The 288,358-nt window shown below is 40.1% G+C and overlaps 3 protein-coding genes and 2 long non-coding RNA genes across 27 annotated transcripts; 3 read left to right on the top strand and 2 right to left on the bottom strand.

Annotated features, from left to right (window-relative positions):
- Positions 1-15,043: 15,043 nt before the first annotated feature.
- On the top strand, positions 15,044-54,902 carry FRMD1 (FERM domain containing 1). Its single transcript, XM_027712087.2, has 14 exons — positions 15,044-15,095; positions 25,036-25,290; positions 30,612-30,702; positions 39,914-39,993; positions 42,023-42,099; positions 43,755-43,941; positions 46,191-46,346; positions 47,697-47,762; positions 47,971-48,039; positions 48,229-48,403; positions 50,243-50,578; positions 50,719-50,847; positions 51,567-51,646; positions 53,663-54,902. Exons 2-14 carry the CDS (start codon positions 25,195-25,197, stop codon positions 53,948-53,950), a joined length of 1,830 nt encoding a protein of 609 aa, XP_027567888.2. The 5' UTR covers positions 15,044-15,095; positions 25,036-25,194; the 3' UTR covers positions 53,951-54,902.
- Positions 54,903-58,412: 3,510 nt separating this feature from the next.
- LOC113983179 lies at positions 58,413-82,531 on the top strand. The gene is made up of 3 exons (XR_005562887.1): positions 58,413-58,749; positions 76,797-76,899; positions 82,449-82,531. It is a non-coding gene; the product is annotated as an uncharacterized LOC113983179 (long non-coding RNA).
- KIF25 (kinesin family member 25) lies at positions 70,573-111,486 on the bottom strand. Of its 2 annotated transcripts, XM_027712076.2 has the most exons (15): positions 111,325-111,486; positions 110,537-110,602; positions 106,682-106,798; positions 104,664-104,802; positions 100,165-100,268; positions 98,873-98,961; positions 97,328-97,370; positions 93,282-93,349; positions 88,440-88,514; positions 83,996-84,145; positions 82,758-82,934; positions 77,494-77,645; positions 74,846-75,043; positions 72,166-72,321; positions 70,573-70,967 (listed from the first exon to the last, which is right to left on the bottom strand). In XM_027712076.2, exons 1-15 carry the CDS (start codon positions 111,397-111,399, stop codon positions 70,810-70,812), a joined length of 1,767 nt encoding a protein of 588 aa, XP_027567877.2. In that variant the 5' UTR covers positions 111,400-111,486; the 3' UTR covers positions 70,573-70,809. The 2 variants fall into 2 exon arrangements, with proteins under 2 accessions (XP_027567877.2, XP_039235431.1); XM_039379497.1 differs by lacking the exon at positions 106,682-106,798.
- A 193-nt stretch (positions 111,487-111,679) lies between these two features.
- LOC113983181 lies at positions 111,680-113,973 on the top strand. The gene is made up of 2 exons (XR_003539018.2): positions 111,680-111,773; positions 113,761-113,973. It is a non-coding gene; the product is annotated as an uncharacterized LOC113983181 (long non-coding RNA).
- Positions 113,974-115,676: 1,703 nt separating this feature from the next.
- On the bottom strand, positions 115,677-239,838 carry AFDN (afadin, adherens junction formation factor). 22 transcript variants are annotated; one of them, XM_027712055.2, is made up of 35 exons: positions 239,576-239,838; positions 203,959-204,154; positions 202,170-202,285; positions 200,526-200,689; positions 199,910-200,070; positions 198,749-198,906; positions 192,860-192,971; positions 192,314-192,481; positions 190,741-190,785; positions 185,378-185,472; positions 184,332-184,594; positions 182,663-182,732; positions 180,498-180,613; positions 175,570-175,631; positions 174,509-174,714; positions 170,869-170,889; positions 169,990-170,135; positions 167,594-167,688; positions 164,692-164,957; positions 164,048-164,191; positions 162,728-162,926; positions 159,690-159,793; positions 158,134-158,220; positions 138,672-138,737; positions 138,442-138,515; positions 137,834-137,952; positions 136,605-136,799; positions 136,252-136,343; positions 135,639-135,827; positions 131,939-132,961; positions 130,059-130,094; positions 125,351-125,485; positions 122,696-123,212; positions 118,593-118,671; positions 115,677-117,850 (listed from the first exon to the last, which is right to left on the bottom strand). In XM_027712055.2, the coding sequence occupies exons 1-35, from the start codon at positions 239,690-239,692 to the stop codon at positions 117,706-117,708; spliced, it is 5,781 nt and encodes a 1,926-aa protein (XP_027567856.1). In that variant the 5' UTR covers positions 239,693-239,838; the 3' UTR covers positions 115,677-117,705. The 22 variants fall into 22 exon arrangements, 21 of the variants coding, with proteins under 21 accessions (XP_027567856.1, XP_027567866.1, XP_027567872.1 ...); XM_027712065.2 differs by having other exon boundaries at positions 122,921-123,212; XM_027712071.2 differs by having other exon boundaries at positions 123,116-123,212.
- Between the last annotated feature and the right edge of the window lie 48,520 nt (positions 239,839-288,358).

Below are 288,358 nucleotides of genomic sequence, written 5' to 3'. Positions count from 1 at the left end.
GAAATGAACCTCCTAGTTCTCACACAAAGGTTCAGAGTGCTTTGGTTTCAGAGGGGTGGGCGAAGGCAGTGGGGTGAGGGGTGGGGGGATTATGCCTGGCTGTTGTTCTGTTGAAAGTCGATTTGTTTCTGTCTCATAAAGTATGCAAGAATGTTCCCATGCTCTGCCTGGGCCAGCCCCCAGCAGCATGCTTTGCACATTAGCAGCTGATGCTGGAATGCGGCGTTCCCAGGGCAACTGGGAGCCCCCCATGGGGCACAGCCAGCCCCCACCATTGTGCAGCCCTGGCTGACGGCGGCTTTGTTGGATGAGGTAATGCCATGTGTATGCAAACCAAGCCAGGGGCACAAATGCCATTTGGAAACTGTTCCATGACTTCAAAGGGCGGGCTGCCTGGCCCCTACAAAGGCTGCCTCACTCTGGCTTGCACCTCCACTGCCATATTTCACCTCCTCTCCTTCCCTGATGCTACTACTCCAGAGACAGTATCCTAGGCTGCATCATATCCTTCGTGACATGGTTTAGTGGGCATGGTGGTATTTGGTGGAAGGTTGGACTTGATGATCTAGGATATCTTTTCCATCCTTAATAGTTCTATGAAAAGAAGTGTGACCAGTACATTGAGGGAGGTGATTCTCTCTGTCTACTCCACTCTGCTGAGAGCCTACCTGGAGTACCGCATCCAACTCTGGGGCCCCCAACACAAGAAGGACATGGACCTGTTGAAGCAAGCCCAGAGAATGGCCATTAAGTTGATCATAGGACTGGAGCACCTTCCCTATGAAGACAGGCTGAAAGAGATGGAGCTGTTCAGTACCAAGAAGAGAAGGCTCCAGGGAGACCTTATAGCAACCTTCCAGTACCTAAAGGGGATTATATGAACACTGAAGAGGGACTTTTCACAAGGGCATTAGTGACAGGACAAGGGAGAATGGCTTTAAGCTGAAAGAGGGTAGGTTCAGTTAAGATCTAAGGAAGATTTTTTTTTTACAGTACAGGTGGTGAGAAACTGGAACAGGTTGCCAAGAGAGGTGGCAGATGCCCCATCCCCGGAAACATCCAAGGTCAGATTGGATGGGGTTCTGTGCAACCTGATCTAGTTGAAAATGTCCCTGCTCATTGCAGGGGGGTTGGACTAGATGACCTTTAAGGTTCTTTCCAACCCAAACTATTCTGTTCTACGACAGCCCTGTCTGAAGTGTGGCAGGAACTCTTCAGTGGACAGCACTCAGGTGTTCCTATCAGTTTGTCAGCCTTACTCACATGGACCTCTGCCATACAGTCAGGAGGCTTTATTCAGAATATTTTTATTTCTTGATGCTTGAGTATGGGACTGAAAAGAGTGCTGCACAGTATGAAAGAAGAACTCTCAGATCCATATCCCAGCTATGCACACATCTGAACTCTTATCCGCTGTCTTCAATAATTCAACTAATTCTACCACACTGTAGAATCGAGAGATATGAGTTCATATTGATTAGAGGCTTAGGCTCCAGGGAGTCATGACTTGAGGTAAACCTAACAATGTGTAAATGTTAAGAAGCATTATTCTCATCCCCAGAGCTTTGCTGCGTTCTACAGGTAATGAATATTGGGAGAGGAATTGGAGGTTTGCCACCAGATAAAACAAGAGATGGCAATGTTATCGTTACATTTAAAATCCATTTATTAGAGGGATGTCTAAATTGAGTTACATAATGCACAGAAATAGAACTCATCAGGGCATTGCAGGGACTAATCAATTCCTTAACACCACCTTGAGTTTAATGAAAATTTCAGCATCAGATCATTCACATGCCAGATTGATTGAGAAACAACAGAAATGTGCCTGTTCTGTGAGCCTAGTTTCTGTTCTCAACAAGAAACTGATGGAGGTATTTCAAAGGATATTTAAAAAAAAAGCAAGTGGAAAATATGAAGTGTTCAAAACAATCTTTACAGTGCTCTTTGGTTGTGCAACAGCAAACTAATATGTAACTCCAAGTAGGACTGAGAAAACTCCTGCCTGAGAACCAAAGGCATCCCAGTTCCACACCTATTTGCAAACTACAGAGTGCTTCAATACTGACATCTTGTCCTAGCACATTTTGGCCCAGTTTTTCAAATATATATAGGGTGCTAGAACATGCATATATGCATCAGTGAGTTAAGTGTCTAATGTTTTGGACCATGTGTCTTCCCATTTGTGTCTTTCAGTACTGGGACCTTGTCAAATTATCTCAGGCATTTCTGTAGCACTTCTAAGAGGCAGGCGAGTCAAGTGCACCAAAGATGGTTTTTACCTAGTGCAAAATCAGCAAGCTAAATGGCTAGCACTTTGGTCACTGTCGGTGACAAAACTGGGACAAGAAGCTTATGGATGCAGATGGAAGAACTCTTCTTAATTCCAAGAGGATGAGGGTCAATGTTGCTCCCTCAGCCTTCTAGCTTACCTGCCATGCATTGAGGTGATTTCGTGATCACACAGTGCTTCTGATGGGAATGAAAACTGAATTACAGTGTTCTCCATAACAAAATTAAAGCAAAATCAAATAAAACTACATTATTGAAAGCCAAGAAATTCAAAATACTCTTAAAGCAATCTTATAATATGGAAATAGAGATGAATATAAAGCATATAACTTTAAGTCTGCCCAACATGTCCCTACCAAAACTGCATCAGAAGGGCTTCTGCTTCAGTTATCCAGCTCTCTAAAAATGAAGCTGAGTAGAGAAACTTCCTGACCTGCTCTAGTGGGACCCAACTCTGCTTCTCTTCAGCTTATACAAAGCTTCCATTACTTTCAGTGGGAACAGCTTAGCAGTTCTCGTAGTGTGAATGGATGCATTATAATGTCAGTAATAACAAATGTCATGCACATTCCATGATTAGCTAGAAAAATGATTCTAGGGTTAAATAGGCATGTCTTATTCAGATGCATGTCACTGAGCCGGGCCCATCACCTAGGTACTGGATGCCATCTCTCTCTTTTTCTCCTTCTTCTATTGCTAAACATGCTAATCCTGGGCAGCAACCAAATATCGCTATTGCAGGCCTGTCCAAAAATTATGCAGAGACAATTAGCCTCATTGAAAAAAGGTATCAAAGACCTCACAGTATCAATTATCTGTCTCTCAGCGCGCGCGTACACACACAGGCATCCAAGGGATTTTAAACATAGCTAAAGACAGTGTTTTCATTAGTTCATTGTGAATGGCAGTGACTTCATGCATTAAAAACTCTGCACCTCCCCCTGTGGTGTAATGCCCGTACCCTGAGATGAATGGCTTTGCTGCAGCTTTTTGTCCGGAAAAGCTAGGAGAGAGATACTTGCCAGTCCCAAGGGAGACTGCAGCTGAACATGCCCTATTACTGTCATGCTGGCAGCACCTATTGATTGCAAAAAGCAAGCGACAGCATCCCCATCGAAATAAACACAGGGATAAATCAAACACCTCAAAGTGGACGGCATGGTAACCAGGAAAGAGGAACTTAGAGGAATACCTCTGTTTTGGCAGTGGTAAAGCAGACTGCTTTACTAGAATGAACAACCACAGTGCTCATGAGAAGTAGAAATTACGTCCTTTGTATTTCTCCTTTATGTTATAAAGGCAAAAAAAAAGAAGCAGGAGGTGTGTTCAGTCACAATGTTCCCAAATGTAACTCTCAGCATCCACATAGCCTGAGCAGTCAGAAAGATTAAAAGTTACACAAGTGGATGCAATAGGGATCCAGATATTTGCAGGAAACTATGTAAGCGGTCTGATGCGGCTGTAAGGATTCTGCATCAGTTTCTATATGAAATTATATTATTAAAGAAGTATTTCTCATTTAAAAAATGCTTTTCATATATTTTGATATTGTTTTTTATGACCACAATGAATATATCCTATGGCCTAAATTATTTTCTTGTTCAGTGTTCAATGCATATTCATTACAAGTACATGCTGTAATATGACTGTGATACAATACTCTAGTGAATCAGCCTATTGAATGAAATACTAAATCACTTCACACTTTATCTTTGAGAGAATTTGTCAACAGAAAATGTGAAAAAAAACCCACAACAATGGGAAACAATTACTACTGTAACTTTTGCTGTAAACTTGGCAGAGAAGCCACAGCTCCATCCAGCTATGGAAGCTGAGCACTCTGGAGTAGCTTATGACTCTGCAAACCTCCTGAAGAGCCTGTGGGCCCAAAAACTCACTCACTTTTTACAGCTGTATGAGCTCTTACTGCCACCTAATAGCCCCTCTCCGGACCACCGAGGCAGCAATGGTTTCAGTGCTGCAGCTCTTCAAACCAATGTCTTTCACAGGACGTACCAACAGTCTAATCTGAAACTGATGGCCATAAATAGAAGCACAGCCATTCTAAAAACTTAGCTATAACAAGTAAAACTTTCCCAATTTCCTTTAATAAAAATATTTACGTGCTCTGAAATAATTTACAGTCTACTACCAACCCCATAACAGCCCTATGGAAAATCACTGCTTTACCAGATAAGGACATTTTTACCTCAAGCTACTTCTTAAGGGCAAATTAAACCACACCGAAGAGGCTGTGCACAGCCTTTAGGAATCTGCTGTGGTTAATAATTAAACTACACACCATTTCCTAAAGGTGGTGCTGCAGCCAAAATGCAATTCATAGGTGGGCAGTAGAAACCAGGCAAAGTAACTGTTCTAATAAAGAACGATTACTGTCTTCAAGCATAATGCTTTTGACAGGCTGGTCTAAACTCTTGTCAGGGTCACAAGGTTAATCTCACAGCAGTCACAGGCCCTCTTACTGCTGAGCGTGAACAATATGGTTAACATTTTTGGAATGGAGTTAAATTTCTTTGTCATTCCTAGCCTACACCTGACAGACACAGCCCTCTTCTCTGCTTCCATAACCTGCCATCTGGAAGATAACGAATTCTTATCTAGCTCATTGATCTTTCCTTCAATTGCTATGAGTGTTTCCCACCACAGACCAAAAGACCAGAAAACAGAGTTTACCCACCTGAAATAAACTCTCAGCTTTCCTGAGGCTAATTCCTTCAGATCCTGCAAAATACAGGAATGTGTGACACAGAGAAGTGCTTTTAATACCAGCAGCATTCCTCCGGCTCATCACCACAACCACCACAGCTCTCATTCCTGGGCTACTGACTAAATGCAAAAAAATTTTGACATTGTTTTTTGTTCACTATCTCACTGTATTTGGCTTCATTCATCAGTTTATCCCATGTAAGACTAAGGGTAGGTTAATACAGGATGGATAACGCTATTTAGCTTTTGTCCCAACAAAGAAGAGGTTGCACTTTGCTTGAGCACCTATAGTGACAGTACAACACTTACCTTTTGTAAATTAGCATGAATAATCAGTTACTGACAATTTCAGTAAGGAAATATATCTGTCCTCATGCAGACTTGTGTCCCAGGCAGGGGAAATTCCGTAGATCAAATCCTTGCAAACATCCACAAGTGTTACCTACAGCCCCAAGTCTTACCCAAATGTATACATGGCTTCTTGGACTCAGGCAAGCTTCTTGTCCCTCAAATTGAAGGTGTCACAGACAGTGTTCCATATCCAAACCTCTGTCTCATTCTACCTACAATTAACCAAGAAACTCCAAATTTTCTTTCCTAGCAGTGCAATCAAATACTTAAGGCCTAGATCACTGAGGTCTTATTTATATGCCCAAATTAATTCAAATCATTGAAGTCAGGTGCCTACACAGTAATGCAGACCTGGACTATCGAGAGCTATTTATGCCGCCTAATTTTAGGTGAGACAACCTGTACAGTCTCCGAAGGGAGAGAGGCCTCCCAGGGCCAGTCAGAAGTAGGTTTTTTTGTTTCTTTCTTAAACTGGTTGATGTGCCCCGTCCAGGGGAGAGGGGAAGAGAAGGTACACTGGAAAAGGCAGGTACATATGAAGCCTCAAAACTCTTCTAGAAGAGAAGCATGGTATGGGAAGTTTGAGAATCCCCTCTGCTAAGTAGTATCTCTGTTAGAAACACAGATAGACTATCTCCCAGTTGCAACTACCCTGGGTATCCACTCCCAGTCTCCTGATTCCCATCAGATCAAACAAGCATGAAATTTTAAGATTTGGGCCTTGTCTTTCTGTGGGTTAGGTGCCACTTGACATTTTAGTAAACCCTATTAAACAGTATGTTTCTGCTGGAAAGGTTGTTTGCCACTGCAGCATCTCCAAGTGCAGTGTCCCTGCCATCCCTCCCTGTATCTTGCTGGAGCAAGGTGGTTCAATTCAGCTGTCCCAGAGTTATAAACCTAGATCAATTTTTCCACTAGATTAGTCTTCTGGGGTGAGCCAAATGGACCAATTCACCCTGCAGCTGTACCATCACTAGGCTGCACCCCAAAGAAGCAGCAGCAGAAGGCAGAGAGAAGAAAAGGAGCAGAACATTCCTTTTGGCTGGACCAGTTTTAGCCGTAACCTGAAACCATACCATAAATTAGGTTACTTAAACACAAATAGCTGGAATTTGCTCTTTGCCAGCCAGGAGCACATGGCAGTGACACAGTCAGCCATGAGCCATGCTATCTGTTTGCCTCCTCAGCAGGTCATGACATCCCTGCTCTCAGGTTCTGTGTGGGGATACAGAAGAGAAATCTTTACCATGCACATCCCCAGTATATCAGTGCCAGTGATGCTCCCCTCCCTTGAAATGTATGATAGGTCTGGATGCACACATATGGATATTTATGGATGAAGTAAAATGAGGTGATAAGTCCAAATCATATTGGAAATACTATGTTTTGTTTCAGAGAGGTGAGCTTGCAGGGGGGAGAGCTAAACAGCTAGATAACAAAAATGCTGTTGATATATGAAACAACTTTATATCTGTTAGTCCAGGGACTCTGGACTGGCTTTCTACATCTGACACATGACTGCAAACGTGACAAAGGTACCTCTATCTACTTAAAAGTACGCACCCTACTTATTTTTACCCTTCAGAGTTGCAATAAAGTAAATAAAATATCTCATAAGTATAGATGGCCACACAACTGGCATATGTATGGTGATTGGAAACTACTACTTTTTTCTAATTTTCTTGTAATTCAACTGATAAAAAAAAGTATTTGTCTAAAAGCAAGTCAACTGAAAGAAACATAGGATAGGCATTATAATGTGTTATGTACCTTAATATGAAATTGCTCCATGCCCTGAAAAGGAAGAACCTGCAGCATAAGATGCCTAGTTGAATGTGCTTTGACCACTGCAGAAATAACCTCTTTCAGCAGCTTGCTTACTTGCTCATATCTACATGACCAAGTGCTATGTTTGGGGCAGTGTCCAGAGCCCACTGCACACTCTGAGTATGAGACCCACCCCCAAAAGAACTCTCTTCTGTGTTAGCAGGACTTCCCTCTGCTAGAGCTCAGCTTTACCACTGGAGATGGCAAAGGATAACTCTAAAAATTGCTTTCACTGTTACTAGATGAGTATTTCTTCTGTCATTTTAATGGAAGGAATAGAACCAGCTATTTTTAAAAAGTAGCACTCAGTTCTTTATGGGATCATTTCCAAGAGGTTGTGGACATCTTCCCCATGGAAAAAACAAACATACAAAACCCCAAAACTCAATCCTCAACTTTGAATTAGAGGATTAAAAAATCAATAGCAGTAACATTTTTTATGGGACATAACCGATAAATACAAAGAATTAGAGAATACTTCCTACCTTTTAAAGATTTTAAATACGTTTGGAAGCAATTTTAGGTGAACCAGGTTGACTTGTGTTTCTCATCTCTACTTGATGTATGATGACAAAAGGAGATAACCTTGGTATAGATAGCATGATTAATTCAGAAATGAAGTCAGTGAGACATGCTTGCAGTCATTGCAGATTAGTAACCCCTGTGTATACATTTTTTATTACTTTCGTCTTTTCTCTGCTTACCACCCTTCATCTCCAGTTTTGACTTTGTTTTTGCCAGTCTCAAAGTAATGTCCTTTCTAAAGGAGAGAAACCAATCCCACCAAGGATTATATTTCACAGCCACATTCTTTATTTACAAGGGGGTTTCAGTACTCAAGACTTTTTACATTTATGAGATACCTCAGTTGTTTTTATAACTTGATGAAATGTTTATAATGTGATGAAAAAGCTTTCAATTTAGAAACAGTTCAGTGAGGAGAGTTACAGCAGACATTTTAACACCTCCAGGTAGCCTCTAGAACTATTGCAGTTTGGTGAAATTATTATTTCTTGATATAAGCTTTCAAATTATCTCTGTTTATTTTCAGGAACAAGATATTTTTTCCTTCCTGAAGAATGACAGATTGAAACACTCAATTCTGAGTACATTGTTTTGTTCAGGTACTGGAAGAATAACCACCCCCTCCAGAGACAAGACAAAACCACAAATAGGCAAGAGCTATTATGACAGCCAAAGGAGCCTCTGACCTGAGTGGTGCTACTCAGAAGGGTAGGGGCAGAGCCCTGTCTGGAAGAAAGAGGGAGGCTGTGGTGGAACTTGTGGAGCACATTTAAACCTGAACCCCATTGTCAGAGGTGAGAGATATCTGTTTGGACAGATATCATAGCATTCTTCCCAGTGATCTCTCTTGGCTTTGCACAGAAGCTGAGAATTCATCTGAACCCCTTGCTCAATGTCCAGGTAATGTGATGAGGAAGGAAGCAGATGGAACCTACACATTAGTAATTTTATCCAGAACATGCTTGAGAGAAGAATATTTATGGAATGTGTCTGTGCAGGAGGTGCACACAGTACAGCAGAAGGTAATTTTTTGTAAATTTCAATAGCACCTTAAGTCAGGTACAGGTAATGCCTTTTCTCCTTGTTCAGATCAGTTTTGCTCCAAGTAACGCAAAAATTAGAAACATGCATTAGCCAAAGTTGCCACATTTGACCTTCATTTGTATTCACATTGTTGTAATTTCGAATTATTTCACTCTAAGATCTTAATTTGCTAGAACATAACTACTTCTAATTACTACTTTTACAACCCTTTGTTTACAGATTTCCGTGGTTCTTTCTTGTCATATTACATTCTGCTCCTGCTGCCTAATTTCAAAGCTCTTGTTGCTTTGACACAGCATACCAGTGTTAATACATAACTGATGCACTTACTAAATGGGCAGGAGGGAAAAACAGATGAGTAAGAGCAGCGTAAGCACTTGACTGTAATTATCTGTGAATAGGCTTAGGTTAGTGGTGATAATGGTAGAAATAGATTTTACACATCAGGATAAATTCATCCTCTGGGTAATTCAAATCATCTTAGTGCCATTACTTCATGGAAATGTTCAGCCTAAATACACCTTTTTTTTCTCCTTTCATCCTCCATTTCTCATTTAATAAGCAGGATGACACAGCCCATAAGGTTATCCATTCTCTTCCCTTAAACTTGTATTTTATCCTCATTTTTGACTTTCTCCCCATTTTTTTCCAGTGTTTTCTTATCTAGGCATAAGATTTCCCAAGGTGGGGAAATCTGCAACGCTGCCTGGCAGCAGGAGATAGAGAAAGGACCGGGGCATTTGGAAGCAGTGGCCTCTGTTCAGCCAATTGTTTCCTGCACATAGAGTTTCGGAGCTGGTGGAGCTGCTCCCAGGCACGTTTCCCTCCCCATGCACTCCAGCCCCCCTTCGCATTCCCCCACCAGAAACACCAGCTCTCCTTTGTGTGGCAGGGCAAGGTGCTCCCCAGGCAGGAGGCTGCAGGCAGGACCCCAGCAGCCAAGATTACATTTCCTTCACTCCCAGTTTGCTGGGGGGTGGGAATCAGAGGGAACACAGGATTTTCAAAAAACAGGAAAGGGCAATGCTTTTGGCATGAAAAAAAACCTATGGTTTTATAGAAGAATCTTTCCTGGCTCTACTGCCTTTGTAGATGAATCTTTCCTGACTCTACTGCCTTTTTACTAATACTCTAACATGTTGTAATTGCAGACATTTCTGTTACAAGATCTAGGGAAGAACATAAAAATGCAGATTTAAAAAAAAAAAGGAAAAAGAAAATCTGTATTTGATATTTAAAAAAAAATCTTAACCATGGAATATTGTTCCAAATATTTCCAAAATTAATTAGTTTTTGTAACCAAAACCTACCTTTCCCCATCATCTAGTCCTGTTATTCTTCATTTTAGATTAAAAATATGTAAGTCAGCTAGAGAGAAAAAGTTAAAAATAGGAAAATTATATCACAGACAGTAATTCTAATCAGAGCAAAAATAAGCACATAGCTGAAAGGAAGTAAAATGAAGTGAAAAGCCCTTGTGAAACCCATCTTCAGAGACAGCAGAGGCCATTTACTCCTTTGCAAGGTACTGCTTTGGCAGGATTGTTGTCCTCAGGGGCTGAGAGAGGAAAACTTGCAGGGAACAGACAGTCGGAAAGAATTCTTTATTAAGCAGTGAATGACAATGTTTGAATGAATATGTTTGCCACGCAGAGGACATTACATTATTTTAGTATTGTGATTGAAGCCTAGCACAGACATGACAAGCACTGAGAAACCCTGGGCAGGGATTTAACAGCTCTGGCATGGTTTCAAAGTTGTCTGAAAGTAACCAAACCTTGACGATTTGAACAGCAGTGTATGGTGAAATCAGCACACAACTCCTGTCCCCAGAAAGGGACATACCAACACCTTATGCACTTTGTGTATTTAGCTACAGATACCAAGCTGCCAGAGTACCTGTACAGGCAAACCTATGTCAAATGGGTCCTGTCAGAGAGAATGTGACTTAAACTCATAGCCAGCACTGTGCCACCACTAGCTGGGGTCTCAGGAGGCTCTGTAATGAATGCAGGTTTGCGCTTGACTAGAGCTTGGGCTAGGAAATTTTGAAACCAAGGGCCCCAGGAATTTGGTCAGAGTTAGAATAAAATCATGAGCCTATAATGATGCTAAATGGTTTAGTGTTACTGAGAGTTTTTCTGTTTCTCTTTAGAAGTAAAATGAAGTTTGTGACCATTTTAGTAAATGCAGTCCCACAGAAACTCTGCCAAGGGTACGAATTACAGGCTCTGTGCTCGAGGGCCAAATTTAATTTATGAACACATTCTCCCTACCCAGATTCCCCACCTGGTTTCCAAAGGTTGCTGATGGAGCGTTATGCAGCTGTTCCCTTACTACCTGAAGGTGTCTCTGTTTTAACGTGAAATGAAAAACTTATCAAAGAAGCACACCAGGATCCTCTGGAATGAAAGATATAATACACAGTGCCATATATGGCACCAGAGAAAATAGGGTATAAAGTCAAGTCTCTCACATCTTTGCAGTACATAGCACATCCTTGGCAGAGGAGCCATCGCTCAAGTGCCCACAAGCACTGTATGGCTTCAGATCTGTACCTTGGCCTCACTTGCAGTGTAAGGTGGTCAACAGTCAGACCAACAAACATTTGATTTCTATTTAATGTAAACTGAGGTCTTAAACCTCACCAATTATACCTATACCTTGTATATGGCTTTTGGTATAATAATGGCTAATTATTACCAATAATGTAACCAATACTGTTAATAGCATGTAAGCCACCCTACAACTTTATAAGTATTTTTTTATTGTTTGCACGCTATTTTAGATAAGTTTGATATTTTAAAGATTTAAAAAAAAAAAAAATCACTACCCCAGAGCTCAAAATTAAACCTGCTTTTGCAACATGCTATAAACATGAAAGCCCAAGGATGATGAATAGTCCCACTGAGGTTATCAATGATTTTCTAGGAACAAGGCAAGAGCCGGCAAAATCAAGCTCTAACATGCACTGAAAACATCACCAAATAAGATTTTGCTTCAGCATGTATGCTAACAGAAAGCAGATTTTTATCATTTCATGTGTAATATCTATGATGACTGTATAAACAATGACAAATATACACAAATAATTATTACTCCTGCAAGAGCTGCATTATGGCTGGAAGGTCTCTGTAGCATGTGCAGCTGGTTAAATCTCACTTTGAGAATGCAGAGTTCTGCAAATGGCCTTTTATGCAAGATAGTCAAGTAATTTTTTTAAGGCTCCCTGACTGCCAGCTTATGGCAGCCACAGTTAGTTCAAACTTTCTTTAGGATTCATTTCATGCCCTTCTTTCTGTTAATATCCCTGAGATTAATCCTTTCTCTAATGAATAGCTGACCTATTCTTCTTTGATTTGCCATTGATTTCCTCTGCTTACCTCCCAACGCTTTGCCTGTTGATTAAACGCTAGACATAGGAATGCCTCAAATTTCTGACTTCTGAGTCATCCTCTCATGACTTGAACAGCTTGAAGCCAGCTTCAGCTCCCCGACATCATTAGTGAAAACTCCTTTTGTTTGCAAACTCTACAAACAACCCATTTCTCTCCAAGCTTAGGTGCTGCCTGTGAACTAGACAATAAATACTAGCAACAAAATTATCTCCTATACACATTGCGATAATTATTGTAAGAAAAGGAGAGGGATACTTTTTCTAAGACAGAGAAGGCAAACCCCAGCTTTCCCTTTTGCACTAGAAAATCTTTATGTCTATGTGCAATGCAGACAAGACCATGAGTAAAGACATCTGCTTATGCAAACTTTTATTTTTGCATAGGGTCCCTCTGACTCCAGCATAACTCCGCATGAGAGTTTACAAAAGGGGCTCTATTTTCTAAAGACACCTGGTTTATAATAACCATTCCACAAATCCTTCTCTCCAGCTTCCACTCTACAGAGCAAGCTGGATGAAACTGCTTATCTGCACTGCAAGAAGGACAGCTGAAGCTGACCCTTTGAAAACTTGCAGCGGTATTTCCTTGGAACACAGATACCTTCAGTCTCCAACACTTTGATGTCTTCTTCCAAAACAAACAGGCTGACATTATCTCCATTTTCCTGAAGTTCTGATGTTTCTCAAAATGCAGTTTGTTTTCTCCAGGGCGACACACAAGGTCTGCCAATCCTACGAGACCAGCTATGCAGGATAATTGCTATACTTCCAATTAAGGTAATCAGACCTGACATTCTGTACTATATTCCCTTCTGATCATGTCTGCACTGGGAGCATCACCTGCACATGACCCACACTTTTCTTACTCTCCAACTCAGGTTCTGTGGGAAGGCAATAGCCCTAAGGTTTCTGGTGCAAATGATGAGGACAGAAGGCAAATGTGGCATGCCGCGAAGCACACCCCTGTCTTAGCAGCCTAGATGTGGTGCTTTCCTCTTGTCATAGCTAAAGGACCCTATCACAGAAACTCGAGCCATGAGTTTTTAAGCTACCCTAACATTTTCTTTTTCAAATGATCAAAACCCAGAAGCACGCAGCAACTGTTCAGAGCTGTTTGCTAACATTTCAAGTTCTCCACTAGCTGTCAGAGCATGACAGAAAGTCCTGCTGTGACCAGAGTACTATGCTGGCTCTGCTGGAGGCTTTATACATGGTACTGGGCAGGTTAAATAAGAACATGTTCAACAACAGAGCCTACACTTGGGCACTAGATTCTATGCCCTTGCATTTAATCCTGCAATCCATGCCAGAAAGTAAGTGAGGAAATGTAAGTGCTATTACAAGATGCTAACTCCAGCACTGGCTGGACCACTCCATAAGACAATCTAATTCACCAATATGACGGACCACTCTTCCAGCAAAAAAATCTGGAATTTTCAGTCCATTTAGTGAGACTGACCAGTTTAGCAGTCTGAAATGCTCCAGCACTGGCTCAAAGAAGGTGCTACCACCATGAGCAAAGGGAGTGAAGGAGACAAAAGACAGTAAGGAATAAAAACAAGAGGACAGTGAGACATCTTTCTATGGACAGAGGGAAGCTGTCATGACAGCGCAGCTGCCCATGAAACCATGTGTTAGGCAGCTCAGAATAGCATTAAAAAACCGCTGGCATGCTGAGAGGGTAACTGCGTAAATCAGGTTGGACTTAACAAAAGGACAAACCATGAAAGACTTAACTTTGGCCACTGGGAGTCAACTCTGTTCATCTAGGACCTACAGCCCTGGAACCATTCCTGAAAGGAGGTGCCTACCTATTTGATCAGATAATGACTAAGACACCGGTATTTTCTCCCAGAAGACTGTTGGGAGAAGAGAAGGCTTGGTGACGAGATGCCCCCCCACCCCGTGCTCACAGAGCAGCCTCACTGCTACAGTCCAGCTGGGAAGAGGCAAAGGTAAGTCGTTGTCCCTGTCAGCCACACCAGCAAGGCTGAGATTTTAGCCAGTCTCGTGTCCAACTTAAAATGCAAAATTAAAACTGGGAGCAAATACAAGTGATCTGGTGCCCTGCTTCCCCTCACTCTGTCAGGTGGCCACATCATTCCAGCAAGTCAGGCTTGCTCTTGTCGTCCCTCATGGGCAAATCTCAACTCTTTTCCTACAGAGTAGTGCAACACTGTGTGAAAGCCTTCCCACCTGCTCCCCTTACAGACCCCTGCCATCCAAGTTCCCATGCCGGCTGCACTCTCACATGCAACTGGATATGTGGGGAAATTGAGCTATGGCCTATTTGTGAGGAACAGGGAGCAACACTACAGAACTTGAGATGATGTCAGCCTTCTTTCAGAAAATTACTACATTAAAAAAAACAAATTATATCACAGAAGAGGGAGGGAAGCAAGGGAAGCAAGAGGGTTTATGCTATGTGTGCAGCACAAGCACCTCCTTCCCGAGCACGGTGACTTCCGTGCCCCTCAGGGCGCCTCGCTTTCCCAGATCTGATCCCAAGTCTTCGATTGTATCTTCTTACGCTTTGTGCCGTCTCCCCCTGCCAGCACCTCCCAGCCAACCTGCCCGCGGCAGAGCCATCCGGACCGAGTTCCAGCGACTTGCTGTGATCACTCTTAATTACAATTTCCTCTACGCAGACTTCATCGCTGTCAGTGCGGTGCACTGATTACCCGCCGAGAACATCGCCTCCAAACCTCGCGCCTGCCCCACCAGCATCTCCCCGTCACCAGCCCACACGCGGGCTAACCCCGTGCCTGCCCCTACACACAAACACACCGCCCGCCCCGCCCTCTCTTTTCCCCTCCCCGTGTCCCGCCCCGCCTGGGTCCGCCCCACCGCTGGTCCTCCTCCAGGGCTTCGGCGTGCGCTGGATGCTGCATCGGAGGGGACGGCGGAGCTTCGCGGCCGGGGCCACCCCACGGTAAGTGCACGGGCTCCGCCGTCGGGACAGCGGCGCAGGGGGGTCCTGGGGCGCCCATGTCCCTCCGAGGTCCCTGCGGCAGCAGGGAGGCGGGCGCCGTCCCGGTGAGCTGCCGGGGGACAAAGGAGGCGGAGATGGGTCCCGGGTGCGGGGAGCGGTCCCGGTGGAGCCCGTGGGCGCTGTGCGGCTGCGGGCGGCGGGACCCGCGGAGCACCTGGCTGCGCCCGCCGCCCGGGGCGAGGGGATGGTGCGGGCGTGGGCGCTCGGACGGATGTGCGCTGCCCGCCGAGCCGGGGGAGGCTCCGTGCTCCGCCGGGCGGCAGTCGGTCCTAACGCGCGGCAGCGGCTGCGAAAGTGTATTTACAACTTTGCGGCTGAAGGGCGGTGCGAGCTGCGTCCGGAGTGGTCTCCAGTTGTCTTACGTTATCAGGGGATTTTCCCGTCACAGCCGCCGCCGTGGGTGTCCCTTTGCGATGGTGGCTGCGGCTCCCGAACGGAGGCAGCGGGGGCGGGCAGGCACAGACTGAGGACAGGAGGAGACGGGGCTCTGGAGGAGTTTGGAGTCGTGACAACTCATCAGTCCCTCTGTGTCGTGGACTGGGCGCCGCCGGTGGGTCTGGCCGGTGCTAGGTGGTGGGGTGATGCTTGAGCGGGACCAGCAGTACACCGGCTGCGCGACGGGAGGCACCGGGGCCGACGAGTGTGGGACGCGTCCCAGCTGGCGCTCGGATGGCTGCCACCTGCCTCGCGGGTGCGGGAGAGTGACAGGGCCACGGCCCCGCGGGTCCCCTCGTGCTGCAGCACCTGGGGCAGGTGAGCCGCGTGGGTCCAACACTGGGCCGGCACCTCCGCGGGGGCAGCCTCGGGGGCGAGGGGCTGGAGGCATCTCGTGGGGCTGGTCTGAGTGGTCTGACAGCCACCAGGGACTTTGGTCTGCCCGCTCTGGGCGGGACAGGGGAGGAGATGAGTGTCCCAGCAGGTGTGTGCGCACAGAAGTGAGTGGGCGTCAGAAGTGAAAAAGTCTCCATACGTTTTTGTTTCTCCACTTCTTGGAATTTTTGGTAACGATTTACAGGGAAAGGCTCTGGGTTTCCTGTGCTGAGAAATCGTCATCATCTGCATCAAGAGATGTTTCTGCTGCTGTTTGGCAGTGACAGGCTTTCAGATTAACTCCCCTATGGCATTTAAAATGCACATCTGTGGTTTTCCGCCACACCAGGAAACTAACGTGTTTTCTGAACCTTGTCCCTTCTTCAGAGTACTGCCATGATGCCCAGGCCCTGACAATGAATACTTCAAAAATGTTAAAAAAAACAAAACCAAAGCAACAAACCACAACTGTTCGGACATTGGTGTCCCATTCATTTATTTAACTTCTTTAATTTTTATTTTGTTCGTGGTAAACTTGGAATGACAACAGTGTCTGGGCCTCACTGTTGTTTGTTCCTTCCATTTAGTTGTTGTACATTCTTTATCAAAGCGTTCTGTTTTCAGCACTGGTAATGTTGACAGTCTGTGTAGTAGTCAGTGATTTGGCTTCAGATGAGGAATGCCACATCAGAAGAGACTGGAATCGAAAGGGAGGAGGGGAGAACAGGGGAAGTTTTCTTGCAGAGATCACCTTAAGGAAAAAAAAGGGAATAAAACAAAAAAGAGTAAGACAAATATAAGCAAAGATAAATCTAAACAATGCTATTGAAGAACATAAGTTGTAGTGATTCTTTTCAGTGATTTACCAAAATATACTGTCTGTGCTCTTTGGAGAGGTTTTTTTCCTTTAGAATTTTTATTATTGTTGTTTATATGAGCATGATAAACTGGGATAGACACCAGTGACACAAAACACCATTTATATTTACATGTGGTTTTCCATTCTAAGTGTTTTTTTAATCGGAGAAGTTTTTAGATATCAGGTAAGGGCCTTGTCATTAGGGGTTTTGTGGGTGATTTTTTTTGTGGTGTTTTTGTTAGTTTTTTTGTTTGTTTTTGTTTGTTTTTTTATAAAAAGCAAAGTTGATAGTGCCTTCAGGCTACAGCACTCTGCTGTTCCCAATGCTGCAGGTAAAAAGCAGATGAATCCAGTGGTTAGCTCTGTATCAGATAGCTTTTGTAGTACAGTCCTTGCCCCACTGTTCCTGCAACACAAGACAATGTAAATGACTTGCATGCTTACTGTGCTCCAGGGTTACACTTCTTTTCTTGTAGAAAGCCCTGTAATACTGCACTGCTCCTTGATTATCTTGTTGGTGTTTAGCAGTGATACCTTAATTCTTCGTGTGTGGCTGGTACCTGAGCATGGACAGACGGTAGGCTTGGCCCAAACAAAATCCTCTGACAAGGAGGACCTGCTCCCTGGAGAATTGCAGGAGGAGATAATTTGCTTCTTGTTAAACCATTTTTTATACTTGCTTTTTCTTTTTTTTCCCCTCTATTTCCTCTTTTTCACAATTCTGTATCACTTCAAAAATGCAGCACTCTCTGTAAAGCTGGTTTGCTTTTTTTTTGTTCTGTTTCTTTTTGGTCTGTGTCTTCCCATTTCCCCATTGCTTTGGTGAAGTTGATGTCTGGCAGTGCTGTGTGCAGTCTCTGAAATTGCATCTAATCGTAAAGACCCTGCTGTTAATTTTATCAAGGTATTGGCAGATTGGCATTTTCACACTTGTAATAGAGGCAAGCTGTGTTCCAGGTGGAGTTTTATCTATTCTTTTTGTCCACTTTATGTAAATCAGTATTCCTCTCTGCTCTGAATATGTTCAAGACTAGCTGTGCACTTCAGGGGGAAAAAGAAGCAAACTGATGCAGAAGCTGCCTAGTTAGTCTGAATATTTAGGTGGTGATTCAAAAGCCATGAAATCACCAGTGGACTTTCTCCTTCCTCTGGGGAAGTAAGCCAATTTTTTTTACTGGTTATTGCTGGTAGTAAAGCTATTCCTGCTCAGAAGAGTTTGTTATGTGATATATTGTGATAAAAAAAGCGTGTCTGTCTTTATTGGTCCTGTAACTTAAGGTATTACTTTTTTTTTTTTTTTAAAATAAAGGCTTCATAATCTGCTTACTTGTAGAACTATTACAAGACCTTGGTGAGAACAGAAAATGAAGGAAGAGTTTATTTATACTTTTTAGACGGCTCTGCAAAATACTTCTGGAGTCTTGGAGATCCATTCCAAATCGGTCCAGCCTAGGTCAAGTATAAAAAAATACTGTCACTGTGAAATAACTTGTGCAAAGACAGGCTTTTAGAAGATTATCTCTCAGCTGTTGTACTTGGGGCAAGAGTATATTAGAACCCCTTGGGAGATACCCTGTTTATAGCCTTGGTAGACTAAAAAAAAAAAAGGAGTATGTTTCCAGTTGGAGAATTAACTGATAGGCTTTTGGGTCAGGAGACCTCGTGCATTTGTGATTTGCATGATATAGAAAGGTGCTTCTCTTCTGAGTTGCCAGTAGAGAGACAGGTCTTGCTGCTGCTCTCGCTGCTCTTCCTAAGCTTCCCAACAGTTGCAATGGCTGTGAAGGAAACCTCACTTTCCCTTATTTTAAGGAACTTGGAGCAGCACTATGTCTGTACTTTTGCTTTCCTGTTTCCCATAGATAGAAAAGATGAATGTTCTGTACTAAAGATTGCACTACGTAGCAGAATTGCCAAGCACTGGAGTGCTAAACTGAAGTATCTTCTGTTTGTGTTCTTTGTACTGTACCTTACTGGCGTTGTCTTTACAGCACTCCTGGCTCTGCATATGTGTGCACTTAAATGAGATTTCCCTAAGGCTCCATCTCAAAAGAGACATGTCTGTGTGTCTGAGACGAGGCAAGCTTGCTGTTCCGGAATGGCTATTCAAGCAATTCACTTCCCTTAACCTTCTCAAGATCTCATGCCATGCTGTGTTGGTGATCCAGCTGAGAAAATGGAGCTTGGCACTTTTGAGCAGGCTTCCTATGCAGCTGCTCCACGTGAGGTGTAATGGATACTGAGGCTGGCTCACACCCTATCCTGTATTTTTGCTGTTTTTTCTTCTGCTTCTGCATTTCCCTGGGCCAGTTGATACCTCAAAGTGCTACTTACTCTTACATTTCAATTACTGTGCTTGATTTATGAAGTATGAGGAAGTCTTATAAGTGATTGGCATTCAATAGGCAAGTCCATTAATAGGTTATGCAGAAGTAAAGAGATTCATGATGATGAGAAACTACATATCAGTAGTCAGATGCAATAGGATCCATACTACTACTTTTACCTGAATTGCATGCTCTAGCTGCAGACTTTACTATTTGGGCATTCTTTGAAACATTTACATTGCTAAGTTCTGCATATACTTCTGATAAAATAATATATTTTAAAAGGCTGCCTGTTTTTGTGTACAAAAATTCAAAGCCACTTTCCATCACTTGGAAGTGATGGGAAAACATAATCTCTGTGAGATCCTAATTTGTCCTTTTTTGCCTAGAGTCTTTAATACTCATTTGTCTATTTCTCTCAAAGGATTCCTGAATTCAGTTTTGGTTTCAGGAAAATATTAAGTTCAGGTGAGTCATGCTAGGCTGTCCTCAAAGGGAGCAAACTGCTGAGGAGCTTTTTTTCATCCCATGGGAGAGCTGGATGGAAGCGTGTCAGCCACCCACCGTGGTCCTGCCAGTGCTGCCCTGCCCCTGCACTTCCATGCTCTGCAGGAGCACCTCCTTTGGTGCTCTGTCCTCTGGTAAGCCTTTTTCCTCTCCTTGAGGACTAGTTAGTGTGCCCAAAAACGTGAGTCACTTTTACTTGGCTACCAGAGAATGCTACCATCCCTACGTAAGGAGGGTTGTCCCTGTCTTTGAGCTTAAGGACTAGGGCAGCCTACAGAGTAGCATAGCAGCATCATCCCAGGAATGGGTGTCCAGGGATTTTGGGAGATCCCTTCTTTCCAACGGCCACATTGTGGGGGATGCAGAGCAGAAGAGTTACGAGCTCAAGAGCATGTTTTGTGTTCTAGCACTCACATGCACTGCTTGATGTGAGGCAGGAAAACTTCATAGCACAAAGGTGGGGAGTGTGAGCAGTCATGCCTAACTAAGATCTGTGTCTAATCCTGCAAAGAAGACTAACGAGAAAGCATTTGCCTTGCTATTGTTAAAGCTCAATGTCACCAGAGAGTGCTGCTTGTACAGGAAGAAAAAAAAAAAAAGTTGGTTGGTACCTAAGACCAATGCTCAGCGATTTCCCCATCTGTCCCACCTGCTTGGGTTCACAGCCCTGAAGTTTTTGAAGGCATCTTGCATTGCACCTCTTGAAAATCCTGAAGGAAAGGTGGGAGCCAGGCCCATATCCCATCCCTGCAAGAGGACCATGCTCAGACCTAACCTACTTGTGGTTAGCAGATGCAGAAGCCTTGCTGCAATTGTATCTCCCACATTAGGAGGCTGAAGCCAATTGTCCCTGCTGCCAGTGTTGCATCTGTCCATAGGCAAGTGCATCAGTTCTGGGATCCAGTCCTTCTGAGCACTCAAGTGACTGGGAGGTGCCTTGTTCAGTGGCTTTGAATAGGGTCTTCCTACTAAGTAGCTCTCAGTGTTTGAAGGCAGGTGTGTGTCCCAAGTGGTTTGTGGATACCAAATTTGGTACCTTACCTCCTTGTGGCATCTTTGCCCTTGGATGTGTTATGCTAGTCCTGGAACGATGCTGAGACAGACGCATTTGAAAAGTCAGTGTGTTTCTGGGAATATGCTGCAGGATGTGACCTGGTTGTCTTGACTCTTGGTCACTTGTCACATCATCTGTAGCCATGATGTAAAACTGTTTAGCTTCAGTCTTGTTTTCTGCCCTGACAAGCAACTTTTTTCCCCCCTCCCTCCTGACTGATGCATCTTCCCAGAGAAACTTTCATCATTGCAGGGGGTAGTCAAAAGAGGTGGGTGGGGTCTTAAAGTTGCTGGGAAGGCTAATATATGCCATCATGACATCTTTTATTTACTCAGGCTCTTTATTACTCTGTTTTGCAGATAGTACTGGTGCCCTTCAGTGTGTGTCTGAGGGGACAAAATACCTGGAAGGTGAGGGGGCTTCTTGGTGTTAAATCTGTGTTTCATCATGAGTACAAAGTAGCCCACATGTGGGTTGCTGCCAAGGGCAGATTTGTTTCCAGGCAGTTGTCTGTCTGTCTTGCTGCGGGACTGCCTTGATTAAAGCTGCCTAAGCTGATTGTGAAACTGCAGCCTGGAGTCTAGTTGTCTTAGAAGCCTAAGACATCTCTGGATAATGGCTGGAAAATGTTAAGAAGAATCTTAATGTTTCTGGACAGTTTTTGATGGGGTGCTGTAGGGTCCCTGTGGTAAGGTTTCATCAGGAAGATGCTCAGTGCTCATTCTCTATCCGCTCTAGGAAAAGCAGGTATTTTACTGTAATAAACCTTACAAAGCATGTTTCAAGGTGTTTGTGAGAGAACCATGGAGTTATCTGTTGTTTTTTCTTGTTTTGCTATTCTGACCTGGTAGGTGATGACTCGTTCATCTGTTCCCTTTATCTCCTTGAGATGTGGCTGTGGCAGTACCTGAAGGCTGAAATCAGAATTAGGACCCAATTCTCTGTGGTCCCATGAAATAATGTGTAAAATACAGTGACGTTCATAAGGTTACATGAACCCACATGCTGTCTGGATGAGACCTTCCAGAGAGGTCGGCTGTGGTGTGGCCCCAAATTCAGTGATGGCAGGTTATCCTTGTGTCATTGTGTATATAGGGGGTATGAAGTGGCTTTGTGAGCCATCTTGCTGATATCCAAAGCAAACAGGTTCCTTTCTCCTTGTTCTCCTCCTCTTCTTCCTCCTGTGGAGGACTTTGCTGCTCTTATCTGTCTTGCTGGAGGAAACCTCATCCAGTCTTGCTTTGACCCGGTGAATGCTGAGGTTCTGGCCCTGTGCGGGGGGACAACCTGAGGGTCTGTGGAGAGAAGAGAGGAAGATTTAATTGAGTTTTTATGGCTGTGTTTCAACTGCTTAGCGAGAGAAGGCTTGAAATTAATGACAGGCATGTTTTCCAAAGCTCCGCTGCATGTGTGTTTAGGTAAAATAAACACTGCTAAATAAGCTGTGCCACCACTTTGGGCACTAATAAGCCCCCTGTCTGATACCAGAAGAATACAAATAAATACTGCTTTTGACTGTTGTAATTGATAGACTTGCTGGGCCTTTGAGCAAGCAATTACGTCTCGAAATGTACTTCTGCAGGAGCTAAAACATGAAGTGATGCTAGTTTGGAAAAAAAACCCCAACACAACAAAACCAAACCACCTGTGGGGTGTCCCAGAGGCCGATGATTGACTTCAGCTTTTATTAATTCATCTGCAGTGCATTTGCTGGAGCTTTTAGGGTTTAATTGAGGTTAAGAGGTTGGAATCAGTGGTAAACAAAAGAATGGCATATGGGCAGTCTGAAATTGTGTATGTTTAAGTAAGAGCATTCCTTCTGGCCAGTTGTTTTCATTGGGCAGTTTCTCTTTTTTTTTTTTTTTTTAAAGGTGTAAACACACAATAATAGCAAGTTAATGATTCATTATGTTTTATCACATCCTAACATACCTCTAGGAAGAGAAGGTTGAGCTGAGCTTGTGTTTGACCTCCCCCTTCAGATTAAGGACATTTCTTTTTTAAGGTCTTACCTGTTGTGGCAGGGTCCACAAGCTCATTTGTTTTAAAACAAAAGAAGAAAAACACCTTCTCTCCTGCTTTTCTCACTTCCCTGTTCCGAGGGTCCACAGCTGGCCTCTTAACAATTGAAGTGGACAAAGCAGGTATGAGACCAGAGAACAAGTTTTCCAAAAGCTTTGTTTTATAGAGGCTATGGGGAAGTGGGATTCAGTTTCTTCAGTTGTCCCCAGGAAACTGTGTGCATATGTTTTCCATGGTCACTGTTTTGATCCTGTTTTCAGTTCTGGTATGAGCCCCATGAGTGTCTGGCCGTGATTTCCCTTTGCAAGTGGGAATGTGTACTGGCCAGTGCAGCAGTTTGACAATTAAGGTAAACCTCCTTATGTAGAAAAGCTTGAGTTCATTTTCCGAGGTCTTTATGCTGTTGATAAAGTTTATGGCATGTATGACATCAGCTGGCAATAATAATGGTGACTTGTTACCCTCAAGTTATTCTGTAGACATCTGTACTTTATATACAGCCATTAATAATGTGTAGTCCAGAGCCTAAGAGAGCATGCCAGTATAATTATATCAATAAGAGAACATAAATCAGAGTTTTTCTCTTAATATTTCATTTAATAACAGCTGTCACCTGTCCCAGAAAGTCAAATGTGTTTTTGTCACTTGCTTATAATTTAGAGCAATCTTTTTAAAACTCCTATTTCTTGTTTAACTAAATACCAGTTTTGAAAAAAGTAATAATTATAGCCTTTAATAATCCCCTCTTCTGCAATTTTTTTGTGTACTTCTGTCTCATAAGGAATGCTCTACATAAATTGAATCAAAAATTGCTGTATTAAGAAGCATTATATATGCTGGCTCAGGGAAGGAGGTGCATGGAACAGCTTCTATACTTGTGAAAGGACACTTGTAGATCTTTCCTGTATTTGATTTAAAAAAAAAGAAGGCTTGAGCATGAAGTTGAAGGGAGAGGCATAAAACCAAGTTCTGTTTTCTGTACTGTACTTTGTTTTCCCATGACAGTTTGCTTTTCCCACCTCCCACACAAGAATTTGTTTCTGCCGTGTTTTCCTTCTGAACCAGGACAAACATGATTTTAAATACAAAATGATTTTAAAATTTATGTGTAATGCATACGTGCATGTACGTGTATGCGTATGTATGTTGTGTGTTAGCATATTACCTGCTTCCTTGCTGCTTATGATCCCTCATCTTTGAATCCATTGTGGAGAGTGAAGGAAAAGCCCATGCCTCCCTTCACAGCCTGTCCCCTGAAGGTGGGCTGTGCTGTGGGTTGTGGGAGAGGGTAGCACTGCCAGTGCATTTGGCTGCCCTTTCTGGGGTCTGTGCCTGTCCCTGGATGCAGGGGGCATTTGTGGGCAGATGTCAGCCAGCAGCACCTCTGCTGTGGTGGTGATGAGTGTCCAGGTGTTGAAAGGGAATCATGCTGGGGTGGCTTTGTTCAGGGTGGTTGGGGTTTGACTTGCATCAGATCTTGCACAGCAATGGAGTGGACCCCATGGTTGATATCTTGCTGGCTCAGGTCTCTGCTGCCGTTCTTACCTAACCCACTCTCGAGGAGCCTCTCCCTTTCCCAATGAATTTGTCAGGTGCCACAGGATACTTCCTTGAATGGAATGCTGGAGAGCATATGAGAGGAGAGGACTGTACATAAAATGTCACAAATTGCTTAGGAGACTGTGTCTAACCTAGCTGTAATGAGAAGATGATGTTGGCTACGTACTTAGGGCTGCTAACAGAACTTCCATCTCTTATTTCTGTTAATATCTTCATTTCAGCTCTAAGATACTCGTGCAGTCTGGGCTCAGCCCTCAAGAGGAGGTTGGTAGTGCTTATCTCACAAAAAGTGTTTGACAGTGACTCAGCCTTAGGAGTTTGTGTTCCACCTCCTCTTCTGAGTTGAGGTATAGAGGATTTGAGACAGCAGTTTCCCAGGGACTAGGGATGGAGTGATGGGGAAGACCGATCAGATGAAGTCTTCTGCACTGATGCATGCCTGCTAGCCCGTTGAAATCTCTGCTTTGGCTGAGAGTGAGGTACCTGGTCGAAGAACAGGATGCTCCCCCATGTCATGGGTGTTTTCAGGAAGCAGTCACCTGCCTTATCATTTTCATGCGTCTGGAAACCTTGAGTCTGGTTTGTTATTCCAGAGAGACCTCATTGCTTTATGGCACTCTCCTGGGACTTTCAAGCTCTTTAAAGGTTGACGCTGCCTGGTCTGTGCTGTGATGCTGGTGGAAATGTTGGCTGGCCCTGGAAAATGGATGACTGTTGTTTTGTTTGTTTGTTTTTAAACAGCAAGAAGAAAAACATCCCATCACATGCATGCTGTGAGCTGCTTCCAGTGCCGACAGAAGCACGGCACTGATGCTCTCACCTTTTCAACAGGTGCATGGGATGAAGGGAGCCTGAGACCCGTCTGGAGAGGAGACCCTGGTCCCTGTGGAGTTGCCCACCATGAGCAGGGCACTGCTGACAGGCAGGATGCAGCCAGAGATCCGGAGTGTCTGCGTCTTCCTGCCCACCCGTGAGCAGCTCAGCCTAGCCGTCGGGGTGAGTGGCCAGGAGGGAGACTGGGAGGTCACTGCATTGTGGCCACAGTTCAGTTTTGTTAGCTCCCATTGTTCTCCCAAAAGCTTGGTGCTGGTCTGCTGACCGAAAGGCTATTAGCCTGCTTAGGGTAATTGGTGCTCCATTTTCTAATTGGGCAGCTTCAGCTTATTTGCAGAACTCCTTAAAAGTCACAACTGTGTTACAGGATGGGGGGTCCCCTCTGCTTTTTTTCTGTTGTTATTTACTTTTTATTATCTCTAAGTGTTTTTGCCACTCATAATACTCCAGCAGTTTTTGAAAAATTGAACCTGAAATGCCTTGATGACTTGGCAAGTGTGCCCAACACATGACTGTTTACTCTGGCATTTTAGCTATCACTGGTTTTGATAGCCCACAGATCCCTTCAAAGCCTCCAAGGCAGAGTAAACAGCCACTGAAGGTGGGCTTTTTTTGCCTCCTTTGAGTACTGTGCACACAAAAAACTAGAGGTAAGTTGCTTCACTTCTTTGATCTCTGCTTCGAATGTCTCAGAGTGTGCACAAGGTGAACAAGGTGAATCAGCTGGCAGTCCAGGGTGGCACAGTGTCTGCCACAGCACGGTGCCTCTTTGTGCACTGCCGGCTGCTCCTTGAACTTGTGAGAAACTCAGCTGACAAGAGGCACTTCACATTCAGAGGACAAGGTAGTCTCAAAGATAAGTGCTCTCTTGTGAGCGTGTGCTTGCACTCGTGTGTGAGCTGGGGAGATTTTTTTTGTTTTGGGTAGGTTTCCCCCCCCCGGGATGAGGAGAGGGAGAAGACAGTTGAGGTGAACTGTTATTTTAAGCACTTGATTGAAACAGCAGCTTTTGAAATTATGCGTGCCAATCTTCAAAATCCGTGTCGGAATTTTCCTACCTTCTGTGCGTAAGTGTAGTGTCCTTAACTGAAACAGCCTCAAGGGCTGGATGGAATAAAGCTTTAACAGCAAAATCTGGGACACTCTGCTTCTAGGTTACTGGTTCAAATCCAGCCCATCCACTGTCCCAGAAGGCTTCTGCAATCTGCTGGCTTTTGTGCAAGCCACAAAATGATGATTTAATTAAGTTCCTGGTGGCAGGTGCACAGGCCTGGGTAATGGTCTGTTGCATCTGACCCTAAATCTCACCTTCTTACAGCTTTTATCAGGGAGGTTGAAGATGTGAGATAGTGGAGCTGTCTTGCTGTGGGGAAGCTGCAGACTGGCATGCAGGAGGGCAGTGTGCCAGCAGGGCTGATATTGTCACTGCTTCTCTCTGTGCCTGTGCCCAGATTGAGCATGCAGCTGTTCCTTCACCACTGGCTTGTGCTCTGGTAAACCCCAAATACCTGCAGTTTATCATCAAATCAATTTAGAGTGAGAAAGGCCCTTAAGATCGAGTCTGACCATAAACATGGCACTGCCAAGTCCACCACTAAACCAGCTCCCTAAATGCTACATCTACATGTCTTTTTTAATACCCCCAGGTTATTTAATAAGCATAAGAAATGGTGTGTTGCATTGAGTGCCTGCCCCTCCTAAGAGCTAGAGTGCCTTGAGCATCACCATTTTGTCCCACAGAGGCATCCCTGCCACAGCACTCCTTTGTATTCCTTTTTAAAGACATGCACCATCATGGTTTCTGCTGCCCTTTTTTTTTGTGGCTGGGAAGTTGGGAAAGTGTGTACTTGGAGATGCCTGCATGTGAGAGGGAATAGCTGCCTGGGCCAAAACATGATACCTCAACACACAGTTGTGTCCTAATTGCATAGAGAGTGAAACATGACCTGTTACAGCTGGGCAAGTCACCAAAAACAGCTTTTCATTTGGCTTCTGACTTTACCACAATACCCCTTCAAAACAACAACAAAAATTAAGATTTCACAGCTGGGGAGATCTTTCTTTTTTAAAGAAACATCAAGGCAATTTTCTAGTGATGTTGGTAGAACCCAAATTTAATTAGCACAACCACAGATGATACTTTGTGCATTTATTAGAATAATAATGCCACTACTAAAGATTTCCAAAGCCTTTTAACCTCTTCAGAGTGGAATGCAAATACTAAACAAGCTTGCAGCTCAGTGAGGTAGGTAGGAATGGTTATCCTTCCAGCAGAATAAATTATAGATCCTTCCCCTGATAAGCGCAGTGTTTATGCAGGTAATTCCTCTCTCCCCTCTGCCATATAAATTCCACCCTTCCAGATAAGAGTTTACCTATGTGTTTTATGTGGTCACATACAGACTGAAGCCTGCTCTTTAAAATGAATTTGTCTTACGCCCTTCACAGATAGTGTTGTTGAAGAGAGAAGAGCAGGAGCCATTTTAAATTCTCTTCCTTCTAAATCAAGTATCTCTTAATTAACTTTGGCATCCACCTTTCTGAAAGCACAATGAATTTGAGGGGATAGTGAGGAGGAAAACTGTCTTCCTGGGGCCAACTGTGAACATGAGGGGAGGCAGAGCAGTGCCTCTAGTGGGCACCCACTAGTGAGTGCTGCAGCTGACCGGCTGCCCTGAGGATGACAAGGCAAAGTGAGAGATTTCTGCTTAGGAGAATGGACATCAGAGCACAGAGCAAAGCAGTCTGCCTTGTTCCAGGCAGCCCCAGTGGGGAGATGGCATGTGAGCACCAAAGGAGCTTGAGCAGGCTGTGAGTGAGAATGGTGCAACCAAAAGTCATATCGGTTGTACCAAAGATCTTGTACTGGTATCCAATTCATTCAGTTTTGTTTGTCTTGACAGCATTGTGGCTTATCTCATCAACATTTTTGAACCTGTTGGTCAATATCAACTAGTTTTTATGATCAATATCAAGTAGATTTCTTAAAATTTTTTGGGATGGTAGCAGCTGAAGGAAGGAGGGATGTATGCTAGCAAAGGTTCAGCTGCCAGTGAGGGGAGCAGGGCAGGCAACCACTCCACTTGTGTTTGGGTAGTTCAGGAGCAGGCACAGCAGATGCTGTACCTTGCCTAGCTGACAGAGTAAGGGTGGGAGCATGAACAAATTTTTGGAGGGGAGGAAGTCTGGTGAGGTCCTGTATGTTGGTAAATGGCAAGCATAGCTCTGAAGTCTTTCAGTGGTTCTGTGAGCAGAAGAACTGATGTTTCAAAGCATATGGACCAAGAAGAATAGAGATAGATAACTAATGCATATGAATGTACACAGAATGACCTTGGAGTAGCAGTTGCCTTCTGTAAACTTGCACTTGACTTCACTTCGGACTAAATTTTATGTGAAAAGAAGCCCTGAGTTTGACATGGGGCAATGCTGAGTATCAGTGGAAGGAATGATTCATGGCATTTCTGGGATGGAGGCTGGCACAGGAATCTCATGCAAATGAGGAAAGTCCAAAGAGAAGCGTCCAGATGAAAAATGCAAAGGGAAATATTAGTTGCTTTGAGCAGAAGGAAAAGCAGGAGGAGGGAACAACAATTTCAAATGTAATTGGTATTGCATAGCCTTGAAGGCTGGGAGTAAAACTTGGTACAGAAAGCAAGTGCTAAGAGGAGAACGGACAAGGTGGTAGTCACATACCTGCTGTTCAAGAAATCTGCTTAAATCACTGTTTAGAGCTGAATGTCACAAAACATTGAAGTGCTTATTCCCTAGAACTAAGTATCATAAAGCAGGTTTTTCTTTCCTTAGGTGCGAAAGCATGCCATTTAGAAAATTCATCTCATAATATAGCATTTAGAGAGACAGTCCTGTGCTGCCAGTGACTCTTGTATGCCCATTAACTATTCTGGCTAGAGGTAGGTCTTTCTTAGCAAGTCCTTCCCAGGTAGAACAACGTGCTCAGAGCTTGTTTTCTTGGGAAAGGAGACTGATCTGTGCCTAACTTTCCCTTCCAAATGTGTGTACTTGATGGCTGAGCAAATACTGCATTTAGGAGTGAGACTGTAACGGTGCAGTCTCATGTGGAGAGTTGTGATAAGACCCAGGTGTGGGTTTGGGTCTTATTGGAACTGTGCCCTACCTCCTCCCTTCACAAAGCACACACGTGTTTGCATTGGTGTAGTGCAGGCTTCAAAGCTCCTGATGAAACAGATAGTGAGCGTCTGGCTAGTGATGCCTTGTCAAGTAGAAGAAAATGAGTACTTAAATGACCTCCTGTTTCCCATTGTCCTTGTCTAGTGACATGGTACATCCTGGGGCAGGGAGGGGAGCGCAAGCCGTTTTCTGAGGAGTGTGGCACACCTACCCTAAAAGAGTTTGAAGAATTAGGATGGTGTTTGGTTTGTAGGAGAGTTAAGCAGTCAACTTCTGCCCTGTCATCTTTGTTTCTCTGAAGGTAGCCCTGCGCTATACCCCTCAGGATGGCTGCTCCTGCTGCTGCTGATCAGCATGATCGAGCAGTGGGTAATGAAATTGAGGGCCCGGCCCATTTTGCAGCTGGCTGCACCGTGGCCTTAGCTGAGGTTGTCTGTCAGTGTTGTTCTGCTCTCCCCATCTGCTTTTGCTCAGATCTCCTTCCCCTAGGCCTCTGTGGGTTGGGGGGTTTCTGTTTGTACCTCTGGTCTGTCGGTGCTTCTGGGTTGGTGCAGTGGGGCAGGGAGAAATGAGGCTATAGATGAGGGGATGTTTAGTGGGGGAACCTTCCAGTCATAGTACATATCCAGGTCTGCACATGCAGTTAGCCAGAATCTCACTCTTTCTGGAGGAGCCTGTGCTCCAAGCAGCCCAGCTAGCAGATTTACTCAGGAGCCATGCTGCAGTGCCATGGTGCTCCCATGGCCTGTGCCATGGTTACAAGTACTGCCCAGTCTCTGGTCCCCTGCAGGAGCGTGTGCTGGCAGCTCTGTTTTCCCAGCGCTTCCTCAGTGCATGCACAGCATTATGGGAGGCAGGGGTATTGCAAAGTCTCAATGTGCATGGAAATGGGCAAGAGCTTAAAGGCTGTTTGTGACAGCAGCAGAAGATGAAGATGTTAATGACTGTGTAACCAGAAATCAGCAGGAGACAGAACAAGCTCTTCTGTGTGGGTTACAGAGCAACCTCATCTCTAACCTACGAACTATTTCATTTCAAACCACAGTATTGTGTTTCTTTGTGTACTTTTGTTTCTAGATCTGAATGAAAATTTTCAATTTTTTTTCTCTTAACTTCTCAAAACAAAATCTGCAAGAGAGCAGTATTTTCATTTCTGTATTTATTACTGATTATTATTCTGTAATAATACTGAAAACAAAGCATGTTCTGTGGGGTGGTTGTATTTGGTTTTTTTACTAGGGTACCCAAAAATGTATTGGCCAACGTAAAGAAGAGTTGCTCTATCCAGGTGCATGAACCATCTGTGATGTTGGATTTGTTGTGTCTTTCAGGTCAAAGCCACTGGACAGGAGCTCTTTCAGCAAGTTTGTGATTTAGTGAAGATTAAAGAGCCTCACTTCTTTGGCCTCAGCATTGTTAAAAGTAAGCAAACTCAGTGCACGAGCAAGTGACTTGGCAAACATCCACAGACTCACTTGTGTATTTACAGTGTGTGCATATATACACAGCGGCCATGCCTGCAGGGGGAATTTGATTGTAATAAGGTCACAAAGTATGTAGATTATGCACAAGCTTCCCAGAGCTCTTTTGATCTTTGGTATGTGGGCAGACAAATTGGGAGAAGGGGGGGCTTTTGTTCTCCACCTTTGTTCTTAGGTTCCACCTCTTTAGGGGCTTTCTCTCCTGTAGCAGGAGTTGGTAATCAACATATTTTTCACTATATATAATGCTGTAAGTAATGAACAAGAGGTGAATTTTAAAAAGGACTTTGAGACTGAAAGTGTTACTTATCTTCTGAAGCCACACGTGAAGAATGTAGCACTGGGGAGGAAACTCAAATTATTTTAGGGGACTGAATGCACATGTGGGACACCTTGGGTTTTGAAATACCACATGGGAAATACAAAACTTCTCAGCCTGTAGGTTAAAGGCGAGTCTGCTTGGTCCTGCAGCTTAGTATTGCCCAGGAAATTGTGTTAAGATGATGCCTTAAAGAAGCAAACTGATATGAGAGATTACATTTCTAGGATGCTGTGAGCACTGGCACCCCTCCAACTCTTAGTAATTAGAAATGGATCTGTTGTCCTGCTTAGCCTGCCTCCCCACATTTTCAAAAGCACTGAAAGACTTTTCTCTCCTCCAGAATTTTTCTCAAGTATGTTATTTACTACTGTAATTCTAGATATTTCATTGAAATGAGAGTAGTCTTTTATGGGTCCTTCTAAATAAGGTTTCTTTTGCCCCCTTACAAATATGTGAGATAAAATAGGGGCTTTTTAAGTTTAATGGTCTCATTTCCTTTTTGCTCTCGTTCTCTTAAGAATTTTTGCTTTTTTTGAATATAGCAGTCAAACTGAGACCAACATAAGCTTTTTATATCCATAAGGTTTGTAGAGTCTCCAAGAGATTCCATCAAAATAACTAAACCAGTAGCTAACAAATATACCTGTGTTTTTAAACCAATTCATTTTTTTTTAATGTGAGGAACACTTGAATGCTTTTAACTTTTTTCACAAACAACTGTGTCTCTGAGTCCTCCCCTTTGCCTCATTTTTTTAACACCAGTTTTTGCCTATTCCACTTGGAGGACATCTTAGCTCCAACTCCTGTCCTCCCCTGTAAGACAGGGCAATTTCATTCCTATTTTCTTTGAATTAGGTACTCTTCTCCGGTTCTTCCTGTATTTCTTTCACTTTTTCCCTCCCTTCGCATGTTTTTTGCTTCATATTTTCTGTACCCTGCTTTTTCCTTCCCTCCCAACTGTCGTGTGGTCCAGTTTCCTTCACCCTGTGAAACACAGGGGCTCTGACCCCAAAATACCCTATTATGGCAGATCTCTTTCAGTCTGTTGGAAATGCTGTGTAACCACTCTATCCCAAAAAGCATAATAAAGCTGTGTTGACTAGACCTTAAAGTATACTGTCCAGAGCTTTAAATGGAAACTATCTTCTCACTACACAGAAGTAAAGGAAAAGAGTTGCAGGAGTCCATGAGGCTGAATTAACCTTTCTTTTTGTTTTAGTTTTCCTCGCTGTTCCTCATTCCTGCTTGCTGTAGCTCAGTTTGTAAAGCTGCTTAATTGAAGGCTTCTCATGCTCACCCTGGATGCTCCTGACAGCCATCTCCCTCTGCCACCCAGGCAGGTGCCAGAATTTTGGATAAGAAGATTTTGTTTTTATTTGTGCCCCTTTTTAAGAAACTGTTGGGGCCAGATGACAGAAGAGTGTCAGCAGTGAGTTTCTCAGCCTGAATGGGCATAGCCATCAGGAAGGCTGCAGCAAGCTCTTGAGAGAGGGAGCAAACCTGCTCAGTTTATTGCTTTCTCTGGTCCACAACTTTAGTCTGTCCAAGTCCAATAAGCTGTTGCCTGGAATCTGGTGGGGGGTGGAGTTTAAGGTTTCCTTTATTTTGTTTTTAAAATAGCTCCAGGTTTATTACTGTAGAGCTGTAGCAGAGGAAATACTTTTTCTGTTCCACAACTTGATTTCCTCCCCCCATCTTGTTTTGGCCAACAGACTGGCGATTTTCTCCCTTGCTGCCCATGGTGGCTGAGGTCTTGTTTCTATAGCAAAGGTAGCACTCGGAATCTGACATTTGGAAGTAGCCTTTAGGGCATTACCTGCTTTTCAGGGATTTTTGGCTTCATAACAAGCTATCACCTCAAGAAAGGGAAGCGCTCAGGTCAGGTTGTGGGGAGGCCTTGTGTAAGTTTTGCATTGCCCAGGGTTGTCTTGAGGTTACTTAAGTCAACTGCCTCGGCTGGGGAGCAAGTCAGTGTACATCCCACAGAGGCTATGAAGGGGAGGCATGGGGCTGGTCTGTGAGGAAAGGCTGGGTTAGATGTCCAGAAAATGGAGAGGAATCATCCACATTTGAGAACAAAGTATTCCTCTTCTGTATCATGCTTTTGCCTCTATGCTGCAGCTCTAAGACACCATTTTTTTAAAAAACAGCTGCTCTGTTTTAATAATTATATATTTCCTGCTTTCTTAATGTGTATTTATTTTTGAGAGTCTGATGCTGCCACATGCAAAACTAGGTATTCTAATCCACCTGCATCCATTACTTTCCTGCTAATTTATCAACAAAACCCTGACTGTCAGCAGTAGCAAGAGAATGAAAATTAAAGGATTTCTACAGCACTGTAGCCAATCACACTGCACGGATTATCTGGATTAGGAGCCCATTTGACCTGCAGACGTACAGATACACTAATGCTCACTTGGTCTCATAGTAAGTATGTGTGTGAGGGGTTGGGGTCCTTAATCATGAACAGAAGTTTAACCCATAAGTGTGGCAAAAATGAAAACACCACCACAAAGCACCAGGCAAACTGCAAACCATGAATGCTGTAAGATCTGAGTTCTAGGTCATGGAGCATGTTTTCCAGCATTCATTGCCTAAATTTGTTGCCTTCTCTTCTGACTGTTGCAGATGCTGAGGGAAGGCTCAGGATTAAAGGACGCAGTATTGGTGGCAGGACAGAATTTTTAGCCTCTTCTGCTCTTAAACTTTTATTCTCAAGAGAAAAACCACTTCAACCAAATATATTTGGTGGGAAAAAAACTTCTGTCTATAAGAAGTTGATCACTTTGAATATAAAGTTCAGGAGTGTACATTAATAAGAGGCGACACCAGCACAAACCCTGGGACGTGTTGCTCTTCTAGTTTCGTCACGGATTGTCAGGCAGGCTATACCTTGTGTGCTGCTGCTGCTGCTAAAGTGCATTTTTTCCTTGTAGTTTACTCAGTAAAAGACCCTGCCGCCCTGCCAGGCTCAGCCTGGCTCCATAGGCATCAGCAACTGGGTCTTATGTGGCAAATCCTCCTGAGGGGTCAACCTTATCTAGTACCCTGTGGGAAGTTTCTCTCTTGTTATCAGAAAGTGTGTGCAGTGACACATTCAGTCTTCTAAAACAAAACAGATTGTCAGGAGACAGAGAACAGCCAGGCCTCCTTTGTAGTTATAAGACAGATCCCTCGATCCTGAGTGTTGGGTTTTCCTTTCTAGGAGCAAACCTTGCTTGACCCAAGCAGATGGAAACCTTCGACTGGGAAGGAGCAAGACTGCAGTTCCTATACCCTGCTGCTGTCTCTCCATGCCCTCTTATCGATTTGTCATGCTGGCTTTCTATCAAAACCAAATCCCTTTGCTTCAGCTCCCCTGCCTCGAGGATCATCCTTTGGTTATTACAGCTATGGCTGTTCACCTTGCTAGGCCCATGCTTCCCAGCACACACTTAGCAAGGAGCTCAGTGATTAACTCTGCCAAGACCACTCTATCTCCAGTTAATTCTTCTGCATCTGTATATCCTCGAGAACTGAAGTTCATGGACAGAATATGCCACCATATTATCTTTATATTATGTGGATGTCTCTTACAACAAAGGGTCTCTTAAGAGACAGATGACAAAAGAAATTCTCCAAAATACCTTCTGATGATTTCTACACCCCAGTCCTTCCCCCCTCTCCCTGCTTCTACCTGTCCTCTTAAATCTGCTTGGATAGTTGCATCTCCTTTATGAATTTTGTCTGTATTCTAACCTAAGGTACAGCTCTATTACAGTGACTTTGATACCTCGAATGAGTTAAATGCAAGATAAGAAAAACATGTACAGAAATGTACCACCTAGAGGGAATTGTGGGAGTTCAGCTGTTCAGAGAGTATATAGTACTTCTTTAAAGTACTTATGCAGTCTCTTTCTATGAAGACTTTTTTTTGCCTGTACCTGCTGTAAATTGTTTCTCCTTCAGCATCAGTACAGCATCCAGCCAAGGGCTCTCCTGCCTGAGAACTGCAAGGAGTTTGTTTGCTCCTGGATGAGCAGTGCTAGAAATGGTTCGGCAGCTCTTCTTGTGCAGAAGAATCACTCATGACACCGCCAAAATCTGAAAATCTGTGCCTGGGCTTGCCTTGTTACTAACTGTAAGATGCCAACATAAAATTCCTGCGGTGCCTTTTCATTACCAGGAATGACTGAGCCTTTATCTCAGTCTATGTTCAGACCTCAGCAGTTCCTAGCAGCCGCAGGACCTCAGGCTTCTTGATATTGTCTCCTTTCATAATAACCTCCATGTGCCTTGTGTCCATCCCAGGTAAAGAGACCTCAACCAGGACCTCTCTTGCTTTACTCCTAGTCTCTGTTGAGATTCTTCACTTGTTTTACTTGTATTTCCAACTAAAGCTAAAACCACAAGGTTATCCTGAGCCAAGTTCTTTTAGACCCCTTTGTAAACTAATCAACCAGGTACTGGAGAGTAGACAATGTTTCTTTCTGTTGGCTTGAAAGGTAACCCCAGGAGCATCGAGAAGTTGTGTAGAGGTGATGGGAGCGGATGCCATTTGGATAGTGATGTTCCGAGACCACTAGCACTCACTCGGAAGCCTGGGGAGCTGTACATGAAAAAGGAGTGTGTAGCCAGCTCTTCAATTAAAAAAAAAATCCATGCTAATATTCAGGGAAGCTAAACAGGTTATGTGAGCTCTACAGTATGTGTTGTGAGGTATTTTTTTTGAGGTGGAGGGGGAGTGTTTAAGCTTTAGCTCTCCCCTAACCCCAGCATCCTTCTGTCCTGCTTCTGCTCTTTCATGTTGCACCTCAAGGGACATAAAGGTGTTACCGTGAGGCTTTTTGCAGTGTCTGGGAGAACTTAAGGATAATTTTTTCCCTTCTCTTTAAGGCAGAAAATGCATGCTATGTGGAAGTTTGGCTTTGCACTAAATTATATTTTATTTGAATCCTATTCTTTGGGAGTGTCTGGCTCTATTACTAAAATATAACCAAGTTAGTTAATGGGATGTTCCTGGCTGCCTACGGGGCCTAAGCTTTTCTCTTGGTAGAACACCTCTGTGGAATTTCTCAGTGCTTCTAGCCAAAATGGGCACAGGAGAACAGGTTTTTTGTTATTCACCATTACTTAGCTTTTATGCAGAGAACTTACCTTTCGTAAAAAATGAGATGAGGAGGAACTGGTTAATGCAAAATAATGGCTTTTAGAGTAACAATGACTCAACTGATTTGACCCTGTATTACAGCCATCATTTTCTATTCCCATTTTTCCTGCAGTGTAAATAATGCCTCTTGTAAACGTACATCACTCACTGGAACTGTGTCACTTTTTTTATTGACTGGAGACCTGGCCCATTATTTCTTTGCAACAATGCTTGTCCTACATTTTCTCAAATATGTAAATGTGCTAAGCTAATTTTGCAGAGTAGGAGTGGTGAATGTTTGCATTTCTGGTAACTCCTTAATTTGAAATGTGATTTTTACAGCATAAACTTTCAATTTCATTTGAGAGCTCTTAAAAGCTGAAATTGGGAGAAATGTGTAAATTGCATTACTGCTAACTAGCTGGCTGTCCAGAGACATTTCTTGGGGTTGCAGTGCAGTGCACTGGTGTGTTGTGTCAGGTCTGGTATCTGTACACACATACATGAGGGAACCTTGTAAGAGAAGCTGAGGTATTTCATAAGGTCACTGACAGCGCTGAGATGAAATTGATAAACTCGGTGTCTGCAGATGGATGAGTGTGTATTCGCATGTGTGCATGCTTCTAAGTACCTTTCATGTGTGCATGGTTCTTAGAACCTTTCAGTTGTCCTTCAGCTGAGGCCAGTGAAGCAATGGCAGTTTGCACCTGCTGAGTATCCAGCCCTGTTTGGATCGACAGATCAAACGTATTCTTCCCTGGAAAGATGGCCATCTGTGCATTTCTATACTGTCCTTTACAGCACTGCTCAGAGGTGCTGCAGTTTGGTGCCCTCATATCTGTTAGAGATGCTTGTTTTCAAACCAGACACAGTTTTGGCATCTGTCAAAAGATCTCTTAAGTTTCATCACTAATCCAGTTAAAGGAAAAAAAAACCCAAAACAATCACAAACCAGTAGGGCTGCAGAGGGGAATACCTCTTTGTTTTTGTAGATGGAGGCTTACACTGCAGGTTGACATTCCAGCAATATTAACTTCATTAAGACAGGAATGCTGTGCTGCATTCTTGGACGAGAGGGAGGATGCTGGACTGGGCTGGGGAGGAGTGGGACCCCCAGGGAGAGCTGATACATTGGGGTGTCCTCCTGCAGCCTGGCTTATTCTTGGAGTCTGTGGACACCTCTCAGTAAGCCTAATAATAACCTGGAGTCCTCAGGCTTGGCATCTGGGCCCTCACAGAGTGATCTCTCTAACCTGTGTTATGTGACAGATAAATAGGGGCTGTGGGGTGTGGGTAACTTTGACAACAAATTACTTTATTACAGTGTAACTGTTCTGTCATACTTTTCCTTTCTGACCTAGTATTCAGCTGTGATGGGATGGTTCAGGGTATGCCACTGCTCTTGCTATCACTATCTTTCCCTTCGGGCTGAGGAGTAATTCACCTGTTTCTCTAAACACCTCTGTGCATGGGATCATTCCTGAGTGAGAAAGGAAAACTGACCCCTCAACTTGGTACAGCTGTGCAGGTTCTCTACCCTCTTTACGAATGGCAGCTGAACACCACGGTGCTGGCAGAGCCGATACAGGCTTTACCTAGCAGTGCTGTGCCATCAGGAGCAGCGCTGGGCCTGTTGTGGGAGACTGTAGTGAAGTAAGTGCCCTGCCCTGGGACTGCCAAAGCCCAGGGAGGGATGGGGTGCCATGCTTATGTTATCCCACTCCTGCCACTTGCTGTGCAATTGTTTCCTAAACGAGTTTTACTTACTTTTTGATAAAAGCTTTACAGAGAGATGCCTACCAGCTTGGCAGCTGACAAGGGATAGAGGCAAGTCTAACAGATGAACAAACCCTTCTCTTTCACTGACTAGGACTTTTACCAGCCTCTTCAAGGCAGCATTATCTGATCTTAATGGACTTAGAGAAGTAAGGGCTGGGGCCAGCATAGCCCCCCTGCCACCCTATCTTACAGGCATAAGTGAAGAGGCAGGTACAAGATGCAACGTCTGTGATGATAAAATTTCTTCCTCTCCTTGTCCAAATAGCCAAACAACTTTTAAATCATCTTGTATGCTACAGCACTTAAATTCCCACCACCAACACTTTCAGAAATTCTATACAGTTTCAGTAGTGCTGTTAAATACTAAGCTGTTTCTGTAACAGAAATGTAATTGTGTTAAAATTACAGCTTCAATCAGTACAATGCAGGAAAGAGGATAAAAATGGAAACAGGACTTTTGGGGATTGTCTTCTTCATGTCCAGTGTTACTGTATTTTACACAAGGTTTCCTATTAGGGTGGGATGTGGACCAGTTTGGGATAGCGCCGGGTGTGGTTTCTTTCCCTTGAGGTGGGAGTTGAAGGAGTTGGCAATAGGGGGTTGTTTTGCTTGCTTGTTTTTTGAAAGCTAGCAAAGAACGTATTTGCTAAATCTGCTCCTGTAAGCTTTGGGAGGATGGCTGCTTGGTAGCTTAGAGCCCCCTTCAACACCTGCTATGACGCTGGCTGCTGCCAGTCCTGCATCTACCATACAGGCACGAGTGCAGGCTCTCATTTGGTTGTAAATCTCCATTAGAAAATTTTCAAAATTTTTACCTCTATTCTCATCTTTTTTTTTTTCTTTTTTTTCTTTTCTTTTTTTGTTTGACATCAGAAAGCAAAAGCCAAAGTTTGGAAGTCCAGGCTGGTCTTCAGGGGCAGATTGTTTTGTGAAGGGCTCTTCTTTCTTTTTTTTTTTTTTTCCCCTGCACCTTTCATGTCTAAGAAACAAGCTCTTCATCTTGGCACTTATGTTACCTGTCAAAATGCTGTCCTGGGCAAGATCAAAGAGTAGAGGGACTTGTCAGGTGAATGTGCTCAGCTGGCATTGCTACTGAAGCTTAAAATACCCATCAGGTTTTTTTTTTTTTTTAAGAACTTGAAGACCCGGGAAAAAATTGTTCACTGGCTGAGTTGTTTATATTTGATAATTGGGAAACAGTGTTACAAAATATCAGCTTTGAAAGCAGCACAAAGCTTTTTCAAGATGATGTGCCATTCTTGTTCACCCTCACTATGGTGGAGAGCAAGCCCTGGTCCTTTGGTCTTTTGAGAGAGGCCAGATTTCTCTTCCTTTTCTTCATCTTTTTTCCATATGAAAGAAGTTGGGTGTGAGCAGGAGAAACAAGACCTTCTGAGGAGGGCATTTCCCTTTGTTCTTCCTATTTCTCACTCTCTCAGAGGATCCAATTCACACGTAGATGATGAAACCTGTCAAATCCCACTCTGTTCGATTACTTATGCCATGTTGGAGCATGGTGCTACATGATGGCAGAATAGGAAGTTTGGGTAGGATTTGCTTGTTTCATAATAATAAAAAACTGAATGCTAAACTGACAGCACAAGTAGCTTACTAAGATGATGTTTCCCTTTTGTAAATGGTTTCTGGATTATAAAGTAGGAATTTTATATTTCTGGCCAAGGTGTTTGGGAAACTTTAGCTCAAGCATCTCTTGAATCAAGGCATGACTGACCTTTCTTCCATACTGTCTGAAGTAGTGTATGTACTTAAGAATACTCTCTTTTTCCTGCCCTGTCTAGTCCCTGGTCGGCTATGTTTTAAAATGTATTGTTTGGACATAACTTGTAGAGTCATCTAAATATTTAATGAATAAAAATCTCAAATTATTTAACATGAAATCCCTTTCCTACTATCTTTCAGATAATGAATATGTTTTTATGGACCTGGAGCAGAAGCTTAGCAAATACTTTTCAAAGGAGTGGAAGAAAGAGACCACCAAAGTAAGAAGGGTGTTTTATTTTGGAGGCTGCTGCTTTTTTATTGAACTAAACAGTGAAATGAAAACTCTTGAACTAAGGTCCATAAAGCATTTCTTGAAGATGGTCTGCAGAATACTTTTCAGTAGCAATATGCAGTGACTTGTGCACAGCTGTAAAATTAATTAAAAGTGTTGAAACAGCCCCTTAAACAACTTTACTGCTACAGAAGTGGAGTGGGTCAGTGCGTCAGTTTTCCATTTGAACTTAGTCTAGAACTTAATCTTGAGACCTCATTGTTATCCTTAAGCAAAACAGCCTAAAACTTTTTGTGACTTGAACCTGATAAAAGGGAGATGACTGGAGCTGTGACTCTTCTAGAGTACATGCAAAAGGACAGTGGAGGAAGAAGAAGGATATTTTGTTTGAGAAGAGTCCTAGTTCTTTAACACTAGCCAGCCCTGTCAAGGGAGGGAAAAGCTGCATGAAATAAAGACAAGCCTATGTAATTGTTTAACGCTAGTCATTAAGACATCATAATGCCTGTTTGTGTATGTCATTATTAGAGGAGCCATAGACTAGAACAAAGCAATTGGATTCAGATACCTTAATTGGCTCATTATGACTTTTTCCATCTTCCATAAGGGTTTTCTTTTGCAGAGTAGGCACACTTGCCATTTTTGCTGCTCAGAGAAATTTGTAGATGACTAGTGAGGTTGGAGATCTCTCTTACCCCCAAACAAGTGCTCTGCTTTTCCCAAATGAGTGAGAATTACTTCAAAGACAACCACAGTCATGCAGAGGCCCATCCTTTCAGCAGAGGCAGGTGTTTTTGGTCACCTCGGGATGGGGTATGCTTTGCAATTGCTTTGTGGTTGGATTCTTGCAGCACTTTCCAAGTCAGGATAAGTGTTGAACCTCTGATGTGATGTGAATCATGAAAGACTGAATGACTTGCCGTTGGCAGTACTGCAGTCTGAGAGGAGTTAGCCTATCAGACTGGGTTAGTTGACAAGGAATTAATTCCTATGAAGAGGTTTCAGGTGGAAAGCTGAAAGTCCAGCTGATAAAATAGGGTGACAGTAAAAAAGTTCCAGAAATAAAATGGAAATATTTGCATGATGATCAAGAAGCTGTCTGCATCAGATGTGCCGAGCATGCCACGTAACTTGTCCCAGTGAAATGGGTCCAACCAGCGAAACCTTGGAACTGCCTGTAGGAGCAAAGTTGCCTGTGTGAGCAGTCAAGTGGCAAAGTAGGAAAGATGAAAGAATGAGGTAGTAAGATGTTCCTCTTTTATTTTCCCCCTTTTCTTCTTTTTTTTTTCTCCTTTTTAAACAGGGCTGTAAGTCTGAAAGATAGGCTGTAGTTAAAACATCAGAACTCGTGCTGGCTTTCTTCTAACAGACATCCCCAGTGTGAAGCAGACATCAACATTGCCTTCTGGTCTGTGGCTGCAGGAACATGTGAATAACTAAACACAAGCCCTGCCAAACAAAAGGCTCAGAGTTGATATCAGGCTGGTGCGCCTCAGCCTCGGGCAGTAAATGCTGAACAAGGCAGCACATGTGTCCTTGATAAGTGATGTGGTGCAGCACAGGGATGGCTGGTTACTCCTAGGTGTGCCCTGTAAACGCCACAGCCATGCCAGCATGGCATGCTGCCCTGCTGCCTTGCCTGGTGCTTTGAGGGAGGCCGATTTAGACTTGCTGTTTTCAGCACTAATGCGTCTGGTGCTGCCAGGTGCTGAGCTAGGTAACTCTGAGCCAGGCTGGGTGTCCCCAGGCTACACTGGGACTCATCCCTCCTATCCAAAAATCATCTTCTGTTCATAGGATATTTTGTGATTCAGCCTGTCTGAATGTTTTGTGATGCCTCATTGTTGTGAGCCTCCAAGACAGTCAAATTTCCCCCTAGATCTTGCCAAGAGCAAAGAGTAGAAAACGAAAAGCAGTGTGGGTAGTGAGCTTGGGAGAAGAGAACATTACCAGACAGGGGAACAGGAATTTTGGATGCTGTTCATAATTTAACTTGTCTTCTGTCTTTGCTCCAGGGAACAGAGAAATTCAGCCCTCCTTTTGTTGCGTTCTTTAGAGTACAATACTATGTAGAAAATGGAAGAGTAATAGGGTAAGTTCCCTTCTGCAGTAGCTACTGTGTTTTGAATTAGTCATTGTGTTCTTAAAGGGCAAGAAAAATAAAGTTTCTTTGTTAAGCTCATCTCTGTGAGCTCACAGAAATAACCTTAAAAAATCTGTTTAAGAATTTTTTTTTAAGACCTTCACAGACTTCCTCACCCAGCTATGAATGTTTTCTGCCTGAAGCATACTCCATATCCCTAGGAAAATTGTGACTGCATTTCCATCTGTGTTTAGAGAGCAGGTTGAATGACGACATTATCAAAACACGATTAGCACTCTTTTGCTTGTGTCTTTTGGTTGTATGAAAAGCATCAGATGGATATACCAAAAATAGTTACTTATACTCTAAAGCACTTGCTAACAATTTTGGATATGCTTATTGTATCTGAGCAGTGCTCTGTTCAGTCTGCTCCTGGAAATGGACCTTTGTAAATGGACAAAAGAAATTACTTCATAAGTTAGAGAGTTTTGCATTTGGAGTCCATTCACATGGAATATGGACTGCACTCAAAACAGCACCACCCTCACCCACGGTACAGAACAAAGGATGAGGTAGTTGAAAATGAACAACTGACAGAATTAATTTGCATCGGCACTTCTGGTGTGGCTCTGACCCTGGGGCAAGCCAAGAGTTGGGATCATTTGGGTGGATTAAAATCTTTACCAAATTTTTGGCATTTTTTTCTCATCTTGAACAAAGCTTGTGGTTTTCTGTGTTTTCTCTCTCCATAGTCTTTCTTTCTGGGATACAGGGGAGTCTTTCTTCTGGACTCTGTTTGGCTGATAAGTGCTTCTTATTTCATTTTGCTCTTATGTACAAAAGGAGATTACATATTATTCTGCCGCTCTTGACGTACACGTCCTTCAGCATGACAAGCAACTTTCTATTGCACTAGTAGTTTAATTGGAGAGATGTGTGGAGCCATGCAGAGGTAGTTACCTGGCCCCTTCAAACTATGCACACACACTTTTACAAGCAGTCTGTAGTGCCCAGCACCTCACCTATATGTACATGTCAGCAGCCTGCTTTCCATGAGCTCTAAGAGCAGGGGCTGTGTGGGTTATCAATGCTGCACTACAGTTATTATGCCTTATCAGACCATCCCAATTTAGCAGCTTGAGGAAGAAGACAAAAATAAACCCAAGGCTCCTCTACCTTCTGATCTACCTTGCAGGGAATTAGCTGCTGAAAAGTATCTTGAGCCTAAGGCAAGGTGAAATAATAAAGCAGTGCCAAGTTTAGAGGGGAAAGGAGGACAGGTGTGCAAGCAACAGGACTGGGAATTCAAGGGAGTTGACTCTCCTGGCTCCTACAGGCTTTTCAGAGAAACAGAAGTGCTTGATTGTAGTCAGTCTCCAAAACAGGTGTGGCGTGATTTTTCTTTCATCTACCTTCTGCACTAACTTCTTAGATCTCATGCTTCTCAAGGTAGAAGCTACCATTTCCCATGTTTGTACAACACTTAGTGGGAGAAGACCTTGATCTTGGTTTGGTGCTCCCTACGCACACATAACTGGTATCAGGGTGGCATTGGCACACACCAGACATGTCAAAGTTTAATCCCTCTTCTCTGCAGGATGATGTTTTTGAGGGGTCTTATCTGAACTTTCTTCTTCAGGTAAATTTGCCTTTGTGTTTTGCAGCGATAAGGTGGCTCGGCAGCTCTACTACTGCCATCTCAAAGAGCAAGTACTTATGTCTCATTGCAATCACAAAGAAGAAATCTACTTCTTGCTGGCTGCCTACAGCTTACAGGCAGATTTGGGCAACTACAGAGAGAAGGTCCATGCTGGCAAATATTTTGAACCTCAGGCTTATTTCCCACAATGGGTAAGTTTGGGGGGAATATTTCTGTCAACAGATTGTACACACAGCAGGAGCTGTGTCAGGGTAGTACCTAATGCAGCCATGCAACTTCCCCAACTCCCACTGCAATGATCAGGCAGAGGGGTAGAGTATCATCCTGAGTTTCCCTCGGGAGATATCTCCTGTCTGTCCACTGGAGGTAAGTGCCTGTTCTTCTGGGACTCATTCATCAGTGAGGTGGGTGCTACATCCTTCCTTGGTGAGGGAATGTGCTGGTGTTACATGAATAACTCTGACAGTGCAGCTGTCTTTGTTTAATTCTTCTATGGCTTAAAGGGTTGTGCGTTTGTAGTGGCACATCAGCAAGATCTGCACAACCTAAGCTCTCCAGAAAACCTCCAGGCCTGGAAGCCAAGTCCATTGTCCTTTGTTCCCATCTCTATAATACTCGCCTCAGGGATGAATAAATCCAAACCCTAAGGGTTTGCTGTGCAGTGCCTCTTGTGCTTGCTTTGTCATTAATCTCTGGCTCAACTGCAGTAAGAGGAAAGGGAAAGGCCTGGAAATGGGTTTGCATGTTTGTTTATAAGCATGTGCACATGACTTGTGCCCTTCAAACCAAGAGCTGATTTAGTTGTCAAATGAAGGTAAACTAGCTAAGGCTCTATTAGTTCACTGTCCCAGGCAAGCTGCATCTCCCCTGAAAGACAACACTGTCACCTGCCTTGGGAAGAAGGTTTAGAACAGTGACAGGGATTGTTGTGGGGAAGCAAGGCTGATAGTCTCCTTTATGCACAAATCCTGGCTTGCCTGGCTTGCTGTGCAGAAATGCCCCTTTGTCCTAGACAACAGGCCCTCATCCCATGCCATTCTCTGTTATGGGTTGCCTGTCAGGAGGTAGCTAATGAAGTGCTGGAAAAGGTGGGTCTCGTGTGTGCTGTTTCTGAGGCAGTTAAAGGGCTTATCACAGACTATTGCTCATTTGGCAAACACTGCAAAGGCCCGGGCAAAGCCTGGCTCACCTGTGCTGAGCCACAACCCCAAGCGAGTACGTGGGTGATTTATTACATCATTATAAACACTGAAATCTGGCAGGCGTGGGGACGCTTCTCTCCCTGCCTCTGGGCTCCCATGGGGAGATAGTGAGAGATCTCCTCCTCCTCCAACGCAATCTCTTCCTCCAACACGTGCTTCATATCATTTGGCCAAGGGCTGCCCTAAGTCTCGTGCAAGTGAGGAGAGGCAGTGCTGCCCTGGGCTGACCCACCCAGCTTTGAACTGTGGAGCTGGCACGTCTCTTTCTGCTGACGTTTTGCAGCTGATGGCAATGATGCTGTCCTCCATCGGGGCCAGCCTTCCTCGTGGGAGGGCAGCTAATCGGTCAAGGCATGCAGAGGAGGGCAAAGGTGTTACTGAACAGAGTAAACAAGGGTTTTAATATAAAATGGAAGTGGGAACTGGGTGGTGATGGAGTCTGGTTGTTTTGGGCCAGGACAGGTTGTTTCTAGCAGGATATTCTCAAGTTCCTGGTGCAATCTAGTTTTAAATGTCCCCAGTGGTCGGGTATGTTGTGAAGTGAATTCAGCCGATGTCCCCCTTATCCGTCACTGCTGTTTACAGCCTGAAAGGGGCCAGTCAGGCATGGGAGGGGTCAGGGCCACCCTGTAGGCTTGTATGGAGAGAGCATGTGTGCAAGCAGGGGAACTGGGCACCCACAGGGCAGGAGCAAAAGGCCCAGTGCAGATTTTTGTACTGCTTAGTAGAGCCACGTGCCTGCCAACCACTCCCAATAGATAAAAAAAATACCTTGAGATAGTGTTATCTGTCCCTTTGAGAATGGAGATGCTAAATAAGCCTAATGTGTAGTTTCAGGTCTTAAAAGGAAAACCTAGTATTTCTGTCCTGTTTGGAGATGTTGCTGCTGATTGTGTTGGCATGCAGAGCAATATTTGTTATCTGCCCATAAACATTTATATGGATGCCAAGAGTTAGGAAAACTAATTCCAATACTTAAAAGTGAGAAGAGCTGACCCAACCTCTGTGGGCTTGGTCTGTTACAATTTTGCCATCTAGGATCTGTTTGGAGACATCAGTGTCATCTGGGCTGGTTTAAATGCTTATCCTCCAGGGAGGTAGAAGTGAACGTGGACTAACATCTTGAGGGAATATATGAGCCTCCTCCACCTCCAGTCTCTGCTTTGCTGTTGATCACAACTGCCTCCCATGTGGATCGCTGAAGAGTTGCTGACCTGTTTGTTTTCTTTGTGGTTTAGATAATTGCGAAGAGGGGGAGCGACTACATCTTGAAACATGCCCCAGAGATGCACCGAGAACAGCAAGGGCTGAGCACTAAGGAAGCAGTTCTGAAGTTCATTAAGGAGTCTTGCCTACTGGAAGATGTGCCAGTCCACTTCTACAGGCTGCAGAAGGTTAAACAAAGAGCTTCTTATTTTGAACTTCTCTCGCATCATTAATTGAGTACAACATTGCATTTTTCTCTTTCTGTTTTTTTGAGGGATGGTTGCCTCTGATTCAGAGAGGCCAAACAAATCTAAAATGCTCAGCCAATGAGGCCTGTCCCCACAAACAAATCCGTTGCCAATATACAGATATAGCTGGAATTTAGTTTTGTTTCTTGGCCAAGAAACTGGCCACAGGAATGGCAAAACTTAATTTTTGTCCATGCCTGTTGGTAGAATTGCACCAGGAAAATCAGAGAAGCCTTTTTTTTTCTTGTTGAAGTTCATTAAAATAATGACAAGAGGTCAGCCAGCTTTCACACAAATGTCATGTAATAAGTGAAGGTGACACTGAGTCATTCCGACTTTCTTATCCCCTTCCTTCTCCAACCATGTCAGACTGGTTGGTGTTTTTTCAGTTATATGTCAGTTTTGGATTCCTGGATTGTTCCTTGTGCCTAATAGAAGACAATGTAATGGCACAAGGCTTGCATCTTGCAAGACAGATAAGGAGAGATGGTTGTGATGCAAAGCTTGAGTTCTGTGAGCCCATAAATTTTTACCCCAAAATTTTCTTCCTCCTTCTCCTCCTAACAAAAACGTGTCTTCCTTTCCCTAACTCTGCTGTGCTAGGAGAGGCTGAAAGAATTAGTTTATGATATTTTTTTGGTCTTCAAGCAGAGGAATCTTATCAGAGACGAAGTATGTCATAGCAAGATACAGCATGAGCTAAAAGCAAGGTAGAATTCCAGCCCAGATGCAAACATGTAAAACCACCTGCTCTCAAAACCCAGATTAAAAGGTTAGAAGGAAAGTCCCATAACTCTGAGTATTGATTAGCCCCCCAGCCAAGGGACACCTAAGATCTACGAAGTCCCTAGATGGGAACAGCAGTGCCATGGCAAGGAGGGGGGGATGGGTGTCCCTTTGTTTTGGGCTCTCTGTTACCTGGGGAGTGAGAATGGTGCATGTTTGTGGGGATAGCAGAGACAGCACATGGCAGTATGAGAGGTTACAAGGTACCTCTGAGAGCAGTAATTGTCCATGCCCTCAAATCACTAAAGCTACAGGATTCCCTGTCCAGGGCAGCTAGGACATGGGCTGCTGAAATTCCTGAGTCTCCCAGCACAAGGGGATTTAAGGTGTAGATATTTCAGGGGTCAACAAGGCAAGGTGCTCTTTACAAACATAATAAAAACCAAATGAGCTGATGGCATCTGCCTGATGAGGAGTCCTGCTACCTCTCCTGCAGTAGGTGCCAGAACAGGGGCATGTTCTTTGTAGATTAACCTTTGACTCCAGGCTCTTCTATTCTTTAAGGATAAGAAGGAGGATCGACCAACAGTTATCCTGGGCCTGACCCTGAGAGGAATGCACATCTATCAGGTAACAGACTGCTGTGAAAGCCTTCTGGTGTAGCATTAACTCTGCCCAGTTCTCTGTCCTCCCCCCTCACTGTGGCTCCTCTGCCTCCCCTGTGAACACCAGGCTCCACATATCTCAAATTCTTGGTTGTTTGCAAATTCTTTGCACATCGCTGACTCCACCCTGTACCTGCCAGTCCCTTTGTCACTCTGAGTTTGATGTGTTGCAGGAGGTGAATCACGTTCGCCAGCTCCTCTATGACTTTCCCTGGTCGCACATTGGGAAGCTGGCCTTTCTGGTGAGTATGACGGAATGGAGGCCATCTGGCAGTGGCTGTCAACCTGGGATGTGGCAAAACTGTCAGCCTGCCTGCACTGCCATGTCAAGTCCTGTCACTTGCATGCACAAAACCACAGCTATCTCTGGTAGCTGTGTGGCTGGAAACATGCTTTTGCTCATTTCTCTGGCATCTCTCCTCTATATGCAGGGGAAAAAATTTGAGATCCAGCCAGATGGCTTGCCCTCTGCAAGGAAACTGGTTTACTACACAGGCTGCCCCTTCAGGTCACGGCATTTGCTGCAGCTGCTCAGCAACAGTCACCGGCTCTTTCTGAATATTCAACCAGTGTTGAAGCAAATCCAAAAACTGGAGGAGGCTGAAGGTATGTTAAGGAACAGCCAGGTGATTTTGGTAAGGGGAAGAGCATATTAGGTTCTGCTGTTGCTTCACGGTGGCTGCTCTGTATCTAATTAATGGTGTTTCTGACTTATCAGGGACCCAGTGAGAGAAACAGAGGTGTTAGATATGTTTCTAGTCTGTTCCTGAGAAATGTTTATGGCTCCCACGTTGTAGACTGTGATCAGAAAGCATGGGTGTGTGAGAGTAGTAGAGGGGGAATATCTCCTTTTAAGTAGATCCTTACTCTCTGTGTTTCCAATTTGTGGATATGATGCATGCTTCTGAGTGGAAATAATTTTAAATAAAAAGCTTTCCATTGGAATGAAATCATCTTGCGTTCAAGCAGAAGCACAAATTGTGAGCCTGTGTCTTAATTTTTTTAGTGCCCTTTACTAAACACTGCACACAATTTAGTCTTTAGTGTCATCCAGTTAAAAGCTAGGAGTTGCAGGTGCCAGAAACAGCCTGAGAGCAGATCAGGGTTCCCAGAATTTGTCTTTTCTGTTGGGGTTCCTGTAGAGTATCTGTAGGAATGGTGATTTGAACACAAAAAAATGCTCCCTAGTATCCTTGCAGGCAAACTTCATTCACCTCATTACCTCTCAGCTCACCCCCTTTCATTTTCCAGCTCTGCAGGCTGGGTTTCCTGTAACTTCTCAGCCCACCTCTCTCTTCCTGGTGACTGTTTTAAATGCATTACATTTAAATGCATTACATTTAAATTCTTTCATACAATTGTGTCCCCTTCCCTCTACCCTTCACCTGAATGCTTTTTTTCCCCTATTTCTTTCCTGACTGCTGTTCCTTGTATTGTCCATTGATACTTTGTCTTCTCTGAATTGTAAGCTTTGTATTGTTACCTTCAAGGTCAGTAGCAGTCAAAGAGTAGCTGGTCCTCTTGTCCGAGGACATAGGCTGACTCCTTCTAGGTAGATCTGAGGAAGAAACTTTTCTGGTTCTTGCTCATCTCAACTAATTCTAAGGAGCTTACATTAATCTCTGAAGTGGTGATCGCTGGTTGTATGGAATCAGTGTACAGGGCAAGGCAGCCCTTGGTCTCATCTAGCTTGGTTCTTTCTTTTTCCCTTCAGTGGGGTAACAACAGTGGCCTTGAGCTGTGCAGGCAGAAACACTGGCATGTGCGAGTCACCTGTAGAAAGGCTCATTGATCATGTGTGCCTGTGGGCAAAAGGCCCTAGGTGGTTTTGTGTCTCTTAGGGTCTCATGGACTTCTTGACCACCCTCAGCACATATAAGCCGTGGGAGAAACAATAAATCATTAATAAACACCAGCTATGGGGATTCTGTTCTTCGCTGATTCCACATGTTGGTGACTATTTCAAGAATGAGCCAATGCATCTGATTTTAAAGATTGAGCACTTAAGTTAGCTAAGTAAGCCACTCTCTTTGTTTGTTTGTTTGTTTGTTTTTAGTTGACCTTTTCTTCACTGTTTTAACATGCCTGTAACAAATGTGGTTAGAGCCTTCCCAAATCTTCGTTCGCGAAGCCCAGCCATGATGATGATTTTCTTCACTGTGGAACCTGCTGTTTTCTGTATCATAACTGCCTCTACCTGCCTGTTCTAATTCAGAACATGCTGATTTACTTCGAATATGACTAATTCTTTTACAACCAGCTGGGCATCCCAGTATCTGCTGAGCAAACAAAATACAAAACTGTCCCTCTATTTGTTCAGTAGCTGCAGGACTTGTTCTTTAGTTGTGAGGTTGTGCCAATCCCAGAACTTACTGAATATTTTTGCTTCCCTTCCTTTGGTCTTGCGTAAAGTTCCCACTGGTTTCTCTCTTCTTTCTTCCCCAGAGAAGAAGCGCTACCGAGAGTCCTACATCAGTGACACACTAGACATGGACCTGGACCCATGTGACAAGAATTCCCGTGGCAGCGGGAGCAGTGGGGGCAGCCAGAGGGATAACCGTCTCTCACGCCAGTCCACAGGGAGCCATGGCAGCTCTCACACATCGGGCATCGAGGCTGACTCCAGGCACCGGGTGTCAGTGGAAATGTCGGTGGATGAGCCCTTCAGCATTGACCGGGTGCATAGGAAAGAGAAATCTTGCAGCTCAACCATCAGCTATGGTAGCTCTGGCATTGACATTGGCAGCAAACAGCGGGCTGATGATGACACTCGGGATGATGGTAAAGAATTTGGAGATGTGGAGCGACTTCTAAGCCCACTTTTGTCTTCTCCTGCAGGAGAATGGGGAGTAAGAGTCTGTACAGCAGCTTGGAGCACAAGTGTAATGCTAACCATTCTCCTGCTGCTCTCTTTCTCCTAGAGCTTGAGCTGGCAGTAGATGAGCCAGAGGAGATGCCTGTAGATGAACCTTTAGAGGGAAACCAGTTAGAGGAGGCCACTGTGGGAGAATCTGTTGAATCTCTGCCTCTAGATGCTGCTAGCTGTCAAGGTGAGATGGCATTCTGGTACTGCTCAGTGCTGCTCTTTAAGGCTCTAGCAACAGGCATAATCTGAGGGACCTAAGAAAACTGTTACCTTCTTCCAAACAACTGCCAGTGCTACTTACTGCCTTCTGCAACAGGATTTGCAGTCAGCTCATCTAGAGGTTAAAGGGCAGCATTCCATGTTGTACAGTGCTGCTCTTCTTTGTGCTCCTCAAAGTCTCCCTTATCCAAATGTGCCAAGTTTATATTCAGTTAATGACCAAAAGATAACTGAGGTCAATCTTTTTTAGTGAAGTAATTTGCTTTAAAATTTTGATTACCACAAAACAGCCAAGGGGTTCAACCACAGAAAAATGGGCTAGTTACAGGAATTCATAGGTAAAGTTTTGTGGCTTGTGATACAGGGAATGCTAGACAACTGGATCACACATGAGCTGTCTGGCCTTAAGATGTACATACAGCCTTTATAGTAAAACAAGATGGGTGAAAATGGGACATGTTGGTGAGAAACTGTTTTCTTGAAAGTTTTTAAATATTGATCTTTAGGGGTGAAAAGGAGCACTTGTGAGCAAAATTCCTGGAGCACTGAGGGTGCTTACTGATGCATATTTATATTTAGAGGATAGCAGGGATTGAATGTGGCCTGTGAGAACAACTTCCCTTTTCTGCAGCCCACAAAACCTCAAACTTGCATTGCTTTTCCCTTTCTCCTTCTCCTTTACAGCTATAAATCATGGATCGCTGTCTGTGGTGCAAGTCACGCTAATCAAAATGAGAGGCCAAAGCGTGGAATCCCTTCACCAGGTAAGGGAGGGGGGTGCTCAGCAGGAGGGTCTGGCATGTGCGTGGGCATTGAACCAAGGTCTAGTGTAATGGAGACTGCTGTAAATCAGGTGACCTGAATTGGTCTGGCTTTGACTCATTTTTAAATGGTGTAATCAAAACCAGCTGTTGGCCTGCTACTGCTCTCAGGAATAGGATGAGAGCAGCATTGGGTTCAGAATACTATAGAGAGGTTTGGAACAATCAGCGAGGAAATCTTGCAAGCCAGTTATTGTCTACCTTAGGTTTCTGGATGGGAAATGGAAAATCAACCACTTCCAGATTTTCAATGGATTACAGAGCAAAGACAATCCATGCAGTTTGGGTGTGGGTTGCAAACTTAATCATCTTCCTGCTCCTGAAGCCAGAAGTAAATCACATCGGGGCAAAAACAGATGTTCAAGCTCTAATTATTATATCATTTGTGTGATTATACTCTGTGTGTGCTGAAGTCTTTGTTGTTGAAGTTTTCTTTCCATCAAACATTTGAGAAAGGGCAATTATGTATAGTAAAGTACATAGTTTAATAAGTTTTGTTTGGAAAAGTCTAACTAAAATGTCTTTTGAAGGCCTCTTTTCAAAGTATAGCTGCATCCACTGGGGTAGAAATGTTGTGGAGTTTTGGAAAACAAAGAAAAAGCCTCCACATTTTCTTTTCTCTCTGAATCCAAATTGGCGTTATCTGCTGAAAGAATTGTAAATATCTGAACAAGGATTTCAATCACTTCTTAGGACTTTTTGTTTTAGTATTTCATGTTTCTTCCTGGACCCAGTCAAAAGTAATAAGAAATTTTCACTTATCACCAAAATAGTCTGTAAAGTGCTATAGTAGATTTGAATAAAATCTTGGTTATTTTTTCCAAAGCTAAAGACCATGCAGTACAAATCATAGTGAACTTATGCCTATATTTGAGTTGACGACTTAAGAGCTCAAGGCTGGAAGGAGGCATCTTGCTTAAAATAATATTTTTAAAGTTACTGCTGTTACCAACACATGCTTACTCTGTTACTTGACTGGGAGGCACCTGTTTTATAAAAATGTTTCTGATCAACACTTTTATACAATTGCAAAGACCTGGCTGCCACTTTTATGCATCAAATATTAGGTGCCTCCTTACAAAACCACCAAAACCTTTCTTACAAGACCATGTTACTAAATGCTGCAGGGTTTCCTTAGCATTAACAGAACCATGCAACATATTCCTGTTTCTGGGAGTACAGCTGAGCCAGCACAGGGTTTCCTTCGGGGTGGTTTTTTTAATGCCCTTCCTATTGCAGTGAGAGAAGTGATACTGGGAGGACGTTTTCTGTGGTGCAAAAGAATACTCCTGAAATCAGCCTTATTATCAGCATTTAAGAGGTGACTATTAAAGAGGCAGAGCAAGACAAGAAGCAAGTGGTAAAGTTGGAAATGTTCTCAAATGGTCAATAATTCCTTCACAGAGGCTGACTCATTACAGCTTGTATAGCAAGATGCTGCCTCTAGGAATTACTGCTGATTTGTTGCTCCTGTTTGCAGAATGATGTTATGTAGTGAAACTCTGTTGCAATTACTGGACACGGTAACCCATTGGTTTGCACCATTGCCTTTTGAACCTTCCTTTCAGCTCAATAGACTTAACACAGTGTGTTGAAGCACTTGGGGTAGTTTTGTTTTAAGTGCAGTTTGTCCATTTGAGGATGACTGCATGGATCTGCCAGGAAATGTCAGGTCATTCAGGTGTCAGTATCTGTCAGGTGTTTCATCCATTGTGTTGGACACTGAGAACACAGTGCAAACAGATCAGAATCTGGCTCAACATGATAAGGCAGCTTAATGCACTTGTAATTTTTTAATGGTTCACAGTTTCTTCATTAAGCCAACATCCTTCAGAAGGCTGGTGGGGCTCTTTTGAAAGAATGGAAGAACAATTTTGGAAAATTTGTAGCATGCATAGCATCCTCAGTCTGTATATGAGCTCATTGTTTTTATTCGTGTATGTCTTGCGGAACTGGCAGGTCAGATCGCCCAAAAGCAGGAACTGCATGGACCAGCACAGCCAGAGTTTGGATGACATCCGCCTTTATAAGCACCAGCACCCGCCACTAAGTGCCACACTGTCTTCAGACACGTCCCACAGCTACACGTTTGGCTGCAGCCTGGAGGATAAGCTGTCTATCTATGGCTGTGTTTATTCCACAGCGGACTGCAAAACCAAGTCTGCCCTTTACGGGAAGCGGTCCATGAACTGCCTCTCCTTAGATCTTCTGGGAGAGGATCAGCTCCCAGAGGAGTTTGTGGTATAATGAGATTGGAGCTCTTCCATACCAGGAAACAGCTCATTATGGAAATATATACCTCATTAACACGTGTGATGTCACTCTGGTTCTTGCAGAAGATTGTGAACGGTTTTGTTATTCAACTTCGTATCAGGAAGTGACATCACTTCTGCAGACCTGACTACAGGGCAAATCAACGAGTGTAGTAGCACTTAACGTTGACATTGGAAGTGTCTGTCTGAGCAGAAAATGGAAGTGGCTTGCACTATTAGCAGTAACACAACCAACATAAAAACCAAAAAACAGTGGACCAAAACTGATGCTGAGCTAGTAAAGAAAACTCTGTCTAAATGGATTAATCAGAAAGAAATTTAAAGTCTATGTCAGTTTATCTTCCTGCCTTTCTCTTGTGGTCCATGTCTGTTAATGCTAGTGTACAGATAGTTTGGCTGTCTTGAGTTTGTGGTGCTGCAACACTGCCAACAGCTGCCAGGCCAGGATATACTCTGAGCACATTTGGAGGGCTGTGTATGGAAGTGTCTGGCCTGTTTCTGTTATAATGAATGCAAGTTGCCTATTTGCTTCACTGGGAGCAAGACATGCTCTGCCAGGAGTTTATTCCTCTTTTCTTTGTTGTTGTTGTTTTGTTTTGTTGTAAGCATCCAGCCAAATACAGTGTGCGGCCTTTTTTTTTTTTATTTACTGCAACAAATGGAACTGTCTCTCAGCTGTCTAGTATTGCTGTGATGCAGATTGATAAATAAATGCTTATATCCTTGGGGAGATGGGGAGATGATAAAACAAATGACTTGGCTACTTCTGAGAGTACAGAAGACAAGTTAAGAGTGTTAATTGACTGGCTTTTGAAGACAGGAGTGTGACTGGAGAATTTGTCCAGACATGATCACCCCTTACTTTGATTCATACTTTTATGTTATTCTTGTTTTGTTGTTGTTTTTAATAAATCTGTTCCTTAGAATTTTTTCCTCTGCTTAGAAGACAAGTATGGACTAGAGAAAGTTTCTTTGTAAGGACAGACAGAGTGACTGTGTCCCACTTAGTCATGGATAGGTCATGCAAATATGTGTGTGTGGTGCTGCAGGGCTGATGATGGTGGAAGTGTAGGCTGTTTGTGTGCCAGACTAAGGGTACTTGTTTGGTGATCTTGAGAGTGGTGGAGCTGGCTGTGCTGGCTCTCACTAGGAAAATAATAATAATGACGCTTGATTCAGGCATTTGGTGTGGAAAATATCCTGCTACCTTGTTAGATACAAATAAATATATGTTTGATTTCCTCCCCTATCTTTCCCCAGTACCTCCTCCCCTCATCAATTCACAGCATTTCGGAAGCTTGTACTTGAAGGTATGTGTAACCTCTGCCCAGCTTTTGACAACCTTGCAGGTGTGTTTTGGCAAATTCTAAAAGCCAAGGGATGCTATTCTGCTGGTTGAGGAAGTGTGTGTTGTGCAGAGGAGGGGCAGGAAAGCCAGACCAGGATGAGGAAGGTTTGAGCTGCTGCTTTGATGGTGGGCTTGCAAACTTAGTAGTTGTATGGTAAATTGCGTTCCCATAAGCTGTCATCATCTCACTATTTCTGTGCAAGTGTGGTGTAGAGACAGAGCATGCAGATGCCTCTGCATTTGCTGAAGTGGCATCAGGGGCTGTACTTCCTCTGAGATGAATCCAGCACTAAACCCTAGCTGTGCGTTTGAGGAATGAACGGTGGGCACAGACTCACTGCAGCCATGACTTAATTGACTGTGCCCTCTTTGATCATGCTGTTCTTTCTTTTTGTAATGAACAATTAGGAACTGTGTGTTCACTGTAGCCTCTTTTCCTTTCTTCCAAACAAAGCCAAAATGCCTTTACAAAGTACTTGAGGTATGCTTACTGCATCCAAAATAAACTCTCCTAAATGGATCTAAATGGATAAAGTAAATCTGGCTGCCTGCTCTTGAACAGTCCAGTCAAGCCTCCCGCTGTCTGTTGCTCCCTGTTACCTGGGTCCTGTTTGGCTGTAAGCCATGGGGGATGGGCACAGCCAGGGTCCAGGAGGCCAGTGGCTGCACTGCAGGGAGCAGCCTTGCAGCAGTGCAAGAGCCTTGCTTTTGCAGCCAGTGCAGAGCTGGAGCGGTGGGTCTTACTGCAGCAATGCCCATCTGTCTGTGGAAAAAGTGGGGGGGTGGGGTCTGGAGCAACAGCCATGCTAAACTCTCCTATGGTTACTTGTGGTTCTGGCAGTGGTCGTTCACAAGACAAAAAGGTCAAAAATCAGTGCGCGTAGTTGTTTGGAAAACTGTCATAAAATGCATGTGCACCGTGTGCACACTTGTCTCAAAGACAATCACGCTCACACCTCCTTCAGCCTAACCACTGAAGTGTTTATTGCCACCAGGCAGCTTGGTATTCTCATTTTACAGTTACCAGGCTTCCAAAGGATTTGGTGAAGTGCTGTAATGCTGCTGCCACTGGTTACAAAATACACCAATGCCTGAAAACAGTGTAATTGACTTGCATGAGCATCCACTGCCTTGTATGTACCTGTATTTATTCATGGCTGGTGGGGAAGGCAAATTCTACAGGTCTGGCCATCTTCTCTCAGTGGTGTGTGCAGACTCCTCCAGTACTATAAGTGATATATGCATATGAAGGGAAGACCAGACGCTTTTGTGTATAGACTGAGAATGAATATCTTCCAAGCACTGTGAATATCTATTATGCAATTTTTTGTATTCATATCAAAAAAACCCCACACGTGTTTCTGCTAGTAGTAGATTTTTTTTATTTGTTTGTTTGTATTTGGATTTAGAAGGTCTCTTTTTATTTTTGGGTTTGATAGTTTGGTAGACGTTAGTGTGTAAACATTTATCAGTTAGAAACTAGCTGCCAATATTTGTACATATTTGTAAAATACTCGTGTTATAATCACTCTATTTTAATGGTAAAAGTTTCTCCTTTCCATGAAAGGAATTTCTTGTTTAAAATAAAAATAATTATATGTACACCTGCAATAAAGTATGGATAGAAAAAGGTGGTTGTGTAGCTTTTTTTTTTTTGCGTCCTAGGAGGATGGTGTCCAATGATGTCTTCTATTTGAGATAGGTTGTAGAAATTAATTTGCTGCCAGACTGTAATCCATATGAGCTCTGCTTGTGATGACGAACCCAGAGGCACTGTAGTCACTGGAACAACTCCTGTTCCTCTCTGCCACTCTCAGTAGTACAATGCCAAAGGGGCCTCTGTCAGGTATTAAGAACCCAGTTGAGCAGGTTGGAGTCAGCGGGACACTAATGGGAGGTGAATCTAACTGAAGAGACAAGTTAAGCTGCTTGTGGTGGTTATTCAAGAAAACCAAGCGTGTGAACTCTCAAGGGTGTAGAGAGATCCTGTCAGCATCATCTGTGGGCTGCCCACATGATTCAAAGTGCTGCTGAAAAGCAGCACTCTGCCAAAGTCACCTAACCTGCTGGTCTGGAGTCTGGCATGGATAAAGGAAAGTTTTCTTTTCTTGGGTTGTAAATCTATGAACGAGTGCCGTAGTATGACTATTTGGATCTCTTCTTGAAGAAGCTTGATGGCTGGGGGTCACTTGTTTGTTGTTTGTTTTCTTACTTTCCTCTGAATATGTTATGGACCATCAAAGCTAGCATTCTGAAAAAAAAATTTGCTTTTTATAGACTTTGTTATTGTGTTGCCCTTATTCTTATGACATCCCTTCTTGTACTTCATATTTCTGTCCAGCACCTGCTATGTTTCCAGTAAATAGATTTTCAAGGACTAGAGACTCATCCATCTTTGGTTTGGGGATGCTGGAAGGAGGTGGTTTGATAACTCGTGGAGCTTTCTGTGGAGGTAAAAATAACAGGCAAATACTAAGTCACCTGAATTTGAAGGGCTTTGTCACTTCTCTTTGTTTCTTTGCTTGGCAAGTTATAGCACTTTCTTGCCCACTAGGCGGAACGCTGCTGACCAGAATTCATGGAATGAGTCTGTTTCTGAAGGTGGGGCTTCTCATGGTACCGATAAATCTCGTGTGGGTTCAGTAAAGCGGTACGGCGTGGGAGGGGGGCAGCGTGGTTACTGCACTGGATCTGTGAGGAATGCCAGGTGTGGGAACTGCATGGGGGTACGGTGCGAAAGCTGGCGGGTAAGACAACCCAGGTATTTTGGGTGAAGTGAGAGCAGTTCCTCAGTGGAGTTCTTGGCAGTGGGGCCTGAGACACGGAAGGCCGATACAGCCCCCTCGAGGCTTCCCTTGGCGGCAGCGGGGTGAAATGGGGCCCGACGAGGTGCCCGTGCCGTCGCTCCCGGGCTGCGGCGGGCGCGGCCGTGTGGCGGCAGTGCCGGGCCGGGCCGCGGGGCGGCGCCCGAGGAGCGCGGCGGCGCTGGGGCCGCGCTGCCCGCCGGGGCTCCGGGCGGCCCAGAGGGTCCGGGGTGCGCCTGCCTTGAGCCAGGGGACACCCCTCGGGCAGCTTCTGCCAACACACTGCGGGCCCAGACTGCCTGCCGCCCCCGGGGCACGGGCATGGGCCGGCTGTGGGACGGGGGGCACCGGGGGATCGGGAGTCGGGCAAGCAGAGTCCAAAGCTGGCGGTGGCCAGCAGGTGTGCCTGAATCCCGCACAAAAAGTGTATGGAGTGGTTCCAGGTCACGGGGGCAGCATGTCGTCCAGCTCCTGCGTGCAGGGCAGTGTGCCTAAACTGCACTGGGGAGAAAGCCTCTGGTAATCCTTGGCACGGGATGCTCCAGGTGTGAAATGTCGATGTAAGTTCAGAACCACCCCAAGCGACTTGGTTTATGGAAGACACGCTCATTCAATGGGATGGTAAGTCCCAGAGGCCGGGGCAGTTGTAGCCTGAGAGGTGATAGCTGCGGCAGCATGGCTCTGTGTGTGTTGTGCCAGCTCTGTGGCTGTAGCTGCCTTCAGTGTCATGCGTGGGGCCATCGCTGGAGGCAGGACAAGGGTAGACGAGCCTTGGGTACTACTCAGTGAGGCAGTTTTTCTGTCCTCATCGAGCTGCCTGTGCTCAGGGTGAGCATCTTTTCTGCAGAACCTCTGCAGTGTCAGAGCAGCATCACTGAGTATTTCCCCTAGCTGCACCCGAGAAGTTAGATGTACTGAATTTTTAATTCTGTGCTGAATTTTTAATGACATCTGAGCATGTTTGCAACCACTTGCCCACTGCCCAGCTCCACTTCCACGACCCCCTTGGGGAGCTGAATATTAGTTTTGGGCTGCTGTCTTGTCACAATTGGGCCCTTTTGTCCTTGCCTTCAGCCCAGTTGCAGCTGGGGCAGCTGCCAGAGTGGCTGAGCCCACAGCTCGGCAAGGCATTGCACAGGTACTGGGTGCCTCTTGCACAGCACATTCCTGGCATGGCACATTCTGTGGTAGCCGTGGCTGGTGCTGGGCTTCACCAGGAGGGAAACAGAGGAAGGGGTGAATCTGGTTTCAGCAAGGTGCCTTTGGTCAGCAGGGATGGACTGGAGGAAGTGATGGGATGATGGAGAAATGTATGTGAAGGATTTTCCTTCCCCATGGATGATTTCTCTCATGCAAACATTTTATAGAGTAAACCCACTTCAAAGTAGTTCCCATCCTTCCTTTGCTGGCATGTTCCTCAAGCTTGTTTTTTGGGGGCACAATCCAGCCCATAGCCATGCTGCATTTTCATGCTCCTGGTCAGCCAGATACTGGCTGTATCTGTCCTTCTGAACCCTGAATTTGGCTCTGCAAGGAGGAGATTGTAGTTGCTAGAGTAAGATCCAGGTAGCAACCCTGCATGAAAAGTCTGTTGTTCTACCACAGACATGTAATGATCACAAATCATATTTATCCTTTCTGGTAGACTGCAGGAGCAGCTGAGTACGGGCCATTGAAGAGCATAGCTGTGGTATTTTAAAATTTTGCTTTATTTTTATTCCTGGAAATAGAAACCTCACATTTTTATTTTAAATCTCATAAATCTGTCTATACCAATCTTTATTTTTCTTTCTCCAATCACTGATGTTCTCAATATGTAATAAGATAATTGAATATGGCATATGCTAGAAGCCTTCAATCTCAAGCCACTATGTGGAAAATACCACTTTAGAAAAAGTAGAATATTCAGTGTAGGAAAAATTAGTTTGCATTAGCCACAGAAAGTACTCAACCCCTTTTCTACAACCAGCTAACAAACACTCTGAGCTGGTTGACAATCATAGCAACAGAGAATGATTCCCACATCCACATTCCCTTATAGAAAATGAAGCCTTGACTGTGGCTCACTCTCTAATCAAAGGCTTTCAGGCTGGAAGACTTGCATTGAGGCAGCCCCTCCCTGCTCTTCTGCTGGATACAGGCTCTGGGGTTACCCTCCCCTCTGCACCCTCTCAGACACAAGTGCATTCAAAAGAGCTCTGGCTATTGGGATGGAGATTCCTGAGCAAAATCATGTGCTGTAGAAAGCCGGTACTTCTCTCTGCTCCCTGTGTAACTTCAAGGGATGAGAGCGAGGAGGCTTTTTGCCCTGTTCTGGGGTACCCACCACAGGAAATAAGGTCTGTGCTACAGTATATTTTTGTTCCTGGCAGTGGTATTGAAATCTTTCTTGCCTGGCTTTTAAGCTGTGCTCCTATATTTTGGGTTAAATGACTCACTGTGTGTGGAGGAAGCATGGGAAGCTAGCCTGGGTTTTAACTGTATTGTCCCCTGAAGTGGATCCTTAGCTCTCTGTGTTTGCAGGACCAGCAACACCAGTAGTGTCCTGCTCCTCTCCTCTGGCACACGCTGCACACACTGCTGCTGCAATCAGGGAGGGTTTTCAGCCCATATGGTCTTTCTGTGGCTAATGCAAACTTTCTGCCTATTGTCTTTTTAGTCAGACATGAACAGAGGACTCCCATAATTCCTATGTTAAAGTGCTAATGGAGTATGCAATGCATTTTTGGGAGCTCCTGTTCTTGGGATGGTCAGGAAGGACATGCCAGTCACCAGAGTGGGTGCATTAAGGCAGGTGAAACACCTGGGGGCAGGGGGATAATGTTAGTGTTGCCAACTGTGACTGCATTTCTTGCAGGTGTTGCAGTGTTCTAGGTTTTCTTTGTAAAGCCCAGCTTCCTGAGTCATGCTTTTGCATAAGGCTCACACCTTGTAATAAGAAAAACAGATAAAGCTTCTTAGCATACCTGATGAAGGGAAAATTTGGCAGTAGGAGTGCTCAAAGGGCCCAGGCCAGAAGGGCAATAGAGAGCCCCAAGTACAGGTGAGTTTTTGAACATCTAGATCCAAACTCATGCTTATGCAATGCCTTGAGGCTGAGAGTGTGGACACCACCTCTGGAGAAGCTGTGCCCCAGCCAGTCCCAGCCCAGCCTGGCTGCCAGCACTGGCATTCAGCTGGCCACATCTTGCAGGAGAATGAGTGGCAGGGTTTGCTGTGGGAGCAACTGGGTATGGTTTTGCTTAACATGTGCTCTGCAAATAACAGAGAGGGTACAAACCGTTGCTTTCCAATCTGCTTCAACACAAACCAAATTGAGATCAAACATTTTCAGAATTGCTGCTGAAAAATATAGGGCAAGCATGTTGCCACAGCCACAATGCTGTTTTTATCCTGTTTTCAGAATGAACACAGGCGGGTAGGAGCTCTTGCAGGCTGCTTTTCTCAAGGACACTGCCCGAGCATTAGCTGAGCTTGCAGACAACTGAGAATCTTTAAGGTTAACAACCTTTAAAGACTCCTCAGAGCTGCTGCTCGAGACTGCTGCTGCCTGAATCTGGGTCTGCTTCATCGAGGCAGTACTGAGGCCCAGAGTTGCCTCTCTAACTCCAGGCAAGTGCCTGCAAAGCTCCAAGTACAATTTCTTCCCATTTGAGGATGAATGGATAAAATGGAGAGCCCCACAAGTCAGTGACAGCAGGGACAGCTGCTTCAGTGGTGACATCTTAGGTGTGGAGGAGCATGAGGTGGTTTATAGTATCCCTAAGCTGGTCTCCTCTGCCTCAGGGCAGGGCCCATAAAGGGTGGATCAGGTGTTTACCTTGCTGCAGCTGGTAGGAGGTCCATGTGTAGAGTGCTACAGAGGAGGGCAATCAAAGTATAGGAAATCAACTCTCTTCTGAGGAGAAGGTCTCAACAGATGCTCTGGAAGAAGTTGCCAGAAGGCTTGGGTGTCATCCTGTGGATGAGCTACCCAGGAGAGAAGTAAGGAAAGCCTTGCTGGGGTAATGGGGTAGGACTTGTTTGCCTCTCAGTCTTTCCAAATGTTCACTGTAGGAGCCATAACCTACAAGTTGGGATGGAAACTGCTTCTACCTTCCTCCTGTCTGGTGCATCCTAATGGTGAAGCTTCTGTCTTTTCCCTGTAATGTGCTGGTGTAAGGAATAACTTGCAAGGACTGCAGGCAGCAATGACATGGGTAAGGGCAGCAGTAACTCAGCAGGACCTTGTTAAGTCTTCTGTTCTCACTGCATCATTAGGACAGGGCTTATTCTATCTCTGACTGCCCTGATTTTATTTCATCTGTGTCCCTCATCTTGCCTGGAGCTTGGTTTTCTCCTGGGAGAACAGCTCTGCACTCCTGGTCTCTCAAGCTGGAGAATATCTTGGCTTCACACGTATCAGTTGTCCCAACAGTGTCCTCTCCAGGGGCACATGTGCTGTGATTGCTAGTTTGACCTCCTGGGAGCAGTGACGTCTGGCTGTGGGCCCCAGATGCCTGGCAGTGTTAGCAGCAGGGTGAAGGTGGCAGCTCGGGATGTGGCAGTGGGACATCTGAAGGGACTGACCTGGTGGCAGTGCCACTTGGTGAGAGCGAGTGGGAGACACCACAGGACTTCCCCAGGAGACTCTCAGACCTGCTCTGTCAAGAACAGGTGCCTCAGCTGAAACTCTTGCCATGATCTGGCAAAATCTAGCACTAAAAATGGGACTTGAGCTGCCTTGTGCAAAGTGCCAATGAAATCTGAACTCCCAGGGTTGTTTCCAGGGCTTCAATGAGTTAACATTGTATGAGTCAGTGTCACCACATCTCCACTATCTCTGTGCCTGCCAGACCTTTATCAGAGCTCCCTCAAGGCTCTGTGCCCTTTTCTCTTTTTCTCTTTCCACCCCTTCTGGGAGGTAGATGGTGTCCAAGTCACTGGCCTTCTTGGAGGCTGGATTCTTTAGCTTTCTTGTGCCTGTGATGGGGTGCCTCCTTGCCTTCAGGCGTCCCATCACCACACTGCCCTGTGACTGTGATGTGTGTGGCCCAGAGCACAGCTGGCTGCAGGCATCCACACCTGGCTGTGTACACAGGTCCTGGTGGGGCCTGCCTGGTAGTGTGTAACCCTCTCAGGCTCTCACAGAGCACTTGGGGGTGTTGGTATCCTGAGTGCTTGGCTGGCCTCCCCAAAAAGGTGACCTGGCTGAAGGCAGTTGGTGCTGCTCATGCAAGCTCCACAGCCAGAATGGATGCAGTCCTGGTGATATGAGAGTCAGGGGCAGTACCTGTGTTCCCAGCTTCTCCAGGTGTTGCATTTCCCTGCTATGTGACTTGACCAGAGAAGGTTTTTATCTGGATTTCAGGACCCCTCTCAGGACCTGCACAGTGACTGTGCAGATAGTTTTCTTATCTTTCTCTGCTCCATGTCCCCATGCAACTGCACATTTCTACGTTTTTGTTATTCACCAATTCTTCTGCTTTTTGTCTGTAAGCCACAGGAGCTGAGCTAATGACTTGCAGCTGGGATTGCAAAGGATGATTTCATGGGACTAAGGTAGAACCGTTTAACTTAGACCTACCTGTGCTGAAAAACTGTTGACCTGTTTCTTGCAGCCTGAAAAGTGGCTGTTGTGAGTTGGTTTCAACCACATGCTGCCTACATCAATGTGTCCATTCTAAGTCCTCTCTCATTCACATGGGCAAACAAAAGAGCTAATGCTGGTGAATGTGCACGTACATGAGTTCTGGCATCACAGTCACATCCTGCCCATTGCTGTTGCAAATGTTATGCTGAATTTAGCAGATAAACCAGATTCTGGCAAGGAAACAAAAGTCAGGCTCAGATCTGACTATGGGCACCCTTTACTTCCTTTGAATTGGCCATTCTTAACAACACAGCTGCTGGTTTGGTATCTGGTACGGGCAGTTTCGGAGTCTTCACAAACCAAGGGGGGAGTTAAAGAGTTCAAGAAGTATGTCGCTGTAGTGTTTTGGCTGATGTAATGGGCTTGCTACCGCAAGGTCTTTCTGGGGTCTCATGGAATCAGGGAGCCAGCAGCAGCAAAAGACACTGCTGTAATTTCCAGCTGGCACGTGCCCATGGTGAATCTACAGCAGCTTTGCACAAAGAGGCATAAAGTCTATCTTCTGGATGGAAACTGGGAGGGCAGTGGACTGGGCACATGTTTCTCCATAAGGCAGCATCAGTAGGGGCTGTCCACAGGTGCGATGTCCTTTACGGATGCCCTCGCTGGAGGTAGCCCGGCAGTGCCTGTTGCGCTGCCTGACACCTTCCCAAAACCCAGTTTGTCATCCCTCTGTGTTGAGCCGTGTGCCATCTCCATGAGATGTCCCTGTTTGGACACTGCAGTATTGAATTGCCTGTTGTGAACTTTGTCCTGTCTCTGTTGGGAAGTGCTTTGTGCAAACCAGACACCATGAAATAACTCGTCAGGTCTGACTGCATAAGCTTGGTTGTGTTAGGAGGCATGTTAAACACCAGCTAGCCGTTCTTTATGGATTCAGCCTTGGCAGCAAACCCAGCCGAAGCAGCATGGGCTCCTCCCCCAGCTCCTTTTGAAGTAGCCCCTGAATGTGTGCATGCATCCACCCATGCTGAGCCATGCCCCTCCGGGAGGGCTTGGGACACGGGTCAGGAGAAAAGGAGCCTGTACACCTGGACCTCAAATGCAAACACTTGTCGGAGCACGTGTAATGCATATTATGCTGGGAACATTGGTGCTGCCTGGCCAAAGCACATAGAGCTGGAAGTATTGGAGGCCCACAGGTAAGGCATACGGGAGGACTGCTCCCTAGTGTGTCGACTGCCCTGCAAAATGCTCCCATTTCTGAATTGGGTTGTGTGTTTATCCTGGAGCTTGTGTAATTCAAAATGCCAGACCAGAACATGTAGTGGGCAGAGTCTGTGTGCATGTGTGTGTGTGTGCGTGTGCTCAGAAGGAGGTAGAGTAGGCTCATGATGCAGAAGCCCAGACATCTGAAGTGAGGGAGGAACTATCATCTTCTTTCTCTTGGAACTTCAAAGCTTCTGGTGTGGCTTCCAAAACTTCTTACAGTAATGGGGTGGGGGATTTTCTTAGTGGCTTTTGTTTTTTGATTTTTTTTTTTTCTTTTTTGGTTGTGGTGGTTTTGGTTTATTTGGTTTGGTCTGGTGTGTTTGGTGGGGTTTTTTTGTGGTTTTTTTGGTCTTTTGGCTTTTTTTTTTAATTTTAGAGGAGGTAAATTAGTAAAGTCCAGAGGAAAATGAGAGAAAAAAACGCTCCTTCTGGTGCCTGCCTTTAAAACTACTGGGCACTGACTCATCCCAACCAGGATAGTAATTTCATGTACCTGAAGAAGGGCAAGAGAGAACATGTGTCAGAGGGGATACTTGCAAGGATGAAGCCAGAGGAGCTGGGAGAAAAAGGGATGATAATTTGACTTAACTGTGGTTCCCCAGGAAAATGAGCAGAGATACAGCTTTAGGCCTGCAGGTCTGCAGATAAGATATGCCGATCGCATGCTCCTGGAGTTTGACAACGGTGGATTTTTTCCCCCGTGTTGTTTCCGTCAAAGCTGATGCTAAATATTTGGTCCAGATAGCTGGAGTAGCAGCTGTCTCTTCTTTGTTGCTGAATTTAGGTCCTGGTGTTTGAACTGCGACATCTGAATGTGTCTGGTCACTTGACTAGCATTTCAGCAGGTTTTCTAAGACTGATCTCCAAATCATTAGAGATGTGTCATGTACTGAACAAACCAGGTGAATTTTGAGCATTGCATCATCTTAATCTAGTACTGAGTTTTGGATTCCTCTTCAAAATGCTTTGTTTTATCAATCTCAAACTCTTCGGTATGGAGAAGAGAGCTCAACTGTTTTTTTTTTTTCCATCTGAGATCTTGGGTAAGAACACAGGCAAAGAGGAGTGCTCAAATGCCAAGTTGGTTTTGTGAAAGGCTGCAGAACCTCTGGCATTTCTGCACTCTGGGCATGTTTGTTCCTCCATGAGCAGATGCTGCTGCTTCTTTGTCTGGTTGGAAGGGACTTGCAAGCCCATCAGCTTGCAACTGCTTCTCCATAGCAGGAGCCAAAAGCCCTTTCCAGTAACCACTTCATTCGGCCTGTTCCTCGCATTTTACAAAGGTTTGGAAAAGTGCTTCATAAAATGGAATCAGCAATTTAATAACAAATTAAACATTTTTGTGAACCTTCCAATGCTGATTATGGTTTTTCTAGCCTGGCTAAAACCAAGAGCAGCCTCTCTTTGTGGTGTGGCTGCTGCCGAGACATGAAGCCACGTGGAAATTAAATATATAGTTTTCAAATGTCAGCATAGGTCAAGGCTTTGTTTAAGAGTGGGCAAAAGGCACTGGGTGGTTTAATTACTTCTTTTTTTAACCCCATGATGAGATACAGCACTTCTAAGCAGTTGTGAATCACATCTCTTCCTTGGGCTCAGCTGATAAGAGTGTTCCCCGGGTGATGAGGAAGATTAGAGGCTTGTCTGGAGGGGGTCCAGAGTGCTGTGAACTGCAGTGTTACCACTCAGAGCAGAGGCGTTCCCTGTGGATACTGAGCAAAACATTCTGAGAGGGAACTGTAGGAGCCGCTGGACGGACAACACCAGCCACCTGGATGATAAAAGAGGAAGAAAATACTGAAGCAAGGATGTTGTGGTCCTGAGCTAGCCAGAGCTAAGATTAGTGTATGCGTGAAAAGAATCACAAGGTCAAGCTGGAAAGCCGCTTGAAGCATGGCTGTTCTCTGGAAGCAGTCACGTGGGTGTGTATGGTGTGTGGGTGGATAAGAAGCATCTGGCTGGCTGGAGAGCTTGGACCGGGAGTCGGTGTAGATAGATATGGGGTAATAAAGTTACAAGAGAGTTCTGCCGGGACAAAAGTCTGTCCCATTTGAATTCATTTACTGCAAATGGTGCAGTGTGAGGACTTTTTTCCGCAGGGAACTGATGGGGAGCTGCTCCTATGCCATATGTCTGTTCTGCCTCACTGCATGCTGCCTTCCCCTGTTCAAAAAGCTGGATGCTGCAAGTGAATTGGGGACAGATTTACAAATGCTGAAAGACACGGGTTGGACTAGTACCACAGAGCTTAAGGTTACAGCTGGGCAGGTATGGTAGGGATTGAGGTTGAAAAAAATGAGTGAAGAACCTCCACAGCAGTTGTATGTTCTTCAAAATCAGGTCCTTGAGCAATCAGTTTCCCTGGCTGTGGCAAACTGAGAGTTGGGGCTCTAAACCCTTTGCCTGGACTCCCTTGCTAGACTAGGGAGGCAGAGGCATTGCTGAAAGTGGATCTATCCTGTTAATCCCTTTCCTTTGGCTGCAAGGGGAACCACCAACCACAGTTGATAAATTCCATCTGTAATGATAAACTGACAGTGAAATGTGGGCACCAAACTGTACTTTTGGGACAAATTTTGGACTGGTACTGTGAAGGTTTTTGTGATTCTAGAGAAGTCTAGGCTTCTGCTACCTTTGGGTAGTCTGTGTGTACATGTATGTGTGTATTTTACCTTAGATAAGCACTTGCTTCTATTAGGACTTGGGGATTGGTCTGACAGAGTCCCATTTTACCTATCTCCAGATCTGCTGGATGTCCTGAAAAGCCAGAGCATTCACATGTGCTGGGAGAGACAGGAGCTCAAACATTTGTCGTTGAACTGAATCCAAATTTTCTGCTTTCTCGGAGGGTGCTTGGCCTGTAGGTTAGAGGACGTGTGAGTAGGGTGGCAGGGGCAAGGGGTGCGTGGAGTTTGAAACCTGCCTCCAGCTTTACATAACGTGTTTGGGGTACATTGGCAGGAGTATGAGACCCTAAGCCTCTCAGGCAGCTGCCGTGCTGGTCGAGCTTCATGCCATTGACTCCTTGACCAGTTGGACACTAAACCAGGATGCTGAATACTGAACTATTCACAAGAGCAAATTCTCTGGTATTTGCTGGTTTCTAGAATGGGTATGCTTTTTGAGGAAGAGGTGGAGGCTTCTGGCTACTGTTGGTAAAATGGTTTGCTCAGCTGCTCTGTGGAGCAATGAAGGCAGCAGCATAAACTCAAGAGGGGTGCTGAAGGCCAGTCCCATGGGTAGCTGGGGTTTGTGATGCCTTACATCACTGTGCGGAGCTTCCTACGGCCAGCTAGGGTGCAGAGGAAGGTGATATAGCTGAGCACTGACTGAATGGCCACAGGAGATAGTTGGAGTGTAGGGGAGGAGCATGAGAGCCCAGCAGTGGAAGGTTAATGTGTTGACTGTCACCAAGGTCCATGCACCAAGGATCATGGACAGGAGAGAGCACCCCCTTATATGGAGCAGCACTGCCTCCAGAACGGTGACCCAGTGACCAGCTTGAGCAGGCAGAAGGTAGTTGGGAGTGCTCTTGTTTCAGTACACCAAGACACCAGCTGAATGCTGCACCATGCACTCATGGACTTCATTGAAATTAACTTCTCCTGACTTAGGTAGCTTTCACTCTTACTTGCTTGTGTACCCTTACAACCTTTACCCTTCTTCCCTTCAGTGCATCGCATCTGACACTGGGATTGAGCAATCGCATCTCTATAACCCAGGAAATTCCAAACCTGAAAGTTCTTAGAACAAAATGTTAACCTTCCTGCCCTGCATATCCTCTACGTTCCGTTGTGCAGGTCATACACTGAGCAATAGGCTACACTGACAAGGAAAACAGGAATAGGGAATGTTGCATACTCAGAATTTGGCAGAGTTAATGTCAATGTACAAACTTAACCTTTTGGTACTTGCTCATATTTGAGGGGTTTATTTCTCTGCTCTAACAATAAGTATTGCTGCTTTTCCCCTACCATACAGATTGTAAACAAATGCAAAGTTTTGTAGAGCAGTTTTTCTGGAGAAAAGTGCAGCTCGTGACAAGTTGCATTTCTGTGTAACACTTAGAAATGTCAAATCCCTAAAGTACTTGAGGAACTTACTTACAGCTGCTGGTGGAATCAGCTAGCCCTTGTCACTCAACCTCTCTTTGAGCTGTAATCCAGGCTGCCTTAGTAGCCTAGCTGTCCAGAGACTACAATGAGCTTGAAGTTGGCTGCTCCTGCATTTCACTTAACAGTCTAACACTCTTCGCTCTGACACTTTCTCACCTGAGATTGCTTTACCACCACTCAGCTGAATAAGTTCCAGTGGCCAAATTCTTTTTGTAACCATCCGTTACTGTTGGAATCAGGTAAAGTTAAGGCATTTTTTACCCCCATGACATTATTTAGGAAAGCAAGTGTTACTACTTGGTTGGATAGTAATTTCTGAGCACCAGAGCACTGCATGCAACACAGCAGCTGTTACATATTCAAGGCTGAAATTCCAATAATAGTATGCTACATAATCTCTGGATAAATATTTATGTTTGTGAAGCTTAAGTGACTTGGAGTACTACAAACTCCAGCCTTCTGGGTAGGCCACTGCAATGTAAGCCTTCTTGCAGTGACCCAACAATGACCTCTCTCCCAGTCTAGGGGCAGAGTAACTGCTGGTGGAAAAACTTAGGAGTGGATCTTGAGGCCTCTGCTGAGCAATAACGTAGTGGGTAAAACACATCAGATGTTATTTGAACCCAACTGCTCATCTCAGAACCACTTCTCATCTCTAACACTGCTTAAACTTCCTTGAAACTTCTTCCAGTGTAACTTCATTCACAAACCCTTCATGATGTTTTCTCAGCACTGGTATAAGAGGGTGAAAGCCACTTGTGGATTACAAATAGCATATGACAAGCTGCTACTTGGTGTTTTATTTGTGTGATGGACAGTTATCCTCTTCTAATCTGCAGGCACAGCTTAAAGGTTGTGATGTGTTTAACTTGCTTCAGAAATGCAAGAGAAACAAGAGGCCAGGGTACTACTAAAACAGTTGTACAAGGTGGGTCCCATTAGGATCTTTAGTTCAGGGCCTCTCAGCACTCATGAAGCAAAAATACCCCCAAACTAGGCAAAGCTGTGGTTTTAGTGAACTCAGCAGAGCTGGAATTCGTTCCAACCATTTAACCTAAGTGTGTTTTCAGAAAGTTGTGTAATCCCTCATTTGCTTCCTAAACTACATTCCAGAGGGATAACAGATATAGCCTTACTCATTTTTCTCCATCTCACTAATGCCATTATTTCCCACCTAAAACCAGAGAACAGAACTCCATTCAATACAGCTCACAGACTGCTTTACACTCCTGCCTGTTGGAATTCCTGCATTAGGAATGACCCCATCCATGCTAGATAGAAGAGCAATCCAAAATGCTCATTTTAATCCAAGCTGGGAGGAAGTATTTCACTTGCTGTTTTGAAGCACTGGAGTGATATTTAGACTCTTGTCTTCTACTGAGAAAACAGAATGCGCCCTTGGCTTTTCAGAAGTGAACCCTCCTAAATCAGGGCTTTGTTGACTCAGTTCTACTTGCCCAAAGGTAACACACAGGCAAAGCCATGTCTGAAAGCCCAATTTATTTCTCTGCCATTCCACCATGGTTGGTAGCTGTTGTCAATACTTACTATTATGTTAGGAGAAAGAACAGTATCAGCAGGTTTATTGCTTACTAATGCCATGTTGAGGATTGTTTATTTTATCTGGCAGATGATATCTAAAAGAATGGCTTTAGGACAACAATATACATTTCAGTCTGAGGAACTCATTAATAATACTTTAATCCACAGGAGTCTTAAGTTTTATTTTGCTTTACTAGGCATTGGGAAATTTTTTTTCTTGGCTTGTCCTCTCTGAACTTGCCGAGCACGAGTCCCAAATCCCAGAGACTGCATTGATTCTGTTAAGTACTTCTGGCCAGGAGAGATGCACAGCATAACCAACAGTTTAGCATCGCCTCCTAAAAGCAGGGAAAAGGCAAAACATACTTATTTACCTCATTTTCAGTAAGTTATACACTGGTAACGTATTGATCTACACAACAGTAAGCATAGGTTACCATTGCTTTTATGAAGCAGAAGATTGCTCGTGAAGAAAGCTGTTCAAAAAAGACAGCCTCTTCAAGGGAAGTCTATATCTAATAGTATGATATTTACCCCCAAGTGTTTCACAGTTTGTAACTTAGATTTTTTTTGCTCCTTATAACTTCATCAGTTAATCAGCACGTATGTTATGGGCCTGGGCACTTCATTAAGTTTTGCCAAATGTTTGTAAATTTGGGGCAATGGCAAAATGGCTTATTTGTGTGACAATAAAACAAAACAGACTCAGAAGTTTACCAAGAATGATCTAACAAAGGAGGAAATTGCCATTTTCAACACTTGACATAAACAGTGTCACCAAAGTCATACACCAGGCGTGGTTAAAACCAAGCTCAGTGCCTACGCATAGCCCCTAAACTCACTTCTCTTTTTGGCTTTCCCTTTTCACAGTAGGTGAAATTCAAAGTTTAAGCAAAAATTAATAGTATTTCAGAAGCTCTGAAGAACTATTACTTCATTCACTGTCAATGCCTTGGAGATTAAAAGCATGAGGGCTAATATTTTCTGGCTGAAGAAAAATGGACTAATATACTATAAAAATGGACACAAATCTGACATTACTGCAGGAATAACACTTGCTTTAAAACTGCTTCTGCATAGATGAGGAGCTAAAGAAGAGGAAGTGTCCCAAACACAGAAAGAAGTTGTAGCACAGTACCATGTCCTGTCTTTCTCCTTTGTCTCACTGCTACAGGGCACAATATTAAGGAATGTGCAAGTACTTGATTATACCCTGTAGTAATAAAGACTGAAGTTTAACTTGTCAACTGTACCTGACATGAAACACCAGTGAAATGCAATTTTTAACCTTTACATGATCCTATTGAGATGTTCCTCAAATGAACCTTGGAAACAGCAAGGTTTAGCCAAATTCAGGAGGAGTTCAGAACCCTCACTGTGTACTCACACTCACACTGGCTCCAGGACCAGAGTCTTTGAACAGAGGCCACATACAAGCAAGGAGTACAAGATCATCCTCTAGTTTTATACAACAAAGGAAGGTGAAAACTAGGAGGAGAAATCTATAGTTAAACAGAAATCAGAATAATCCCTCACCTACGGAGTCCTGAAGCAGATGGGTAAGTTTGCTGTTCCGATATGGGACATGAGACCGCTGCTCTGCTATTGCTCCAAGAACATCGGCCAGGGCGGACAAGCTGCGGTTAATAAACGATGTCTCTCTCAGTGCTGCCCCTGTCACTCCAGACATACCTGGTACAGTGTAGAAAAAGGCAATGGTAACACTAAGCAAAGCTACTTCAAACTGCAATGTGGGGAAAATTCTGTTGCTGTATCGTCTACTTTTGACTCAACATTTTTAAACACAAATTCTGAACCACGACTTCCAGCCCACCCATGCCAAAAGCAAGATGCAGTGGTTTTTCAGTCTGGACTGCCAATAAATTGTTTAATACTCTACACACTCTTTTGAAGAACTTTCTTAAAGAAGGTTCAGTATCTACAGATGGTCTGAAGCATCTCATGTTAAAGTTGATCTCTTCATCTGTACAACGCACTTTGGCTTCATATGTATTAAGAACAAGGAACCGAGAACATAGGAACACCTTAAGATCAGACAAGACAAAACACCAGTCCACAATGTCCCCAGAAAGAAGTCTGTTTTGTTTCACCATTTTTTATAATAGGTAACTGACCCATCTATATCCCTTAGGAAAAAGAGGGGAGGCACTGATGGCACAAGCTGCAGAAGCAAAACTGTATAGCAGACACAAGCGTGAGGGGTTTGTGTTCACCCAAGGCTGTGAGGTGGAGGTTTATGGCATGATTTGCTATAAGGAAATGGATAAAGGAAAATTATGCCCTTCTACCACCCAACCAGCATGGTGGTATGTAGCTATGCTGCCCCTGAGCAACACTGGAAAGGTTTGGTCTATGCAACACATTGCACCAACTCAAAGAGGTGCTGCAAGCTCAACTCTGATCAGTATGGATGAGTGTGCAGTTAAGAGTAATTAATTCCTCCTGCCCATTTGGGGAAGAGAAATTTGCTATTAGCATTTAGTATCACATTATTCAAATTTGAGCTTTGTTCAGGACAATGGATGAGGTATAGAAGTGATCTGCAATCACTTCTCCTTACCCAGAGCACATGATCCATGTTAGGCAGAGCTCACAGTAGTGGGCTGATCAGATAGGGCTAACAGTTTCCTCTTCTGCCTACTCTCCCACCTCTAGACAGGTACAGGGAGCTGCTAGAGATCCTGTCTTTCCCATAGGGCAGCATTTTCCAAACTGGGAGGACAAACGAGGAGTTCAAGAGGCAAATGTGAAAAGGCACAGTAATAGCAAAAACCCCAGAAGTCTGGACAATGAGGAGAAATGCGACTGTGGGAGAGGATGAGGTTAGAGTGGTAGAGTCTCTTGTCAGAGAGACACGGAGCAAAAGAGTTTGGAAGACTTGCCAAAGGGTGGACAACAATCTGTGATAGGATGCATCTCAGGCTAACATTACTGGGGCCATTGTGTATACAGACATCCCCAGACTTCTTTTATTCAAGGAAAGGTGGACTCCTGAGACAAAGGACATCACCCTAAAGCAGAAAACTGCAAATAGGTGAGGGGGTACTTGTTTAAACTGCTCATTTTCTGCATTTGGTTAGATGAACTTCCACGAAAGCATGTAGCTGAGTTTTCAAACTGAAACCTAGTTTGCCAGAAAGGGACCGCTTGGCCTGTAAATGACTCAGGATGGCTGTAGAGCTAACAAGGCAGGGTGCTGAAGTGTGTGAGAAGCCTGATGTACTGCTGCTCCCTTAGAGTTGCTGACATTTTAAAACAATTATGAGTTAACAGCTGCCCTCACTTTTACCAGGGTAAATTCACCAGCCCAGCTGATGGCAGAGGGCAGTCTGCTGTGTGTGCTGGGCCACATCTAACACTGATGTTAGCACAGCTCTCCCAGCTTCACTGGAGGATCTGGCCTGCCGAGCCCCAACCCAAGGAAATGTTTGTCCTGGTTTAACTGAGAGAACAAACACACACCCTGTTGCAAAATTACATGTTTTCAGCATTTATAGCAAATGAAAAAAATAATGTATTATATTAGGTTTCTCTGTAGAACAAAAGTTTAACAGTGAGCAACAGCAAGAATTCTTGGCAGTAAAGTAAAAGACTCTTTCATAATACTGGTTCAGTTTTCAAAACATTATTTCTGGAATGGTACATTTGGCTGCATGGTTTTTCTTGGTAAGAAAGCTTGTCCTTTAGGAAATAATCAAGTTTTTGAAATTACTGTGTGCATAGAGGAGGCAGGAGGAGGAAAATGCTTTGAAGAAACAACAAAAACAATATTATCTTTTCAACACTAATTTCCACAAAAAGGCAGAAAACCCTACACATGGTGATATCAATTATTACAGATATTTGTAATATTTAAATAATTTATGCACTTGAAACATTTCTGTACAAAAACATGCTACTTTCCAGAGCAGAAAACCAGGCCTAATAAAACCAGTTTGAACAAATAATATACTTATGATATGGGTAAACACCCTGAACTTATTTTAAGCTTATGCAGTCAGATTTTCAGTTATACTGTACCAGTGTAAAACTGGAACAATCAGCCCTCAAATTTTTTTTTATGGCAGGATCTGTGGGTTTAAGTGAGCCTGGTATGTAAGCAGGGTAGCATGTACCCCTCTATAAAGAACTAAAGGCAACTATTGTAACCTAGATCTGGGGTGATCCATGCCCACAAGCAGGCACATTCCCTTACCAACACACTCACTACCAGCGAGGTCCACCAGCTGCAGTCTAGTTTTGACTTGCTTAATTTTCTCAGTTGCTTCGACTTGCACTGGTGAAGAGGTTCCAGAGGAAGAGGCAGATTTACTATCTCTCGTTTTTTGTGGAAAGGTGCAGGAAACATCTTTATTTAGTCTCTGACTGGCTTGTTCATCTTCCCATGAAGTACCTGTTTAATGGAAAAAGCAAACGAGAGCTTCTCACTGACACTGGTGATTGAGATAGGGGAAAAATGGGACATCAATAGGGGATGTACAGTATCTGCTGTTTAAGTCTATTCTAACAGAAGCAATATACAAGTCAGAATCCATGGCAAGGCAAGCTGAATCACTTTTTCTATCTTAATTTAAGGTTTTACTTATCAAACTGATTGTACCGACTGGTAACAAGTTCTGGTGTAGGTTGTGTTGTATACAATGTGGAAAGCAAGAAACAGGAGTTCAGTAAGGCCTTTAAAGAGGTATTTTTTTTCAAGTTTTAGACTGACTGTAACCAAAGTGAGATTTTGGATCTTTGGGAGCAGTAGGCTCTAAAGTCTGGTTCTATGTATTAGAAACGTAACTTGCTGGTGCTCTGGCAAAAAAAAAAATCCTCATCCTGCCTTCTCTACTTTGTCCTTTCCTGCTGTTCCCCCTAGACTTCCTTCAGCCCTCATATCCCACTGCTGAATCTACACATGATAAGCTATTAGCTTCAATAGTATTACTCCCATCTGTCCAGGTTGGTTACCTACTACTATCCTTCCTCTTCCTCAGCAGCAGCATCTGGCTTTCACTCTCTGCTGAGAAGAAAGACAAAGACTGATTCTCTGGGATATCTGCTTTCACATTAGCTTAGCAGGAATATATTTAAAAGGGATTTCCCAAAGCAGTTTTGCTTTTTAATTAGTGTTTTGGTTTTCATCCATCTCTCTCTTTCTCTCTCTAAAAGACATAAAAGAATAAAAGACACATACTCTGCTACAGGTCGTAGAGACAACAGACCTTCTTGGGTGTTTAAAGAGTCTAGTTGGAATAGTACAAAGTTTCCAGCTGCAAAACTTGAGTAAAGAGCAGATGACTTGTCTTGCAGAGCTCTATACTTCTCCAAGTAAGGAACAACTGCTAAAACCCAAGCGGGATGTTCACAGTGTAGACAGAGCAGCTGTGTTGGTTTACACAGAATAAATGGCTTCAGGCCATACAGTGTCAACTTAGTGGTCTCTTCTTTAGTTTCAGACAACAAAATTAAGAAACAGCTCTCCTCAAAAGACAGATAATACATGCTAAAACACCTTAATCAAATCTGAAAAAGTGCTGGCTTGTCAACCTTGGCTTTAGGTGCTGAACTCACCACAGATTTTACAACCTTTTATTTAGTGACAGATATCTGGTGGTGTGGTATTTGACAATTGCACCTGGCTTTTAAATCAGGATCTTCTCCTTTTAAACAAGACAGAATGTGCTGTCACACATGCTGTCACACTGTTGCAGTGAGGCACCCTTTGCAGTGTTGCTCTGTCCCCCTACAGGGCACATCTTCATCCGTGCCCTGTGAGCTGAAAGCCTGAGTCTGCATTCAGCAATTACACATTTCTGCAGAGCTTTGCTGCCAGACAACATGCCACAGTGGAGTGACTGCAATTAGAAGTGGCAAAGGGAATTCTGGACTAGACAAGATGGCTGGTACCTAACAGTGCAACACTAAGTTTTGAAAATTGTAACATCTGTCTGACTGACAAGAATCTGGAGCTGCCTAGAGCTAACATCTGAAACACTGGAGCTGCAACTTCTGAAGTAACTGTGTCTTTTGGCAAGGCCTGTAGGTAAGTAAGGGCACTGTTTGTTCTGCTTTGCTGATACTGGTGGTTTAATTTCTGATAGCAATCTAAGGGAAAAAATGTGAAATATTTCCCACTTTCTAAAATCATACTGTTGTTGCAGAGTATGAAGGAGATGGACCAGAGCACTGGAAACAGAGAGCCTAATTATAACATAAGCAAAAGAAAATAAAGTTAACTCCAAAAATCCCAAAAGCAATAAACTGGTAAGTCTTGGTGTGGTAATGAAAAGTAGAAATAGAGATGTTGCCACCGTATATAAGACAACTATATTGTCTTTTCATGCAGTGACCTATTACTAACAGTTCAAGAGACTGAATTTAATGGACTTTTTTTGCAAGGTAGGAGGTAAAACAATTTGATTATTTCTCACCCAAAAGCATATCCAATCCCTATAATGCATGGTTAGCTTTACCACAAACTTTGTATGACATGCAATTATTCATTCTAAGTGATTTAACTACTTTATCTGTCTTACTGAGATCTTAACTCTCTTATGACTTACTGACAACATTTATTCATTAATTGTTCCATGCTATAAAACTCCAAGAACTCTGTAAGTCAAGACATGTAAAGAAAAGTGGTAAGTTTTTATGAAACTCAAGGTTTCAGTAGCATTCAAACATCCAGGTGGTCTGTTATTTAAGAAGGTATGTAGAAGTTAGAAAAATGGAAAAGAACTGAGGGAATGTATCAAACATTGGAAAAAGGAAGAAAAATAATATGACAATCTCACAGTCCACAGACTGTTTTTCTAAAAACAACTGGCTCTAGATGCATTTTAGTAACATCCTACTTACCAAAGTTATCTCCAAAGACAATTGTGGTTATGGTCAATGTCACTACCAGATGAGAACGAGAGGAGTGAGCATGCACCAGTGTTGGGTGCCTGACTCTCAGCTGTAGGCCTTTCTTGACTAGATGTAAAAACTCGGATGCATTTTCAACAGTCCTAAGAAACAAGAAGGATATTTAACTGACTCACAGGAAAAATCACATGAGAAAGCTGACAATTTAGGTGAGAATCTCAGCATTTCCACGTCCCTGCTCTTCTCCTTATACTGATCTCAGTTTTGAGCTGCACAAACAACTGTATATAAATTTTTCCAGGTGGGATACAGTCCAAGATGAAAATTCAAGACAAAAGCTGTGATGTAGTCCTGAAAGTGCTGCAGAAGTGGCCTGTTAGCCTTGCAGGTCCATAGTTACTGTAGCTCAGCTCTTGAAGAAACTGAAATTTCTACATTTCCACACTTCGGAAGAGAAGACATAGGTTTAGACATTGCTGGAATCTCTGGTCTTACAGAGGTGGATTTGTCCAGTTTATGTTGAGGCAGCTCCTTTTCTTAGGTAGTATTAGGCAAAAACCCCCAAAATTTCTCTGGGCCTCTGGAAATCATATTTCACATTTGGAATGAAAACCAGAATCCCTGGAAAAAAGTTCAATTCCACTGTTCAATGTCAGAATAGATAGGCATAAGTTCCTATAGACCATTTTATCTTGTACTATCTGTTTACTTTTCCAGTTAAAGGAAGTACTGCAAATATTATCAGTCAAAAGGCAAAGACCTAACACAGAAAGTGAAATTAATACAGAAAGTGAAATTAATACAGGAAGTGAAATAAATTGATTAGCTAAAGAAGAAAATCACTGTGATTTTCCCTAGGTTTGCAATGTTTAAAACAAATGAGGAAAGATTGCCTACCCGTTCCTTTCTCCGCATTGCCTTCTTCAATCATCATTCAAGATACAACACCTAAACAATAGTTTTTAGGTGGGGGTACAATTTAGGACTGCCTGGTGACTGAATGCCCTGTAATAGCAGAATCATAAATAACACTCCTGACAGGCCACAGGCTTGGTTCCACAATGCTGCAGTCAGCAAAAGCAAGCATGTGATAAAAGGCAAGGTCTTCATTATTTAGATTTGGCTGATTCATTAAAGGTCACACCAGGCACAAACTTATTTTATGTTAAGAGCCATACTTGAAGAGTTTAGAGACAGAAGAGCAAAAGAAAACAAACTATGCCCAACTAAAGCAATTTCCTCAGAAAATAAAGCAAGGGCACCTGAAGAACAGAAAAGCACTCGGCCACACCATATTTATAGGCACTTAAGAGAAGCAGCCACCTAAAAGCAGTTCTTTGTGTATCCAGGGCTGCATGAAGTAAATAATCACTACAGACTTCTCCTGTCAATCCTGAGCCACACATGTTGGCCTCCCTTGTAACACCTCTTGGTAGAGGTACCACTGGTGATGTCTCCCTGGTTGGTTGACCTGGCAACAGCAGGGAAGCAGTGGCTCTAGTTCCTACAGTCAGAGCCTCATACTGGGGTGATCTGAGTATTGCCTCCAGTCAAAGGAGGCACACATCCTGCCTTCCCAAGTCTTGAACTGCATCTTCCAGTGGCTGGTCAGCCAGGACTGGATGCCCCGAAAGGGAAGCAGCCTTGGCTGGGATGCAGCACCAGACTGTTGGGTTCTGCAAGGTGCTGCTGTGCCCTATCAAAGGGGTCAGTGCCATGAGCTGCCACCCTACAATGAGCATTTGCAGAAGACAGGCCTCAGGGTGTGCTGTCAGTGCTTGTCACCTCCTGGACAGCTGCAGCTGGCTTTGGAGGGAAGCAGCATCCCCAGTGTGGTGAGCTTGGCACAGTAGCTCCTCAGCAGGACTGACAGAAATAATATTTAAGTATAATCTCTATGACTTAATGATGCTCTATATGCTGCACATTCCAGGACCAGATTCTACAAAGAGAAGCCCTATTGTGGTTAGGTTATGAATTTGATGCTGAATGTTCTCCAAGGTCAACCAAACTATAAAAGAAGAAAGAGACTTGAGGTTTTTGTGATTCACTAAGATGAACATGTTAGCAGGAAAGAGACTACTGTACTTTAATGGATATATGGAGAAGCCAGTGAGACCCAGCAGGCCAATATATTCTAGATGAAATATTATCATAAATGAGGATGTGTTTTTATTCAAAGCACAAGCTGTTTACTTTAGATTTTGGGCAGTTGGGTGGCCTCATTCAATGGTTCCCTTACTTTGTTTGGGTTTGCTTTTTCTTATTAACCTTTCTGTGTAATTATTAATATAACCTGTTTATGAATTGGAATTTTTTCACTGCTTGCATTGTAATTGAAGTACAAGTCCATATTTTTATTTATGTTTGCATTAGAATTTAGTATTAACTGATTGAGATAAGTGGTTTTTAAGAGGTTTAATTGAAGGTGCCAGGTTCCTTTAACATAAATTAAAATTTACAGAAATAAACAGAGCAGCCATTTTATTAACTAGAAGGACAAATGAAACCTTATTGCAGCTTCTACTTCTTTTCTCTGTGGCACAAGTCCCACTGCATCTCCCCTCTCCCCTCTCCAAAACCTACAAAAAGGTATGAGTCACCCACTAACTATACAAAGCTCCCTTGGGAAGTGGAGTAGGCACTTTCCAGGAATGAACTGAAGCCAGGCCAACATCCTAGTTACTGAAGTACCATAATTAAAAATTACTTAGAAGTTCTGATGAAACAGGAAAATTCAACTCCCCTCATGCCCACACTACATGCACCCATCTTCATTTCTTATGGCATACAGTTCCTTTCCTCTCTAGTCAAAGGAAGAAGATTAGCTCCTCCAAGAAAGATTCAGACACACAGGTTAGGCTCTGCTCCCAGCCTCTTCTGGAGTTTTTCATTCCCTTAACAGCATAGCCTTAAGAAGATGCTAAAGGTTGGAGCAGAGTCGCAGTTGGGGAAATCCAAGAACAGGGACAAAGAAAAATCCACCAGTCAGTGTAATACAGACAGAAAGGGCAAAAGGATTCATCACTTCAAACTCTGGTCACTTTTCACTCATTCCATGCTCTTATGGAGCATGCAGAGTGCAATGAAGCATGCAGAATTTCTCTGGAAATCGTATTTAACCTCAGGACCAAAGAGCAGGCATACCCTGGATACAAAGGTTAATCCTTCCTAGAATATTACAGTGCTTCTTGTTTCATAGAAAGAAAGAAGAGTTCTATAGCTCCCATAGGAAAGAAAGCCACCTGACAATTTCTCTGGGGTCCCACTTTTCCATGAGCAATTAAATTAGTAGAAAACATAAGTCAATAAATGTGTCTCACTAGGTAGAATAAAAGTATGTTTGCTCAATCCTCCAGTACATTCTTGTGTTTTTATCAAGGTTTTCTGGCAATAGCATAAACCCACATAAACAAACAACTACTGGTCTGCTTATGTGACTAAGTCCCACAACACAAAATTATTTCCACTGAGGGTGCATTTTATTTTAAATGGCATGGAGGAGGGATGCATTTCAAATATGACTGCTAACCTCCCTTGGAAAAGTAGGGATCGGACCATGACAAAGAATTATTACAGAGAAGTGAAGAAAAACATCATGTTTCCCCCAGAAACCTAGAAAACTATAATGCTACTCTAAACATTTCAATAGAGCAAGATGTTTCTTTTCACAAAGATTATTTGCTCAAGAAGCAGGACATTTTTTTATGTTTCTAGACATCTCTGTAACACACAAGCAGAAATGTTTCCCTTTGGAAACTGTTCTCATGCTGGGTGCTCACAGAGAGGTGTCCAGTAGTTTAATTCCAGTGGGTACCATCACCTCTTTGGTGCCACTAGTACTTTTGTCCTGATTTTTTTCTTTCTGATGTTGATACTACTACCATAAGGCCCAAAGGAGGGCCACAAAAGTGGTGAAGGGGTTTGAGGGGAAGCCGCATGAGGAGCAGCTGAGGTCACTTGGTCTGTTCAGCCTGGAGAAGAGGAGACTGAGGGGAGACCTCATTGCAGTTTACTTCCTCATGAGGGGAAGGAGAGGGGCAGGAACCAAACTCTTCCCTCTGGTGACCAGTGACAGGACACGAGAGAAGAGCATAAAGCTGTGTCAGAGGGGTTTACATTGGATATTGGGAAAAGGTTCTTCACCCAGGAGGTGGTCGGACCCTGGAATAGTGATTCTTGGGGCTGTCCTGTGCAGGGCCTGGGGTTGGACTCAATGATCTTGTGGGTCCATTCCAACTCAGGACATTCTATGATAAACATTAGTTAAATGAAGCATCTGAAACAGATTCCCTCTTGTTAATAGAGGAATTTTTATGAACACATGATTTTGAACGTCTAATTACCCAAGGTGTCTTACATATAACAAAAAGTACTATACATTTGCTTTGTATACCACACATACATAATGCCAGGAATCATTTGCATGAGTACTAGAACAAGTCTTTGTAACGCTTAGTAAGTAAAAGAAGGCATTACAGTAAGTACAGCTGTAGCCCTAAATACCCTAGCTCTTCCTACAGTGTCAAATTGTGTAAATAAGAATCAAACTTACCATACACCGATGGTGGGAAGGTATACATCTTAAAAGTGAATGGTTAGAAGCTTAGCTGCTTCTTAGCTTTTAGTCTGAAGAACCTCCATTTTCAAGAACTATGGGTTCAAACCATATCAATGGTTTGCTAACATGTCAACATATCAATTCCAACTTTAACACCTCTAGTTGTGAAAACAGAACACTAAGCAGTAGTAAAATGGATATTTGTATTAAAAGATCATGTAAAATCTAATTATTTTTACATTTTTTAAACTCCAACGCATGTATGGAAGGCTAACATTCTACAGCTGCTTAAAAATTTACAAATAGTACATAAATTTCTATTATAATGTGTAAATTTTATCATTTAGTAAGACTAAATGGAAAGTGCTTTGTGACTCTTATTCAGCTGACAAGAAGAGCCATAGACCCAGCAACAAGAAAATATGCAGCAATCTTCAGGCATTCTGAGTGGAAGGCACTTCACACAGGAGTATAACTCAAACTAATTGTACAGTTATTTCTGGAAGTATTTTGACATTTGCAGTGAACTGTAGTCTAATAGACTGAGCCAACAGAAACAGAACTGTTCTTCTGCACATGATAAGGACTCATTGTTTAGATGCAATCTCGTGCCTATAATGCAATTTTGTGACAGCTGTACATTGCATTAACACCAGACCATGTTTGGATGGCAAGGATCAAGTCATGTACTTACTCATGCGTAAGCAATGGAACATCACTCTTCCCTTCTCTGGTTGTGACAACATCACGCTTGATGCTAAATACTTTTCCATAACTGTCTTTGGCCAGAAGATCAAAAATTTCATTATTATACACTTCTACAACAGAAACCTCAACCCAGTAACTTCCTGGTGGCTTTTCTGAAATAAGCCTGGAAAATAAAAATAAGGGGAAAAAAAAAAAGAAGAAAAAAGCCAAAAAATGTTCAAGTCAAACCCCAAGTAAGCAACGTGTAAATAAAGATTTATTCTTTAATTGTAATCTAATTTTAATCTGATAAAAGTGCATATTAAGTATCTGTAGCTGTGGCTTTGTCTTATCCATATGATAATGTTAAGCTGAAGAATCAGAATATACAGTTAAGTTATACATGAAGCAGTATATAAAATTTAACTTTCCAAACAGTTGTACTGACTTAAATTGTTTTTCTCCACTAGCCTCCTGCCTCAAGATTTTTTTATATCATTTCTCTGCTGGTTGTTATTGCATTCAGAGCTCAGGGTATAAAATCTGGCAGAGTGCAAGCAATGAACAGACAGAGATGGCAAACTAGATCTGTAAGAAGTTATCTGTCCACAGCCTGGGAAAATTAATAAATTAAGGGCTTGTCTATTCAGGAGAGTATTTACAGTTAGACAGTTATTCTCATACAAAACTGGATCTTTAATTTAGCTTATACACTTCTCCAAAAGAAACAGGCTTAGCTGGAAAAACCTCTAATGGCTCTTCTGTTATAACACAGCAGCACATCAGTTCAATCTTGTATTAGGTTCAAGTAAAAAAATTCTCAAAGCAGGAGCAGATTGTGGTTAAAAATGCTGCTATCCTTTGGGACTTAGATCTAATCTGGATCCTCTTCATCTATTCAATTGTCAATTTTCACTAAACTTGTAAGAACTTAATTATCTTTTGGACTCCACAACTATAGTTGAAACATTTTCAAAAGCTAATTAGGTGTCTGAAAGACAGATGGACAGATAGCACACAGCAAGACTGCATAATCTTATTGTCTTAGAAAATCAGATTAAGCAGGAGAGAGACTAGAAATCCATATAAAAACTAAAAAAATCAAATGGCAGTCAGAGAAGATATAAATATTAATCATTCTGAAGCTGAAATCTGTAATGATAAATACATTACAAACATTATTTCATTCTTTCTATAAAATTTAAGGTGACTACCACTGACAACAAGCCTTTACTTAGTTTATACCTGAACACTTCTTGGGTAGCTCGAGGAATAATTCCAAGTTCTGATTCATCTTCTATAGTGAATGCAAAGTTCCCCTCTACCTGTGGTCCCAACATTGTGTATGTCTTCCCACTTCCAGTTTGCCCGTAAGCCATGATACACACATTGTACCTGAAATTTAAAAGGGCTTTCATTTATTTTACTGTTACCAAATGTGTTTGTTAGGTGGCAAGTCAAACCCCAAACGATTTGGGAACACAAACCGAAACAAAAAAATAAATACACTGCCCCTGATTTCTTTCTGGAGATCTCAAAATCTGAAAGTAACTAAAGTATTGCCCATAACATCCCCTAAACAGATTTTATTTTTTAAGCAGAGTTGAAGGGATGCTTTTAAGAAGTTGTTTCAGGGATGCTTAGCTTGGAATGACTGATGAGGTTAGATGTCCTGTCTGCTCAACTTCCAGTAAGTGCACTACTGAGCTGCTTGTAAATCAGCTTGTGAAGCACTGCAGTTTACCAGACAGCATTTTAAAGTAAACCATCAGTGGGTTTGATTTGTCTTACAGTGCTGTGCTGCAAACCACTGCACTAGTGGTCTTAACAGCTGGGAACTCTTCATCTCTCATAGCCTTTTTCAGGCAGGCTCATCAGTCAGAGAAGACAGCCCTAATAATAAGAGGCACAAATTTTATACCAAAAGCATTAGTTCAGTATGAGCATGCACACAATGACTACTCTGGAATAAAGGTGGCAGGAACTGCTCTGATATGGACAAGTCGAAGATGAAAAGTGTACAACATTAGTGCACAGGTACAGGCATCTATGAAACACAATTCGCCGTCTTCTGAAGTAGACAAGTAAATACATCTAATGCACAGAGCTCTGAAACTGCCTTTTTCACTGCACTGAAAATAATAAAAAAAATAGTCCACAGTTGTGAGCTCAGTTGTGGATGTCTGTGCTGTTCAGGGATCTGAACTTAGAGGTATGATTCCTATCTAGAAAGTGTGTTTCTAACACAATTAGATCAAAGTCAACACCTTAAACAAAACAAGTGGGAGGGCACAGATGCATCCAGCCACAGTACTGCTTTGTAGGGAGGACCGATACTGTATTGTACTCCTTGGCTGCATCTGCTCTGCAGCACCTGCCAGCATCTTGGTGTTGACCATAGAACTGTGCCAGCAAAACCCTTGGAAGACATGTAGTTATGCTGATAGGACCACTCCCTCCCTGGACTATCTTGTTTGTTCAGAGACACAACATTAGCAGAATCTCCATACACGAGGAGCACTTTGCCGTTTGCTGAAATTTCTGTTCTATTGGAGAGTCGCAAGAATGGACTTGCTCCTGTTCTGCCAGGGAGTAAAATTTCACTGCCTAAGCTACCTCCTCTGTGGGCAGACCTGAAACAGCTGCTTCTGGTTATGCAATGCTTTTCCTCATATCAAAAATGTTGTTTCAAGCACATGCCATATTTCAATGAACACTCCTCATCTAATTGTTTTAAATGTATGGCTTCAAGCCATGAAATATTTACATGGCCACTGCCACAATCTTTTGCATATTAAACATGCCTAGAAGCAATTATTTTGGGAGGATTATTTAGAAAGCTTTCTCTTGTTAGAAAGAAATGTGGGCTGATAAGCTACACAGCAAATACCTGGGTGACCTTTCTGGGGATGTGAAATCAAAGTTGCAGTCAGTAAACTTATAGTAAGGTCCCTCCAGATTTTAGGATACAGAGTGTAAAATAGGATTCTAATAATAGATTTGATGAAGTAAAGGAGATAACTGTAACTGAAAACAAATAGCACTGCAGTAAAATTAAATGTGATGGATATTAGGGCTGTAAATCTGAAATGAGGACTTCTTGAAGTATTCACTGCTGACATGACTCTACTTGTATTTATGTCAGTAGAAAAGGTCACGCTAACTTTAGTAGTTTTCAGCTAGACTAATAATGAGCAATTTTCCCAATTCCACCCCTCATGCACACTGCCTGGCCACTTGTAGGTTATTGAGACTTCTAGCTCTGCTTCAAAATCAAAGAGATCTTTGGAACCAAAATGGGAGCCAAAAATTTGCAGGTTGTAGTTTTCCACAGGAAAAACAGAATTAAAGTCTTCTTAGAAGTCTGTCAGACTTTCCCATAGTCCAGCTAATCAAATTTTCCTTAATTGTTGCTTGTTAGAAGACAGTAAACATCATGGACAAAATACTTCTGGCAGGATATAAATGATATGATTAGAAGCTAAGTAGACAAGTGATTGGAACATTGAAGAGACAGATGCAAATTGGGTATCAATCAGTGAAAATTTCTCTGCCAAAGCCAAAACAGTATTTCAGTAAGCCCAAATGAGCTAAAACTGGCCAAAGCGGTATTATATCTAAGTAGGCACAGGAGAGAATGAATTGTTGGGGGATTCAACAAGCACCAGATTACTATATATTTACCTGTATAATAGTTTACTTCATTGGTGTTCTGGTTCCAACATAAAGGTTTCAAATAGAGAAGTCTAAAAATTTTTTACTATGATTCACCAGATATTTTTCCTTCTCCTCTGCTTCTTACTATATATAACAGTTATATTCTTGTTTAGAAAATTCTTACTGTCAAGCTAGAATACCAGTAGTTTTGTAGCACTCTCCTGAAAAGAGTGTGGGTGTTCACTGTAGCAAAGTTATGACTAGGAGAAACACTGTTTAAGAAAATCAAAAGGAGGAGAAATGTATTTTCCTCTTTAAAATAGACAAAAAAGTTTGATTCTTCAATGCTGTAAAGAAATGCTATATTACTCCCTTGCTGGCCCTGTATGACTCACTGTAAACTTTGAAGCCTGCTGTACTTTGTCTGTTTTGCATATGGAAAAATCCTTCCTGTATATTTATACTGAAAAATGAAACAATTCATTAAGAAAGAAAAATAAAGAAAAAATAAGGAAAAGGAGCAGAACACTACTTTCCACTTAACCTAAAAGTTGTTACAGACCACTTTGGAACCCAGACTAAAACAATCAGGAGCAGCAAAGAGGTTCAAGGCTCAGACTAAGTATGTCTGTTTCCCATTTACAATAGGAAGGCTGCTGTGCTCATATGCACAGACTTACCTTCCCTGAAAATCTGCTCCTGTTTAAACAGCACTTCCGGAAGAACAAGACAGGTCTTTTGTTTTTAATAACATTTCCTAACTGAAAACAAAAATGCTGGATTCTAGGACAGGATTCTCCCAGTGTGAAAATTAGAAAGTGGGAAGTACAGCAGATCAAGGTACAAATTGGGTATATCTGAAGACACTTAAGTGACATACTGAGCCAAAGCAAAATTATGTTCATTGCAAAAGGAAAAGTAGGGGGAGAAAACAGTAGTTTTAAGACTTCTTTAAACTCCTCCAACCTAGTGGTCCCTAGGTTTGCTTAGCTACAGAAGCTGTGGTTACTTATCACTGGTAAACAAGAATAATGTGATATATGACTTTCCTCAGCCCAGGTAGCCCTTGGGGGCCCCTCTGTGGCATATGCAAAGGGATGTCTGGGATTTCCCAATATCCACAGTATCCTGATATACCTCTTTTAGGCCACTTTTAAGAAATGGAGACTTGGAAACTTCAGTGCACACACTGCCAGGAACAAGGACTGCAACAGTTCAACTCTGCCACTGTGGAGGGAAAGGAACTGTCTTTTCCTCTACAGGGAGGGAAAGCTACATGACAGCTTTACCATATAATCAAGTGACATTGGAGCAGGGATGAAAAAGGAGCAGAAAAGAAGTTATGTACAAATCTCAGTTCAAGCCTGAAGGTTTATAACAGTATGCACTTTAAGGCTTCTTTGCAAGAATAGCTTAAGTTGGCTCTAGTATAAATGAGAAATCACTTTATAAACTTAAGCGGCTAGAAGTAATTTCATATACTCGCTAGTGCTTGTTACTGATCAGTCTTGTATTCAAACCAGAATGCTGTTTTACCCCTGTGCCTGAAGAAGCAGTAGAACTGCGACTGAGGATGCTCCATTCTGGTTCAACCAGGAATCGATCACACCACGTCCAATGGCCTGTGCTCGCGCATAACCAGAACTAAGAGTGGCCCTGGCAGGCCTTTCATATGTGAACTGTTGGACAAGATGTACCACCATTTCTGCAACTGGAAAATGGTAGGTTATGAAACATAACCTACAAATCCCCCATTAGAAGCGATGCTTCAGTTTGCCAGAAGCAGACCAGAGGAAAAAACTTTTTTTATTTTTACAAATTTATCTGCTCTGCTAAATTTTGTAAAGCGTTTTCACTGTTTATACAGGGAAACAACATTCACTTGATGTTGAGTAGAAAGAAAACAGGAAAATGGAACTGCAAAGCCACAAAACTTGACTGGATCACCACTATTAAGTAATTTTCTTTTTTAATTTATGCGTTTCAGTAGATTATTGTGCTTTAGCTTTCTTACTCCCACTTTTTAACTTACCCATCCAGAAGAGATGTTAGCAAAGGGGCCACATCTGCAAACACTGCATCTTGAGACTCTGAATCATTGTAAACTCTGAGGAAAAAAGTGCAATGATTAACCAAATTAAAAATATAAATATGTTGTCACAATACAAGAATGCAAACTATGGAAAATGTAGGCCAGTGACATAAAACATGGAGCCTGCTGACATTTTTATGTCAGGGAACTGAAAATTAGAACTCCAAGGTTCTCACTCACTTTTTGGGAGGAGCTGTTGTGTGTGCTGGAGGGAATGAGCCAGAGGTGTACACTTGTAAGAGGTACACAGGCTGCAAACTTGCCTGGGGATTTGCCTCAGAAGACTCAGTGGCAGAGCAGAAATCAGAATAGACCTGACAGTCATGTTTAAAGATGCACTGTCTTTGTGGGCAGTATCAGCCTAAGGTATTTCCATCCTCACCCCCATGAACTATCTACTCTGAAATCAACACTTCTCACTCAAGGGAAGACTTTCTATTACATTGTAATATGGATTGCAGATTAATTTTCAAAGAGAATGAAAGACAATTAAATTTAATGAGTTATTCCGCCTCTTAGAAAAGAGCAATGACAGTTCAATCCTTAGGCCAAAACTATGATGTCTGAAACAACCCCAATAGTTTTTCAAATGCAAGGAGTAAAGAACTAAACACAGGACACTCAAAGAAATCTTTCCTCCAACCCTTTCAAGTTTGTAACAACATAAACTCAAGACCTGAAAATAGGAAATCATCAGAGAGAAGAAATTCTGATCATAAAACGTGGACATGCTAACTCATTCATTTCTTCTCTAGCGCACCAAAAATGTATCCTCCCCAAGATTACAGCCTGCAGCGCGCATTGTTTATACAAGATGAACATAATCTAAAACATGAATGTCATTAGCCACACTTAAATATTTGAGGTATGAATGCCTATTTTTGTCAAAAGTTCCCTTTTTGGTATCTTTCTGTGGTGATTTTTTTTTATTTTTTTGTTTAGCTAGCTCTGTTTTCCAATGAGTGATACGTGTTCCTTATAGCTCACAGCAAAAGGGCTAATTAGAAACGGGAATTTTGGTAGCAGCAAACATTACAAAACATAGGCACTTCACTGTGTATACAGTGCACTAGTTGACTTCACCTAGCAGTATCCCACAGCTTGTGTATGATACTACGGGTTTAAGTGAATGAAGATGAAGTGTGCTCTTCAGCATTTACTCAACCCTCTTTGTATATCTGACTATGATCTGTCTGCTACAGTCTATAGAGTCCACAAATAGAATTTTTGTATTCATGTTCTCCATAAATAAGACTGTGCAGAGGGATCACTGATAAACAGATACAGAACTGGAGTCAATACACTGAGTTCTGCATTTTTCCTGACAATAGACAGAGGAAGGAGCAAGAAACACTGTGGTGGCTGGAGACACAATAATTCATCTCTGTGCCTCATCCTAATCCTTGAAAGCTGTAAACTGGCCTCAAAATTGAAATATGAGTTGAATCTCTGTTTCAAAATAAATATTATTAGAATTAGCATTCAGTTTCTTTTTGCATCTTGCTGAATTCTTGGCTTGAAGTAACATCCTGTGGCAACGTGTTCCACAGACTAATTGTAAGTTCCATGAAAATGTACTCTCTTTAATCAGGAAAGGAGCACTTGTCTGGCTTGAAGGACACATACTGGTTGTACTGCCATTTCTCTGATGTGCCCTTATAGTACACAGAGAAACCAACAAATATGCAGAGATGTGGCACAGTTTGTACCAGGAAGACACAGACACTGAATAGCAATACTCCATCCTTGCTTTGCATGCATATGAGCATATGCTTCAGTTAACTTTGCACATCAAATCTGCAAGGCCAATACAAGAGTGCAAAAGCACTTCCAAACACTTTTCTCTGCTTCATCTATTATCTGCACTTGATGAAATATTCATTAGCACCAAGTCCTCCATCTTAACCAACTAGGCTTCTAACTCAGTATGTGTTGAAATATTTTTTCTTAGCATATCAAAACATCTCAGAGCTAATACATAAATTTAAAAAGGGAAAAGAAAAAAGAAAAAATAAACTTAGAAAGGTATTTTAAAGACTAAAACATTCACTGTGTCTTCAGATGCCATTGATGACTTTTGTGGACTAAGACAGCAAACAGATTGCTAGCAGCCACAACCCAGGCTAGAGTTAGCCAGTCTTAGCAGTTCATTTGCACTGCAAATTAGAATCACAGAATCATTACGGTTGGAAAAGACCTCCAAGATCATCAAGTCCAACCTTTGACCAAACACCTTGTCAACTAAACCATAGCACTAAGTGCCACGTCGAGTCGTTTCCTGAACACTTCCAGGGATGGTGACTCCACCACCTCCCTAGGCAGCCCATTTCAATGCTTAACCACCCTTTCTGTGAAGAAATTGAGTGTAGTGCAGCTTGAGGCCATTACCTCCAAGTAGTACAGCCTCAGACAGCTATGTCAGGGTCAGGCTCTGGTAGCCGATCAGCGGAAAGGCACAGGGCTCCATGTTACAGTAACTACTCCAAATATTTACTCAACTTCCTAAAGGAGTTTTACTGCCACTACTTAGCTGCTGTGGTTCAAATGCTACTCCTACCCAAATAAAATGGTTTATAAAGTAATCTTGAACTAGTTTATGCTACACTATAACCACAGCAGCAGCTGAAGTATGGACACCCACTTCACTAGCTATCTGAAACCATGAAAGATGCCGCAAATCCAAAGTCTCACTTTCTTTAACCCCGTGTATTTTTACCAGAACGATGATAGATTTGTCCCTGTATACTGATTAATGTTAATTTCACCTTGAAAAATTCTGAGCTTCTTTTTTATTTTCCTAACTGATTTGCCAATAAAATCGTGAAAGCATAACATGCTGAAAGCTGGAATTTTCTTCCTGAGCTGAAATCAAATATTTTGACATTTATTAGTTCCATAAAATGTTGCTAAAAAAATAAACATTTTTGAGTTCATAAGAACCATATGCTCCTCTGTTTATAAAAAAGAGTTGTTCTGGGACACTAAAAAAACATTCCCCAAGAACTGCATTCTTTGGGGGATTTACATTTTTTTAACCCTTTTCCTGATTATCAGGATCTACACCACATTTCCAGAGTCACAGCACTCTGGAGTCCTGTGTCAATATCATTAACTGTATTGCTCTACAGAGTTGAATTCCAACATTATTCTGTATTTATTTCAACTAGCATGGCTGTGTTAGGTACAGCTGAAAGGTGAAAGGATTTACTTTGAGTAGCTTAGCAGACATGTGAGGGGGCCATGTATCCTAAGAGATCTCATATGCCTTGAATCAAAGGAGTCCTATAACCTAGGGAGTCAGTAAAGCTTCCCCAGGATTTGCATTATCTCAGGAATTTTCAAGTGATTGGTGGCCTACAGGACAGTTTCTGTGAATAGAAAAAGGCAGCATTTTAGAAGGAACCTCGAGGAAAGGGTGAATGACTAGCAATCTTTAGCAAACCTATGGCAATTCAGGCTAAATCTTAAGTTTAAACCAGGACAGATAATTCATTTTGCATACATTTGACTTTAAATAAGGTTTTGCCTTCAAGCAAGGAAGCATGAAACTGTCCTCATATGTTCTGTTTCCAGAAGGTTTTGAAACATGGTTGGAGGTTGAGAGCCTACCGAGTCATTGCAATATATAGATACAAAGTTTGCATTAGAAAAAAGGCACTGGGGTAAAATTTTGTATTTTTTTTCGTTTACAGAAATCTCATTTGTATTATTTTAACTCTTCATTCCTGTTTTCAGAGATTCAGGTCAGCACCATTCTGAAAGAACAGAAGGCACCCTTCAAGCCTGACTCGCTGCATTTTTCCGTCTCATACTGACTCTCTGGTGCCACCGAAACCCTTATCACAACTGGTACATTCCAAATCACACTCATCTATGCGGATTTTTGAGCACCTAACATGGAAAGTAGTCACACTATAGCCTTTCCCTTGGGGAGCAGTGATTTACATGCCACTACTCTACCCTGCTGTCTGTGTTCAGGTTGTTTGGACATCAACTCCTACAAGTGCTCAGTCCAGTTTCTGGCTCAAGTCATGCTGTATGTCTAATGCTGAAGTCAAGCAATCCACCTCAGTTCATAGAATCATTGAATGGTTTTGGTTTGAAGGAATCTTTAAAGGTCACCTAGTATAACCCCGCTGCACTGAGCAGGGACATCTTCAACTAGATCAGGTTGCTTAGAACCCCATTCCACCTGACCTTGGATGTTTCCAGGGATGTGGCATCTATTCCCTCTCTGGGTAACCTGTTCCAGTATTTCACTACTTTCATTGTAAAAAAATTCTTCCTTATATCTATTCTCAGTTGACCTTCTTTTAGTTTAAAACTATTACCCCTTTTCCTATTGCAACAGGCCCTGCTAAAAAGTTTGGCCCCATTTTCTTATGGGCCCTCTTTAAATACTGAGAGACAAATGTCCTTCTTACCTTTAAAATATTTTGCTACCTCGCAACATGTTGCAAGGATCATGACAGCTACTCAGATTGTGAAGAGTCAAATAAGTCTATAAAGGTTTCAAATTTAGGCATATCTGCAGTCTTTATTGAGAGGGAGCACTGTCATCTATACCCCAAAGTGCACTATTCTGCCCTGGGAAGAACATATATATCACACTAAAAAAACCCCAACAACCTCCCTCTCCTAACCCCCCAGCCACCTCACCCAAAATCCCAACCAAAAAAACACCACATTACCTTCTAGCCAATGCCTACTAAAAAAATCAGTCTTCACTATACAAATATTCCATCAATCCAGATTTCCAGACTGCTGCACAGGACTACCCACCTTTCAAACTGAAAAGTCTTGTTTATTGATGCATGACCAGGACGGTTACACTTGACAAGGACAGTTTCCTAAGAGAAAAAAAACCCAAAATATTTATAGTTAATATGACAGGCACACACACAACAAGAAATGTGTATCAATTCTAATGTTCCAGGTGGCAGCAGTAATTAAGGATCAGGAAGTCCAAGGCCCTTCACCCACCAACACACAAGGCTTTAGAGCCTGTACACTGCAGTGAACTAGTAAGACCATAAGAAAGGATTTCAAATCCCACTGAGGTTATTAAATAACAACCAACACAAAACATACACTTAAGTTCAACAGAAAGATACAAACCCTTACATGAACTTCTTTTGTACCTAGAAAGTCACAGGCAAGTAAAACCAACCTTCCTAACTGCCACCACAGGTAGAAAAATTGGCAAAAAGAGCTCTTTTTTCTTATTTGACAAATTTTCACAGTGCCTTTTTAGACTGATTTCATATATAGTTATGTCTAGAACTAAGCACAAGATGCACATTTCATTAAATAACAAGCTAGTTCACAACTGTAAGAAAGAGTTGCACTAGTACAATTGGTAGAATTCCATGAGGTTTTAGTGGAATCCACTTTCCAGATGAATTATACAGTAGCTTTGTAAGTCCGGCAAATATGTAGGCCGCTCTCTAAACTATTAGCGGAGTACAATCACAGCAGTCTGACATGCCTTATGTAGCAAACTCTGTGCCCTTCTGCCCCTCATGGCTGAAGTTGCCTAACTGCTGCAAAAAGCAAAGAAAAATTATGTGGGGGTTTACAACAATTTGGGTGGAAGCTCACTAGCACACAAAATACTTCATCCCAGTCAAGAAGGTTTCCTACCTTACTAACCTGTGGTTACAGAACTGCATTTGATGGGAGTGCTGAAATTCATAATGTGCTTCAGGCAAGTAGCTTGGAATGCTGAACTAGTGGCCTTCAAATGAGTAGTGCCACAGACTGAAGTCGTAAAAAGCTGACTAAATAATGATTGCATAGCAGTATGCCCAGCAGGCAAATGGCTAATAAACATCGAATTTCTTGCTTTGAGTTTACAAGTATTTCTTCCTCTTTGGAGAAAGAAAATGTATCATTATCAAAGTAATGATGACAGAAACACTTACTCTGCATAATGAGGTATGTTACCTAGTAGTGCCAAAATTAGCAGAGTACAGATCTCAGTAAAACACTTTGCTACAAAATGGCCTGACACAGAAATTCGGATAGGATCAGCAACCAACAGGCTACAGGGGAAGGGAAAAAGGAAAAAAAAAACAAACGAAAAGCATATAGAGTTATGGAAGACATTTCTGATTCAGATATCAAATTTACTTGCAGAGCAGCTTTCTCTAGGGTGAAAAATGAGACAGAAAAAACCTCTATTTTGTGTAACACAGAAACAAAAGAATTAACTGTTAATAGGCAGAAGTTTCATATGAGCATTTGTAATGACCTTCCTTTCTCAGGAGCTCAGTATGGCCTAACATATCCACCACAGCTGCAGGCCTACAGAATCTCATCAAGTTTCCCTGTCAATAGGGTTTGTGAAATCCATACTGCTGTCTCACATGAACACCAAAGAACCTTTTTTGCACCCCAGAGTTACAGAATACTCCCAGTCTGAGTTCTTTCAGTGCCATAAGGATCATGAAAATTACAAAAGGATTTTCAGGAAAAAACCCGGAAAGACAAGTGTGGTGGTTTGGGCTAGGCCTCCCTTGGTGACCAGTTTGTAACCAAGGAAGGGTCCAGATTTACCCAGTATTCCCTACGATTTTTACGTAAGCCAGACTATAAGAAGAAAGGAGGAGAGGCCTTCGCTCTCTTTCCTTCCAGCGGTTTGGAGGTGCAGGTTCCCTGCTGTCGGGTCTGCCGCGTTGGGGAGTGAGGCCTGGTTAGGCCTTGTCGACCTTGGGAGGTGGAGGTTGCCGGTGATCGGTCCAGAGCGACTCTCTGTTGTCCCAAGGAAAGTATGAGATATTTCCTTGCTAACTCTTTTAGTTACTAGATCTCGGGTCACTAATCGGGATATAGATATATAGATATATATATATAGATATATATATATATATATTTTATTTTGGTTTTGTTCCTTTTCCCTTCCCCCTTCCCTTTCCCTTGGGAAATTGTATATATTTTAATTGTATATAAGTGTAACATAGGTGTAAATATATTTATATATATCACTTTAGCTGTCTCTCTCTCGTTTCGGGTTTTCTTGGTTGTTTTTCTCTCTCTTCCCCCTGAGGTTTCTGGGGGGGGGAAGGAACTCTTGTGGTAGGGTTTGGAGACTTGGCAGGGAGCCAGCTTCAAACCACATCAACAGGCATGATCTAAAAAGCAAAACTAATAAACTCAGCACCTCTATCACTGAGAAACCTCCTTCACCTTGATCTAAAAATTCCTTTAAATCATAAGTATTTATCTGCAAAATGGTTAACTTGTTTCTAGAAATACAAACAAAATACAAACTTTGCCTGTGTTGCAACTAAAAGCTCAATAACAAATAAAGCCCCATAATTTAATCTGAAAATTGCGTATTTATCCTAGCCACAAACATAACACCTTCAGTTGCTGAAATCAAAATAAACAGAAAATAAACATTATTTTCCTCTACTTTTGTTAAATTAGTCTAAATTGACTGATTTTTTTAAGAAGGATTCTTACAACAAATTCTTTTTTTAAAAAAAAAGATAAATTTGTGTTAAGAAACTAATACAAAGACTTAAGGTGTTTGATCAAAACTGGAAAGTACTTTAACCAAATAAATGTCAAGGCAAACCAATAAAACATTTGAAGTCTATGTTGTGTTTTCCAAAACCAGGAAGTTAATACCTTGCAAATTGCATTTGACAATCAAGTCTATGCTTACATATATATTCCTGAAATATTCAATAAGGTTAGCATATTGAAGGTTACCGGGTGAGTCTCATACAAACTAAAATTCATAAGCTCACATAAGTAAGCAGATATTGCTTTGTCTGTAAACGTACAGATACTTAATAAATCAGGTATCTATATGAAATAATCCAAAACCTAAATATTGTCTAATTTCATTTTAATGCAATAAAATTTAACAGGTCAGAGATGGTCGTGGTATTTTATAGTACAGTGAATGGGCTGTGGCATCCAGAACACTATGTCTACCATTACAGGTTCCTGCTTTTTATCTCCTGACATATTTACTCTTTCTTAGTCTCTTCATGTGCTCCATTAGTTATCTAATTGCATATATACATATATATATAATTATCCATATTATGCAAGTGAGATCTGCCTAATGAAGCTATAATTTGGGAGATTTAAATGCATAACACACTGTAGGTCACTTCAGCAATATTTTAAGCACTACACTGTAAAAGAGAATTTGGCTAATCACCATGTAAGTAACAGTGAGCAGCCAACTAAGAACCATGGCAGCTAAGCAAATTAAGCCCCAAGTTAATACTTTAACCTTAGCTCACACTACTGAGCCTTTTTAAATTTTTTTTATCTTGGTAATGGCCTCAATTAATGTTAGAATGTCATTTAGATTTGCAGCTTCAACTCATTCTCCTTCCTCCAATGATCTAAGCCAGGACACTCTAACATGCTTGACTGCAGTACCACCTAGGCTGCTGTGTTTCATGTGGGATCATATTTCTCTCCTAGTGCATTAGCTGTGTTGCAATAATAAAATTTTAAAAAGCCTGACATAATTTTAGAAATAGTTACAGCAAATACAAGTGGCTCAAAGGGACTGACTGCAGAAAGTCTGCAAAGGGACTGACTGCAGGACTACTGCAAACATACAAACTCTGTTTAATGGATGGTTGCACCAGCAGAAGCTGCAACCTATTACCACTACGAAGAGTCAGGATGAAAATAGCACAAATTACCTGCTATTGCACCCATGGGTGATCAAAGCTGGGCTCCAACTGACAAGAAAGTACCTATATATTTTTTTAAACTCATGGTTCACATATCCCTCTTGTTTCTTCTTCTAGTATCTATGAATCTACTTTTGAACTTCACCATCAAATACTTACATCATCAGCTGCATATGCCACTTTTTCTGAAAAGTTTCTTTGCCTGTAAGGGGAAAACAAAAGCCAATGGGGAAAAAAAAAAAAGGTACCATTCAAATAATAAGTGTTCCACTCAGCTGAGGAAAGCCCATGTTCAAAGTGCCTGAAGAGTATCTTTCAGAATTGCCAAGTATCCCATGTACCTAGTAACACTACAGTTAATTATGAATAAAAAAGAAATTAAAGTGCAATCAAGCAAAATAATCTACTTTAGAAAAGACATTTAGAACAAACCAAATTAACACTAATTCACATGCAAGCTATTCTATTATTTTTAGATTGTAACATGAGCTTGTAACAAGAGGCTTTCACTTTAGAACATTAAAGTGAAAAATACGCCCTTTTTAGGTATTTGTCCCTAATCTTGTATCCATTACTAGTCTAAACACTGACTGGGAATGCTGAGGTGTATAAATTTATTCATTTGTGTAAGTGTTTGGAGAGTCAGTCCCCAGTTTTACAGTTTTATTTTAAAAAGTTTTATTTAAATTACTTTTGATACATTAAGAAAAGTTACTCTTTAACAATTTTTTTTGGCCCAGTCCATCATGTTTTACACTACAAGTCATCACTTGATTGCAATATACCATACTGCAATGAAAACAGCGAGTGGGTTCCTTCCCAGCTATATCAAGCACAAGTTTAATGCAAGTTTCTCCTTCAGGCTCCTTGAAATATTCTGTCTGTAATTTTTGACATTATTTTAATTAAGACAGTTCTATTTTTTTTAAGATTTGCCAAAAATTAATAAACTTTAAAACACTGAATGTATTTTTTTTAGAATTACCACACAGTAATAGTAAAATAAAGCTCCAAATCAGTTATTTACTGACAGAGCAAATTATAATGTTACTGGTTTCTAGCCACCCACCAAGTTTTCTCCTTCTTTCTTTCTTTGTGTATGTTTCAATCCCTATTTTCTTTCACGTTAGTCATCTATGGAGAATTTGGCTTGTTAAGCTCATCTAATCTCTCTTTGCCTTTTGGATCTTGGAATGTTTTGACACTTTGGTTACAGTAAACATATTATAAATTAGGGATGCAGAGCCAGATTATACTGAAATAGAATTACCACTGTGTGTGCTAACAGCCAGTGTGTTCTACAGCATTACAAAACAACTGTAATGCTGAGTGTGTTTCTCTATCCACAGTTTCTGGCAGCTATTACATTACTGCATGCCAGAATTTGTATAGGATAGAGAATACACTCTAAACTGACTGCAGCTGTGTTTCTTCTGCCAAGACACAGATAATCCTGGCTTGGCAGAACAGGTATGGCTTTCTACTGAGGTGGATATACTTTTAGACAGGAGGCTGAGATTGGCTAAAGCCAATTTAGCAAGAGAAAGAAAACAGCAATTAGTTTTTATGATACTATATTGTCTCCACAAACACATAAAAACAGAAAAATCAAGGACACAGTTGTTTTCACATAATTATAAGTATCGTTTTCACTGTATATTAATTATGAGTCACATAAGATCTAAAACAACCAAAATAAATTACCTATCTTGTGATATCAAATGTCCAGCAGCATCATCAAAAGGTAGTAATGGTCGAATCCTGCAGTGGACTCTGATATTTCCTCTCAATTCCTAGGGTTAGAGTATTGAGCTGTATTTAACACAAGCTGCTGTAGAGGACAAATACACTAGAATTTGCCAAACAGACATGAACATGTTTAAAAAAGCAAGTGTTTACAACATCATAGCCCTAGACGCTGTGGGAAGAAAAATAGAATCAATATAATTTGTCTTGCTAAGGTAGGAAAAAGTACTTGAGGAAGTATGAGCACTTCAGAGATCTGGAATTGTGTAGCCCTCTTCAGTTTATATGGAAAAAAAAAAAGGCTTTCACTCTAAGACATTCTTCCCTTCCTTTTTCTCCTTCCTCCTTACCTGAGCTTCTTCAGATACCTATGTTAACAGACAAGATTACACACTCCATTTCTCTTCCTGCAGTCCCGAGCAAGATGTGGAATATAAAACATGTTGTACATTTTCCTCTCCACTGTGTGTTCCTACATGATTAAAAAGCCAGCAGCTGATTTTTCTCTGCAGGCTGTTTTAGACTTCAGTTTCTCTCTTCCTTTCTGCTGGTGGTCATTTCTTCTTGTTTTGTATGACTGAAAACAGCTAGCTTTGTGATGACTAGTGACCACTGTCATTAATGCCCCACCGACCTGAGGAATATCCTTTCAATAAACTGCAACATAAGGCAGAGTTTGGAAGGTAAGCATTTTTTAACAAAGAGCTTCATTTTCCCAGATAGAAAGTCTTTAAAGAATTTTGTTTGAAGGTGGCTTGTGTTTCTAAAAATCAGGTCCTGAATCAGGCAACTCAAAACAAGTCATTTGTGGGGGTGGGGAGGAAGAGTAAAGTTCAAGTTCATAAAGGAAAAAATTAATCCCAAATGAACCATCACTAATGGCTGAGCAGGATACATCTAGACATATTTGAAAAAATAAAACACAACTATTTTGCAATTTCAAGTTAATATTTTTAGAATTTTAAAAACTATTTCAGAAGCTTCAAATTTAGAGAAGAGGATGAAAAAACTCAAGTTTTGTCCACTATTCAAAATGGATGGTACTCAGAGCATTATGTTGCACGAGTGCATTTGAAAGATTCTTGTGTAGAAAGAAAGGGGTGGTGGGGTTTACTGTAAGACAAATGTGTCTCAGCAAATAGATGTGTCATATATTGACAACTGGGGAAGGTGATATATCCAGATAAAGAGGAAATTATGCAAATAATTTCAACAAAATAAGAAAATGTTCTGTCATTAAATATACTTACAACCAAGCTGTTATGTAGAGCCCTCCTCTTCTGCTTTTCTTTCTCATATCTCTCTGTCACTTCTTGTAGAGACTGCTCAAGATCAAAAGCTTTTATCTGAAACACTAGAAGAAAGCAGTTGCAAAGAAATAAACTCTGTGACTTTAGAAAATTAATTTTCTAGCAGCACCTCATGAAATACAAGCATGAACTTTTTCAAACAAATTTCAATTAGGAGGGTTAGTTCTTGATTTACTAGACACCTCTGAAAAATCCCATCATAGCTCTTGCTTTGTGAAGCTACAGATAATTACCACAACTATACATACGAAGACTTGAAAAACAACTAAAAATATAAAATAGTTAAAGGCAGTTCCTATGTGTCAGTTTTTTCTAATACCCATGCTGTTCACCTCTAGTTCATAATGTTCTTCCACAAGTGCATGTATGCAGGGAAACCATGATATTAATAGCTGGGGAAACAAAGTATGAGAGTTTCACTATAAAAAATCCTTTTCTTGCGTCCTGCATGTGGAGTGATAATATTAGTATGTTTTTGTTTGGAGAATCCCATGCAAGTATGTTACCATAAATTGCCAAAAGGGCCTCTTATAGTCACTGACCCCTAATCATACCGTATTTTTCAAAACACAAGGTTAGAATTCATTGATTATTTAAGTAATCTCCATAATAAGTATCTTTATTAACAAATTTTTGTACACACTTTGAGTTCCCCAAGTCTCTTGACTAAGCAGTAAGGCAAAGCAATAGGTGCTAAGGGTAGTCTTCCACTATTCCAGTCTTGAAAGGAAAAAAAATTACTAATTTTTTTCAATATTTAAGTGGTCTCTTCTCAAGGATTTTGAGAAGCCAATTGGACATTATAGATCCAGTTTCAGTTAACTTACGCCCTAATTACTCTTTTTTTTTTATCTTTTTCTGACCACCCCTTCTATGGTGAATATAACCGAAAACAGAAATCAACCCTGGGGTTTCCTAATTTGACACTAGGGCTTTTGAGCAACATTCTCTAGAAAATGAGTCGAGTTGTTGCATTTAGCAGATGGTACTTTGATATTTGTAAGACTGATCCATCAGTTTTAATGTCCATTTTCTGTAAAGCTTTATGTGCAGCACAGAAAAATTTCTTGAAGCTTCACAGAGCAAGTTTCCTAATGCATAATTTATTTCTGAACTTTTTTTTCTGAAAGTAGAGCCATATAGTTACAAACACTTATTTAACACTTTCCTAGTTGTCTGCTCAGCATTAGCTGCAAGCTATTTAGGAGTTACATTTTCATCCTTAACCTAGGGGCAGCCATTGGGTACATCTGTTTCAAAATACTAATTTTACTTAATCTTCATTATGCAAGTGGTTACTACACGCCTGCAGCGCTTTCCCCCATGCTTTGCCCATCTCATTGACCTATACAGAAATTCTCTGGGAGCTGGGAATGCTGATTTTTTTGTTTAAACATTACTGATCATAGTTAGGATCTTCATCAATAATCAGACTACCAGTTGTGATGTCTTGCAAGCATATTCAGGATTGTAATGTTCCTTTAACTGACAGTCCTCGTTAAGAAGTTTTTCATTCCCTCCCATTCAGTGCAGCACCAGATCTTTTACTGTGCTTGCACACCTGTTTCCACAGTTTTATGGAGGTCTAAAAGCAATCCATCTTTCTGAGCAGTTTCTGTCCTGGATCAGCTCCCTGATCTGTTTTGCATGTGGTTACATAAATAGTTACACAGGCATAACAGAAAGTTCCATGAAAGGGACATGAAAAACTGGAGCAGCATAACAGCACAGCCACAACTGGGATATGGACGTATAGCTGTCCCCATAGCTCCCTGAGGTTTTTAATGTTTCTTGCCATACTAGATTCCAGTTTAAAAAGGAGACCAATCTGATCATGTCTTCTAGGACAAGCAGCTATGATGTAATAGACTTAATTCCAAAACTTCTTTTGAATTCAGCTGTTTTATATCCTGGGCTATAACATTATTTCCATCAGGGCCTATTGCAAAAACAAGAGGTAATGGTCTTATAACTAAAAAAGGGTTGATTTAGATTACATATAAAAAAGGTGGTTTTTACAACGAGGGTGGTCAAACACTGGAACAGGCTGCCCAGAGAGGTGGTGCATACCCCATCCCTAGAAACTTTCAAGGTCACATTGGATGGGGCTCTGAGAACTTGGTCTAGTTGAAGATGTCTCTGCTCACTGCAGGGGGGCTGGAACTAGATGACCTTTCAAGGTCCCTTCCAACCCAAACCATTCTATGATTCTGTGATTATTCTTTGGGCTTCTACAATATTTCTGTCGCTGGATTCAAGGTCCCTCCCCTCCTCAGATACTCCACGCTAAGAAAATGCTTTAAACAGGCAGTTGAGCTGTTGAGACTCGCCTGCTGGGTTGAGAATAAAAGATGCTGTTAGTTCACGTTCCACAAACACATCTGCACAGTGCAGAGCTCAGTCTTCTCCAACAGTAACAAAGCACATAGGTGTTGGGATATGGGTAAAGTGGGAAATAAGTTCCTTACCCAATCTGCCCTCTTCTCCAGCCCAAAGAGAAAGTGTCCTGGAATTGCAAAGTATATCTAAGTCACTGGGCTGCAGCAGCACAGATACTGTAATTTCCTCTTTCTGACAATATCTGCATGGTGAAGCAATCTAAAAAGTAATCTTAAATTTTTATAAATACCTACTCTTCCAAAAATCTGCTGAATTACTGCATCTGTCTCAGTAGTATCATTTGAGTTGGGGGGCCAGTATTTTTGGCAAAAGTGATAGCAGCCTTGTTCGTGAAGGAAACAGGCCTATAACAATAAAATAATAGGCACTTCTCTCTCTTATTAATTGCTACTATTTAAATTTCAGTGGGAAAGGTGGCAGTAGCCTGGTTTTCAGACTGTGAATAAATATTTCTAGGTAAGGGACTACTCAGTTATTACAGGGAAGTTTTCTACTTTGCTGCATGTCAACTACAGCCTTGGAATTAACCTATTCAAATGTTTCTTCTATAATTCTCCCCCCTCATTTTCAATCTCTATTTTATGATTAAACTAGTAATATATATGATCTCCAGAATATATACCTAGGGCTTTCTGTCTACAAAAGATTCTATGTAATTAAAGGACGGCAATTCCAACTGTCATATTTAACCTTAACAACAGAATCTCCATCTTAAACATTTGACAGAGAACTGAAAACCAGTGAAATTCAAAACAAAAGTCATCCACCGAAGTACCAACACGCTATTTTGTAACAGGCAGGGAAGCTTCTCCTGCTTATGATTCCATAGAACAATGCATCATGACATGCAAATTGAGAACAGTCAACAGGAATTACTAGTTATTTACACCACAACAGCTCAAGTGCCAAATCCAATCTGCTATCTGTTCATTTAGCCTCCTGCTTCAATAAGGGAAACATTCACCTTTAGATAAAGTTCATTTTCCTCTTTGGATTTTTTCTGTTTTAAAGATGCCTTAATGGAGCATTTTCTGTACACGGATAATACAATAAACAAATCAATTTTAATCATAACTTAGTACATTACAGGGACAAGTTCTGTAAGCATCTATCACCAAGAATGCTGTTTGTTGATATTGACTTGAGGAGTCCCATGAGAATCAAATCAGTCCAAAAATGAAGTGTTTCAACCAAAAAGTAAAGCAAGACAAAACCAAATCTTTTAAATGGCAACACATGGATATCAGAGTATCGCACAGGGTCTCTGATTATATTGTTTATTTGTTCTTAGTTCATCAGGCTGCTAAGCTTCAATATAAGCTCTGTATGTGTCATGTGCTTCTCAGCCCGGTAAGAGCTCCACCAGAATCAAGGATACTGAAAGCAAGTGCAGAGATCCATATCATGAAATCCAGGTGTCAGACCAATGCATGTAGCCCTCAGCGAGGAGGGCAGAGAGCACCAGTGCCTGTTGTGTCTCCTCCAAGAACAAAGAAGCACCTGAATTCCGAAACAGTAGTCCATGTGGTGTTATTATCTACAGTCTAGCAAGTGGAACTGGGTTTTGATTTGGAAGTAATTTTTTTTTTTCTGTAAATACACAGAAATATTAAAAATCCAGTCTATCCTAATTTCAGGCAGTGTTTTCAGAAATCTCTGAATTCACCTAAGTCCTCTTCTGATACAGTCAAAAGGAGACAAATTTCAGCTTTATAAAGCAACACATTCTTTATTTGGCTATTCTAAAATAGTCGAGATATCACACCTTAAGAACTGCAGTTTAAAAATGTTACAGCTGAGCCAACTCAGCAACAGTCTAATAGCAGCTGCAATCCTAAAAAAAGCTAAATCTCTGCAGAGTATTTGCACTCCTTCTAACTCATCAGAACTCCTTGACAATCTAATGTCAAACAAGAAACAAGTGCTACAATTTCAGTGACACATTTCAAAAGATCAAACTCAACCTTTTAATGTTAGTAACATTTAGCAATTATATTGTTGGTGTTACATGTTCAAAATGTAAGTGCAATGAGCCTTACTTTGCATTGCTTCATTTTGCAGCTGTACCCCTTGGACTGCTGCCAAAACTTGGTAAAGACAAGTCTTGCTTTGACGCCGAAACTCTTTTGAAAGCTCAAGAGCAAATGAATGGAGGCTCTTCAGGTCTTGCTTAAGCCTCTTCTCAGCAAGAAGAAAAATATGTTATAAAGACACAAAAACAGCAGTTAAGAAGAATCAATATAACAACACAAATAATTAGGGTGAGATATCACAGGCAGGAAGAACCCTCTACTTGATGAAAGGAAGTCTTCAGGAGTATGTCTTTCAGCATGTTTAGAGAAGGATCCTGCAAGACATTTAGCAATGTAATTTCCTAAAAAATTTCAGCAAGACTATATGGATCTTATCCTGCATATTCTGACTGTTACTCAGTTTCAGGTGTATACCAAATATCTTTCTTATTTCATCAGACAAAAATAAGTGTGTGTGAGTGTGTGTGTGTTCTATTCACTTATAGGACGTATTCAGAATTACCAATGAAAAGTTGTGATCTGTATATCCCTTCCTGCATTCATTTTCCACACTTTGATGAGGAGATACTTGCTAAGATTCAGTCTAAGTAATTTCTTAAGTAAGCTAATTCTTTGCCTTCTTATGAGAATAGGTGTATTTTGAAAAGATCAGAAACTTTTATTGTTCAGAAAATTATTTGTACTATGGACATAACTCAGCATAAGACACATTATAAGACTTTTAAATGCTTATAAGATGGGCTTATATTCACTTACAAGTCCAAATAAATAAAAACAAATTGACCTGATTTTAGGATTAGAAGACTTCTTGACATCTAAGTCTTGAAACTAACATGTAAAACCATTTGTAAGATGAACTTAACAATACCTTATCCAACAGAAGCACTGTGATCTTTCATTAGTCAGCCTGGTACAAAGTATCACATATTCTGTGACATTTTATTTTTCCAATAAAATACTGACCTCGAATTAATCAACTAGTTTCAATGATAAAAAGGCAATCTTAAGGGACAAAATCACTGTATTTCTTACTCTCAAATGCCACAGAATGTAACTGGGAATAAGTATTTTTTTGTTATTACAGGTATAGGATTAACATTCATCTAGACTTTTATCTGGAGAGCTTTGCTCTCTCCTAGCATTCACTGATGTCTAATAGTAAACCATCGCAATCCATTGGTATTGCATCACAGGCAGTTCTAACTAACCTAAAATGTAAAATAACATCACAAAATTTACTGAGCAGAATCACTGTATTTAGAACAGAACAGAATAGTTCAGTTGGAAGGGACCTACAATGATCACCTAACCCAACTATGATACAATTAAGCTGCATCCTTCTGCCTGTTAAGAATCAGATTTTTTCATGAGATACTTTTCAGTCATTTTATGCAGCCAGTCAGTGCTGCCCTGAGAAAAGCTGACATTTGTTTGTGTCTCTAAAAGGAACTCACTACCCTATGCAGTAACATAATGAATAAGTACTTCAATAAAGGAAAATATTACAGCACTGGCATTGGGAGAACAGTTTCAGCCTCTCTGATGCAAAATTAAGAAAACCTGAGTAAGCATACAGCAAACTCTTGTGGCAGAGTGTCTCTTGTGAGACCTCTTGTGAATTCTGCTAGATCAGAACTCTTAGTAATCAATGGAACCCTCCAATGTGTTTTTAAAGGATCAGCCTATCTGGTTAAAATATATCACAATTATTGTTTTTAGGGGATGTCAACATGATAATCAAATTAGGAATTGAAATGCTTTGATTACAAAAATATCTAGCTTGGGTATTGACAGCAGCCTGGAGCTCAGGAGCAGCCACTTTTAGCAGTCTCTCAGGTGACTTTGCAGCCTATTGCAGCAAAACCACTGAACAACGGCTACACCTCACTGCAAGCTCTGCTGTGAATAGAGTAAAGCCACAGATCAGGTTCATATCTAACCATTTTTTGTGTTTTACTGTATTTGATAAGCATGTAAATGTTTAGGGCATAGATTATGCCTACGTTATTACTAAATGTCTTTACCTTTATTGCTCTGTGCAGCTGGGTTACAAGAGAACTCCTCTGCAATTTCTGCTGCCCGCCACGAGCAGCGTAGAGCTGCAATACTTCATTAGTGCTTCTTCCGGCCAACCCTTGATACTATTTAAAAAAAAAAATCACCAAAAAATCACCTTAAAACACTCATGTTTCCTGTTGCATTCTGTCCCCTTTGTCTCTGTAAACACTTGTAACTCAACTATCTGATTACATGGGATATTGTCAATACATCATCATCATCATGGCTGGGCTTCATGAACAAAGACATAACTTCTTTGCTTTTACATTTTTCTAAATCACATGAAGAATCACCTCATGGTAGCTGGCTAACATCACACAGTTCTGCTTTCTTAGTGTGGTAAACCTGAGCACCAGACTTCTAAAATGCCTTTGCTGTACCTAAACCCTCTTACGTATGCTTGAGGTGGATCTAAAGGGTTAAAACTGTATCTTCACTTAGGGAAAAGGGCTAGGTACATAGGTGGATTATTAACTGTCTCCTGGAAACTAGATTTAACTCAGAAAGCACTCTGGAAGGACATGAAACAGAACAAAGACACACGTACACGTGTTAACTGCTGAAGTCCTGAAGGAGCTGTTAATACACAGCCCCCAACTTAGTGTCCATTGCTCCAGCCGCCTGACAACACCGACTCCATTACACTCTGTAGGGCTGTAATGGTGCAAAACTGTGCCAATAAAGCCCTGTGCTGGGTCTTCAGAGATCAAAGCAACCAAAGCAATTGTCATTTACTGACAGTGCTGGTACTTAAAATGAGCTGCAACTTCTTCACCCACTTTCCCCAGTACTAATTGCCTCTTCCTTTATTTTTGAAATGCACTTGTCTCTTGCGTGGACTTATTTCCTACTTTATTCACACCATACATTCTGCAGCTGCAGTTTCCCATTATTCAAATTAGCAAAGCATAGAAGAGTACAACAGAAGATATGAAAGAGCTAAACCTACTCACATAATGGGTTTTCATTTAATTCCAGGTAAAAATTAAACATTTAATTGCAGTTTAACTACAGATGATATCGGCAAAAACAACAATACAGTGTTTTGGTGCTGTAAGGACAAAAAAAGATTATATTTTCAAAAAAAGTACTTCGCTTATCTAAACCGATGTTTCCACATGGCTTTTTCACCTTCACAAAGCATGCATCTTCCATTTACAAATGCAAGTGGAGACTCTGCACAACTATGCAGCACCTTAGCACTAATATAAGAAGTTCTTAAATGGAAAAGAAATAGCAGGAAGAGATTATTTAAAAAAAATTATAATTTTCTTTTTGTTACAGGCTTTAAGCTCCCAGAAATTGAGACTAATTCTATACAGTGTTTATACATTCTTTTATTCTGAGGATTTTCAAGACTCATGTTACTCAGATGCAATATTTACAAATAGTTTGACAAAAATGGACCCAAGTAGCACACCAGAATTAGTATCTCTAATCACACGTGAAAAGTTAAGCACATATATAAGCAATTGCAGTACTCAAGCATCATTACTAAATAAGCTTAAGATAGTTAAAACCTACTTTTAACATCTAATCTGCACCATCTGCACAGATTCCCCTTGACCCTCCATATTTCCTAACACTAACAATAAAAGCAGAATGGTCGACTGCTGGTCATTGCAGTCACCCTCTCATTGCTTCCGCTATCAAGTTTATCTTTATTGCAAATGTTGCCTTGGTTTAGAAGTTTTCTCCATTAAAATAGTTTTAGCATTCATCAGAGCTGTTCACAGGCCAGAACCTGCAAATCTGTGCTCATGCACAGAAGCAAAAAATTGACTGTAAAACTTTTTATAGTCAGCTTTATTATAAACAGAAGTGAAACTGAACTACATAATAGTGTTCTCCAAAGTGAAATCTCTGTTTTGCAATTGGATCCGTTCTAGCAGACTTGGCTTTATGTAAGGAAGGCTGCAGGATCAGGACCTCAAGGACAGCTAACAAAAGCAAGGGGCACGCAGGTAGATAAACACATTTCCAAATAGACAAAAGGAAGCCTACCAAGAAAGAATCTGATTTCCTATGTTCAGTAACAACTCTTACAATATGCTGCTAGGATAAAAATATACTGCAGAACAAAGTGGAAGTGCTGTAATTCATCACTGTCTCAAGGATATAAGGGAAGGTCTATAGCAAGAGATAACTGATGCAGCCTACAGACAAACATCTACACTGCAAATCCTAATTTATGGCAATCCTCATAAGTTTGTCTCCAAGGATCCCTAACTCACTTCATCCAAAACGAATCCAATCAGCTTTTACAAGTTAAGAATGAGACCTCTCTTAACCCTGGTCACTGTGACTGAACTTGTTACAGCTCAATCACTTGGGCAGCTCCACCACCAGCAGATCTGAAGGGTCACGGACTGACAGCCAAGGGCAGTAACTTTTCTCACCAGCATAGCTGGTGAAATACTGGGAGATATTGTGCAACATTGCACAACCTTAAATAATACTCATTTCAATTAGTATTGTTTTACACAGTCTTCAATTAGGGTAAAACTATTTCATAGATGTCAGTTTAGCTCACGTTTTCAGATTGCTGGGGCAAATTAACCAGGAAGAAGTGACTCTCAAGTATTTTTAAATAACTGCCTGCATAGAAACATTACCGCAAGGTTAATTGCAAAGTATTTCCAGAAATCATTTGATATTGTTTCTGACTGGTCCTCATGTGTCTGTAGGTGTTCATACCTTTACCACATTTTTCAGTAAAATGAAGCAGTGCTCTATTTGAAAAAGAAGGCTTCATTATCTAATACACAGACAACTTCTTCCTACATCTGAAGTACCTTACTGACTAGAATAATTTATTTCTTGTGTTTGTGATGGTAAAAAACAATCAGCTAAAATACTTAAGGCTTTCAGTGAATATTAGAAAGCAGAACAAAAACAATAAAAACATTTTCTCAGAATAAATTACAGTGTTCTTCTGTATACCTAGCAAATTTCATTTCAGCTGTACCATCTGCTTCCAGTCAGACTCTGAAAAATGTTAAACCCACTTTTATCCATGGGTGTTAACAAACCCACAGGGAGGGTAAATGGCTTTCCTGAGGTCACAAAACCAGTTAATGTTTCAGCCCAGATTAGAAACTCTTGGCCAACAGTCTGTATCACCACTAATACTCGCAGCTGGCTCTGCTCTAGCAGCATAGATTCTTTACATCTCTGAAATCCTACCCTTGAAGGCCCCAAGCATCATCACAGGCAGCTCCTTATTTCAATAATGGTCTAGGTAAACAACCTAAGCTTCTGTAGAAGGATATAAGGAAATGAGGGCATCCAGTCGTTGCTGTGTGCTCTGTGACTCGGTACATGAGCAACACTACCTTCATCTTTTCCAGACAAGTGTAACATTAGTGCTGTGAAGACACGCAACCTGGCATCTCTGGTAAGTCTACTCATAATGAAATGTCTTTCCTGCACTCTATGAACAGTCCTCTTCAAAGCATCATCCTAATTGCATCTAAAAAGTGTTCCTGAAAAATCTACTACTGTGTTTTAGACAAACACATTCCCTGCAAGAAGAAAGCAATATTCCATATTAAACGCTTGCAGAGTCATTCCTTCAGTTCAGTTTTATACATTCAAAACAATAGCAAATATTTAACTTTAAGACAACTTCTAGTTACTTAAACAGTCTCGTACCACGATTTTGAAAAGAAAATAAATGCTGAGCCTTAATCCCTTCATAGATTTCCCCAACTGGTAAAAAGTGCAAAATCCAAAAATGGGAAGGCAGATTTCAGGGTCTTTTTTTTTTTTTTTTTTAATTTCCTAAGAACTCTTTTTGAAAAAAAATAACTAATAGTCACCTCTGCAAGTTTTAGATGAAGAGCAGCATTTTCAGTTTCCAGGACAACTATTCTTTCTTCTTTGGCCTAAGGAAGAAAACACACCCAAAACCCCACAATAGTAAGAATGAATCACTTATTTAATTGAGATGATCATAAAATGGTAATCAGACTCATTCACTCTGATTAACATTATTTCATTATGATAGCTTTCATTATTACATTCCACTGCTTCTCAAACTTCTGGGATCAAAGGACTACCTACTCCCAATCTCCTAATCACAATAATATTTTTATACAAGCTTGTAAAAATCAGGGTAAATAGTCCTTTATTTCTATCCTTTCTGTCATTTTGCCTGCTTATGTGGGAACGAACAGGTACACAATTTAAACCCCCCTCGCTTTATGGAACCACCGGTTCTCAGAGAAGCGCAATTTTATTTATTTACACATAACCATGTAAGTTTCCATTTCCAAGGCACCACTGTCAGAGGCCTTCCATGGTGTGGCGGCCGAACTATTCCTGAGCACAGGTGCCATCTCCCACAAGCGCTGGGCTTGAGGGAAGGTGGGAGAGCCGCTCACTGCTCTGGCACCCCGTTTCTATCCCAGCCCCAGCAGGAGCAGCCTCTCCCCCATACCAGGCGGCCCGACAAGCCCCCCCCCACGCTGCCGGACTCAGGCTCCTCGCCTGGAGCCCACTTTTACCGGGAATGGGCAGCATCGGGGAGCGCCGACCGGGACCCCGCGGCACGTGCGGGACTGCAGGCCCCGCCCCCCAACGCCCCAGCCCCGCCCTCGCTCCTCACGCGCAACTGCTGCTCCAGCTGCCGCAGGCGCTGCGCCCACACGGAGCCCGGGTCGAGCCCACGCCGCGGCCGCATCGTCCTCCCCGCTCCCGCGCCCAGGCGGAGCAGGAGCTTCCCCGGCTCCGGCTCCAGCGGGGATTTAACCCGGGACGCGGCCGCGGCGGCCAGGCGGCTGCCATGGTGACGGGCCCGCCCCCTTCCCGCGCTGCTATTGGCTGGACGAGCGTCAGCACCGTCCTCAGCACCTCCCCGTCCGTGAGTGGCAGGGCATTCCACCAATCCTCGAGCAGGGAGGGGACGGGGCGGGGCAGCGCCGGGCGCCCGTGAGGCAGGGCGCCCCCAGCAGGGCGGGGGTGGCGCTATCCTCGCACCAGGCCTGGCTAAACGGGAGCGGGCTGCTGTCCCTGGGCAGTCCCCTACAGCGACCCATGGGATAAGTGACATCAGAGGTCCATATCCATTATCCCCAGAGGCTGGGGGGGATACTTCTGCCTTCCTGCTGTGTCACTTGGAATGAGTGACCTCAGAGATCCATATCCATCATCCAGAGAGGCTGGGGGGATCCCACCACCTGCACCAGCTCTTGGGATAAGGGACCTCTGAGGCCAAGGCAGAGAATTAGGGCAGGGAGCGCAGAAACAGAAGGGAAGCCTGGTGCTCCCAAGGCTGGTGTGAGGCTCCCCGGTTCCTGGGCCCAGGGGTGCAAACCTCACACCATCAAAAAGGGCGAGAAGGAGGAGGACAGAGCTGAGAGCTCTGATACTGGCTACAGGATTTCTCCCCGTGAGCAGTTGGTGCTGTGTGCTATGGGCTAAGGCTGCAAAGGCCACAAAGAAGATTAAGGGATATGAACATCTGTTACACGGAGCGTGCTGGGGATTGTGCAGCCTGGAGGATGGGAAAACTGAAGAGGATCCAGTCAATACGTATAGAAACCTGATGGGAGAGCATGAACACCACTGCACCACAGGACAGGAGTGTAAGGGTAGCGTGAGGGTGGTCAAACACTAGCACAGGCTGGCCAAAGAGGTTATGGAGTCTCCACCCTTAGAGCTACTCAAACCCCAGTTAGACCCAGCGCTGGGCGAGCAGCTGTAGCTGACCTTGCTTTGACACTTGGTGGGATGATGCACCACAGAGGTCTGTTTATTAACTGTGAACACAGCCAGTGTTAGGGCTGGACTTAGGACAAGGACAAAGCCTGTGGGTTCAGCTGGTGTGGGAGTCCTGAGAGGCTGCCCAACACAGGAGCTATTCATCCAGGCTGTGGCTGGAGGTCTAACATGGTGAGGTGAATACATGACATACAGTAGTAATATTCCTTAGTGCTCTGCTGTATTGCACTGAAAGATTAACATGATCTTGAAAGCAGTCATAATACCATTTGACTGTAAAATATGAGAGTATGCCAGAGACAAACATGTCAGCTTCTTGGAAGTGGGAAATAGCACTATTTTTGCACTACAGTTGCTTGGGGGGGTTTAAACCAAAACCAACATGATAATTACAGAAGAATCCAGTTCTGCAAAATAGAGGTCTCAAGTTACTGTCTACTGAACATGGCAAATGTGCTCTCATACAGGCAGCAGAAAATCCAAAGACACAGCAGCGAATCTCTCCATGTTTGGCACAAAGGGATAGCAACCCTTTACAGCAGAACCCAGATGCAAGCCATCTATCACAGACCAAACCAAACACCCCTGTGCATCTCCATCCACTGTCTTCTGTGATGCTGCACCTTCAACAAGTTGCTATGACCTGTAGCCTCAGTTTAAAAAAAGACCCAGCTGGCTGGTTGCAGTTGGGTTTGGGATGCAAAAGCGTAACTCAGTAGTTTGTCCTTGCAACTAGTTCTGCGTTGGTGGAAAAATGAGAACTAACAAATGGATAAAGGCTAAAAAAGAGTTCAAAAGTGCTGCAGTGCTGTGGATGTTACAAGATGTTGGCACTAAGTAAGGCAGACAGGATTTTATCAACATCAGCTATTTTGGGGAAAATAATTTAGTATCTTGGGGGGGGGGTGACTCACAATTCTTGACAGAGAGCTGTGATTTTTATATGTAATGCTTATCATCCTGCAGCAGCAATCAAGTCAGAACAATGTTATTTTCCAACAAAACTCAGCTTCATCTCAGAAGTGTAACGGTTAATCTCTTCCCTATTGCAGGTTTCATTCACTATTAATGAGATTAAGGATCTTGTTTCTGTAGGTTGTAACAGACAAGACTTAATTTATTATCACTCTGAACTAGTAACCTAAAACTGAGCATCCATAGACTACTCTTATTTAGTCATTTCTCTATGCACCTCTGGAAGGTTGGATAGTACTGAAAACTGTTCCATCTGTATAAAAAAAATAAAAATAAAATCACAGTATGATCTGTGACTCATCATAACAGCAGCAATTATTTTTAGGGATTTTCCTTCTATTTCCAGATTTTAGGAGAAGTTGCTTGATGGGCAAGGAACATAAGTCTGTCAGTGAGACCTAGGCAAGAAACAAACGTGAAATCCAACCATCTTCTGGAAATGCTGCAGCATCAGTTGAAAACACAGGAAGGAAAAGCCAATGTTTTTCCATTCTTATCATCACAATTACTATGTGTGTTTTAAGACTATTTTTAATGAAGCTCATTTTTTACCACTGTAGTTTTTGATTACTTCTGTTATCTAATTGAATTAGGAGGTAAAGAACAATCTTACACAGTTATCACTGTAAGGGCCATCATCAATTAAAAAACCAAGAGCTATGCTGCCAAGGCTGACATCATCATGGCTAGGCTTCGCGAACGAAGATTTGGGAAGGCTCTATCCACATTTGCTGCAGGCACGCTGGTGGCTTATGAGGCCAATACGTGACAGACAAATCCGATTGCAAAAGGCACAGCAGAAAGACTCTTTAGATGGTGTATTCTGCAATACACGGTTCTTTCTGCGTTGCCTTTTTTCCTCGAGGGTGATCCTGCGTGTGTTCTCGAAGGAGACAGCTGCGTTATAGATGGTGTGTCTCCAGGCCTCCCGATTTGAGGCCAGAGTGGACCAGTTATGGTGATCAATATGGCCAAGGCTGAGATGTTGTTTCAGGGAGTCCTTGTATCTTTTCTTCGGGGCTCCTCTCATGCGGCAGCCAGTGGCAAGGCTGACAACTCATGTTCCTAATGCAAAGCAGATGTTGTTCTGCACTGTCCAGTGTCATCACACCAGTGTGCTCGCTGAGCAAACTCGACCTGAATTGGGCAAGGCACAGCCCAAAACTTTTTCCCCACTGATAATGCATTACCACTGCTGCACGTCACACACAGTTCTTCCCCTGCAGCCCCTGGACTATTTTGGTCTGGAAATCAACGTTTCTGTGACACAGTTCATAGCTGCAATAACTATAGTCTCACCAAATACACCACTTTTTGCTTGTACCAGGTTCTTTGTTCTTGCTTAGACTGAGGGACTCCCATACAGAAGAGCAATGCATCGTTTCCTTTTTCTTCTAGGCTAGACATCCTACATTCAAGTAAGTTCTTTTTCCTTAGGCTACTCTTACAGTCAAAAGCTACAGACTCAAAACATGGATAAAAGATTGCCTTCAGCCATGACTTGAGGTCCTGGCAATCATACTTGCAACATACTAAACAACACTTCCAGCTTTGTGAAGTTTTTTTGTCTCCTTCCCTGTCTTTCTACTGTATCTCAAACTAAAATCCAGATTGTCCTCAATAGTGATTTTGAAAATTCAAGAATGTTAGACCCCACAACTCAAGAGATTAAGGTACTCACCTGGGAGGAGGCATAGGTGGCTCTCAATCCAGTGGACATACATCTACAGCAGAAGGCATGTACAGCACTTCACTGAAGCCTGGCTCCCTCCCCAGGCAGTGCTTAAACTGCTCACTCCCATTAACCACAACAATCACAGTGGAGACTGCATGTAATACTATTTGCTTTTTCAAAAGAAGCCATGTTCCAGGTTCCTCTTTGTTGTTAGAAAAACAACGTCAGTATACAAATACAGTACGACTAGCCTGCAAAAATGAGCCCCACTGGTATTTACTACTTCAGACGTTGTTGGTTAAGCTGTAGAAATCACTTCTTTTAAGTCAGTGCCACAGCATCAAACAACACTAGGCCAAGAAATTCTCCTTTCTGATCCATGAAGATCAGCCTCCTTCATTGATTCTCCATGTAAAATTAATTTGCGGTTTTCATCTACTTACTATGAGACACACCAACTTTGCTTGTAAATTTATTTTAAGGGGACAGGTAAGGCAAAACATACAAATAGCCCCTTTGTTTTAGGATAATGTTGTTAGGAACGCAGAATTAAATAACAAACAGTAGAAAAAACATTTAATGCAAAGTTAAATACAATACAAACTTTATTAAAAATAGGTTGCAAGTGAAATACAGTAGAAATGGGAAACTACAGCAGTTTTGATGTTTTTCATAATAATGCACAGACAAATATGAAAAGCACTTTTACACATATTCACACTTGACCCGAATGCCCAATAGCGGCCAAATCCACTCAACTGAAGGTTATAGGTATTTTTTTTGCTAAGCCTTTTTCGGAATCCAGCAGCAACAGTAATTCAGCAACAGCATAAGTTTTTTTCCTTAAGGAAAGCTTGTCACTGTAAGGCTGCTAGTGTTCTCAAGATAAATTGGGAGAGGCTTGCTTTTCCTGATGAACAGACATAGCAAGCATGCAGATCCTTCATTAACACTTTGAACCAGTTTAATCTTCTACTTCATATTTAACAGGTGAAACGGTAAAAGCACACTTTCAAATAAGAAACCTGAAATACGTAAAAAATATTTACACTCCAATTTTCATTAACTTGCATTTATTTATCATACAACTCTTATTAAAAGTGATTTCTTTCCTAAGGCAGTGAAAGTCTACCCCTTTGTATCTGGAAGTGTGCACAATTCCCTAAATATATATTTATAAGAGAACAATATGATACAGGAAAAAAAATCATCTAAAGCCAGTAAAGGGCTTTGTCAAATAGAAAATTTATTTGGAATCACAATATATATTGTCTTAACATCACACAATGAGAAAAACTTCGATGAGGTCCTTATTCCCAACATCATCAGCCACATAAGCATAGCTGAAGAAATAGTGGGAGGAAAAAGATTAACAATTTAAAATTAAATAAGGCTATTACAGTGTGAAAAAATAGCTTGAACTGCCAAAAATGTTTTCAGTACAACAGTAACAGGATGTCAGTAAAGCCAGCTAGACTGAAGAAGAGCTCACTAGCACTGCTTCCTCAGCATAAGCAGTGATGGTTCCTTGCCAGCACACCAGCTCTGTTAATGACCTTACTAACATTCCCACTCCCAAACTGCAGTATTCTATTTGATGCTTCATACTTCAGTCTTTTTCTCTAATATGCCAGTTCACATCTCCATAGAACAAAAAATCTATTGCTGAACTGGTAACAGACTTATCAATACGGTTCCATGCCTAATTACCCAATAACTTCTAAATCTGCCTTTGTCAGAAAACATATGTATCCGTTCTGCTCACCTTGAAACTGGAATCATTACTCCTCACCTTTAACATCTTACCAACATTTTGGTCCTAGCTGATGGAGGGCCACTAGTGTAGGCTACTATCTATTGCTTATGTAATTTTTAATGAAACAGTTAACCAAAGGTTTTTATCTTCCCATTTTTGAAAGTCTGAAGCACATATAGTGAGGATGCATCAATATACAGACTTTTCCATAACTACAGATAAACTCATAGGCAACCATTTTAGACCCAACAAATATGTAGGACTAGAAATGTTTTTATTCCAAGGTTCTACCTACAGAATGTGTGTTATTCCAGTACTAAGTAATGGTAAGATCTGTATTGATATGATCATTCTATAAACACCATACAGTATGTCAAACTTGCATATGAAGTCTCAAATTTAAGGTGGCCCAAATATTGGCTTCTTATCAAACAACCTAAAATACTAATTTTCTAGTGCACAGCTTAGTTTAGGCAGTTCAAGCTATTCTCACTCTCTCTGCTCAGCAGCTAAAACAAAAGTGTGTCTGTAAAACACCAGGAAACAGAACTTGACAAGTGCTACTTGGTCTGGTGCACAAGAACTTAACCCCCAAAACAGAAAAGAAAAAGTTACCTTCACGTGATTCATATCTTTAAAATTTTACAGTGCTTTCATTGTATAAACCACAAGCTCCTGGCAAAGTAATCAGTTTTCTTGCTATTGCAACATCTCTAGATCTTAATTAACAGTCTTAGATATAGAGGAATCATAGTCACTCCTTTCAGAAAACATTCATTTTCTGTTCATTAGTAGTGTGCCCCCCATCTCAATCCCTCAATTTGGAGATCTTCCGTTACATCTGATAAGGTGCTTTAATCTTATTTTGTGTTCAACTCATTTTCCAGTTCCATTAGTTTCCTAGAAGCTTTTACTTTATTAGATACATCCTGACCCTGTGAAAAAAGTCGCTGGCGTTCCCTGAACGTCAAGTTTTCTGGTGCTCCAGGTAAATCTCCATCTTGACTGGAAAGGAAAAAAAAAAATACTTTTATAAATTCTGATCTCCAATACCCTTAAACATAATAATTCTTAATTACATGTATTGACTGATAGCTTCTTTGACTACAGCAAGTCTCTCCACTCTGTGTTCTGCAAGGTTTTGTTCCCCACACATACCTTTAATTGTGCTATCACTTAAGACAAATTTATAGCTTGTGACCATTTCTTACATCTTAAAATGAATGGAAATGCCTGCCAATTTTCAAAGTGAAGGGCAGGTATAAACTAAGGTTCTGTCTATATTAGCACAGCATTGCTGCTCTGGCTAAATTAGCAAGCTTTTCTATGGTGGCATAGGTCTAAGAAAAAGCACTGGAAGACAAAGCATGTCTTCAGTATGCTGTATGGTAAAGCTTGTATGAGACATATATACAGCTTGCATTATTGACACTTATTACAAGTTTGGTAACAATCCCACTTGAGAGGTTCTGTTCAGAGTCCTAAATACACATAAAACAGTTGCTGCTGTTAGCTTACGTAGATCATTTGGTTTAGTCAGTTGTAGTGTCAAAATTTGCTGCTGTTCAGCAGTGCTTCAGATCACCTGGGGACTTGTGGAGAACTTAGCTGTGGTTTATAGTAACCCATGAAAGAGCCAACTGCAGAACTAATGATTAGCCCACGGAGATACAACAACAGCAACAGAAAATACTGCAGAATTTAGCCAAGTCAGGTGTATACAAGTTCATGGAGTTCTCTATGTCACCTTTTAGATCTTTTGTCTCTTGGATCCCGATAACCTTCCCCAGCAGCTGCTCCTGTAGATCCAGTGTATGAATTTATTCCTTATGCAAAAGAAAAAGTACGTTGAAGGATTGCAGTTACAACACAAAAGTTTTATACTGCATTCTTCAAAAGGTGCAGTGCTTCTTTCCAGAAATAATCTCAAAATAGAATCAGAAATAAATCTGACTTCTAGAATATTTAAAACCAGTACTACCAAATTCCATCCCCCTCAAAACTGCTTAATTTTTTTATTCCTAATTTTAAGTCAGAACCCATTTTGTTTAGATTATCCAGCACACACCAAATCATGGTCTTTATCTTATTATGGCTTATCTGTAAGACAGACATTAGAAGTTGTTCAAGGAGATCGATGGAAAGAGCAACACACTTCGTTATCCTATGACAAGCTCCACAGGAAATAAGTTAGCTGCAGCTGCTCTCTTTCAAAAGCTGAAAGATTAGTATATATCATGTTTGCAGTTCAGTAGTCAGAATTTTATTTTCAGTTTAGTCTAAGTGAACTGTACTACTCAGAAGATGCCCCCTCTCCCCTGCACTTAAATTTCAAGCAACTATCTTGCAGCACTGCACCTTTAGGTTGATATAACACAACAGGTTTTATACATTTTATTAATTCTTTCTAAAGGCCACAAGACAAAACCTTTTATTTCCAATCAAAAATTTCAATTATTTAATTTATATTTAAGACCATATTCTCTTAATAACTGTCAAGAAAAGAGTAAAAATGAGTGTCAGCACACAACTCAGATTTGTCTTTAGATAGTTCTGGTCTCAATATTCTACATGTTATGTCTTGTGAGCCTTCTTTGGTACAAAAGGAAATGTTTGCTTCTTCCACTGGTATATACAACTTCTCATAAATATTCAGTAAGAGACATATGGTAGTGGAACACACAGGCAAATTTAGTTAGTGTTTTCTAGGCTAAATTTTTTCCACCAAAAATTTGTAGCGGATCAAATCACACTAGGTATGTCAGGCATATGAAGATTTTTTTTTTGCTCTCAGACATGAGTCTTAAATCAATGTAAGTACTACCCTTCCCTGCTTTAGAAAGTCTGGATCCACATGCTGTGGTTCAGAGTTTCACTTGCATTAGGATAATAGTTTTCATCTGAGTGTTGGCTTTTTCCTTGATTAGTTAAGGGACCCAATGGTCTTAAGAAACCCAGTGGAAGAAGGCAAGAGAGCAAAATTTGCAGAAGCGTGGTTTACTAGAGTTAACACTCAGAACAGGAAAGAGCTGTAAAGGACAGGAATGTAACAGAGTCAGCAAGATGGGAGATGGTAAACTGCACAGTGAATTCTGCATTTTGTGCAAACGGCTTTGTACGTTACGCAGGCAGTCTTCATAGAAGCTTGAGCAATCAGGTGAAGTTAACCTGTTCTCATGGCTATTTTAAAAATTATGAAATAAGAGTATTCAGAATTAGTTGTATGGTTTATGAATTAGGCTATTAAAGGCGAAGCATCGTATACAATATTCCTTAATTGTTACCAAAACCCTAACCAAATCTTTGTGGATTGTCCTTTCAATTGTTTTCCAGGAAAAACAAATGTGCACACACAATACCACTGAACATTTCACTTTCATGAGATTCATTTTTCAATTAAAATTAACAGAGAGCAGCACTGGGAAATGCAATTATATATGAAATGGTACTCTGGGTTGTGGATGATGGGAGGCAAGGAAAGTGGTGGTGACAACTAGTGACTGATGGTTCTAGGGTTGCTTAATTCATTACATGTCTTCAAAGTGCCAAATAAGGAAGGGAAGCAAGGCCCTTTGGAAGCCTATGTGTTGTGATGGAAGGCACATTTTACTCTACTATAATTATTTTCAAGTAAGAACTTCTAAAAAAAAAAGAAAGTCCTTTGAAAGAACAAAAATTCAGTACAGATATACAGGAGCAAAGTTTCATGTCAGAAGCCCGCCATTTCAGAATATTCCTAAGAGCAAGTTGACAACATAGATAGTTACAGTGATTGAAGATAATTTTTTCCACTATTCCCTGTCTTTAATCTTATTTTAGCTCACTAATTCTCTGCAATATCCAGTGTTCCATAGCTAGAGTCCTTCTGATACAAAACTGGCTGTGGGTTTTTCAGTGGCTTCACCTGCAGGGTAGGTATAATGGAACTACTTGCATTATAATGGTAGCACATAGCAGGTAGTGTCCAGTGTGTCTGCTTATACTCCAGTCTAACAAAAACACACTGAAAAGCTAAAACCTTCCCTCATCTTTCTTTAAGATTTGGAACCTATGACAGAGCCAGACAGGAGTGATAGATGGGCTTGCAAGACCCATAGACATTACTACATCTTGTGATCTCACAGGCAACACCAGGGTAAATAACGAGGCTTTTTTTTCTACCTTTAAATGAGAATTAGTGTGGATACTTTTTTTTACACAACTTGGGTGCTGTACTGACTCCAAATAGTGAAACTACTAAGCATCAAGTACATCAGTGGGACAGTACTTTTAAGTGAGCTAAACTAATGACACTTCAGCAATACTAAAACTACACAATACTGTTCAGAGCTTCCCTTCGACATTTCCCTTTGGAAGCAGTCCAAATGTAGCAGAAGCCAATTTGCCCTGCAAAGGAAAGGATGTCTTGCTGGAAAATGATGGCTTGAGCCTCAACTGAAAATGAGGCAGACAGGAAGCTCAGTGGCTTCATAAATACCCTAAATCAGATTCGTATACTACTGCAGCTGGGTTAGAAGTGCTTCTGAGAGATGGAAGCAATTCGGAGGCTGATATTCTCCCTGTGACCAGGGCACACCTCTGAATAAAGCAAGTAAGTGATTTTCCTAATTCATCAGGTAGTCAAAAAAGTGATGAGGGATATAACCATATTGTAGGCTTCCACCTGTGTAACTGAGACTTGAATCCAGCAAAAAAGTTATCCATTCTGCTAGAAGCCAGCCTAAACATCTTCCCCTGCGATCTCACGTGACTTGGTACTCTTTTCATTTTAGAAAAATGACTTGCTCAGCTGGAGTTGGTTGTCAGGCACTTGTTTACTTCCAGCATAAGTAAAAAGAATGAACGAGGGCAACAGAAGAAAATAAATGTAGGAAAAGCTGCCAGCAGATGCTGCTGTTTAAAGTCAAAGTATTGTATCAATAAGCTGCAAGTTTATTAGAGTGAGATATACTCAAAGAGTTAAGTATATTAAGATTCCTCCTATACAGCAGCAGTTTAAAAAAAATTAGCATGGAACTTTGGACTGGATTAGCTTTGACTTCATCGGTGTAGCTAAACTAGTACTCTGCAGATAAAATATGGTGCTGAGTTACTAGCAACTAGAGCTCTTCTTGAAATTAAACTCCATTATGGTTGGCCACTTGGAGTTACAAAAGAAACAAGATGAGGAGACAAACACAGAGGTGAAGAAGGAGTAAAGCAACAAGTGCTAAGATGAAACTTAGATCTTTGCCTCTCTGCAAGGAACTGCACTTAAAAAAACAGAACTACAGGAATAGTGCCTAATACATGAAACTAACTGCATGTCCTTTATGTCTCTTGGTGCTTGTGCGTTTCAGAACTACATCTACAAAGGTAATTTTTAAAGCCATTTGCACACACGATTAAAAGAGAGTACCCTGGTACCAACAACGAAGCAGAGGATAAGCTCTGTCCATGAACCCATTAGGAGAGGTTTCCTGTGTTCAAGAAAGGTGCACTTCCAGATGCCCTGAGTAAACAGTGGTCATTCATACAAAACAAATCACTGAAAGATACAGAGTGAAAGCCAAGACCAACAGTACTTTGAATTGGTTGAGTAGCAGTTAAAATAATTTCTGATTCATTGTACGAAAGATGGAATTTTTGTTTTTGAAAAGTTTGGGTAAAGAGGAAGAAAATTTGAGAGATCAAAATAATTAAAAATTGGAGGATTCATATTAATACCAGGATTTAAGTTAGATCACCAGTGTGAAAACAGTGATTAAGTGGGGGGGAGGGGAAATCACAAAATAAGCGATTCAATCTAGAGCACCAGAGTTGAAAACACAAGGATAGTTCTGTAGAGACGATTGATTTCATTGTGTCTACCTTTAGAGCTGCTGGAATGGATGAAACTCGGTTTGTTTGATGGGGGTGGGGGCTGGGTTTTTTTGGCAGTAGTACTGTTGGCATTGACTGGAGATGACTGGAATGAGTTGGAAAGAAAGATGCCATCTGAAACTGGGCGAGGCTGGCGGGAGGGCTGCTGTTGCTTAAGGGTGGCAGGAGGAAAGTCACCATAAGATTTTCTTGTGCTGGAGTACTTATCCTGACCTGCTAGATTGGAATCCTCCTCCTCCTCATCATCATCATTGTATGCAACAAACTTGGCAGTATAAATCGTGTCAGGGGAGAGGACCTGTGTTTTGAGGTAAGAGGTGTTTCGCTGAGGTGGGGGAGGAGGAGCGTTAGATGAAGGGGTTGGGGATGGGAGTTCATATTCCCGTGGAAGTGGAGGTCTGTACAGACCAGGCTCATCAGGTTCCAGCAATCTTCGTTCAGCTTCATCATGCTGCCTGCGCCTTTCAGCCTCTAAGCGACTGTAATATTCCTCTTCCTGTCGCCTCTGTAAGCCCAGAGGAAACAGAAACACACTGGTCAGACATTTCAGTCTAAGAGAGATTTAAGCTTTCCATCACTGAGCTACAAACATCTAATGTAAATATTTTAATTTTTTTTGTCTCCTTTTCTGGCAGTGAACAAAGAAGGACATCTCTATGGATTCGTATAAAGAATATTTACTACTATGAAGAAAACTGGCATTCATGCCTGTGGTCGCTAAGGCAACTGCCTGTGTGAACTAAGGGCAATTACAGCATTTATTACTCAAAACGTAACTACAGTTAATAAGGTGCAGATTTACTACAGCTGTAAAGAATCTGTGGGAGAGGAAAATAACTAAAATTAACTACCATCTTAAAAAAGGAACGTTGTAATTTTGCTTCATGCTTATACAATGTAAGTTAATCAACAGAGCCTTGGAATAGATGACTCCTGACAACACTTCTGGTATAAGTACCAGGAAAACTACTTTCATGCAGAAATCAGATTACAAAGAACTTTTCCAAAACAGACATCAAATGAATATTTTAAAAAAAGTTTGTAACAGAAACTATGCTAATGATATTTATAAAAGGCTACTGACCATTTAGAAGGCCATGAAATATCTTTTATGTATTTTTTGACTTTAAAAGTTTATTCTTTAACTAAATAACATTTAACTTTATTCAGCTCTTGTCTAAGACACACGGTAAATTAATACAAGAGTTTATTCAGTAGTTTGGTAACGAATGAAAATGTGTATTTGGGAACTGTATGTTACCAAACCCCTTGTGTATAAGCATAGTAAGCTTCTGCTGGGAATATATGACATTTTGAACAGCCACCATATTTTTAATCCACATGTTTAAAGAAATCCACCTTAGCTGCTTATCTGTCCACTACTGAGTCAGTTATCCTGAAAAAGATCATAAATCTGGTCTTGTTCATGTAGAATAAAGAATGAAACTCATCCTCTTGTACTATTCTCTAAAACCATTGTACTGATGGTAGGTACCAAGTTCCAAGTTTGTAAATGTGCAAATATCTCACACAAGATCTGTCAGTGAAAACTGACAAGTGTGTGATCCAAATGTCATTTGCTTGCATTATCATCAGAAATTAAGAAAGCCTTGGTTGTTTTTTCTTGGTTGCCTTTTTTTTTTAAGCTTCCTACAGTATACTTTTAAATACTTTTCTCAGTCCAGATACACCTTCCTCACTTCTCATACATTTGCAACCAAAGCTTAGCTCTCTTCTACTCATCAACCCATGCTGCTTATGAGAAACAATTTAACAAAGCATGAAAATAAAGTAACAAAAAAAATTAATAAAGTTAATACATCTAAGGTTGGTCACTGGGGTTTTTTTAAAATATATTTGCTCAATCTTCCAAGATGACCACCAACACTACAAGATAGCTTTTTTTCTTCTTTCTGAAGTCAGTGTTACTAACAGGCAATCTGAAGAGAAGTAACTGCTCATTCTATAGGAACAAGAGGATCTTAAACACGCTAAAAGCCAAATGAACTGCTTCGTCTTCTAGTTTTGATCAATAAAGCTTCTCATGTATAATGTTCCGAAGAAACCGACAATCCTGAACTTTTACAATCTGTTTGACTGCACAGTGACTTATCTGCTGAAATTATTTATTTGCTTTCTAGAAATTAATTCTCTTCCTCCAATAGTTCAAACATAAAACCAATTTGGAATTTGGAATACTCATTACCACTCCACTGTATTTCATATTTCTCTTTGTATTTTAAAAATACTGAAAAAATATTTAAGTGCCATCTCTGAGATATAGCAAAACCCAATACCTCTAACTCATCCTTTATATTAAAGAAGGTACACAAGTCATGCTGGGGGACTGCAGGAAAACAGGAGGGAACTGACTTCTTCCATAACTTTCAGAAAGGCTATGAAGGCAAGTCCTTGCCACTGCTAAAAACCTTCGGACGATAAGCCTACTACCGCAATACCAGTCAACTCCAGCCAGCAGGAACGGGCTATTAATTTAATTACTTCTTGGTTTATACTGGAAAAAAGGAAGCCTTGGGTCACTGGGCTACTGTGTTTAACCCCTGCTGACCCAACACTGAGCTGTCCCTGGCTAGGAAGAGAAAAGGCCTGCAAGAATCCCTGCAGCACTTGGAATACCACAACCTTTTCTTCAGCCTCTCTCCTGGTCCGCTCCTCCTCTTGCTGTCGTCGCTCTTCTTCCTGCCTGGCCCTGTCTTCTGCTTCTCGTTTCCTCATTTCTTCCAACTGCTGCTGCCGTCTGCGTTCTTCATCCTGTAACTAACAGAGACACATCTTTAATTTTTTGCCACTCATGTGGGCAAGATGAGTCAAAAAAATGTAACCAAGTACTGGCATCTAAAAATAACTCATTCAGTAGAAAGTGGTATACTACAGATTTCCAGCTGTTAAGAGTATGCTTTGTTACATTCATTTTCCTAAAAATCCCTAAGGAAAAAGAAAAAAGACAGAGGTACACAGAAGTAAATATATAAAAGCACAAAGTACACAGGGAGACATTTATATATATGGACCCCTAGCAGAAGAATGAGGTGACTCACGTTCCAGACAGCTTCAGCCACCATAGTCTCATAGGTACAGTAAAGTGAAATTGAATACTTGGAACCAACAGTCCACAGCTCCAGCAGTCAATTTTTTTTTTCATTCTGGATTAGTATTTAAGCACCGGAAAATCATGACTCATTAGTCAAAGGATCAATCCATTTAAAGTAACAGGCTCATTCAACCAGTCTGCAAATAGTCTCAGGAGATAAATAAAATCTCCCACTGTATCTGCAGCAGATGTGTTTTAGAAAAAGCAGAGAACAAGAGAAAGAAAACTTTGACTACTGAGATTAAACAGCTCACATGGACAACTGATGTCCAACAGACAATACTAGTTTATATATGCTTATGATACTGAACTGACAAGAAAACTGAGCAACAATCCAAACTCTGCATGATTCTTTAAAGCTAACAGTGTCTAAGCCCTTCATGTACAGGAATATTCACTGGCACAATACTCACAAGTAGAAATTAACTGGATGTTAAACTAACTGGATGTTAACTAAAAAATGCTGTGTTATTTGTCACTGGAGCTATGTTTTAAAGAGATTTTTTTTTTCTTCCACACAAGATTTTTTTATACTGATTGGTATAAATCAGTAAATCACTGGATCTTGCTAAAACCTGCACATAGCAAGGGTACTTTTCTACTCCTGGATTTGTTTTTACAGTCCAGCTTCACTTACAAAGAAAGACCCTTAAGATACAAAGCAATAATGATATAGTAAAATTAATTTAGTTTTAATAGACTTTGCGAGGACAACCTTCATGTAAGTATCCCCCCCAATTAATTAATGGGAAATGTGCTTTAAAGCAGAATAGATTCTTAATCATTTTTCCAATCAATTCTGAAAAGGTCTAAATTTTTTTTACTAATTTTCTTGCAATTATTTCCCCCCACTGCTCATTTTTGAGCATGAAAGCTAATGAACAAAATGAATTCATTTCATTTAAGCAGTTATTTGGTGAATGTATACTAGAGGATGCCACCTCCAAGTAAATTTCACTTATTTAGGGCTAAAACTGTCATTCCTAACTAAAAACACATACAGATAGAGATCAAGATCAATTTGTACTGCAGAGCAGGGAACATAGTAGTTAACTGACTCCCTGCTTGGATTTAGACTTCTCTTTGTCTTGGTTATTAAAAAGACATTATTTTAGCAAAGGAGATAATACTGCTGTCAAAAGGAAAGACAGCTAATAATTCACAAGAGTTTATACAAGATGAGTAATTTCCTCTTAAAATCAAAAAAGGGCAAGTAAAAACTGCATGATGAGAAAACACAGGAAAATTCCTTGACCCTATCTCAACTGCATTTAGAAAATACCATGAAAATGGCAGTTACTGCTCCCAGGTTATTGTATGCATGCCTTTTTGCTTAGTAGCAAATATTCCTATTCATATGCTCTTAAACAAGAAAATATTTCCAAGTAAATTAAAAGGAAAGTAGGACTGGTTTGTTTAATTGTCTTGTGACCTTAACTGAAGAAATAAGGCAGCTTGGGCAGGCTGCCCACCTGGGAACTGTTGTCAACATCTGAGTCATAATAACTGCGAAGACAACTGTATCCAAGTTGGAGGTTATTCTAAACACAATACCTAGTAAAATAACTAAAAACTCTATGTAAGGCACAAGCAAGAATACAGCAACTATCAAGAGATGACATTTCATTTCTTTATGATCAGTAACTAGTTTCTACTTTGGGGCATTCTCAGACCAAGGCAGGGAGCAGTGGGACGATAAGGCATGCCAGAGCACTTGCGGGCATTGGTGTCTGTCATTGTGTGCATACCACAGTACCCAATTCTAACTTCATCCCAAATTTTCAAGACACGAAGCTTTGTTTCCCGCTTCTAGTAAGAGGACTATTAGATTCCCGGGTCGAGTATTTCGATTTCATGCTTCTTTATCCCGATTAGTTATTCTCGTTTAAAAGTCATGTTTTCATGTGATTTACTGATTTTGGATTTTCTCCAAAGCTGCAACATGCTTATGTTTTAACAGGTAACAACTGATCTGTAGTGCCAGAGTGAAGGAGAAGAGTGTTCTGCCAGCTGTAACTGAGCAAAGCAGCTGAGTACAAAGCACCAATTCTTTTCCCCTGCTTTGTCCCAGCTCTACAGCAAAGTGCCAACAGTTCCCTCAGCTGCGCAACTGTCCTCCTATTGCCAACATATGCTCAAAGCACTTTTCCTACCTAGAAGGGCAAAGATGACCACCTTTCCCCTGAGCTATTGCTCCTTGTAAAAGGGCCAGTGGGCTGATCCCTATCAGGAATGTTAAGATATTCACAGGACTAGTTGGCATCCAGGAAGTCTCAGATTTCAGATAAAGTTCATTTCTCTAAGCACTGCTTAGAACACTCTGAAAGATGTTCCAGAAGAACTTTAAATTTATACCTATTTATTTATGACAACTAAAGCTGGGTCAGATCTGATAGTGGCCTGGGGAATTTAAAAAACAAACACTAGGCCAAGCTGACAATTCATCAATTCATGCATTAACTGTTCATCACCTTTCATCAGCCCTGTAATTAGCAGAACAGCTAACACCAATGCTCACATTAGACATACATAAAAAGCATTGAGCATGGGAAAGCTTTTTTTTTTTACTTGGGTACATGAAGTGGCATAGTTGAGATGCATTTATGTTCGGAAAGTCATATGAATAGTATGAAAAAGGTGAAAATAGGAAAAAGCAGTATTTGCTGGGTGTAGCGTTTAACATCATCTATTTCAGAATTAGCTTGCTGTCTTTTTTTAAAGCTAAATTTTTAAAGCTAAATCCAATGAACGTAGTAAATTATTGACTGATTCAGGCCGTGGATCCATCTAGCACAGTATTCTGCCTCTGACCATGGCAAGAAGAGCTGTACGTGAGCCTGTCCACTTCTTTTAGTATCTCCCTAGCATTCAGCACAGTACCAGAGATGTCAGCTGGTACAAATTTGTGTAATCCTTGAAGTAGCTGTTTACAGGCGTGATGTGTATGAATTTGTCTAATCCATTTTTAAAGCTGATGATACTGTCTGCCTTCACAACCTCCTTTCACAGACGGATCCAGAAGTTTACAGTCTGCTTGGCAAAATGCTTTATCTATACAGTTGCAGCTCCAGGGACCGAGGTTTCAGCAAAAAAATACAGGAGTAGAAATAAGAAAAAATACTGATAGATACTAAGTCTGAAAAAACCATGACTCCTAGCTTGTCCATTAATTCAGAAAGCTGGCGCATTTCACCTTTTTCATTGCTGTAAACTGCTTAACACTCACGAACCTCAGATACAAAACTGAACACCTCAGATTTATAAGTGTATCGATTTATAAGTTACCTGAAGTATGCATTTTAAAAGATGATTTTGTTTTTCATAAAGCAGTGCCAAATATGCAAATCTGGGTTTTGAACCAACACATTTACAGTTTTTTCAAGCAGCACAAAGTAATTATACTCACAAGAGCTGCACACATCACCTTTCTTTCAAACAGGTAGACTAATTATATAGAAATACACTTTGAAGGGCATGTACTTCTCTAGAAGACTACAGAACTTCTTTTCCATGTACCCATGTCCAATGAGAGCAAAAAAAATACAGAACTAGCTGGAGTAATAGCAATTACTTCTCCAGTTTGAAAGCCAGTTATGTTTTAGATGCAAGAAAATAGTAGTAACCAATTTAAACTGAAATTATATCATTACTGAATAACTGCATGTTTATATAACCTACTTGGAAATATTAGTTCAGAATTAATTTGAGTTCACAAATAATTTTTATGTTAATGACAAAACTGTAACACCTGTAAGCATTTCAGCACATTTCAGCACGTGCTGAAGTGGTATGCTGTATTTTTAGGCTCTCAAGACAATTTCACTTCAAATTGGAAAGGAATGGTGTTCCTAGAGCTCCTCTAAAACCTTCATGGGTGGTAAAGGGAAAGGAAGAAATCTTACCTCACAGCCTGTTCATTCAAAATTATTAGTAAGATTTTATAAACACGATTGCACAAAACAGCAGATACATAGCTTTATATTAGACCACTGCTACAACAAACAAATCAAGTTTGCAAGCAGAGCACAACATCTAAAAGGAAGGAAACACAGGGAAAGGAGTCACCACATCTGAAAACATACAAATGCATGCTTGCAGTTAACTTACTGCTTACTGTATCACAATGATTTTTGAACACCCAAAGATGCCAAATCATCATCCAAAGCACATAGAGTGTTTATTAACAATATAAGGAATTGAAATGGCAAAGAGATATTGAAGAGAAAGAAACAAACATACCAAATCTAGAACAGAGATTGCTGGCACTGCAGTCTGCTGCAGGTAGTAAGAAAGGGGGAAAAAAAAGAGAGATGCACAGTGAAAATAAAGATAGGTTCGACTTGCACTATTTCAAAAGCACTTTCTTTTATTTGTTTAGTCAGCTGCTTTAGAACAAGGAACTGAATTGACATAATCCTGAAATACAGAAATGAAAACAAATAATCCCAAATTTTTATTATTGCTTTGACTCATTCAACACCTCAGTAGTTCTCCAGAGATACTACGTATTGCATCTCTAGTAGTGAAATGTAACCAAAATCAAACATTAATTCAGTTCAAGACAACTGTTATTTTTTAGTTTCAAAATGTTCCAAAAAGCTGGAAGAACTTTATGTAAAAATAGTGTTTTAAATCCAGCACTTATAGAGAGGACTGATAGCAAGTTATGCAGTACAACTGGCTTTCTTTTAATGACACATGGCCTTCTTAGCCTTGCTACAGTAAAATTTCCAAGACAGTTTGTTAAAATGGCAGTTCAACTTGAAATTTTTTATGTGCATAGGTAACTGCCTGTGTGCTACAAATTACATGTTAGTGATGCTGGGCTTTAATGCAACCAGTTTGCCAAATATAGATTTTGCTTTTCCTTTCTTCAGTTTCCAAGTTTGAGGTATCTATTGTTTTACACAATAATAAAGTTAGCCACAAGAAAAAAAGGAAAGCAATGCAGACTGCAGCGAATATGAGAAGAGTAAGTTTAGGAAATCAAGCTGCCAAAACAATCCTGAACTCAAATACTACTCAAGCCACTAGCTATTTCTGAATGTAAAAACAAGCATGTCCAAACATTTCTCAAGAATTAAACATTGCTTATCACAGAATTAAGTCAACTTTTCAAGACAAACACACAGAAGACACTCAACATATTACAGAGCTAGTTTTTAAGCCTGGCAAAGCATAGCTATTGATATGTAACTTGGGTATCTCCATGCTATTATTCAGAAAAGAACAGATTTTCCAACAGAAACTTTTTCTCATTAACAGTAGTAGATTTAGCAGATTCCGAGAGACAACAGCCACCAGCAGAGTGATTAAAAACTTCATCATACTATTCAGTTGTATTATCTTTTTACATATGAGCTTCCACAGAACTGAAGCTAAAGTAAGCAAACCTTGTCCGATGCTGATCAAACAAGACACCCTGCAAAATCCAGGTATGTATGAGTTGGAGCCCTAGACAAGGTCTATTAGTTGTTACAACACTCAAAACCACATGGTTCAACCCATGTGGTTCCCACTGCCGGGGTCAGCACTGAGGTGGTGGTAAAGGTAGAGGTAACACCTTCCTTTACTTGGAGCAGACCAGCAACTTGGAATCGCCATTCAGTTCACGATTCCCTGGAAGCACTCATGTCATGTACTCACGTCCAAGACTATGAAGAAAAACTCTTGGGAGTAAATATACTGGGGGTGGGGGGAGGGAGGGAGAAATCACATTATTTTTGTTCCTCATTCTCCTACAGACTTTCAAAATTTCAAATGTTTTTGCATACCTTTCTGTAAGCAAACTTCTGCCATATTTTACCTTTTAATCATACTCCAGGTACATGGCAAAATCCCTTTATCCAAAGGGAATTTCTTTCCCCAAAACCAGAAAAGTAAATTCAATTGCTAAATATTCAATTGCTAAATCTATAAAAGGTAGCTTTGATACTTTTATAATACATCATTTAACTGGTGAAGCCACTCTAAGTTATTAGTTTTAAAATTCAAGATATTTAAGAAAGCTTCATCCTCCTTTACCCTTTAAGAACATCAAAGTACCAAGCCAAAGCATGAAAACCCACCAAGCTAGATATTTACAATACTTTTGTCTAGAAAGGATTATCCCCTTTTACCCTTGCTCTTCTTTCTGCCTCCAGTCGCTGCATGATGAGCATAGTATCCACATCATCATCCTCCTCTTCATCATCATCTTCATCTTTTTGCTTCGATTCTTGAAGTCGCTTTTGGAACTGCCACTCAAGCATGAGTTTACGGAGGCGGTCATTTTCTTCCGCTGTACGATCAGGCTTGTTCTGAAGTTCCTGAATCTCTTTACTCAGCATGTCCACAATGTGCATCTGTTGCTGCTTCTCCAGTTTCTCCTTAGCATCCCGTTTCCAGGGATCTGGAGAGAGGCTGTCACTAGAGGACAGTTCTTCCTTGCTGATAGTAATGTACTGCAGATCTCTCCGCTCAATAGTCCGAGGCTGCTGCTGGGGCTGCAGCTCTCGAATAACTGTTTCTTGAGACCTCTGCAAAGTTGAAGGTTTTTCTGATTTCACTTGCTGAAGGGGAACAGGAGGAACCACAGGCTGAGCAGGAATTAGTGGCTGAGAACGCATTTGGCCCAGTTTTCTCTCCTGCTCACGACGTTTCCTTTCTCGTTCTTCTTCCAAACGTGCCTTTTCCTTTTCATACCACCTCTGATGCTCTTCTCTTTTTTTACGCTCAGCAGCAGCTACCTGAGAGGATGCTTGTGCTCCTATCTGGTTTGGAGGAGGAGGGGGAGGCAGAGGCAAATCCATTTGTAGTTCATCAAATTCGGCTGCATAATGCACTGGAGGAGGCGGTGGTGGAGGGGGAAGATCTGTTCTGATGGGCTGGGAAATGGCCACTGGAGTCGGCTGGCTAGTAGCTGGAGTTTTCCAACGGCCAGGTCCACTTTTAGCTAAACAAGAACCAGGTGAGACTGGTTTGGAGGAATGGTTCAGATGTTCCTGGCTAGATGTGCTGGAATCCACAGATGAATTCATCCACTGATCGCTGTCCGATTTCCGATCAATATATTCCACATCCTTCCGTATAACAACTTCCAAACGACTCCTCTCTGGCTGGAAAACTTTATCTCTGAGCTCCTCCTGGGAACGAGCTACACGCTGAAAAAAATTTAAACAAGGCATGTATATCATAGTCCATCTATATTAAAATGTATTTGAAAATGGCTTACAAAACACATTCTTATTACTGGAGGTAATTACTTTTCAGCATTTTCATGCCCAGTAAGTTTCCCAAAACCAACAATAAAATACTCTTCTCAGTCTTCCTAACTCATTTGTGTGATGGAAGACTTAACAAGCTCCAAAATGCCTGGGAACTGGACTAGGAGGAAGGATGAATGCAAAATGGAGTTTAAGCTGAAAACCTCCCCAGCTCACACAATTTCTCAGGACTATCCCTGACATGCCCTCCCCCACATGTGAGTAACAAGAGTCCTGGCAGCTCTGAGCAGCGGCTCAGGCATACCAGCTCTGCCATTCAGGCTTCAGCTGGCTTGACTGAACATCTTTCCTATTGGGAAGGCAAACAAGAGAGGCTGCTGAGAGAGAGAAAGGGAGCCTCTGCCCACTCTCCTCCATTAACAGGCGAGATGACCCGCAGGAAGCTCTCATTACTACAGCGCCATTCAGGGTACGGAATCCAGGCAGGCAGGTCTGATTCTACCTGCTCCTGAGGCATGGGTGTATTGGTCTGACATTTTGTTGCTTTTTTAGTGCGTCAAACACCAAGCCTTCTTCTATACAAACTCAGGGTCTCATTGCACTCTACAACCACCTGAAAAGGAACACTGGACCGTAAATTAGGCTTATCAAATCTGTTAATTATTTTCTTGCAGCAAATATTCCTAGTTTGAATGTTAGGAACTACTAAGCACTGAACACATAATGCACCAATTATCAACAACTGAGAGAAGACTAACAAAGCAAACTCCTTTTCTTTTTCCTCCATCAATGACCTAAACCATGACCTCTAAAGAATGCCTTCTTTGAGAGGAACAAGTGTATTTTTTATGCTCTATTAGTCCAATAGAGCTGAACACACAGCTATTTGTTTTAGATTTGCTGTAAAGATGCACCTAGCCAAACAGTTTGCTAATGCCTTCAGAGCAGAAAACAGGCATTTAGCAGCTTTTTTTACAAGCCCGGTTCTCACTGCAAAGATTTAAAGCCTTTTTTAAAAGTCTATTTTCCTCTAATTTTCAACTTAAAAGAACTATTGTACGGCAGGTAAAAACTGTGAACGCTTTCAATGCTTGTAAGGAGATAAAGCTTCTAGCCATTTGCCTTATGAAAATGCTTTTCTGCAATGCATTCAGCCTTAAGACCATAGCTCCAATTCCATATGAGCCAACAACTTTAACAGATGGGCTTCGTCTCACCAGTTTTAACCACCTCATCTAAGCTATTCACTTAAGCTTGTCTTAAGCAGGGGAGAAATGCATGTCCAGGCAGCAATTATCATAGAATCTGGTTAAGACAAATGGGTAGGAACCATTCTCTGGAGGCAGGAACCTCCCCCTCTCACACCATTGACAGAGAGCACCTGGACATTAACTATGCAGGTAAGATTAGGTGAGATGAAATCATGAAACCTGAAAGAGTTAAGCGTGGAAGTTCATCAAAATATTTAAGAATCTATTCACCACAGTCATTTAATATGCAGCATTCTCCTTCAAAATTACCATCCTACTTTGGCTATAACATCTATACATCTGTTTTCTTAACAGCCCAAATAATTAGGATTTGATATCTATAATACTAAACAAACAAACAAAAGCACTAGCTTTTTATTCAATTGACTTTTTACTGAATTCACTCACCCATACATCTATGAGTAATCAATAAGCAACCCCTACTTTGCTTACGTACTTGCAATCTCAAGGTAATTTATAAGAGACTGCTTTTCCAAGAGTAAAACATAATGAGCCTGCTGTAAGGTTGTGCTTTTATTACAAATGAAGAAATAGTGGGGAAAAAAAGAAAAAAAAAAAAAGCTTTTTCTCTGTATTTTTAAGCCTCATGGATTAGAGAAAAAGATCATCCAGTAACTGGGATTTAGTAGATCTAGGTTTAATTTCCTGTATGATTTGAGTGAAGTTCTCATTTACAAAGAGCAGAACAACATTATTTTTTAATTTTTAAAGGTACAAATGGGGTAAATCAATTTCACATCAAGATGCATCTGCACTTTGATAATATATACAATTGAAATGATATACTTCTTTTTTTTAACTGAGAGCAGGGAATGTGTTTCAGTGAAGACTTTAGACAGGTCTCAAAGTAGTGTTTTATTTCAATTTTAATACTTGCCTTTGTCACTTAAACAACACACCCTTCAGGCAAAGAGATTTTTCCACATAAAACTTCTTGGAAGAATGGAAGATTTAGGTTGTTTTTCAGAAAACCATAAAACATTTTACAAGACAAACCATACTACCACTTGCACCCCATTACCTCTAACAGGGGATTAAAACATCCCAGATAACAGGTCTGCAGAACATGTTAACATAAATTCTATGAAAGGAAGAAAAATTAAAAAAAAAGCAAAATGAGAAGGAAAAAACAAACAACAGAAAAAGGCAGCATAGGCTTCCTGAACCAAAGCCCATCCTGGCAAAAGTATAGTTGTTCCCCTCTTGTAGTATAGTTTCTCCTCAGCAACTCAGAGATCACAGAGAGCTGTCTATTCTGAAAAAATGTCTCTAGTAGTCTGGGAGTGAAAACAAGCAGTTCTTTTCTGGTTTGTTTCTTTATACTGAAAAAAATTACTTCTCACCTGCATGGTAGTGTTGATAGAATGATTGCTCTCTGCCTGGATCTGTGGTTTTTCTTCATAGTTTGGCCACTGACTCTGAGCTGGACCCATTCGATCCTGGGACTTGGAAGCTGGGAATGTGAAATATTCTCTAGTATAGGTCTGTGTTGGGATGGGATAAGCTTCAGGTCGTGGTGGCAGAGTCTGTTCCTGAAAAAGGGAGAAAGAATGTAAGGCAGAATTTTCTTATCACATAGATCCGTATGTAAGATTGTTCCAAACATGCATTTCCCAAATGTTTTCTTTTGGCTCATAAGACCATTACTCATCTGGGACAGAAGATAAAGAGGTTGCCTAGTATCAAATGTAACTATGGTTATGACTTATGTTTTTATGGTCTCAAAGCGAGTATGCAATATTGTACAAACCCAAGAAATCACAAGGACAAGTTCAAGAACAAAATTTAATGAAATCACTGAAAGCTGTCCCAACCTTTCACTAGCTGTAATAAGCAAAACCCCCACCCAGTCACTAGCACCAGGATAGTTAAGACACTGGTTTGATTCAAGCACAACTGATGCTATTGATAGCTAAAGGAAGTTTAATAGCCAGCATTTTGCTTTCCACTTCTGACCTCTGTACAAAGATTTCCAGTAGAGACTGAGGTTATTTTGGTGGTAGTTCCAGATGCATAAGCATTCTTTCCCCCAGGGCTTGGAGGCTGATCTGTTGGAAAGTTAAAGGAAGCATTTACGTGACTGTTAATAATAATTTACAGAACTTAATAAAATAACAGTATTCACAAAATAACTATGATTTTTCCTTTAAATAGTTCTAACAAGAAGCTTGCTCCAAATGTTACTACTACACTGGTATTTTAAATTTAATCCACTTTTAAAAACAATCAACCCCCTTTTGAATACGACAGCCTCTGAAATTACTGGTAGTGGCATCTACCACCCCTAAAAGAAGGATAATCTTTCTTACTTGCTACATTGGGACTGGATCGATGATCAGCTCTGTTCTTCATCAATCTGTCATCCCCTGGCAGCTTCTTTGGTTCACTGTACTCTGTCCACGGCAGCTGAGGACTCTCAGGTGATCCATTTTGAGTGGAGTTGTTATACAGTTCAAATCCTTCACTCTTTGGTCGGGGTTTACCTGAGCCACGGCGGTCAGAAACTGTAACAGTTGGATATGTATTTTCTCCCTTTCACTTATATTAACTACTGTCTAGCACATTCTTTTTCAAACCAGAGCTACCTTGTGTTTATATTTAAAAGTTAGTTCACAGTAAAGTGAATGCTAGATTTTAAAATTTGTACTTCTTCAAATATGCAATCCCAATCTTGTATCAAGTACCACGAGAGGATGTCTTTGATTTTTATTCTTCCAAAGAACTTTTGAAAAGGTATCGCAATATTTGTAAAAGCCAAATGTGCTACGCTGAAAGGTCTCTTTCTGACTGAGGCATATGGCATCTGGGATGCCATATGTAAACTGTGATAATAAGGATTTGTTCTTTTAACCCATTATTTTCTATATTGTAGTACTACCCTATATGTAGAAAAGGTCTTCCTTGACAAAATTATTTCCTTCAGAACATTATTTTATGTCTTTTGTTAGTTCCCTGAAGTAGGATGATAACATGGGAGAAACATCCAAGAACTTCTTAGGATCAGACACAGAAACTTATCTCCTTAAGTTTCAACATTTCTAGCTTAAAAAAGAATTAAAAAATAAATCTTAAATGGCAAAATACGTTCCAGGGGCTTCTGTCTCTCTCTTAGTAATTACACTGCACTCTGTGGTTACAAGGAAGTCATATTCTGAGAGGAGGAGAGAAGCTCTTACGAAAGGGGCAAAAAAAGCCATCAAGTTTAATGTCCTTTGCATTCATTATATTCCATTTGTAAAGTAAAAATTAATTCAAATCAGAAATGTGTTTAAATGCATAATTAAATTTTAAAAGGTACATGTGCAGAGCATTTATTAACAATTAGACTAGCATAATTTCAAACAATATTTTAAATCAGATGACGTTGTGATAAGAGAGGAAATGTGTTTTTTCTTGTGCAATTACGTTTCTTTTCTGATTTAGTATTATGGTAATACTTGATAAGATACTGTAAATTATTATATTTTCTGCATTCTTACAAATGCAGAAAGCACACTTACAAAGTTGTTATTAACACAAATAAAATTAGTATATTTACCTCTTTGCATCATTGGGGATGGCTGATTAAGCAGGGTTGCCAGACCATGGTAAATTGCTCCTTGTTTTGCTACTTCTAGTGTTACTACGGAACCTGTTCTTGTCATAAGTTCTGCTGCCCTGCAATAAAAGCCAAAGCAAAGAAAACAAAATAAAATTAGGCACTGTATTACTTAGTTCTCCTTATTATCAGTTTGTATGTCATCATTTCTCCCCTTTATTCTAGTAATCTTTTGTTTGACAAAACACTCTTTTTCTGATGAATACTTAAAATCACCTTGAAAAAAACTAGAAGATGATGACTAGAAGATACGCACAGAGACAACACCTACTGGCAAGTACTGTTTATTCAGCTTCTGCATTAAAGGTCAGAAGCTGAAATATTTAAAATTAGATCTAAATACGATTGTTCAATCTATACAGATAACCTGTATCATATACAGAAAACAGTACACAAACACTTGAACTTGTTACTAAGATTATTCACAGGCAGTTATCAAAAGCCAAGATGAAGCCTAAAATGTAAAAAAATGAGCTTCTGCTTATTACAGTAAGTTATTAATCTAACATTTTCTTCATGTAAAGACAACCACGGAAAGCATTCTGTACCTTTCCTGGGACAGGCCCACCAAACTTCGACCATCCACACTAAGCAACTGATCCCCTGCAGCCAGACGACCATCCTAAATACACATTCAAGAGAAGAAAATTCATACACCAATGCTAACATGGTTGAAATTAAAACAGTTATTCACACATACTAGTAAAGAAAGGATTTTAAAGCATTTCCAAAGGATCTTTCTACCTTTGAACATCTGACATTTAAGAGTATTACTAACCACATCTGCAGCGCCTCCTTTCACAACAGACTTGACATATATTCCAAGTTTGTCTTGACCAGCACCCTACAGAGAAAGAAGCATTAATTTATTTAATTTGTACTTGATCTCTTAAGCATTCCACAAGTGTTACTCAGAAATTTTACATGTCTAAGTAAACCTCTACCTTCGCACTACTTTTATATATTTCCAAACTGGAAAAAAATCCCAACTATACAGACAAGAGTTACATTCATTTAAAGTCATAAGAAAAATTTAATATTAGGCCTATTAAAATGGTAAGCTTTGTTAGAAACAAAGAATACTTGGTCTTAATGCAAGTTTAAATAAGAAAAAAAGACCTCAGCTAAAACTTATACTTAAAAAGTTTGTTCTAATCCCCTTCTAATAAGAAATACTTATTTGCACTTTTACATGCATGTTATTATTTATACCTCTTTGTATTATGTTTCAAAAGAGTGCACTGTTTCTCTTGCTAATAACTCAATGAAACAAGGTAAATTGCAGATTACAAGAAAAAGGAATAGAAATGTTTCTTACGTTCAGTAGGACTGTAAAGGAGCTAGTGTAAAGGAACAAAGAGTGCCTCTAGCTTTACATATACAAGTAAAGCAGACATAATAAGTATTTTAGAATTGACAGAGCCAATATTTAAGTCTACTGCAAAACCATGCGACTTTGCTCATAAAACACCTTCCTCATAAGTATTCTGCTAAATTTTGAAAGGACTGTTAACAGTGAACTTATTGCAAGACAACCAACAGATTCAAGACACAAGAACATAAGCATCTATTCAAGCCATGCTGTTGCGTCATCCACATGCTCCAATGTACAAGACACCACACAAATCAGTCTAACTGTTAGTATCACAAACCTGTAAATTGTCACTTACATTGTAAGACTATCATTTGTGTGTTCATTATCTACTATAGCAAATGATGCCGTTTTACTCTGCAAGTCACTTAGAAGAGTGCTAAGTACATTTTCAAAAGAGCAGTCTTAATTGTAACATTTTTCTAGAATAATCCCTCAAGTTGCTTTGATATTGAATATACAGCTTCCTCTTTTCTCTCCCCCCTGCTTTTCCAACTCTTTCCTTTTGGCAGCAAAAGCATTCATTACTCTCACTGTTATAATGAAGTAAAATAAGAATCAAGGTGAAGATTACTCAAAAGCTAGTGTTATACATACAGTTTTCTAAGCAAGTGAAAGATCTATTTTTATTCCTTAAATCCTGAGTTAATCCCAAATGTTTACACAAAAGCCAGAGAAAAGGAATTCCTTTAAGTCTCATGATTCCAGATTAACATTCTACGTGCCCAAATATTTCATAATTGCTTAAGTCATACTTATGGATAAAAAGGGAAAAAATGCAAAAAGTAACTGAAATAAGGGCTCTTCCTTTGTCTAGAAAGAATATAAAGGCAAATAAAATAATTTAGTTACTTTTTGTTTGTTTTTTTCTAAAGGGCTCTAAAGAAATATCACAGTAACTGCAGAATATTTTTAACTTTATACCAGAAAACTTGGTTAAAGTTATGAGAAACAAGTCAGAAGACAGCTAAATAACTGTAATGAAAAATTAAATTATGCTTCACAAATACTTCCCCCCCCAAGCAACCAAGACACACATAGGGAAGGATGATCTGGTTGACAGAACAACTAGACTTCCAAAAATGGACGTTGCAAGATGTCTTAGCAGAATTTCTTCAAGACTTTAAGGTGACATGCAAGAAGGAACTTGTCCTTGTATTTTAGTAACTGGTTTGGTAACGGATAGAAAGTTGTTAGTTTTCACAAGGAATGGAAGTTTTCAGAGAAGCCCTAAATGACTCTGCTGTTCACCATGCTTTCCAGAAAAAAGGGCAAGAAATAATGTAACTAAATGTATGAAATATAACTTTGATCAAGTAAGTCAAAACCAAGAGTTGGAGAAGGATCACATGATGCTGAACACTGAAGCCATAATAGGGTGAAAATGTATTTCACTGCTCCAAATATGAAGTAATGCTCCAACCTTCTAAGGTACTGGTCCCCATCAAGGCACTGTCGGCAGAATCAGTCAGCAACTTCCCTTGTTGGGAACTGAAAATTAAATTATAGGGTTTATATGCTCCTTCCTCTGCCTCCAACAACTAAATACACCTAAAGGCAAGCTTCTTGACTTCCAAAGGGCAAAACAGTCAATAGCAACTCGCCCACCCACCCATCCTTGTAGTTACAACCTCCTGTCATTGCAGGGACCAAATGGCAGCTTTTCTTGGAGACCAGATTAACCATGAGTAACCAGACACATCTAAAGACATCTGGGATTGACAGCACTTTTATTCCTTCCTAACTTCAAAAGATGTTAGCAAGAATCTTATCCCCTTGGGTCCAGAAATTCAGACAACAATCTGCCTAATATAAAGATTAGGTAAAAATAAGCAAGCCTTTGGAAGAGCATTGCCACTTACAACAGCACACATATTAATCAAGCAACTTTGGGGTTCTGACTCCAGTATTTGGGTGTTACATTAGATGCTATTTCCATCCATCCATATCACCTTTCTCATGCTTGATTATGGCTGTTAGTGCACATTAAATGAAGCTGAAAACTTCTCTATAAGCCCATGATATGTGCATTGGTTTGCAGATAGCGATGACATAAACATTTTCAATTGCACAAATATCCATATAGTAGTTTCTGAACTGGATTTATCTCCTTGAGAAAGATCCTTCTAATGACTGTTTTCAGAGCCATCTTACATCAGCTCAAAAATCTGGAAGCCAAGAGAACTAACAGAACAGAACAGACAAATCAGAAACCATCATGGTCAGTAAAAATCTAAAGGGTCACGTTTACAAAACTGTTTGGAATTCTGGTTACTTCCTTACAAAACAACACCAACAGAACCATGAGGCTCAGAGGATAACAAGGGTGATCAGAAACATGGGATAGCTTTCTTGGGAGAATCAACTAAACAGACATGGACTCCTCAGCTCAGCAAAAATCAAGGAAGTGAAGGCCAACAGGATTATGTGTTGCAGTGACAGGATTATTTATAATCTCTAATCAGCCAACAAAAAAATGCTTTCTTACTTCTGTTATCATGTCTATCGTATTTTAAATAGTAAAACACAAATCCAAAACCAAACAAAACAGAACAAGAAAAACTCCACCCAAACATTTTCCATAGGATTTCATAATTAAATTGGAAACATCCAAAAACAAGACTGCTGTAGATGTCAAAGTGTAAACAGAATCACAGATTCATGGTAGGGCTCTCTGAGGCCTTTGGAAAAATATCCAAACAACAAACTCTCCAAAACAGATTATAATGCAATCTCAAAGAAATTCTGAAATTACAGAAAGCTAGAAACCAGGAGGAACCACAGAATCATAGAATGGCTTGGGTTGGAAGGGACCTTAAAGATCATCTAGCTCCAATCCCCCTGCCATGGGCAGGGATACCTTCTACTAGACCAGGTTGCTCAAACCCCATCCAACCTGGCCTTGAAACTTCCAGGGATGGGGCATCTACCACTTATCTGAGTAACCAGTTCCAGTTTCTCATCACCCTCAAAAGAATTTCTTCCTAATAACTAATCTAAATTTACTTTCAGTTTAAACCCACTCCCTGTTGTCCTATCAGTACATGTCCTTCTGCAGAGTCCCTCGGCAGCCCTCTGGCAGGCCCCCTTTACATACTGGAAGGCCACAATTAGGTCAGCTCGGGACTCTCTCTTCTGGGTGAACAATCCCAATTCTCTCAGCCTTTCCTCATAGGAGAAGTACATCTTACACTTGTTTTGTTATGTTCTTTGTCTAAATATCCCACAGCTGGAAGATACCATATCACTCAAGACTTTTGCTCTAACTGCTCCTATACTCTAAACCTGACAGTAATTCTTCATTATGATTTGGAATTGACAAATCTCCTTCCTTTTTTTTCCATATTTTCATGAAGTCTATACAGTTTGTCAATCTTTTCCTGTTCTTTTAAGGGAAGTTATGAGCAGATGTGTTAGCTCCAAATCATCTCACAAATACAAAACTAATGAATTTTGAATGCATAAAAATTATTTAAAAAAAAATTTTTGTTCAGATTACATTAAAAAAAATCTTAATCAGCTACCACATCTACTTACATATTATTAGGACCAATTAATTTTTTCTCTGTCTAATTCACATGTCACTTGATATGTTTCTACCAACATGTATGTGCTTTCACATGCTTGGGAAGACTTCTCACGAGTATCCTTAAAATTAACTCATCATCTTCCTTCAGCTTTTACCCTAACCTTTATAGTCATTTGAATCCAAATTCTTAATTTCTGTTGAAACAGACCCAATTTTGCTTTGGTTCTACCTTCCAGGAGACTGCATTAGAAGGAAATATATAATTATTAGGGACACAAAGAGGTTGTTGATATGTAGTTAGTCACACATACTAAACTCCAAAGTGAATAAAATTCTCATACATGCCATATGAATTTTTCTGTTCTCATTTACTGATGTTAAAATAAAACAGTTTTTTTTATAAACTACTTATTAACCTGCTTTTCTATCAAAGGAATGTGAAGGTCAACATAATTAAAACTATTCCCCCACAAACAAAACAGAAAAATGACATGTGTATATCGGTAACAATAATATGATAAACATTCTTTGCACTTCACTGTATTTTCTCCAATTCTGAATACCAAAAGCACGTGCATCCATAAAGCTGTTAGTCCAAACAGAAGAACATAACTGAAGTTAGATGACTGTGAAAAGCAAGACTCTAGTAAGCTTAAAATGATGGCTTATTCTCTCTCCCCAAGATTAACATAGTGAAATCTACAGCATATTTTATCAAATATACATAAACAAATATAAAATCTCCAAAACCTTTACATGTATTTTTCAAAAAACAATGTAGTATATTCTAGATTAAAAAAAAAGCTTCATCCACAGTAGTAAACTTTTTTACCAATCTATCTATTTTCTTTCATAATTTGATGCAACTTTTTCCCACAATCTTTGCAGAAAGTGAAACAATATACCCTTTTGAGGAAAAATTTGGGAAATCCTTCCCCTTAAGTAATAATTAAAGGAAACTTTTATAGACGTGTAACTGGAAAAAACCCACAAACCTATTATAGCTACTTCAGTTCACCTGGGTGACAATATTCCTGAACTGAATTAACTGCCTGAGTATACCACTCTATTCTGAAGACCTCCTCTGTTCAGCTCTAAATAATAGCTAAATGCTATCATAGCTAAAACAAACCTTACTGAAAAAAAGTTCTATAAGGACGGTATTAGCTGAACAGAATTCGACAAACAGCGAATTGTGGACTGAAGAAGAGAAAATGGTACTTAAAAATTCTGATATCTCATATACATCAGATCTAAGCTTCAAAATGAGAAACGTCTCCATTCTGTGCTTTTACAATATAGTTAAAGAATCAGTACAAAAACCCAACCCAGATAAAACTGTATAAAGCTCAGAGAACCAGTTTGGAGGCTACCAGTGGATCACTGTTTACACATTTCAGTATTTTAAAAATAATGTTATGTTAAATGAATTGCAATTACAGTAGCAGTGCACTCATACAGAATGTCAGGAAGAAACCCACCTGTCTGCTCACATGCTGTCTCACACTTGGAGCTGCGCAGGCACTACTGTGTTGTGGCAGGTCCCGTGACAGACCTGGCTAGAGGCTAAGTTGATCCCCAGCTCCAGTTCCCGCCTGCCAATACAATCTTTGTTTTCAACTAAATCAGCTTCCTTGACTTGTTTACAGCACATCACGACTGTTCATAACCTTACAGGAAACGGGTTGCTAGGAGGGGCCAGGATCATTAAGAAGGTTTGACTCCACTATTTGGTGAATAATGTGATTTTTTAACCCAACAATTTAAACCGTTTGAAATTCCTAAATCCTACTAGAGGTCACCCATTGACTTTTCAAGCAGCTCTGGGTAGTGTCTGCGAAATAAACAGTATTCTAGTGGAAGCTAAGCCCCAGAACAATTGCAAACCAACCAACCAGCCACATACATGCAGATTCCCACACAGAGAAGCAAACGACACAGTGGAAAAACGTCTTTAAGCTTTTGACAGCTTGCGTGTCAAACACGCCAAAACGATACTTTCCAGCTTGGTCACGTCCTACCCATTCCCCTTCTAAATGTGAAAAAATCCTAACTTTATTTAGCAAGGGATGGAGATGAATGACATCAGTAGAACTGAAGCAAGTGCGTCCTGCTAAAAAACACAATGCACTTTTACTTATGTAATTGCACAGTGGGATATAAAAAAGGTCCCACCTTTTTTTCCAGAAAGCCTTATTAGGCCTCTGAGTAAAAACACGGAAAGATTCTTGAAAATAATGTTCTCCATGCTCAGGCTTATTCATCTTTAAGATGTACATAGCCAATGCATGAGGAAAACTGAGGAAAACTATGAGATCCAGTACCCAGAATGGCTCACATCTGCATGACCTGTATAAAGGGTTTTTTATCACACTTACCTTAAGAAGTAATGAAATGCTTTAAAACAGCACAAGTGGAAAGATGTTAACATATTCCACTTGCAAGTTTGTCATGTATTTTAGTCAGACTGTGAGAATAATTAATTCTAAATTTGCTGTGACTTGCAGGTTGCTGAAGGAATTCTATGACAATGAGCAACTTTCACATTTAGATGGAATTTTAATACATTTTCTAATCCTACTTAGGGGGAAAGACAAACACAGGACAGTTCTGCTTACAGAAGTCTGCTTAGAATGGCAACTCAGGTCTTTATCCTAAATCTAAATGAAGAAAAGAACATATGGGAAAATGTTTAAGTGACCAAACTACCTTGTAAAAAGTAAATAAACAATGAGTCTTCCCCCACTGAGAACTAGAATAAAAGGAGCTACAAGTCAAGAGGATAAGCGAAAAACTGAGGAATGAAATGATCAATAAATCCAGCAATTAAAACTCACCTAAGTTTTACTTCCCTTAGATCTGGCTTTATTGAACCTGTGTGGGCCACATACATGATTTGACAATATTTAAAGTGGGATTGAAGATAGGTAAGCTTTCAGAAAAGAGGACTAGCTTTATTTTTGATGAGACATAGTTTGAAACAGTTCTTATCACAGAACAAACACGTTTAGAAAAATCTTACAAGAAGGAATCTAAAATTACAACCTAAGGTTATAAAGACAAGCAATGAAATAAAACACAGAGAGAGTTGTTTAGGCATTTGGATGATGACGATTGTTGAATTTCACATCAGTACTATTCACTCGTCATGGGTTGCAGAGTCCATGCAAATCTAAGTCTTCATTTCAAATTAAATGAAAACTTCAAATTATCGAAGTGGTATTAATTAGGCCCTAGTTCAGTGTGAGCATTGTTCAGTGATGTCCAGTTAACATTCCAATCTGTCTAATGCACATCAGGAGAACTTAATTGTAACATTATTTTTCTGGTGGATTGTAGCTGAATTGATAAGAGACCTTCTGAAATAACTGAGTAGACCCTACACATGAACTGACACTGAAGCATCTGCATCTGAAGTCTACGCATGCAATAAATATTGAAAATCAACTCCCAAATACTGTAAAATTGTATTGTAATTAAACTCCAAAACATTATCAACTGATCAGAAAAAAAAAAAAAAGGTGATGTGCCCCTTCTGGTATCTAAATTAAGTATTTTACAAAATACTTCAAAACTTCCTAAATCAATTCTTTTCAAAGGAAAAACTCCTGACCTGTTAGAAGAAGAAACTAAAATTGCAGACTATATTCCCAAGCCATAGAGTGACAGGATATCATGAACAAGAAAGAAGGTTACACATGGAAGAGAGAAAAATTACCAGTAGCTATCATTTGATCAGTTTAACAGGATATTTTACCATTCCTCTATCATGCTTAATGGGGGGAGGGGGGAAGGAATCAGCCTTAAAAAGCAAAACCCCAATACACTTACAACATAAACAGAACCTCACCTGAAAACACAACCAAAGACTGAAGAGCAGAGAACAGTTAACCAGCTGGAACTTCAGCAAGAGCTTTTAGTTCTTTCAAAAAACCACAACTATTTATCTTGAAGATTAATGAATTCAGACAGGCTGGAGCCAACAACAAACCCCATTAAAATCCGACAATTAAAGCCAACATTAAAATCTCACCTGAGAGATAACTCTTTTTTTTAACATATATAACATTGGTATATACTGACATAATATTCTTTTATAAACAGATACATACATATTCTTCTCTCTAGTTCATTAAAAGTGTTTGTTAAGTATTCACATTTGGAAAATTAAGAAGTAACAAAGACTCCATAAACTTTCATTTATAAATGTCTTCTAACTAAGCAGTAGGACAACTAGGAAACCTGAGCTAGCATACCACAACATATTACTTCTTATAAGGGAATTTAGTAAAGAATTTACTGAATAAACAAATTAATTGACTCAACGATTTTCCTGTAGGACCTGAAAGATCGGAAGAACTCTGCAAACTCATGAAATAATGGCAATCCACAGAAGTTAAAGAGCAAATTTTGGCACCTCTGCTCAGCCTCTAGAACGCTGATACAATATCTTTAAGACTCATGGCACTGACAGAGGGCAGAGGAGGAAACAAACACTACAGTGGCTAATTAAAAGAGAATCTGGAAGGTGAAGAAAATAACCTCCCCGCAATATTAGGTTTGTTTACAGGATTTTCATTCTTCAAGTCACAGACTGCAACCTCAAAAAAAAATCTAGAAAACTGCTGGGAGCAGAAGGATGGAAGGAAAACAAAGTTGATACAACAGAGCCAAGTCAATCACACATTTAAAGCATCAAAAGAAAAAAAATACAAAAATACGCTCAGTTGAAACAATGGTGTGCAAAGATTTCATACCTGTTGTCCAAATGGCTATTTGCCCCTTTTAGGGCTGGTACAATTTTCTGATTGACTACAAAAATTCTGTCATGTTAAGCCAAAGGACCAAATTTGGATAATGTAATCTAACCTTGGTTTTTGAGACAGCCTAACAAGAAACAAGTCTTTTTCCATCACATCCACTTATAATCTGGACCATCTATCAAGCAACACACCAATATACAGTAGTCCATACTTGTTTGCACAATTCGTATTATTTTGCAAGTTTCTTGTTTTAACAGGATTGTGCCCAAAATACTGCATTTGCTTAAAAAAATCACTACAAAAACTCTAGAAATAGAAGAGGCAGCATTTAAAAAAGAATTGCAACTACTTCTACAGAGTATTCAGACCAATGAGGAAAAGACTGAGATAAACTACCGTGATCTGAAAAAAGAAACAACTACTCCTACAACAGAAGGATGTAAAACTGAGGATGTACAAAACTAACCTAGTAATGAATTAATAAACATGATAGATTTAATTAAAGTATTTAAGGAGAACAGATTTTATTGCTAGTGTTGCTATGTTGTCACAAGATGAGTTTTATAAAACTTCCTTATCAGTAACAAACTCAGGAAACTTTGGCCCACATAAATTACAGCAGCCATAAAATCAGAACTAGTGCAAGTGTGTACAAAGTTGTAGTTTGAGTAACAGGAACATCAGATACAGAGTTCATAATGGCAGCATCCCAGCTATCCACGAGCTGGTGAGTCAGTCCCAATGGAAGAAGAAATCCTGCCAGGTCCTCCTTCCCATTTGTATTCGCCAGCAGAAGCAGCTGTAACGGCACAGTGAAAACAACAGGCAGCTCCTTCTAGTGAGAGTCAACACACAACTTCATTCCTGGGTGAGCCACCCATGCCGGGACGTGCCACACAGTGACCTGCCACCAGCAGCATGATGCATTGGAGGTGCTGAGCCACACAGCCCCACCAGTATCCCAGTCTAAAATAGGAGTGGGAATGAAGGTCCAACTGTTGACCAGGTGCTAATCTCTTAACAGATAAACTACTCCCATCCCCAAACATCGTGCCCCACCTAACTTTGGTGGATCCCAGACTAGCTGTACTTTCTGTGAGGTTAGCAAGATTCTTGCAGTTTTAGTAGATCTGTAGGATGACCTAGTTATTTCAATACCTGTAGTGAAAACTAAAACTACAGAAACTATTATAAGAACACTTTTCCAGTTGTTAGGAATGACAGTAAAATTATATTAAGTAATTAAGGAAAAACTTTGAATCTGCAAAGCATATCTGCAGGTACAGCACCTAACCAAACTGGTACTGCTGCAAACAATTAACAGGAAGGTCTTGTCATTACTTGTTCTAAACCCTCATTTGCTCACACCCTTTTAGCTTCATATACTTTGTTTATCACTCCAATAAAACTGGAGTGATGAACAGTTTCGAATAAAGACTGGCAGAATCATGTTTGGTTAAAGAAAAAAATACCCTTCCACAACAAGTTTCTTAAAAATGTTGTATTAAAAGTCTACTTTTATTCCATAAAATGCCAGAAAGTCTTCCTTATGATCTTTCAACACTGATTTGAACACTTCTGTCCTAAATACATATATATGTAAATGGTTTCGTGCTTCACATGTATATTAATATGAAAAAATAGTCCCAAAGTGACAGTATTTTACTTTTCAACTGCACTTTGACTGAATTCACAAAAAAAGTGTCATACAGTCACCAACCTTTTCAAAGTAATATTCCAAGTGGCTTCAGCTACAAAGCCTACAGGTCAAACCACTCCAGAGGTTCACAAAAATCACAGAAGATTTTTAAAAATAAACAATTTTCAAGATTTTATTGGATTTTCCACAATTATGCAAACATTAAATAAGATTTTATTTTAATAGTGTAGATATCACTTATGTGTGTGTACATACACAAATATACCTTGCTGAAATATCAGGATCTGGTATGCTTCATAATGCTTTAAGGATGACACTGTTTCCCCAAGTCAGTCTTTTTTGTTAAGCTTCTGTAGTATTTTATAAAATGAAGTTTTTATTAAATGCAGGATGAATAAACTGCAACTAAAATGTCTTTAAAGAAAACAGGACAGAAATGTAGCTTATCAAGCCTGATACCAGCCATCAGCCTGAAATCTTTTATCTGCCTACGCCCAGAGTAGATTTCACTGATTTTTATCACTGCTAAATCTCTGATTCCAGACTCTTAAGTTCACATAGAAGATCTCTAAGTTTTAATAAACATCCTTAAAGGCAAGTTTATGGAACAGAATCAAGTCTCACTCTGACTGCCCAGGCAAGTAATTAGTCTAGAAGCAATTATATAACCCAAGCTTGTAAGCATTTCAAAAAATACCAGTTTACTAAACTATGCAGCCAGTTTACAAATTCACTCTCTAGGAGGCAACAGCAAAGGTTTCTGACCACCCAAACACTCACATTCCATAAAGCTGCATGCATTTTGTAGATTGCATCTGGATGAGTACATATTTCTCTCCTTTAGGTACCAAACATAGTCTAAGACTCCTTGAACTACTTGGTGTCAGCCCACAGGCAGGAGAAAGGCCAATTTTGTAGCTACTGGTCCCACCTCCAGTGAAGGTAAACTTTTCTGGACTTGAGGATCAGAAGAAAACCCACTTTGTCAGAGAAAGCAAAGGCCTGTGCCGCCTCAAGACCAATGCCAGCACTTTGGAAATCTGTCATCGTTAGACAAAATACTTTTCAAATATAAATGAGGTGAACCAACCTACTATATGTAAAACTGGTCTGTTAGTTGTGGCTACAGCTGCTCTGCATCACGCTGTACCCTGACTTAAAAAGAATTTAAAACTGACCCATTCTCTACATGCATAAACTTCTGCTTTCTCCTCCCAAATACTCCTCCACACTGGGGACAAAAAAAAAACCATCTCTGGCACTAGACAAAGTACAGTCACAACTGGGCAAAACATTTCCAATTAAATAAAACAAGCAGTGGAAATGCCAACTTTGGTGACAATCATCATTATGCAACAGGTAAAGAAACATCAAGCATTTGACTGCTATGACCAATTCCACTGCAGCTTTAAGTTGCGCTGGGTGGGAAAACAGATGAAAAATAAGTGTCTTACTAAGATTTAAAAAAGCTAGATTGGCAGCAGTCCGGTGTATCCAGAAGCTCTATTTACTAGTAGCCTGAAAAGGTGTAAAGTAAAAGGACTGAAGAGTTTTGTTGTTCTCTTTAATGGAATAAAGATTACATTACTTTTTTATAAAAGAATGTCTGCAATCAAGATTGACCTGCACACAAAGCAAGCAGGTGAATATACTCTCTATCTTCCCAAAGTGTGCTTCTCACAGGAGAAGCCAGGATATGCTGTAATGGACCCCCTGAAATGGCATTAATAAAATATGCACTACTGTGCTCTTGTGCATATGTAGTTGTTTGGGAATTTTAACAGTATTCAGTATGGAAAGCAGGTACACTGACACAAATAGCTGTAGTGTCTTCTGCACTAAACATAAGTATACACATTTATAACAATGTGATTTCTCTCACACTCTGGAAACTGAGTACTTCTAAAAGATAAATCTTTGATGAAAACCAAAGCAACTACATGAACTAGCTAAAGCAATTGGCCTGAAGGCTCAAAGGAAAAATCTTTCATTGAGCTCAAGGAAAATGCACTGCTTGAGCTCTATTTCCCAAACAAGGGTTAACTTTTTAATGCATGTTTGCTATAAATACTCCATGAGCAGTGACACACTACAGACTATTCAGAGTTATGTACAAATCTACAAGTTGTACTGCAGGTTCTGTGATGCTCTTCCCTGGTAAGGCAACTCTGTTTTAATATCTCAGCTTAATTATGTCTGTGCATCGGGCTTTACAGGCAAGACATACCGAACAATTTATTATGGAAAAAACCCACTCTGTATCTCTGCACTTCTTTGAAGAAATGGCTAAGGATAAATTATAATCCAAAAAACCCTATAGCAAAAACTTCCACATAACGCTGCTCTGCAGTTTCAGATGGATACTGCTTAATCCAGGATCAGTACATACACTATCACATACTATTAACCACTTAAATTTCTAGTCCAACTGAAAGTATTACTCATACAGGGAAAAGTCCACACAGAATTTGTTAACTTCTGAATGTCTTCTTCACTAACAGAAGTAAAAAAATTAAAATTAAAATGCTGTATTAACATGTATCTAAAGGGAATTTTGAAAGTTATTAGAATGCCAGGACTGATTAAGTCTAGTAGAGGAATTCTAGCTAAAGCATATGTGCAGCCTAACTTTTTCAGGCTTGCTAGCAAGGGCCTGCATACAGAGTATTAGTGCCATGAGGAAATGCCACATGAATTTTAAAACTCACTTTGTTCCAGAAAGCCTTAAATACAAATGTCTGGATCACCCTCTTACAGTATCAATCTAAATACAAGCGAATAAATAAGAAAAACCACTCTATTTGAGCAGAGCTGAGTTCTCACAGCTACTGAGAAGAAAAATCATGCTGTGATGGTGTAAGCTTCAGGTTTTACACATCAGCTAAAAGCATTAACAAATTTTATACAACATCTACAGGGCACCAAAATTTAAGCAAAAACCCTGCTGGAACTTATGAAACAACAAAAAACAGTAAATTGCTAATACAGAGCTACTTATTTGCTCATGATGAAGACTAAACTGTTAATTTACATACTATTTTATTTCTGTGAGACTGAAAAATCTGTCCTGGAAATAACAATTATACACTGTATTTTCACAAAGGTCTTCCTAAGAAGCCTGTTAAAGCAACATCAGTAGTTCAGACTGCTGAGATGAATTAGTATTGAGCATTAAAATAAAAATCCAACCCCCCCACAAAATAACTTATCATTGAAACATTTAAATTAATTCAAGCTGGGAGGAAAGGCCAAAAGATTTAATACTCAGAAAGTAGGGACACAAGAAGATTTCAGATACTGAGGTATATGAAATCTTTAAACTCAGAAAACATGTAAAGAGCTACCAAACAGTTAAAAAAAAAAGTATTGACTGTCTATATTTGCAAACACAGATTAGAGAAAACCAAATTTGTATGTTGTTACCAGTATTACCTATAAGCACAATTTTCAATTTTGGGGAAAAAAATTAAATGAATGTTTAAACCCACTCCTTCTACACGGATCACCTACAAAATATTTGTGGAAAAAACTTTCAGAAAAATTTTACATCAAAATTTATATTCCTGGTAGTCTCAAACCCTCGTTAAATTTAACACCTTAAACTGACAACTAAATATAAAATGACAAGCAACGGTTTAGAAATTAATGCAACTCAGAATGATTTAACTAACCCTTAAGAACAAACAAGGTTGCCAAATAATACAAGTTATTTATTGTTAAGATGCCACACACTTGCTTTTAGAACACTAAGTCCGTTCCCCAGAATATTTACTGCTGAACTGTCACACTCAGTGATTGAAATGCTTCTATTAAAAAAGAAACACCTTATGACATATCCTATTTTAGTAAGTGCTATGAAATGACTTAATCTGACCACCTGTTAAAAATACACTCTGATTTATGTGCCAGTAGGGGCTTATGCATATGTATTTTAAGGTGTTTGCATATATTTTTAACTTTTTCTGTTATACTACTAGAAGACGATTGAGGAAGAAGCAGAAGTGTGCCATACTTTAAAGAACTAAATCATACCATACTAATGAATATAACCAGCATGCAAAGATTAATCAACTAAACCTGCTCTATCGTTCTTGTAGAACATGGGAATCCTTTCTTTTGTGCAGTAATAACCTAAACAGAATTTAAATGCCTCATCTCTGTGAATGTGTCGAATAAGACACCCTAGCTGCAACCTATTTGCTGTTCAGAAGGGTCTAGGGTATTAAAAATGTTATACTGTTTGGGATGTCAATTTTAATTATTCTACTAAGATTTTCTAAGGGGAAAACAGACTTTTAGAGGAACCTGGATTAAAGCCAACTATATTACAAGTAAACAGATCACAGGTCATGCTACTCATGCTCTGGCACAGTAAAACAGTAGTTACCACACCTGAAACTTTAAATATTAATAGTCACTTCCACAAATTTGAGAAGTGCATATGAAGAACAAGCTAAAAAATTAGTTTTTTCTTTCTAGATTTTAGAAAGTTAGCTACTAACATCTGACTATATTTAACTGCATGCTGTATTACATAGTTGCTACATGAACAAATAGCTACTGGCAGGTTTAAACAAGCAAGAGAGAAGGAAAAAGTACAGGGATAGTAAAACTTCAGAGAAAAACAGTCCCAACAGAAACCTGAACAGACTTACCATGGATTCTGTTCTTCCAACAACAGAAAACCACATTTTGATCTCCGGGACTACAGATCCTTGAAAGAAAAAAAACAATTCTCCACTTCTCTTCCAGCCCTCAACAGCAACCACCGCTCTAGTCTGCTGGATTTTCCAAGATACTCATCAAGATAACTCGGAGCTGGATGCTATGACACAGTGTAGCGTTTATCAACACCAGCTATAACCAATACAATATTCAGACTCTTACGTAATCAGTTATGCTGTTCTGACTCCCATCTACTTTAGAGGCTTTATTAAACTCTGAAAACTGCTAGAAAAAACAAAAAGGGAGCCCTTTTGTACTAAAGACAAAAAAACTCCAAATTAAACAGGAAGTAATGTGCTGGCCCACAGATGGCTAAGTCACATGTGAAAGTCCCCAAAAAAGTGATATATTTTTAAAGTAAACTCTATGCACACACTGCTTCCAAATCATCTGGATTTCATAAAAACTAAACCACAATGTGGTTGGGAGTCTGGCAGCTTTTAACATCAAAACATCTTTCAGGGTTAGAGCAACCAAAGTCTGCACACAACCTCAAAAAGCAATACTGTTCCCTGTTCCCAATGCCCAACCACTCCTACCAACTACATTTCCATATACCTATTACAAAAGCTATTGCTAATAAAGCTACAGGAGTATTACTGTAAGAAAACATGCAATACCTACAAAAGGGTAGAACAACAAGTTACCTTTTTGGATCACATATGAAGCTATACAGTTTAATTTTAAATAAAAATAAAAATTGGTTTAAAGCATTCAGTTTAAGAAATGTTGTTGGGTATTCTCCCAATTTACAAAAAACTGAAACAAAATGCAAACCAATACAACACTGTTTACACTGCTCTGTCAGCTAACAGTTGTTTCACAACTAAACTTGTTTTCTCTGCTATGTTTGCATATAGTGTACACACTTCCTACATATTTGCTCAAAGGGGCTGCCCTGCCTCAGAAAACACCCTTACAGCAAAGTGAGGTGAACTAGGTGATGCACTGTAGTTCTGCTCTCTCTGGTAGTCCTGGCAGGCCTTTAAAACTTCTAATTACATAAAATATGAGTAGTCGTGACATAGAAGTAACGCACTTCAACATTTTACCTATCACTAGGTGGGAAGAGGATCCAATACAGGGTTCCCCAGGGACCTAACACTGTCATCTACTCCTTGACTCTTCTCTTTATCTTTTGTTTTTACATTCACGTACACATTCACGTATCCCATGGTGATATTTCCATCATAAGAACAAGCAGGTGCACAGCATTTCAATGCAAGCTGCACCCCTTCTCTGCTTGTATAACCTTAGCTTCAACTTCAATTCTCTTTTTTTCAACTGCAGCAGAGAAGATGTGGCAATCATTTGATGATTAAGAACATTTGGTGTAAAGGCATATATAAGGTATTGTATCTGATTTCCCCATTAGAAACTTTCATCTACAAAATCCTGCAAATAAAATAAAAAATAATAAAAACTCAAATAATTAGATGATGAATTTGTTAGATGTTTCCTCAGAGATGAGCACAGGTTACTAGGAAAGTGTACATTTTTCTGCAATGGTAGAAGGAAGAAAACCAGTCCATTGGAATTATTTTTCTTTATAATCTCGAGAATCTGCCCATTTCATCCATCTCTAGAATATTCACCAAACTATAAACTTCATCCAAAGCCAGTGACAAGTATGAGGAGCCCTCAAGACGTAACAAGAAAGGCAGGTCAGCACTGACATGCAAATGTATTCTCACAGCATGTTACTGAAAGCAACTGTTTTCTCACATCACAGGATAAAAACAACTGTTTTCCTAACAAAAGCTAAACAGATTCAGGGTTGTCCTTCACTGGTTGGTACAGGGCCACCTGTTGACCAGGCACCAAATTTTCTATTACTACAGCACTTTCGAAGCACTCTAGAAACCAATAGTTCAATAAACGTAATTGGGTCAGCAATCAAACTGGGTTCCTGTGAAGGGCAGCAGCAATTATGTATTTCTGAAACTAAGTATGAGCTTTCATTTCATCAATTATATGAGCACTTGACAGTCAACCTTTACTATTAAAAAGTTAGAAAAAAATCTAAATCTATCCTCACAATTGCCTCTCCCTCTCATTTCAGATATTCTATTTAGTTAATGTTTAGAAAATTTTAACAAATTGTCTACTGGAGTTCTTCATCCATTTTCCTAAGCCAAAGTTAAAAATGAGAATTTTAATTTTTATGCAGGTAAAAGATTCATGACTTGAGACACGTAGAAAAAAATACCAAAGTCAACAAGATAGGAATAGAAAGAAAAAGTCCACCCATTATTGCTAGCTTCTCAGTCATGCTCACTCAGTTCTCTAAGCTGTTCTGCTCTGACCAAACTGAGAAAATGAATGCCTGTGTGTTCTTCCTTACTCTTTTTTTGTTTTATGAAGCCTATTACAGGAAAAACATACTAATAATTACTTACAATATGCAACTTTGAACCTCTTGAAAATAATCCTATTTAACTACTATAGCGACTTGTTTCAACACAATGCATACGATCATTTTTATCCAATGAACATTCTGATGAATTCAAATTAAGCAAAAGTTTGTATTCTACATACACGGAAACTAAACCAACCTGCTTCTTGCTTATTTCAGACCAAGATTTAAAACATAACTGTTTTTAAATAATAATTCCAATATTATGACAGGCACACAGTAGTAAGATGAAATGCAATCACTGCCTAAACCAGTGTTGCTGCAACTGTGCAGAGATGAAAACTGTTGCTTCCATGACTGACCATGATAAAGAAATCATGAAATTTGTTAAATAATTGTAAAAAACCTTCAAATCAAGCTTACACACTGACCAGTAGCACTGCTAATGCTGCTAATGGAAGTTAAATGTCAGTTGCTAAAATGACATCTAGAGGCCAGCCAGCTTCAGTGAAAAAGGACTTTTCCCCCTGCAATATCCCGCTTCACTCTAGATGAGAAATCAGATTTCAAGTTTAATGTGAAGAAAAAAGTAGTTTCCACTGCTCATTTTGAAACATTCAACAGAAATGCTGATGGCAGTCAGAAGTCTGATACGTATTTAATTTGGTGTCAACATCTAGTATTTGCTTCTCAAATTATTAACTCACTCCACCAAATAAGAGCAGAATATTGAGTTAATTTTTTTAGAGCCTGAATTGTTTACTCAATAACTGCTGATTGTTAGCACCATACATTTGACACCAGGTATTCCCTTACAGATGTCAGAAATAACTCTTTAAAGCTGATATCATGCAAGATTACCATTTCAAGAACAGACTATGAAATGAGCGAAGTTGTAGGGAAAAAAAAATAGTGCTGTTTAGAAGCAATTAGCTACGTGAGGTAACTTAAAAGCAGTAAAACAATTATGTTTTCAGCTCATGCACTAAAGTGCCAAGGAGGACCACAGTATCCTGAAGCTTCATGTATTACACAGTGAACAGACATTAGAAAAGACTTGTTCTATCTGTTGTACACCACGTAATTACAGTACAGACTTTTGGGTATCGCTGTTGTGTAATTTATAACAAGTTTTAAACTCAAAAGCTTGTGTCTACCATTTGATCCAGTTAATAAAGCAAAACCAACCAACTAGTGAAGTCTTCCATCTGGTGGCTGGAGCTGTATGTGCATTCTATACATTACTATCTAGTGCAACTAAGAACAGCACACACCCACAATTTTGGCAAGTCAGGGCAAGAGGTACACCCTCCTCCACCCAGCTATTACAGCTGTAGCTCTCTAATATAAAGAAGGAAAACTGAAACCATACTTGCACCTGTACACTGTGCAAAAGAAAAGGTGTGTTCACATCAGAAAGTATATAAATCTTAATGTATACAACTGAATTATTTTATTTATTCATCAATTAAAAAAACCCCCACACATTCTATTCTTTGTATTTACTGCTTTTCTTTCAGCAGAAGTTCTAAATAAGCCTGTTTATTAATTCCATTTAATTACAATGCCAATTTTTGTCTCTGAAAAAATTAATAAACTTGTAGTAGAGATTTGAAGTTAAATGTCATAATAACTAAATCCATATTATGTTTCCTTTTATATTGTCCACATCTGTGTATTTTACAGAAACATTCCCCAGTCAGAATAAAAACATGGTCAACACCATGTGCACAATAAACTAAAGGGAAATAGATTTTTTCATTCTCATTTTCCACAGTAGGCTGATAAATATAGAAGCTTTTTTCAATAAGACTTGAACAAACTGACTTCCGTACCTTGGCAGCAACAATGCTCAGTCCCATTCCGTTCTGTTTTTTTAGTGTTACAGTGATAATTTCGGGTTCTTTCCTCAAAGGCTGAGCCTATCAAACAGGAAAGGGGAAAGAAGAAAAAATTCAGAAGTTCATATTTACTGCCAGGCTAGGAAAGTTACTGCGCAAAATAGTTTGTTACAAAAAACTCTTAAATTGTTAGAGCAGCAGATCTTGCATCCTAAATAATACATCTGGTACTCCATTTTAAAGGTAGAATATCTAACATTTGATTACTATGGATTCATATTATTAAGTACTACACCTGTGTTGTAAACACTGTTGAAACTTTTGAAGTTTACCCATTGTTCCTCCTCCTCTAATTCAGTAAAGAGATTATTAATGAGTTACAATTTGAAATGTAACAGATCTATAAAACTGTAGTAACTTTTAAAGAAAACTGAAGTTTGGACTCTGAAGGCCCCTATACAAAGGTGAGGGTGATCTACATGGAGCTCAATTTTTAGTCCTGCATCTGGAAGATAATCCTCCAAACATAACGAGAGACCAAATAATTTAAAAGGTAGAGTTAAAGCCTTGAAATAAAGTTACAAAAAATTTCACTTCTGAAAACTCTCGAATACAGCTCGAGTGCCTAAACAAGTTCAGTAATTTTTTTGGGGGTCGTATCTTTTAACAGTGCTAGTTCCTCAACTCAAAGTTGTCATCACAGTCTTCATAGCTGAAGTATATAAATTAGAGCATCTTAGGTTTGACAGGAATACAAGCTAACTGAAAGTTCCATAAGACCCATGACAAAGTAAAAATAAAAGCCAAGGAAATTATTTTTAAAAAATATTAACACTTTTTATTAAGCTCAAGTACTAGAAAAGCAAGTAGTTTTTAAGCTGGGAATACTAATTATAACTATGAAGCCTTTTCTGTTTAGTTGCTCTAAAAATTATTTCACACAAAGCCACCATCTTTCCAAAACCAAGTTGTTATGTAACTTTAATATTCAAACAGACAGAGAAAAACCTCACAGAACAAACAAACAAACAAAAAAAAACTATAGCAGAAAAGAAAAAAAGCTACCTTGCACTGAAGTGAAACCCTTCTTTAATAAGTATAATGAAAGGGAAAACTAAAGTATTTTTTCCTACTTCCTTTCTCCTGATACTTTCAGTAGAAAGTATCAGATTAGAACTTAATACTTTTATAAATAAAAGCAACCTGCAGCTCCATTCACTTTATAATTTATTTACAGTATTTACAATTATTTACAGATATATATATATTTTTGCCTGTGTTTAACAGAAATTTCTTCACTGGTTACTCTCAGAGCAGTGGGACATGATAGACAGAGTTTGCTTATGTGAAAATTATACCATGCTACAGCCTAGAAAAACAGTGACTTAAAAAAATCTGCAAATAGTTCCTTAAATTCACCAAATCATTGATGAACTACATGTTTAACAAAGCAGCCTGTTCTTCCTAACAAGGACTAAAACTGATCACATAAAACTCAATGGCTTGCCAAGATAGCAGTTTTGGCAATTATTCACTGAATCAATACTTACGAGCTCAGCATTCTCATGTGACAGGTGACTTTCATAGTCTGCACCTTCAAAGTATATTGTCCATGTGCCTGGTGACCGTGGATGAGGTGTTAGTCTACAAAAACCTGAAAGAAAAAGTAACATCAATATAGTCATGGTATTTTCTCAACAGATTAACAGAAACCATATCAGACCCAGCCAGCACGGGTTTAGGAAGGGCAGGTCCTGTCTGACCAACCTGATCTCCTTTTATCATCAGATGACCCGCCTGGTGGATGAGGGGAAGGCTGTGGATGTGTCTACCTGGACTTCAGCAAAGTCTTTGACACCATCTCCCACAGCATACTCCTGAAAAAGCTGCAGCCCACGGCTTGGACAGGGGCACTCTGCTGGGTTAGGAACTGGCTGGAGGGTCGGGCCCAGAGAGTGGTGGTGAACGGGGCTGCATCCAGTTGGTGTCTGGTCACTCGTGGTGTCCCCCAGGGATCAATGTTGGGCCCAGTTCTGTTTAATATCTTTACTGATGATTTAGATGAGGGGATTGAGTCCATCATCAGCAAATTTGCAGATGATACTAAGTTGGGAGGGAGTGTCGATCAGCTGGAAGGCAAGAGGGCTCTGCAAAAGGACCTGGATAGGTTGGAGAGTTGGGCTGATTCCAACGGGATGAGGTTCAACAAGGCCAAGTGCCGGGTCCTGCACTTTGGCCACAACAACCCCCTGCAGCGCTACAGGCTGGGCACTGAGCAGCTGGAGAGCAGCCAGGCAGAAAGGGACCTGGGAGTTTGGATTGACAGCAAGCTGAACATGAGCCAGCAGTGTGCCCAGGTGGCCAAGAAGGCCAAAGGCATCCTGGCCTGGATCAGGAACAGTGTGGCCAACGGGTTCAGGGAAGTGATTCTGTACTCAGCACTGGTGAAGCCACACCTGGAGTACTGTTTCCACTTCTGGGTCCCTCAGTTCAGGAAGGATATTGAGGTGCTGGAGCAGGTCCAGAGGAGGGCAACTAGGCTGGTGAAGGGACTCAAGCACAAGTCCTATGAGGAGAGGTTGAGGGAGCTGGGACTGTTCAGCCTGGAGAAGAGGAGGTTCAGGGGAGACCTCATCACCCTCTACAACTCCCTGAAAGGAGGCTGTAGCCAGGTGGGGGTTGGTCTCTTTTCCCAGGCAACTATCAGTAAGACAAGAGGGCATGGTCTTGTTGTGCCAGGGGAGGTTTAGGTTAGATATTAGAAAGAAATTCTTTACAGAGAGGGTGATCAGACATTGGAATGGGCTGCCCAGGGAAGTAGTGGATTCTCCGTCCCTGGAGATTTTTAAAAAGAGACTGGATGTGGCATTTAGTGCCATGGTCTAGTAACCACAGCGGTGTTGGATCAAGGGTTGAACTTGATGATCTCGAAGGTCCCTTCCAACCCAGCTGATTCTATGATTCTATGAAACAAAATAGTAGTATTTATCTTTTTATATTCGCCAATGTGTTGAATCTTACATCTCAGGTGCCATTATGGGCTTCACTGCGATTTCATGCTATCTACAAAATCTACAGCTGCTGTTTCTGAGAAACATATGTATTTAAAAACACAACAAGCTCCCAGAAAACTCTGGGGCTGCAAAATACTGTTTTTACCAACCAGTTTCAAAAGAGACATGAAACATCAAATCATCTTTTAAAATACAAACCACCAGAACTCTGATTAAGACAGTGCCACAGAAATCTTCTTCTTTGCAGAGGGACTAACCCATCTCAGCATAAATTTCGCAGAGGTGAAGCTTTGCCTGGACTCATAACCTTTTTAGATGTAACTATTCAATTAAAAGAGGCATTTAGTTTGATTTACTTTGTTATTTGAGCAATTCCTAGAATTTTGAAAAAGAAGCAACAGTAGCTCAGAGGTATCCAACATTGTTTCCTAAATCAGGAACAACAAGAATCTACATCACAGGCAAATTATGAATCACTCCATCCAAATATGTGATATTTTCCACATATATGATATTCTTCTCCTCACAAAGACCATTTTCCAGCAACTCAGTTTACACTCACTTACTGCAAAAAGTCCCTCAGTATAATTTAAGGGAGGCCTAAAATGTAAAATTTTGAATGTATCCATTAAAAAGGCCTTACTTACAATAAATATATGGCCATTTTTAAGGCAACTGAATTATACTTACTAATTAAAGAATTTATTCCACCAGTCTCCTTTAGTCTCCAGACTACATCCTCTGTAACACACTGTACTTTCAAAACAGTCAGTTTCCTACTTTTCTTTCTAAATGCAAGAATATAGCTTTTCTATACATTAAGTTGGAACCAACCACTGCAAAACTTTACTGTAGTACAGGGCAAGTCTGCTTTGTCGGTAGTCTCCTTTGCTACAGCCTCTTATTTACCATGACATTCCTGTACAAATTTTTTAAACAACTGCTTTTAAACAAAATTAAGAAATTCTAATTATAATAAAAGAAATTCTAATCAAATTGAGTAGCACCAGATAAAGATTATAACTTGTTAATTTAATGTAAATGCTCTGACAGACCCCCTGCTTTACTTTCTCAAGTTTAAGTCACTTTCATCCAATCACGAGAGCCATCTACTTGTCATCTGAAATTTAGTTTGACTACAGATGCCCAAATCATACATTCTTACACTGATTGACACTGAAAGAACTATTTTTAGCTCATGTGTTTTTTTTAATGTTATAAGAAAGGAGTTGATGAGCAAAAAAAAAAAAGTGGCAACTATTTAATTCACATTGGCTTTAAAAATAAAAAAAAGGTTCTGGAGCAAAGGCAAAACAAAGTTTCAGTATGCACTAGTAACTCAGCACTGCTTACTTAGAACCTTGAAAATGAATGAAAGGGGCAGGGAGAAAGGGTAAGGATTAAAAAAGCCTTAATAGTTTTAATGGGTTGCGAAAGTAAACACTTGAAGAACATAGTAAAAGAAGACTGAAACATACATAAGGAAAAAGTGGTTCACATTTATCTAAAATGTATTTTGCATTCTGTGTGCATTACACCAAAAAGGATAATTGTAAAACAACCGAAGCACTAACCTCTTTGACAGAGCGGATCTAAAAATTCTTGTAAACCACTTGGAACATTTCTGACAACGTCGCAGGAATAGCCATCTTCTGGTAAAAGAAAAGGCAGCTGTAAGTCAGGATCCTCTTCCAGCTGGACTTCTCGGCCATCGCTGCGAGCAAGTTCATCAGCCGTATTCTCTGCAACAGTTACTACATTCTCTATCAATTCCTGGACAGAAGGCAGAAAGACATTGTTACTGAAAAGGAATAATTTCATTAAGGAGAAAAACCTAAGTCTAAGAAGATATTAAAACTGCAATAAAAAGAAATTTGGAAAATAAATTATCAGATATAAAACTTCATTGGCTCCACTACGTACAGTCAGTACACTGCATTGTTTTATTTTATGAAATCCCATAGATAATTGTGTTAGCAAATGTAACAGAAGCACTTATTTTTACTTCACTGTTTCCAAACTTGTGGGACATGTTTTTAATTGATTAATAATAATAATAAAACCAATGGAATTCCACCTATGCGTAAATAGGAAATATAGGCTATGTTCTTCAGCAAGACTTTCTAGTTTGGTAGCCAATATACAAAAATATCTCCAAGTCCTGTCCCCACCAATACCTTTACAATGGTTGTACTTGTACCTTTGATTTAGTAAACATGTATCCAAAGTTAAAAAAGAAAGGAATTTGTAGACAATGCATTCAGCTATATAAATATTAGACTGTCTTTGCCTTTTTTTTTTTGAGATCAGTGAGCTATCAGAGTTTACCTTAAGAGTGTTTTCTACAATTCTGCCAGGAACACATTCTCTTTTGACTTTTCCCATGGATAAAACTTAGAATTGCCAATTATGTTAAATATCAAGATATAAACCAGTTCCAAAATCAACATTATACATACATCTACATATAAGTTCCAGGTATCAATCTGTCCAAAGGACAATCTGTCTACTACCTGTATGAAGGGATTCAGGATTCATGGATTTTTACATTCCTCATGCGAAAAAGCTTAGTGTTCCTACTGCTTTTCTTTGATTTCTACAAATTACCGATATTTGTTCCTTCTGGTTACACACAACCAGCTTTTAGGGGTGCTCTGTTCTCTCTTCTACCGCCTTTCTGTATTTCATCCACCAACAGTATAAGGTGCAGTGACATCTCCCTGAGCATGTGCAACGTGGAGCAGTACCTTACTTTCTAACTCCATGTAAGAGAGATTCTTTTTAATATCCTACTCGAATCAGTGAAGTACACAAAGATAAAGCAGCTATTTACAGCCACTGTTTTTCTTCTCATTTATGTTAAAACTGCACAGTGAGGGATAGAAGAGACTTACTGTTGGGATGAGTGGTTCATCTGGAGCACAGTGATAATTCTGCAACAGAGCTTGTAGCTGCAGAGAATTCAGCTTAAAGCAAGTACTGTTAATATGTGGAACATCTGCATGTGAATATTTGTCCATGGTAAGCAATGTGGTTGCCTGGAGAGGGGGGGAAAAAGTCACAGATGACAAATTCAAACCATAATGAACCTTAAGCATTATTTCTGAGTGTTCTTTAGACAAGAGAGAGGAAAAGACAAAGCAAGAAGCAGATTTGTAACAGAAACAACACAAATAACCCCAAAACAACCACTGAATATACATAATGTATCTATAAGATGAATTAATAGTATAGTAAAACTATGATAAGTGAGGCATATCAGTTTTTCAGCTGTTTTTGTCTCTGTTTAGCATAGTTATAGCTCAGTTTTATAAACAGAAAAGGAATAGCATGTTCACTAATTATTAATTTCACTTGCAACTTAAATGTTAATCATGTTGAAAACACATTTTGTGTCTTTTCGCGCTACCTCAGTGTTCCAGGATTGATTCACACAAACTACGCTTGTCCACATGCTATTCTCTAGGAACACAGAATATGCATTCTCTTTGAATATACAAGCATGTGAGAAGTGTTAATCACAAATACACACACTCACCTGCACTATTCTGCTCAGGTGACAATCAGCAGCCAATTCTAAACCTTGTTTTTCTGCCCAGGCTTCAATGTGGCCCAACTGTTGACGAACAATAGCTCCCCAGTAATGTGAACATAACCCTGAATCTGGGGCTGTAACTAATCTGTTGAAAAGCCACATGTTGATAAAGTGAAACAGCTGGGAGAAGAGCTGTATAGTCAGAGCAGCATTCACTCTACATCGTCGCAACAGGGACATAGCTCCAGTCAATGTATGCAGCACATCATCTACAGAGATAAAAAGTAAATCACATTCACATACTCCAGTGTACATCTGGTTTAGGCAATAAAAATATAATACAGAGACACTTAAGTCAGTCTGGTGAATGCTAGCTGGAACCTACATGTATTTAAGCTACACAGACTTTCAGGAAAAAATTTACTGCTCCATGGTTTTCAAGAGGGAGCACCATTAAATTGATACCTGGAATGTGTTTAACTCCTGAAATGAAAATAAACTCTTGGGAGAAAATATTTAGCATGCAAGTACATAACTGGCTATCGTGGCTGGGCTTTGCGAACGAAGATTTGAGGAGGGCTCTACCCACATTTGTTACAAGCGCCGCTGGTGGCTAAAAAAGCCAACACGAGACAGGCATGTCCAGTTGCAGAAGGTACAGCAGAAAGCCTTAAATCACATCCTCCCTTCCGTAAACTGATTTTTCTATCATTTTTTATAACAAGTTAAAAACTTCATATTCTACTGTTTCAAATGCATATTGTAATTATTCCATAGTTTCTTGAAGTTAAGTATCAAACTGTACTCAGAAATTTCAGCAGAAACTATTTACACTGTATGATGCACTTAAAAACCAGCAGAATGCACCTTCTATTTATACACTGGTTTTTTAAAGCATTGCTTAAATTTCCTTTTGCCAATTACTGCACTGCAATATTTATCTAACAAGCAATAGACACTTCCCATTAGCATCACCAAGAGCAAATGTCCTTCTTGGTAGAATGTATTTATGCAAGTAGCACTTCTGAGTCTTCTTTTAAGGCAACACTTTTAATCTGAAATCTCTATTGAAAAGACCATCACGATAATTGTTTTTAGAACTGAGACACAGGACTGTGCCTGAAAAAATTATCCATAGGTTAATAGACAGAAACCTATAAAGCAGCTCAAAATAACAAATAATAACAGTATCTGCCTTTATTCCAGTATCAGTTTGCTACTTTTTCAGGGTTTTTGTCCCTGAAAGTACTCTATCTCACAGTACAGGGCACTAAAAACCCAACACTGCATCTTTGTAGTCTTCCTCCAACATTCAATGCAGGAAAAAAGCAAACACAGAAAGCTTAATATGCAAAGGACCAGAAAGTATCTATGAATTTTGCATAAATATCCTTCATAGTTCCTCAAAATGACTGTACTTAATCACACTGCAGATCATCTTTACTTCAATTATTGAGGCATTAGAAGTCTGAGCACAGTCACTGAGCAGGATTACATACACAGTGGGATAGCACACATGAGCAGGGTGTTCTCTTGGACAGGAACAGTCCGGGAAGGTTTCATTGCTCCAAAGCAAGCATCATGTGTCAAGTATCAAGGTAGGGAACCTTGGTAGGAATTTACAAGGCCAGTCAGCTTAACCTTAGTACCGAGGACGTATTTGATCAGACCCTCCCATAACATCTCTACAATGAAACTGCTGAGGTAAGGACTGGATAAGCTGATGGTAACATATGGAGAGAACTGGTTGGACCACTGGACTTGGTGGATTTATGGATACAAAGTCCAGTTGGCAATCAGCTAGTAGTGGCTTCCCTCAAGGATTGAGGCTGAGACTGATCCTGCTAAATGACTATTAATGATGTGAGAGACTGGACGGAGTACATTTTCAGCAAATTCACAGATGATGCCAAGATGGGGGGAAATACTGATATGCTGAAGGGTAGCAGTATTTTTCAGAAGGTCCTCAGTAGGCTGGACAGTGGACTGACAGAGACTTCAAGAAGCTCAAAGGCAACTGCTAAGTCCTGCATCTGGGAAGGAGTAAGTCTATGCAACAGCACAGGACAGGTGCCATCTGGATAGAAAGCAGCCCTGGTGAAAATTATATAGAGATCCTAGTGTGTCTTTGCTTGAAAGGTAGCCAGTTGCATACTAAGCTGTTAAGTTAGCAGCAGGGCAGCTAGCAGAAGGGAGAGAGGGAAGAAATCCTTCCCTATGAATTCAGCATTTGTGAGACTGCATCTAGTTTTAGACTCCCCAGCACAAGGAGGATACAGATTTACGGGACCAAATTCAGCAGAGACACACCAAGATGATTGGCAGCCTGGAGAAAAGGGCATACGAGGGAAAAAGAACTGGATTTGCTTCATCCTTGCGAACGAGAAGGCTAAGGGCACAGGTTATTGATGTCCTCCTCTACCTAATGGGAGGGTTCAGAACAAGATGCCTCCCAAAAGGTGCACAGTGATAGCACAGAACAATAGAAAAACCAACACAAAAACTGCAACATGGAAAGTTCCAATAAGATACAAGAAAAGTATTTTCACCATGAGGGCAGTCAAACATCAGAACAGATTACTCAGAGGTGTTATGGATACCCATCCCTCAGTGGACATTTAAAACTCTGAAAACCTGATCCAGTTTCACCTGCCTTGAGCAAGACACTCAATTAGATGAAACCCAGAGGTTGCCCTCCATATTAAATTATTGCATGATTTTTAAACCCAGTATAGATCACCTGAATGTCCCTACTGTCCTTTCTTATCATCCATACAAAATTGATCCAAACAATTTTCAAGGGTTAGGGCAACTCATGGATGTCATATCACTAGTAATAAACAGAACTTCTGTCAACAATTAATGGTATGTTTGGAAGACAAAAGAAAAGATCAAGTAGTCTAACCTATTTTAGGCCTCTGAGGATTATTTTCCTCTGGATCATCAAGGAATGCTGGCATGTAGTTATTAAGCTCTGACTGCAGACAATGAACCAGGTACCTGGAAGGGAATGGGGAAAAAAATAATTAAATCCTGTATGTGCTCATTACAAATGGTTTTAAAGAAAAGAGATCTATCAAATTACAAGATTCTTGAAATCACAGTGTTATGAATGTGACTGTAGGAAACCAAATAATATGTTTTAAAAGGCCAGAGAGACCAACTCTCCCATACTTTTCCTAAAAATGTTGCAAAAAGAATGCGGTTGTCTGGGAACAAGCACAGTCATTTAAATGCAGCATCACTACTGCACTTGTAAGCAAAGGTCACGTCCTACACAAAGAGATGCTGTCAGGCCAAACCTGGGTTCTGTAAGTCTGCAAAAATTATTTTTTCTGAACAGAAACACACTTTTCTCTGTTTTAAAATCTACCAAGAGTAGTATTAAAAAAAAAAAAATAATTCCTATTCTGACTCAGCATAAAAAAAATCCTGAAACAGCCCTAGTGTTTTGTGTGAGGAATTTTTTGATTCTTGTATTTCTCTTAACTTTACACTGAAAAGAAAAGCCTTTTTTAGTATTCTTTCTCTGCTATAATTAAACATTTTCTTTTACATTGTTTTTGTGAATTCATTTATACACTTTCTGTTAAGAATTGAAACTAAAAGGGAATCAAATTGTAAGCACCTGCATAAAGGAAAATATGTCATGGCTTTCTAAAACTTCCCCTTCTGTTTCACTAGTAACATTCCTAATGAAATATCACCAGTTGCTGGAAAATAAAAGCCATCGCAATTTCAGCCAGTCCTGGCATATGCTAGTCACCAACAAGTAACATTTTCACAGCAGATTTCTGCCTGTTCCCATCAAATAACATTTTTAAGGCAGATTTCTTGCTTTTCATGCTTCAATTGTGTTGTTTTATTTGCCTCTTAAGTATATATTCCACAGTTCTCCAAACGTTTAATACACGCATTTGGAATCTGCCAGTTACAGTGTACATAGTGAGAATTCACACAATTAAAATTCAGAAATATTTTTGCATCAAGTCTGTTCATAATGCACAAAGGAAAATACAGCACCATTCCTTCCTAGCCACAACAATATTCTGCCTTCGATGACTACCTAGAAAATTGAAGTAGCAATGAGTTGTTGCAAAACACCAATGCAAAACACTGAGCTGTAGCAAAAAGGCACAGCTTCATTAACAGTTGGTAATTTAGAGATGCTATAAAAATTGAAAGATTTTGTCAAAATACCTACTTGCTACAAGCTATTTGCCCATAATTTACCAAGAGAAAAAATAAATTTGTGGGAGTCCATACAAAGGGGTCTGGTGCTCCTCTGAAACCTTTTGCAAGTTCAGAAAGCAATGATCAGGTTTTACGTACTACACATATTGCTCTTCAGAGAAAACAGGCACTTTTAAAGCTAAATGGTTAAACCATGGTTAAGTCTTCCATCCTGTCACAGTATAAAAAGAGTACAGAATATAATATTTCATATTACAGAAAAATGGAAATATATTTTAAATAGGCAACCCACTAGTGAAGGAAGGCTGGGTCTAAGTCACCCAAGGTACACTGGAGCTTCTCTAAACATTAGCTTCCGATACACAAATTTGCTGAGAAATAGTTGTTTAGCAGTGGCTCAAAGAGAAAATAAATCTAAATATGAACAAAAATTAAGCCTTTCTTGTTGATTAGTGCTGTGCTCAGTTAATGTTGTTGTCTTTGTTCAAGGATCCTTTCCTCTGAGGGTTTCCCTTCCCTTTGGGTACTTCTTTCAAATTTTCTTTTAATCAGTAGTGTAATTGCCTGAGCAGACAACCATAATTTGATTTTTACCCCAAGCCAAAACATATCCTTCTACTTTTAAGAAAAAAAAAACTGGGTAAAAAAACCACTGAGCAAATCGCTATTTATGAGAATTATGAAAGTAGATTATAATTAGAAGCCCTTAAAGAGCACAAGATTCATTACTTTAGAAACCGTAAATATTTAATCCTATGTATTTGTATATTAACAGCAAAAATAACCTTTCCTCACATTCTCACATTACATTAAGAGAGAGCAATCAACACAAACTAAATTTAAATAACATTTCCTTAACATTTTCATTGGTAGCCTCAACTTTCACAAGAAAAGCTAACAGATGAAACTCATTGCATAACTCAGTGATCCATATTCACAAAACAAGGCATCTGTCTGAAGAAGTAACTCTAGCCTTTCTTATAAGTTCTCAGATATTTACCAATACACAAAAGACATTATTGCTATACCTACAATTTGACAAAAATGTGAAGTTTTTCTAAAAACCACAGAATACAGTAAGTAAAACATTAAGTTTGAAAGCCTTACTTGAATGCCATTTGAACCAAGTGCGCCAAAACATCCTGTGCATCCACAGTAATTCGGCTAAGATCTCTGTCTTGCTTTATGAAATTCAGTAATTCAGATGCATTTGCCATCCAAAAGGCAAGTGCCCCAGCAATATTCTTCTGTTTCTGTAAGTGTAAAGAAGCAAGAAATAATACAGGGAAATAGTTTTCAAATAAAGCATGGCAGCTTAAAAAGACTCCAAAAGATAGACCAGTACCTCTTCCCATTTCACCATACATCTCTCAGATACCAGATATTTGCAAAATGTTTGCATGTAATATTGCAAGTGCTGTAACTAGCGAGTTCAATTTTAACATGTTCACTGAACACACGAACATCTGATAGAATGCCAATAGCCATATGAATAAAGCCACAACGTAAGCATCTAGTGCTAAGAGCTTATCAGAACGCAGTATCTGGTAATCTGTGCACTTTTAAGCGCATATTCACTACTGCCCACTGCCACGCTGATACTGCGCTCACTGGCTGTGATACCAGGTGATTCAGTATCAAGTACTGATCTATCTCACCATCTCCCGACCACAAATGCCAGGCCAGGCAACCTCAGATGAAATCCAAAGAATAGGAACCACAAACAACAAAAAAAGAAAATAAAGGGAAGAAAAAGAACTTTGGTCATTTCATATCCACATTGAAGTGCGTTAAGCAGAAATTATGGAATGCCGTAAAAGTTGCAAAGTCAAAAAAGGATTTTAGTACTGCATGTTCCAGTTGCTGAATGAGTGTTATGAACTGTTCAAGTCCAGCTGTTTGAGTATTGTATTTTGATATGAAAGCAGCATGAGAAACTGAGCTAAGCCAACATAGCTAGGATCAGTTCCCAGCAATATATCCTACCTGATCAACCTGGTCTACCTCCTGGAGAAAAACGGACGAAGGAAATCAAACAGAATAGAAGAAAGAAACTTGTGAACAATCATGAAAGCTTTAGAAATCAAACACTAAATATGAAGGTACAACACATGTTCAGAGTTATACACAGATGCATTAATCAGTAGCTGCGATGCAACTGAGCTCCTTTGAAAAACTTAATTATTTTAATAGGACTAGTAGCACAACAGCTACAAACTGAAGTGCCCACATGTCACAATTCATCCAAGGAATGCTTTATAGTAGCTGACATTCCAAACTAGTTGATTATTCCATGCTCAGTGTGCCACAGAAACCCCCTAGAACTTTTTGCAGGCAATGGGGAAACTAGCCATCTGAGTAACAGATCCAGGGAGCTATTTGCCCACACTGCTGCAATGGAGACAATATACAAACACATACAAAGAGAGACAGAAAACACCTACTAAAAAAAACAAAAAAACAAAACAAAAAAACCCCCAACCAACAACACTCAAAAGCAAACAAAATACATAAAACACCTAGGACAGATTTAATACATGGCTTTTCAATTAAAGAACAAAAAGACCGTTTTAAACAACAAAAGATTCAAATGAAATACCACACTAAGTTTCTTAATGCTGGTACATATAAAGGTACACTGACTAAAGAGGGGAAAAAAAAAGAACCTAACAGATATGTTTGTCTGATTATCTAAAACTGAGCTCTTCATTATTTTTGGCTTTCTATTCAGATTACTCTCCCTGTAACACAGTGAGTTTAGATGCAAATATTTGAGACAATATTTGCCATTAATTTTAGTTAGAACTCCAACCCCCAAATTTCTGTTTCTTTTCCCTTTCCAACAAAAGCACTCTGAACTGATTGAAGATGTGTTGGCACAGAACAAAAGGAGATGCTCCTTCTACAAATGAATGTTAAAATTTAAAAAGGATGAAAAATGCCACAGAATGATTGGGGGAAAAAAAAATCAGGATATAAAAAATGGCTTTTTTATATAAAGTATCTATTCCTAGTTTTTTATTGAAAGCCCTGAGCCTTCTCATAGATCTCTCCAATTTTATTCCTATCTCATATTAAATCATCTATAATATTTGCATACACTAATGAAGAGACTACAGAAAGTCACAGATTTAATTTCTTAGCAAGTACTTCTTGAGTAACTTTGTAAAGAGACTTTCTGATCTAGGCAGGCAAAATTAGGATCTAAACCATTTATTTCACTGCCACAGTACAGCACAGGATTTGTACACCTTCTCACTACTTCTGTTTAGAGTGCCTCTCTCCCCTTGCCTCCCATTTGTTTTCTCTCTCACACCCTCATATCATTTTTAGTGCAGGAATGCTTTACAGTCAGACATACAAAAAAGGTATTGTGATACGACTTATTACATGGTAACTTAACTGTGATGCCCATCAATATAACTTATTTTACACCTTAGATGAAGCAATTTGACCTAGCGTAGCTCCTACTGTTTATACTCCACTAAGACAGGTCCAAGCTAAAGACATTTTACTGCTCATTATAAGCAATACATTTCTTTGCCTCCAGCACATTAACCTTGAAACTCACTGAAGTTTTACTTTTTTGTCCCCCATGTGATTTTCCCTCTTTCCTCCAGCTTCTTCAGCATGACATTCGAAAGAACCTCCTCCTAATTTTTATGTAACCTCTGACTCTTTTTGGTTTATTTCTTGCAACTAGGTAACATCTTTCACAAACCACAAATACACTTCCTTGTTGATGTGTTCCTTAAAATTTAGGTTGGATATTAGATTGCAACTGTGGAATTACAAAGCTGTAGAAATGATCTTTCACAAAGGACAGTCCAGACAAACACTTGGTTTTAACAGTTTTGTAATAGTATTATCAGGATTATAGAAAATACAGTTGCTTGAAAAACAACCACAAGGCTGTACATGATTTGGGAAGTCCTTCTCAGTGCTGTAAATGAACATTTTCAGAGGATAATCTACTTTCTAGCTTTGATTTGTTTTCAAATCGAACTGATATTTGAGTCCAGCCCTCTAGTATCTTCTGCAGCTACATGGTTAGTTGTTCAACATAAACAATGGAGAACATTATTTCTGCTTTCCCACTGTACCAACCTCTGTCAAAGTCTTTTTTGAGTCATTGATTGTATAAATTGAGTGACTTTTTTTGAATAAGAACTGTAACTTCCAGTTTATATTTGAGGCCTACCCTTTCTCTGTTTCCATTCTCCCAGCTGAATTGCTTATGTGCACGCTCTTTCCAGCTCATTTTCTCCACTACAGCCAGTCTCCCCTCTTCCACAACGAGATTTTCCTTTTTTTTTTTCATAAAAGAACCTGAATATTTAATTTTTGATACCATTTCAATTTTATCTAATATCCACTGTGACATCAAGATTCAAAGCGACGTACTAGTTCTTCACTTCAGATTCCAACTGCCCTCCACCTTCAGATCAGCTTTGGAACATACACAGAAGACTTATTTTCTTATTGCAAAATGTCCTCAACACTGGCATTTTCTCCCATTCTTTCTTGGGGGCCTGTTGTATAAGTTTACAGACCTGTCTAATGATGACATTCCCCATGCTGAAAACTCCACTCAATCTTTACAAAATGAGAAAAAAAGCTGAACAGTTTTGGTTCAGCTGTGACTTGCATGCCACTTCTGTTGTTTACTTTCCTATTCTTCCTTAATCAACCTCTTTTGTAACACTTGCATTGTAAATTCTCTAAGACAGGACTGACGCATTCGTTATGCTCTTATAGTGTTTAGTGCACCAGCGTCCTTGCTCGATATAAGCTACTCTGGCAGCACTATTTGCAACAAATACACCTGCTTGAATAAATACAGAAACATATTTCAATTTCTCCTCTGAGAAAAACCTGCAGACAAAGAAGTTGCAATAATTAATTATTAGAGATATCAAAACTCCTTTTTGAGGATATGACCATTTTATCAAGTTACACAATACACAAATTGTCTAACTTTCACAGACAACCCAGTGGATCTTATCCTGCATTCCTACACTAAAGAGAACTCACCCGGTGCTTCTGTAGAAATCTTGCACATATAGCAGCAACAGCGTTAGACTACATATAAAATGTTGGAACATTTGAGAACTTGTATTTCTATTTATAAAACAATTGTGTCAGCTTGGTTCAAAGAGTCCAATTTTTTATTGCCAGTTTTGTGGTTACAAAAGTTGTGAAAGTAACAAGATCAAAACTAAAGAGTCATGAATCTTTTTAACATGTTCACTTCAAGCATCAATCAGTGCAAACAACTGCTACCTATATGGTATTCTTTAATAGGCCCATCCAACTTGTTCTACAAGTGTTCACAGCCAGAAATGTTTGCAAAGATCTTACCTTCTAGAGAAAATTGACCTCGTCAGGGAACGTATCTTCAGAGCAACAGCCACTCCCTCACTTCCCACATTGCTCAGGAGAGAGTTTCTTAGCGCTCACATTACTCACTGACATAAAAGCAAATCTCCTTATGGGCAATCAACGTAGGTATTACAGTTTAACCCACTGTTGTTAAGGGTCAGACTAAGCAAAAGACTAAGTAGTTTGCTAGATTACCAACAACACGTATGTAATTCCCTTGACATATTTTTGCAGAGTAACTCACCTGTATCACTCCTTCCATCATGTTCACCATCTTGTTGACTATTGCAATGACTTTGTGAGTACGCTCAGCAGGAGTGATGTCAGGTCTGTACTGGCTGGACAATACATACCGACATGTCATATACAGCACATATGTAGGTGACAGCTTAAAATGAACTGTCGAGCTATTTGTGTAATTTATAATGGCAGATAAGAAGGCATCTTCAGCTGTAGAAAAAGAGGAAAAAAAAATACATAAAGCCAAAGACAGAAAGAAAATTTTCATAACTTGAGGCACAGATTTCTTTGGTGGGAGGGAGAGGGGAGACACTTACAGGAATTTGAACTCTTACAGTTACTCAGGCATATTAACAACACACTTTTACAGAAAGATAGAAAATCTGATCATTGGGAAACATTTCTGTAATATTTTCTATCTCTTTGCTGAGAATTTGCACCTTCAAGGGAACAGGAAAATGCAAGATTTCTCTTGTACATTTTATTCCTACAAAGCTTCCATACAAAAATAAAAAAAATTAAAAATCAGTATTTGCTTGCTTACAGATCTATTTAGTTTCAAATATTTGGAATCTGGACAATCTCTGGTATGATATTTTTCTACCAGATCTGAGGCCTTAAAAACCTGGGGATCAAGATAATAAAAATGAAATTCTAAATGAAAATGTTAACCTAATCAAATTTAATATAAAATGGATTTTGACCAAGACATAATCTATTATCCAAGGCATAGAGAACTGTATAGAAGAAAATGAATACTGTTGAGGAGATGAGATTAGAATTTTTTTCACATTTTATTTCAGTATCTGAAGATAAAGAGTTGAAATGCAATTAGAATTAGATACGCATGAACCTGCCTCAATATCTGAAGTATCTGTTCACCCTCCCAATAAAACAAATTAGATTGTTTGATCTAGTTGTCTATCGAGATTGTCTGTCACCTGTACAGACATTATTTCTTTCAATGTTTACTTAAATTACCTGTAAGTTTTCAAACTCACTGAAATATTACAGTACAGAAAAAGGTGTCAACATGGTAGTGTTGTAACTTCACAATTTACTCACAGCTTTCCCTGAATTCAATACTGGCAGGCAGTATCAGTTCTGGTCCATGGGTATCCTGAGATCTAAAGAAAGATGAGAACAATCAAAACAAACAATCCACAGAGATGATATGAATTCCACTGTAAAATGACAGATTCCTCCAAATACACTGGTTCCAAATGTTGACACAACATCCTTCCACAAAATTATCCTTTTTTTACCTTTCGTCCAGAATCATTCAAGCTGTGTTTGACAGCAACGCAATAGATCAAAATACAGACTTTAACTGTCGAGTCTGTGATATTAATGAACACCCTCTTCTGCACTGCACAGCAGACTTACAGGATCAGTTTGCCATCTGCTATTGACAGGATTCAAATAACAAATTATTCATGGACACATGAAAGAAAGTGAATGAAGCTTTGCCTGGAACATCAGCTTGGTTACAACAAATGTAGTTTGCTGTCTTTAATGCCCTCAAAACTGATGAGGACTTAGTGAACCTATTTGTACTTTTTTCTGGTAAGGAGGAAAAGAAGGTCAAATCTAGCCCCCAGCCTCACCTGGCTGTTGCTACACTACATTAAGAAACAGCAGTCATCGCATGAGCCCCAGAATTACACCCTCGCTGTAACTGACTGTAGGGTTAGTTCTTACCACTACCCTTAGAGAAATCACAAAGTAGAAAACTGAACAAAATTTGATTTTTCTGGTGTCTGCAAAAGGTGAAGCACTTTTCATAGAATCATGTATTTCATAGAATCATCAAATATACTGAGTTGGAAGTGAACTCACAAGGATTACTGAAGACCAGCTCCTGGCCCTGCATAGGACAAGAGTCACATCATGTGTCTGAGAGTATCATCTAAATGCTTCTTGAACTCTGTCAGGCTTGGTGCTGTGACCACTTCCCTGGGGAGCCTGTTCCAGTGCCCAATCCCTCTCTGGGTGAAGAACCTTTTCCTGATATCTAACCTATCATTCCTCCCTAATGTAAAAGCATTAAATGAGCTGTTCTCTGCAGTTGAGCACCTATTTTTTGGAAATAAGTAAAAGCAGCTTAACATTATCTTCATGCAATAACCATTTTTAAGCACATGTAACACAGGCAGCTTTCAAATACTTTCCCCAGCAACTTTTATAAAGAAATTAATGTAATATAATTATATAAACCTCATTCTCCTGAGTATTATTAGTTATGCTACAAAGCAGAGATAGAACATTGAAAGCCTTTATTCAGCTGTCTCCTGTAGTAAAAACAAAACAAATCAAACAAAAAAACAAAAACAAAAAAACTTTGAAGGTTGATATTAAAAGATCTAAAATTAAATTTTAGCATATTGAGCCAAAAAGTTAGGGTTTTGTGGGGGTTTTGTTTGGTTGCTTGCCTTTCTTTTTTAAACTTGCAAAACTTTAAACCAGCAGAGAGAACTCAGTTATGCCATCTAGATAATACCTATATTAAGCAAATCCAAGTTCTGAGGAGCTGAAAGTTAAGGAACAGCAGTCACAGCAGGGCATTATGTACACAAATTTCTGACGGTTCAGTTACATTTCAAACATGACAACATGCTCTCTTTATGAAAAGCACTCATCTGGTGTGTAAATTGTATATTTCATCTCTTTTTATTGATATAAATCTAAAATTAACTAATTTCTAACTATCTCCACACTGTCAAGAGTGCATCATCTTCACTGAAAACTTAATTAGTTCTATAAAATACTAATACACAGTGTTATAAAGTAGAATTATAGTGACAACTCCAGGGAAATTTCTAATCTGTCATTAAAGGAATGGTAATAAGGCATAGAAATATTTTAACAAACTGGCTAGTAAACCAGTGACAGATTGCAGCTGAAGGATTTATTTTATTTTATTTAGAAAAAAGTTATATTGATCTCTTTCAGCACAAATGAAGGAACAGGATTCACAGCCAATGGGAGACAACGTGTCGAGTGATGAGAGCTGATACGATTAGTTAAGGATTGCTTACAGAAATTTGGAAATCGACTTTCAGAGACAAGTTAATATGAAATACTCTTTAAGAAATGTTAATTTAGTTTTACCTGTAAATTAGTTATCTAGGAACAGATGCAGTAACTCAATTATTTAACTACCTTAATAGGAGTTCCCTTCAACTAATCACAGAATCATAAAATGGTTTGGGTTGGAAGGGGACCTTGAAGATCATCTAGTTCCAACCCCCTGTACCATCTTCTGCCTTTACCTAAGCATACATAAAAGAAATGCCAATTAAGCTTTGCAAATCAGAAATCTAAGTTAAAATAATTCTCTGTGCTTCTGATATGATAGCAGCTGCCCAACCTGCTTTGTTACAGGATACATTTTAAGTATATATTCTCTACGTGCTATTCTTTTATAGATAAAGCCTCTCTATGGTGATGAAATTCTTTGAGCTAAACCAGTCTGAAAGTCTAGTTAGGTTATGTCTGGGAGGGCCATAAAATATTGATTAGGGGTTGCCTTCTCTCTTAGTATAGTATCAGGTAATACTACACTTTAAAATTGCATTACAAACAGTACATTCTCTAGGTATTTCTGTATTCTCCTAGATTGTCTCTGAAAAACTGCATAAAAATGAAAATATCCTTGTGTGATTGTTTTAGCCAGCCTACTAGGTATGTATAAATTTTGTAAAGCATGTTAAAATTAGGAATCGGGTGAGTGTCTGCATTTAGTTAACACCACTTTTCTATCACTATTCTTATTTCCAACCAATCACATCTTTAAGAACTCTTGAAAGGTATCCAAGGCAAAAATGATCTTTTCTGATTTTTATTATATGCTTGCCCATATTAATTGTAGTCAGTTATCTAATGATCATATATGACTGCAATCTTTAACTAAACAATCATTACACTTTATTTCCAAGAATCCCATTTCAATCAGAACAACTATACCCAATAAGTAAACTGGAGTTATGCTCTCAGTTCTCAATTAATTTTCTTTCTAGAAATAAAAAAACATGGCAGCCAAGTTCTAATCTTTGGTCTTCAACCCATTCAGTGAAGTTGTAGGAAAAAAAGTCTTATTTGTCTTATTATTCACCTTTGAACAGTAGTGATGAACACACAAAAAGTAGACACATGGGGTAATATGGGGTGGATTAGTTGTACAGCAACAAGAACCTGCAACTGCTCAGTGAAGATTTTTTTTGTTTTTCAAACTAATATAGCAGTTCATGATTACTATCCTTACAGTTCACAAAATGAGACCAGAGTATCCTAGAGGAAACCTAATTAAAGATCCACAAAATACATCCACAAAAGGGAATAATTCAGTGTACTTGAGCAATACACTGCCTAATTTGCCAAGCCCTAATTTGACACTCTGACTTTGCTAATTTGTTAATCTCAACACAGTGAATCTATCAGAGAAAGAGCACATGATAGAAATGCTGTATTTAGATTAATAACACTGAGATTACACAACACATACTATAGACATGTAAGATATATACAGAAATAAAGTATCAATGCCAGTGCTGGTGATAAAAATTTCTGTGGTTGTAGTTATCAAAAATTTAGGTGCGCCTCTGTAAAAATACTTCATGCACAAAGGAACCAAGATGAAAAAACCTGTAAAGAGTAGCAATGAGTACTCCCTTTAGGAAGAATTTAAAAAGTTTTTAAAAATACAACAAAATAAAGCCAAAATGCAGCTCACAGATGGCTCTGTGTTTTTGAAATAAAGAACTATAGCACAAGATAATCCTCTTCATAGAAATTTAATAATCTTCACACACATACACAGATCAAGAAATACTAACAGCAGCAGCCTCAAGAACCTCTGAAAGGCTATAAAAAGTTCAGAAAGAAGTTTTGGTCATCTTTTATGAAAGAGGAAAATTACAGTTAAAAATACTAGTAATTCAATAAGGAGGAGTTAAATCTTCAGTAACCTTAATAAAAGCAGTTCTGGAAAAGAATCTCAAAATGCCCAGATACTCTACCAAGAGACTGCAGAGTAGAGCCGAGTTATATTCTACTGCAACTTCACTGAAAGTATTTAAAAGATTTTCTTACTACAAAACGCCTGAACATTCAAGTTCAGGCAGAAGCACAATTTTCTGCTCTTTTTTGATTGTATTTTTTTCTACCACTCACATCTCTGAACTCTGTTTTCTGTCTAGTGAAAAATAAATCCATCTAAGGGTACTAAAAGCTTCATACTACAAGCATTACAACTCGAATCACTGCACGTTTTATCCCTGCAGCACATTTACCTTTTACCTTTCATCCATTTATCATAGCTGTTCATCTAAATTTAAAAGCTGATTTATGCAGACAGCAATACAATCCTGTATTTTTCTAAAGATTTGAAAAAATTTCTGTTCACATAATCACTGATTCACTGAGGTGTGATAGGAACTCTAGAGATTGTTTGGTCCCACTTCCCTGCTCAAAATGGGGTCAACTAGAGCAAGGTGCTCACTACCTTGTCCCCTCAGGTTTTAAGTATCTTAAAGGAAAGAGTCCACACCTGCTGACAACACTACAGTAGAAATAGCAATGACCTGGTTATTTCACTCTCCAGAGGAAATCACAACTTCTTGCCACTGGCGAATGAAAATTTCAAATAATTGTACCTTTGTTATTGAAGACATTTCATATGACATGCCTAACCACAAATCAACAATGATGTGACACAACTGTCAGCCTGACTTCACAAAGAGAACTGCAAATAAAAAAAAAAAAAAGTAATCCTTTGCTTCAGTATTCTGTTAAGTATTTTGAAGTTTTTTGCTTTGCTTGTTAATTCTGAGGTTTATTTGGAACAAGATCTCAAAGAAAACTTCATTCTCCATGGGGAAAACCAGACTGTTTAAAATACTTTAACGCACCTCTACTATTATGATGCTTGATCTATTGGAACAACTTATCCATTTTTTTCCATTATGAGAAGTAATGGGTTACACGTTTCCTACCTGCTTTCCTGTCTGCGGTAATCTTGCTGTTCTATTCTAATCATCGGCTTCACCATTCCTCGTTCAGCTGTGCTGGATGCTGATGATGTCCTGTCACCATCAAGCCTGCTGGTGCTCTAATTCAAAACAGCAGGACAGGTGCTTAGCATGCAAACACTGGATTAGCTTGGCATTACTAAAATGAAGTGTCAATTTGAGGCTTGAAAAGAGATGGGAGAACAGAAGAGAGGGGTATGGCACAGCGACCAGCAGCTCAGTAGGTGTTTCCACCACAATGAAGCGCTGCTTGCAATTCAACAGACCACGATGGCCAGAGAGAAGCAGCTCTTTGTTAACGTACGGCAAGAACTTATAATGAAACTTTCAAATGTCTTTAAAAGTTGCAAAGCTATCAATACAAACTGAGTTGGTAATGAAAACTTTAGGTAAGAGACAAAGTTAAACATATTTACTGATTTAAAACTGTCCATGCTCCCCCACCCTGATTCTGCAATAGTTCTAAGTGCTTACACTACTGATCCAGAACATAATTTATCCTGATCTTAAGGAAACTCAGATCTGCTAGACAGTACAAAGTTTTCCAAGACAAGAAGTGGCAATTCGAACTATGTTATTTTTTTATGTACCATTTAATTTATTTTCTTTCAGTGTCCCAAAATTCTGAATAGGAAGCTTTTAATTTTTAATTTCCAATTACATCAAACTCTACCAGGAAGGGGACAAACGCTGCTTTTAGCAGCAAAACACATAGCAATTATTTTCAGTATAGAGTTGAAAACGAGACATCAGTAAAATATGAAGTGTTTCAACACTTCATAAGAAGTTTCTAGGACTAAATAATTTGCTTTGACATAAGAAAACCTACCAAAAAGTGCATCTCAAAACAAGAGTTTTAGCAAAATATTTTTTTCAGTACTGACATGCCAATCACAGAACCACTTTTCATCACCATATCTCAAAGAACTTTCATTAAAGTTACTGTTACCCATTCTCCAAATGGAAAAGCAAACTTAGAAGAGAGCAACTGTTAGAAAATGAGTGATCCATCAGTGAGTTAACAAGACGTCATATACATTCTCAAACAGCACAACTAGAAAATAAAATAAATTTTCCCAATAATCCCTAGGCCCACTAGTATTTTTCTAATGAGTGTGAAAAGGATATGAAGTTGTATCAGAAACTCTTACTCTGGGTTTTAAGACATTTTATTAGTTTATAAATTTCTGGTAGGTATTTCTGGTAGGTAAAGAACACACACAAGATAAAAGAAAGCACTATCATAAAGCTACAAAGAAAGCAGAGAAACTGAATCAAGACTGTGGCAAGGCAAAGAAAAAAAAAAGACTAACAAAGATATTCAAAAGCTATCAGAGTATTTTTAATACCTACGCTGACACATTAATATCGCTAAATATTTACAAGTATTTCAATTTTATGATAGTAGTAATAAAACATAAAAGGAAATGCATTTCTGGGAGGATTAGTACATTTCATACTGCTGAAATAATTCACACTCTCATTTCATCTGAGGCATGTGATCATAGCCAAGTAAGGCATTAACCATTGTGCCATTTTACTGTGCTCTTGTAAAACGCAATTCTGACACAAAATTTATTAACAGACAGTGCAGAAAGCAAGCCAGAAAAGATTACCACCTCATAAAATGTTTATAATTATGACTGCAGACACAGTTTGTTTAGGCAATGTGTGTACAGGAGCTCTAATGAAGCCTAATGTCACATCCATTAAATTTTAAAAGCCTAGTTAAAGTAAAATTTAACACCCTTTCACATTTTATATAAAACATTTATTTACTCGATCACAGATGACAATAGCCATATGCTACACACACAAGGTAATGATCTATCAGTTTTAATACAAATCTCTACCTGCACATGTCAATTTGGGGAGAAACTACTTCAGGTTCAAGGAATTTCCCTTTCTAAAAAATGTTACTATTCTTGACAGAGAACGCATGCCAAATGCCAATACAAATTTAAACAAAAGCCTCAAACAAAAAAAAAATAATGCACGTGATACCTGAGCCCATCCACAAGAGAAAATGGCCGGGGAGACTGATGAATTGGCCACACTTCCCAAAGTACTACTGATGTTGTAATTTTGATTTAACCTACATATTTTATTATTTAGTCATCATGGAATACCTTGCTTGCTGGTAGTGCTGTTCCACTGTGAACATCTCCCTCCAGATCAAATGTGGTTTCCTGTACAGCTCTAAAAGTAAGATAACATTTAAAGTACATTTTAGAAATTATACTGTTCAACACTTAACAAACAAGGAACAGAGTAGTAAAATTAATAAATTAAAATTCAACCATGAGTCCAGTTAATATTAACTTTTTTTAATACTGTATCGATTCTTTATTAAATTTTAATTTTATTAAAAATATTTACACAGATAATTTAATTTGGAAAAACAGATTCTTAGCTAATTTCACAAAATCACAGAATATGTTGAGTTGGAAGGGACCCACAAGGACCATTGATTCCAACCCCTGGCCCTGCACAGGACCATCCCCAAGAGTCACACCATGTGTCTTGAGAGTATCAAGTGAAAAAATATAAATACACAAACAAATACACATAAAATACGTTCATGGCCTTGTATTCCCTACAGTAGACTTGCAACAGTTCTTCAGTACTAAATGTATAACATTCTGGATAACATAAATAATTCATAAATCATACTAATGCATGTTATTATGTTTATTCTAAAGATTTTTAAAAGTATTTAGTTGTTCAAGCTTCAGTAGCCTTTTGCCATAGCTCTGCAGTAACGCAGTGCTTTCCAGTTGACTATGTAAACCTGCAAGAGCATTTATTTATTGATCTGCAGGCTAAATGCAGAATGAACTCAGGATTTAAGTAGGAATATTACAGGATAGCTAAATGGCTGGAGGTCTTCCTACAGACAGGTCCTACAGCAAGCATACAGTATCCTTCCACATGAAAATAAAGTGGAGAAAAAATAATAATGGTTAAAACAAACACCTACATTAACTCAGCAGATAAGCTTCTTTTCCTAGATGCCTTTCCCTCACTCATCTCCAAGCCAATTTGTTTCTTTTCAAAACCACATTATACAATAATGTGTATAGCAGCAATAGTAGCCTCATTTGGACCCAGAGAAGATGGGAGTTATGTTGTTTTTTTCCCCCACTATACAAAATGATTTTAAGATTGTTTCTTCTGATTATTTCTGTAGCCATTGAAGAAAACACCTGAACCCCTACAAGTCACTAAATCTACAATCAGTATTTTTATTATGCACCTATCAAAAATATGAATATACAGAAAACAACAGGGTGGACTTCTGGACTGTTAGTCCTTGTGACACAGGAACTAGAACATAAGTAATCACACTGTAAAAAGAGCTTGCTATATTGAGACATTTAGCTCCCTATCTTAACAGTTTCATTTCATGATTACTTCATTTCCTTCTAGTGGAATTTTAAAAGTTATCTGAGGAAAAACAGAAACCAGGCTCTCTGAAAACATTCAGCAAATTCTTCACTTATCCCAAAGGTTGGATGAATTTTGAAATACATTAAAGTATTTAACATGAGGAAGAGGAGTGAGCATGAGGAAAACTTGTTTGAATACTCCATAATGAAAAGACACTTGCTAATCCTAAATAAAATCACAAGGTGGAGCTCAAGTATTCAAATTATATATTTAACACTTTAAATGAGTTCTGAGTAGTTGCTTTTAAGTCATACTCTAGTCACAGGCCATTTACAATGCACTCATTCTCTATTTTTTTTCCAAGGCTCACCTCCTCACCTCAGTGGGAAGAAAATAAATTTTACTCACCCAGTTTTGTGTCTTGGGCCTTTGACCATAAGACTTGCATCAGTAGGTCTTTTGGAAATAATATGGTCCTGAGTAGGATCCACAAACTTAAATACATGAGATGACCCAAACTGAACCTTCATTCCACTTTGCAGCATGGTGGTTTCTGAAATACGCTGACCTTCCACATAGGTTTCAGCATCAATGCTTCTTGGGGTTACAGTAACAACTCCATCCATATTAGTGAGGTCACAATGATGAGGCTGAATTCCTGGACCAAATAACTGGGAATAGAATTAATTAATGTAGAATAAATTAAATTATACTGCAGCAGAAATTAAGAGACTGAGCTGCAGCTTACCCTATTTACAGACTAGTAATTTAACTTTGCTTGCTTACGAATTTCACACAGATGAGTGGTGCTATCATCAGTGAGCTTCACTTCATTTTTCATTGCAAGAAGAATAATAAAACACGTATTTAACTAACATGTGCAGCAGAAATCCCTTAAAAAGTTTTTCACTTTTTTGGTCATATACTGTTCAGACTGTTTTCTTCCACTTGCTGTTTTGATGTGAAATCTCATAATGCAAGTAATTACAAGTCAATTAACTGCACTGACATGGACCCAGGGTGCTATAAGAGACTCCCTGTCATAAGCTTCACATAAATATTCTTATTTTATACACTTAAGAAATTCTACCTCAAAGGGATTGAGACTAGGACTTGAAAGCCATTAAGCAATTACAATAACACTGATACGCACCGTTTGACCCAGTTACGAAACAGAAACCCCCATTTTGAATAATAAAATCCTTAAATTATAAAGACCTTACTTACCCTACTTAAAATAATAAAACCCTTCTCTTAACACAAGAAAGGAAATAAATTCAGATAGTTATGACCATTAATATGACTAATATAATGAATTCATATGAAATTGCAGCAATATTTTACCGTTCTAGCTTTGAAGAGTATTTATAGCATATTTTACTAGTTCCCACAATTACACATAACACACCAGAGATCAGACCAGTACTGTCATCTGAGTCTGCTTTTTTCCATACCTGAATGGAATTGTCATCAAATTTTTCAGTTCCAACTTCAGTGACACTTAATTGTAGACGATAAAGCTTTGGCTTATCTCTGGAGTCAGAACCATCTGTACAGCAAGTAATAAATATTAATTTGCAAGTTATTAAAGTTCAAATATTCACACAGTATTTCTACAGTTTTGCAATTTAATTCAGAATAGCAATGTTCACAAAAACACTGAGTGATGTGCTTTCAAGATTTGCTGGGAACTTAGTTGTTCCATCATAATGCAAGAACACTGAAAGTAGACAGAACCTACTTGGAGCAGCTGTTTTCTACAAATGCAAAGAACAAAGTAATCAGGAACTACTATTCTGAGCATACTTTGAAAAACCTTCTCTATGTCCTAGTAGTTTGAACAATACAATTTTTGTTAAACTCTAAAGTTTTATATGGGTATACCAGAATGGGTTTAAAGATTAGGAAAATTAATCATCTGCAGATCTCTATAATAATAGAATTTATTGACCTTACTGAAGTACAGATTATCAGCAATATCTACTGTCAAGCGGTCCACATAACAAACTCTTTCCAATTCATCAGATACTGGAACTAGACCAATATTAAAAGAGAATCTTACATAATGTTACAACAGCTTTAGTCTTAATATATAGGACTTTAGCACTTCTGGCCTTATCTTTATAGTCCCATTGATCTATATTTTCATCTCACAGAAAATGAGGTAAAACAATAAAGTTCATCTTCCTACTCCTCCCAGAAGTACATACTGTCCAAGTAGAATAAAATTTCACAAGATACACTGGACATAAAGTGTACATGATTTTAGTTAGTGCCTTCACAGGCTAATACAACGTGTTTTGGCGTACATATAAATGCTTCCCAGAAAATCCTACAACTTTAAATACTATCAGCTATTGAAGTAATACTGTCACTTCTGACTTCTCTCCAATCTGTTCTCCAAAGCAAAGATGTAAAAAAGGGAGGCTGCAAGACAAAAAATGTCTTACCTGTGGATATGAACAATGACTTCAAGTCATCCCCCAAAAAGCATTAGAGAATATTATTAAAGCCATGGCACATACAGTGACACTGTCTGCGGTAGGATACTAGTCATCTTCAAGTCTTTAAATGAAAGTCAATATAAACAAAACCTCCATAAATCCAGCAGCAGAATCCCAGCTTTACTACCAGGATCTGTTTATTAAAATCAGAATGCAAGTCATTTAACCGTAAAATGGTAGTAGTAAGCTTCTTCTGGGGTTGTTGGGATGCTATTAGGACATAAAGACACCAAGCACAGATAGTCCATAGACTGGTACTATAAATACGAAAGTGAAGTGCTGATACTACAGTAATATCCAGTTACTGAACACAGAATCACTGCCATTACATTAGTATGTCACCCATCACAAAAGAAGCATTAATCACAAGAGTACTCCCTCCTCTAAAAATTTTTCAGGTACAGGGATAAGCCTTTTATTAAAACCTTGTATTTGAGTCTAGAGAGGCATACATTTAATATCACTGTACCCCAAAAAAGGTAATGATAATGCAGTATCTTCAGCAATTTGAATTATGTGCAGTTTTTAATACTTAACAATGTTAAATCAGAAATTATATGGTTGCATCTTCAATGTCACCAAAAGCAGACATGTAATAGGTCACTGAATACATTTGGCTGCTTATACCAAATTCCATGAATTTTTATTATGTCTCCTCACAGCTTACACCCCAAAACTTAAAGTAGCTTCTTTCACTTATTTATGATTCCAAAAATCAAGCATTTCCTCCTCCTACCCACATCCTAGTTTGGTAAATCTGGCACCCAAAAGAGACAAGATTCAGTTTGGAGGAAGGGACCTTTATTCAACAAGCAAAAATACTGGAATTTCAAAAAAGTCAGGGCTAGTTATCTAGGGCTTTTGTACTTAATTTCTTATGGCACTTTCTCCTAAGCTCTTTATATACAGATTAGAGAACAGGCTTTACAGTCTAGTGATTTCACCCCTATACTAAACATACTTCCCACTGCCCCCTGCTTTTTCATTTTTGACACTTTAAAAAGAAAAAATCACCACCTTTAAAATATTCCTATATATTTCTGCAAGATACATTATAAAACATTGTTTTCAAGTGTTTATTTAAGAGAACTTCTTGATCTCATTCCCAAGTTCAGCACTTGTGACTAATCAATCAGTATCAAGTTCTACTAACGTTTACATCACACCACTGTATATCCTCAATATAGATGTATATCACAAAAAATGTGTTTTCACATATGAAATATATTTTAATATCACAGCGTTTCTGCTGAGGCATATTAAGACTCTTGTTTCTATGCAGTATCCATTGTAACATGAAAAAAACTTGTTTTAGAACAACACTAGATACAAATGATATTTTTAATTCCTACAAAAACGATAAAGATTTAAGGAGTTACTCAAAAGTTATTTAGAACACACATGTAATACTCCACCCAGTAAAAGCCAATTTCTACAGTAAAAGGTCTCTTAATCTTGAAGATAATTACTATAAATTCTATAAAAGGATGAAAGGCCTTTTTGTTCTAGGGGAGAGATGCAGGAGGGAAGGAAGGTTGCATTATACTACAGTGTAAAGTGTTTTATTCCCTGTTTTTCAACAGCTGAAAGCTCACCTAAATGTTGTTTGGAATGTATCCCTCATAACTCACTGCAGCAGGACACAGATTCTGCCACACCTATGGCAAAGACCCTACTCCCAAAACATGACAGTCCACTAAGGCAGTTCTTAGCTATGGATGACAGATTTCATGACTTGGTTTATGCAGTTACGAGTCAACATTCATACTTCAAATAGTAGTGTTACAAAAAAACTGTGTAGTGAAGTGAATAGTCACTGTAAGCACATCAACTCAGTGATTCAAAACACAAATGTATATTTTTTGAACAACAGAAAAAACTAAGGCTGACCTTCATGGATATATATTTTAAACATGTTACTTCACCACTAAAAGGTGAGCTCTACACTACTCTGGAAATTATAATTTCAATTGATTTCACTAATGCCTGAAACAATGCCAGGAAATAGTACAGACTTAAAACCAGACCAAACCAAATGATGAAGATCAGATCATAGAAAACAAGTAAGCCCAAAGCTGAACAAAAATGGTCACACAATGGACTTCACCTACTGAGTTTAAATTAGTTAAACCTACATGTGAAAAGCATATTTCCTGCACAAGTTCCTCAGTATTAAGAGTTTAAACCCCAATAAGTTCAGGAGATGGTTGGGCAGATTTGAAACGCCATGTGAAATTCAGGAGATAATTCTGCTATTAAATTTCCAACAAGATGTGCACTTCCAGCAGAAAAAGCCAATGGAAAACCTTTTTATAAACTGTTCTTCTAATAGAGAACAAAATTCTTTCAAACTAATTGTAAAAGTGTTACACATATACTGCCAGTTCTGTTCTCAGAAAGAAGGTTGGCTGAAAGCCAAGGCTTTCAAACCTTTCCAACCTTCTGCAATTCTTCTTTCTGAGTTGTTATACCTGCATGTCCTCCGCATCTTCCATTGCTATGTATTTTACAGCTCAGGTTGCTCTTTTTGTGATGAAGCATGGAGAAAAGCCTTATGGTTTTGCCTTTTTTTTTTTTAATGCTTTGTAATTTTGATTTCAGGCTTGTAAGATCTCAGGGACTCACATCCTGAAAAAATGTGGTTTTGTCATTTTCCTCAGCCTTTAAATATTATGATTGAATAACTGAAGTTAATAACATCCCTGAACTCATCAGCAACCACATTCACAGATAACATAGACAGTATCAGCTATTCAAAGTGCTGCCAAATCTCACTTCAGTCTATCCAGTCTATTTCTATTACTATCAGATTCATCTCAGTTTATTGGTTCATTTCATGACTTGGATACAGAGACAATTTCTCACTACCACATTTAGAGCCACAAGCTACTGAAGTGCATCTTCTAGCATCCAGAATCCAATCTTCAGTCAATGAAACAGTCATACAACCAGCAACATCAGCAGCTGTGGAGAAGTGGAAAAACTGGACAAACTTCTGTAGCAAACTTACTGAATTTGTACAATTGCACAATTGCACAAAGTATGAGTCTGCTAGGTTCCTCTGCAAGAATATAGACAGTCAACGTTTTGACAGGAGGACATTTCTACAGGAGTTATTTCTATAATAAATACAAATATCCTGAAGTGCTTTGTTCCAAAGAGACACACTGGACTCTAGAATACGAAGATCTCTTTTTCACACTCTAAGATTTAAGAAACTGTCTTTTTTTTTTTTTCCAGTGAGACACAATCAAATTTCAAGCTTTCTACTTAATGTTCAAGTGTTCCTACAGAATCCATCCACGCTTTTTAGTTCAGCACACTCTACAAAACTCTTCTACTCTCTAGAATAATGATGTTAATGAAATGAAAGTCTGGATTCAATTCCAAGAATTGAGCACTGGAGGCATAGGTTTGAATAGAGTTCTTTAAACCCCAGTATTGTACTCCACAACCATGAAAGAAAGGGTGAGCAACATGGGCTACTACATGTAGTACTTTTACAGCAGTCTAGAAAACAAAATGAGGAAACTGAGAATAAAAAAAGTAAGAAAAGGAAAAGGTATTTTGGTAAGACATTTCACAATGAAGAAAGTTGCTTTGTATTCTCATCTGTTTGGCCAAACCAGGATGTATCAGCACATTACTCTAAACTCTACAGAGAATCAAGGATGCATAATGATTTGTAGGTTAGGTTATCAATTTCAAATACTGCAGATAAAACTGAACAAGACTCTACAGTCTAACATGGCTAAATCTTTGATACACACCACTTACGTTAGGCAACAACACAAACCAGGCAACAGAAATACCAAAGGATGCTATGGAACACCACGGAGTAAAAAGTAAGGTCACTTTACCAGTGGTCCAAACTATTTCACACAAAAAATCACAGATTTCATCCACTGCATCAATGCAGTCAAACAGTGGAAAGCATGGTTAAGTTCTATGCCATTTACCCAATACACTTTTTAACTATGAATTCTGCAGGCAGATGGATCAAAGAACTTTTTATTTCTACCATAAAATTGCTTGCTTTTAAACCACCCTATGAAACTTAGCTGTTAATTGTAGATGGAACATTGAACTCTTTGGATGATAGCACATTCATGATAAATTTGACGCTTGTTCACAGATCAAATAATTAAAAGGTAGCTGACAAGACAGGTAACTGCTTCACCAAAGCAGTCCATCGAAAAAAAAACCCCAAAGATAAACAAGATAGCCTTTCATTTGTCAAAAAGAAACACGAGATTTACAGCCAGCGAAGTTTTTAGTGACTAATGAGAGAACAGTATTAAATACAGCGTTACCTTCGTAAGCGTGATAGTTGTAGTAGGCAAAGTGATTCCTTCTCCCTGGGGTTAGAAACACATGCAGAGGACCCAGGTGAAGGCAGCACCAGCAGGACAGATACCATGCAGAACATGCGGAGGAGGGCAAGAAAAGAAAAGACAGGAAAGGGTGAAACCGTAGCCAGACAACACTTATTCATTTTATAAGGATGAAGTGCATTAAACTCTTTCAACTTCAGAAACTGGGTAGAACATAAAGACATCAGTACTACAAAGCTACCGAATGAAACAATCCTTATTGTTTAGAAAAGGGACAACAAGCTGTTAGAAGAAAACCATGAACAACAGGTCAGTCCCAGAGGCAATGTGTGAAGGCTTAGTACACAGCGCTGACACCTGTGGCATTTCAGATTGTTTTTCCTCCCTCAGTTAATGGATGTCTTGCTCCACTGCCCAAGCACAACATTTAATACTGCGTTCCATGAAGAGTAAGAGTTCAGAGCACAAGTAATCAAAAGTACTATTAAAAGAATCCAAAATATTAATATGCAAACCAAACCTCACCATATAGAAGAGAATAATAAATTTAATATATTCTGTGCACTGCTAATTTCATCTGGATTAAAAAACCCAACCAAACAAAAAAACCACAAAATACCACACTATTTGACTATGAATTTAACCTTTTGTTTGCAGTTCTGATCAAAGGTTTTAGCATCAATTTCCAAACTTGCTTCTCAAAAGGTAAACAACCGCACTTCAAATTGTAACATTTGCTCGAATATCTGAGTGTACCCAAGTGACATGTAATAGGAAAAAGAGCTGTATATAACTAAATCATCAAAAATGAAAGTCCATATCCAAGTCTTTAAACATGAAGACAATATCAATTAAGAGCACATGTTATGTATGTTGTATCTCTCCTGGCTGTTCCTAGATCATAAAATTAACTGTAAATTACAACACAACCCAGAGAGTTGTAACAATGCCAAAACAAAACTCAGCCTTGCCAGTGATTTGAAGGTCCCATATAGACTGAAAAATGTTTAACATTTAAGTTAGATTTAAAAATTCATGTTCTTGTCCTGTTAAAAAAATGTTATTTTCCATGCAGAGTACTGTCAAATTCCAGGTATGCTACAGTGTACTTGTGAATGTAAAACAAATCAGATTTGAGTAGTGCTCTTCTGGTTTCCCATAATATGACATGTTAAACTATTTTACTTATTACCAAGTTTTAAAGCACAAAATCCAAAGAAAGCTGAAGATTCAATGATTTTTTTATTTTGTTTTCAAAACACTGAAAGCTTCATACTTGCAATCATACTAATAGAGACAAAGTCTTACGAAATAATTTCTCCTCTTCTTGCACTCCAAACATTTGCTGCTAAAATTTTGATATTACAGAAATATTCAGCTCTACCTTTACACAGCTCCAATTCAGGGTCTGGCATCAGAAGAACAACTCATGTGGTATTCACCTATGCTGCCCACAGACGTCCTTGTCCTTACAATGAAAGTCTTACTTTTGGAAAATCCAAATGACCATGTAATAATGTAATTTAGACTGTTAGACAATCAGAGTTCTTACCTGGGCTTAATTCTACCAGGTATGGTAGTTTCTCAGGAGGAAGACAAGAGCCATAGCCAGACCCGTCAACTCTTTCCTTCCCCTTTAATGGCTTTCCTTCAGTTATTTTCCTGGTTTTCTTTGGGACATAATCAGGAGGCCGCCTTTTCAACTGAAAGACTAGTAGTCCTAAAACACAGTATTATACATCCTTTGAGTCACACTATCAGTGAACAAACACACAACCAATATCTATTCATTTTCAAGTGTTCCATAGGATTACTTTTAGCTTACTAAATTCCTGACACTTCTTCAAAATAGTTTTAACTTAGAAATAAATACACCTTTGTAGAAACTTTAGGATAAAATGTAAAACCTTTCTGCTACCTAAAGATGTAATGCTACAAACAGTGCATAATGAAATAGTAAATAACTGTAATGCTCCCTAACATTAAAGGTGCCCAAAAGCAAAACATACTAAAATATATGTTAGAATTTTCTTACTTTACAGGGGGTCCACAGCACGGACCCAAGGCACAAAAATCTCTTTAAGCTTTTTGGACATACCTTTATCACTAGGCCACTCCCTGAATATCTGCAATGGACACTCATCATCATCAAGAATAGTTTCTTTAGCACCTTTATCATCAGAGTGCTGAGCACCAGGAGGCAGCATGACCTAGAAAAGAATTGTTAGTTTTCAGAGCTGTTAGTGGATAATTAGACCAGAGTATTAGGGGTATATCCTCTGATTACTTTTTTTGCATGTGAGAGATAAGGCCAAAGAATTCAGTAACTTGAAACGTATTTTGCTTTCCAAGACTTTTTCTAACTCTCCTTTCTGACCTCCTGCTACAGTTAAATCACGCTTCCCAGAACACCAGATATATATTTAAAAAGCAAAGAAAAGCAAGTTACACTTAAGGTAGATAAGATCTTTCTTCTAGTAAAAAAGTATTACTCCAATAACTCAACAGCCAAGGCAAAAAAAAAAAAAAATCTGTGGAGATGACAGTTATAAAACTGAAGTTTCCTTTATTATTTCACACACTGGAATCAGCCTTGCATTTTGCTAATGCCATTCTGCTAATGCAACACAAGTATCTTCAGAAATGACACCACAAGCTGGCAAAGACAGTGTCATATCTCCTGACTCCTTGTCTTACCCAAAATTTACCTGGTCTACACAGAGACGAAGGGTACAACTGGAGTATTTCACACAAGTGCTTCATGCTGTCTAGCTCTAAGGAAGAAACAAAACTAAGTATACTTTTGGAACAGAACTATGGACTATTCAGACCTTTTACAGCTATACCCTTGCAAAGCAGAGGAAGGGGGAAACCTTGATTCATGAAGTCTGACTCTGAAGGAGATTTCATGCATTATTGCATGAAATCACAGTGATCAAGCACAAATAACAATGACAGGAAGTATTACAGTGCACGAGTACCTTCTAAGTTAGATCTTTCAAAGCCGAATCAAAAAATAAAATGTATTTTACTCCCTCATTTGTAATCCTAACAATGTTATTTAAATTCATAGACAATTCTATTTTAAACAAACTGCTTTAAATTATTCCCCTCTCTGAACTATGACCAAGGTAACACCTTTGGAAGTGATGCAGCTATTGGCTACAGCACCCAACTACGCTGCAGCCCTCAAGAGGCTTTCCACTCATTTGTTGCCTCTCCTCCACACCCATTTCTGCGTTAACCAAGTTCTCACAGATCCACCTCAAACATCCTTTCATCTTCTTCCAAGCAGGAAACAAGTACATTTAAGATCAAAAGTATGTAATCCCTAAAACATTTTCTATGCAAAACCTGGTTAAACATAGGACTAATTAAATTATCTTTAATTAGATTTTCAAATAGATATTATAAAGGGAGGAAAACATTAAAATGTATAAACCAGAGGGAAACAGAAACACATCTACATTCAAATCTTATCTTGTTAAACCGCTCTATTTCACATCTCATATTTCAAAATCAATTATACCTACAGGATAATTTTGATTATCTGATTAAGGTAACACTGTATTTAAAGCCTTATTCAACAAGCCACAATTTTTAAATTCCAAAGCCCTTGAGACAGAAGGTAACTAGTTAAAAAACAAGAAATACATGCTGCAGCATGTGTACCAGGGGCTGACCAACACTGGACTAAGGAGCAAACCAAAGAAAACCCAAATGCAGTGAAATCAGAGGAACAGAGAAGATATCAATGCACAGGTGCTACTAATTTAATCTGATATTACTTCTGCCGTGGAACTTGGATAAGCATCTTTTCTTGGTGTCGGGCTTAAGAGCAGCAATGGTAAACTAGACAAGCTAGAGAAGAGGGGTCACAAAAGCACTGATCCCCTCATCCTCCCAGCCAGTTACCATTCCTCTCCTCTCTCAGGAAGAGCCGAAAACACAGACATATCTCACTTTAAAAAGCATGTGACCTAACCTGAAGAAAGATACAAAACACCACATCTGAGCTTATTAAGGCTAGGCCATTTCTGATTGTTACAATGCCTTTTCAGAAAACATCTGTGTTTTAGGTGAATGCTGTCACCACAAAGCTGAAATTCCTACATTTTAGAATAACGGAAAAACATAGGAACAAGTCTATATTATGATTGAGTTTTGGCTCATGGGCAGAGACTTGCTTTAATTTTAAAAACAGATGCACTTAAATATCCTTTCATGAATTTGCATCCATACAGACTGCTGAGATGAGGCACAGACACTTCCCTGATTTCTGCAACTGCACAGGAAATACAGATGGGTAAAACCAGCTTAAGATCATATCTCTTGGAAGCAGGTTGTCAGCTGACAACCTATGAACTGAAACAAACGTGAAACAGGGAATTAGGAAGAATACACTGTGCTTTGTCCTAAGTGCATTCATGAGCATATATAAATTATCATAAAGTCATTCAATTCTGCATCTATTAATTTAAAATGCAGTGAAACAGGCAGAAAATACAAGCTAAGAAATGTAAATGAAGACCACAGTAACTTCAGACTTAATTTCCAAAGCATTGGCTGGAATAAAAAAGAGAACATAATTCTCAAATACTTACTGTGGTTAAGCAATATATACAGATCAAGTTATCAGATCTGTCCTTAGCAAAAGTCTCACACAAGAAAATCCTATGCTATAATAGGTCTTTAATAAGCTCTTCTGTAATTTTAATGGTTTTTTAAGTAAAAACCTCATATCTACAGTATATTTGAATATATCTGCTTATTATAAATAATTAATCCTCAATTTTCCTTACAAGCTGGGAACACAGGCTCTGCACATGCCCCTAGTGAAAAAAAATACAAAATCCAAAGCAAAACATAAAAAAACCAATAAAACAACTCGCAAAAAAACTCTCAATGAATCTGGCTAAAAATATTTAATGCCTTATGTCTGTAATGACTATTTCTTAAAACAAAAAAAAAGAAAAACCTACTCACCATGAACTGCATCTTTTTGCTTGACATTACAAAAAGTTATTTATGTCTTACCCTCAAGTAAAAAAATAAGTGCATGCTAAACCAGAAATCTAATCCAGACTCTACTTTTACAAGTTAACTAGTTCGCTGCACGCCTGAAGTCTTATGCCCTAAGTGAATATGCACAGGTAGCTTGGAAGACTGTCTAATTAATTTGACATCTTCAGAGATGTGCAGTGAACCCCATATTACTCAGGGAAACTCCAACCAAGCAAACTGAAACAAGTAAAACACACACTGGAACAAATGCCTGTTTACTTGCTGACATAGAAAAGCACTTCAGCAGCAGGGACAAAGGTACAGCCCAATACACTGCAAACTGGCATATGAAAGCAAGCAACTGGCAGGAGAATGACATTTACAACAGAAGTTGTCAATGGTGTTACAAAAAATTCTTACAATGTTCATCTTTCCTGAAACTTCAGGAGTGAGTTATGTAACCTTATAGTGGTCTTGTCCTACAACTTAAAATCCATCTTAATAGTTAAGTAAATGTCAACAGTTAAAGTCTTCTTTGAAGACACTGTATCTGCCACTCAAAGAAAACAAAACATTTAAAAATCCCAACCAGTAAGAAATTGAAGTTATATGTTCCACTATACACAGTTAAACTCAACATATGTTAAGAATAGGAACATGTATAGGATTTGACTTCCACAGAAAACTGTAACATCAGAAGAACAAGGGGAAAAGCCCTACCAAGGGTAAACAGCTATGAGACTTCCATATAAAAGGAGTACCAATGGCCATCGGACCAATTTAGCAGTGTATTTGTGAGTTTCCAAAAAGGGAGAACAGTGATTAAAGACACATCAAACTAATGCTAGGGTATTTTTAAGTTTCAAGCAAGGAAAGTAACTTCATAAAATATTTGGAAAAAAAGCAGATTTTAAAAGTTAGATTTAAAATACTCTATTCATAAAAGAAGGATTAACATATTAAAACCCAAGACTTTATCAGCAGAGCACTGAGAAAGGCCAAGCAGATTTTACCAACTCCAATGACTTATGGTGAGCAAAACAAAGGTTTCATACACTTAGAGTTATAAAAAAAATCTGCTATTACTCAGTGAAGACTACTCATATTCCAAATGTAAATGTCAGTACTGAAACTTACTGTATGAATAAGATGCATTGCTCAGAAAAGACAAAATATTTTCCAGAAGTGCTTTCCAAAAAAATCACTTTGTTTCACAGCTAAGACATTGTTAACCTATCCCAAGATTAAAACAGCATTCTCCAGACTATTTTCTATATTAAACATCCCCACAAAAGATGGAAAATAAGAAGAGGTAACAGGGAACACCACCACTACAACAAGAGTAACTTGCAATAGTTTCCTGGGTAAGTGTGCAATCAGTTCAATAAATTCCCTCATACACAAATATTTTATAATACATCATGATGTCCTCTAACTCTGAACTAAACAGACTGAAGCAAAGCTATCTTCCAAATTCAGTCACAATGTCTCTGCTGTGATTCTTTCAAACCAGCAGAAAAACTGGAATGTCAATTCAGCAACCTGTTTAATAAGATTAATGACTGAGAATCATGAATTGCATTTATGGATCCCACAGTATGAAGATAATTATCATAATTAAAACTACACATACTCTGCAGCCAAAACTGAGAATCAATTTTTAATATACTGTGTCATTAAAAGAATCTATTACTTACAGAAGTATTTCCCTCTAAAATAAGAACCTATGTAAACTTTTACTGTAAGTAAAATAAACTTTCACAGTTGGAATCCTTATTACAGGATAATGAAGACAAGGATAAAATGTCCAGAACTTCATTAAAACTATGCCTAGAATGAAGATAAAACAGTTGAAAAAATGAAAACTAACATTAGTTCACATCTACAAAACTATATCACCACTGCTATCACAGTTTCCTTATTACTAATATTAGAGCAACATATCAATTCTCAGTTAATTATACCACTACAGACTGGAAGCACAGCAGACACTAAGGTTACTCAAAGATATCATAAAAAGCAAATCAGAAAAGAACTTTTAGATCAAACATATATCCACATCCTTCAGAGTAGCTACAAAGTGCAGAGAATAGCACTTACTGCTTTCTTACTGCTTACCAGCGGCACTTTAAGCACTGGAGGAGGGGCAGGGAAAGAGAGCACAATATTATGAGAGACAAACTTTTTTCCCATTCTTTCATCATATTAAGGAGCAATAAATACACGTTTATTAGACAAGCCATAGCCAAAAATGTAATCAAGATTGGACTCAAACAAGGATCAAATGTTTTCAAGTCTCACTATTCTCCTTGAGAAGATGACATGGTCAGAAGTTTGTAACCTTTAATCAGTACTGCCCATGGGACTTTTTGATTAAAGCCGTATCTCTAAGAAACAACAATTCTACACAATTCATTTGGGACTCCTAAAATAATTAAATTCTGAAAACAAGCATAAGTTTCACTTAAACGTTTAATCTTTTCTGATTTGTAATGATGGTAAGTTACTGCTGAAAGCTATAAGGCAACAGTATACAATATACACCTTTTACAATGGAGCTCGCCTCAGCACTTCTGCTTCTGAATGGATGCTCACTCTTAGTTCAGGGAAATAGTTTTATGCACAAATTTTATGTATCCACAGGACCAACTATTAGTTTATGCATGTGTGAATCATAAGCACACCTAGTGGTATAAAACCGCAGTGCCAAGTGCAGAAATACGTTACTTTCAGTATTAACATTTATCTATATAGCAAGGAATAATTTAGTAAGATTGGAAGATTTAGGTTTTAAAACCAAAAAACCTGAAAGGTCACCTGAGAATTCCTGAGGCTGTTAGATTTAAAAAAAAAAAAACAAAACCAAAAACCTTAGTCACTGAACTAACAGAGTAATTCCATTTAATTTGGAAGCTACTGCAGGAAAAAAAAAACCAAACAGATATGAAACATGAGAAGACTGTGTCTTAGTACGTTCACTTACACGAGCAATACAATAATCCTTGGGATTTTCTTTTTCCAGACCATATTTTTCCAGTGCTTCAATAACTGCAAAGTCTGCAGTATCTGTAGTGGACAGCAGAATTGTCTTGTATGGTATATTTGGTTTTAAACTGTCTGCATAAATTCTCAGTGTTCCACCTTGGAAACAAAATGGAATTAACAATGTTACCAGAGAATAAAAAGACAGACATGCAGTCATTCATTGTATTTCTAACAGAATGTAAGAACGAACCCCTTCAGAAATCATTTTGTCAATCCGCTAATACAAGAAAAGTTACATAACATCCTCAAAATAAATTTATCACTGCCACTGGTAAAAAATTCCAGTGATACTTCCCTAATTTATGTAATCAAGTCTTCTTCCCAGTGTTTCACCATGCTTGGTATTACCTGAAGTTAAAACGAAACAGTGACAATGGCTGAAGAACAGACCTTTCCCATCTTGACAGGAAGTTTGTTGTGACCTTCAAGAATCTCCTGTCTCTTTAAAAAGCTCATTTAAGATTTCCCCCAGATGATGTTTTCTACACCCCTAACTCTTTCTTCACTGCCCTTCCATGGACAGAATACAGCATTTGAGGTTTTATCAGTACTAACACTGCTTAATTTGTTCCTTTCTAATGATGTTTATACAATCACTGCTGTTGTATCCCCACCCCATGAATGTGAAATACTTAATCACTGTTATTCACAACATCTACCAGAATCCTTTGTGCAGACCCGAACAATCAGTCCTTTACACCCTTTATTTGTGCTACTGATTGCATTTTCACTTTCAGGTCATTCAACTTGTTGTTAGTACAATAAAAGACAATTATTTCAGAAGGTCTCCTCTGTTTCTCAAAGTCCATCCTTCCTTCTTTCCCAGTTCAGCACTGCTAGCAAGATCAATGAGTATACTCTCTCCCACCAATTTGCCCATGACTGAAAGCTTTGACTGGCATTCATCACAAAACACACTCCTGTGGAATCCTACCTTTACAAATCCTGCATTCAGTTGCACCACTGATAAATTAGCCATGTACAAAAAATGCTGGAGAAAGCAAAAGTTAAGTCAAATTTACAGGGGTTGCTGGCCTTCAGAATATTCTCTCGGTAAACAGTTTACTGTTTATAACTTAACCACAAGAAATCCAAGTACCTGAGTCTGGTCTGCCATCAGAACTGCGAAATTCCTGCATTCTCTTCTCTAGTTTTTGCTGTCGCCGCCGTTTCATAACCACCTCAGGATTGGATATTGTGCGAGTGAAGCTGGTTTCAGGCATATCTTTGTAAACCTCAGCTGCAAGGCGAAAATTCTCACTGCCAAGTTAGTTTAGATAAAAATTAAAAATTGTCATTAACAGCTTAAAACACATATATTCTCATTACTTCACAAAGGATAGAAGGCCAGTAGGATCCATACACATAGGAGCCTCAGTTAAGTTATCGGAAGATGGTTTCTATGTGAATTTCACTTTTGCTAGGGTTAACACTGTTCATGTACCCATGTTCACTTGAAATAAATAACCAATTTAAATATTGATAGTTGCTAGTTTTCAAAGAAAGAAGAGATCTTCTATCTCTTAAAGATGAGGGCGGGGAGAAAGGTATTAAAGAAACTTTACATTTTACCCCTAACCTTATTATGATTTACAATACTGCAAAGGATGTGGAAGCTGAGTTAGCATGTGCTTGCAACTTGTGCTTTTTCTTTTGCTAATGCACTTAAATACAACTACAATTTAATTTTAAAAATATAAGTTTAAACCACTTACATATCATCCCCATGAAGAAGTCTGTCATCTTTATCTGATGCTTGTCGCAATGCCTCTTTTTCACGCCTCTTTTTCTCTTTTTTTTCCTTTTTTGAAAGAGTTCGCTTGAAATTCTGAATTACTCCCTCCTTTTCTTGCTTTTCAGGGCCATTACTCTGAGCTTTCTGAAATAAATGAGTTTAAGACAACTTCCATCAATTTTAGTCCAATGAAAAGTTAGTATTGATTTTAACTTCCCAGAAGAATCTGATTAAGACATATTATCACAAACACAGAAACAATACCCCAGGCAACAGTACTCCATTACACAGTGATGGGACTAATACTCTTGAGAATAACATAGAGAAGGCAAATACAACATCATGTTCCAAAGCAGGTATGAACTGATTCTACTCAAGAAAGTAAAGCAGCAGCAGAATTTTACTTGAATAATGCCTGCTATCTACTTGGCCTCAAAAGATTAACTGAAGGCTGTAAAACATATTTCTGCCTCCCAATAAAAATACTTCATAACAACACTGTGCTTAATCTGCTTTCAAGACACCTGTGTTGGAATGCCACATCAGAATAAACTGCAGAAGGAAAAATATTACAGAGGACTTTTCCCCTATGGTATGTTTTTCTGAGTTGTCTTTCCAGTGTTCTCTTCTCTAATTCCTGTTCCTTGCATACACAAGATACCTGTAATCCTAGGCTCATTTGCCTTTTGTAGACAGAGTACATTAAAGAGCACGAGAGAAAGAAGACATAAATTTTCCTGCTTCTATCAGGAAGTGAAGAACACAGAGAAGGAAGACTGAAGACCATTTAATTCAATGAATAGGAACAGCAACATTGGTACGTGTCATGCAAGACATCATTAACTCCCCACTTTAACATGAACGTATCCTGTAGCCAAAAATGTAGTACAAGCTCATGTACCCAAAGCACTTTTAAAATTAACAAGCTCTAATTCCAAGAGCAACAGATTTAGTGCTCAACCCAAGATGAAAAACTCGCCTTAAGATAGCCCACACTGAACAGCATGTTTTCCATAGCTATAAGCATTCAAGCTACCTAAAATATATATAATTACATGACTTCAGAAGCCAAAGTCTGATCTAATTTATTGTTTAAATTACTAATATCAAAGGAAACTTTTGTATGGCTGATGTTGGCAGGTCTTCCATTTGGAAGAGAAAAAAAATCCAACGAACAAAAAACCTTCCTACAAACAACAACAAAATCATCCACAAAAGGAAACAGTCTCCCATCAGTTTTTTCAAGAAACAGATTGTTACCTAGGGAAGTAACAATTTTTAGTTATTTAACTCCCTCTGGCCTCCCCCTTTAAAGGCTTCGCAAGAGGCAGGAGAGGCATCATATCCTATTTGAGAAAATTTTAAAGTTTAAGTGTCTAAGTTCCCTGGGCATTACATGCTCCAATACATGGATCACAGCATCACAAGCCATCTGAAAGATCACAAAAATGCTGTGTTGCAAAGATGCATTTTAAGTATTTAAAAATCTTTACTCCTCATACTAAAGGTTGTCAGCAGCAGTTGTTTTCAGGAATTAAAAAGCAGAAATTATGTTTTGCTATATAAGCAAGTCCCACACATTTCAAAACCGCTGTTACCACTAGCATGCTCTGTAAAGACTCACCTTTGGAGGAAGTGTATCGTTTTCATTCTTGAGGACAAACCTTCCCTCTCGATCGTCTTTGTTCCAGTTTAATTGTACAACAAGAGGCTTCTCATCTACATCTAATCTTCTTTCTTCTTCAAAAAAAACCAAAAAGCAATAGCAGTTACTTGGTATCTCAAGAGCAAAGATATTTAGAAATAAGTTAAGCTCTTAAAAACTCTTAAGCTTTACTTCACAGTACACATCAGTGGATGTTATTTTGTTAAGTACAGGGACAGAAAGAAAGCCTGGGAAGGTAGAAATACATGTCCCCTTTCTAGTAACCAGCTTAAGTATATTCTGTCTATTTACGTAAGCTAACAGCCCCCATAAAGTAGTCTTGTATAACTCCTTTGTCAGAACTAAGTGTGGGAAAAGGATTATCAGTCAGGAAGAGAAGTTAGATCTAGAGTTACAATGTTTCAAACTTTAGAACTTCATGAGACTTCCAAATACTGATTTTCTTTATTTTAAATTTACTTAAATTAGACTGCAGTCTGATTGGGGCCTGAGAAATAATATTCCAAAAAGACTGCACAAAAATAAATGAGATTAGAAAATTAAAAACAAACAAAAAACCTCCCCAACCCCCTCCCCCCCCCCAAAAAAACCCCATTATGCACATATATAAAACAAAATTTCACTTAGTGTATTACATCTATTTTAAGTATATGGAAAAAATCTGAAAGAGTGGTTAAAAACTTAACCAAGTTTTGCCATTCGATCTCCCTTTGAGAAGTAGGAGACAGTACTTAGGCATAGCAAAACAATAATGTCTTTGCAGTTACTTTTATTTAGTAAGAAACACTCCTACTGATTGAGGCACCTCTCATGCCTCAATCATGTTTTAAACATCAGGAACTTGCTCTGCAAAGCAAACTATTTCATTTTGACTACAGGTACAGATTTTTAAAGAAACCTAAAGCAGAAAAAACCCACATACTAATCACTGTTTAAACCAGCGATGACAAAAAACTTTTCCCTAATCCCATATAATTCACACCAAGTCATCATTCATAGATCATTAAAACTTAAATGTATCCCAATAAATTTCCATTCTGGATCTTCAATTATTTTCAGTCTTTCAAATGGAGAATTTAAGGTAATTCAATCATTTGTGTAAGCTTCTGAAGTACAAAAAGGAAAAAGCACAAATAAAAGCTATTTTCTCCTATTTCTGTCTCCACCACACACATTATCACCTTCCAGCCTGAAGGAGACAAATGGTAGCAGTACCAAAAGCTATTTTGATATCCGAGTTCTTCACAGGTAACATTAAAGGATCTGTTTAAAAAACACAGCAGCTTCAAACTAAGTTTTAACTTCTACTAAATTGAACTTCCCCCAATTTAGTAGTAAAAGAATATGCATTATAAGGCTACCTATCAAAGGCCCACAACTTCAAAGAACAGAGGATATACTCTTAACTGCTCCAATTTAACATTCCTAGTCTCTTAATAAAAATTTAGTCTTTACATACTAGTCCTAAAAATAGCAACTCTCTCACAAATGTCAACAAATAAACAGGATGTCATGCACAGCATTTAATAGGTCATAATCAAAATTTACATAAACTGCAGGCCTGATATGCGTAATTATGTTTTTAAATACCACCCCTTAAAAAAACAATTAGTAGCAATGTACTTAAGGACAAAACACTCAAGTCTTATGTGGTTCAGAAGCTGAGGGCAAACCTAAAGATATTTTGGCTAGGGGTAGACAGGACGGTGGTGAGGATGCAGGAAGGACTCCATGAATAAATACTAACCGCCGCTGACATGCACTTCATAAAGCGAATATTTAGGAGATGACAACATTCGCATGTCTGGTCGAAACTTCTCTGCAAGAGTTTCTATCACATCTTGAGTTGTGGCAGTACTAGAGACACGGATACATTTTGTTGCAAAATTTCCAGCTGCTTTGTCTTGAAAGTAGAATCTCATTACTCCATGAAACTCCAGATCCTGTAAAGAAATAAAAATACAAAATCTGAGTGCTGGCTAGCAATTATAAGGTTCAGAGTTCTTTTATTATTTATTAGTTCCAAAAATATTATGAAAATATAAGACATTCAAATATCAGACTGTTTTTCAAAATTTTCATGACAGTAAAATTAACAACTAGGACACTATAAACTTGAAAACACAAGAATATCATGCAAAAAAAATTAAGTACTCTTTTTTACTGGAAATACTGAGAACTCGAATTTTTAGGTATTCAAATCTCAGCTATTGTCAGGAGAATCAATAAAAACTTTTCTTCTTAAACCTAGAAATACATCTTGAAGACTGTTTTGTTCCTGATAGCAGGCAGGCCTCTGTATCCCAAGTCTATAAGAGTGTTATGCTCAAGGAACATCAGTGTGTCTCAAAGAGAACAGCTTAATGTCACAGGAGTCAAAGAATCATCTTTTCTCTCCTCTTTCCATCCCTTAATGCATTCCTCTCTCATGCTGTCATCTGTTTGTCCCAGAAACAACCTCTTCAAGAAGTTAAATAATTTGATTTGTTTGTATTTTATGTTTTCAGAAAGGTTAGTCTGGTACACCTCCCTAAACACTCTGGGAGGGAAGAAAAGCTCCAAGACCGATACACGGTAAAGAAAGGGGCTGCAGCTGTCAACCAGGTGGCTACATTACCACTGCAATTACAATCTGTCAAGTATTTTCCTCAGTCATCAGAGCCCTCTGCTTCGCTCTGCAGCCTACCGAACTGCAGGAGGATACTGTCTGCTCCATTACTGATCCGAACACCAACTCCAAATTCAAATTTCAGTTCCCCAGTGGACTCCACCTGGCCAGCTCTTGCCCCTTGCATAAATCCCAGCACTCATGGGGCCCTGCACTCAAGGGGAATCAAGGATATTCAACTCTCTAGTTGACTTTGCCAAGCTTACTCTACAATTTAATAATAATTGCTTCTGTCTTCCCCTTTAAATAGATAAATTTCAAAAGCTTTGAAATGTAATGACTCCATTAGCGGGATACCCTCAGGTAGTTGGAAGTGAAGCCTTTCAAAGGCTTTGAAATGGACAAATCCTCAGGTGTCCAGCACAGTGACAGATTTCATGCTAAGCACAGCTCTTTCCAGCACTACATTTGACCCCAACACACATCACAACATTTCTCTGAGCAGCAAAGAACCCAAAATATTTATTGAAGCTACTCTCTTATTCAGAAAACCTTCACAAGAAGAAAAGAAAAAGAATATTTAAAAAAAAATTAAAAAGTCAAAGAGTTACAATCTATAGTAAAACAAAGACCTGTTTCTCCTAGATACATGCAGAAGTAAGCACTGTTCTTCCCAGGATACTCCCAAGTCTACACCAATACAGTAGAGTCCAGTGCAAATGCACCACAGACCTAAACAATGGCTAATTGTGTTTCATTCTGTTATCCTCACAACTCACAGAATTAATCTTTTGGAGCCTGCACTGGTGTGTTCCCACAGAATTATCTATTGTACTCCCAAACTAGTGTTCCTTCCTGCAAGGAGTTACAGTTTCCACACTTCTCACTTCAGCTAATTCCCACCCCCACATACACTCTGAACTTAATTGCAATTATAAAAAGGTGGGTCTCAATTCTTCAGCCCTTAACATTTTTGTAACAGCTACTACTCACCTCTGAAAAGCATCCTATTCACTTAATTTCTTGCCTTTAATTACCTATATCTAATTATTAACTAATCATCCATACAAGGAATTACCCCCTCAAGCACAAGGCTATTATATGACTTCCGGAAATCCTACCTACCATAGCAAATTGGAGCTTCCTTACATGTATTCTTGCTAACTCCTTCAGTGACTTCCAAAAGATCTGAAGCACAACTTCCTTTCAAAGTTCTGTCACCTTTCCACAACCTATTAAAATTACCACATGTCCATGAATTCTACACGTGTATCCGTGAATTCTGCAAGTTAATGTAGTTTCTACTCACACAGACAACATCCCAAGTAAACATCCTTTTTAATATTGGTCTCACACTGCACTTACATCCAGCCACCTGAAGGTGTCCAGCTAACAGAATCATTACATACCACTTAGTAAAATTACTTCATGTTCACTTCCTATAGTTATTGAAGAACACCGTCTAGTTCTAGTAACTTGTTTTCATGTTATCCATTTGTTCTCTAAACTCTCAACAAATGCTGAAAGCATTTGAAAGTATTGCTCAAATTCTTTTGTTCTATCTTATGCTTTTATATTTTACTTGTCAGACTTTATATCTTGACAATTTTCCTCACATGGGTACTACTTCAGCTTTCTAGTACCTATTTTTGCCTGATGTTCAGCCACAGTAACTTCCTTTCACACTTTCCTTGATAGCTGGCATGCTTTTGGTCTGTACCTCCAGCACAGCATCTTAATTCTCAGCTGTCAGTAAGTACTTCGCTACTACTTGCCCCTTTAGCTTTGACAAGCTTTCCCAGGGCAGGTATCCTGCATTTCCCACTGGGTTGGAAAATTGTGTAGTTCCTGCAAGAAAAATGAATTTAAGCATGTCATGATCTCTAGTACAGAGAGCATTCTCGCAGGGAACGTTCTGAGCCACATCCCACACACTTTTTCGGACTCAGTTAAAGAGTTGCCTCTTCTGTTAAAGCTCCTTAACCATGACGCTTCACACAACAGCCAAGGTATTTTTATAACAAACTTAAGGTTTGATTTCACGTTTGATTACTGTGAAAGACAACAACACATTTGGTTTTTACAGAAGTATCCTGAAGCACAATCATATCCCATTTTATAACATTTATTTCCCTTTACACAAGGTTTTCTCCACCATCACCTCAAGGTAGTGCTGAAGGATAAGATTCCATTTGATTTTTCCAATTTATTTTTTTTAAGGAGAGGAGATTATTTTGTTGAGAACACATTCCACTGCCCATGAGGCATGCTTTTAATCCTACAGTTGTTTTAACAACACAGCAGAGACTGAAGAGCAAGGGAACATAGATTCTTTTAGAGAAGATGTAGAAAGCAATTCAAGAAGCTTTCTAAACTACCATAGGAGTTTTAATTATTATTATTATTCAATGTTTTACTATTACAACTTATTTCTACTTCTGAACACTAACAAGGCAGGAGACAAAACTGCATTTTAAATTCTCAAGATACAATGTTTGTATGAAGGAAGTTTTGTTTTCCTTTTCTAAAAGAAGTAATGTGTTCTGAAGAATCAGCATTTGAGTTTTGTTCAATTGTTTTGACAATCTAGGTATGAAAACAACTGAATGTATTGACCACTGTCCCTTTCTCCACACCCTCTTCTATGGCAGCTTCTCAAGCTGTTTCCCCACAGCCCATGTCCTGCTTTTCTTCCCCCCCCCCCACTTTTCCCAAAGTTTGCTATTACAAAAAAAAAAAAAAAGACTACACAACTGCATCAGAATGTTCTACCACTTCCCCATATAAAACTCTCTTTAGTTTCATGTTTCATTTCCATTATGTTCCAAACTGTACCTTTGGGCACTGCTAGAATATCACAGTATTTAAATAAAAGTGTTTAGTGACAAGGAAGTAATTGTTTTCACATTTCAGAAAAATCAGGAAAGTAGGAGACTACAAAAACAAGAAAAAACCCACACCTTTTAGTCTTCATTATTATTATTAGACATCTCGTGTGTGTGTGAGTGTGTGTTTGAACTTGAACTTGTGTCAAGAGAAGAGGCAAAATAATAAAAATCACTTGTCCTAAACCAAATAGATACAGAAGTATCTATTATTGCCTAACACATTCTTGTAAGCAAAGAAATATCCTCAAAACATTTACAAATCTCTTAAAACCATCTTTCTCTAAAGATAAGAACTGCCATTTATAAGTTATCAAAAAGAAATTAAAATGTTTTCTGGATTTCAAGAGTGACTAATTACTGAAGTATATGAACACTCACAGGACACGTCTCCAGGATGAAGGACCACCGCCTCCCTAAGATCTTGCTTTACGGTGAACTTGCCTCCAGCTGCCACAAGAGAGGAGCCCCGAAGAAAAGATATAAGGACTCCCTGAAACAACATCTCAGTCTTGGCCATATTGATCACCATAACTGGTCTACTCTGGCCTCAAATCGGGAGGTCTGGAGACACACCATCTATAACGCTGCCGTTTCCTTTGAGAACGCACACAGGATCACTCTTGAGGAGAAAAGACAATGCAGAAAGAATCGTATCCTGCTGAATACACCACCTAAGGAGTCTTTCTGCTGTGCCTTTTGCAATCGGATATGTCTATCTCGTATTGGCCTCATAAGTCACCAGCGTGCCTGTAACAAACGTGGATAGTGCCTTCCTAAATCTTCGTTCGCGAAGCCTAGCCATGATGACGATGATGAACACTCACATTGCTCTCAGGAGTTTAAATGCATCATAAGCTATTTTAGCTCTCTCATCTGACCACACATCAGGCATTTTAGGTGTGCAAGTTCATAGTTCCTTATGTGAGGATATAGATCAGTCTTCAGCTACACGAGTACAGTTAATTTTCACAAAATTTTAATTCTGATCATCTAGACTGCAAAATATATTTTAAAGAGCACCTAACAAAAGTCAGCTTTTTAGGCCTTTAAAATCCTAAAGGTCATTTTCCTTAAATACAAAGCCTAATTATTCATTTTAATCACTATCAAAAGAAAAGAACTTACAGTAGTTTCCAAAAGTATATCCTACCAAAAAGAAGGTTTCAACTTACATAATAATTGTCAGTTAAGCATTGTTTCTTGGGTTTACAAACAAAAGTAAGCTGTACCCCCTTTTCATTAGGCACAAAGAAAAAGAGTTTACAAAAGCAGTTCAAATACCTAGTTACCAATTTTTGCATAAAGTCAGCAACAGGCATTAACTGCTTCAAAGCCAATTGGTTCAAACCAATTGTTTGATCTTTAAATCCAGCTCCTGTTACTTACTCTCAAGTACTTTAGAGCAGTAATCAGTAATAATCAAGGTTGCTCATGTGAAGCTATGTTATAGAGAAGCACAAATAAGTAAGAGATGCAGAGAAGAGAGACTCAAGCTCCCCTCTCCAATTATGAAGACTGGTTACATACACATACAAAAAGTGTTCATAATTACAGAAGACAAAAGTGTTTAATACTTTGGTTACTTAAAAATCCCAACAAAACACAATATTTTCCAAATCTCTCTTTCTGCCAATCATCCCACTCTTTACACACAAGAATATCATAGTCAAGAAAGAATATGAAAAACAAGTAGAAGGAGATAAAAAGACTGTGCTGTAAAGGAAGTTTGGAAAAAGCCTGCAATGTGACACAATGGGATTTGTAGCAGGGAAACCTGGACTTCCTGAAGAATCAGAGAAGCTTCTGCAAACAAAGCAGTAATATCCAGGAGCCACAATCCATAGCCCTGCTCACATAGGAGAAAGGAAACACCTCCTTTAAAATGTCAGAGGAGATAATGAGAGAGTATTATCACAATATGTAAGGCACAGCAACGAATGAGATGAAGATTACTATTCCCACAAGCCCAGAAAAGACTACTCATAGGCTTTTAAATTGCTATCCCACCTGTATCAATCACAAAGCACTATATACTTCAACACTTAAGCATATTACACAGTATCCATTCTGTAAACTATTCAGTCTCTGGAGCAGTAGAGAATATACAAGTTTCCTTTCAGAAATCCTCAAGTGTACCCCCTCCAAGAGGCTATCTCTGATCTCTCATAGCTGCACTGATAACACTGGTTGCCTTGCAAGCGCATTCCGCATGACTGCATCTAGAAAATACCAAAACCCAGCATTAAGAACGTCACATCTTTCTTCCTGCCACATTCAAATTCTGCAGGCAAAAATCTAAAGACAACTCCTAACTAAGCTGCAATTACTATTCAGGTACACGTACTTGTTACTCAGGAGTTTTGTTAATAGAATATAAATAACAATAAAACCAATCCACAGTGCAAATATTAGAATTAAAGCCCATACCAGTTGCTTTCAAATGAATTCAGGTCACAAAATTGATATAACAGGTCAGCACAGCAACAGTATAATCACTGCAGGATATTCTGAAACATTCATATAGTGCCTTTGTATCTGACCTGTTGTCAGTTGACACAGTAGAATGGAATTGCTTCCTTTGCCACATGTATGCAACAAATCTGTGGAATTCTAATGAATACAAGGATATTAAAAAAAAAAATCCTATAAGATTTTAAAACCCACTTAAATCACCAAGGGAGTAAACACTGAAATTACATGATGGTCAGGTTTCTAGCATTCATTTCCAGAAAAGAATCCTCAACTTGAAACTAAAGGATAGGCAATCCTATTAAAAAGGAATTCCAAATAGTTTTCAAAAAATCCTTGCAACTGTTTATATTTTATAACCTGTTTTCCAATGTCACAAATAAAAACAGCATTCTTGCTAAGCTACAGTTCTTCAGATACCTTCAAAAAGTGCAGCTTCATGATTAAAGATAGACTACCTTAAATGGTTCTAAAAGAAGAGAGGAAAAACAATACAGATGAAAAAACAGCTCCTATAAAAAGATAATTTCCATCAGCTTTATTTCCCCTTTCAAACCTTTGACACCTGGATCAACAAAGACTTTCCACTACAGAATGACTCATTCTGCCACAACAATTTACAGACACTAATCTTCACAGAAGCAGGACCAACAGCTGAGCTTTCTGTCAGAGAAAATTACCAATAACTCACAACACAAAGATTGTAACTGAGTGAAACTCCCTCTTTATTTTCCTAAGGAAAACTACATCTTAGTAACCAGCCTCACTGCAATACAAAACAAAACCTCGAGATCAAAACCCAAAAGGTACTACAAACATTTTCCCAATATAAATGTAATGAAGCAAAGTCAATGCAAAACCCGCTGCAGTATATGGCAAATACTATACAAAATCTTAAACCTAAGGCCAAAATTCAAGTCTATAACTAACACATACTCTAAAAAAGGATTAACTTTCATAAATACAGCTTGAATGCCCATGTGAATGTCAAATTATCACAGATATAAATATTTTACTGTATACTTTATATGCATTGTCCCTTCTGCCCATCACCTATCTGCTCTCAACAGCAAGACTGATAAATATAATAATTCTTGGGATGAAACATATGTAATCTTGAATCTGTAATCTTGAATATTTCCTGCTGACTTATACCTCACAGATCAAAAAATGAAATTTCACAAGAGATCCATCTACATCAGGTAGATGAAGCAAAGCATTTCCTTCCAACTTTAAAATAAAACAAAGAAGTTGTTTTCAGAATAGTCTTTTACCAAAGCCACCTGGCTCTATGGTACAGTCATCGAACACACTGAAATTTTCATAAGCTTCTACAAAGACATTTTTATACAAGCAACATGAAGTGTCTTCACACAAGATTTATGACTCCAGAAGCAGCTACCATTAAAAATTAAAAAAAAAAATTCACCAAGGGCATTCCTCAAAAGCATTACAGCCATTCATTTCTAACTCGAATTTTCAAACCTATAGTGAGTGATCAGCAAAATCTGCACAGTACTTGCAACACATAGCTGTTGCCTGCCACCTGCAGGGTGTGCTTTGTTAAACTGCAGTGGACAGCATCATTTACACAACCAACCAGAGACCACATAGATTTGTTCTTTGTGTAAAGTGAAACCTACTGCAGTTAACTGAAAAAAATCAAACCAAAAATGCTTTAAACAATAAGCACTACCTACACTTCTGTAACTTTGCAATCATTCATTAGCCTGATTAAATTCAAAATACAACAAGTACTACAGGAGGTTAAATCATACCCCAAGGTTAAAGTACACCACCCTTTATAAACTCCAGCAATGCTGGTATCATTAGTGACCCTAATACAGAGGATCTGGCAGCAGATACTCACAACCGATACTCCAAAAGAAAATATACCCCAAAAAAGTTTGTTAACAAAGTTGTTGTTACTGGGAAAATTGTTTGAAGGAGGTGACATGACAAAAACACAAGGGAAAAGTAATTGACACACATTTGGTATATCAAAATGCCCCGAAAGTCTCCAACAACAAAACAGAGGTTCAGGCAGAGTTCAATCATATTTGAAACTAGGTAAGGAGCCAGTTGAAACCAAAACAAAGCCTCCTTTGAATTAGTCATAACATATTTAAAAGCAAGAGGAAGAACAACAAATAGTAATGGGCCTCAATAAAGTATTGCTTACCTTTCTACTATTAATCTACAACCTGTCACTGTTGCGGAACTAAGAGCCAAATGCTTCTGAGCAACTCCAGAAGAGGAGAAGAATTAGAAGGACAGATGATCCCCTATAACAATTTTCAAATACGTATTAAAAAAATCACTGAAATAAATTAAAGTTCTCCATACTATTTACTGTGTTGAAGACTGTTCCTTCTGAACAGTCCCATTTGGAGGAAAAGAAACAGGTTACTACATCCACCTCAAACCAAAATACAACAGGAAAATTGAAGGGGGAGAATGAAAGTTTAGAGACTGAAAGTCTGACTTTTCATTGGCATTGTTACTCGCCAACCTGCAGAGCTGCAATCCCTGTATTTAAAGCATCTTCAGGCATCAATCAGGCCACAAAACGCTCTTACGCATTTTAACATTAAAAGTGTAGACACACAGTCCCTTTAAAGCAACTGAAACTAGTGCTGCAGAAAGCACTTCCTCATACTGACATGCTCATTCCCATCTCCTCTCTTATGCCAGGCACCAGCATCCTGCAGCTGTACAGCAGTGTGAATCAGGTTAACTCAGAAGATACTTCCCCTCCCTTCATTCAGTGTGGAGGAAACTGTCAATTGGAGGAAACTGTCCTTCTGCTAGCACCTAGTATTAACCTGAAGGAACCATGAAACAACAATCTGTCTAACTAGACCCTTTATTCCCACTTCTGCACTAGCATCGGCACATACCTGACTCCGGCACTGTAAGCCAGCAGGCACTTTTTTTTTTTGTCTTAGGCTGTGTTAGCTTGGCATGCTGTGAAGTCTTTGCACAGGTCAGACAAGAGCCAGACCAAAGAAGGCAGCAGAAATGTTGCAGCCTAGCAGAGACCGACAGTCCTGATGAGCTAAGTGGTAATTGTAGCTTGTTACAGGAATGGCAAATCTCTCAAATATTTTAAAGACTTATTCCAAAACATATGGCACTTAGAAAAAGTAATTTTTTTACAGTCACAAAATGAAAGTTTAGAATACTGTAATCTTAAGGGCATTTCTATAACAGAAATCCTGCAGGAGTTGTTGGACTCTGGAGTTACATGATAATTTCTCTACAACTTAAAAAGATTGCATTTTTTACCCCATAATAAAACTCTGATAGAGGAACTTCTTAGAAATAATCTTAAATCCATAAAAAATGATGATACCACTAGTTTTCAAATTAATATGTGGAACTACTAAAAGTTGAAAGAAGTATCTTCTTGAGTGAAAACTAACAACTGTAAATCTACTTACAGCAGAAAGCTGCATTACCAAAAAAATCATTTTCACCAGCAAACAAACTCGTGAAGCCTATTTTCTTGTGGCTGTCTTCCCAAAGTTGATCACGGTTTTATTATAGGTGGCATAAATAAAATTATTCCTAACATTTCCCTCCCACATGAATTCTCCAGTGTCCAGAAGTACATACACTACATTGTACAAACTAAATCCAATGCCTTATCTCTGACCACTTACTGACCACAATTTCACATTCCCAACATGGGCTGAAGGTTCACTTGAAGAATCAAGAGATCAATTAAAACCCAAATTTGACAAGCTGGTACCCAGTAACAGGCTGACACCAGTGACTACACAGAGCAGCTCAGAAACCAACTCCACTTCAACCACCTGACATTCACCTGAAAAAGTATTAATCTTCATTTGCTTTCAGCATTTTGCTATTTCAGTATCAGGCTTCAGTCTGGATGCATCAGGGTGTCAAAAGAAACCAGAAAAAACAGGGTCATTTTTACATAATGCAATAAGGGGTCATGTCATATATTTATGCTGACACAGCCAGAAGAGACTGAGCCAACTTCTACTCTGCAATTATAAACTTGATTGTGCTACATTAGTTTCTCACTCCTGTGGGATGAGCTGGACTCTGCACCATACAGGGTTAAGACACCCAGCTACACGGACTGAACTAGAAAAACTCGAGCTGCTATCTGATACTCTGCATGCAGGAGCTTTGGCAACCAGGCTAATTAGTCAGGAGTTTACAGTAGGAATGCTAACAAGCCTAATAGGAAACAAGCACCTGATTCTCCTGGAGTAGGCAAACTGCAGCCCGGAACCTGCATGAAAAAAACCTGAAGACTTTACAAAAAAGAAATACCTCAAAGCTAAACAACAACAACGAGGGGAAAAAAAGAAAAATCAAAAACCAGCACAAGACCAAAATGTACTTAGACCTCAAATTAACACAAAACCTATTCTTGACTACACCCAGTTCCCAAATGGCCTGCTCTATCCTCTGAGGCAGGGTGGACCCACTTTAAAAACATTTTAAAAGGAGCAAAGTATTTACTCTTTTCTGGGATATGAAGAATTATACAACCAAACAAAATGTAAGAGGATGCTGTGGCAGAAATGGGCAGGCTGACAAGGGATTACTGTGCATGTAAATTCAGGAAGAATGGGGCCCCAAACCAACAACCCCTCTCAATTTGTGTTCTCTTATTTACAGCACTTGGCAAGAGCTCACTGCAAAATTGACACTGCTAAAAGTTTTACAGCAGGTCAAGATCTTGCCAAAAAGCACTGTGATAACACAGGAATTGACTGGGCTGTTGCCAGTTTCATTAACCTCACCTATTTTACTACATCAAAAGACACTAATGTGCAACATTTAAATTCGTTCAGTTGCACAATTATTGTTGAACTGTCCTGGAATTCAGTCTATTATTATTAAATTAATACATTATTGATCAAATCCATACATTCTGATCCAAATCCAACTTTTCACTGGATTTCAAAAAGTTTTTTTCCAAGTAAATTAGGTTAATCTAGCAGGTTTGAAGTAATAATATAATTTCAAAATGTATCCCTAAATGCAATTTTGTTGTAACAAATTCTATGGAAGTAGGGCGAAGGACTTCTTTTTGAACTATTATTCTCCTCCCTACCTGAAATACATACCTTCCCCTTTCCTTTTAAGCACAAAACAACCACGTTTCAGTCTATGGAATAATCAACATCTACAATAATAGTTCTGAAACAAAAACCAAACTGAAAATCTGCACTGTGGAATGAAATTTAATGAGAAGACCTCTGTCATAGTCAAAGACACACAACCACAGTGCTTATATGTGGCTTCATCTAGAGTGAACACACATGCAAGCTAAGACATCCATCTAGTTACTTCTACCATACATTCAGAAAAACAGGACATTCACTCACTACAGATAAAACCAAACAAGTAGTCAAATTTACACATGAAATTGCCACACCGTTTTAGACATTAGAAGCATTAACTGTAACCTTTTCGAACATTTAAAAGAAATATAGGATCCACATTACAACTTCCAAACAGGAGAGCATCTCAAAAAGAGTTGTGTTCTTTATTTGTTTTTAAGTCACTCAAAACTCCTTCAGGAATTCTCATTTTTAATGACCTGTTTATTTTTACATTTAAAGGAATCGGGTTGTTTCTTAAAAGCTATGAAGCAGCTTATTAATGCCATTAGTTATGTTAATGTTTGTTCACAGGACTACCAAGGCCAGAATAACTTGGGAAAAATCTTTATATTAGTTCTAATAGTTTGGTAAAATTTATCTGTTGATAGCCTTCTCTTTGCAAATCCTACTTAATCCTGTTGTATAATCTTTGGCAGCAATTTCATCAAGCACTGCGCTTGATGAATTGACATTCAGCTTCAGTTAGCTGCATTTAAAAACAACTGCTGACAAGTTAGAAAGGGTCTTTCTCTGCAGTAACACCATATACAGTATCTTCACGCTGATAGTGGTTTTGCACTCTCCGTTTTGTGACGTTTTCTTTTGACTATTCTCATACCACAAATTCCTCCATTCTAACGCATAAGCTCAAACCAGTCCTAAGCATATAAACATATCTCTTCCGAAATTACCTGCACAACCTACAAATTGCTTTGCTGCTGCTTTTACTACCTTGCTACTCTGTTTACTTTCAGATTTGAAAGAGAGGATACCACGTAGCTATTAACATAACAATACACTTCAATGCTCCGAACTTGAGCTGGCACCCTTCTCATGGAGAGGCATTTTACCTTCCAATTACCCAGCAGCTTCCTTTTCTACGAAGGGGTTCCACACTTGCTCCCACCTACAATAGTGCCTATTTTGCCAGACTGGAAGCAAGTTCGTTGGCTAAAAGGTCCTGCTCTCTAAACAGGTTAATCTAACAAGAAAATCTCTACTTTCTTCTTTTTGTATCCTCCACGTTAATAATTATTATTAGAATAGAACACAGAATGTACTGTTCACACAGACCTAGAAATAATTTCCCCCAAAAGTCCCTAATTGTTGATTACTGGAAGATAACCTCAGGAGAAAAATCACTCCATGTGTCCTTGTGGCAGCACGGGAGAGTATGAGATTAAGCTAATCCAATGGCTACTAACAGCTACATTTGAAAAGGCCTTCCTTTTCCCTATCTACCCCCACTCCAGCTGTGTGTCACTTCAATTGCTTCAACACAAGCGAACTCTAATGAGCTAGTTCAGAGAGAAAAGCCCAAGAAGAATTAATCCCAGTCCCCCAGCTTTCCTAAGAACTTCACCATGGAGTCACATAAAACCCAATGCCAGCATAAAGGAGGGATTAAAAAAAAAAAAAAAAAAAAAAAAAAAAAAAAAAAAAAAAAAAAAAAAAAAAAAACAACAAACCACAAACCTGGTCAATTGAAGAAGGGATGAAGGGAGAACACTTGCTGCTGGAAAGCCATTTTACCAGCTTAAGCTATAAATATGAAATCTCACCTTCATGCTTTTCCCTTGTGTAGTTATTGGCACCCAAAATAAAACCAATAACAATAGTTTACAGAAGCAAGGAACATCTATGCAGATCCAGAACCCAAACTAACCCGCGGTACGTTAGAGGCTGGCTTACACAGTTTCTAGTAGGAATAAGCTGGTTATCTATGGGAATGCAGGAATTTCATCACCCTGTCTAAACATCTATTTCATTTGCCTAGGGATGAGCAAACAAAACATTATGAAAGTAATACAGTATTTGAAAGTATAAAAGGCCTAGGAAAGGCTATTAAAATAAAACCAGACTGCAATTCAATTATTGAAATAATTTCACTGAGGAGAACTTAAGTCATATTTTTGCTTTAGTACTGGAGGACATAGCAACCAATGTCTATGAGTAGCACTCCTAACAAATAAACACTGCTTTCTATTGTTTCAACTAAAAGTAACAAAATAAATAACTAAAGTTATCAAATACCAAGGTGATGTTATTTTCTGTTGTAAATAATGTTTTTCCCCAAAAGGTCAGGAGCCATTGAGTCCAGAGCACATTAGAGCTACAATCACCAGCTGCTAATACTAGCCTTCGAAATATTTTTGATGTTCTGGGCACAAAAAGACAAGGGTTCAGCTAAAGCAGGAATGACACAAATGGTGGAGGAATTACTTAGTGGTGCAAAGAGACCTGCAAAACACTACATCAAATGTTTTCTCAGATGTTGTCCACACACAAATACTGACAGTTTTACAGCCCCGAGTCTCTGAAGTCCTGCAGAGACCACAGCAGCACCACTTCAACAAAACAAGTCAGGGGAGGAAAGTAAGCAAACTTATTAAAAGAAAACGAGATTTGAAGAAGCAGTCACAATTAAGAAAGTCAGTCCAGAGAAAGGGTGGGTTACACATGCTTAAAAAAGCTCAATTATATCTGCACAAGGTAAGAATTTCATTGTGCCACCAAAGAGTCATTAAAACAAAGAAGCACTCGAAAGCTTAACTATGTGAGTAAAAAGCCACACTCTCTCTGTAACTGCAGTATTTCATGGCCAGTGTATTTTCCCTTTCCGTCCTACTACTTCAGAGCTCCTTAGTCCACTTTCAGGACAACAATGCAAATGCAGCAACTGTGAGTAATCGCCAACACTATTCCCGATAGGGGAAACAGCAGTTGACCAGTTGATTACATAGGAAGCTCCTCATTTCCTTTGCAGTTCTCTTCATAATAGCATAAATAATCTAGAGAAAGGTATCATGTGGTACAGACATAAAGATCAATTCTAGCAACTTTTTGTCAGAAGGAATCCAGTCAGAAATCACCATTAATTTTTCAAACAATAGAGCAGAGAAATAAAAGCCCCAGATAAAAAAAAGTCTGAGTTACTATTTTATAATTGCTGATCATAACCTCCCAAATATTTTGGGATTGAGCCTCTAATTAGATTAAGTGTTCTGTGCAAGACTACTCACGTTTTATGAAAAATTATTACTTCCAAACAGTAGCAAGGCAGCTCTTTTCCCACTCATAAACACTGATATATCATTACTTCTTTAAAATTATATAAGGCATTTTGAATTATCATTTGGTTGCAATACAAGGTAATATAAGGATCTGGCATTTGGACATGATGAGGGGTTAAAAGACAAGTACAGGATTGATTCAGTCAATTAAGTGCTCAAAATTTCAAGTAGCCAGAGTCACTTGCTCACTTCTCATATAAGCATCAGAACAAATCTACTCCAACAGATCAGCAACCAAACTAATACTTCCCCATCATTTTGTAGTGCCTTGCTCTTTGTTTCACAAAGGGTTGCCACCAGCTGCTTTAGGAAGAGTGAGGAAGTTTCAGAGGGCAGGTCAGCCAGATCACCAGTTGCAAGACTGGGTGTGTGGGGCTGGGAGGAGATAGGAACAACATAAAGACAACTGAAAAGCTGAGTGCTTAATCATCACACAGGCATCCTTCACATTACTACTTTCTTCCTCACCCATCCTATCCACCCCTGGTCTGGAATAATGCTCTTAAAAATAAACAGTGCATTTCTGTATTTATACATTGCTTAGCCTAGGCAGCAACTCCATTCCTAGAACTGAGAGAGCAGATGGTTACAGATCTTACAGAACACAACTCAACAGCTCTTTCAAGAGTTCCTTCACTCAACATTAAGGCTTCATATTATCATAATATAGGCAGTCTCTCCCCACCGCTCACTGCTGTGGCTGTCTTAGCTGAACAGCTTCCTTTTATGAAAGGAGACTTCTGGAAGGTTGTTTTTCTTGAGGAACTCCAGATTCTGATCTCTGAACTTCTGGGACAAACCAGTCCCAACCTAACGACTTTCCAGAGTGCACAATAAACATTTTTAACCATGTGTTTTTCAAAGGAAATTCAAGAACAAGCATCTGGACCTGGGGATTATCAGTTAAAGTGGTAGTTTAGCTACTTAAGAATGGGTAGCAAGTTTGCATCAAAACAGACTCGAACATAACATGCAAGAAAGGTCATTTAAAGTTTCTTTAAATTTAATATCAACATAAAAAAATCAATGTTGAGTTTCTGAGATTTTTCTTACTTGGTTTATTTCAGTTTAAAATCCCTGCTATGTTAATACTGGCCTAAGAACACTTGCGGAATTAACAGATTATGTTACCCAAGTTTCAAACTAGTAATTTAAATTTTAACTGTAAAAATGCCCCACTGAAGTAACAAATAGTTGTATTAAACATCCTTAGCCAGATGAGATTATAGTCTGCTTTCAAAATAGTATTTCAGCATTTCTTCCATCATAAATGGCACACTATCAACACAGCCATATTTCCATGCTATTGATATGATCTCCATTGCTAACCAACTATACCAGATGTTTTGAAGTTCTGATACCATGGGAAAAATAGACCTTTCTGTGGTTGGAATTGACGTTTCGTATATAAACCTTTTTGTTTCTACACAAATGCAAGATATGTTTAGTAGCCTCCACTTGCCCCAAGCAATGCGCGTTTTTTAAGACTTTTTTTTAGGCATCCCACAGAGACTCATATCACAATAGCAGAATTCAAAACACAAAGAATGTGAGGCTCAGTATGAATAATTTAACGAGTCAACACACTGTACCGCGCAAATACAGTATTATAGAGCTAACAATAATCAGGAGTAAAAGCAAATGTTCTTCCCAATAAACACATATCAACAAAAACAATCCAGCACAACTCATTCACTGCAAGTGACTGATACAGGTGAGTGATCTGGACAAGGAGGAAGCACAAAATGGGAGCAAAACTGTGTGCAATTTACACAGCTTACAATCACTTCTTGTCCTGCAGCATTGGGACCTCATCCTTTCCCCCCTGGGCAATCTATCACATAAGCAAACTATGTTTTGTCAATGTATGCCTAAATCAAAGCAATCAAACAAAGCAATCCTGAAACATTAAGGTACTTGCAGTCACAAAGGTTGGGTAAGACACAGGGGTAGAAGAATGCTGTGCTCAACTTGAAGAAGAATCTAAGCATTTCAATATTGAAAGCACTCAAGTACATGCCTAAATGTTTTGCCAGAGGAAGTTCTACTAAGTGAGGTTCGGTGGGGTTTTTTTTGCTTTGGTTTTTGTTTGGGGTTTTGAGCAGCTTTTTAATTCAATGGAATTCAACAAGAGCAAATGTAAAGTCCTGACCCTGAAAGGAAAAATGTCTTGCAACAAAACAAGCTCAAGAATGGCTGGCTGGGGAGAAGTTCTGCTAAAGAGGACCTAGGGATCTTGGTGGACAGCAAGCTAAAGATGATTCAGGTGCAAGCCCTGGCAGCAAAGAACATCAACATCATCCTTGGTTGCATTAACAGGAGGAATATAGGCTTTAGACCATGTAAAACAATTACACTGCTCTACGCATCAGTCTGGTTTTGGGCTGCCAATACAGGAAGGACAGAGATAAGCTGAAGTTTGGCAGAGGGCTACAAGATGATCAGGAGACTGGAGAACTGTCTTAGGAGGTGAGAGAGAAGGAACCGGGTTTGATCCCTCTGGAGAAGAGACAGCTTTGGGGAGATCTACAAAGTAGTTCACAGTATCTGCAAAAGGCCATCAAGAAGATGCTGCAGCGATCTTCACAACAGGGCACGGTGGGAGGACAAAAGACATTGGACATAAGTTGAAACAAAAGCAGCCTTTAAACTGAATATACAGAAAACTTTTTTCACCATTAGGACAGTCAAGCAGTAAGGAAAGTGTCCAGAGAGGTTGTGTAGTAACTGGTGCTTAGGGGTTTTCAAGACTTTATGGATAAAGCCTCAGGACTGACCTTGCTTTGAACAGAACGTTGGACTAGAAACCTCCTGAAGTCTCTTCCAAACCAAAGTATTTATTTAAGTATCTATGGAGGACAGGCTAATTGATTTTCCAAGAGTGTTCTCCTATAGAAAACACCAATTATTACACCAGCCAGATATCCTCAGTTTAAACAAGTTAATCTCCAAGCACACATAATAGAGACTGAGACCAACAGAAGAGCTCCAATACCGAGATGTCCCGACATGTGTCTCGAGAAGGGCTATGACAAAAGAAGGGATGAAAAAGACTAAATAAAATAGTTTAAGTAGCAGCATAACATTTCTCTTTAGGTACAAGTCCAACTGGTAGAGATTACAGAGAGTAAAATCTATGTTAGTGGTTCTACTACACATAAGAGACATTAATAAATGCAATGCAATCCATCCCAGATGGAAATGAACTAGAATGGGTACACGCACCATGGATCCACCCATAGGATAATTCAGGGTGAAAAGAACCTCATGAGTTTCCAATCCAACCTCCTGGTAAAGAAAGGTCATCTCTGAGGTCAGACCAGGCTGTTTTGCAGCTTTATCCAGCCTGGCCTTAAAAACCTCCACGGACAGAAACTGCACAACCTCCCTGTGCAACCTGTTCCACTACTTGACTATTCACTGGCATCTGAAAAGCTTTATTTTGCAGAACACATTTGTAGTTAGTGACAGTAAAATGACTTCACTTTTAATACAGATACTGTGAACTGTAAGCCTGAAAACATTTTTTTCAAATATTATCAGGTAAACCACTGTATAGTAGCTCTAGAATAAGCTTACATCATATACCAAGCAAAATACTAAGACTAGCCTCTCATTTTTCCTTTAAGAATGATATTTTATAACATAGGTTATTTTATAATAAGTTATCAGGAATTTTCAGGATAATTCTTTTAACATAGAAGTTCATTCTTCAAGAAAGATTATACAATGAAAAAGCAATGAAAGATCAGAAAATGCAAAAGAAACACAGAAATTTAAGAAAAATACTCAGAAGAAGTGGATTCCAAAAAAAACCCAAATAATTCAGTATTCTCCACCCTCCCTATATCCTCTAACGGGTGAGATTTCCATAGGCTGTATATGCTACTTTTGAACACAGTTCAGTTCTAAAGTTCCAAACGAGCACCTAAGTGGAACAAGGGGAATGATTCACTACCATCAATACCAATTTGTTGCTATCCTCTAGTTGCTACAGGGTATGTGGGACACAGGAGGGCAGGAGTGGGTGGAAATATTATTAATAATAATAATCACATGCTAACCACAGCAACACAACTTGATTTTGAGAACACCACAAAGTAACAGAACATGCAAAGAAAACAAACTCAGAAAGCTGGAATGAAAGTGGGGTAGACCAAAACAAAAGAGAGATCAAGAGAGCAATTATCAGAGGGCTGGAGCACCTCTCCTATGACAGGCTGAGAGAGCTGGGGTTGTTCAGCTGGAGAAGTGAAGGCTTTGGGGAGAACTGATAGCAGTCTTCCAGTACCCAAAGGAGGTTAAAGAAAGAGTACCTAAAGAGAGCTGGAGAGGGACTTTTTACAAGGGCATGTAGTGACAGGACAAGGGGGAATGGTTTTAAACTGAGAGTAGGTTTAGACGAGATATTAGGAAGAAATGCTTTACTGTGAGGGTGGTGAGGCACTGCAATAGACTGCTCAGAGACATTGTGGATGCCCCATCCCTGGAGTCCAAGGCCAGGCTGGATGGCGCTCTGAGCAACCTGGTCCAGTGGGAGGTGTCCCTGTCCAAGGCAGGGGGGTTGGAACTAGGTGATCTTTAAGGTCCCTTCCAATTCAAACCATTCTTCAACTCAATTAATGAAGAAACGCTGGCCTAGTTACATTAACAGCCAAATTTCAAGCTTCTCAGTTGTTCACATCATAAAAGTAAACATACGGGGCAGGAGCTGGCAAAGAGACCCCAACAGTATCTGAGCTTAAGATAGTAAGAGAAGCCTCTTTGTTTAGTGTTTGTTCATGAACAAAAAAAACCCCACAAGAGGAAATCAAAAGCCCCAAATCTGCTAAAACAGTTAGAGGATCAGCCTTCCTCCTGCATTTAAATAAACAGAAAATAAATTAACAGTCTTATTCTAAAGAAAAAAAACTCGCCTTATCAGTTTCTAAATTCTAGGCACTTGGTTCAACATAAATCTTTTCTAAACCTCAATTCACAGTTAAAAGATCTTATCTTCTGAACTTTATTTAGCTAGGACATCAATATGTAGCCAATAAGTTGTATGTACCAACAGAAAAATGTCAGAGACTTATTTTGCACATGTCACTGTGTGGTTATAGCTGTATGACAATGGAGATACTGTTTATATGGTACAGGTCCAGGATCTCCATCATGTGAATTTGTCACAACACTGGTTCCAGAAAACAACTACACTGAAAATGAAGATTTTTTTTTTTCTAATCATTGTCAATAATGTCATGGATCAAAAATTCTGAAGTAAGTATCCACCCTCGCTGAGAATACCTGACTAACAATAATTCATTGCAAAGCCTACATGGTCTTATGTCTGTCAGTAATGAGCTGCTTCCAAACTGTAATCTGGATATCCAGAGCAGTCAAGATGATTTGTCCTCCACAGACAGCAGGGTCAATCATATCACTGACAGTACTTTTAACATGTGAATGCTTTGTCACCTTTTAGGAGGAACTTAATATTTAGTAGTTGTCAGGTAATCACTAACTATCTGAAAGATATGTATGTCCAAAAAAATCACACGGATGAGTCTCTCCATTTCACAACTGTAAAAACATGGTCCTTGTCATCAGAAGTCTAGGAATTCTTACTGCAGAATGCTTTGATAGTTGCCCATGTGCCATTTGTATCAGTTTCTTTTCAGGTTATTTAATACAATAATTGAATAATCTTTTCCTTAATACTAACTCAGCTACCTGAGCACTGAAGAACTAGGATAATGAGCTCTTGTGGTTTTTTACATCACACAGAGAAGAACAGTTGTTTTTACTTTTGATTTGTACCTTTCAAACGCATATCCAAGAGACCACACACATTTCAGCCGCCAAATGCTACAGTCCAGAAATGTTTTTTTTTTAATTAAAATGACATACAACAGAAATTAGGAATAATTAAATTGATCAATTAGTCTGACTTACTGTAGAAGGCAGGAATCACGTTTTTAGTCATTTGTCTTGAAATCAAACTGCCACACAGTTAAAAAAAAAATAAAATTTATGCCTTTGCAAGTGACATACGTGACACCACTATACATGTCTTGACCAACCAAAACCACTCTTCCCTCTCAAGAAGTTTATTACTAATGGTATTACCTCCACAAGGTCCTCAGCCTAAAACTTCAAGCTATATGTCTCAAATTGCTAAAAGTAAACAAACAAACAAACAGAAACAGAACATCTTTTTCCCCAAAGACAAATTTTTCAGAGGTTCTACTGAACAACAAAGAAGTATAATTTTCTCTATAAGGATATAGGCACTCTTTCTGCATGCTGTTCTGTTTGAACAGACCCATACTAATAAAGAAAGATGGACTTAGTTGCAACATCAAAGTCAGAAATGGTAATTTCAGTATGCATTAATTTTTAAGCTGTGATCAAGAACTACTGACCTCATACATGCAACTCCTCCCTGTGCCACAGGCTACCCACTCTTCATCATCAGTCAGATTTACACAGCTAAGCAATGAAAATTTTCATGCTTTATTCAAGAAAAAAGTCATCTCCAGGAGCAGATTTTGACAATAATCAAGCCTAGATCAGATGTATTTTTATTAAAGTAAGGCAATTTTTTTTCTGGTTAACTAAAATTTGTTCACTACTTAATATTCAAACTCTCTGGAATATATTTCAGCTTTATGAAAAGAATGCTCAAAATGCTTTTTATTCTGAAAATACAATATAAGCCTTTCAATATATCAAAGTAAATTTCATTCTGCAACTTGCAGCATTGAAGTTTTCTATAATCTGCCTCAGATATAAAGACAATATACACTTTTTTTTCATGTAGAATAACAAAGTCACAAGTACTTCCCCTGTCAGGAAAGTAGCTTTACTCTAAGGAACCCACTCATGAACATGCTCATTTTACCTTCAAATGGTAAGATTTGGTTACTAAAGAGCTATGCTTTTAAAAGTGCTACCAGCTCTATTTTAAGGATATCTTTTAGAAGACAATAAATGACTGGTTTTATTATGTAGCACTGGTTAACAAAACTGGTCTCTATAGCTATGTTAATCAGGAGTTGCCAAAAGAATGTGTTTGCCAGTGTACTGTGCAGGATTTCTTATTTTCAACAAGTTCTGCACTTCTGCCCAGTAGTTACTTTTGCAGCCAGTGACATGGTTTGTATGTTTAGCTAACTCCATTTAAGAAATTCCAACCTTAGATTTATCATCCCTACTTTGCAAAAAACTACCACAAAAATGAATTGGTTGCTTACTTTCAGGCAGTTTCTTCCTCTGAAATACAATTCTATCAAATACCCTTAATTTTATCCTTATCAAGGGGCCGTCATTTCAGTGGCACACAGACCAAGGACAAGTTACAATACAAACATTAATGCAGATGATTAACAGGACTATTTCGAGTTTAAACAGGCTCAGATTACAAAAGCATTTAGTAACTTGGTTTGGCTTACTCAGATATTAAAACATAGCTAGTGAAAGCATAAGTGATACTACCATGCAAGATTTCAAGTATACTTTGACTGAAGGTGAAACAATTCAGGCTTTAACTGCTGATATTACCCAAAGAATCTTTGCAGCACATCAGGATTAGCGTAGCTGAAAAGTGACACCAAAGACAGGTCTATCATTAGTGTGGGAGTGTGTCACAGGAACATGAGAAGATGACCCAAAACGAAAATTCTGTCGGGAAGCAAAGACAGTGGTATGCAGAAGTGGAAAGGAATTTAAAAATCTAAGGAGTCTCTAGCTTCTTCTCATCTTAATTAACAACCTACAGTATCTCCCAGTGTAGTATGTACGCTGACTAATGTTTTGTTTCTCTACTACTGAGGACAGTAAACTTTTCAGGGCTTATTCCTACAAATATATTTTATTTGTATAGAAATAGAAAGAAATGAAACAAAGAACAAACCCCAAACAAACAAAAACACATGCACATTTCAATACACATAGTTAACACCATATTATGTGTGCTGTGTATTTTTCATTACTATCTACAATGAGAAGCAAGCTTTCCTTAGGATTAGGTACTTGGAGTAACTCATTCAAGAAAATTATTTTTTTTAATTATTATTGCAAAGCACTTGGGGATTTTGAATTTCTTTGTATTCAGTATTCACTTCAAAAATGTTAATAAAACATATATACTTGTCTTAATTGACAGCTTACAAGCTTCCTAGCAGTCTGAATACCAGAAAGTGATAAAAGGAGATCATTGGGGAAAAAGTTGAGGCTATTCAGGTTGGAGAAGAGAAGGTTGAATGGAGACCTCATAGCAACCTTCCAGTATCTGAAGATGACCTACAGAGGAGCCAGAGAGGGACTTTTCATCGGGAACCGTAGTGACAGGACAAGAAGTAATGGGTACAAATTTAAAGAGGGGTAATTTAGGTCAAATATTAGGAAGAAATTTTTTACTGTGATGGTGTTGAGACATTGGCACAGGTTGAGCAGGGAGGTTGTGGATGCCCCAACCCTGGCAGTGTTCAAGGCCAGGTTGGATAAGGCCTTGAGCAACCTGGTCTAGCAGGTGGTGTCCCTCCCATGGAGAGGGGGGTTGGAACTAGGTGATCTTAAACGTCCCTTCCAATCCCTTAATATTCTGTGATTCTAAATTTGGAACTTAAGTTACCTATTTACTGAAATGAGGCAGTCTGATGTACCTTTGATATATAAGTATTTCTGAAACAAAAAAATAAAGCCAAAGATGAAAATGATTCAAATTTTCTATGAAGATACAAAAGCTACTTCCCATCATATGCAGCTACCAAAGATGGAAAAAGGACATTCTTTGCTATCCCATACAACTCATCCTAAGATTTAAACCGGGGGTGGTGTGAGGCTGCTGTTATACGACATCCTAAGTGTGATTAATTCCCTCCCCACCATATTTTATAAGGTGAAATTTCAAATTAGCATGACCCAGCAAAGAGTAAACTGCATACATGTATTAAAAGCTCTTTCTGGCTCTGTAGTAACTTAATTTACAATGCAGTTTTCAAACACATTACTTCATGTATCTATGTCACTGTTTTCCCATCCCACTGTCCTGGAGACATTAAAACAAGTGAGAATTCTAGATGTCTTTTATACAGACACAAGACAGTTTAAAAAGAGAATACAACTACACACAAGTGCAAGTTCAGTACGATCTAAATAATGTCATCTTAAGAATCACTGAATGGCTTGTGCTGGAAGGGACCTTAAAGATCATCTAGTCCCAACCCCCAATTTTGTTTAATAACCTGCAAAAGCACTATAAACAAACAAATAAACAAATAAAAATCAAGTAATATAACTCGGTTCCAAACATAGTTGATTGACCATTGCCCACTTTCAAGAACTGAGATGTAAAATTGCTCATTACATAAAAAAAAAATATCATAAATGTTCTACCTACTAAACTGGTTTACATAGATAGTCAATGTAAGGAAAACCTCAGACTACCACATTATTTTGTACTGGCATATATAAACAGAAAAGCTCAGTAATTACAGAAGAACGTCCACTTGTGTATAGCAAGTAAGCAGCTTTTCCCAACACATGCGGTAAGCTTTAGAAAAACTTAAACTTGTCTTTTCTTCATCTGACCAAGATTTCACAAATGTAAATACGGAAAGAAATTTCTGAAATAAACTAAGCACCAATTAAAATGTCAACATTCAATGCCATTTAAGTCAGATGGACATTGACAGTAGGGAATAAGGCAGAGGAATGGCTGACCAAAGTTTCTGAAAGCCACAGTAAAAAACAACACACAAATTTAACTGCTACCATTCAGTACTTGTGGTTGCTGTACAAGTCACTATCATCAATACCACAGAGTTGGAAGACAATCAAAGATTGACAATTCTGTGTGGCAGAAGACAGAACCCCACGATGGCAATCAGACTGCAGTAATGCAAGAAAGAGGGTCAACACTACCTACTTGCTTTCTTTTGGAAGTGCTGAAAGGTGGGTGAAGAAGTGGCTGCCAACAGAGTACCTGCGTACATGTGAAGGTATTCACCCTCTCACAGATGCTGAGATGGAAAAGGCTTCAGACTACTTAGGCATCTATCAGTCACACCAAAGAGCAGTGCTCTTCAACGTTTCACTTCATAAATTAAGAATATAAAGGTATCCAGAAATGACGGTATCTCACTGCTTGCAGACTTCTACTACTACTGATAATGCCATGGTATTGAAGACAGCTGACACTAGGAAACAGGCATGTGTATCAAGGATCAGAGAAATTGTCCCGGACATTTTGCACCATAAGGAAACATTGTTCATCCTCAGGATTTGGATAAATTTAGCTCCACATGCTGAGTACCACCCTTTGAGGTGGTCAGGAAGGAATTTTTCCTCTTTATGCAAGATTTCCTTCTCAGCAGCTAAGGAACGCAGTGCAAGGTTAATCCAAAAAACTCAGTCTCTACCTAGCAGGTACCCAGAAGAGATGATACAAGCGGAAAGCAGATTAGAAGAAATCTCCTCAAAAATAAGGAAAAAGTATCTACGGTTATAATAGTATAGCAAGCAAGAAAGCACTGCCTTAGAAGAAAACAGCCACCATCAGCACAGGGACTAAATGGTTATAAACAGGTCCAACTGCAAGAGTATTCACTCCAAACTCCAAAGTCCACATGGCAGGTGTAGAGGACTGGCTGGCTGATCTATAACCTCATAGGAAGCTTCTGAAAAAGTCAGATAATCATAAAGCTGCTCCCAGGGTCTTTCTGAAGCAAATGTAGCAGGATGACCATATTTGAAGACTTCTGTAATTGGCATTTTCCCCCTAAAGTATAAGACTGAAATGTTGGTTTAAGGTTGTGGATGTGAGAATTGTGGGGGAGGCAGGGAGTGCAGGAGAAAAGGTTTAAACACAGGTAGGTTTACTGAGAGAGCTAGATCAGTGCATTTATAATGATATATACAGATATTTATGAGCATCCATACACACATGGATGTTCAAAAACCTGGAGAAAAACGCAAAACATTGAAGGTAAGACAGACACTTAAGGTAAGTGCTGAGTTTCACTAGGTTTTTACAAACCACCGGTATCAGAACGTTGTACAATACTTTTGCTTCAGCACATGACTGTCTCACATTGGTACAATGGTACCAACTATTGTGCTGCCACTTGACACCACCCAAGATGAATGACTACTTTGAGAAGGCAAAGTCTTCGAATTTGGATAATCTCTCACAAATTTGATGCACTGATTTTCTCAGTTCAAGCTTAATCTTAATGCAGGTGAGAAAGCAAAGCATTAAACAAAAGTACTGTGGAGCTGTAGTAACCCACAAACAATTTAATTTCAACAGTAAGAATTAGTAACTCCTTCAGAACTACTAATACTCAAGATACTGAGCAAGTATCAGAATGTTAAGAGATTTTGATGATTACTGCTTCAGAAAACTCTGCTAGAATTTTGACCACTGTAAAATTCAAATACTGTAAGGTCATGTCAGATCCTACCTTACAGGCCAACTTTAGTCAAAAGCTACATAAAGACAGGCAGAAATCAGAAGGTAATAGAAAACTAGATTTTTTTACTGTAAAGGCTCTAAGAGAGAGACAATTCCTCTCTTCTTTGACCTTTTCTTCTCCCGTTAAATGTTTTCAACACCTAAGAGAGACTTCAAATGCAGCTCAAGTATTGATAACTTCCCAGAATTGTAATAATTTCATCACTTTGGGACGGTTGGGTCTTCAGATGCTGGTAGATGGCTTCAGTGGATACATCAGCAGTCAGTGCATAAAATTATTTTTCTTCTTTTTTTTTTTTTTTGATATATCAATCTATCTGAAAACAGTTCAGTTTGCTACAGGCATAACAACTTATTGAAATAGTCCTTGCTGTGCTATGGCAACAACTAAAACTCTCATGTAATACTAGATACAGTTTCAGTATTGCTGGAGACTTTATCGAAAGTATTACAATACATCTCTTACACAAAACAAAGAAGGGCCTTGTTAGAGCATTTCACTGATTTTCAAAGAAGGAAACAGTTATTTGGTCTTTTATTTTTTTAAAAGGCTTCAACAAAGCTGAAGGATTAGATCGCAAAACGCAGTAATCTTAAGTAATTTCACTTTTGAGTTTCTTCACTATACAGCAAACACTAGACATAATAGGCAAATCCATCAAAACCAATCAGCAGGATTGAGTAATGTTTTCATTAGTAAACATTGTCTTTCCATCACAATTCTGAGAGTATTTTCCTTCTCCTGATATGAAAACAAACTAGCCCAGTCTTTCAATAGCCAGAACACATACATATGAGTGTTAAAGAACTCTTAAAACCTCCATTCTGCCTACGCTGAAAGCAAGTAATAATCATATTCAGTAAGACTATCACTTTAAGTGGAAACAACTCACATGTTTCCTAATAATGCACCCAGCATTCTACAAGATATGTGCAATGCTTGGATATGATCCGAATGTAGTAAATATTATTAAACTATACATGAAAGGCGAATACAAACCAGATTTCAACATAAAACAAGTGATACTATGAAGACCATTTAATCAATGCAAAGCTTTCTAAAACACAACCTGGTACAATTTGGTTTGTTTCCAGGCAGACATTTTCCCGTTCAGGAGGACACTACATCACAGAGAGCATTGTCCTAATACTTTTTAAATTAACAACACGGCACAACTGTTTTTTACTAAAATTGAAAACAACAACAAAATGTTTAAAGGGCCCTTTTCAATTTCAAGCTGATGTATTGCTCAAAGTAGAGCACCTTCTGGGAGGCCAGTAGGAAGGAGACCTTTTCTTGTTTTACTCACTGGGGAGGATTTCTTTGTTCTTTGCACTCTTGCCCAACCCTAGGTTATCCAACAGCCACTAATCTTCATTAAGAAGCGGAATTCTGACCTTCCATTGGGTTTTGTGAGCAATACAATATACACGTAAAAGTGCAACACTTTTGTGTATCTTGTGTATCTTGCCTGTAAGAAAATACAGGTGTGCGGACTGACAAGACAATTCCACTAACAAAGAGAAAGGTCTAGTAAACACATCATGGGGTGCTTGAATAATCTAGGCACTGAAATGTTAGTTCATAGATACTGCTGTGGGCAACATACTTTGTTGGCCAGGTAAATACTGTTGCCAGACAACTCATTCTTTCACTTTTTCACATTATAAAGGTGTTCTCACTACACAGTAGAACCAGATATTGAGGCCATGCCCTGGAACACAGTTCACCAAGGGGAAGCCTTAAAGCAGTTCATCAAGGACCTATAATCTAGTACTGGGTAGTGAGTTGTTGTGAGAGCTTTCACATTCCTGAGTTCTAGTTATAACAGAGTACAAATTATCAAAGTATCAATAAAACTAGTGAACAAATAAAATGAAAAACCCCACGCTGAAGCCATTGTTTCAGTTTGCCACCATTCTATAGAAACTAGTACTGTATTGCACAAAACCTATTGCAAAATATTTACCCAAAGTTGGCCTGGCATTAGGAGTCATAGTCAAACAGATACTCAATTTCCAGTTCCATCCAAATTAGAAGGTTTTCTAATGTCCTTACATTTGAATCACTACAGTGATATATATAGTGAATCACTGTAGTGATTCAAATGTATTTTATACTCTTGGAATACAAGTAAATTTAGAAACCCATTTATAATTATTTTTAAGATACACCAAAAACCATTTAATAAAAGCTTAAAACTTCCAAGGTTGGCAATGTGTGATTTCTGCTCTTCACTGGAAGAGGTAACATGAACAAACTTACCGAAGTGTACACAGTTTCATCAGTGCAATCATAAACTCTATTAACAGTCTCTTCTATTTATGTGATAAAATTCAAAGACAGATTACAAATATGTATTGGAGTTTAATTTACATTTCCTAGTATTCCATTTGCACTTAAAACTAACACTGATCTTCTAGATGACAACTCTAGTCCTATGACTTTTTCCCATTCTTTCAGGATTCAGACTCTACTCATTACTTTTGGAAATATCTTTAATCTACACCAAAATTGTCCAAGACAGACCAGGGCAATAAAGAGCCCTCTTCTGCTCAGTGTGAAGAGAAATTAAGAAAGCAATATGTAGACAGAGGGCATCTTCACAGGAGACAAGAATGAAGGCAGAATCAGAGGAATGGCTCCTTGGTAAGAATATCTATGGTAAAGATGATCTGAAGAGGAGTTGAGCAAAGGGTCTAACTAACAGGTGAGCACACAAGGGAAGAAAACAGCCCTAGAAAATGTAATTAAATATAACATATAATAACAATCAGTTGATAACCTTGAGGCTAATGCCTGTAACAGAAGTCAATGACCATAATCCTGAAGCATTACACAAAATAGTTTTACCAAGTTACACATACCTAACATAAAAGCCACCTAGAATAAGAACATATGAGCAAACTAAGCAAGTGCTAAAAAAATATAGGCAACAAACATTGGACTTCATGTCAAAGCAGATTTTTTTAGTCTTACTAGAGAACCAAACTAGACAGTAACGAAAGGCAGAATTGCAATTTGATAACCGAGGGTAACCAATCACATGGAATAACTGCTAAATTAGACTTCTCTTAAGTTTATCATAACATTTAGTTTATTACTTCGCACCATGATTTTAAATCAGAACCACTGGTCAAAACAAGAAGTTTTTCTTTATGCACATTCTGAATTTTGCATTGCTATATTTATAACAAAGCAACTGCTCAAACAGATATTAACACAAAGATGAGCAGTTTCTTATGATCTACATCCTTACCACAAAACCCAGTTCATTTCAACTTTTAACACCTTCCAGCTAAGTTTTAGTTTTTGTTACCCCCTTTAGATGACAAAAACGTTTAGAGACAAGGACAAAATTTCATGAACTATAAAGCTAGGTTTTCCTCAAAAATCATAAAAGTGTGTTCCACTCACATTGTTTTAACCTCTTTGAAAGAGAAATTGTTTTGCAGAAAAAAAACACAATTGCACAAACAAAGCAAATCGCTAACATGTCCAGAGGACTAGGGGGGGTTTTTTCAACTGAAAAATAATGCTTGTCAATGGCATTTTAGTCAGAGAACAGACTCACACATCCAGAGGGAATTCTTAAAGCCAATATGTCTGAATTGTATGGACCTAAGTAGCCACTAACTTAAGAAATAACTTACATAAGGAATATTAAAAGCATGGCATAAAACTTCTTCCTAGAATTATTTTCATGACATTATGTTGTCTGTAGACTGTGATCAGCATCTTAATTCAAACTTATAATTGTTACTATCTAGAGAGCAGCTAGATTTCATTTGTGAAGTCCAACTACTCACTTTTACTCAGTTAAAGGAAAAGTGGTCTGCAAATAGTCCTTTTGATGCAAATGAGCAGACCTGCCTCCCTGACTTCTTTTCTCCAACCATTTCGATGCAGAACTAGAGCTCAACATACTCGGTAAGCTGCAATTTTTAAGCCCAAGCCTCTAGCTAGTGCTCCAGTGTTTTTATCTCTTGAACTGTGTCTTTTTATTGGTAACAATTATTGAAAGATATTCTATTCACTAAAAAGCACAGGCACCAGTCCTCAGGATTCCAATCACCTTTCCACACTGACTAAACATTAAACATTTGTTGCAAAGAGAATTTATTTTCCATATCATAGGTTTAGCAAACTTAAAAGGACAGTACTTTCAGATATATCATCAGGCTTCTTGAGGTCTATACAACATGAAGAGTTGCACTTGCTCAAACTACTGAAAGTTGTAGAATCCAACATGTGGAGAAGGCTCAAGTATTTCTACCATTAAGATGACATTTTCTTACCTCCAGACTTGCACTTCCACTACTAGTATCACCCGTAACACAATAGGTTCCCAATCTTAAAACACAAGTCTTCTTAAAAAAGTCTCAGACACAGATTTTTAAACACTTATGGGTTAGCAACCATGCAAATAAGAATCTGCAGGGAGTTAAAACCTAAAAATTCTCATTTCTTATTGCCTTAACTAGATTTAAATAACAAGCTTGCGTAACTACCATGAAAAGTCTGTAAGTGTACGTCATATCAGTCTTCCCTGTAACACTTAATGAACCAGAATCAGATCTGAACCCAAAAAGACAAAAATTGCATCAACCCTAAAATATCCTGCCATCCAGTGTACTGTACAACATTTTCTGTGAATAGATTGCTTATTTGTATTTAAAGCCAAAGAAAAATATTTAAATCATGCTGACATGACCAAACAAATGTAACACCAGACAACATAGGTCAATATAACAAAAAACCCCAACGACAACAAAAAAACCTAACACACCAAACAAAAAAAACTTCACCCTCATTCTGAAGGGTTATGTGTAACACCTTGTTGCTGAGCCTACGCAAGTTTTTTCAGACAAAAAGAAAAAAAATCAAATAGCCATAAAGACCTTTCAAACTCCTTCTTTTTTAATGGTCATTTAAAATTTAAACTCTACCAGGAGTTATTGGTAATGCAAGGCATGTTATTTTTCTAAGCTTTTTACATAGACCTTTCTACTTTTGCTAATATATAGGTATATTAGATCAGTTTAGAACAGCATTCTCCATCAGGAAACAAAACTACAATGGATCAATATTTCTGACAACCATCCCCCAGTTCTTGGGCAATTGTTCTAAAAAACACACTTGTTCTAAAAAGTGTCTGTCTCAAAAAAATTAAATGCAATTCACATTCATTAACCCAAAAACCATGTTTAGGAAAAACACAGCACTCCTCTTCCTCTCACATACAGTTATCACAGCACACATTAAAGATGAAACCTTATTTTGCCATCAAGACTAACAATAATTATAAATAGTTCAGGTATAACATGTTAAGCCAACAAGTCTGAAATACCTTAAGGGGAATTTCAGGGAACTACTATTGTATTCTATCCAATAATGATAAATGCACTAGTTACAGAACTTTTTCATTCCTTGCTCTCCCCCGAAACATCCATATACAGTTATTTTATATAATCAATCACTTAACTCAAGTAAGCACTTTTATTAAAGGAGAAAATAAAAAAATGTTAAACTGTAGAAATACAAAATATTTCCTTTCTACAAGTTTCTGAACAACTCTAAGCAGTTGTTACCAAATCATTAATTCAAACTTAATCCTGTTTGAAAACTTTGGGTGCTATAATCTCTCAAGACTTAAATCAAGATAAAAAGGTCAACTTATCTCCTACTGGAAAAGGTCTAAGTCGTTTTCTATCCTTGACAAAAAAAAAAAAAAAAAAAAAAAAAAAAAAAAAACAACAAAAACAAGGGAAAAAACAAGCCAAATATCAAAAGCCAAATATCGAAAGCATCCAAAAAATTGATAATATTTGGAACAAAGGCAAGGGGAAACAATTAAAGAAAAGGGTTAACATACTGCTTCATTCTGAATATGACTATTAATTTATCTACAAATAAAATCATGATTGACCCCACATTTACCCAAAAACTTCTGTATTTTTTTCAAACTTGTCAGATTAAGTAGCTGCCTCACCAGTTAAAATAGACCCAGTAAAGCTTAATCAAGTTTAAATCATGACCAGTATTACAGACATCTTTAGCAAAGGTCTGTACCTTGCAGCACTCCTGACAACATTAGAGTTTAAACTGCTGCTAGAACTTTAAAAACAGAGTTTTGGGTTTGTTCATTTATAAGCTTCTCAAGCCACAGAGCTTCTCTCAGCTACTATCTGAATAAAAAATCATTTTAAAAACCCTTTCAGAATCAAAATAATGCAAATTAACAGATTTCTCAGAACAGCAACAACTGTTAGAGAAAGTAAGCACTTAACAAAGTTAAAATTATCGCTTTGCTCTCAAGTATTTGAGTCCACAAAAGGCTTCAGTGAAAGCATAAATGAAGATATGAAATCCTCGCTCCCAAGAAGTCTCCAGTCTTCCTCACATGGGGTACAGAGCAACACTCCACTCTGAGCACGCAACAAAGTTTTAATTCCTGTTTTGCTGAGGAAAAGCAGCATTGAATGACTTAGTTAACTGCTAATGTCACAAAACAAGTTAAGAAACAGTAACAGAACTCAATATGTCCTATCCAAGGCACGCACTTTCCAATGTCTTGCAGGCAACACACCTTAGGAAATAATTTGTTTCTAACTCTCAAAAGACTCAAGTAAACAAGTAGATCTCTAATCCCTTAGGACTAGTCTACCCAATAAAATATTAACAGGAATTCAAATGGATTCATTTCATGAACCACTTCCCTGAAAAAAAACCCCATACCTTTAAACTACTTCCAAAATACTACTGTACCTTCAAAACAAAGCCACATTTTACACTTTGCAGTGAAGTGATGAGGACACAATGCATTTGGAGTAACTGTGTCTCACCGAAGAAAGTCTGTCTGTCCTTTCAAGCTAATACCAAAGTACACCAGTTGGTCACATGCAAGTACTGCCTGTGCACATGTACTGTCACTGCTTAAGCAGTCAGAACTCCCGCCAATTTACATTAGATTTCACTTCTCCTTTTCTTTACAAAAGATATAAAGCTCTCTGAATCTCTATTAAGGAAGTGATTACCACCTCTGGAAAATCCTACTCTCTATATATAGGAAAGTTACAAGTCACTTAAATCAGACTGTTTTCACTGAAGAAATTCCTGGAGAATCACTACAAGGCATCAAGTCTACTGATAAACACAGCCAGCAGCTCCTGGATGACAGTCTGCAGCATGGGCACGTGCCAGCTGCAAAGTTAACCCAGCAGGCCAACAACCACGTCTGGACAGTTTAAAATTATTCAGTTTGACCCAGCTCAGGCACATACAACCAAAAATCCTATCCAGGTTACTGCATCTGCATAGATGCCACGCTTGCTGCAGTCCCTACAATAAGCAAGATGTGGCTTATGGTCAAGCTGAGCCTGGAAAAACAGGGAAAACAACAGAGGATTGTCAGTTTTCAATCAGTCTAGTAAAAGGGCTTTCATTTAAGCTGATAAATAGTACACATGTGAATCACACCATCATCTGGGTTGAAAATATGGCCAAATTTGGGTCAGCTCAGGGAAAAAGTGAAAATAAATGTGAGCATTTGTAAGTGTAATTATCTGGAAAGAAAATATACTTTACCTATAAACTGTTACCTGCTGCCAGTCTGATGTAAATGCACCTGCAGTCTTATCAAACACTTTCAGAACTAGCAAGCTAAAAAGCTCATGCATTCAAGGAAATATGCATACACTTAATTTTTTACTGCCAACAGTCCAAGTGAAATGCCACCACCGATAGTGGTAAGTAGGCTCCTATACAGGTTCAGAGACTTAACTGCAGAAGTGTAGAGTAAATACAAGTAAAATTATTTTTTCTTTTCAGAATAACTATAACGAAGCTCATAATTTTTGTGCAGAGTCTAGTTAACTATGACAAACATGCACAGCTGACCTAAAAAACTGTAAGATTTGTTAAACTACTTACTAACAAAACTACAGCAGGGCAGTCTGCCACAAACAAAGAAAACAGGCTGGAGTTATAATGTACTGGGAATGGACTAACCCATGAATAGGATAAAAAGCTCAGCCACGGGCAGTTAGCAGTCAACCTGCAGTTCCAGAAAGGTTGTGCTATGTTCTCAAACACAGTCATGAAGGCTCCTTCACACCAGCTTCAGCCCACTTTTTTGAAGGAGTGACTGTCAGCCAACAGTGATGCTGATAAAACCTAAGCAATGCACACAAGGAACTCTAATTATGATAAATATTGCAAGACGTAGGAAATAATCACAGGAAACCCTCATTTTGGTGTTCAAGAAACAGCCTGCAATGAGCAGAACTGAAAACACACAAAGCAATTCTTTTCAAGCTACTGGGGTTAATATTTTTAAAACTGCTTTCAAGACCTTTTCGTTGCTCTGCTAACAGTCAGCACCTGGGTGCAGAAACAGGAGCAAGCCCCAAGAACGAGCCAACGTGATTTCTCAAAGGCTCCTGTTAATAAACAACCAGGACCAGGGCCAGGCCAAGAGCAAGTGTGAATTTCCTCCTTTTCCCCGGGAACGCTCACATGATCAGCCTCCACCCTCTGAGCAGGGAGCCCGCTGTCACACACAAACAGGGCTGCAACCTGCCTCCCCAGCCCTCCCCCCCCGCCGCTTTCAAACCAGACGCACAGCACGAACCAGCCAAAGAGAACATGACAAGGGGCAGCGGGAGGGTGTGGTTTGACTATTACTTTTTTTTTTTTTTTTTTTTTAAAAAGAACAAAACTCAGCCTCTCTCAGCCATCAGAAACACCCATTTCATTAGGAAGAAATTACCCGCTCTGTTTTTCCAGTACAACATGTGAACTCAGGACTACGAACCTGCTCCTGGTATTTACTTTAGGCGGCGGGCTGGCAGCCTGCAGGCTCTGAGAGCCAAAGCGCTCCGTCCGTCACGCCCTGGGAAAGCCACCCCGGGGATTGCACCAGCGGCCCGGAGAGCCGCCGGACTACGGCAGGTTGCTTTGTAAGAGGCGCCTTCTGCACGGAGCCGAATATTTAAAGAAAAAAACGAGTCAGCCAACAAAAAAAGCGCCCAGCGCCGGGATTCTCAGTCCTCCTCCTCCACCAGCCGCCTGCCGGCTCTGTTAAAGTCACAAACAGACACAAAAAAAAGCCCACGAAGGTACCTGTTTTCGGGCTGGGCAGGGGGTCTACTCCTGTATTTTCGCCCTTGCCCGCCCCCTTTCGCCACCTCCAGCTCCCGGCGGGTTTCTCGCCTGCCCCGGAGCTGCCCGTCCCGCAGGGTCGGGCCGGCATGTGCCTGCGGGAGGAGGGCAGGGCTCCGGCCCTGCGCTCCCTTCCTCTGCCCGTCCTCTGCTACCTGCCTTCGCCCGGGCAGGGCGAGGGGCCCGACTCTCGCTCCCCGCCGAGGAGCGGAGCCCCTTCCCCGGCCGTGCCCGAGGGGCGGCGGGGGGGACCGGCTGCCCGCGGGGCGCGGCCTGGCCCGGGCGCGGTGTCTCACCGGGCCGGCCGGGCGGGGGGCCGCGGTGGGGTCGCTTACCTCTGTGGGGTCGCTGATCTCGAACAGGTCCAGCCGGTTCGCGTTCCAGTGGTTGATGATGTCGGCGAGTTTGCGCCGCTCCTCCTCCCGGCTGCCGCCGCCGCCGCCGCCCGACATCCTCGCTGAGCCCGCCGCCGCCGGGGAGCCGAGCCGGGGCCGGGGCCGGGGCCGGGCCCTCTCCGCCGGGCCCCGGACGGAGCGGGGGTCCCTCGGTCCCGGCCGGGCACGGGAGGGGCCGGCTCTCCTCGCGGCCGCTGCCGGCACGGGCGCCGCGGAAACGCCCCGGTATCGCGCCGCCGACAGCGATCGGCCCCGGCGGACAGCGAGGAACGAGAGAAAGAGAAGGGGGAAGGGCGGGCAGGGGGCGGGGATGAGGAGGAAGGATGCCCCGAGTCGGCAGCGGCCGCTGTGTCTCCCCGCTTGGCAGCGCCTGTGGCCGCTCGCCTGCCCTGAGCCGAGCGAAGCGGCCGCTGCTGCCGCCGCCTTTCTCCGCCCCGGGTATCGCCCTCCCTTCGCTCGCTCCCTCCCTCACACACCGGCCGTGCGCGCCCCCGCCCGGCCGCCCGCCCTCCTCCTCCTCCCCCTCCCGGGGCGTGTGCGCGCCTGCGCGCGCTCCCGCTGGCCGTCACCTCCCGCCGGCGGCGGCCGCGCGCCTCCGCAGGGCGCCCCCGGTGTCCCGCCCTCCCGTCCTGCTCCCCCGCTCCCGCCGGCGCGGGGAGGCGGCCGGGCCCGGGGGCGGCCGGGGCAGGGCGCGGCCAGGTGCGGCGGGAGCCCCCGCACGGAGGCCGGGGACACGTGGCGGTGTTGGCGCGGTGGGGGCAGCGCGGCGGGGAGCGGGATGCGGGACGCCGGCAGGAGGCCCCTCGGGAGTGACGGCGAGAGCCCCGGCTGCGGCCGCGCGGGGCCCGCGGCCGGGCGCTGGCACCAACAAAGGGCCGCTGCGGCCGCGGGAACAAAGACCCCGCGGGCGGATCCCGGCGCGGCCCCGCCGTGGCCTCCCCGCGCTAAGGCGGGCGGGCGGGAATGTCGCCGCTTCCCAGCCCTCCCTGCCCGCAGGCAGAGGTCAGGGTGCACGCCCGGGGGGGGGCCGCGGGTCAAGGCCGGCCGCTCGCCCCGCGGCCCCAGCCCGCCAGGTCGCCGCGGTGTCTCCCGGCACAGCCACAGACGCTCCGCTGCTGCCCCGGGCGCTGCCGCGTTCGATCATGTCTGTGGAGTGCTTTGGGAGCGCCGCGTGAAAGGAATTGTCTGAAAAGGCTGTATTGACACAAATGTCCACAGTTCGAGGTTAACCTGAAGTTAAACCATCAGATACGTTTTAATGGATTTTGGATACGTAGTTTGTCTGTGGTTTCTCACAAAACGTGTCAGTTGGCTGTAAGAGGTATCGCCCATTGTGTAGACGCTGGAATCCAGTCTAGCTCTGGGGGTTTGGTTTTGTTTTTCAAGCCGCTGAATTAAGTAATGCACCCCAATACTTCAGCGATCGTATTTGTCGTGCACTGGGCATCCTCTGAAACTTTGTTCTTGGACAATCCTGTCTGAACTCGGTTGCCCAAGAGTGTATCTTTTTTGGTTTCTTCAGGTGGTTAAAGGGAAAATACTGTTTCCTTTTAGCGTACCTGGCAAAATATTTGAAGTTCCTCTTTGCAGAGGGAGTTCACAGGAGTGGGTTTTTCTGATGAAGTTTTGATTTGACTGGCTTATAGGAAGGAGATTTCTCAGAGGCCTTGTCTATGTTAAGCAATTAAATTATTGTTTTTATCCAGCAGTGTTGCTCCTGTATAACTACCTACCAGCAGTTCTGGTTTTACAGGTGAAGGTCAGTTACACTTTTGCCCTACATATGTAACTGTGCCATATTCAGGCTCTACAGTTCTAAGGATGGAAGGGATCCTATTCTTTGGATCCCAAACTTTGGGAGGTGTTGAAAGCTCTTCTGAGAGGCATTGAAGAACTTGGAGGTGGGGGACACAAAACCTCAAGTTCTTGTAATACCATCATACTAAACCTATACTCTATTCCTTTTAGAAGTGTAGATAAAAGGAAAGAAACAAACATAACTCTTTTACATTAAAAGGTGGGGGGAAGTATGCTGATTTTTTTTTCCATATTTAGAAAATGTGTTACCAGATAGCTTTGGATGTTCTGCAATGCCTGCCAAAACCATGTAAAATCTGTGATGTGATAGTCCACAACCCAGGCAGATAGCTGCGTGCCTTGTCACAGATGACATTTGTGGAGTGGTGTTGATTTGGATGCTTGGCTCTGTCTGGATATTGGTGAAATGGGAGCTTTCAATTCACAGGGTGAGAAACAGTGAATGGTTTACTTCAGGATTAGAAAGGAGGCTTTTAGGTGAAGGGTGTGCATAGATCACCATTTTGCTGTTACAAGCTCCATAGATAAAACTGGTTTTCCTGGGGAAAAGAGGTGCTTACTCAGGGAAAACTGGACCCACACGGTGTATATAATCAGCTGTAAATTTATTTATTTCTAATTTAGCTGCATCTAGTCAGAATTTTTAAACCATAGGTAGACTCCAGACTGGATACAAACAAATCCCTCAAACTGAGAATAATTGAAGCAGGCTAATAATGTTTAGATATCTTTTCTCAGAAATCCCAAGTGACTATAATGTATTTCTGTGTGGCAGGACCAACGGAAATGCTATTGATGGTCAGATACCAGCAGCAACTACACTGTTGATTAGGCCCTCTTGTAGCTGCTGAACAAGTTGTTGCCATCAACAGTCAAATGACAGCAACTTTAGTACAGAATCAGGATTTAAGAAAAATCATAATGTAGACAAGAATTTAGCTGTCCAAGTGAACCAGTAGGACAGTATGCTTATGGAGATTGTACTGTGGGAGATAAAGCATGAGCTCTGATTTCCTTGGAAAAGCTAGTGTGCAGGCAATTAAAGCATGAAATTATAGTGAACCAGCTAGTTTACAGTGGAAAATGTCTGCTATTTCACTTGCAATCCCTATTTTTTTCATAGGGCTAGTGCAATGAGAAGTAAAACAGCTGCTGTAAAGCCTGGAGAGTGATAGGATTCCTGTGAACAGTTGTAAAAAAAAATGTAGAGATATTTATGAATGGAAAACGTTATACACACAAAACACATTATAAACAGGATTGTGTGTTTGAGCTATCATCAAGGCATCTTCCATTTAAGTTATTGCATAAAGTTACTTGAAACCAATAAAATAAATTTTCCTGTATATTCTTTCTGAGATTTTTATCATTTACGTAGTGATTGAGGAGTTTCCAATTCAGGCCGTCATTCCTGTAGGAACTCCAACTGAAGCTACTGGAAGAGTTAGATTTAAGTCTTTAAAAGATCACATACTTGATAAAAAATAATAGGGTAAGCAAAGCAAAAGAACAGGAAACAAAAACTGCTTTTCTTGCTAACGATAATATTTTTTTATTTCTTTCCTTACTGAACAACGTTCTTTTCTTTTTTGAGGTGCTAAAGATAACTAAGCTACTATAAGCCATTATTCTGATTGTTTGTTCAGCACTCAGTGTAAAATATGCATTTTACAGAACAAATAAGATAAACGCCTTTCCCTGTAGGGCTTGCAAGCTAAATTTTGTCAGAGGTGAGAGCACCAAGAAGAAGAGAGAACCATAAAGAAGAAACATTGATATACAAGGAGGCCTTTACAATTCTCCCCGTTCCCTGAGACGTCAAGAAGTGTGGTGCCCATGTGGTTACCTGCCGCAAGAGTCTGTCTGCTGTCTGTGCAGCTTCTGTCATTAATCACAGTGGCATACATCTGTCCCTGGGGGATCTGATGGTTATGAGCAACAACAATGTACAGGATCCCTTTATTTCTGCTCCTTGGCTGGTGCAGTTCATGCAAACAGCTCTCTTGCATAGGGAAGGTTTGTGTGAAGGTAGTGTCGTGCTCTGCTGGTCTCCTGGCCGCTCGCCAGCTGCCCATATGGTTGCCAGAATGCAGCATTAATTTTCTGAGGCAGCATGCATCTGATGTATAGTGCCACACTGTTGTAAGTCAGCACACTATTGAAAGTTACAAATTCATGGATAAGATTGAAATAACATGGCTTCCCAAGTGTGCATGTCTTTCTAAAGCAGAAGTATCGGAGCTGTAATTTTGCATAATGCAGTGCAAAAGCTTAGGTTAGAGCAACATTAACAGAGCAGACCGGGATCGTCAGACTGCAGTCCCTACAGAGATGACACACCCACTGAGGAAAATAAATTAGCCAGAATAAGGATTGCAGCTTTGGACACTATAAACACACATGAGTCAGAGAGGGAAATGAAGTTTTTCATTGCACCATTATCTCACCTGCATGAATTGCACACACTGTGTACATCAAAATATCAACTTCATAGCCTAATTGGTGAACAAACATAGTACATATAGGCTATGTGGGCAAATTCATGCTGTATGAAAAATCTTTAATGTATATTTAGATCCTGATTTTCTTACTGTATGAATATCGGAGCCTGTATTTAATAACCTTGACCTCTTTAAAATACAAGTAAGAGGGGAAAATAGAGCAAGTGTGGCAAGTTATGTAATTGGGTTTTGAGAATCTTTAGGTTTTTCAATTCAATTATCCTTGCTCTATTTTTAGGGAGAGGGAAGCACAAAACTGTATAAAATGGCAGCTATCTTAATGAATCTATCTTACTTTTTGGTTCATAGATGGGTGAATTACAAAACCTCTCAAGAAACTTCCCTTAAGGAAGATGCTTCATTTTTATTATGTATAGAAGATCTTTCAAAGGAATGTATTAGTAAACGCTTCTTGGGTCAAAACCTCTCGAGTTATATTTGTACTAATAAAATAAACAGTGTAAGGACCTTTCTCTAGCCCTACAGCCAACTGACTTAGCCTACCCATCTCCATGGTTTTAAATTGGTTTAGCTCTAAAACAGAGTGGATGCGTGCAAATTGCCTCCTGGAGTGATCGCTGGCACATGCTGACTCCTAATCCATGCCACGGAGTTGTTCATGAGCTCTCTGTTTCAAAGCCAGACCTTGCTAACCTTTTAACTTACAGATAGTTGGGCATGAAGGAGTGGATCTGGAAGCTGAAATGGTCCAGGGGACCATTCAGCAATGGAGAAAGAGCCTGGAAGCCCTTGTGCATCTGGCTTCAAGGCAGGGTCCTCTGCCCAGATGGGTGCTCAGGCATACCTGTGTTTGTAGGTTCAGAGCATGGACAGCCTTTGCACTGTTTTTGCTGAAGTGTGCTGTGATCCACATTCGACGAGGTGGATGAGAGTCTGACTGTCTTGTAGCATTTGAACATTCATGTTGACTTCAGCAAGATATACGTTTGTCCTCAGGTGAACAGCTCCTGGAAATAAGCACATGGGAAGAGCATCAGGTCCCATTAGATGTTAACAGGCAGTGTCATCCTAATACTGGAGTATCTGCTGGATTCATCCTCAGATGATTACTGAATGCATTTCTTTAAAACCCTTTTTATCCATGGAGTGCTCTTCTCAATGTAAAGGTATTGAGGAGAAATTTAAAGGCCGATATACACATTAGATTACCAGATGATTTCTCCTGACCTTATCCCAGTCAATTAAGGCAAAATTCAGAGCTCCTGCAGGTATGAAAAAAGCTTTCTGATAGTTTTTATTTTTAACCACAGATCTCTGCTTTAAAGTATTTTCTCCCAAACTGCTCTGTTGTGAAAGAAGATGAGAAATTGGATGACCCTAAGAAGAGAAAGAAACATAGTCTATGTGAAATTGTCAAGTGGACCATGTAAATAAACTGACAACCCGTCTCCAGAAATTTAGATAATCTCTCTGTGGTATACAGCATTATTTATAAAAATGGTAAAAATTCTTAGATAGAAGTTAGGCATTTCTTTTAAGTTGAAAGTAGCTCTCCACCCAGCAGTCCAAACTAGGCTATTAGTTACAACTGTGTGTAATCATTTCAGGACTCTTTGAGCAAGATGTAGTGGGTGTTTGATCAAGTAATTAACCTCCTGCCATTGGCCACACATTCTCTCTACCCTGTAATTACTTGACTGAAAAAATAATGCCACTCAAAGCATACATTGTATAGAAAATTAAAAGCATTAATTTTAATCTGCCTTCGCACACAATGACTATAACTTGAACATACATTTCACATATTAGCAGAAATCATTAGGCTACATCTGAGCAGTTTTTCAAGAAAAGTTTGATTTGGAAGCAAACTGCGTCAGCATGCTATTGGCTTTTTTGTTTTTATTTCACTTTTTTAGAACCAATCCAAAAGTATCAAAAGGATTTTCACTTAGAAATATCCAGTGAGCTAAGAAGGTAATAGATATTCAATTATTTGGTCCAGCAATTGCTGTTCTTTTAACTCTTATAACATGCATATAAGTTCTGTTTGTGGAGAGCTTTAGCCCCAAAACAAATACCTCAGGAAGCTTGTAAGTGAAAACAGTGATGTAAACCTGTGAAATTAAAGTGCCTGCTCAGCAAAAAAAGGAGGTCAGTCTTTTCCTCTGCAAGTTTTCCTTAGTAATGCTTCTGTGTTCTTGAAGTCTTCGTCCAGAACAAGTTGGAATAGAAGTGCGGTTTGTATGTACAAATCAAAAGCAATAGAAAGCATCAGGGAACTCCTCTGTAGAATCTTGCAGTGGGTTATATTAGCTAGCATAAATTGTCTAAAAGTTAGATTGAAAGGATAAATGTAAGCTTCCTTCTATAGGTAATGGAGAGAGCAAATGACACCTATCTTGTGACAGATTTAATCCTAATTTTAGATGGCTACAGAGAGGTGAGATGAATCCCTCTTTGAGTGAAATGCTGCCGCCCTTCATCTTCTTCAAAGCTTCAATCTTTTGGTTGTAGCATAGGCTTCACCTCTAAGCCCTCCGTTGCTCTAGCCAATTATTTAGCCTGATTTTTGTATCAGGCGTGGCACAACTGTACTGGTCATCTCATTTACACAAAGGTGAGTCGCTCCAGCTGTGTTAAACCAAATGTATCAAACTCAATGAAGGACCTAGTTTTCAACTTATGGATGTCACAGCTCAGTCCTGGCCTACTGAGTAAAGAAGGGAATAGCTCTAGGGGACGTATTAGAAAGTATATTTACATTGCAGAAATAGAGATACTTGAGTTACATTTTTAAGTGTGTCCTTTTGAGGTGGCTAAACTTGTCTATGTGGAATTCTTTTCTGTCACCTTCTAGACAGCTAGCTGTGATGTCTGTGCTCAGCACTGTGTCTGCCAGCATAGGAATACTCAGTAATTACACTTTGAAATAATGGAGCCCTGACTCTTCTCTTTGAGAGCAACCTTTAATATCAGGTTGTGTTCTGTTTTTTTTTTTTGGTCAGACACCCTTACCTTTATCCCATGCCACTCCTTGATTGTGGGAAGACACAGTGTTTCCTTCAGACCTTTCTAAATTCACTACAGTTGTGAAGCTTGTAAAATACTAGCCTATGGATAAGGCACTTGGTGTGCTGCAACCTCTGCTATGTTAACCGCATACCTCACATTTTTACCATGTTTTCCACATATTTCCCCTTTCTATCTGGGCGTTATGTTCCTTTACTCCTCACTGTGTTTCAGTATGTGCTGGGATTTGCATATTACTTTGTGGCAGGGACCATTTTCTTGTGCATGTGTGCAGCAGTTATCACAGCTCAAGATGGCAGGGGAAAGATGCATCACCATGTGATAAATATTAAAGCTTGCTGGAAAGCAAGTGTGACTATCAGACCCTGGTACAATAATCACCAGCATTTTGTATCCTTGGCTCTCTCTCCCATGAGTGCAATTTTTTACAACAACAGGGAATGGAAAAAGCAGACCATCTCCTGGCAGTTCAGTCAGGCTGACACAACAGCAGCTGCACCTTACTGTTTAAGACCCTCATAGGTCATTTAAGAAATGTGTAAGTTTGTCCTTACTTAATGTTATCCAGCAAGACCCTGTGGGATCTATTCGCTAAAGACAGTATACCTTCTAAGCACCTTCAGGGTCAACACCTCCAAGACACACTTTCCCATATGCAGTTTTTAAAAATGCAAAATGTATCCTTACATTTTTTTCACATTATAAAAGTGCATTTAGATGTTACCAGACAAAAAAAGAAAATCAAACCATGAACAGTTTGGAGTAGATCTGACATAAACAAAGTACGGTTTCCAAGACATATATACCAAGGAAATTTATTTAGATCCAGCCCTGCAGACCAGTCAAATGAGAAACCAAGAATTCAAAGGTGATTGTAGACAAAGACTAGGGGGGAGTACAGCTCTCTGGATGAAGGATCTCCTGGATCACATTACTACTACATTTCAAACTGGGAAGATCACCGCTTTCTCTCTTTCTGACTAAAGTTAGAAATGTGTGCACAGAAATAGGCACCTAGATTAATGACCTGTTTTCCAAAATGCCATAAATTCCCAGTTATCAAAGGCACCTTTGAGTCTTCATTTATGAATTTAGACCACAAGGCTTGAAAAATGTGTCCTTTGCCTCCCAATAACACCTATCCGAATATGGAAATTTAACAGGAAGGCTCTGTAAAATTGCTTCAACTGACATGGTTATGGCAGGTGGATGTAAACTGCTTAGTGTGGCAAATCACCAGTGTCTGGAGGCACTGCTCTGAAGCTGAGGTGTGCTGCTGCCAGGCTGTGAGTTTTCCCTGCTGGGAGTTCTGCCTGCTCGGTCCTGGTCCCAGAGCACAGTGGAGATCAGCCACTCTGGGCTCATCTACGTTGTACTTGCTGCCAGGTATTTCCATGGGACTGGTCACTTTGTGTGTCACTAGCAAGGATGTTGTGGCAGCAGGGAGCTCAGCAAACCTCACCGAGCATGATGGTGAGTCAAGGGACCAGTGTGGTAGGCCCCTTTGCTGTCAGAGTTGTACTGCTAGCAGCATTTTACAGCCAGGGCAGTGTAGTCATCCCAAAACACAGGCAGTTCAGCATGAGTAGGGTGTTTTGAAATTCCCAGCCTGTGCTGGATTACCATGCAGTTCTTGACCCTAATCTGACACCAGAACTACCATCATGTGAGAAGGCAGTGTGGTGAGATTACAGCTTCTCACCATAAATTTTGTTTTACAATGGACTAAGGAAACATCATCTACTAAGGAGACATAATATAAAATGCCCTGCTGCAGGCATGTACTCTGACACAAGTGCCACTATGCAGAGGGAGCAATGGGAAAAACTCATCTATATGAGGCAGAATCAGCAGTAGATTTGTTCTGGCTTGTTTAACGCAAATTGTGGAATTTAATTCAGCTAGTCTTTAGATTAATTCAGTGACTTACATTTGGTGAAGTACCGTCTTTCATAATGATTTGAACTGAAGATGGCAATAGTCAGAGGATAAAGAACCTCATGAGGTTTGTTCCAGCCGTTAATCATCCTCGCTGCTGAGAGGTGTGTCGTATTCAGTGTGTCCAAATTCAACTTCCAGGCACTACCACTTGTCACGCTTCTCTGTCTTGTTCAATAGCCCTCTGGTACATCATATTTTCTCCCTTTTAAGACGCTCATCTCTTACCTGCTGATTTAAAAAGATAATTTATCTTCTTCTTTTTAATGAGCTGAATAGACAACCCTCTCTCTCACTGTAACACACTTTTTCTTGCTTGGAAGTGAGCACTGAGGCTGTTGACTGCACTTGCAAGCATATCTTAACTTTTCAGAAAGAGGATACTAGCATCCAGCAAAACAACAATTTGTATTTCTGGCTGTAGAAGTTGGAGCACAGACCAAGTCCTCCAGGCACAAAGGTTAGCTCTGCATAAAGCAGGCCATACTTCTTGTGTTGAGTTCTTCCTGAACTTCCGTTATTGTTCTAATATTGCATATTAGAACAACATTCCTTCATGTGCACAGTAACATTCTTTCTAACCATGTGTCTTTTTAACAAATGTAAAATATTTTAAGGAGAAATGAATTCCATCTGCAGTAATACAACTAGTTTCATTCCTTAAACCAGGCTTTTGATGTCTGAAAGTATAAAGAAGCTTCTAAACACTCACAATTCTCTCTAAATGAAAAAAATATATATAGTCAATCCTTTTTTTTCACTCCATATTAAGCTTTTAGGCCAAGAAGTGATGTGTTAATTTACATCAGGGATGGTCTAAAATTAGTCCTAATGATCTGATGGATTGCTTATGGAGAAAATGCTAAGACATCCTTAAGTAAAGCAGTGATGGTTGTTTGCAGTGGATCACAGATTGCTTGCAAGGACTCTGAAGACTGTGTGTATATATGATAACTCTTCTATTGTTAAAGATTATAGGTTGTTCTATTATAGGAGCATCACTGCAGGTCAGAGAGGACTGTCATTGTTAAAGATTTCTGCAATCTGTAGCATTGCTCAGTGGCCAGTTTGTGGGTTTCTGTCTCAGAACAAGCTATAGCACATACACTTCAAGAAGGAGAAAAATTATACAGGGACATGAAATGTGCTTTCAGAAATATTTACAAAATGTTCCAAAGTCCTTCTTACTTGCATTTTATCCCAGAAAGCAGATATACCAGTGTTACAGCGTTCAGCCTTTCAGCAGGGGTAAGAAATTGAAACAAATTTAAAAGAAAATAACAATTTAATACTGTCATATACAAATGATGTCTGGAGCTCAAAGGGCTCCATCAGACTGAACAGAAAAAAAAAGTCTTCAGAAAGTATTATTCCTTTTAAATATAATTATTTTCCTTCAGGAATGTCCTAAAGTGACTAAACATCCTAAAGCAACTGTCCAGCCTTCCTCTGATATCTGTACAGCAGCCTGTTGGATTAACTGTACAGGAGATTTAAAAGGGTTATTCCAGATTTCACACCAGTGATGGAAAAATAAAATTACACCAGACCCAAACTGAATTATGCAGTTAAGGACACAGTCTAACACATTAAAATCACCTTCTCACTAGTGATTGAATGTTTTTCAAGCAAAGCCATTGTGATCCTTAGCCATTGATATAAATATATTTGCTGTTGACTGCAGCATAACCAAAATTGAGGCTCATTTGTTGTTCAAGACTTTTTGCAAAGGGATTGGACCTGTAATAGATACACAGAGAAGGGATGAGGGTAGAATAAAAGAAAATGTCCATTTTAGAAGAAAGTCCCCTTCCTGCTCTACCTGTTCCATTTTTTCAGTTTTGTTTTCCTCCTTCCTTCCTTCTTTCTTTCTTTTCTCTGCTTCCCTTTGCCTAGCCTTGCCCCTTCTAGAAGACAGTTACATACTTGCTGAGTTCCTCTTTATGGAGAATATAACTCAACGCATGCCAAGTTATGCCTACGCTTACATATCTTCCCTGACTACAGATATTTAGATGAAGTCAGGTGAATTCTTAATTAGAATCTTTAAAGACTTCTCCAGCTGATAACAAGGTGCTGCCTTTACTATGGGAAAGCCATACTCACCACAACTTCTCTGCTGTTAAAGAGAGGGTCTCACAGAGGGCACTTCAGGGCAAGATCCTCTCCTGTTCAGAATCAACCCCCAGAAATTATTCTCTTCCTTAATTTTGGAGCAACGATAGAAAATCCTTTCCATAGAACATGCCTCAAGTCTCATCACATGCCAGACCCCACACCCCGTTGTGTGGAAAGCCCTGCAGCAGCCCTGGAGCAAGGTGTTTCAGTCACCGTTTCTGCTGTTCGTGGGGTGTCTCTTTCTGGCTCCCATGGGACTGGAGTGGGCAAAGGAGCCTGGTGCAGGGCAGGGGGGCAGGCCCTGTGCCTCAAGCTCACTACTACCTCATCCCTGGGAGCTGAGGGATGCCTGTTCCCTCAGAATAATGTCAGCCATAGTAAATATGCTTTTGGTGACCCTTCCTGAGGAGAGAGTGCTGGGTAAAAACTGAGGTTGATAAATCCATCACATTTGTCGTAATGTGTTTTCTTATAGAATAAGCACAGCACACACATACACGAACAGTGAGGAAGGGGAGAAGACACAGCTGCATGTTCCAGAGTCTCATGTCATGCTGTGCTGGATCTTCCATCGTTTGACACTTTCACAGCTGTGCCCCAATCCACCCTGCTTTAGCATCCATCTTGTTCCTGCACTGATGTACCTAATGATGGCATGTTCCTGAACAGATGCCTATGCTGCTCCTTAGACAGGACAGAAGGGAATTTGCCTACTGCAGAGGGAGATCCTGATAAAATTTGAATATCCAAGTCAGGCAAACAAGTTCCCTTGTGGGAGTACTGCTCTTCTCTGACATGCCCAACCGGTGACTGCTTTGTTGAAACTGCCATATATCGGAGTGGGGTATAAAGCTGCTGCATGAGAAACTTCGGTGTCCACTGACTACTGAGTCTTTCCAGAGCTGGGGAAGGAGTCAGATCATGATCTCAGTCTGACTTTCTCTTTGACAGCTCTTCAAAACCCTGAGCAAGCCTAATAGCTGCTTATGAAAATTAGAGTGTGAAAATTAATCATAATGTTCTTCACCTCTTTTCATCCAGCTATCAAAACTGGGAGTGAACTTAGAAACTCCCAGATGCCGAGTGAATCAGTGAAGCAGAAAGAGGAGGCAAGCCTCTGACTCCTCCTCCCTATCCACTCACCTGCTATGTCTCCCATAGGCACCTGTTATGCTGCTTTTGGCTGCCATTTGTGAGAGGTGCTAGTAAACACAACTGTTCTTAGCTGTACCTGGGCAGAGCCCATGGATGCCACCCTGGGCTAAATACCTGTCGAGTACCCCAGATATATCCAGGGACCTGGGCAAGTGCTGGTCCAAATAGTTTCCATGCCTTAGGGGCTGTGGGGAGGGTAGAGGGGAGGTACAAGTGCCTTTCCCATACTCAGCAGCAGCCTCAGCATGCCACCTGCCTGTTTGTCAACAGATTTTCCCAAAAAGGACTGCATGAGGACCTCCCCACTCATAATCTGTTCCTGTAGTGTACTACTCCAGGTGAAGAGTTTTGTTAGAGGGAGGTCAACGAAAGTGTGTTTGAATCTCAGCAGCAAGAGCTCCACTTGCACTCTCCTCAGAACAACCACTCAAAGGCAAGACTCCACCACACTGTTGTGACTTAGTAAAAGCTGTGTTACAATCGAAGACAAAAACCTCTGATTTAGGCACCCAGCAGAGATGAGATCCTAGAAGTTCAGACTATGCCTGAGAGATCTTGCTGAAAAATGTCTGGAAGAGAAGCTAGCAGCAAAGTCCACAATGCCATCGTGGAAGCCAGAATAGATTGCAGAGAGAGAGTGTTAAGGGTTACTCAGATTATGTGCTCATATATGTCAACAGTGCTGGCAATTTGCCTTCTACATAGTGGCAGTGAATATCAGCTTAAATCCACTTTGTAGCTCCCTAAGAAATGAATATATTTTCTTACAGAGCTTTAAAGAAAAACAACACAAACTCAATACAAATTAACCTGTCCTTTAGACAGGAAGAAGTGAGCCAATTATTTTGTTACTAAGTTCAAAATAAATAATTTCTTTAGCAATACATAATAGTGCTCTGACTCTAGCTATTGAATAGGCAAAACCTTGGTCATATGGATGAGAATTGGAAGAAGTAATTAGCAACAGAGAGGCAATTTTAACAAGTTTGAGTTTGATTCTCATGGAGAATTTAGTATCAGTCACATTTCCTGAACAAAAAATTTTTGGCAGTCCTGTGGAAAGTAGTATGTATACAGATAGACTCATTGGCTTGCTTTCACCCAAGCTTTTTTTGATTCAAAGAGATAAATACATTAGTTGTTTTGTGAGTTTTTTTAATTTACACTTTTAGCTGGTACAAGTCAGTGCACTTTCAGTGATTCAGGTCTGAATTAAATTCACCAAAGTCAGGGCAATGCACTGCAGTGAAGCTAAACTGATTTGCACTTGCTGAAAATCTAGTGAATTTTTTAAGCCTCTTTTGTAGTGATATAAATACAGTGTAAAGTCAGTGTGAAATCATGGATACATAAGAATTTTAATACTTGACTGAAACACATATATATGTGGCCATGTAACTAAAAATGTATGAATATGTCTTTTACTCCCCAGTGTTTGTCACAGGTTTAATTTAGGGGAGTACAGCTGAGTGACCTGAAGTCCACACATTCCTTATGAGTGCTGCTTCTGGTGCCACTGCATCTGTAGTGGATCCTTACATAATGCTCATGATCCCTCTGTATTGTTACGGGAATTGTAGCTCAGCCAGATGTGGAAACTCACACAGATACGACCATCAGCTTCAGCAGTTGTCCATCAGCCTTGACTTCTCTCTGTTATGACCATGGTAACAGCTCTAGTCATAGAGGAGACATAAATATAAAGAGTAAAGATTTAAAAGTGAGGGACAGTAGGACAAGAATTAGTCCAGGCAAGAGATGCAAGGTAAAGCATATAGACCAAAAAGGCATGGGCAGAGGCAGATATGACAACCTGTGTCAAGGCAGAGACCAAACAAATAAAAATAATTTCTAAGCAATTATAGGGGAGGGTTTCCACCCAAATCAAAGTACCACAGCTTTGAAACTGTCTCTTGAGTCGTAATACTAGCACCAATACAAGAGTACTCGTAGCACTAGTAGTTCTGCCAACAGCAAGATTTAGCTCTAGTTTTCAGGACAAAGAATTAGTAGGCATTTATGCTTCTACTCCCTTCTAAGAGTTGCCACAGCTGTAATGCCTTGTTTATGCCTTGTTAATCACATTCACCAGCACAACGTTTATTTTCTTCTCCTTGCTCTGACTTTGGACAAAAGGTGGCTTGCTATGGGATGCAATGGCTGTGTGGATTTGTGTAAATAATATTTTCTACTGCTGGTGGTATTGCAAGATGGTAACATTCCCATGAATGCAGCTCTCAGTGGAAATAACACAATGGAAGAAACTTTATTTGCTATATATTTCAACCATTTTCTGCTATTGACAACAGGGAGCTATGAAGTCCAGATTTCCAGCGCAGGAAGATCAGCTTAAGAAATACAAATCTGCTATATACAGTTTATTGGTTTATGTGAATTTTACTCCTGAATGGTTTGAAAATACTTTTCCCTTGCAAGATGAAATTTCCAGTTGACAAAGAGCTTGACTTGGAGCCCATTTGTGTTCTAGTAAAGCATTGCGTATCAGCTGCTTCGGGGAAAAAAATCACCACAGTGAAACTTACTTTTAGAATAACCATGCCAAATATCTCTGACAAGCAAATGCTTGGTGATGAATGTTTATCATAGTTCCTTTTAAGTAGCAACTTCTATTTTTATGCTGAACTTTCTCTACATTGGTGACACAATGTTATCTCAAGACCTTTCAGCCAGATAAGACCATGCCAGTTTCCTCAAAAATGGTCATCTGTCTACGAATTTCATATATAATTTGCGTAGGGAGGCACTGTGGGAAGCAGAACACTGACTATTTAAATTACTTTTTTTAAGCAGAATTCTTAAAAGTTGATGTTAGTTAGGGAGTTGACCTGAAACTTTTTGGTAAGTGACATGACTTTAAGATAGGCCTCATACCAGATTTGTCAAAATACTTTGGACAGATTCTCTGGAAAGCAAAAAGAATCAGCCCAAAAAAAGAATAAGAAAATGAATGATGTAAAATCTCTGTGACCATCTACCTTGGGCAGAGAAAAGTCACAACACTAAAAAGGACCCCTACTAGCCTGTGACTAGTCATCTTGAATGGAGCAAAAGTCTGTTCAAGAGATGTGATGTCCAGCAGATCGCCATCTGCCTTATTGGCTGCACTCCTAGGTTTTACTTTGTACAAATCCAGAAGCCTGAAAGAGTTGATATGTTCTCAGACTTAAGCTGTCTTCAGAAATTTATTGTTCCTTTTTTCCCCCTCTAGTTTTCCATGATGTGAAATGCCATGGTGTTTTTATGTTCCTTAATCTGATATGTGAAAACAGGCATATCGAATACATGCATATGAGCATGTCGAGTCAATCTAGAGAAGGCTTTGCTGTTCAAATAATATTTTATGAAGTTGTTTTTTAGAGTGTATTGTATGTTTAAAAACCTGAAAAGAATCAATTATCTACAATTCTTGGTAAATAAAGTTTTCAAACTTCTTATCAAATTGATAAACCTCTCTGATGGGAGAGGCAGGGAAAGGCAGCAACTAGGTTTTCAAGGTTGCCAATATGATTTTCAAAAGCACAAAGAAGGCTATCTGTTTAAGTACTCAATCATTCAGCAGCATAATTCTAAGAAGAAAGCTTTAATCATCATCCCTGAGACAATCAGATTGTTGAATGGTAGTTTTATTTCAGCACGCAGAAGGTTACCTTTTTCAATCGCAACTGTACAGGCTTGGGCAAAATTCTCCAACTTTCTAAACAGTGGACATCCCTCTTCTTTTAAAAATGCATAAGGCAAGATCTGATTATTTTTTAAGTAGTTTGACTAAATTCCTATGTAATATTGAGGCTCATCTGACGTTGGTATAACAGTTGTAATTAGTTCTAAGTCTAGAGCTATAATCTATATTAGATTATAACAACATTTAATTTTATCATTTCTTTAAGTGTTTGAATTAATGAATAGAGTAACCACTGAGTTTCCTTTCTTGTGGCACTTGGGACTTATGAGGCTGTCAGTCGGTCAGCCTAAACATCTGACAAGCCTTCCTGATCTCCATCCAATTTCCTAGGACTTTCCCACTGACTGAGTTGTGCTAGTTGAACTTAGCTGTTGTTTTTAAAACTGATTAAGAACAGCAAAAAGCTCTGACTTAAAATATTTAAATTTAAGTTCTTCTGCATTAAGCTGAAGGCTGCTCAAGCCTCTCTGGAGCAGACTGAAACTGCACCTAAACTGTGAACAGAGAAGACATGCCAAACCCACCCAGTGTTTGAAGGCAGTGTCCATTAACATGGCAATGAAATCACTCAGGACCAGTGTAGATGTATGGGGTTGGCTTAGCCATTTACCTTGAGGTGACTCACAAAGTTTCTTCTTCACTGCCTCTGCTCTCCTGTTAAATAGTCCCTCCACTGCTGCCATTCACAAAGGGAAGTTGTGAGAAAATCAAAGTCCATCAGGGTTTGCTTTCCACTGCTCAACTGGAAATCACAGAAGCTCAGAGCTGATTAATGCGCAGCACAGGACCAGGTATAGTGGGCATGGGGAAGACATCTAAGCATTATTTTCTTGGGCATCATTCTCCAGGACAGTCCACACTTAAAACAGTCTGAGGCCTGTTGTCCTTACTCTGCTATGGGGGTGGTGACAGCTGGCAGAGAGGTGGCAAGAAACAGAGGGTAAGAAAATCTCCCAGTGAGTTGTGAGGTGAATATCAACAAAAGACCTCAATGAATCTTAACCTGAAGAAAGATAAGTAACTTATCTGCAGATAAGTTTGGAGCTGCTGGATTAAATGAGAAAGACTGTCCAGAGGGAGAGCCTTGCTGCAGACCACCTGTCACCTAAAGCGAATGACCTTGGACAGCTTCCCTTTGCTCACTCAGGCAGAGCCATGTGTGAGCACAAGCACAGGTATGTTTGGTGGCCTTAGCTCCCACAGTATCATGTAGTACCAGACTAGACATGGAGAGTTAGATCCAAGAGAGTTCAGATGGCTAAAACCAGGACATATAAAACCTTGCATATAAAGCAATGTTTAGGTGTTTGGTTGCCTGCAGGGAGCAGGGAGAGGGGTCAGTGACTCAGAACAGGACACAGACCACACGCTGAATGAGGTGGTGGCCGACGTCAGTGTGCTGCTGCCATGTGTCCCCACAGAGAAACACTGCATGCAACTGCCTTTGCACATTCTTTCCAAAACATCACTGTGCTTACTCCTTGTATCTGTTGATGGAGAGAGTGCATCTCCTATGTATGTCATAAATTGGTGTCTAAGGAAACTATGAGCAGACAGAAGTCTTCACACAGCCAGGGGCTTGCAAGCACAAAAGCGATGCACTTCATTCTGCTTAAAGGAAAATTTCTCGGTACTTTTTCGTTGGCATGTTGTTATGTCAAAAACTTATAATTTGGGCCATGACTGTACAAGTATTCATTTGATTTTATATTTGTATTGCTAATTTCTGGGATGAAAACTAGTGCTTCTGGCCTGCTTTATGAATTCTGAATGCCATCTGTATTCCAAAATATCTGAACAAAGACTGTTCATTAGATACACTAATACTAAGAAAGTGGTAGTTTTTTACAGAAATTGTTACATGCATTTCACTGAAGTGACAGGCAGAGCACACTCTTATTTTTTGGTTCCCATATGTCAGCTACTTTGAGCAGCAGGGGGGGAACTAGAAGGTTCCCAGAGGTTCCTTCCAGCTTCCACTGTTCTGTGATTCTGTAAGTTGGTGATTTTATGCATAAAACACTGATTGAGGGAAATGCTGTTTTCTAGCCATGTTTCATTTCAGCTTTAATCTGTTTGTACAACTGGATTTGCTTCTGAATTGACAGCAAAACAAAGATGCTGATATAAAAAGAAAAACAGATAGGATACTTTCACAATTTCTGAAGAGAGTGGAAATGAGAGAAATCACAGTTGCCTCACTTTCACCAAAAGGAGAAGTAAAAACCACAGGGGAAACCATCAAAACCAAGTGTGTCACATCTTCCTGTATGTAATTGTTAGCTCTCTTATAGTGAGTCGCTGGCACATTTATTTAATCTGATTACCTGTTGGAAGACACCTGTCAAATACAAACTTTCACAAATCATCTTTTGTTTATGGTGGAGGTGTCTGTCTTCTGTCCTGTTCAAAGCTTAAATTCTACCAATTTGATTAAAAAAAAGAATATTTTTTTAATTTAAAAGAAGATAAAAATTAAGATAAAGGAAGGGTAATTAAAGTGCCTTTGTATCACACCCAAACTCAGTCATATGTCTTTTCTCTCTGGAGAATTTTATGTCTCCTCCCTAATATTAAAATTAAGAACAGCGAATGATATTTTCATCAATTTTAATTTGTCGGAACTGAGATTTTGAATCCAAAATTTGTGTCACCATTTCTTCTGAGATCAGTATAAAAGATGAGTTTTCATTTCTCTTATGACCCTTTGCTTGCTGCTTGCAGACGGATGACGGCCAAATTCATCAGCGATGCACTGGGTGCCCTCTGGGTCTGCTGGGCTGTGCCAGCAAGCCACAGTGGTCCACAGCCAGCAGCCCCTCCACTGAAGCCAGGGTGACCTGCCTGGCCTGAGAAGCCCACTGGGCATCCTGCCATCCCCTCCTCTTCTGGGAGCCCCCACACACTGGGCAGATGTGGGGATTGGTGCAGAGAGGCTTTGTTCTACCCCTGCCACTCACAGGTCTGAGGTACCTGCCTGGGCATCTCTCACCATTTTCCCTTCCACACACCCTTCATTTCAACAGCCCCACCTGTGCCATTTCTTCATTAGATGCAATTTTTCCAGCAAATGAACTGAAAGCAGGACTTTTCATTTGTGCTTTTTCTGGCACGTACTGGGCAGGAGAAACAAGTTCAAGTTTTTCATCTAAGAACATGGCCAAAGTGCTGCCTTGCAGCACTGTGTTGGCACATGCAGTGCCACCATCAGAGGAAAGCTCTCGCCTCTCTCGTTGGCCCCCCACAGGTATTTGCTTGAGGCCTTATTTCCTTGAGGCCTACAAACTGATGTCTTTCAGTTTCTGCTGAGAAGCGAATCTTGACCTGGTCTATCTTCATCATGTGTCAAAAGGATGAGTAAAACATGTATGAACTTGAGCTGGGAGCACCCCACATGCCATCTGCACCTTTGCCTCACTACACAGGTCAGAGATCAAAGACTTGACCTTGCTGCTTTGAATAAGGACCTATGGACATGGAAGGTGGCTAGGGCCGTGTACTTCTGGTCAAAATGTGCTCTTCTCTGAAAGTAGCATCACAGTCACAGGGATGGTATGGATGAAGAAGCACTGTGCTGGGACGTGAATGCAACCAGGAGGAGGAACAGCTTAGATAGAAATCTGCCAGTCCTTTCAATGTGGCATCTATATAGCACTTCTTGTCGACATGTCTCTAAGTGCTTCCCTGCCTTTGATTCCAGATCCTTGTCTGCTCTTTTTTTTCACACCTTGCTATCAACCCTTCAGTAAAGGAGTATCTGCACTATGAGGATTTCCAAACACAAGGCTATTTTTAAAGGTTGGAGAGTAATAGATCTCCTTCTAAGGCATACAGGAATGCAAGGCTTGGAGTTATTAAAATAAACCTTTTTTTAATGTTGATTTTTGTTATTGTTTGTTGTTTCTTTTTTCCTGAGCATTCTGAGTGTCCCTGGTAGTCTTCCTTTGAGGTCTGTAGTATCACTGGGACTGGACATGAGTCAAAAGGGAGCACTGAAGGCCAGTTGCCTGTGCCCTTTCCTCCTGACTGTGAAATAACATCCACACATCACATTGCTGCGATGACAGCCTCTGCTTAGGAAGGGGACACAGTGGCTACTAAGCATATGTGGGACTGGGAAGGCAGGTGAGGAGATGAACAAACCTCCCTGGTGCTGATCCATGAAATGCATAAGGCCGTGGGTCACGTTTGAACATGTCGCCAGCTTCCATCTCTTGGGCTTCAGCTCTCAGTAGCTGTAGCCTGCTGTGCAGACATAGCTTTTTCTGCATGCTGATGAGCAGTGCTGAAGACAGATGTGCCTGTTTCCAGGCTGCATTCTGCCTGGGCTCTTGTTAAGTGCACCAGGACATACTGGAGGCTTACGGCTCTCAGTGGGTGTCCACCAGCATGCTGCTGCCCACAGTCCCACTGGCTGTCACCTACTGAGGTTACACACATGCACCACTGTCACACAGAAGACTGTTCACACACACCAGCAGAGGGTCACTACTCAACAGACAAGCTGTCTGGTCATTTGTAGATTTTTTCCTCCCTGGGACTTGTGCCCCTACACTGGCACCCGCAGTGCAAGTCAGCAAAGGAGTTGTCAAAAACACTACCACTCCAAAGCATGGACACTGGCTGTCTTATTCCTTGTACTGTAGGAAAACCTGCTTTTAACTCTTGCCTGTTCTCACTCTCATCTGGTGTTCTGTGACTTGCATATCTCCTGAGCAGCCCCTGAGGAAGGGCTGAGGACTGCACATCACTCAGGTGTGGGCTCAGGTCTCTGCGGTGCCCTGGGCTGTGCTCAGTGCCAGCCCATCTGTTTCTCCTGGCAGCTACTGTGGGCATAAGTGGCAGGAGGTAAGAAGAGCCCATTTCCACACACACACCCCCACCCCCTGTCCCAAGAACAGAGGACAGACAGGGCAAAGACAGGTGGCAGTGAGAAGGGAGACTGTGGCAAGCACAACTTTCACCAAGACCATGGTGTGGTGGGTTGATCTTGACCAGAGGCCAGGTGCCCACCAAGCTGCTCTATCACTCCCCTTCCCAGCTGGACAGGGGAGAGGGAAATGACTCAGAGGTTGAGATAAGGCAGTTTACTAAAGCAAAAATGAAAGGTTGCGTATGCACAAGCAAAGAGAGAATAACAAGGTTTATTGTCTATTTCCCATTAGCAAGCTATGTCTGGCCACTTCCTGGGAAGCAGGGCTTCAGCACGTACAGCGGTTGCTCAAAAGGCAAACATTGTAAATAAATTATTGTTTATATCTGAGCTGACATCATAGGGTATAGAATATCCCTTTGGTTAGTTTGGGTTGACTGGCCTACTTCTGTCCCCTCCCAGGGTCTTGCCCTCTATGGGGGATAGAAATGTTGAGAGACAGTGCTGATGCCAGCACTGCTCAGCAATAGCCAAAACACTGGACGGTTATCAACACCTTTCTAGCTACCAGACCAAAGTACAGCACTGTAAGGGCTGCTATGGGGAAAGGAACTCCATCTCAGCCAGACCCAATATACATGGCGACAAACAGGTTCGTGATATAGGAGAGCAGGGAAGTAATAGGAGGAAAAGGAGAGACGCTGGCAAATGGGGAGATGGGGGAACAGGGATAAAGGGAGAGCAAAAAGGACAAGAGAGGGAAAGGAAAAGCTGATGAGAAGGAAGATAGCAATAAATAGTGTTGTGAAATAAGTAAATTTCAATAGCAATCTGCTCAGGGTACTGGGCAAAACATGATGAACTTGCAATCAATTAAAGGTGGTGAACAAGCTATGTGTTAGATTCGACCAGTCAGCACACAGTCAATCAATAGCAATGCAGATTTGAAGGATAGGAAATAATTCTAATACAGACAGGTAACTCATACATTGCCTTCTTGGTGGGGTGCTCCTAGAAGGACCGTAAACCTGCATAGCTGGAAGTCACAGATGCATGAGGAAAGGAAGCATGTTGGCAGAATACTTCTGCACATCAAAGAGGTGTAAAACCAGAATGCCTGTCAGGATCCTCATAAAGATTCTCTATCAGATTTCAGGTGTGCTTTGAATTCATGCCATACCTTGAGGAAGACTATGGAGAGCTGTCCATACAGTTTTCTCACTCTGGAAGATATTGGCAGGTAAGAGGCTGGAGCACTTAATGGAGAAAGGGTAGCTCTGATAAATAACTGGATTGTGGCTGGGATTTCAAGAGTCTCCTCCATACCACACACACACCTCCATACACCCCCCAGTATATCTGCAGAGAATTGCAACTACCTTCTTTACTAATCTTGCCCACAAAATAATGTTCAGATACTACACATAAAATCAATGTAGCTGACACCAGGCAAGAAAGCACAGCCCAGATGTCCCCATAACTGCATTGTTCCCCCACCTCTTCTGTAAAAGTACTGGCATGCATTCTCTAGGAGTTTGGATCTAAGAGTCCATTGTAGAACTCAGGGAGTACATAATTAGTCTGAGATGAAATATCTGCTGATCAAGATAAAATGCAGGTCGTCATTAATACAAGAAAAATTACAAAATCGTCTTCAGACATTTTTTTTAGTTATAAATTTTACCCAGAGGGCCTGACCTGACTGCTTGATACATATCTTTGTAACGAGCAATAACATCCTATCCCATTTTAGCTTTAATCTGTAACTCCACTGGATTGCTGCCATGCTCCCAGAAGTGTGCAAGGTGGCATATGCATGTCTGTTGCACTATCCCAAAATGTGTCAAAAAGACACATATTTTATAGAACATGCCAATAGAAACCCTACATCCTATGCCATTCTGTCCTTCTCCCAGCCAGCACTTTCATGCTGTGGGGTTTGCCTGCAGCCTTCACAAGCATGCTGGCCCGGAGGAGGCACCTGAACACAGCACATCCACTTACTCCCACCCCTCTGAGCACCAAGCCGTGCCATATGTACCATGCTCAATAACGAATGAAGAAGGGATGGGATATATTATACAAAGAGGAGAAGAAAACTCAGTCCGATGAACAATTTGCCATATGAGCCATAACACATGGCAAACCTCTGCAGAAGGGAACAGCAGTGGTCTTCTCACAGTGTCATTTCCTTGCAATGACCTATTCCAGCTCATCCAAATGATGGGGTGAGTGAAGGCTACTTCAGTTTTCCTGTGTGCCATTCACATTGCATGGCTCCTTTGCATCTTGTGCATGCTCACAGCAGTGCTTGTCTTTGGTTTGTTGACTTCTAAAGTGCTGAGAAATGCTGCCTGAATACTGAGCTGTCTGTGGCAAAGTGAGGCTCTAAGATGCGTTAATGCTCTTTATTATGACATGCCCTTGAAGCTGCAAAAAACAGATGCTGCTGAACAGCTTCTCAAGACCTCAGCTCACAGGAGTCACAGCATTTCTGCCTCACCACCTGCTCTGGCTGACTCTGGGTCAGCAGCATTCTTCGGCATTTTACACTGAGCAACTTGATCGAAACAGAAAGCCTGGAACAGCGCTGCGCAGGTCGGCAGCACGGCTGCTGCTCATCACAGGTGCCAGCTGGAATGACGCAAAGTGTACTTGGCAGGAAAGATGCAGCCACCTTTTTGTTTGCCACTACCCCACAGGGTTAGGTTCACCTGGATGGACATTGGTCCCCCATTTTGTGGCAGACCTGCAAGCTTCCAGCACAGGTACTGTTCAGCATTCTAAAAGAATGATCTTGGAAGCTGAGAGCAAGGGAGAAAATGTGGTCTCCACCTCTGTGTTCTCAGAGACTGTTGTAAAACTGATCCTCCCAAGCACTAAATCCCCAAGGATGGGACAGCTATATGGTGCTCTTTAATAAATTGTATTTCATGCAGTTGTGTGTAATTAAAATAAAAAAGAGCAGATCTTTTTTTATCCTGCTCCATGCAGCTGATAAAAACCACTTTTTTTTGCTTTTGGGGAAAGGTGAAAAACTCAATTTATTCATGAATCCACAGCTTTTTCTCTTGGTGACTAGCCCTTTGAATGTGTGTCCTAGGGAAAAAAGAAGTGATGCCTTGTGTCTTATCCCACTGTAGAGCTGTATGATGGCATATTGCTTATGACTTATGTCTAAGGCACAAGAAAATACTTGTGTGTCACTAAAGCAGACTTCCATCCTGGTTACAGCTGCTTGGTGAATGAGAGACTGCAGGAGCACAGAAGAAAAGGAGAAGGCTATGATCCAGGAATTAGGGGCTCCTTTCCAGTGGCAAAGAAATAAAACATAAAGGGCAAGTCAGTGGTCCATACAGTGAGTTGGAAGGCCAAGCATTGCCTGGAGTGGAAAATATGGCCATGCAAAGAGTTACGATTTCTTGGATTATACTTTCTGTCAGAGTCCCTCAGAGAGGGGGAGAAGGAAGAAAAAATATTCTGTTTTCCCTATTAGAGTCTTGATACATCTCCACAGGCAGCATCGCCCTGCTTCTTGGCAGGCAGATCTTTTTTCTCTCCCAATAAAAGAGCCTCTGGAGAGCAACTAAGATGAACAACTTCACTAGAGTAGCTTAGGACAGCACGAGCCGCCCTACATGGCCAGATTGAAATCTGAACTTCTGCCCCCTTCCATGTGCATGAGTTCATATTTTGGCAAGTCTGTAGAGTTTCTAAACAATTATATGTTTAGTTGACTGGTATGAAAGGGGAAGCCACTCCAGACGAGTAAATAAGATACAGAGATAAGTTTGTTTAGAAATTAAGGTCTCAATGAATACACAAATATACAAAGGATGTATAAATAAATGACATCTATTAATAGTATACTTGTGTACTATTATTCATACTAGCTTTTTTCTCCAGTTACTGTTTAAAAGAAAATAGTTCTGTAAACATATTTTCCTTGACTTGTATTCATGATGGCCAACACAATTGTGCTTAGAACACACAATGAAAAGATGCTGCTTCCCTACAGTAAAAATAAACATTCCTGTATAAGGTCTCTTTTTAATTTAATGCATTCACAAAAGTTATTAGTCTTGCTCGTGACAAAAAAATAGTTTGTCTTCTTTTCCTCTTACTAGTAGCAAGGAGCAAGCTCAGTTCCCAATGTAGTTCAGCTTCTCTCACTGTCCTCAACATCAGATCCCATGGTTACTGTGAGGGCAAATGGGAAAGGAGCAATCCAAGGAAGCTGGCGGCCCCTCTATGCTTTTCAACCACTCCATTAGGAAGCCCAGCTCAGGGACATTCCTGTCTTTTTGTCTGGTTATTGGAATATAATCTGGAAAAAAAAATCTGTGTGTTATAAAGCCCTGTAGACCTGTGTAGGTTTCACTGACGTATTTTACATGTGGACGGTGCTTTACTCACAGTACTCCTCTGCAATAGGAACCTCGGCTGTGAAGGCAGTAACCTGGAGGCACGGGAGCTTCACAGATCGTTTCAAAGTGGATTGGACTGCCCAAGGGACAAGACCAGCAGTGAGCACCTCTCAAGAGCCTAACACAGGTGACTTGCTCCAGGGCAAATAAGAAATAGGTAGCAGAACTGATACTGAAAGTTAGAGCACCAAACTAGCATCCATCTTCCTAACTGATCTTTTCCTGGCAAAAGAGCAATACATCATTAATTGGAAGATGATGGCTAGGGATTTTCAGAGTTTGCTCTTCATTATTATATTGTTTCATGGTTTGAGTTCCAGTTTGAGACAGAAGGTCCAATTTTCAGAAAAAAATAAACTCAATTCCTGATAAGCAGACTCTTTAGATGCTCTTGAAGTGGATACCTCAAATGTGAGGCAGCCAAGAACACTAACCTATTTTGCAAATCTTCCTGCCTTGTAAGATTTCAGCCATCATTTGCCTTAAAAAAAAATAAAAAAAAAGGAAAAGAAACAGAATTTCATTCATTTTAAGAAGCTTATGATGTCACATGTGAAATGTCAACAGATAGCAACTTAGACTAATCTCTAAAAGATGACCTACTTGAAGGTGTTTGTCAGACCAGATAGTCTTTCTATACTGCATCAATGAATGACATTTTTATGAAGCCAGATTTTACACCCATCAGATTTTTGTGCTAACCATCTGATTTACTTTTGGATTAAACTTTATTTCCTAGTCTATCATTTAAGACAGAGAGTATTAAAGACACAATAGTCTCTGTAAACTGCCTACAGACCTGAAGCTTTCACATTCCTCTAATTCATTTTATCTGATCTGTTCCTTTTCATTACCATAGATACCATAGATAGGAAGTTAAAATTTTCTTATAATTGTTTTCTTTCCAGAGAGGTATAAATTCCTCCAGACTGAGGGCTTGCTTTTCCTACAATCAAGGAAGTGTTAGCCACAGACTCTGTTGGGAGCAGAAGTATAACCTTAACAGATATAGACCAAAATTACAATGCAACGTATATCACATGGATAATTTTAGAGAAAAAGATAATTCCACCAAGCCTAGACCTTTCAAATAATCAGGGAGGGTTTTTATTCCCAGTAGAGGTATTTTTCCATGTGACACAGAACCCAAGAGAATGAAGATTCCTTCAAGATAATAAAGATATTGGCTAAGCAAAATTCAGCCCTGCCCAGAAGGCCAGCCCAAGGTCTTAAATGATCTATAGGCTTTGTGCTGACCCCGACTGTCTATGCAAATAAAATGGGCAGGCTTGCCTGCACTGGAGTTGGAAAAGGGCAGGGGCCATGTGTGGTTGTACAGGCCATTGATTTTATGCTCTTCTCTCCCTAATTTCCTTGTTTCATCAGTGTTTTTTGGTTTAAAATTAGTGTCTTCTGAATATGCCTGTAAGAAGTCTTCCAAGAAAGAGATATTTGGTCAGGGTTGGTTGCAGAGATCCCCTTGGGGTGCAGAAAGAGGGACTCTGACGTCCGTCAGTGCAACCTGCATACAGCTGGGTGGGATGCACTGGAAATCAAACCTTACGGCATCACCCTGACACACTCCTGTGGCACAGGGGTTGACAGGGACGAGTCCTCACTAGCACATGAAGGAGATTCATATTTAGCTTCAGGTTATTTGGTATGGAAACCTGTACCTCTCTGTGCTGCCTGGTGTGGAGACCTGAGAGAGGCTGGTTTCAGGACCCGCCACTGATGGTTTAGTTAAAATGGAAAAGGTTGATGAAAAAGTGCTGACATAATGGAGCCAAGACTTCAGAACCAGAATCTTCCAGAAGGCAAGATCATTTTGGGAATGTTGATGTGACAATGCTATATACCTAACATATTTTATAGCATTAAAATAACCCCACAAGCAATCACAATAAAGAGGATCCAATAAATAAAACATAATTCATACGTGCAAAACAGCTATATTGACAGTCACTGCTACAGAGACCAACTTTGTATTCAGAGACAGCTCCCAAACCTTAGTGAGAAACTGGGGACATACACAAATCTTGAAACGCAGAGTCAGATTTATGGAGGTTTAATTTCTTGCCTGTGTCTCTTGGCTTCAATCAAAACTGATAAGCAAGTGAAAATGGATGCAATGTCTTCTTAAAATGCAGGGGGAGTTCAGAAAAACGAGGCCTTGTGGAATGTTACTAGCTGTTCTCCACCTCCACAAAGGGAGAATGCTTTTCATTACACATCACCACTATATTTTTCAATAAAATTAAAGCCTGGCACTTTTGTGAATATTATGTATATTTTATTGATCTTATCCACCCACTGTGGATCTGACAAAAATAACTTTTTAACGTAAAAGAATATTAAAAGAAGAAAATTAAAATTGAAACATAAGATAAGCAATTGTCAAGAGAATTGGGACTTATGTTCTTATCACATTAAATGAAATTATACTGGATCTTTGCTATAATAAGCAATTATCAAGGTGGTCTCACCTGCAGCTATTTGGATTTTGTGCATATTTTACAGACAGCACATTAATATTTTACTGGCAGTTTTCTGCATATAAAGGAAGAAAGCAAATGGGGGCCAGTGGGATAGAAAATCTTGTAAGCTTGTAATAATGGAAAGCTCAACAAAGCTTGCAGTGGACACAAAGTCTGGATGAGAAAACAAAGCAACCTATTTATTATAGGACTACAATTATCCAGGTTGTAGAATCAATTTTAGACAGGCTAGCTGGTTATTTTCCTTAGGTCTTCCCATAATCCTCAGTTTGACTTTCTGTGGTATGAACTCCAGATGTTCAAATGAATCAGGGAAAACCTGCTCTAACTGCCTGTGATGGTCTGTGTTCTGGGAGAACATCACCTGTGGCACCCTCTTAGTATTGCAGGCACAGTCAAGAAGAGGGCACGGATTCTTTTCCCTCCTTTAAAATCATGGTGGAATTTGTGGAGGGAGAATTCATTATGACCTTGTGTGAACTGGAATTTTACTGACAACTCACTTATTTTGGGAACAACAGAGAAAGCATGTGCTGGCAATTTTGCTTGACTGCAGAATTGTGTTCACCTTTGAGTCTTCTTCAGAAGATATGCCTCTTGTTTTGTTTTGCCAATATTGCCTTACGGCTAACAAATATATAAAAATTCATGTGTGAGGAGTGAAATACTATTTTTTAATCCTTTTTACTAACAAAGTCTTTTAAAAGATAGGAAGCAAATACAAATTTTAATGACACTCTGAGATAGATTACTATGCAAATTTGGCTTTGTTATATTTTACATTTCTACTGTAATAGCTAAGGCTTTAGGTACTCTCTTGTATGCTGCCACACTTATTACTTATCATTTTTTGTGCATGTATATATATACATAGTGTACAGATATGTGCATGCATATTTATATGCAAGATTAAAGGCCCAGGACAGTGTCAGTGTGATCTACTCTACCTCAGAATATTTATTAACTTTCTAAGTTGTTAAATGAAGACAAAAAATACATGCTGTAAGAAAGGATGTGAAGTAACTCAGACTTAGTGTTGTACTGAAGTTTGGGCTACTCAGCATAGGGGAAAAAAAACCCCAAACTTGTTTTTTGGTGATGAGACTATTTTCCAAAATCCTTACATGAACCGGGAACTAGTTAAATTAACCCTTCCTCTCAGTTTTCCCAGTGTGTGAAACCTAGGTCAAGACAGAATGAAAACTGAAAGTCATTACTCCTTGGGGTGGAGCCAAGATGGGAGATGTTACTCACATCTCTACTTGCAGCGAACTGCATGAATTATGACCGGGAATGAGCCCCTGAGGACATTCTGCATTTTTTAATTCTCTCAGCTCCTCTCCTCTCTGAACAGGCACAAGTTTTGCAAAGCCATGCTGCAAAATTTGTGATTCATGACATTTTCTAGGCAGAAAAAAGGATGCTAAAATATAAACTTTTTAAGAATGTATGTCTATATATAGAAACACATAATACATAAATAATATTTTATTTATTTATTTACACAAATAAAATTGACTTCAAAACCAAGCTTTGCATGGAAACACGATAGATATTCTAGGGGATGTCATAATGCAGTTGAGCTGGCTACTAAGACAATCTTCTGAAATAAGTATTTATTAGGTAGTTGTCGGAAATCTTTTCTAAGAAAATTCCAGGAAATTCAGAATTAATTCTTGGACAGAAGAATATGAAAGAAAAGGGAAGGAAATATTTACAAAAGAAAGTAACTTATAACTTGTTTTATTGACTTGCTCTGCTGTTTGCTTCCAGCAACCTCTTTATTGCTTGCTCCAAGATAAATAGCCTATAGAGTAGCAGGAGCCACTTTATAGTTAAAAATAGGTTTTAGGCCAATTTTCTACCTAAAACTTCTCAAAAATCTAAAAATTTTTCCCAGTAAAAATCCCATTTGGCACATCCCATCCCAAGGAGCGATCTTCAAAGACACCAGGCAACAATCCACCTATGGCATTTTATTTAACATGTCCCTTTTCCAGATTTTAAACCCTAAGGTTCTTGGCATGTTATTTCTTGAGCGTGGTTTATTCTATGGAATGCCATTTTTCATTGACTTAGCTGAGATATATGTTTTACAATTGTCAGAAAAAAATGGAGATTATAAAGACCTGGTGTGTTAACATCTGTGTAGCTTAAATTTACTAAGGTAGGCAGGATAAGAATTATCTAAGGGCTGATCTTTGATAGTGAAGGTACAAGGTAGCTGGAGATGAGCTACCTTGGAGAAAGCTCTGAGGAGAAGCACATATATATCTAGCAAAAGCCCATTTGAGGTATGTAGACTAAGGCTGCCAACTCCCACCTTGCAAAATGGCAAATACCAGCCTTTTACATGTAAATCTCTGCTGATTGCTTTTTTAGACAGCTGTTTAGACAGGCATGCCTAACTGGGTGCTGACAAGTTGTCCCTATTCTTCCTTTTGTTCTGGTTTTGTCAATTTAATGTCCTCATTCCCTGAATGGAATAATCACATGGATTTCTGAACACTTGGTTTTCTGGAGGGTGGCTTGGTTTTGTTATTCAATACCAGACTCCAAAGTTTGCTTAGTGGTTTGGGGGGTTGCGGTTGGTTGGGGTGTATTTTTAGGAGTCTTCTAAGGGCATGCTTCTGGTCCATCCATATCAGTTAATGAGCAGAAGTTCCTGATAAATCCATGCCAGGTGTGCTGGTTGATTTTCTGCTCCTAAAACTGTCTGTAGCTGGGAAACCAACCTCAGAGCAGCAGCCTGACTCCATCTTTTGTGTAAGTATCCAATGAGTGCAGTCAAATGGAAGGGCGATGATCAATGGAAGGTTCATAGCAAAGTAAAAATAACCTAAATTTCTCAGGATAAACAAACCAGCAAAGAATACCCAGATATGGATGTGTGAATGTCATTGTGAAATCCAGCAAAGACTGATTTATTCTGGACTAAGTTGGAAAACTCCACATCTTCTTGGGTAGCCCAAATGTTCCTGATTTCTGCCAGGCTTTGGGCTACATGCAAGGCTGAAGAATGTTTCAGAGGCAACAAATGAGACTAAATTCCCTAACAGAATAAAGGTAATGAAAAATGCCTCAAATTGAAATTAATTAGATTTTCTTGCTTCAGGAAGAGAAGAGCAGCAACACTGAATCAGACCAGGGATCACCACAGCCTGTTGCATTGCTTTGGACAGGAGTCAGTGGCAGGTGTCTAGGGGCTTGCATATAGTGATTTTTTTTTTTTTAAATAACTTTCCAATTTCCAGTGATTTCTGTGTCTGAGCTTCCATAAGAAAGAGAAGGTGCATTTGTATTTAATAGTCCTCAGTGGAAAGTCCATGGAAGAAAAACCACCTCTTAAGTCCCCTTTCCCCCAGTCAAGGTATACCTTTATCCAAAGAGTTGGACATGAGCTTGTTGCATACTTTTGTTCACACAGCGGCTGGAACATCTGGAGTTCTTGGCAAGGGCTATTTACTTACCAGAGATTCAGCCTTCAGTAGCAGCACAATGGTGAAACTGTACTGTGGCAGCTCAGGGACGAACCTGCAAATCCTACCAGCACCTCCCTTACTTGTCCATTTTCTTCCTTTCAAGAGGTGGGAGGAGTGATGTGAAGCCTTCTTCTGACATTTAAATATGTGATCTGATGAGTTATTGCTGAAAAACACCCAAAATAAAAAGACTGGTGAGAAGTCACTTGGTTCTTCCTACTAATCAGCTGTAGCAACTTCTTAAATCCTAGCCTTTTCTAAGTTTCTACATTAATACTAAATTCCCTACTCTTAGCATTTAGATTAATTATGTATTTATACATAATTTATGTATAAATTTATTTAACATTTGTATTACTGCATTTTGCTTATGGTTTGGACTTTTGGAGGCGTGAAGTGTCTGATCTCTGCTTCTAAAGCAGAAGTTGACTTTAGTCCAATGATAATTTGATCCAAATCAGTTAGTTTGGATTGCTCCAAATCAGTTACTTTGGGTCATGCTTCCATGAGCCCAGAAATGAAATTTTGGGTGCCTGGCACTGTGTCAAAAACATAACAGTCACAGGACATTAATCCATTTATCAGCCTAAAGAGACTGTACTGATTTAGAAGTGCTCATGTTTGATAACATATTCTCAGCAGATTTGCAGGGCTTTTTGGCTGCAGGTCTTTGACTGGACCTCTCATAGTCTTGCCATCTACACACCAAGGTCATGGTCTCTGGCTATTGCTGCGCTGCTCCGTAAGCAGGTTTGGACACAGGGACTTCCTCTTCTATTTGCACACTCATCAAGCATGAATCATGATCATACTTCTCCTTGCCTGCTGCTAACATGCCTTAGTTCCCAGACACATTAGTGTCTGGACTCACTCAGTGTGTCTCCATTGCTCCATCTACACCTGCAGAGGCAGAATTCAACTTCTACACATCTAAACTGGATCCTAGCTGGACCCAAGCACAGGTACTGGCACGGATGTATCAGGACACCAGTCCATGCAATTGGCTGTCTCTTGAAACCTATGGAATAGCACAGTCTGTCATACCATCCCTCAAAATTGTTTCAGCACCTTGTATAGGCCCTTTTGGACTAACTGATTCATATGGCACTATGAAAAGCCAACAGCTTGTGGTACTATTTTGCTCCTCTTGGGGCAAAGGAGTTGGACTGCATTGCAAACTGGGACATAAACACAGCCCTTGAATATGATAATGATGCTTTGTGCTACCATCTCTTACCCTGTTTGTTTAGAGGCAGTTGATCTCTTTTGAAAATAAAAGGGGACAAGAGCATGAAAAACGACCAACAGTACATTGACTCCATTTACTTCACTGCTTTCCTTAACAGAAGCACACGTGCTGGTCTTGCATGCTTTAGCCAGGCAAGAGTTATGGAAACCAAGGTGGTGTGCACCTTGCCAGGCCAGCAGACCAAACCTGCAATTGTCATCTAAGGTGATTCACAAGGTCCTGATACAGAACAGAAAAGGACAGAGAGAGGCACAGGGTAGGCATCAGCCTCTTCCAAAGGGTCCCAACCCCAGAGACACCCATATAAGCAAGCCCAGGCACACTGTCTGTCTGTACTCATCCCCTGCAAACAGTATGAACAAAGACTCTTCTGGGCAGCATCTATCAGCTCCAAAGTTATCGTACTGGTTGTCCAATTTCTGCACCAAAGTAGAGTGGCAATGTGTGGTGGATAACTCTTTCCTTGATACTTAGGCTGTATTCACCAACAGGCAAGGGATCAGGAAATTTAACTTAAACAACGGGGTCTAAGTGAATCAGCTCTGCCAAGTGTAAGGATGCAGCTAGGTGTGGATTAATCCAGCTACTTAATGGGATTTGGGAATATTTTGCTGACAATAGTCCTGAGCTTCCTCTGAACACCTTTTGCAGGACCACATTGGAAATATATGTGACCTGTCCTTGAAGCTGGAAGGCTGGTCCCTTGGGGTGCCACGACCAAGCACCACCAAGTTGTCCCCTCAATGCAACTGGGACAACACTCTTCAGTCATGCAAAGGAAACTGAAGAAAGAGGGTGAAAACAACACAAGGGCTTCCAGGTCATGATTGTGGCGCAAGCTGGCACAGACTCCCTAAAGTACACAATTACTAACCTGATAGAAATGCAGCTGAGGGCTTGTTTCTGATCCGGACTAGACTTGTACTACCAGATGATCTGGTTGATACAGAGCTGGTATTAATGAATATTGAATCACAGACTCAGTGAATGATACCTTGGTCAAGCCCACTCCAAGCCCACAGGTTACTGCTGCTTATGCTAGTCAATGAACCAATGTGATGAGATAGAAAATATTTTTATTATTTACACTGTGTCATGCAAGAAAGGGGATGCAGGTAAGGAATATAAGAACAGTGAGACTGGCAATTAGAGCTAATATTAGTCTGACTGACCTGCCTTGACATTAAATGCATTGGAGAATTCATTCTGCCATTGTAAAGTGTGTTTTTCTGCATAAGTGTGATTAAAGGAGGGCAAGTTTCATGCAAATGCTATTAGAAATGTGTAAGGATATCTCAGCAGGTCCAGGCTGATCCTGGTAGCGGTGGAACCAGTGTGTAGGTAGACAGTGACCGCTGCCTTTGGGGAGCAGCAAAGAGGAATTGCATTATAAAGAGATGGGCTGCTATTTAAATTAGCAGAAAAAGATAGCTAATGTTAGTTTAGTTTAATTTCTGTCTTAGACAAGCGAACAAATAGTTCATGGCAGCTAAGTGTGAGACAGGCCATACTTGGCTCATTCAAACTGGTGAAAGGATGGGAAGAAATACTGAAGGACAAAGTCCTCCTCCACCTTCAAGATTTCTTAAGATGTGCACTCCTCTTTGCCAGATAATAAAAATCAGAGCTCACCCCTAAATTCTGCAAATCTGTTTTCTATTGCAAAGCCATATCAGTGATGCCATTACGTGCTTGTGCATATCAGCAAGTTAGCACGAGGGCCTACCTGCTTCTGTGCCTCTGGGGAAGCAACTGGCCTTACTACCACCAAGACCACTGCTAAAGTAAAGAGTGTGGTTCTTCTCATGGTGTCCTATGGATCAAGTGTGAGGTGTAAGTTAAGTGTGGGAGTGAAGAATGGTGCAGGAATTTAAACAGCTCTCAGATTCTGCACTCCTCTTTTGCAGCCCAGCACTCAGTCTAGTGGGGTATTTGGCAAGTGGTGTCATTCCTGTGGCAGCTTGTTTATCATGACATTTGAATTCAGCTGTTTGCTGTTAAGCTCAGTTGGTACAAAATGCTCAGTATAACTGATGTGCTTGGTATTAGGACACAGTAAGCAACAAGCTGATCCAGACCTAGAGGGTGTTTAGATGTGCATAAAGAGAAGCAGGGCAAACCTCTGAAAATGCAAGGATCAAATTCACAGCACTTTTTCTCTGGTAGTTGATTTTTTCACCAACTCACAGTGAAAAATGCACGAGGGTTCAAAATATGTATTATTATACAAAAAATAAAGAGTTAAAGCTTGTATTGAAAACAGAATATCATACTACTGCCATAGCTGGAGAGGTTATAGTGTGGATAGAATGGGTCTGTTTTAAACACAGGAAACCTCCCTTGTGGCACACATATTCCTTGTCTACACTAAAAGCCTTGATATAGATGTCTTAGCAAGCCCTCCTGCTTCCTACAACTCTTCAGTATTTTTACAGATGAAAAAGAGGTTGCCAGCAGGGAATGTCGCAGTATGTAGAGAATTAATTATAAGTGACAATAATCCAGCAGACCTATACTGAGATTAAAATGTCTCACGGAATCGTTTTTGTCCTTGAAAGGTAGATACTGGCATTTTTGCACAGTCTAACTTAGGGACACACAGTAAAAAGCTCTCTTGCAAGTCCTAAAATGAAAAAAACTGTAACAACAAAAGCACTTTCCCACTAGCAAAGCGCCACAGGGCATCCTCTAATAGAGCTGCAGCAGTTTGCTCTACAGACTTTCCACACTACTGGTAAAACTCAAAGATGGACCAGGTCCCATAAATTTCTGAAGGTTTTCCACAAGTGAAACTATGGCTTTCTAGTCTTTTGGTAGTTGTGCTATGAGTTCAGCTCAGTAGGTAGTAGGTTAGAGCGTGGTGCTAAGAATGCCATGGTTGTGGGTTCAATCCTGGCATGGGCTATTCACTTAAGAGTTGGACTCAATGATCCTTACGGATCCCTTCCAACTCAGAATATTCCATGGTTTTGAGTTTTGGCAAGGTGTATGGTCTAATCAAAGGCAATGATCATGATGGCCAATGTATTGTATGTAAACCCATAATAATCCCTTTATCACCTTCCCAGCAGTTTGGGAGACAACAGACAGTGACAGTCTCCTGCAAAATGCTTTGTGCCTAGATATTGCACACAGGTGCAATCACTGTGGCAAGGTGGGTACCAGGCGGCAGCACAGCCTTTTTGGTATTGCCTAGCACAACCACCATGTTGTACAAGACCTATTTGTGGCATAGGAGGACTGCACCCTCATGATCACTTCTGTTAAGTCCTGCCCTGGGTGCTGCACAGTGGCAGAGCAAGGGAAACCATAGAGCTGCTGGCCCTGAGCAGCTGGCCCAGGGCCAGAGTGAGCGGCTGGGAGAAGCCGGCACTGATCCCTTAGCTGCTGCTGACATGACCTCACTGCATATCCCTCTTGTTTCCTCTGAGGCAGGATATGATTTGACCTTCCAACAGCCACAGAAGGGAGCTGGGGGTTGTAGCTGAAAACCAGCTTTGAAATGGTGATTTCCAGCTTCTATTATCCTCAGCACTATGGGGATGATAACAGGGACAAACTGGAGGTGCAGAGGGGTAGCAGACCCTCCAGACCACACAACATACCCTAAAGCTGCCCACAGCTCTTGGCAGGTGGGATTTCACCTGCAGTTTGAAGCAGTTGTGAGGAGGGACCAGCCACTGCTTCCCCTTGTCAAGATGACTGTACTGAGCTTTGCTGCTCCTACGTCTCTAGGCCCTTTTTCAGGAAGGTATTAATCTTACAGTTAATGCAAGCAGCTACCCATTGTAACACTGGGATTATACATGTGTTTATGGTTCTTGCTGATTGGGAGTCTTAATGCATTATGGGGAAACCTTTAAGGAAATTGGCTTGAAGGCTTGAAAAAATCATTACTGTATTTGCCCAGACAGAAAATACAAACTAAGTGTTTACCTCTTACTTTTTTTTCCAGGTAACTAACAGATCCTACTACATGATAATTAACACCTGAGTTGTCAAATCTAACACTGGCCATTTTCCCCATTAATTAAACACTGTAACAGCAGATGGAGTTTAGAATAGATACATTTATTAGATTTGGGATGAAACAGTATTTTTACAGGAAGTATCTGGTATACTAGTTTGGAGGTGGTGATGAAACAATGCTTGATGGTCCTGTTATCTTACCTACTCATCACATAACAATCCAGCAGCAATTATCTAGTATCTTATGGGAAGCTGTATGAGCTGCCGAACTCGCTGAGCAAGTCTCTCAGCACCCATATGGGTGGCAACAGGCTGAGAGCTACAAGTCGTGCTGGGATGTTGTCTGTCCTGTCCCCGCCAGGAAAGCAGCAACATCCCCAGAGGGCAGCCAAAGGTGGGCTTTCCTCATGGGGGATCCTGCCCACACTGATGAGAAACCATTTATCTTTCAGAGGCTGGGAAACAAACTAAAAAACCCAGTCCCTCACAGACTCAGAGGTGAGCATGACCTTTTCTGAGTGTGTTATCTTTTATCTTCTGCTTCTCAGTTCCAGTTTTATCCATTCCCCACGTATTCAACCTGCATTTACGATTTTCCCACTATCTTCAGACCCATGGGAGGCATTGTGGGAAGAATGAACAAAGATAAGTTTATTCTCTCTGGTTGAACCTCATGCTTAGGCTGAGGTGCTACAGGCATGAGCAACCAGAAGAAAATTCTGAAATCTAGATAGCTGCTCAGTTCTATGACATAACACTCCCATTTACACAAGGCAGGAGACACACCCAGAAGAGCTAGTTTGGAAATAACAATAATAAAACAATATGTGCCCCATCCACCCTGTTTGAAAGGCAAAGGCAGATCGAATGCTTAGGGGAAAAGTGGTTCTGAAACTGAGTTATTACTGTTATTTACCCAAAACAGAGTTACTAGCAAAAGATCAACAAGGCCATGGCAGTCCTCGGGCTGCTCAAGGAGCTTGAGAATAGTAACACATGAAAAGACTTCAGACTAGCAGGCATCTTGATCTGGACTCTTATGTTGGACTTTCTAGTATTCAGTGTTGTTGAGATTCAAGTTCTTCAGCCAATGATGCAAATAGTGGTTACCTTCAAAGATGAGATCAAGGGATGGCTCAGATTTTGAACAGAGCTTCACTAGGGGGTATGCTGGTTTCCCCTGCAATAAGAGGTTTCTATTGTCAAGTACTGGAATTTGGCATCTGCATGTACAAACTTTGTTTCTAGTGTAAATCTGTCAGCTTTCCCCACATTGGTGCTTTTATTTAGAATGGCAACATGCACTTCCTCATAAGCATCTTGGTTTTCCTCACCCATTTCTCTCTGGGGTAAAATGTGTCCTCTGTCTAAAAGCTGAGCATTGAAATTTGCAGCTGGAAGGGCAGGTCTGGGGTATAACTTTACAAGAACTTCATTCAGCTGCTTTCTGAGTTGCTAGAACAAGGAACACGTAGACCACATTTTTCTTTTATCAGGGGATTTGGATTTTCTTGTAAGGTTAGTTGGTAAATTGTGGGATTTGGAGGCCCCATTCATGACAATGATTCTGTGGGGAAAGAAGCAATCTGTGGTTCTTACAGAGTCTTGGGGGTCCAGCTCTACTGGGGCAGTTACCAACCCAGGGTGTAATTTACTCCAGTCATTACTGAGTAGCAGGCACAGTGCATTCCAGTTTTTTTTTGTTAGTGAATACAACTATACAAGGACTTATGGGGGCAAAGCCTCCCTGTAAAGCATACAGGTGGTGTCAGAAAGGCCACCCTGGAAAGAAGAATGAATTTGGAAAACATTATTTAAAATCCTGAGGTTATGAGGAATTACCAAAGGAGTTTCTTACTGACAGAATGAGACCCGTAACTAAATTCTGATCTGGGCAGCTTTCTGCTGCCTCACGCCATTGTGCAAATATGTGATTGCATGCCACCACCAAGGCTGTGCGGTTGCGTACCTCTGAAATTGCCAAAGAGCTCAATTAGCTAACCCCATCATCATACACCTAGCATTGCTTGTTCTGCTTTTCCCTTGCTTTTTAACTAAAAGGGTGGAGGAAACTAAGTAAGCACTTTGCTCATTAGCAGTCACCTTTTCCAGTTCACAGATCTCGGGAAATGAGGGTGCTTAGTGATAACTGGCCACACAAGCAATGTCTTTGCCCAGAATCCACTGTGCTGCCCTGCACATAGTGTGGGCTGTATGTAGTGAACTGGATATGTAATGTGTCAGTCGTGCCTGTAATTTAGACAGTCTATTCACCAATATCCCCTGTATCTCCAGGCAGGGAATCATGTGTGGAAATGTGTATGCAAAAGACAGAGCCTGTTAGGTATCTCAGATTTCTAGCACTTTTACCACACAAATATATAATATATCTGAAGAGTCTAGAACAAACTGAGCCTACATCATGTGTACTGTACAGCTAATTGCAGTAAATCGGAGGTGCCTGCCACTTGCTGGGACTTGCTAAGGAAGTGGATGTCGCTTGGTCAACAGGGACACAGATGGTCTCCCTTGTGCACAGTTGGTGAAAGAGTGTGTGTGTGTGTGTACGTGTGTGTGTGTGTGTACGTGTGTGTGTGTGTGTGTGTTTGTCTGTGTGTATACAATGACTTTGGAGTCAGTGTGAAGTTGTCTGATGAGATAAAATTTATTTGACATCTGCAGAAGCTGGAAGAAGTCCAAATTCCTTTTCAGTTTCCTCATTTGGACAAAACTTTTATGCTGAAAAAGAGGGCAAGCTCACATAAACTCAGACTTATTGGACCCTAAATTCAAAACATTTAACTTTCCTGTTTGTATGGGTGGGAAGACATTTTAGTTTTTGGCTCAGCTGCTCCCATGCAAAAAGAAGAATTGTATTTGCTGAAGCTGGTAAAACAATACTGTGCAGGCTACAGGTGCCTCTCACACACCTGTGCTGCTCTGTTCAAATTAAGTTGCTGGTGATGGACGTGTAATTGTGTTTGCAGATGTGTATCTGACAGGATCTTGGAAGTGTTTGCTCAAGAACAAAAGGAGCAGCACCCAACCCCTCCCCCTTGGCTGACATGGCTCTGCAGGGAGAACTTGAGAAAGCCCTGACAGCGATGGAGATAGCTGCATTACCTGCTTCACATTCAGCAACCTTGCAGGGTTTGAAGGGCTGTGACACTCTGGGGAAATTTTAAGAGGTGACTTTTGATCTATCAAGTGAGCAGAGTTGATGTGGGAACATAGAGCAGAGGGTGAGCACCAGCCCTGCTGTACCCCAGAGGCAGAGGTGGCCACATCTGCCTTTCTCTCCTGCCAAAGGCCTAGCTCCTAAATCCTGCTGCTCCCTTCCCACACCCAGCCCACCTGCTCGCCCCTCTCCTCCTACTACTTCTCCTCCTCCTCCCAGCCTGACTGGCTCCTCAGTGCCCTCTGCTACCTATGTTTCTCTTGGCAATTTCTCGCATGCAGGTTGGTGGCTGCAGGCGGCCCGGGCAGGGCTTCCTGGAGCAAGGGAGAGAGTTAGCCCAAGGCTACAGAAAGATAATCTAGTGTGCCTACAAAATTAATCTGTTGTGCCAAGGCCAGTATTAAACTCTGCCCCTGTTCTTCTCATCACTGTGTTCATCAAGCTACACTACACAATCATACAACTAATGAAGTGCCTCATCCATACCGGGTCCTTCCTGTAGGCCCTCTTCCTGATCCTTCCTTTTCCCTGTGGAATAGATCAGAAATAGTCTTAATTTCTGAGATGTTACTACTCACAAATAACTCAGTAATTTACTGTTACTGAGTAATCCCATCAATATATTTTTCAAGGACAAAAGTATATAGCAGATTCAGGGCATGTCTGCAAAATCCAATTATTTTTAGTCAAGAAACAATCATTTTTTGATTGCTATGCTCCCTCCACACTAGATAATCATTCTTATCTTATTATATCTTATTCTACTGCTGTGTAGTGATTTACAGCAGAGGAAAACCCACTTAGTGAAATATCCACCATCACTGATGAATTCTGCATGACATACATGATTAAATGTTATTTAATTTTTTAATGATGTCCATAAGTGTATATGAGTGTTCTCCAGGGAATATGAATTTCCATGCAGCAACACTGAGCAATAAGCTACTCAGAAACCTGATGTGCTAAACAATTCAGATAGGTCAGATGATCAAATGTGACTGTTCCAGCTTTAACATTTATGGTTCTTGAAGAGCAGAAACAATCTTATCATGCCTGAAAAAAGAAATCATTCCTTATTTGATTTTGTACTCCAAGCATCACTTGGCAACTTGTTTGTAGCCTTGTCTCTCATCTTAGTACATCCATGCTGATCCCTCATTTTGCAAAAACATTATGCCTTTTGCCTTGATATTGATCTGTTTGCCAAGGATTAGCATACAATTGTACAACCCTCTTAAAGCTTTATCATATCTTTATTGCAAAACCCATATAAGCCCTTTTATATTATGACAGAAGAGTTTATATCACATCCCTTAATCTGACAGGCTTCTGTAGGAGTGAAAGATGTAGATAGATGTAGATATGATTGCAGAGTTTGAAAGTCCTGTTCTAGGCCAGTCCAGCTGCCCGGCAAAGGAATCTAAAGAAGATATATCAATCTCTTTGCCAGAGTTTTGTAATGCAAGATGCCTGCACGTGATGCTTTAAACACCCAGTCTTTAAGTTTATCATTAAGTGTATTCTGGATCCTTAAGAATATGCTGATAAAGATATCTTTTTTAAGATTGATTTTACACCCTTTTGACTAATGGGTACTCTCAGAAGCAAATCTTCTACACAGAATGGAATAAATCAACTGTGATGATAAATACTGGGACCACATTGGCATAACTTTAAGACCAGTTGAACAACTTTCATGTACTGCTGAAAGTCTTTAGGTAGATAATGATGCTAGAATCTCTTCCATGGTACTCTGCCTTTTCTGCTAAGCCCAGTATTCATCAAGTATGCCACAAGAAGCATTTGTTTTCCTTTTCAATGGAGGAAGTCTGTGAACAGTTTGCTCTTGCTGTTCAACAACATCTTTCCCTTTTTAGAAGAAAAGAAATTAAAAATGAAATCAAGAGTAGTTTTGCCTCCAGTGACTTACACCATAGGACCACAAACTAGGCAAAACTCACCCTTTTTTCTCTCCAGGTTGTCCTAATAGTTTAGGACTCGCAGGCTGAGATGGCCCAGTGTCACAGCAGTACTGGTGTTTATCCAGTGACACTTTTACGAGAGGTGAGGAAGATGTTTTCAGAGTGAGAAACTCTGGATATAAATAGGAAAGTACCCTGCACCCTTTGTTTCCAGTGGGTGATAATAATAACTGACGTGGCAGCCTTGCTCTGGCTGGGCTCTGCAGGAGCTGGTGGAGAGGCGAATAATAGATAATCCACAGAAAGATTCAGTCAGCAACTAATTGAGTGCAGGGAGCTGTGTGAGGAGGGAGGTGACAGGCAAAGCCAGGGAAGAGCTCAGCCATGCAGCAATCTTTCATCAAGACTGGTCTTTTTGACTTTTTGATGACTGCTCTTTTTGAGCATTGCCTTTACATGTACATTTCTCTAGCAGAGAAATCATTCTGTAGAGAACTTCTCCATAGACTTCTTTTCCCAACGTGATGTTATGTAGGTAGATGAGCGTTTTGAGTTCAGAATTCTACAGGGAAAGAGGAGGCAGGTCTTTCCTTGAAGTTGGCTCTGGGTAGTTTTGTGCATATGCTGTTACTGCTCTCCTGAATTTCGCACCTCTCTCTCTTACACTGGAGCCCTTGCTTCCCCATCTGCATCAGGCATGACACCTCTTCAGCAACTCCTCCCTCCCCATGAGTTTGTGGGGTCTCCTTTACTTGGGTATTTCCTTCACTGGACAGAATCTCCTGTTTGAGTTTTCCCATTTTAAACTTATGGAAGTCTTTCGTGGAGATCTCTCAATCTGTCTTTTTTACTGATGGCTTTGTACAGTCCAGGGCCAACAGCCAGTCAGGATCATGCAGCTGAAGCACTGTAGAGAAACAGGAACAGCTTTCCTCACACATGCTGCGATCCCCTTAGTGATACTCCTGGGCCGCCTTTTTCAGAAAAACGTCATATTTAGCTAGCTGGGTTACTTGACAAATTATTTGTAAATCCTAAGCCAAAACTTCTAACACAAACAGGACCAGAATGCAACAATGTGATACTCAAGTATTCGGTCAGTTCCTATTCCAACTTAAGCTAGCTAAGGAATAATAAATGAAACAAAATGCTGGCTCCCCAAAACGTTTGGCTAATCTATCCCTTTATTTCTGGATCTAATCAGTGTTCCAAACTAATATGCATTCAATCTTGCATTTATACGTTTTTGTTTCTGATCCAAAACTCTTGCTCTGCATATTTGGAAGCTACTTTGCTCATCGTCCCTTGGCAGGAGTGGTGACAGCCGTCCTGGGGCTGATGGCTGCACCCTGTCAGTGAGAGCTCCAGGTGCTGGGAGTGGGAGAGCACGGCATCATGCAAATGCGAGAGCTAAATTTTGCCTCAGGGTAAAAAACTGGGGGGAAAACAAGGTGAAATCTGAATGCAGGCAGCATCAAAATGAGACTGGCACATCAGCTCGTAGCGGCTGGGGGAAGGGACGGCGCTGCAGACTGCCGGGCAGCTGCTCAACACTGCTAGCTTCGCCTGCCAGCACTCAGGCTTTGGATTTTTATTTTCTCTTGAAATCTCTTGAGGGGTGATATGCTGAAGCACAGTGAAGAACAGGACTGCAAATCACCAGCCTGTCTGGCTGTAATGATGTGAGGGCATGATGTTGCAAATGCTTCCCCATCTGTATCCCCCTCTGGCAGGCACCCCAGCTGTGCTGTGCCCTGCCATGCCACGACCTACCCAGCACAAAGAAGCCACGGCCTGCCTTGTAGCCAGCCTTGTCAGGGAGGGGAAGGGGAACCCAGTCCTAAACCTTGTTCATTTGCTGCTTCACACTGAAATCCTGCGGGACAAGGAATGGGAGGCAAGATTAACATGTTCAGTAAATGCCATTAGCATCTCTTCAATTCCAGTGGGAAATAGCTTGTGTGCTCTCCCAGATCCCTGGACAAAATGAGGGACTTTTTTTCTAAGGGGAAAGTAGGCAATACAGTGCAGCTGAAGCTAGCCTGGTCTTTCTAATTGGTACTGAAGGGAACAGCCTGAGCACATCCCTGAATAGGATCCACCCTCTTGTGCATTCAAGAGTTGTGTCTGACTCAAAGGCCAAGCAAAATAAACATGTGAACCTTTCTCATAGCTTCCTTTGTAGAAGCTTTCCAGTTAGTTAGGCATGGAAATACTAGGCATTTTCAGGTGTGCATGAGATGATACGTGTCCATTGTCCCACTGAGGTGAGCAGGCTGCTGCCAAGACAGGGTACGGGACACTCCTTCGTGCAGCTGCAGGTCTGGGGCCTTTGCACTTCAAATAATTTTTTAGTGTCATGTCATTTTGTCATCAGCCAGTAAGTCTTATCAAGAGAGGGCCACAGGGCTGGGACTGGCACTGCTCCAGAGAAGTTGCTTTGTCCTTCTCTTTAGGTTTGGGTTCACCTTGGCGCTTGGCCTTTTAGTCCCAGTGGGTCATGGTGCCAGCTCGCCATGGTCAATGCAGTCTAGGGAGGTGGCAAGAGGGTCTTGAGGTGTCCATGGCTGTTGAATGTGGTTCTGCTTCCCTGGGAATGAGGAGTTCCTTGGAAACCCACTATTATCATTCCAGGGTGACTGTCAGGCAGCAGCAGTGAGTACAGACACACCGATAGGGGCTCAGTCTAGAAAAAAATTACTAGAGCAGCTGAAAGGAGGACAGGGGAAAGGGCCTCCATCTGCTTTATTTAAAGTTGCATTCAGTTTCTTGGAAAAGAAAGCCGTGGAGAATATTTTTCAGAGCCCCTGTTACCCGGAAAGATTTGAATCTGACATGGCTACCACTTTTTTCTGTCTTGAAATGCAGGAGAGAGAAGGGGTGGTATCCGCAAGGCAGATCTGAGCACTGTGACTCATGCTTATCACCATCCCACTAATGTATCTAATTTGGACAATTAAGTTAAACTTGGTATTAACCATCCCCACAGTTCTTTGAAAGTAAACCAAAGTCTATCCTGGCCAGGGGTACATAATCCTCGGTCTTCCATGATTACTATCAAAGGGCCAGTGTGCAGCTTAGTTTGTTACTGATTGCAAGGTACACTTAGATCTCAGAGTAGTTGTAACAGTGCAAAATATATAATTAATAATGAGTAGTAGCTCCATAATCTGTGGTTCTCCCTTCTTTCTTGATGTGTTCTCACCCTAGCCACAGAATACAGGAACTCTCGAGCATTCCTTTATGTCATCTTAAAACCACTCTAACTGTTTCTGCTCATTCTTTTTCTCCAAATTAGACCTACGTGTTCAGACTACAAACCATATCAGGCAGACACCTTAACCCCATTATATGTGAAAAATGTTTACAACAGAATAAAAGTATTGCTAACAGAACAAATGCTGCAGTAATTACATATTCATTGAATTTTATGTCCCAGTGGTAAGAGTAGATGCATTTGCTGGTCCCCAGACACAAAGATAAGCACCAGTCTCTTGCAGCACACATCATGCCCTGATGGGAGATAAGACACAGAGAGTGTTGAAGTGATTGCCAGAGATGCCATAGGGAGGACAAACTGGGAAAGACCAGCACAAAGTGCCCCTTTGTGGGAGGCAACTGATCCCATGGAGAAGGGCATCCCCAGGACTATACCAGAGTTCATCTTTGGTGTTTCTTGATATTACCACTCTCTCTACTTAAGATGATGACATTATTATTATTAATAGTAGCAATAGTATTATTATTATTATTATTGTTGATATTGTTATTGTTATTTGGTATTATCACCCAGTGACTGCAGACATGCTGCAGAGTAGCCTAACTGAGACAGCAAATGGGTATATGAGCTGCTTCTGCAGTCTCTGGGTTCACACCAGTGAGAGGAGCAGCCAGAGGCAGAAGAGACAGTGGCACAGGTCCTTTCCTGATGCCACTGCTTGAGCATCAACAGCAAAGAGCCCTGCACACAGTAGTGGGCTGCAACGTCTCAAGCTCCTGCAATTAGATCTTCCTACGTGTGTCACTCACAAGTTGTGGATGCCCTCTGGTCACATCACGTTGCACTCAAGTTGTATTCAGCAACATTTAAGGACATGGAACCCATTTGTCGCAGTCTTTCCCCTCACCCCATGGAATAACCTTTTCTGATATCATGTGTAGGATTACCAAACTATCTCTTCTCAAAGTGTTTCCCATCTGAACTAACATGGGAGGAGCAGAATGCAGCAGCTGGGGACAAAAAGGGCAAGGATGGTTTTTTCTGTGGGCCAACAAGTGCCTCAAGAGCTAATCACAACACCCTTTCATCGATTTTGTTCAGCACTCAGCAAATGCAAAGCCATTGATTGTCCACTGAATAGTCTGTAAGCTCTGCTTTTGCTGAGTTGTACATGGAACTGAGCCAAAAGGAAAAGAAATAATTAACAGTCTGACTTGTCCCTATGTTTAAAATGTACTACAAAATGAAAACAATCCTGTGGAGAGTTCTCCACACTACAGCTTTTCCATCATGTGGAGTTTGAATATTTTCTCTGTTCCTTAGGGGAGGACTTAGGACAATATTTGAAAAAACAGAGTTACTAGTAATATTAAGACTCTTTTTTCCCAATTCCTTCAATTCATTATTCATACTTTGCATGCCTGTATAAAGAAGAATTGTTATTCTATGTATTGAAACTATTTCAGATGTTCAGAATTCATAAGCATACTGAGAAAAAACTAAAATGATTTTAGACCCTGATAGTAAAACTGGAAAACAAGATTCCTGTTTAAAACCAGATTTTTACTGGAACTTTATGGTCTAGACCATAGAGATCTATTTAGTTAAAATGGATCTGACATAACCAGACCAAAAACCATTTAAAGCAACTTACTGAGTTCAAATTCCTTAGGAAAGAAATCGCATACAAAAGCCTGTTAATAATAGGGGGTCCTTGTATGACAAAGAAGGAATTCATCTCAGTCTCTATCGATGTCATATGAAATATACCCACGTGAATGCTGCCCATGCCTGTTTAAATGACTAATTTCAGAAAATCTCCTTAGGAATCATGTTAATAGCTCCCCTGCTTCTATCAGCCCCTGTTGGCCTTATTATCAGACTATGGCAATTGCTTTCTGGTGAATCACCAGTGCAAAGCAAAGAAGATCCCAGCAGAACAAGCCAGCAAAGGATCCTCACCTCTCTGAGTAGTCTGAGTATATATCCAATTTCCCATCCCACCCAAGGTTTTGACAATGGTCAAGACAAGTCTTCTAGCTTACCCTTAGGGTAAAAATCCAAACTCTCCTTGAGTTGCTGTAGATGTCCTCCCCTGAAGATGACCTCTTCTGGTCCCCTGCACCAAGAGTCTATGAAAGCTAAATTGGCATAACCTGTCAGGTTTAGGACAGATCCCAAGGTCAGTCACCCAGCCTACACTGAGTGTTATCTTGTTGGTATTTTCAGCAGAAAAACCAAGTGCTGAACAACCTACATGGCAGCCAGCAGCTAAATCCTTAAACATGGCCCTCTGAATTTCCTTCACCCATAGATATGTCCCTTCAGACTCATGTTCAGGTCCACTGGCAGAGCCAGGTGGGGATTTCACTAGCACAATACAGGCTGCACCTGTAGATGTTAATCTCTCTAATCATTAATCTGGCACCTTGCAGTGCAAATACTCCAAGCAGACATATAGCCCTCTGGGTTGTCTGGACTCGGATCAAATATTCCTTGTGGAATCCCAAACATCTGCTGGCACAGACATTGCTGGACCCAGCACATCTGCTGTCCTCAAGAGGAAACCAACTCTTAGCTCCCCAAACAGCTGGGGATGGTTATTGTATAACATCAGCAACCTCTCCCTGTTCTCCGTGTCTCAGGGGCTTATTTTTTCTGTGGTCCTTTGCCCCACTACTCTGACTGGTATGGCAGGTTTGCACAGGGCTGTGCTCATGTGTTCACAGTTGGAGCATAGCTAGAGCTGCCTGTGGTGGCACGGATGGCAAAAACTTCAGTGTCAATCCTCTACTTTCTGGGGAAAAAATATGAACAAAGGGTATGTAAGGCTAAGAGTTGTGTATCACTGGATGGGCAGCAGGAGTGTCAAAACCTTCTACTCTTACTCCATTTTCTTCATGGAAACCAATGCTCTTGTCCTGCAACCTTATCCCAGCTCAGACTGTGTGCCCTGGCTCACTGCTGCCAAGGCCTCTTCCCCACCTTTAAATGCCAGAATACAGGGGCATAACATAGATTTCACCTTTCTTTTATTTCTCCACTAACTGAAAGGTCAAAACAAATTGAATTAAAGAACTATGTGGGGAATTCAGTAATTAAAAGCTTGTGAACAGGTGTAAAAGCTAATCACAAAAATAAATAGTTACCCAGTAACTTCATCATATTAAGTTAAGAGCTATATATGCTGCATAATGTAATAAGAGCTTAGGGAGATGAAACCACTGAGAGGCCGTACGTCATAGCTGGAATCTCAGGAGAAACCCCATATTGTCATAATGGTCCAGGCTCAGGAGCAGCCTGGGAAGCTGAGCTGTGGGTGCAGATGACATCCTGACATCCTCCTTAAATTGAATTACATGCATGCCCTTAGGTACCCTCTACCATCTTCATAAGCACAGCCTGCATTTCCTGAGCTGCCCAGCTGAGGGGCCAGGGGCAAGTGAAGCAGTGGGGACAGGTAGGACTGGAAGTCCTTTGTGTTATAACCAACCTGTACTTTAAGGTGACAAGCCCCCATGCAAAGTATTTGCCCTGGTAATAGACTGCTAGGTAGTATCTGTGGGGTTTTAGACAAGTCTTCACACAAAAGGGAGAAGGGGGTATCAGGAATGTAAGAAAACTCATTATCAAATCAGTAATGTAATCCAAATCATTCTATCCTGATCTTGTCCAGAGGGA

The sequence above is a fragment of the Pipra filicauda genome, unplaced genomic scaffold (genome assembly GCF_003945595.2).
Source record: "Pipra filicauda isolate LSUMZ 115617 unplaced genomic scaffold, ASM394559v2 scaffold16_size7369187_pilon, whole genome shotgun sequence".
NCBI classification, from domain to species: Eukaryota; Metazoa; Chordata; class Aves; order Passeriformes; family Pipridae; genus Pipra; species Pipra filicauda.
This window is presented reverse-complemented; position numbering and strand designations above follow the sequence as displayed.

Excerpts from the sequence above, each read along its gene's own strand:
- FRMD1 (XM_027712087.2), top strand. The coding sequence starts at position 25,195 with ATGAGCAGGGCACTGCTGACAGGCAGGATGCAGCCAGAGATCCGGAGT. Across the intron at positions 39,994-42,022 it reads GGAAGAAAGAGACCACCAAA|GGAACAGAGAAATTCAGCCC; the intron begins GTAAGAAGGGTG and ends TCTTTGCTCCAG. Across the intron at positions 50,848-51,566 it reads AGATGCTGCTAGCTGTCAAG|CTATAAATCATGGATCGCTG; the intron begins GTGAGATGGCAT and ends TCTCCTTTACAG.
- KIF25 (XM_027712076.2), bottom strand. The coding sequence starts at position 111,399 with ATGCGGCCGCGGCGTGGGCTCGACCCGGGCTCCGTGTGGGCGCAGCGC. Across the intron at positions 93,350-97,327 it reads TGGCATATGCAGCTGATGAT|GAAACTGTCCTTGTCAAGTG; the intron begins GTAAGTATTTGA and ends TTTTTCTCTTAG. Across the intron at positions 82,935-83,995 it reads GCTACCCAAGAAGTGTTCAG|GCTTATTTCAGAAAAGCCAC; the intron begins GTATAAACTAAG and ends TTTATTTTCCAG.
- AFDN (XM_027712055.2), bottom strand. The coding sequence starts at position 239,692 with ATGTCGGGCGGCGGCGGCGGCGGCAGCCGGGAGGAGGAGCGGCGCAAA. Across the intron at positions 137,953-138,441 it reads GTGGGCCTGTCCCAGGAAAG|GGCAGCAGAACTTATGACAA; the intron begins GTACAGAATGCT and ends CTTTTATTGCAG. Across the intron at positions 117,851-118,592 it reads AGAGACAAAAGATCTAAAAG|TCAAGATGGAGATTTACCTG; the intron begins GTGACATAGAGA and ends TTTCCTTTCCAG.